Genomic DNA, 253132 nt, shown 5'->3' with positions numbered 1-253132 from the left:
CAGCCTAAGGGAGTGTAGGTATTCAATCCCCATTTTATAGTTGAGGAAAGTGAGGCACAGAGAAGTTAAGTGACTTTCCCAAGGTCAGGAAACAGGCAAGTGTCAGAGGTGGGAGTAGGACCCAGTTGCTTCTTCCAAGGTATTATCGAAGTGGGACCCCGCATCCATTCCTGGCTAGCTTTAAATTCATCTGCTGGTTATGAGGATGGAGGATGGGGGGAGGGTCCCTACAGTAACTGGGGTGAGGATACTGCTCCAGTTAAGTGCTTAGTACAGTGCTTTGCACACAGTAAATACAACTTATCAGAGAAGCAGTGTGGCTCAGTGGAAAGAGCACGGGCTTTGGAGTCAGAGGTCATGGGTTCGAATCCCGGCTCGGCCACTTGGCAGCTGTGTGACTGTGGGCAAGTTACTTAATTTCTCTGTGCCTCAGTTCCCTCATCTGTAAAACGGGGATTAAGACTGTGAGCCCCACGTGGGACAACATGATTCCCCTGTGTCTACCCCAGTGCTTAGAACAGTGCTCTGCATATAGTAAGCGCTTAACAAATACCAACATTATTATTATTATTATTAACTGAAGAAGAGTTCAAAGTGCAGGGAGAAATGAGCCTTGTACCCCCCAGCCTGTGCCCCCAGCAAAGAGAGGGAGGAAAGAAACAGGAGGAGAAAGAGAATAAACTCATCTCTATTGTATTCCAGAGAGAGACGGACAGAAGAAGACACAAATAGAGAGGAAGGAAGAGAGAGAGACACCTAGAGAGATTGAGATTTTCCCTTGGGTTCTATTGAGGCTGAGATTAGCTGGGATTACACCAGACTTTCTGAGTTGGTCAGACCTCTCAGTCCAGGAGGGGAAGAGCAGGATGAGTGTTTAGTAGCCTGCTGGGCTATCGAGGGGAAGGGCATAATCACCTCAAGCAAAACACATTTTTTAACCATGAGGAAAATGTGAGCAGTCTGGAAAATCCCAGAGCTCTCAGAGCGTCTCACTCCCGGCAGCTGCTGGGGCTCGGAGGGGGGACCAGGGGAGGGGAGGGGGAGGAACAGAAGGGAACGGGAAGGGGAGTCCAAGGTGGGGGGCTAGAGGTGAGAAATCATCAGCGGGTGATGCCAGGTGCCATCCCATAACCAAGTCAGGAGTACCACATGATGGACAAACTCATCATGGGCAGGCAATGTGTCAGTTTATTGTTATATTGTACTCTCCCCAGCGCTTATTACAGTGCTCTGCACACAGTAAGAGCTCAATAAATACAGTTGAGTGAATGAATGAATGAATAATGGAGGCAGCGGTCCCTAGAAGCAGGTGAGCAGGGCTGGCCCGTCCCTAGGAATTAGGGATGATGCCCTGCCTAAATTTAATTTGACTTTAGCAGGCAATTCCTCATGATCATAAACAGTGCTTCCCACCCAGTAAGCACTCAGTAGATACTATCAATTGATTGACACGTTTGCCGGGTTTCCATCCAGAAATCATCGGCACCGCAATACTGATTTCCTCCAGTCCACCGAATCCATCTGCTCATCTACCTCCCTCCTCGCTGAAACTCCCCCTCCTCCCTTATATCCATCTCACTAGGAGGGAAGCGAAACTCCCGTCCGTCTCTGATTGGCAGGTCTGCAGAGGGCAAGGGCCCTTGGAAAGAATTTCTTGGTGAAAATTTTCCATTTCTGACTAGGTCCTGCAAGGGGAGGGTCTGACCGTCGTGCCAAAACCAGGTCGGTAGACGGGATGTCACCCAGACAGGTCACATCCTTGGATTCCCCTCCCCTCCCACATCCACACCTCCGCCAGCCCCTCCTCAGAGTCCACAGGGCGTTCGGTCAAGGCAGCGTGTTTGTCCAGGTGGCAGAGGTGACGGTGGGCTTTGCCCCAGTCCTCTTCCTGAGAGCCTCGGGGACGATTCCCAGAATCCTGACTGGCTGGAAGCAGGAGCAGGGGAGCAGGACAAAGAGCCTCCAGCCCCCCCTCCCCCCCGGCACCCCAATAATTGAGTTTCTCATCCAGACCTCCGCCAGTCCCTCACCCAGAGTCCTATTCGGAACCCACCGGTCTTCGGTCAATCGTGGCCTAGTGGCTAGAGCACGGGCCTGGGGGTCAGAAGTACCTAGGTTTTAATCCCAGTTCTGCCATAGGCCTGCTGTGTGACCTTGGGCAATCCCTTGGCTTCTCTGGGCCTCAGTTACCTCATCTGTAAAATGGGGATTAAGAGTGTGAGCCCATTTAGGATTATGTCCAACCTGATTACTCACCACATAGAATAGTGCTTGGCACATAGTAAGCACTTAACAAGAATCATAATTATTAGCAACGTGGCTCAGTAGAAAGAGCACGGGCTTGGGAGTCGGGGTCATGGGTTCGAATTCTGACTCTGCCACTTGTCAGCTGTGTGACTGTGGGCAAGTCACTTAACTTCTCTGTGTCTCAGTTCCCTCATCTGTAAAATGGGGATTAAGACTGTGAGCCTCACGACAACCTGATTACCCTGTATCTACCCCAGCGCTTAGAACAGTAGTCTGCATATAGTAAGTGCTTAACAAATACCAACATTATTATTACTATTAGTAATAGTACCAAAATTATTACTAGTAATTATTAAATGTACCCAGTTTGGCCATCATGCTTGATCTAATGGAAAGAGCCCAGGCCTGGGAGTCACAGGACCTGGGTTCTAATCCTGAATCTGCCTATTGCCTGCTGGGTGACCTTGGGCAAGTCATTTCATTTCTCTCTGCCTCAGTTTCCTCAACTGTAAAATGGGGATTAACCTACTGTTCTCCCTCCAATATAGACTGTGAGTCCCACCCATGTGGCACTGGAACTGTGTCTAACCTAATTAACTTGTACCTACTCTAGTGCTTAGAACAATGTGTGACACATAGTTAGCGATTAACAAATATCATTTAAAAAGTAGAGTTGCCTAGTGGAAAGACCACAGGACTCGGAGTCAGGAGGCCTGAGTTCTAATCCCTGCTCCACCACTTGACTGCTGTGTGACCCTGGGAAGGTCATTCAGCAGCGTGGCTCAGTGGAAAGAGCATGGGCTGGGGAGTCAGCGGTTGTGGGTTCTAATTCTGGCTCCACCTCTTATCAGCTGTGTAACTTTGGGCAAGTCACTTCACTTCTTTGTGTCTCTGTTACCTCTTCTGGAAAATGGAGATTAAGACTGTGAGCCCCACATGGGACAACTTGATTACCTTGTATCTACCCAGTGCTTAGAACAGTGTTTGGCACATAGTAAGTGCTTAGCAAATACCAAAATTATTATTATTATTATTATTCAGCCACTCTGGGCTTCAGTTTCTTCATCTGTGAAATGGGGATTCAATACTTGTTCTTCCTCCTCCTAAGACTGAGAGTCCCATGTAGATGCGGTTCCTGCCCTCAGACAGTGTTACTATCTAGCAGGGGAGAGAGATGCTGAAATAAATTACAGGAAGAAGGGATAATAATAATAATAATAATGATGGTATTTGTTAAGCGCTTACTACATGCCAAGCACAGTTTTAAGTGCTGGGGTAGATACAAGGTAATTGGGTTATCCCTAGTGGGGCTTACAGTCTTAATCCTCATTTTACAGATGAGGGATCTGAGGCACAGAGAAGTGAAGTGATTTATCCAAAGTCACACAGCAGACATGCGGCAGAGCCTAGAATAGAACCCACGTCCTCCGAATCCCAAGTACACGCTTTTGCCTCTGAGCCACGCTGCTTCTCAGTGCAAACCACGCTGCTTCTCAAGGCAGCTGCAATAGAGGATAAAGATGTGGACATAAGTGCTGGGAGTGCGGCACAGGGACCAGTGAGTAGCCAAGTATGAAGGTCACACAGAAATGCTGAAGTGGAAATATGGGAAGAAACGGGGTGGAGATATAAGAAATCCATCAGGGAAGACATCCTGGAGGAGATATGATTTCAGAATAATAATAATGGCATTTGTTAAGGAGTTACTATGTGTAAGGCACTGTACTAAGTGCTGGGGTGCATATAAGCAAATTGGGTTGGACAGTCCCTGTCCCCCAGTTTCAATCCTCATTTTACAGATGAGGTGACTGAGGTCTAGAGAAGTGAAGCGACATGCCCAAGTTCACGCAGCAGAGAAGTGGCAGATCCGGGATTAGAACCCATGACCTTCTGACTCCCAGACTTGTGCTCTATCCACTATTCCATCCTGCTTCTCCAAGGCTAGGCCCATGAGCCCTATGTGGGACTCGTACCATGTCCAACCTGATTAACTTGTATCTATCCCAGCACTTAATACAGTTCCTGGCACATAGTAAGTGCTTAACAAATACCACAAAAAAAAAGGGACCTCGAAGATGGGGAGAGCGGTGATGTGACAGATGGGAAGTGGGAGGGAATTCCGGGCAGCACGGAGGATGTAAAAAAGGGGTTTGGTGGGGAGAGAGAGGAAAGGATGAGGCTTGAGTAGGTTGTAGGTGTTTGTCCAAGTGCTTAGTACAGTGCTCTGCACATAGTAAGCACTCAATAAATACGATTGATTGAATGAATGAGTAGGTTGGCTTGAGAAGAGAGAATTTGTCCCAGCTGGGGTGAAGTGGGAAAGGAGCCAGGATAATTAGTGGGGAGAAAGCTGATTGAGCCCCTTAAAGCCACTGGCAGGTGTTTCTCCTCGATGAGGAGAGAAAAGGCCAAGAAATTTGGAGGAATTTGAGGGGTGAGATGAGGCAAAACAGTGTTTAAGAAAATACAACAGAGCATACCTCAGTGCCTCATTTGCCTCATCTGTAAAGGAGGGAATCAATCGATTCCATTTATTGAGCACTTACTAGGTGCATAGCATTGTAGTAAGTGCTTTGGAGAGTACCTTATAACCGAGTTGGAAGACATGTTTTCTGCCCATAACGAGCATACAGCCTAGAGGGTAGAGTTTAGAGTGTGAGCCCCATGTAGAAGCAGCATGGCTCAGTGGAAAGAGCACGGGCTGGGGAGTCAGAAGTCATGGGTTCTAATCCCAGCTCTGCTACTTGTCAGCTGTGTGACTTTGGGCAAGTCCCTTCACTTCTCTGGGCCTCAATTCCCTCATCTGTAAAATGGGGATTAAGACTGTGAGCCCCTTGTGAGAGAACCTGATCAACTTGTATCCCCCCAGCACTTAGAACAGTGCTTTGCACATAGTAAGTGCTTAAAAATACCATCATCATCATATAGACGGAGGACTGCGTCCAACCTGGTTATCTTTTATCTACTCTAGCGCTTAGTACAGTGCCCAGACTGGTGCTTAACAAATACTATTTTTTTAAAAATCCCCAGAAAGAGTGAAGTGTCCACTGGAGATAGTGAGGTTTGAGGCGTGTGGGAGGAGCCTAGAGGAGGGGAGAAGTAGAAGGAAGTTTCCCTCTCAGCCAGATGTTCTCTGATTGTAAGTGGCCCATAGTTCCTTAAAACTATGATCATTTTGTTGTGAAATGCTTCCATAGTCGTTACCCGTTGTTAACCACAGAATCCACAATCTTTGCCATTCATCCCTCACGGCATGTTTCCAAGTTCTCGGTTTCCATCTGGGTATCTTGGTTCAACCTCCACTTAAAAAAATTCAAATCAGGTTCACCCGCTCTTTAAATCTAGGAGGATTTCCTAACTCTGGCTCGCTATGACTTCGCTCAGCCCCGGTTACGATGCTGGCCTCTCTGCTCTCCAGAATCAACTCCGGATGCTGAGCTCCTATGAGACACTAACAGCCCGTCATGTACAGCTACTGACATATGAGCCCCTTCCAACCTTCTCTTAAAGGCTTCAACGTGGCTATCGGAAGCAGCACAGAACTGGGAGATGGAAAACTCTTATTCGAGTCCCTGCCGGTCAGCCATTTATCTGCCATGTAAGCTTGGGCAAGTTTTCCTCCTGTGTAAAATGGGAATTAAGTATATAAGCTTGTTGTGGGCCGGGAATGCGTCTACCAACTCTGCTCTGTTGTACTCTCCCAAGCACTTAGTACAATGATCTGCACAAAATAAGTGCTCAATAAATACAAACGATTAACTGACCTGTTCTACTTCCCCCATAGACTGTGAGCCCCATGTGGAACAAGAACTGTGTCCTATCTGATTATTCTGTGTCTAGCCCAGTGCTCAACATAGTGTTCAAGGGTATGTTAATGTTATTTTTATTATTATTAGAGATGTTTGTCTCCTAGTATAGGGTTTCCTTTTAACCCCTGGCTCTTTTATCCTCCTGTGTGACTTGGTTTTAAGGCTGGTTGCAGGGTCCAGGGGCCCAGGTTGGTTTGTTTGTTTTGATGTTATCTGTTAAACACTTACAATATGCCAAGCACTGTACTAAGTACTGGGGTAGAAACAAGGTTGGACACAGTCCCTGTCCCACATGGGGCTCACATTCTCGATCCCCATTTTACAGATGAGGCAATGGAGGCCCAGAGAAGTGAAGTGACTTGCCCAAGGTCACACCGCGGATGAGAGGCAGAGTTGGGATTAGAACCTAGGTCCTTCTGACTCCCAGGCCTGTGCTCTATCCACTAGTTCATGCTGCTTCTCTATTCAGTGTGGAAAGAGAAGTTGATGGAATGGAGAAGCACAGAGACACACTGAAGTGCTGGGGTTGCCCTAAAAAACAGTTCTCTGTCTCCCCTTACCCACTTCCCTATCTCCACTATGATTCTCCACCCTGATGGGCCCCTGCTGGCTTTCCATGCCACCTCTAGGAGAGAACTGGCAGTGTATTATAATACACTGGAGAAGCAGCGTGGCTCAGTGGAAAGAGCACGGGCTTTGGAGTCAGGGCTCATGAGTTCGAATCCCAGCTCTGCCACTTGGCGGCTGTGTGACTGTGGGCAAGTCACTTAACTTCTCCGTGCCTCAGTTCCCTCATCTGTAAAATGGGGATTAAGACTGTGAGCCCCACGTGGGACAACCTGATTCCCCTATGTCTACCCCAGTGCTTAGAACAGTGCTCGGCACATAGTAAGCGCTTAACAACTACCAACATTATTATTATTATTATTATTAATAATAATAATAATTTATCATACTTGCTAAGCCCTTACTGTATGCCAAGCACTGCTCTAAATATTGGGGAAAAAACAAGTTGGTCTGGACACAGTCCCTGTCCCACATGAGGCTCATAGTCTAAATAAGAGGGAGTAGGATTTAATCCCCATTTTACAGTTGAGGTAACTGAGGTAACTCCATTTCACAGGTCTAGACGGCAGAGAGAGGTGTCGTGGGCAACCTCACGAACCTCGTGAGAAGTAGCGTGGCATAGTGGAAAGAGCATGGGCTTGGGAGTCAGAGGTCGTGGGTTCTAATTCCGACTCCGCCACTTGACTTCTCTGTGCCTCAGTTACCTCATCTGTAAAATGGGGATTAAGACTGTGAGCCCCACCTGGGACAACCCGATTACCTTGTAGCTACCCAGTGCTTAGAACAGCGCTCGGCACATAGTAAACGCTTAACAAATGCCATCATTATCAACTCTTAAATGGGCTCCTGGTCTTCAGAGAATCAGGCCTGGAGTGTGTTCTCTTGATATGTGTAGAAAGACGGGAGGATGGAAAATAGCAGAAGTGAACCAAGGGCAAATGAAGTGGCCGTAACTGGCTAACCTGTTGTTGTTTTGTCTTAAACCTTCATGGGGGGTTTGAAGGAAAATAGTTTTTCCATTTACTCGGTTAATGATTGACCTTCTCTTGTGACCCTGCTTCCCTTGGTGAGTGAGGATTTTTTGTGTGTGTTGGTTTTTTATAGTTGGATAATGTTGCATCTGAGTCCGTGGGGGGTGTTGATGTGTGTGGGTGAGCACGCACACCCCCAGGCCGAGGAATTCGGTGACGGGCATTCTGGACTGTTCTTTCTCATTCCAGGGCATGACCCGACCAAAGGAGGGTGGTAGCCCCCCTCTGCGAGGTGGGGAGGGCTCACCTCTCCCTGAAGAGGCATTCAGTACTAGGTGGGTGGGAGAGAGAGAAAACAGGGCACGAGGCTGGGAGTCAGGGGACCTGGGTCCTAATCCCTGCTCTGCCACTTGCCTGCCATGTGACCTCGGGCAAATCACTTCACCTCCCTGTGCCTTGGTTTTCTCATCTGTAAAATGGGATTAAATACTTGCTCTCCTTCCCCAGAGACTGTGAGCCCCGTACTGGAGAACGTCTGCTTATTTTGAATCTACCCAACCACTTAGCGCAGTGCTTGGCACATAGTAAGTGCTTAATAGATACCTTATTAGTAGTTGTCAGTCAGTTGATTATATTGAGTTCTTACGGTGTGCAGAACACTGTACTAAGCACTTGGGAGAGTATGATACAACAAAAAACAGACACATTCCCTGCCCACAATGACTCTCTGCCACTTGACAGCTGTGTGACTGTGGGCAAGTCACTTAACTTCTCGGTGCCTCAGTTACCTCATCTGTAAAATGGGGATTAACTGTGAGCCTCACGTGGGACAACCTGATTACCCTGGATCTACCCCAGAGCTTAGGACAGTGATCTGCACGTAGTAAGCACTTAACAAATACCAACATTATTATTATTATTATTACAATCTGGAGGGGGAGACCCCTCAGCTGCCTTTGACACTCTGGACCATCCCCTACTCCTGGAAACATTTTCCAAGCTTGGCTTCACTGATTCTGTCCTTTCCTGGTGCTCCTCATCTCTCTGGCCATTCATTCTCAGTCTCCTCCACCTTAACTGTGGGGGTCCCTCAAGGTTCAGTTCTGGATCCCCTTCTATTCTCCATCTACACCCACTCCCTTGGAGAAGTCATTTGCTCCCATGGCTTCAACCACCCACCTCTAAGAGAATGATACCCAAATCTACATCTTCAGCCCTGATCTCTCTCCCTTCTCTGCAGTGTCGCATTTCTCTATTTGGATGTCCTCCCATCACTTCAAGCTAACGTGTCCAAAGCAGAACGACTTCATTTCCCACCCAAACCCCGTCCTCCCCCTGACAGGGGAATCTGGGGTACCCTGGTTCTCTGGTGATTGCAGTAGCCTCAGTTATTGCCTAGGCAACCATATCTTCCATATCTTCGCAGCCCAAAGACTGAGAAGGAGGGATGGCCTCTAACAAGAGAGGTTAATAAGGCAGTAGGATAGACTAGAAGGAGGATTACGTCATGTTTAAAGGCCTCCTAAAAATACCTCACCTCCTCCAGGGAGCCTTCCTCGATTAGTTCACATCAACTCAGTTGCCTCAACCCTTAGCCCTTAGGTATTTTATTCCTGTTTTCAAAACCTATGTGCATATTTATCTTCATTTATTTGGATATTGATTTATATTTTAATTTTTCATTCCGATCTAGCTGTACTATTTCCTACTATCTCCTAATTTGTTTCCTATAAACAATTTTTTTCTAACTCAATTAAATTGAAAGCTCATTAAGGGCAGGCGATGTGTGTATTTTGCTTTTGTTGTAATTCTCCCAAGTGCTAAGTAGTGTGCTTAGCACTCATTAAGTGTTCAATAAATACCATTGATTGACTGGTAGAGAGAGGGAGAGAGACAAAGAGATAAGAGGGAAGAAATTGTAAGAAAGAGATAGTAGAGGAATCACTCAGTCACTCGATGATATATACTGAGCACTTAATATGTGCTGAACACTGTAGTAAGTGTTTGATAGAGGACAATACAACAGAATTAACAGACATTCCCTAGCCATAATGAGCTTACAGCCTAGAGGGACAAATAGGAGAGTGAGATCTAGACAGAGAGAAGAATCGGGGGGAGAGAGAGGAAAAATAGGAGAGTGAGATGGAGACATAGCATTCAGGAGAGAGAGAGAGAGAAGAGGGAGCGAATCAAAGTGATCATATTTTCCAGAGCTCCAAGTAGGACATTAGCTCCCCTGGTGATGATTTTCCTCTGGTCCCTGCTCAGGTGGCAGAATGCAAACCTAAAATTCATGCCACCTACTTACCATGGGACAGCTGCTCATATTCGTTTCAGCATCCTAAACTGTGGGGGATATGGCCGATCAATGAGAGAATTGGGGGTGGACTGGGAGAGGACAGAGGGAGAGAAAGGGGAAAAGAGAGAGAGGTAGAGGAAAAGGAATAGAGAGGAAGAGGAAAAGAGTGGAAGAGGAGAGGAAAAAAAAGAGGAGAAAGAGGAAGAGGGAGAGGAAAATGGAGAAATGGGAGAGAAAAAGGGGGAGAAGAAAAGAAAAAGAGAGGAGGGGGGAGGAAAAGAGAGAGTGGAAGAGGAAAGGAAAAGAAAGAGGAGAAAGAGGAAGAGGGAGAGGAAAATGGAGGAAAGGGAGAGAAAAAGGGGGAGAAGAAAAGGAAAAGAGAGGAGAGGGAGAGGAAAAGAGAGAGTGGAAGAGGAAAGGAAAAGAAAGAGGAGAAAGAGGAAGAGGGAGAGGAAAATGGAGGAATGGGAGAGAAAAAGGGGGAGAAGAAAAGGAAAAGAGAGGAGAGGGAGAGGAAAAGAGAAAGTGAGAGAGGGAAAGAGAAGAAAGGAGAGAGAGAGATATGGGGGGGGGGAAGTAGGCTGGGTTGGGTTGGGGGAGCTGCTTGTTAGAATGTAAACTCAGATTCTGCCACAGACCCAGGCCCAGGCTACCCGTGGTTCCCTCTGGAAGGGTGGTGCTGACTGGCTGCTAGCTGCACCACGGCTTGAACTACTTTCCAAAGGCTGCCGGTGTCCGAGACCTCATTCCAGCTTGGACCGAGGGGACGATTTGGCACCATGGCAGAAGGAGGCTCTGGAGTCAGAGTTTGACTTTTCCTATTTTCCACAAGGGAAAATGAAGGCTGGAGAGGTTGCCCCTCAGGTTCATGGCAAAGCCAGAGGTAGATCCCAGGTTTCCTGTGCCCAGGGCTCTCCAGCCACTCATCTGCTCCGCCTCACAGCTCCCCGTGTCCAGCCCTTCATTTCCTATGTCAGCCTCTGTGTGGGGTTGTCATGTGGCTAGGTCAAGTGATTTCTGTATTTATGCTGCGGCTTGGACATTCTCCTGGATTAAAGGCCCTGAAGAATCGTAAAACCCATCATTATCGAGCTATTAAGGCCATTAATTTAACAAGCACAATGGTATTTTCCTCCGCTCCCCCTGCCTCACTGTGAATCTGGGAGAGGGGAACAGTTGTCCCTCAGTGACCGCAAGCCCCTGGGGATGGGAGAGCTGCTATTTCCCAGGGTTTGGACGATCGCTGGCCTGAACACCCGAAGACCAATCCGCTGCAGGTTTACACTGGAACAAGGCACCACTGAGATGGGGCCGCTGAGATGGGGCCGTTCGCCTGCTATGTGACCTTGGGGCAAGTTACCTACTGTCTCTGTGCCTCAGTTTCCTCCTCCGTAAAATGGCAATTCAATACCGATTCTCCCTCTCCCTCAGGTGGTGAGCCCTCTGTGGGACAGGAGTCCTATCTGCAGATATTGTATCTATTCCAGAGGTTGATAATAATAGTAATTGAGGTATTTAAGTGCTTACAAGGAGGAGAAGGAGGAGGAGGAGAAGGAGAAGTGTGTTTAATCAATTATATTTGGTTGATTATGAGTTGACTGTTTGATTACAAGTATACATGTATTTGTAAACATAGAAACACTAAGTGCCAAGCTCCATGATAAGCGCTGGGGTAGATACGAGATCAGGTTCCACATGGAGCTCTCAGTCTAAGTAGGAGGGAGAACAGGTATTGATTCTCCATTTTGCAGATGAGGGAACTGAGGCACAGAGAAGTTAAGTGACGTGCTCAAGGTCACACAGTAGACAAGTGGAGTTGGGATGAGAACTCAGGTCCTCTGGCTCCCAGTCCCGTGATCTATCCACTGGCCACCTCCAGCTGGGCCCCTGATCTCTTCTTATGGGTTACAGCTGGCAGGAGATTCACACCAAAGTCACTTGAGACTGGTACCAGTCTGACTTGTGAAAACCAGGGAATCACGCGGGAGAATGGGGGACTTACATAGAAAAGAAAAAGAGATTCTTAAACACATATCTGTGTAGGCAGTTTTCATCTGAAATCTGATATTTTAATAAATCAGTGGCATTTTTTCAGCACTTTCTGTGGGTGGAGTGCGGTACAATTTATTAATAATAATAACAATAATAATAATTATTATGGTATTTGTTAAAACACTTACTATGTGCCAAACGTTGTTTTAAGTGCTGGGATAGATACAAGGTAATCAGGTTGTCCCACGTGACACTGTGTAACTGAGGCACAGAGAAGTTGTGATTTGCCCAAAGTCACACAACTGATTAGTGGTGGTCAGCATTAGAATCCACAACCTTTGTCTCCCAAGCCCGTGCTCTTTCCACTAATCCACACTGCTTCTCTACCACTTGGCTGTGTGACTTTGGGCAAGTCACTTCACTTCTCTATGCCTCAGTTACCTCATCTGGAAATTGGGGTTGAAGACTGTGAGCCCCACGTGGAACAACCTAATGACTTTGCATCTACCCCACTGCTTAGGACAGTGATTGGCACATAGTAAGCAATTAACAAATACCATCATTAGTATTACTATCTGCTCAGCACTGTACTAACTCCTCTTGAAGGAGCTGAGGTGAAACAAATCAGCTAAGGAAAAAGCAATTACATCATAACTAATTCATTCAATAGTATGTATTGAGCGCTTACTATGTGCAGAGCACTGTACTAAGCGCTTGGAATGTACAAATTAGCAACAGATAGAGACAGTCCCTGCCCATACCTAATGACCTCGCCGTGAGGATCAATTGCTTCTACCAAGTCTCTCAGGCACTTAGTGTAGTGCTCTAAGCTCCGGAAGCATTCAGTAAATACCCTTGATTGATTGATTGACCGAACTAATAAAGAATGTAGCCTTTAGTGACTCAGAGACACATTAGAGGTAGCTTGGAGGGTATTTCAGTAGGCAACCACCATCTGACTGATATGATTCAGGTGCAGTCCTGCCTGGAGGCAGGGGGATGAACTAAATGGCTTTCCAAGGGCCTTCCATCTTGAGAAGTCTATGAGTTTAGGTGGCAGGGTTTGGGCTGAATGCTTACCCCAGGACCGGAAGACTCTCTCTCATCCTAGATTTCACTAAAACTTCTAAGAGGGTACTGAAAAGGATAAAAGGCCTGAAGAGGAGACATTCCAGAGAGGATGACTCAAAGGAAGTCTAACATCAATGTGGAGGGAGGGGAAGGGAAAGGGTTTTAGTTCTTAACACCATGGCTTGGGGCCATTTAGACTCTTTGTAGCTTAGCTTGTTAACTGGCTCTAATATTACAAAGCTTAATTACCACGTTACAGGATCCTCTGATGAAATGAGTGACATGGCCTGATTTAAATGAGCATTAATGCATTATTATTTTTGTTGTTTTCATTGTTTTGAGCAACAGAGATTTTATGGGAGCACATGGGAGTAAATAATGAGTTGGGTGGAGGCTATTGAGTTTCCCACTTGGCATGTTTCCATCATGCTGGAATATTACAGGCACCAATCCTAATCCTCCTTGAATCTCAGTTCTGGCATTGGATTGGATTTCCAAAACTCTGCCCTTGCAGGCTTTCCTGCTTGATTATAATCAATCAATCAGTAACATATCTTGAGGGCCTTTGGTATACAGAGCCCTGGTCCAAGCACTTTGGAGAATTTGGAGACACGATCTCTGCCCTCAAGGGGTATACAGCTCAGTTTGGAAGACAGAGATTAAAATGGACTATAGTGAGAAGGGAGAAATAGTGCACAGCTATAAGAAGTTATGTATGTAAGTGCTACAAGGGTGGTGAATACTTCAGGGCTTAGGTGGAACAGAAATGTTGAAATTGAAATGACAGTTGGATATATAAAATGAGGAGATGAGAAATCAGTCAGGGAAGGCCTCCTGGAGGAGGAAAAATTTCAGAAGGGCCTAAAGCTGTCCTTTAATCAGTCTTGAAAGCTGTTGTTTAGGTCAGACTTCATTGTCCTTAGGAGAGCAGTGTGGTCTAGTGGAAAGAGAATGGTTCTAGGAGTCTTGATTCTTGTCCTGGCTCCTCCACGAACCTGCTGTATGACCTTGGACAAGTCATTTAACTTCTCTTTGCTTCGGTTCCCTCATCTGCAAAATGGAGATTCAAAACCTGTTCTCACTCTTACTTAGACTGTGAGCCCCATATAAGACCTGATGATCTCGTATCTACCCCAGAGTTTAATTCAGTGCTTGGCAAGTAGTAAGGGCTTAACAAATACCACAGTTATTATTATTATCCTTATCATGTCTGTGAATTCTGTTGTACTCTCCAAAGCGCTTAGTACAATGCTCTGCACATAGTAAGTGCTCAATAAATACCATTGACTGATTATGGTCTCCTCTCCTCCCAAAAGACTTCTTATCAACTTCTACACTGGATACTTCATGGAATTTAAGAGCACCGTTCAGTTCAGGTATTCATGTCTACTCCCTCCCACCACCCACCCTGAGGCCCCCATCCTCTCCATCCACTCCAGGAAGACTGACCCACCCAGCTGACCTTTCTGGGCCCCCAAGGACCAGTTTCCTCTTTCCATCTGCCCAGTAATAATAATTGTGGTATTTGTTAGGTGCTTACTATCTATCAAGGGCTCCTCTAGGCGATGGGGTAGATACGAGCTAATCAGGGTAGACACAGTACCACATGAGACTCCCAGTCTTAATCCCTATTTTACAGAAGAGGTCACTGAGTCACCGAGAAGTGAAGTGATTTGCCCCAGGTCACATAACAGATGAGTGGCAGAGCTGGGATTAGAAACCAGGTCCTCTGACTCCCAGGCCCACGCTCTTTCCACTAGTCCTCCTCAGTTATCTCAATTGTAAAACGGATATGAAAATGGTGAGCCCCAGGTGGGACATAGATTGTATCTCTCCCAGTGCTTAGTACAGGGCCTAGCACAAAGTAAATGCTTAACAAATACCATAAAAAACATTGTCACTTAACTTCTGTGTTTTATTGTCCTCATCTGTGAAATGGGGATAAAGTATTTTTCCTCCCTTCCCTTTTAAACTGTGACCATGTGGAGTAGAGACTGTTTAATCTGATTATAATAATAATAATAATGGTATTTGTTAAGCACTTACTATGTGCCAGGCACTGTACTAAACACTGGGGTGAATACAAGCTAATTGGGTTGGACACAGTCCCTGTCCCACATGGGGCTCACAGTCGAAATCCCCATTTTACAGATGAGGTAACTGAGGCATAGAGGAAGTGAAGTGACTTGCTCAAGGTCAGGCAGCAGACAAGTGGAGGACCTGGGATTAGAGCCCATGACCTTCTGACTTGCAGGCCACTGGGGTGTAAATGACAAGAACTTTAACTACTTTTGCTTTTAGGCATGATAAATTGATTCTTGGAGAGGATCCAGAGTTTTGAATATGGCTCGCAAAGAACCTAAGATTCCCAAGGGCAAAGATTATGACTTCCCTATAGCTATTAAAATGTCAAGTATGGTGTCTTCCACTGAAGGAGGTTTAATAAATATTATTCAATAATGATAATGGCGATGATTATCAGAGGTGAAGTAATCTATAGTATATAATTCAATGGCTTTATACTCTCAGTGGGATAATGAGACCATCAATCAATCAGTGGTATTTACCGAGTGCCTACTATGTGCAGAGCACTGAACTAAGCACTTGGGAGGGTACAGTGCAACAATTAACAGACATGTTCCCTTCCCATATCATCATCATTGTTGTCTTATGCTGTCGAGTCGTGTGCGACCCATAGCGACTCCATGGACACATCTCTCCCAGAATGCCCCGCTCTCCATCTGTAATTGTTCTGGTAGTGGATCCTGAGAGTTTTCTTGGTAAAAATACAGAAGTGGTTTACCACTGCCTCCTTCTGCACTATAGACCTGAGTCTCCGCCCTCGACTCTTTCCCGTGCCACTGCTGCCCAGCACAGGAGAGTTTTAATTTGTAGCAGGTTGCCTTCTACTCGCTAGCCCAAGCTAGGAATGGAATGGATAGGCCTCTGCTTGACTTGCTCCACTGTAGTCAACTGGTAGAGTACTGGAAACTCTTCAGGTGCAACCCTGAGAGATGCCATATCACCATAACAATAACAACAACAATTATAATATATACCTTGGACTAGTACAGTACTTTGATTTTTCCAAAGTGCTTTCCCATCAATTATGATACTTTTATGCACTATCATACTCCATTTCATCTCAAATTTAAAATCTGGAATCCTTAAGTGCCTGGATTTATAAATGACGAATCATGTTTATCTAAACAAAAGGAAGAAAAAAAGGTATTAAGTGGTTAAAAGCAAATTTTCTTCAACAGGACTGAGCCTTTACTGAAGGAGCTCCTCACTTGTATCTGAATTCATTCATTCATTCATTCAATAGTATTTACTGAGCCCTTACTATGTGCAGAGCACTGTACTAAGCACTTGGAATTCCCATGAGCCTCTCTCTTTGCCAAACTTTTCGTGTTTAAGCACCAGAAAAATAATCAGCCTTCTCCAAACTTTTAATGAAGAGAGTATGGGTGAGGGGGGTGTCTTTGTGTGTGTGCAGGAGTTCACGTAAGCATACCTGCACACATGTCAGGGCAGCCTTTCCCAAGGAAAACATTCTGAGCAAGTGGTGCCTTTCAGAGGACTTTTTGATACCCATGGACAGAGGCAGCCTGTTATACTCCCTTTCTTGCTTGGTCATTCTGGACTTGAGCCAAAACCAAACTGTCTCCTCAGTAGCCAGTATTCCACAGACAAGACTGTTTTCTGCATATGTCCTGAGTAAAACTGATCTGGCAAAAAAGGAAAAGGAAAGTAAAGATCTGGCAGAGAAAAGGAAAGAAAAAAGATTTAATTCATTTTCTTAGTTCTCCTTCTATCTGCCTCTTGGAGTCCTGTCCCTCTCTCTCTTTCTCTCCCTCTGTCTCTTTCTTTTTCCGTCTCTTCCTCTCTCCCTTCTGGTCTCTTTCTTTCCTTCCTCTCTCCCTGCCTCCCTCTCTCTTTCTCACACACACCCTCTTTCTCATATTCTCCCTTTCGGTCTCTCATTCCCTCTTTCTCACTCATATACTTTCCTCTCTCATCCTCCCACTTTCTCTCATACACTCTTTCACACACTCTCATTCTCTCTTTCTTCTAGTAAATGCGTGTGAATGTGTTTGTATGTGTGTGTATGAGAGAGAGAGAGAGATAAGAGAGAATCCCAGCTCTGCCACTTGTCTGTTGTGTGACCTTGAGCAACTCACTTCACTTCTATAGGCCTCAGTTCACTCATCTGTAAAATGGGGATTAAAAGTGTGAGCCCCATGTGGGACAGGGACTATGTCTGGCCTGATTAACTTGTATCTACCCCAGTGCTTAGAACAGTGCTTGTCAAATAATAAGTGCTTAACAATAATTATTCTTATTATATTAATATTAATATAATAATCAAAAGAGAGAGACATCCTCCCACTTTATAAACCTGCAAGCTTCAGAGTTTTTCTGCACCACCTTGGGGAAGAAGACAGAAATTTTCTAGGGGTGAATGGCCTGTTTTTTCTCCCCACAGAATGAGAACAATGATCATAAAACTAATAAAATAATAACTGTGGTATTTGTCTCAAGTGCTGACTATGTGCCAGGCACTCTGCTAAAGTCCTTGTCTCACATGGGGCTCACAGTCTGAAGGGGAAGGTATTTAATGAATGAGTAAGTCAGTGAAGTACGAGTCTGCTACGTGTGTACAGAAATGCAAGTAAGAGCCGATGAAGAAATTTTCACAGGAAACGGCATCTGTGATGAAGAGCAACCTCAGGGCCTTCCCATCAAGTAAACCCAGGAATATCCCTTCCCAGGCCCGATCCAGAGATGAAGAGGCTAAAGTGTCCAGTCCACCCAGATGGGCTGGACTGCTGCTCTCAGTTTAGCTCTTTCTCCACGTCAGTACTGCTAAGACCTGCCTGAAACTTCCCTAGTAAGTTAGCAGCAACTCTTCCCGTCACCAGAGAAGCAACGTGGCCTAATGGATGGAGCCCGGGCCTGGGAATCAGAAGGACCTGGGTTCTAATTCCAGCTCCGCCACTTTTCTGTTGTGTGACACTGAGCGGGTCACTTCACGTCTCTGTGCCTCAGTTACCTTATCTGTAAAATGGAACATGGAACCGTCTTGAGTCCCACATGGAACAGAGACTGTGTCCACCCCAATTTGCTTGTATCCACTCCAGTGCTTAGTTCAGTGCCTGGCACCGAGTAAGCGCTTAACAACTACCTTTATTATTATTATTATTGTTATTATTGTTACCAGCCGAAATGGTCTAAGGTGACTGTGATCCCAGGGGATAAACAGGACTTGCGATTTTCAGCTCAGGTGAGTAATTCAGGTGAGCGGCTCTCAGCGAGGGGAATCTTCCAGGGCACTATCCTGGAGAGCTCTTTGTGCACGGATGATGAAAACCAAGGATGGTGGGAATCATTCAGTGGTATTTGTTGAACATTTACTGTATGTACAACACTGCACTAAGGCATTGAGAAAGAACTATATGCTTAACTTCTAATGAGGGATGCCCTCTTACCACCACAATCCCCTCTCATAATCAACATCATCATATTAATTAATTAGTGGACAGAGGATTCATTCATTCATTCAATAGTATTTATTGAGCACTTACTATGTGCAGAGCACTGTACTAAGCGCTTGGAATGTACAATTTGGCAACAGATAGAGACCATCCCTGCCCAATGATGGGCTCACAGTCTAATCGGGGGAGACAGATGGACAAAAACAAGACAACATAATCACGATAAATAGAATCAAAGGGATGCACTCCTCATTAACAAAATAAATAGGATAATAAAAATATAGACAAATGAGCACAGTGCTGAGGGGAGGGGGTGGGAGAGGGGGAGGAGCAGATGGAAAGGGGGCTTAGCTGAGGGGAGGTGAAGGGGGGAAAGGGGAGGGAGGATGGCGGAGGGGGAGCAGAGAGGGAGCAGAGGAAGCAGAGGGAAAAGGGGTAGCTCAGTGTGGGAAGGCCTCTTGGAGGAGGTGAGCTTTCAGTAGGGATTTGAAGAGGGGAAGAGAGTTAGTTTGGCGGAGGTGAGGAGGGAGGGCATTCCAGGACAGCGGGAGGGCGTGGCCCAGGGGTCGACGGCGGGATAGTAGAGGACGGGAGCGGTGAGGAGGTGGGCGGCAGAGGAGCGGAGCGTGCGGGGTGGGCGGTGGAAAGAGAGAAGGGAGGAGAGGTAGGAAGGGGCAAGGGGATGAAGAGCCTCGAAGCCTAGAGTGAGAAGTTTTTGTTGCATGCGGCGGTCGATGGGCAACCCCTGGAGGTTTTTAAGGAGGGGAGTGACAGGCCCAGAGTGTTTCTGCAGGAAGATGATCCGGGCAGTGGAATGAAGAATAGACTGGAATGGGGAGAGACAGGAGGAAGGTAGATCAGAGAGAAGGCTGACACAATAATCCAGCCGAGATATTATGAGAGCTTGTACCAGCATGATAGCCATTTGGATGGAGAGGAAAGGGCATTGTTCTAGCTGCTTAAGAACCATACAGCGAAGGTAAAAGGCCTTACCCTGGTCCATGAGGAACATACAATTTAATGAGGGAAATAGGCAGGCACAGATTGTACACAACTAAAGAAAAAACACAGTCATGGTTAGTAACAATATTATTATTTTTTAAGTGCTTGCTATACACCAAGTACTGTGCTAAGCACTGGGATTTAAATACAAAATAATCAGGTCAATCGATCATATTTATTGAACATTTACTGTGTGCAGGGCACTGTGCTAAATGTTTGGGAGAGTACAATATAACAGAGTTGGTAGACATGCTCCCTGCCCACAATTGATTAATTTATTCATTCAATCATATTTATTGAGTGCTTACTGTGTGCAGAGCACTGTACTAAGAGCTTGGAAAGTACAATACAGCAATAAAGTGAGACAATCCCTACCCACAGTGGCTTACAGTCTAGAGTCATGGCTAGACTCACAATGAGTCTAGAGGGGAAGACAGACATTAAAATAAATAAATTAATTACGGATATGCACATAAGTGCTGTGGGGCTGAGGGACGGGTGAATAAAGGGTGTAAATCTGAGTGCAAAGGTGACGCAGAAGGGAGTGGGAGAAGAGGAAATGAGGACTTAGTCCGGGAAGGCCTTTTGGACACAGTCCCTGTTCCACAGCGGGTCTGCAGTCTAAGTAGGAGGGAGAACAGTTATTTAATCCCCATTTTACAGATGAAGAAACAGAAGCACCAACAAGTTCAGCGGCTTTCCCAAGGTCACACAGCAGGCAAGTAGCAGAGTCAAAACTAGAAGCCAGGTCTTCTGAGTCCCTGTCCTGTGTTCTTTCCACTAGGCGACACTGCTTCCCTAAAACAAAAGTAAAAATGAATAAATAAATGGAGAAAAAAAAATGAACTGATATACACTTGAATGCTCGGATTGGCCAATGGGAAAAAATAACCAGGGAAGTACACATGCTCCCACTTCTTTCTTCCAGAGCGTGGGTGTGTGTGTGTGTGTATATGAGAGAGAGAGAGAGAGAGAGTGAAAGAGGGAAAGAGGGAGAGGGAGGGAGAGAGACATCCCCTGCAGCCTACAAGCCTACAAGCTTCAGAGCTTTTCTACACCATTTTGGGAGAGAAGATAACATTTTAGGGGCATCTTGAAGGAGAAAAAGAGTATAGTTTGGATATTAGAAGGAGAGAATTCCATTTAAGGAGAAGTGAATCGGAGACTGGCGAGCAGAGGGAAAATGAGGGTAAAGTGTGGTGAAGAGAATATTAATAATAATAATGGTATTTATTAAGTGCTTACTATGTGCCAGGCACTGTTCTAAGAGCTGAGGTGAATACAAGTAAATCGGGCTGGGAACAGTCTCAATCCCCATTTTCCAGATGAGGTAACTGAGGCCCAGAGAAGTGAAGTGACTTGCCCAAGGTCACACAGCACACAAGTGGCAGAGTCTGGATTAGAACCCACAGCCTTCTGACTCCTAGGCCCGTGCTCTATCCACTACACCATGGAGAGGTAAGCAGGACAGAAGCATAGAGAAGGAGCATGGCCTAAGAAGAGGGCATGGGCCTGGGAGTCAGAGGCCTTGGGTTCTAATCCCAGCTCTGCCACTTATAAAATGTGACTTTGGGCAAGTCACTTAACTTCTGTGTGTCTCAGTTACCTCATCTGGAGAATGGGGCCCCACGCGGGACAGGGATCGTGTTCAAACCGATTACCTTATATCTTCCCTGGTATTTAGAAGAGTGCCTGGTAAATAGTAAATGCTTAGCAAATACCATAAAATAAAAGGAGATAACTGGTGGAGAGCCTTGTAGCCAATGGTTAGGGAATTTTCATTTGAAGCGGAAATAAATGGGTAGCGATTTGAGATTTTTTGAGAAGGGAAATGTTTTCTGAATATCCTTTTAGGAAGATAATCCAGGCAGCTGCAGCAGGAGAAGGGGCCAAGACGGAGAGGTTGGAGGCTGGGAGTCTGATGCAGTAATTTGGCTCAGAGTTGATGACAGCGTGGACCAGGATCGTAGCTGAACGGAGAGAGAAGAAGGGGTGTTTCCAAGAGATAATGTGGAGAGAAAAACTGGCAGGATTTGAAGACAGGCTGAATGTGTGTGATGAAGGACAGTGAAGAGTCAAAGATGACACCAAGGAGTAGGAGGAAAACATCATAGAGTTGTCAGTCACTTCCTGGTCCGTGTGATTCTGACTGGGTTGGGATTGTCTCTATCTGCTGCTGAATTGTATTTTTCAAGCACTTAGTACAGTGCTCTGCACACAGTAAGCACCTAATAAATACTATTGAATGAATGAATAAATGGGGAGTGGGTTGGATTACCTTCAGGCTGCTCATTTTGCCTTGGGAACATTTCAACTCTAAAAGTTTGGATTAGAGCATAAGCAGGAAAATACCAACTCCCACTTGGGTGAGGAACCTCAGAGGTTTGGGCTGTAAAATTTCATCTTAAACTCTCCCTGCTCTTTCTTCCTTTCCTCCTCCTTATTATTATTATGGCACTTGTTAAGTATTTGCTACATGCCAAGCACTGTTCTAAGCACTGGGGTAGCTACAAGCTAATCAGGTTGGACACAGACCCTGTCCCACATGGGGCTCACACTTTTAATCCCATTTTACAGAGGAGGTAAGGGAGGCCCAGAGAAGTGAAAGAGGCCTGGAGAAGTGAAATGAGTTGCCCAAGGTCACACAGCAGACATGCGGCGGAGTAAGGATTAGAACCCAGGTCCTTCTGACTCCCAGAACCATGCTGTAGCATCTAGGTCACGCTTTCCCCCCGCCGTGATACCTCCCTCTTCTCCTGTCTCCCAGTTGGCCAGACTCGATTTCAAATGGCAAGACAAGATGATAAGCGATGAATGTCTGAAAAGTCATTGGTCTTTGAGCATGGAAGCTACTCTCACCTCAGCTCAGTCACGTTGAATGGAAACGCGAGGTGAATGAGCAACATGAGACCCAAACGGCAGCCAGCTGGAGAGCTGGAAGTGGGAAACCGAAAGCAGGGAAAACGGAGGAAGCGATTTAAGGACACGGTCAGTCAACTGTATTTACAGAGCACTTACTGTGTGCAGAGCACTGCACTAAGTGCCTGGGAAAGTACACTACAACAATATAACAGACACATTCCCTGCCCACAACGAGCTTACAGTCTCGAAGGGGAGATGGGCATTAATACAAATGAATAAAGTTGCAGATATGCACATACATACTGTGGGGCTGGGAGGGGGAATGAATAAAGGAGCAAGGCAAGGTGATATAGAAGGGAGTGGGAGAAGAGGAAAGGAAGGTTTAATCAGGGAAGGCCTCTTGGAGGAGATGGGCCTTCAATAAGGCTTTGAAGCGGCGGGAAGAGTAATCGTCTGCCGGATATGAAGAGGGAGGGCTTTCCAGGTCAGAGGCAGGATAGGGGTGAGAGGTCGGCGGGGAGATAGACGAGATCGAAGTACAGTGAGAAGGTTGGCATTAGAGGGGCGAAGTGGGTGGGCTTGGTTATAGTAGGAGAGTAGGGAGGTGAGGTAGGACACCATAACGTCCTGGCTGAAAACAGGCCTACACGGCACACAGCCATCAACAAACGAGCGGCTTTTTGAGCAAAAGCTTTGTATGGACAAAGAGGCAAGGAGGCAAAAGAGAAAATGGCACCAGGCACTATGAACATTAAGCACGACAGCACAACAAGGACTTTTTGGGGACCAGGACTGGGGATCCCATATTGATCTTTTCACTCAACATGCACTCTCAGGTGAAGCTCCTAGTTATGTCTTCCCAGCTCCACCACTTCTCTGCTGCAGGACCTAAGGTAAATCATTTCTTTTTTGTTTCAGTTTCCTCATCTGTAAAATGGGGATTAAATCCTACCCTCTTCAACATACTGTGAAACCCATGTGGGACAGAGACTATGTCCAACCTGATTATCTTGTATCTACCCCAGTGACTAGTATAGTGCCTGGCACGAAGTAAAAAGCAGTACCATTAACCCCCTACCCTCCAACCCTCCCCCCCCAAAAAAAAGCAATCCAATAACTCAACCGTTGCTGTGAGGAGGTGGGGATGTGAACATACAATTCTAAACCCAATTCCTGGGGCCTTTCAGAAATTTCATTTATTTATTTATATAAATGACTGTCTACCCCTCTAGACTATAAACTCGTTGTGGGCGGGGAATGTGTCAATTCACTGTTGTGTTGTACTCTCCATAGCACTTAATACAGGGCTCTGCACACCGTAAGCGTTCAATAAATGCGATTGACTGACCGACTTACCGGCCAACCTTTAGTTGGTAGTTTCCAGGACAGCACTCTTTCTCCGATTGGAATGCAATTGCCACTTTGAGAAGCAGCTTGAACTAGTGGAAAGAACATGGGCCTGGGAATTAGAGGACCTAGGTCTAATCTTGCCTCTGCTACTTGTCTGCTGTGTGACCTTGGGCAAATCACTTAACTTCTAATGGCACAGTGGACAGAGCACAGACCTCGGAGTCCAAAGGACCTGGGTTCTACTCCGGGCTCCTCCACTTGTCAGCTGTGTGGCTTTGGGCAAGTCACTTCACTTCTCTGGGCCTCAGTTACCTCATCTGTAAAATACGGATTTAGGCTGTGAGCTCCAGGCTAAATGGTAGTGTCTACCCCTATTTGCTTATATTCACCCAGTGTTTAGTACAGTGCTTGGCACATAATAAGCACTAACTTATGTAATAATAATAATAATGGTATTTGTTAAGCGCTTACTATTTGCCAAGCACTTTTCTAAGTGCAGGGGTAGATATAAGGTAATCAGGTTGTCCTATGTGGGGCTCATAGTCTTTATCCCCATTTTATAGATGAGGTAACTGAGGCACAGAGAAGTTAAGTGACTTGCCCAAAGTCACACAGATGATAAGTGGCAGAGCTGGGATTAGAACCTATGACCTCTGACACCCAAGCCCAGGCTCTTTCCACTAAGCCATGCTGCTTCTCTACCATATTATTATTATTATTGTTATTATTATTATTATTACTCTTATTATCTGTGCCTCATTTACCTCATCTGTAAAATGGGGATTCAATCCTCCTCCCTTCTACCTAGACTGGAGGCCTCATGTGGGACAGGGACTATGTCCAACCCGATTATATTGTCTCTACCCCAATTCTTAGAACAGTGCAACTCAGACCAGATTGTAGGACGTCCCACCTAGTACCCTTTGAAACAAAACTGCTTACAAAGTGCAGTACACAGAGTCTGAAATGTGGAACCTGATATTTCTCCAGCAAAAAATACTTGCAGGAATCTATTAAATCGACGAGCATTTCTGCCATAGTAGTCTTTTAAGACTTTTATTCGATCCCATACATCCTTCTCATGTGACCAGAGGGCCTTGACCCTTGCAGGCAACACCTTCCCCTGAATCCCACAGGGTCCTGCTGGGGCAATGATTTCTAGCAGTCTTTTGTGGTGGGTCATGTGGGCATTTGCACATATTAATGAATGCCTAAATACTCAAAGTGCCCTAGTCTCAGGCAATTTCCTAGATGAGATAGTATCGCTGGTGTTATTCAAGTCTCATCTTAGGGTTGAGGTGTCAGACGGTAAAGTTGGGAATGGTAATGTTGGTATTTGTTAAGCGCTTACTACGTGCAGAGCACTGTTCTAAGCGCTGGGGGGGATACAAGGTGATCAGGCTGTCCCTCATGGGGCTCACAGTCTTCATCCCCATTTTACAGATGGGGTAACTGAGGCCCAGAGAAGTGAAGTGACTTGCCCACAGTCACACAGCTGACAAGTGGCAGAGCTGGGATTCGAACTCATGACCTCTGACTCCAAAGCCCGTGCTCTTTCCACTGAGCCATGCTGCTTCTCTAGAAGACCCAAGATGGATTTAAATGGATTAATGGATGATGAATCCATGATGAGTCACTCCAAGGAAGATAGGGATGTTAGTGCGTCTCTGAGGATGGATGCCATGTTGGGCACAATATTCCTCCTAGTTCTGTTGGAGACAGAATACCTGGATGGATGAATCAATGGCACAAAATGGGATGACTGTTTATGTCCTTATATTATGTTCTTAAAGTTAGGAATTTTTATCTTCTATCTCTATTGTTATCACTGACTCAAACTCCAGGTTATCGCGGAAAGGAGGTAAACTCCTGATCTGAGCAAAAGTGAAGAGGGCCAGTGAAGATCATTAGAATCCTTTCCTAAGAAGCAGCATGGCCAAGCGGATAGAGCATGGGCCTGGGAGGCAGAGGGATCTGGGTTCCAATTCCGTCTCAACCCTTTGTCTGTTGTGTGACCTTGGGCAAATCACCTCCTTCTCTATGCTGCAGTTCTCTCATCTGTAAAATGGGGATTGAGACTGTGAGCCCCTTGTGGAACAGGGACTGTGTCTAACCTGATTTGCTTTATTCACCCCAGAGCTTAGTATAGTGCCTGGCACGTAATAAGTCTTAACAAACACCGCAGCTAATATTATTACAAAGACACATTTTGGAGAAAACTGTAAGTGCGTAGGAAATTTGTGATCAGTCAGACTCTAAATGAATATAGTATATGCTGGTATCATCTCAAGCCTCAATCTCAAACCGTAGGGGAAGCAGTGTGGTCTAGTGGCTAGAGCAGGGGCCTAGGAGTCAAAAGGACCTTTGGTTCTACTTCTGGCTCCACCACTTCTGGGTGACCTTGGACAAGTCACTTTACTTCTCTGTGCCCAAGTTACCTCATATGTAAAATGGGGATTAAGACTATGAGCCCAGTGTGGGATAGGGACTGCATCTAACTCAATTACCTTTTATCTACCCCAGTGCTTAGTAAGTGCTTAACAAATACCATTATTATTAACAATCTGCCTTCCTACATTAGCTAATGTTTGGACAACTGAAGGAGTGGATGGGCCTTGGCCTATATATATCATCATTATTAATATTAGTAAATTCTATAAGATATTAGCAATATTATGATTGAAAGCCATCATAATGATCATATGATGAAGTTATTACACTGTGAACTCTTTAGGGACAGTCACCTTGGTGTATTTTTCTTGTAATTCTTTTCAGTTCGATGCTTTTAGCTCAGGCACTTGGTACGGTGCTCTGTGGACAGGAGGGATTCAATGTATACTATATTGATTATTTCCTTTCAGGCTTTGCATAGAGCATGTAGTTTGTGAACCCAGCAACACCACTACTGCTAGGTTGGAAATTCAGACCCCGGAGTAACTCCCTTCAGCTTCACCCTTACATTTGGATTTGTACCCTTTAAACACATAATATTCACCCCACCCTCAGCCCCATAGAACTTAAATACATATCCATAGTTTATTTTAATGTCTGTCTCCCCCTCTAGCCAGTAAGCTCCTTGTGGGCAGGGAACATGTCTAATAATAATAATAATGATAGTAATGATGATGATAACTATGGTGTTTGTTAAGCGCTTACTATGTGCAAGGCACTTACTAAGCGCTGGGGGAGATACAACTTAATCGGGTGGGACACAATCTCTGTCCCACATGGGGCTCACAGTCTTAATCCCCACTTTACAGATGAGGTAACAGAGGCCCAGAGAAGGGAAGTGACTCACCCAAGGTCACACAGTAGACAAGTGGCAGAGCTGGCATTAGAATCCATGACCTTCTACCAGGCCCATGCTCTATCCACTTCTCCAATATTGTTCTCTTCCAAGGGCTTAGAGCAGTGTGACTCAGTGGAAAGAGCACGGGCTGGGGAATCATAGGTCATGGGCTCAAATCCCGACTCCGCCACTTGTCAGCTGTGTGACTTTGGGCAAGTCACTTAACTTCTCTGTGCCTCAGTTCCCTCATCTGTCAAATGGACATTAAGACTGTGAGATGTGGGACAACCTGATCACCTTGTATCCCCCCAGCGCTTAGAACAGTATTTTGCACAAAGGAAGCGCTTAACAAATGCCATAATTATTATTACTATTACTCTGGTTAGTACAGAGTTCTGCACACAGTAAGAGTTCAATAAATATGATTGTTTGATTGCTTGCTTGATTGAACTGTCCAGGGCTTTGGGTGAAGTGTTGCTGTACAAACCTATTAACCCCCGTGAGTCTCCATTTCACCTCCTGTGAAACAGTGATGCTCCTCTCAGGGTCGCACCTGGAGAGTGTCCAGTCCTCTACCAGTCTCGACTATGGGAGGGAGAGTCAAGTAGAGGCATAGCCATGCCATTCCTAGCTTGGGCAGTGGCCAGCGAGTGGAAGGCCATCCGCTACACGTCAAAACACACCTCTGCTGGGCAGCAGCGGCACTGGAGAGAGTCAAGGCTGGAGACTCAAGTTTAACTGCACGTTAGGAGGCCATGGTAAACCACTTTCGGATATTTACCAAGAAAACCCTACGGATCCACTACCAGAACGATGGCAGATGGAGGTGGGGCTTTCTGGGAGAGGTGTGTCCATGGCACCACTATGGATTGGAGACGACTTGACGGCATAAGACAAGAAATAGTGACAAGGCAAGAAATAGGGATGAAGATCCGTACTTTCCCTGAGGCTACCTCGCTGGGGTGTGGTGAGGATTAAGCAGATAGCATGTGAAAAGGACATCGGTCACTTTGGAAGAAAGGGCTTTGCACGGGGCGATCTCTTACCTGTCCTAATGGTGTTATTATTATCGTCCAAATTCCCTACATTACAAGAAGGACTGGGGGGGACTCATGTATCAAAAGAATTTGGAGAAACTAAGGCAAGAGTATTGCATATCAATCAATGGTATTTATTGAGCGCTTACTGTGTGCAGGCTGCTGTAATAATAGTAATAATAATGATGGTATTTGTTAAGCGCTTACTATGTGCCAAGCACTGTTCTAAAAGCTGGGGGGATACAAGGTGATCATGTTGTCTCACGTAGGGCTCACAGTCTTAATGCCCATTTTACAGATGAGGTAACTGAGGCACAGAGATGTTAAGTGGCGCAGTGGAAAGAGCACGGGCTTTGGAGTCAGGGCTCATGAGTTCGAATCCCAGCTCTGCCACTTGTCAGCTGTGTGACTGTGGGCAAGTCACTTCACTTCTCTGTGCCTCAGTTCCCTCATCTGTAAAATGGGGATTAAGACTGTGAGCCCCACGTGGGACAACCTGATTCCCCTGTGTTTACCCCAGCGCTTAGAACAGTGCTCTGCACATAGTAAGCGCTTAACAAATACCAACATTTATTTATTTTAAGTGACTTGCCTAAAGTCACACAGCTGACAAGTGGCGGAGCCGGGATTAGAACCCTTGACCTCTGACTCCCAAGTCTGGGCTCTTTCCACTGAGCCACACTGCTTTGCTGTATTAAGTGCTTAGGAGAGAGTTGGTAGACATGTTCCCTGCCCAACATGAATTTACAATCTATAGGCATATTTTGCCAAGGGACATTGACGATTTCTTTCTAAAGAGGGATCTCTATGAAAACAGCAAGGAAATTCAACAGGAAAATAACACTCAGAGAATCCTCAAGGAAAAAATCCTCAGGGTAGCTGGCAAACATCTTGGCTCAGTGGAAAGAGCCCAGGCTTAGGGAGTCAGACGTCGTGGGTTCGAATCCCGGTTCTGCCACTTGTCAGCTGTGTGACTTTAGGCAGGTCACTTAACTTCTCTGTGCCTCAGTTACCTCATCTGTAAAATGGCATTAACACTGTGAGCCTCATATGGGACAACCTGATTATCCTGTATCCCCCCAGCTTTTAGAACAGTGCTGTGCACATAGTAAGCGCTTAACAAATACCAACATTATTATTATCTTCACCTCATCCCAGTGAGCATGAATGTTAGAGAAACGATACTATTCATCTCATTTTGCGTATGGAGTAATTAAAGGAATTTTTCAAGACTCACCTGTTGGACAAAGGAGACCCATATACGGGTAGCACTCGGCAGTGATCACTAGTCACTAATAATAACAATAATTTTGGTATTTGTTAAGTGCCTGCTATGTGCCAGGCTTTGTTCTAAGCTCTGGAGTGGATACAAGCAATCAGGGTGGACCCAGTCCCTGTCCCATTTGGGGTTCACAGTCTCAATCCCCATTTTACAGATGAGGGAACTGAGGCACAGAAAAGTAAAGTAATAATAATAATAATAATGTTGGTATTTGTTAAGTGCTTACTATGTGCCGAGCACTGTTCTAAGTGCTGGGGGAGATACAGGGTCATCAGGTTGTCCCACGTGAGGCTCGCAGGTAATCCCCATTTTACAGATGAGGTAACTGAGGCACAGAGAAGTTAAGTGACTTGCCCACAGTCACACAGCTGACAAGTGGCAGAGCCGGGAGTCGAACCCCTGACCCCTGACTCCGAAGCCCAGGCTCTTTCCACTGAGCCACGCAAGGTCACACAGCAGACAAGTGGCAGAATCAGGATTAGAACCCATGACCTTTTGTCTCCCAGGCCCAGGCTCTATCCACTATGCCATGCTGTACTTTTCAAGTCTACTAAAGCCACCTTTTTCCTTAGCTCCCCCTCCCCTCCACGTCACCCTCTCCCTCTGCTCTACCTCCCTCCCCTCCCCACAGCACTTGTGCATATGTGTACATATCTATAATTCTATTTATTTATATTGATGCCTGATTATTTGTTTCAACATTTATATCTATAATTCTATTTATTTATATTGATGCCTGTTTACTTGTTTTGATGTCTGTCTCCCCCCTTCTAGACAGTAAGCTCGGTGTGGGCGTGGATTGTCTCTCCTTATTGCTTAATTGTACTTTCCAAGTGCTTAGTACAGTGCTCTGCACACAGTAAGCGCTCATTAAATATGACTAAATGAATGAATGAAGTCTCCCAGATTCTTCTGCTCCAGTGCTTAGCCCAGCGCTTAGAACAGTGCTCTGCACATAGTAAGCGCTTAACAAATACCAACATTATTATTAACAGTGTTAGCACATAGTAAGCACTTAACAGATACTATTATTATTATTAATTTGGAGATAAGGCAGTGGAGTCCAGACTTCAATTTAAAGCCCAAATGTGACCTTGGGCATAGAGCCAGAAGGAGTCTGGGAGTCAGAAGGACCTGGGTTCTAATCCCAGCTCTGCCATTTGTCTCCTGCATGACCTTGGGCAAGTCACTTCACTTCTCTGTGCTTCAGATACCTCATCTTGTAAAATGGGGATTAAGATTGTGAGCCCCATGTGGGACAGGGACTGTTTGCAACCTGATTAGCTTGTATCCACCCCAGTGCTTATGGTTTAGTGCCTGGCATATGGTAAATGCTTAACAAACACCTTATTATTAAGTTCCAGCAGCAAAACCTTCAGAGGCAGGAAAGTGATTCCGGGCTCTGACCGCCGAAGTTCCCTGCTCTATCCACTGGACCACATTTCTCTTCTGGCACTCCCTGTGAATCCCCGTGAATAGGAAGTCCTGTGAAATCACCACCGAAACATGGGAGCTGAGGCCCAGTCTCTCCCCTGGATGGGCACCTCTCAGACTCGATATGGAAAGTAGACATAAATGGTATCAAACCCTTTTAGAATCACTGAATGTTGAGGGAATTAGTACGGAAGCAAAGGCACAAAAATTTCCCCAGGCTGCAAAACCTTCACACAAAGAAACTGTGAAACTGCTTTGGTCTGATGGTACTTCTTCACTTTAAGCACTCTTGAGTGCTTTCATGCTGACCATCTTTTACATCCTCTCTGTATAACTCTCTCTGCCTCTCATTCTCTCTCTCTATCCTTCAGGACTTCCCAGTCCTACCTGCTAAGTCCTCAATCAAATTCTGATATGGGGACAGTACACAATTCTCTCTCTTTCTCTTTCTGTCTGAATCCTTCAGGACTTCCCAGTCTTATCTGCCAAGTCCTCAAATTCTTATATGGGGACAGTACACAACTCTCTCTCTTTCTCTCTGTATCCTTCAGGACTTCTAGACTGTGAGCCCGTTGTGGGCAGGGACTGTCTCTATTTGTTGCTGAATTCTACTTTCCAAACACTTGGTACAGTTCTCTGCACACAGTAAACATTCAATAAATAGAAGCAGTGTGGCATAGTGGAAAGACCCCGGGCTTGGGAGTCAGAGGTCTTAAGTTCTAATCCTGATCCGCCACTTATCAGCTGTGTGACTTTGGGCAAGTCACTTAACTTCTCTGTGCCTCAGTTACCGCATCTGTAAAATGAGGATTAAGACTGCGAGCCCCATGTGGGACAACCTTGCATCTACCCCAGCGCTTAGCATAGTGCTCGGCACATAGTAAGCACTTAACAAATGCCATCTTTACTATTAAATATGATTGAATGAATGAATGTATGAATGACTTCCCAGTTCTATCTGCAAAGTCCTCAAATTCTGATATGGGAACAATACACAACTCTCTCCCCCTCTCTTCCAGAACTTCCCAGTTCTATCTCCTAAGTCCCCAACTGGTGATAGGGGGACTGTCTCCCAGAAGAGGGTGGCTTCCTTCAAATTACAGGGCAAAGAATGACAAACGCATTTCCACACAAGTCCATAAATCCCCCACATTCATTTAGTTGTATTTATTGAGCGCTTACTAGGTGCAGAGCGCTCGACTTAAGCACTTGGAAAGTACAATTCGGCAACAAATAGACAATCCCTGCCCACAACGGGCTCACACGCACACACACACACACACACACACACACACACACACACACCGACCCACGGACCCACATAAGCACATTTATTCATCAGGGCTCCGCATGGGTCCAAAAAACCCAGAAAAGCACACACACACAGACCCACACAAACACAGAGCTGTTCATCAGGGCTCCGCACGTGTCCATATATCCCAGACACACACACAGACCCACAAAAGTTTGTTGCTGAATTGTACTTTTCAAGCGCTTAGTACAGTGCTCTGCACACAGTAAGCACTCAAGAAATACGACTGAATGAATGAAACATACACACACACGGAGATCCACCGACCCACACAAACACACATTTATTCATCAGGGCTCCGCACACGTCCATAAGTCCCAGACACACAGACACACACAGACACACATACACACAGACCCAAACAAACACACACACACACGCAGACCCACAGAAACACACACCTATTCATCAGGGCTCCGCACGCGTCCATAAGTCCCAGACACACACACACACACACACACACACACAGACAGACCCAAACAAACACACACCTATTCATCAGGGCTCCTTACGCGTCCATAAGTCCCAGACACACACACACAGACCCAAACAAACACACACACACACAGACCCACAGAAACACACACCTATTCATCAGGGCTCCGCACGCCTCCATAAGTCCCAGACACACACACACAGACCCAAACAAACATACACACACACACAGACCCACAGAAACACACACCTATTCATCAGGGCTCCGCACGCCTCCATAAGTCCCAGACACACACACACACACACAGACCCAAGCACACACACACACACACAGAACCACAGAAACACACACCTATTCATCAGGACTCCGCACACGTCCATAAGTCCCAGACACACAGACACAGACCCAAACAAACACACACACACACACAAACCCACAGAAACACACACCTATTCATCAGGGCTCCGCACGCCTCCATAAGTCCCAGACACACAGACACACACAGACCCAAACAAACACACACACGCAGACCCACAGAAACACACACCTATTCATCAGGGCTCCGCACGCGTCCATAAGTCCCAGACACACACACACACACAGACCCAAACAAACACACACACACACAGACCCACAGAAACACACACCTATTCATCAGGGCTCCGCACGCCTCCATAAGTCCCAGACACACAGACACCCACAGACCCAAACAAACACACACACACAGACCCACAGAAACACACACCTATTCATCAGGGCTCCGCACGCGTCCATAAGTCACAGACACACACACACACACACAGACCCACAGAAACACACACCTATTCATCAGGGCTCCGCACGCGTCCATAAGTCCCAGACACAAAGACCCAGACAGACTCAAACAAACACACACACACAGAACCACAGAAACACACACCTATTGATCAGGGCTCCGCACGCGTCCATAAGTCCCAGACACACAGACACGCACATTTATTCATCTGAGCTCCACCCGGCCCCCCGCCCCAAGAGACCCGGGCATCCACAAAAACAATTTCCACCTCCCCTAGTTTTCCTGGGGGTTGAATGAAACAAAGCAACAATTGATCAGAGCACTCTCTCTCTGCCTCTGCGTCCATCGGTGTGTCCGTCCATCCCTCCATCCCTGCCCGTGGCCCTGGGTCCGGCCTTCTCATAGGCCGCTCCCCGGTCGACGCTCCCTCCCCATTGCTCGGCCCTGTCGTCCATTAATCGCCCGCCCCCTCCTCCTCCCTCCTTTCTTTTCTTTCTTCTTTTGGCCCCCTTCCCCGCCCCGTGTCATTTCCTCCTTTGGGCTGGAGGAGGAGGAGCAGCAGCAGCAGGAGGAGGAGGAGGAGGAGGAGGAGGAGGCGGTGGTGGTGGTGTGGTGGAGGAGTCGCAGCAGTAGCCGGGGCGATAGCCTCATCGGGCCATGGAGCCCGGCGGGGCGGGCGCAGAGGAGAGGATGGAGGGTCGCCTCCTGGCTCCCCAGCACATCCATGTGCAGCTGCAAGGAGGGGCTCCCTGGGGCTTCACACTTAAGGGGGGGCTGGAGCATGGAGAGCCCCTCATCGTCTCCAAGGTAAGACCCCCCCCCCCAACCCCCCCGGGCCTGTCCTTTGCTTAGCGAAGAGTCAGCAAACTTGGCCTGCAAGAGGGGGAGTGGGTGTGTATTTGGGTGGGGAGGGGGAAAAAGGGGGGACCCCTGAAGAGCTGGGGAGGGGGGCGGCCCACCCTGGGGCTGGAGCACGGAGTCGTTCGTCGTGTCCAAGGTAAGACCCTCCCCCCCACCCCCCCAGCCCCCCGACCTGTCCTCTGCGGCACGCTTGGCCAAGAGCGAGCAAAGTTGACCCGGAGGACTGGGGCGTGGGTGTGCATTTGGGTGAATTGTACATCCCAAGCGCTTAGTACAGTGCTCTGCACATAGTAAGCGCTCGATAAATACTATTGGAATGAATGAATGTTTGGTTGGGGGGAAAGGGGAGACCCTCTGAAGATCTGGGGGCGCCTGGATGGGTTGGGGAAGGGGTGGGGGGCTGCAGAGCAATCCAGGAGTTCGGACCCCTTTCCTTCCCCCAGGCCGGGCCGGATTTGGCTGGGAGGGGGCAGGGGGCGAGCAGGCCCCTCCTCCATCTGCCCCCCCCCCCCCCCGCCCCGGACAGGTTGGATAAAGATCCCCCCGGGTGGGGGGAGATCCACGCGGGAGAAAACCTCGTAGAGTGAGTCGTCCTCCCCTGGGGGGGGGCTCCCCGGGTCGTCGACCCCTTGGGTGAGATGTTTCGGGGCTCCCATCCGGAGGAGCTTTTCCACCAGGACCGGTTCCACAGATAAAGGCTCGGGGTCGGGAGAGAGACTCGAAGCCCCGCAGTCGCCGCCGGAGTTTTGTTTGTTTTAAAAAAGGCTGGAATCTGCATGCAGCCTGCAGCAGCAGGGGAGGAGGGCTCTCTGGAGTTGCATGGAACCGAAAAAGCCTACAGTGTGTGGTTAAAATTAAGGGAAAAAAAAAACCCGAGGGAGACTACAGGCTACTTCTTGAGAAGTTGGATCTGAAGTTAGACTCTTAAGCTCATTGAACCCCCCTCAGCCCCATTCAAGTAAGAGAAGAAAAATCCAGACACCGAGTTACAGTTGGGTCGTTGTGGGAAGTGTAGAGTTAGGGGAGGGAAGGATGATTGTACTTTTTACAGAAAGCACCCCCCCCCCCCAAGGAAAAGTTTATATCTCTTTTTCTTTTGAAAAGTCATGTAAAGTGAGCACTCTGACAACTAGGCTCGGAGGCTTAAAACCGTGCTGCTCACTGTCTTGTCTGGCAGTAGGTCCAAGCCTTTTAACTTCACCTGCTCCCCTATAGCTTCTTTCTTCTTAATTGAGCTGATTTGGAAAGGGATAGTGTTCAGGGCCACCTGAGGTTTGGCCAAGAGAGAGTGTAGAGCAGAGTGGGAGATCTGACACTTCCAAGGTGATAAAAACCTTGAGGCTGAGGTTTCAGGGGTGGGTGTGATTCTGCTCTAATCTCTTTTCTGGGTATAACTTGTCATCAGCACCAGCAGTCCTCCTGCATCTCTCAGGTGTGAGCCCTTGAGTCTCCATCCTCGGTGTAATCAATCCATCTTTGTATTTGAGTGCTCACTGGGTGCAGAGCAGTGTACTAGACAGTCTGGAGAGCACAAGAAAACAGAGTGGATAGACACATTGCCTGCCCACAGTGAGCTCAGACTTTATGCATCCCCCAGGTGTGAGCCCTTGAATCTCCCTCCTCTTTATAATGGATAGTCAACACCAGCAGTCTTCCTGCATCCACCAGAATGGCTGGCTTATCTATCCGCAAATGCTGACTCTAGTTTTCTTTTCTCTAACTGGCTTCCTCCACCACCCCTTCTCCCACTTTTACCCCCCCACCCCCCCCCAGAGTTTTTTGGTTAGGGGACTCTGTCTTTAGAGTTGTTACTTTAAAATTTTTTATTTTGAGGGGGAGGATTCATAGTAGTAGTACTGTGGTATAGCCCTGTACCATGGGAAAGACATGGTTTCTGATGCTCAGTAAATACCAATGATTGATTCCTGACCCTCGAGGAGCTCACAGTCTCAGAATAAAGGCAGTAAGGAGGCCGGTGACAGACCCAAAGGAAAAAACCAAACCACAAAAACAATCTAAGACAAGGACAGCAATGTCCATCTCTCCATTATAGACTGTAAGCTCACGTGTCTCCTAATTCTGTACTCCCATGTACTCATTACAGTGCTCTGCACACAGTAAGCACTCAGTAAATGCCATTGATCATGAAGAGTTTGAGGAAACGCTAAACAAATTTCCCTCTTCTCCTGTAGAGTAGCGGGGTTGGGATAGGCAACCCTTAGAGGACTATGTGGACCCTTCCTTTTCCTTTCTTTTTCCACATACACACCTCCACACCCTGAGCTTCAACTGGGGCCTGGGGGAAGGATCATTGCAGAAGGGCTCTGCCAATTACCGAATAGCCTGTAGCCGAGTAGGAGTTTGTGGTTTGAGGCAGGGATTAGGAGAAGGTGTTCCATGGTCAGGCCATTCGATTAAATGCTTTGTGTTCTGGGGGTGGGGTGGGGAAGGGAGCTTTAATAATAACTTTCAACATTTAAAACCTTCCAGAAGACTTCAGATAGAGCGCGGACCCGGGAGTCAGAAGGTAATGGGTTCTAATCCCAGCTTTGCCATTTGTCTGCTGTGTGACCTTGGGCAAGTCGCTTGACTTCTCTGGGCCTCAGGGACTTCCTCTGTGAAGTGGGGATGGAGACCGTGAGCCCCACATCAGACAGGGACCATGTCCAACCTGATTTGCTTGTATCCACAGTGGTGCTTAGTACAGTGTCTGTTACATAGAAAGTGCTTAATAAATACCACAAGCATTATTATTATTTGAAATTAGTATAATTCTTAATGTGAGAATTTCTCTAACTTTTTCCCTTGGCATCTGACTGAATTTCATGCAATCCTTTACAATAATTTTATTTAGGCTTCTTTACCTCTGAACATTTCATGTTCAGAGTCATGCTCCTTTGCCCTTAAATCTATTCTCCTTAGTAGTTGTTCCCCGTCTCCTTTTCCAAAAAAAAAAAACTTCAGGCCCTAGGAATGACTGAAAAACTTAGTAAGCATCGCCAGCTTCTGTTGGTTTGAGATAGAGCTTGGTTGGGCAGTCAACCAATCAGTGATATTTACGGAGCACTTCTGGTGTGCAGAGTGCTGTACTAGACACTTGGGAAAGTACAACAGGGTTGGGAGATATGATCCCTGTCCTCAAGGAGCTTATAAAGTCTATGGTAAGGAATATGGAAAAAACCCACGATAAGGTCAGATCACTCACAGTGGTATTTACTGAGCAATTACTGTGGGCAGAGCACTGTACTAAACTGCCCACTCAAGTGGGCATGTATAATCCTGAAAGAACGCAGGTGGCCATGGATTCCAACTGCCTTGTGACGTGGCTCAGTGGAAGGAGCGCGGGCTTGGGAGTCAGAGGTCATGGGTTCGAATCCCAGATCTGCCACTTGTCAGCTGTGTGACTGTGGGCAAGTCAGTTAACTTCTCTGTACCTCAGTTACCTCATCTGTAAAATGGGGATTAAGATTATGAATCTCACGTGGGTCAATCTGATTACCCTATATCTATGCCAGTGGTTAGAACAGTGCTCTGCACATAGTAAGTGATTAACAAATACCAACATTATTATTATTATTGAAGTAAAATTGGAAGCAGACATGGGTTTCCAAACGAATTGCAGAAGGATTTCTGGCTATGGGGGCTGGAGATGGTGTGGAGGGAGGAGGAAAAACCTGCAAGATCCCAGCCTCTCCTTTGCCATGAGCATGTGGAGATGAATGTGTCTTTGGGGTGCTGGCTTCCATCTTCAACCTGTCAATCCCTCCCATCACAAGGAACAGTTGGGTTGGTGCTCCTGGAAATGATATCCCCCTTTCCCCCCACCCCCAACCCTCTTTGTGTTATTGCCCCCACCATGTGTCTTCACTGAGGCTTGTAATTAACTTTAAAAAATCACACACAATCCACAAACCAACTTACCCGCCTGTGGCTTCAGGCCCTCTCTTTTCCCAACAGGAAGGTGGGGTATGAGTGTGTGTCAGAGGGGCTAGTGGGGTGACCAGTGGGAGTCCCGATAGCCAAGAGAGAAGGTTCCTGCTGCCTGGAAGACTTTTTTTTAAATGATAACTGTTTTATTGCTTACTATGTGCCAGACGCTGTGCTAACCACTGGAATAGATACAAGCAAATCAGGTTGGACACAGTCCGTGTCCCACATAGGGCTCACAGTCTTAACCCCATTTTACAGAGGAGTTAGCTGAGGCCCAGAGAAGTGATGTGATTTGTCCAAGGTCACACAGCAGACAAGTGGTGGAGCTGGGATTAGAACCCAGTTCCTTCCGATTTCCAGGCCATGCTGCTTGACCAGCTGCTTAGGGGTAGTCCCTTTTTTTCCCAACTGAGAAAGTGTGCCTGGTGATTTTGTTCTGATAACTTTCAGCTCCACCCACGTTTGTGTTGGCCACAGTGGGAATGGTCTAGCACTGCTACAGTTCCCCCCAACCCCCCCCAAAAAAGGGAAAAAAAATTCCTCAAACCTAGACAAACAAAAGAATCCAACTCCAGCTGGAAGACACTTGAGCTTTGTCCCTTTTATTTTTTTATTTTTTAAAAACTTTCTTCCCCCTCCCCAGGAATTCCTTTCAAGAGAGCCGAGAGGCTCAGTATTGGTAATGGTGTGATTATCTGGAAGGTTCATCAGTGTGGTTAGACTTAGGCTTCTTCAGAACCAGGGGAAAGAAGATACTGACCCAAGGGGGTGAGTTAATGAAAAGTAACATGGCTGATAAGAGGAATTGGGGGTACCGGCATAGGAGATATCCAAAAAACTGGAGTCTGTACGGCTTGCCCAAAGCCTCATTCGGGGAGAGAAGTCTAACTGATATCTGAAGAGTGTCAACACCATGGTGAGGGAGGGGTGGTTTAATACCCAGAGGGGTATTAAACAGGAGAGATGGAATTGCAGAAAAGAGGGAGTAACCAATGTCTAGTGGCTGGAGGAAAAGTCTGTATTCCTTGGCTCTGGGCCATTTTCTGCCACTGACAGGCTATGGGTTTTTGAGAGAACTTCATTTTCCTCATCTGTGAGGAATCTAACCTCACTGAGGTGTTTTAAACACTTGAGTGCCTCGTCCCACAGGTGCTAAACACATGTAATGTTTTTAGGTCTCTAAGTAGAGGAACGTGGTAGTTCAAGGAAGTAGCTTAGTCTGGTGAGTGCAACAGTAAGGACTGTCTTCATGAAGCCCTAGATGCTGATGGGTAGAGTGGAGTTTGGGGGGTGTTTTTTGGGAGGGGAGCTTTTTTCTGGGGGTGGGGTGAACGCTGAGCTGGAGCCAGTAAATTCTAAGTTGACCGGGCTTAGGTGATTTCCACCAAGATTGTACAGAGTCCACATTTAATCTCCATCACCCTTGGAAAACCCCCCCGTTAGGCAGTACTCGGTGAGCCTAAACCAGTCAGCTAGTAAGTGAGATACCGTTCATGGCAGAAGATTATGCTAGAATGGTTGTGGGGTGAGGGGAGGAAGGTGTGTGTGGGGATCTTTTTTAGACCCCTCTTCCCCTGCTGCATAAATATGCAAAATGGAAAGATTGTCTAATGCTTCAGCATTGTTGGGGATGACCGGTTCTCCCTCACCTCCCCCTGGCGTGTTTTCCTGGGCGAGCGGCCAGTGTCTCTGGGCACTGCCTCCAGGTGCCAGGATTGTTTGGCTTTCTCGAGTGATTCCTGTCTACACTGTCTGGAGGGTGGAGCTCTAGTTCCATATGCACTTCGATTCATCTCATGGGAAGTCGCTGCCTGCTTCGTGATGGCGAAGAGGAGGAGGGAGGGAATCTTCAGCGGTCTAGACGGCGTAGGGTAACTGAACCTTCCATTAGCCACTTCTGGCTGTTCTTTAATGTCTTCGCGCATAAAGCTTCTCCGTTTCACTCTTTCTTCCCAGCCGATTCAGTCCAAACTTGGTTCTTTGCTTTCATCCATCCAGATGTCGCCATTTGACCTTGGGCTGTTTCCTTCCCCCACTTTGGTCTCCTCTTCTTTTCACTTTGAAGCCCAGATCTCTTTTTTTTTTCTATTTTCATTCTCTGGTCCCCTTAGACTGTCTCTTCTGCAGCCAGGTTCCTTGCTGGGCCAATGTCAATCAATCAGTGGTTTTTATTAAACCCTTAGTATGTGCAGAGCACTGTACTAAGCACTTGGGAAAGTACGATACAACAGACTTAGCAGAAACGTTCCCTCCCCATAGTGAGCTTACAGTCTAGAGGGGAAGATAGACATTAATATGAATAATCAATAATAATAATTATGGTATTTAAGTATTTACTTTCTGCCAAAAACTGTACTAAGCAGTGGGTTGGCTACAAGCAAATTGGGTTGGACACAGTCCCTGTCCCACCTGGGCCTCACAGTCTCAATCTCCATTTTACAGATGTGGTAACTGAGGGACAGAGAAATGAAGTGACTTGCCCAAGGTCACACAGCAGACATCAATTGTATTTACAGAGTGCTTACTCTGTACAGAGCAGTGAACTAAGCACTTAATAAGTAATAATTATATAAATTAATACATAAGTAAATATTATTATTATCTTTAAATTATATATTGTAAATTAAGTGCTGTGGGGTGAATATGAAATGCCCAACAGACACAGAGCCAAGCACATAGATGATGCAGAAGGGAGAGGGAGCTGGGGAAAAGATAACTTAATCAGGGAAGGCCTCTTGGAGGAGATGCGACCTTGGGGAAACTGCTGCAGATTGTTCATTCCCAGCATGCTGCTTTATTGGTCTGATTTGTTGTATTCCAATTGCACAGTTAGAAGTGCGTCCTGGGTTTTAATTGAGTTTTGAGGCTTACTAATGGTATAATTAAAGCTTAAGCGGAATTGTCTGCAGGACTAGATAGAATTTGGCCACCCTGAAGCCAGTAGAACTGGAAAGACACTTACATTTCACCAATTTTAATAGTAATAGGAGTATTTGTTAAGCACTTTTCACCTATTCTAATGATAGTGGTATTTGTTAAGCACTTTATGCCAAACACTGTGGTAAGCGCTGGGGTAGATACAGTAAAAACCCATCAGACACAGGCTCTGTCCCACATGGGGTTCACACTCTAAAGTGGAAGGAATACAGATATTTAATTCCAATTTTATAGATGAGGAAACTGAGGTCCAGTGCAGTTAAGGGACTAACTCAAGGTCACACAGCAGGCAGGTAGCAGAGTCAGGATCAGACTTTGAAGAAGAAGGTAAAGCAGTGACCAATTCAGCAGCTCCCTTGGGCCTCTGGGCCTTAAGGGTCCACCTCACCTCTTCAGAGTGAAGAATCTTGGGAATCACCACTTCCAAATTGAATCCTAGGCTTTGTTCTTGACTTGCTGAGTGACCCCAGACAAGTTGGTTCACCTCTCTGTGCCCTTCTGTGACATCCCTGGAGAAGATTGAGGTCTAATTTGATGATGGCAGAGTCCTTGGAGAGCCTTGGGTAGAAGGAATGTAGAAGTGCTAATGCGACTGTTGAACCTGGCCTGTTTAATGGGAGGTATTGTTCTCCAGACCCACGACTTAGGTTGTAGAGGAGCGATTGTTCCTTGGAATGCTGTCAGTGCGCAATGTGGGAGCATGGTCTGTTAACCTTCACCCAAGTAGTTTAATGCTGGATGGGCATGGGATGGGGGAGGTGGGACTTTTACAAGGTCATGCGTTAGGCCTGGTGGCTTGAGTTCTCACAACACTGTTTCATTATCTCCAGCAAAATAGTCTGCTTTATCATATGTATCGTTTCCATCCAAGTAGCGTGGGGAAGCCGTGTGTCCTAGTGGAAAGACCACGGGCCTGGGAGTCAGAGGACCTGGGTTCTAATCCGGGATCTGCCACTGGTCTGTTGTATGAACTAAGGAAAGTCACTTCTCTTCTCTGGGCCTCAATTCCCTCATTTGCAAAATGGGAGTTCGATGCCTGTTTTCCCTCTTACTTAGATTGTGAGCCCCATGTGGGACCTGATTATCTTGAGTCTATCCCAGCACTTGGTAGAGATCTTGGCATATAATAAGCACTTAACAAAATATCACTTATTATTATCATTATCATTAGTAGAATTGATTATGACCTGAAATTAGCATTGGTCTTTCGATTCTCTGATAGCTAATGTGATTGGGAGTTGGGATGGAGAGTGGGAAATTGGACTAGCTCTGAAAATATCAGATCAGGGTTTGCACTCTCCTAACTTCTAGTCTAGGCCCTTTCCTTATACAATAATAATAATAATAATACAAGTGCTTACTATGTACTAAGCACTGGGGGAGATAACCCGTAATACCAACAACTGTAATAATATTAATTGATTGTCATATTTATTGCATGTTTACTGTGTGCAAAGCACTGTACTAAGCGCTTGGGAGAGTACAGTATAGCAACAAGCAGGCACATTCCTGTTCACAACGAGCTCACAGTCTAAAGGGGGAGAGAGACATTAATATAAATAAATAAATTACAGATCTATACCTGTGTGCTGTGGGGTTGGGAGGGAGGATGAATGAAGGAGCAAGTAATAGTGGTGCAGAAGAGGAGAGGTGGGCTTAGAGAAGGCTTCTTGGATGAGATGTGCCTTAAATAAGGTTTTGAAGAGGGGGAGAAAAATTATGTTTGATACGAGGGATAATATTAATACAACACAGAACAGGTGCAGCCACATGAAGCTGTTGAAGTAGGGAGGACAGGTATTGAGTCCCTGTTTTACAGATGAAGAAATCAAGGCACAGAGAAGTTGTGACTTGCCCATGGTCACTCAAGTGGCATTTTATACTTATGTCTACAGCTCCCTCTAAGCTGTAAACTTGTGAACAGGGAACGTGAATACCAGCTGTGTTTTAGTGTACTCTCAAGCGCTTACTACACTGCTCTGCAACATAGTAAGTGCTAAATAAATACCATTGTTCAGCGGAGCCGGCATTAGAAGCCAGGTCTCCCTACCCCCAGTTAAGTGCTCTTTCCACTAGGGCGTATTGCTTGTCTAAAGTCGTCTGTAAAATGGATATTAAGACTGTGAACCCCATGTGGGACATGGACTATGTCCAACCTAATCAGCTTGTATCTACCCCAGTGCTTAGTATGCTGCCTGGCGCATAGTAAGTGCCTAACAAGTACCATTAATAATAATAAAAAGACCCAGTCCACTTTCTGTCCCTTCTGGACTCAGCGTGCATCTCAGTTTGGGTCTCTAGATGTGAAATGCCAGTAGTACTAACTTCCCTTTACTGTCTGCCTCCTGCTGGGAGATTAGGAACTTCTTAAATTTACTGACCTTTCATTCATTCATTCAATAGTATTTATTGAGCGCTTACTATGTGCAGAGCACTGTACTAAGCGCTTGGGATGAACAAGTCAGCAACAGATAGAGACAGTCCCTGCCGTTTGACGGGCTTACGGTCTAATCGGGGGAGACGGACAGACGAGAACGATGGCGATAAATAGAGTCAAGGGGAAGAACATCTCGTAAAAACAATGGCGACTAAATACAATCAAGGCGATGTACAATTCATTAACAAAATAAATAGGGTAACGAAAATATATACAGTTGAGCGGACGAGTACAGTGCTGTGGGGATGGGAAGGGAGAGGTGGAGGAGCAGAGGGAAAAGGGGAAAAAGAGGGTTAAGCTGCGGAGAGGTAAAGGGGGGATGGCAGAGGGAGTAAAGGGAGAAGAGGAGCTCAGTCTGGGAACGCCTCTTGGAGGAGGTGAGTTTTAAGTAGGGTTTTGAAGAGGGAAAGAGAATCAGTTTGGCGGAGGTGAGGAGGGAGGGCGTTCCGGGACCGCGGGAGGACGCGACCCGGGGGTAGGGCGTTCCGGGACCGCGGGAGGACGCGACCCGGGGGTCGACGGCGGGATGGGCGAGACCGAGGGACGGCGAGGAGGTGGGCGGCAGAGGAGCGGAGCGTGCGGGGTGGGCGGTAGAAAGAGAGAAGGGAGGAGAGGTAGGAAGGGGCAAGGTGATGGAGAGCCTTGAAGCCTAGAGTGAGGAGTTTTTGTTTGGAGCGGAGGTCGATAGGCAACCACTGGAGTTGTTTAAGAAGGGGAGTGACATGCCCAGATCGTTTCTGCAGGAAGATGAGCCGGGCAGCGGAGTGAAGAATAGACCGGAGCGGGGCGAGAGAGGAGGAAGGGAGGTCAGAGAGAAGGCTGACACGGTAGTCTAGCCGGGATATAACGAGAGCCCGTAATAGTAAGGTAGCCGTTTGGGTGGAGAGGAAAGTGCGGATCTTGGCGATATTGTAGAGGTGAAACCGGCAATAACGGATAGGATGTGTGGGGTGAACGAGAGGGACGAGTCAAGGATGACACCGAGATTGCGGGCCTGCGGGACGGGAAGGATGGTCGTGCCATCCACGGTGATAGAGAAGTCTGGGAGCGGACAGGGTTTGGGAGGGAAGATGAGGAGCTCAGTCTTGCTCATGTTGAGTTTTAGATGGCGGGCCGACATCCAGGTGGAGACGTCCCGGAGGCGGGAGGAGATGCGAGCCTGAAGGGAGGGGGAGAGGACAGGGGCGGAGATGTAGATCTGCGTGTCATCTGCGTAGAGATGGTAGTCAAAGCCGTGAGAGCGGATGAGTTCACCGAGGGAGTGAGTGTAAATGGAGAACAGAAGAGGGCCGAGAACTGACCCTTGAGGAACTCCAACAGTTAAAGGATGGGAGGGGGAGGAGGCTCCAGCGTAGGAGACCGAGAATGACCGGCCAGAGAGGTAAGAGGAGAACCAGGAGAGGACAGAGTCCGTGAAGCCAAGGTGAGATAAGGTATGGAGGAGGAGGGGATGGTCGACAGTGTCAAAGGCAGCAGAGAGGTCAAGGAGGATCAGAATGGAGTAGGAGCCATTGGATTTGGCAAGAAGGAGGTCACGGGTGACCTTAGAGAGAGCAGTCTCGGTAGAGTGGAGGGGACGGAAGCCAGATTGGAGGGGGTCTAGGAGAGAATGGGAGTTAAGGAATTCTAAGCATCGATTGTAGACGAGCTTGTCTGTGCCTGGGTGCTGAAGCAGGTGGCAGTCTGAGGGAGGGAGGAGTACGCTCCTCTGACGATGTTTTTGCAAATGTCGGGCTTGTTCCTGTCCGTTTCTATAGATACAAGCTGATGCAGGACCAAAAGGTTAAATTACAATTTTAGCTTTTCCCTAACCTTCGGCTGGAAAAGGAGATCTACATCTCCTCCAAGAGGCCTTCCCTGATTAGCCCTCATTTCCTCTTCTCCCACTCCCTTCTGTCATCTTGCACTTGGATTTGCACCCTTTATTCACCCCTTTCTCAGCCCATGTCGCTTATGTCTTGATTCTGTTTAGTTGCCATTGTTTTACGAGATGTTCTTCCCCTTGACTGTATTTATTGCCATTGTTCTTGTCTGTCCGTCTCCCCCGATTAGACTGTAAGCCCATCAAACGGCAGGGACTGTCTCTATCTGTTGCCGACTTGTTCATTCCAAGCGCTTAGTACAGTGCTCTGCACATAGTAAGCGCTCAATAAATACTATTGAATGAATGAATATGTCCATAAGCTCCTCCTCTAGATTGTAAGCTCATTGTGGGCAGGGAATATGTCTGTTATATTGAATTCTCCCAAGTGCTTAGTGCAGTGCTCTGCCTACAGTAAACGCTCAAATACGATTGAATGAATTGAGAATTTTTTTTAATGTCTGTCTCCCCCTCTAAACTGTAAGCTTCTTCTGGTCAGGGAATGTGGCTATCAACTCTGTACACTCCCAAGCGCTTAGTACAGTGCTTGACACAGTAAGTGCTGATTGGCTGAATTGATAATTTATTTTACAGTCTAGAGGGGGAGACAGACATTAAACTACTTGTGGGCAGGAAATGTGTCTACCAGAGTGTTAAGTGCAGTGCTTTGTTCACAGTAAGTGCTCAGTTAATACGATTGTGGATCTGAAATCTTCCTGGCCCCTGACCTCACTGTATCTGCCTTGAGGAGACTTTGGCTCCTAGACCCTCTCAGCTTTCTGAGCTGCACAGAGGCTCAAGTTTCATTATCCACTCCTTCGAGCGACTAATAAAAGCCAAAAGAGTTAAAAGGTGTTGGGGGAGTTAATATCCTCTGTCAAGGCCTGGTGAGGGATGCTTAGATTTATCCCTATTTCTGGGGCCTGGGATTGGAGGGCTGCTTAGTGGCTAGACCACGGGTCTGGGAGTCAGAAGGGCCTGGGTTCTAATTCTGACTTCTCCACTTGTCTGCTGTGTGACCTTGGTTAAGTCGCTTTACTTCTCTGGGCCTCAGTTCCCTCATCTGTAAGATGCAGATTGAGATTGTGAGGCCTATATGGGACAGGGGACTGTGCTAAGAAGGGACGGCCAGGAAAAGGTAGAATTCTCCACAGGCTGGGAATCATCTGAAAGAGGCTTGCAATAGGCAATCTCTTTCATTGATTCATTCAGTAGTATTTATTGAGCGGTTACTATGTGCAGAGCATTCCCCGGGCTTGCCTATGGGAGATGTCTGTGGAGGTCAGATGGATATTGCCCTCTCTGCTCCCATGTCTCACGATGTAGTGGAGCATTGCCGTGAGACTGTTAAAACGGCAATCCTGCCCCACCCCAGCAATAGGTGTTTCCAGGAAGGGTGAAATTAGGGGGGCAGGGGGATGCGTGTGACTTGATAGTCATTGCCTGACTCAAGGGTTTCCGGGCTTCCCTGGAAAATCAATCAATCCTATTTATTGAGCACTTACTGGGTGCAGAGCACTGTACTAAGCGTTTGGGGAAGTACAATATAGCAGAATTGTTAGACACATTCCCTGCCCTTGGTTTTTCAAAGCAAGGAGTTTGTGTGTGTGTGTATATTTGTGTGTAGGCACGCACTTGCCTGGGTTGTGCTGAAAGACCTTATGTTTTCTGTCGAACTGGTCCTGAATGTGAGTCACTGTCTCGTGTTCATGGCCCAGACCTGAAGGGTTCTCACCACCTGAAGGAAGGGACACTTCCTTCTCCCAGCCCCTACTCAGAATTGTTGGGATGAAACTTGGAGCGATCTCACTGAATTTTTCTTTTCACCTGTGCCCACATCCATCCCTGGAAGTAGATTAGGGATTCAGGAGGAGGGACATTAATTTTTTTCAGGTATTTAATAATAATAATAATAATAATAATGTTGGTATTTGTAAGCGCTTACTATGTGCCGAGCACTGTTCTAAGCGCTGGGGTAGACATAGGGGAATCAGGTTGTCCCACGTGGGGCTCACAGTCTTAATCCCCATTTTACAGATGAGGGAACTGAGGCACAGAGAAGTTAAGTGACTTGCCCACAGTCACACAGCCGACAAGTGGCAGAGCTGGGATTCGAACTCATGAGCCCTGACTCCAAAGCCCGTGCTCTTTCCACTGAGCCACGCTGCTTCTCTGGTTAGGTATTTGGTTAGTGTGAAGGTGGGGAGGGAGAAAGTCTCCCTCTTTGACGTGTCTTAGTGGGTTCACAGAGTCTAAACTTGAAAGAGGCAAAGGGAATATCAAAGAATCCTCACGATTCCCTTTTAAGAGACTGAGTTTCAAGCAGAAACACATGGCTGTCGGCCTTAAGACACACAATCACTTCCTCCTTATTTATCCACTCTCTGCTCCCACTACATCCCAGCTTGGACTCACTCAGCCTCTCAAGCCAACATACTCAACTGTCTTGTTCTCTTCTCTCCTGCTTCTTTCCTCTTGTTCTCTCTATCCCTTCTGCCTGAAAGTCCCTCCTACTTCATAGCTCACAGACCACAGTTCTCCTCACCTTCAAGATCTAAGGAAATCACACGTCCTCCGAGAGGTCGCTCGAAGCAGCGTGGCTCGGTGGAAAGAGCACGGGCTTTGGAGTCAGGGTTCATGAGTTTGAATCCCAGCTCTGCCACTTGTCGGCTGTGTGACTGTGGGCAAGTCACTTCACTTCTCGGCACCTCAGTTCCCTCATCTGTAAAATGGGGATTAAGACTGTGAGCCCCACGTGGGACAACCTGATTCCCCTATGTCTACCCCAGTGCTTAGAACAGTGCTCGGCACATAGTAAGCGCTTAACAAATACCAACATTATTATTATTATTATTGTATCTACCCCAGTGCTTAGAACAGTGTTGGCACATAGTAAATGCTTAACAAATACCATTATTATTATTAGATGGAATGAAGATGGACATAATTCCTTTCCCACATGGGGATCAAATTGGAGGGAGTAGGATTTAATCCCAATCTTACAGATGAAGTAACTGAGACACAGAGAAGTAAAATGATTTGCCCAAGGTACATGGTGGAGCTGGGATTAGAACCCAGGTCCTCTGACTCTCAGACCCATGCCTTATTCAGTAGACAGCATGATGTAGTGGATACAGCATGAGCCTGGGAGTCAAAAGGTCATGGGTTCTAATCCTGGCTCTGCCACTTGTCTGCAGTGTGATCTTGGGCAAGTCACTTCACTTCTCTGGGCCTCAGTTACCTCATCTGGAAAATGGGGATGGAGACTGTGAGCCTGACATTCATTCATTCAATAGTATTTATTGAGCGCTTACTATGTGCAGAGCACTGTACTAAGCGCTTGGGATGAACAAGTCGGCAACAGATAGAGACGGTCCCTGCCGTTTGACGGGCTTACAGTCTAATCGGGGGAGACGGACAGACGAGAACGATGGCACTAAACAGCGTCAAGGGGAAGAACATCTCGTAAAAACAATGGCAACTAAATAGAATCGAGGCGATGTACAATTCATTAACAAAATAAATAGGGTAACGAAAATATATATACAGTTGAGCGGACGAGTACAGTGCTGTGGGGATGGGAAGGGAGAGGTGGAGGAGCAGAGGGAAAAGGGGAAAATGAGGCTTTAGCTGCGGAGAGGTAAAGGGGGGATGGCAGAGGGAGTAGAGGGGGAAGAGGAGCTCAGTCTGGGAACACCTCTTGGAGGAGGTGATTTTTAAGTAAGGTTTCGAAGAGGGAAAGAGAATCAGTTTGGCGGAGGTGAGGAGGGAGGGCGTTCCGGGACCGTGGGAGGACGTGGCCCGGGGGTCGACGGCGGGATGGGCGAGACCGAGGGACGGCGAGGAGGTGGGCGGCGGAGGAGCGGAGCGTGCGGGGTGGGCGGTAGAAAGAGAGAAGGGAGGAGAGGTAGGAAGGGGCAAGGTGACGGAGAGCCTCGAAGCCTAGAGTGAGGAGTTTTTGTTTGGAGCGGAGGTCGATAGGCAACCACTGGAGTTGTTTAAGAAGGGGAGTGACATGCCCAGATCGTTTCTGCAGGAAGATGAGCCGGGCAGCGGAGTGAAGAATAGACCGGAGCGGGGCGAGAGAGGAGGAAGGGAGGTCAGAGAGAAGGCTGACACAGTAGTCTAGCCGGGATATAACGAGAGCCCGTAATAGTAAGGTAGCCGTCTGGGTGGAGAGGAAAGGGCGGATCTTGGCGATATTGTAGAGGTGAAACCGGCAGGTCTTGGTAACGGATAGGATGCGTGGGGTGAACGAGAGGGACGAGTCAAGGATGACACCGAGATTGCGGGCCTGCGGGACGGGAAGGATGGTCGTGCCATCCACGGTGACGGAGAAGTCTGGGAGCGGACTGGGCTTGGGAGGGAAGATGAGGAGCTCAGTCTCGCTCATGTTGAGTTTTAGGTGGCGGGCCGACATCCAGGTGGAGACGTCCCGGAGGCAGGAGGAGATGCGAGCCTGAAGGGAGGGGGAGAGGACAGGGGCGGAGATGTAGATCTGCGTAGACATGGGACCATGGTACAGTGCCTGGCACATAGTAAGCACATGAGAAGCAGCATGGCTCAGTGGAAAGAGCACGGGCTTTGGAGTTAGCGGTCATGGGTTCGAATCCCAGATCTGCCACTTGTCAGCTGTGTGACTGTGGGCAAGTCACTTAACTTCTCTGTGCCTCAATTACCTCATCTGCAAAATGGGGATTAAGACTGTGAGCCCCACGTGGGACAACCTGATTCCCCTGTGTCTACCCCAGCGCTTAGAACAGTGCTCTGCACATAGTAAGCGTTTAACAAATACCAACATTATTATTATTATTATTATTATTATCACTTAACAAATACTATTATTGTTACTGTTATGCCACAGTGCTCATTGATTGATTGAACAGTGGGGTTTTCCAGGAAAGATAGTTTTGCCACTGGTAGGAGAGATGCTGAAACCTGGATGACTTCTAGGTTCAGTCCTGATGAAGAGAGACTATTCCCCTAGCTGCTCAGCCTTATTGCTGGGACATTGCCATTGGCTGTGAAGCAGGACCCTAAGTACAGAACAAAAGCCCTCAAGGAGGGAGTTTTCAAGGTGAGAATGGAGTGGTCCCAGGCACTGTTTAAAAATTCAGGGTGAAATTTACAGGTGTCGAATGTCTCCTCCAAGCCTTTTTTTTAAAAAGGTATTTAAGTGCTTACTCTGTACCAGGTACTGTTCTAAGCACTGGGGTAGATATAAAGTGATCAGATTGAACACAGTCCCTGGCCCACGGGGGTCTCACAGTCGTAATCCCCATTTTGCAGATGAGGTAACTGAGGCACAGAGAAGTGAAGTGACTTGCCCAAGGTCACACAGCAGACGAGAGGCAGAGCCTGGGACTAGAACCCAGGTCCTTCTGACTCTAAGGCTTGTGCTCTGTCCACTAGGCCACACTGCTCCTCCATATGCTTTCTGTGATTTTTCTAGGGGTTTGAGGGTAGAGATGGGATGAGAGCAGAGGGGTGCTCCTTTCCTGTTCCCCAGGGATTGGAGTTGGGAAGGCAGGAAGTAGTGAGTACAACTGATTTTTTATAATTTTTAATTTTATTTTTTCAAACTTCCCCTGTATAGTTGCTGGTTGTCTCTTCCTTCCTAGGGCCTGGATTTTGAAAGAAGAGGATTGGTATGAGCAACTGTAAAGTTCTCAGGGTTTTTAGCTAAAGAATCTACGCCATTTCCCCTCCCAGTGATTCTAAAGATGTGAGAATGAATGATGGCTAAGTTGCATTTTAGAACTGAAATGCTATTATGCAGATGCAGTTACTCCCTGAGGGGCTTAACCCCTACAGCAAAACATTGCTGGTCCAAAATGTAATCCCGGTTAGTCAATTCAGGGAAAATCCCTATCCCAGCGCTTAGTACAGTAGCTGGCAGATAACAAGAGCTTAACAAATACCACAATTATTATTATTATTTGTTATTATTATTACAGCTCTAAGCTGTAAATTCACTGTGGGCAGGGAATGTCTGTTACATTATATTTAACTTCTCTGTGCCTCAGTTACCTCATCTGTAAAATGGGGATTAAGACTGTGAGTCCCACATGGGACAACCTGATTCCCCTATGTCTACCCCAGTGCTTAGAACAGTGCTCTGCACATAGTAAGCGCTTAACAAATACCAACATATATATATTTATATATGTAATTCTGTACTCTTTCAAGTGTTCAGTTCAGTGCTCTTCACACAGTAAGCACTCAGTAAATACAAATGACTGACTGACATTATCCCTCCAGACTGTAAACTTTCTGTAGGCAGGAAACAGGCCTGCTAATTCTGTTGTATTGTGCACCCCTAAACACTTAGTACAGTGCTCTGCACATAATAAGTGCTCAATAAATATGATTATTATTATCCCCTCTGCTCAGTTGATCACTGCAGTCTGAAAGTTTTAAACTAATAGGAGGTCAAACTAACAGACTAATAGTTTAATTATTTGGACTAGTGGAAAGGGCCTGTTACTGGGAATCAGAAGCCCTGGGTTTGTAATTCCATCTCTGACACTGCCCCAGTGTATGAACAAGCCTCTTGGTTCCTTCGGGCTTCAGTTTTCTCATTCTACAAATGGGGATGCTTATACTCACCTCTTCCTACACCTTACTCCCTCGGGAAACATGATCCAACTTACTGACACTGTCATCTCCTGATTCTCCTATCTTGCTGACTGCTCCTTCTCCATCTCTTGTTAGCTTCTCCTCTTATTGTCATGTTGTTCTTTCCCAAGTGCTCAGTACAGTGCTCTGCACACAGTAAGCACTCAATAAAAACTATTGAATGAATAAACGAATATCCTGCTGACCATTCAAACTAAACATGTCCCAAACGCAACTCGTCACCTTCCCACCCCAAATCCGCCCTCCCTCTGGCTTCCCTATCACCATAGACAACACCGCCAACCTTCCCATCTCACAAGCCTGTTATCTTGGCATTTTCCTTGATTAATCTCTCTCATTCCACCCACACGGTCAGTCTGTCACCAAATCCTACCTTCACAATATCTTTAGAATCTGCCCTCTCCATCCAAACTGCCTCCTTGCTGGTTCAAGAACTTATTCTATTCTGCCTTGACTACTGCATCAGCCTTCTCACTGACCTCCTAATCCACCAGTAATCCACCATGCACCATTGCTGTGTGATTTTGGGCAAGTCACTTCACTCCTTTGCTCCTCAATTACTTCATCTGTAAAATGGCGATTGAGACTGCGAGTCCCGTGTGGGACAGGGACTGTGTCCAATCTGATTTGTTTGTATCCACTCCAGTGCTTAGTATAGTGCCTGGCACATAATAAACACTTAACAAATACCACAATTTTTTTTCAACTGAAGGTGGGTGGGAGACCCTTCTTCAGATGAGTGCCCTTCATAGGAGCCAGTCACATTTTTGTGGCATGATTCAGGCCACCTGTTCACCTGATAAACTGGTTTTCTGCGGTCCCTTTGGGTATCTTTATCAAAGTAAGGGGCTGAGCTAAGGGCCCTTGAGTCCCTGAGGAATTATTGAGAGGAAGCTGAGGGGCAGCAATAGAAATCTTGGATTTAAGCTGCGGAAACTTAGTTAGGGTCAGGTGTCGGGAGGGAGGGAATACCACTGCCCAAGATAGTCTCTGCTGACACAGTCAGAATGGGAAGGTAAATCATTCACTGTCCTTTGAGTAGCACCACCCTCTTCCTGAAGCATTGGAAAAGGAACTTGGATCTTTGATTGAAAGTTCTGGATGTTCAAGATTGTTCTATTTTTATTTTTCCCCCATCTGGTAGATTTGTTGAATTTTGCAATAGAATATATTGCCCAGGCAAGATTCTGAGTTCATTTACCCACGAGAGACAGTCCCCATTTGACATCTGCTTGATGCAATTTATTATAAATTATTTATTTATATTAATGTCTGTCTTCCCCTCTAGGCTGTAAGCTCATTGTGAGCAGGGAATGTCTGTCAATTCTGTATTCTCCCAAGTGCTTAGTACAGTGCCCTGAGCATCGTAAGTGCTCAATAAATACCAGTGATGATGATGGCACTTCATTCCAAATCCCATCAGTTAGGTCAGCAATATGTTTCCAGTGGGATGGGTTAGCTCCACGAGGGTTGGGATCATGTCTTCTAACGTTTTGCACATACAGCTTCTGGCACCCCAAGTTGTACAAATCCTCCACCACTTACGTACTTATTTACACCCAACCGGAGCACTTTTGTGTCTATACTATTCAATTACTCGCTCGGTTTCTCTATTTGAAGTGGTTTTTATGCTGGTTTTCCCTTGAGATTGTAAGCTCCTTGTGGGCAGGTAATGGGTCTCTTCTCCATTATGTGGTTTCCAAGTACCTATTATAGTGTCCTTTCTCCATTAGCGCTCACTACTATTAATGGAAAGAGCATGGGGTTGGGAGTCAGAAGCCCTGGTTTCTAATTCTGGCTCTGCATTTGCCTGCTGTCTGACCTTGGGCAAGTCACTTATGTTCTCTGTGCCTCAGTTTCCTCATCTGTAAAACGTGGCTCAGTGGAAAGAGGCCAGGCTTGGGAGTCAGAGGTCATGGGTTCGTATCCCAGCTCTGCCACTTGGCAGCTGTGTGACCGTGGGCAAGTCACTTAGCTTCTCTGTGCCTCAGTTCCCTCATCTGTAAAATGGGGATGAAGACTGTGAGCCCCACGTGGGACAACCTGATTCCCCTGTGTCTACCCCAGCGCTTAGAACAGTGCTCTGCACATAGTAAGCGCTTAACAAATACCAACATTATTATTATTATTATTATTAAAATGGGGATTCAATGCCTATCCTCCCTCGTACTTAAGCTGTGAGCTCCATGTTGGATTGGGACTGATGAACTTTTATCTATCACAGAATTTAGAATCCTGCTTGATACATATCAATCAGTTGTATTTATTGAGTGCTTACTGTGTACAGCGCACTCTACTAAGTACTTGGGAGAGTGCTTTGTAACAGACACATTCTCTGCCCACAACGAGGTTACACCCTAGAGGGGATGACAGACATTAATATATAATTACAGATATGTGCATGAGACCTGGGGTTGGGGGAGGAGGGGTTGAATAAAGGAAGCGAGTCAGGGTGACACAGAAGGGAATGGGGGTAAAAGCATGTAACAAATGCCCTGATAATAATGATTATTGATTATTAGCTTTAACAGTAAAGCTAATGATTATAGTTAGTGTTAATCTCTTCTCTAGGTTCCCCATCTTGCAGTTCCTGTTCCTCTCTGTCCCGGTGTGGGGAGACAGATTGGTTCACTGTCCATTCTGTTCCCAATCCTGAGCTTTCATGCAGTCAACTGTATTTATCGAGCACTTTCTGTGTGCAAGGCACTGTACTAATCACTGGGGAGAGTACACTATACCAATAAGCAAACACACTTCCTTAACTTGAGCCTGTATTTCCAGAGATGAAAGAAGTGTCGACCATTACACCTCACCTTTACACTCCCCCCACACCTCCCATTTCTCCTTACCCTCCACTCCCTGCTCACGAGGTTCTGCCTTTGAGACTTTGTCCATTTTGGGGCAGGAGTGTATTTTTCCAGGAAGATGTACCTTTGAGTGATATTTTTTTTTTGTTGTTCGTTTCTGCTTTTGACGCAGTGAGGGTATGTGCTGTGAAAGAGCAATGTAGGCCTCTGAGAAGGGGGAGGAAGAATTTGGGTATGTGTGTGAGAGAGAGAGAGAGAGAGAGAGAGACATGTATAAGTACAGGGCAGACAAGGAGTACAATCTTCAGTGTCTCTACGTGATACGTGTTTAAGCATGCAGCTTGGCATCATTGATGAATTATTCCCAAACAATGATGCATTTGTTAAGCACTTACTGTGTGTCAAGGACTGTTCTGAGTGATGGGGTAGAGACAAATTAATCAGGTCAAATACAGTCACTGTCCCACATGGGGTTCACAGTCTAGGAGGGTGAACAGGTATGTGTGGGACATGGACTGTGCCCAAACTAATCAGCTTGTATCTACCCCAGCACTTAGTACAATGCCTGGCACAAGGTAAGAGCTCAACAAATACCATTTAAAAAAATCCCCACTTTAAAGTTGAGGAAACTGAGGCACAAGGAGGTTAAAAGACTTGCCCAAGGCAAGTGTCAGAGCCCAGATTAAAACCCAAGTCCTTTGACTCTGAGGCCGTGCTCTTTCTTCTAGGCCACTGATGCTCCTGAAATCTTGGCAGATGCTTCAGAACTGTGACACCCCCAACGAAAACCCCCCACTTCCTCAGGAGCCAGTTTGCTAGTTTTTATTGTCAGAATAACTGGCAGGGGGAGGTGGAGTAGGGGAGAAGCAGGGTCCACCCAACCTTTACCTGATACTGGTTTTCCATATGCGCCTTTCTCCTTCTTAGTGATGGGCTGTCCTTGCACAACAAGCAGTGCCCTTGGTCACTGGAGTCTTGCCTTTGTGATCCATGTTGTCCTGTCCTTGAGCCATCTTGGGTTTCTTTGACACTTATTGGGCCTTGCCTGACAAGCAGGGTCGGACTGGATCAATACTGGGAGGAGTCCTTTAGGAAAATCATGATATCTATTAAGTGCTTACTACATGGCAAGCACTGTGGTTGCTACAAGATAATTAGATCAGACACAGTCCCTGTCTGTCATGGGGCTCACAGTCTAAGGGGAGGGAGAAGTATTTAATCCCCATCATTTTACAGGTGAGGAAACGGAGGGACAGAGAAGTTGTGACCGTCCTAAGGTCACACAGCAAGCAAGTGGCACATCAGGGATTAGAGCTCAGGACTGATTCCGAGTCCTGTGCCCTTCCTATCAGGTTACGCTGCTTCTTAAATTTGAACTTGTAGTTGTCCATCATCATTGAAGGCACGTGTGTGTATGTGTCTAAAAAAGCCAATGTGGGATCTACAGCACACACACAAAAGCAGTCCCTTGTGTTATCAGGCTTAATGATGTAATCTTTCATCCGTAATATTTATGGTACTTGTTAAGTGCTTTCTAGGTGCCAAACACTGCTCTATGCATTGGGTAACATATAACTTAATCAGTTATCCCTCCCTCATCGACACCTATGCCCGTCACCCCCGCCGATTGTTCCGGACCTTTAACTCTCTCCTTAGGCCCCCTGTTCCTCCCCCTCCCCCATCTCTCACCCCCAATGATCTGGCCACCTATTTCCTCACGAAAATCAACACGATAAGGTCTGAGCTCCCCAAAGTCACCCCTCCGCCTCTCCCCTCCCCCCCACCGACCCCCTCCCCTACTTTCCCATCCTTCCCTGCAGTATCCTCAGAGGAGATCTCCTCCCTCCTCGCAAGTGCCACCCCCTCCACCTGCGCCTCGGACCCCATTCCCTCTCACCTTCTTAAAACCATCGCCCCTGCCCTCCTCCCTTCCTTAACTTCTATTTTTAACCACTCAATCTCCAATGGCTCCTTCCCCTCTGCCTTCAAACATGCCCACGTCTCCCCCATCCTAAAAAAACCCGTTCTTGACCCCACTTCCCCCTCCAGTTATCGTCCTATCTCCCTACTACCCTTCCTTTCCAAAATCCTAGAACGAGTCGTCTACAATCGATGCCTAGAATTCCTTAACTCCCATTCTCTCCTAGACCCCCTCCAATCTGGCTTCCGTCCCCTCCACTCTACCGAGACTGCTCTCTCTAAGGTCACCCGTGACCTCCTTCTTGCCAAATCCAATGGCTCCTACTCCATTCTGATCCTCCTTGACCTCTCTGCTGCCTTTGACACTGTCGACCATCCCCTCCTCCTCCATACCTTATCTCACCTTGGCTTCACGGACTCTGTCCTCTCCTGGTTCTCCTCTTACCTCTCTGGCCGATCATTCTCGGTCTCCTACGCTGGAGCCTCCTCCCCCTCCCATCCTTTAACTGTTGGAGTTCCTCAAGGGTCAGTTCTCGGCCCTCTTCTGTTCTCCATTTACACTCACTCCCTCGGTGAACTCATCCGCTCTCACGGCTTTGACTACCATCTCTACGCAGATGACACGCAGATCTACATCTCCGCCCCTGTCCTCTCCCCCTCCCTTCAGGCTCGCATCTCCTCCCGCCTCCGGGACGTCTCCACCTGGATGTCGGCCCGCCATCTAAAACTCAACATGAGCAAGACTGAGCTCCTCATCTTCCCTCCCAAACCCTGTCCGCTCCCAGACTTCTCTATCACCGTGGATGGCACGACCATCCTTCCCGTCCCGCAGGCCCGCAATCTCGGTGTCATCCTTGACTCGTCCCTCTCGTTCACCCCACACATCCTATCCGTTATTGCCGGTTTCACCTCTACAATATCGCCAAGATCCGCACTTTCCTCTCCACCCAAACGGCTACCTTACTATTACGGGCTCTCGTTATATCCCGGCTAGACTACCGTGTCGGCCTTCTCTCTGACCTCCCTTCCTCCTCTCTCGCCCCGCTCCGGTCTATTCTTCACTCTGCTGCCCGGCTCATCTTCCTGCAGAAACGATCTGGGCATGTTACTCCCCTTCTTAAACAACTCCAGTGGTTGCCTATCGACCTCCGCTCCAAACAAAAACTCCTCACTCTAGGCTTCGAGGCTCTCCATCACCTTGCCCCTTCCTACCTCTCCTCCCTTCTCTCTTTCTACCGCCCACCCCGCACGCTCCGCTCCTCTGCCGCCCACCTCCTCACCGTCCCTCGGTCTCGCCTATCCCGCCGTCGACCCCTGGGTCACGTCCTCCCGCGCTCCTGGAACGCCCTCCCTCCTCACCTCCGCCAAACTGATTCTCTTTCCCTCTTCAAAACCTTACTTAAAAATCACCTCCTCCAAGAGGCGTTCCCAGACTGAGCTCCTCTTCCCCCTCTACTCCCTCTGCCATCCCCCCTTTACCTCTCCGCAGCTTAACCCTCTTTTTCCCCTTTTCCCTCTGCTCCTCCACCTCTCCCTTCCCATCCCCACAGCACTGTACTCGTCCGCTCAACTGTATATATTTTCGTTACCCTATTTATTTTGTTAATGAATTGTACATCGCCTTGATTCTATTTAGTTGCCATTGTTTTTACGAGATGTTCTTCCCCTTGACGCTGTTTAGTGCCATTGTTCTTGTCTGTCCGTCTCCCCCGATTAAGCCCGTCAAACGGCAGGGACTGTCTCTATCTGTTGCCGACTTGTTCATCCCAAGCGCTTAGTATAGTGCTCTGCACATAGTAAGCGCTCAATAAATACTATTGAATGAATGAATGAATGAATATAACTTAATCAGTTCAGACACAGTCCTTGTCCTAAATGGGGCTCACATTCTAAGTAGGAGGGAGTAGGATTTAATCCCCATTTTACAGATGAGATAACTGAGCTGCAGAGAAATGAAGTCAATTGCCCAGGATGTCACAGCAGACACCATGCCAGCGCTGGGATTAGAATGCTAGTCCTTTGACTCCCAGGCCCGTGCTCTTTCCACTAGGCCATGGTGCATTCGCCTCTTTGCTTCTCCTTTCTTAAGCTTTGGCTCAGAAAGAGCTACCCCTTTCTTCTTAGCAGTGTGCCAGGCTGGTCTTTTCTCAGCAATTGACTTCCCGTTTTCAGCTGGGATGTGGAATTGTTTGAGGCTCTTTTATTGACAAAATAACTTCAGCCTGTTTGGCAAAACTCTCAAGCCGTGAGGTGCATTTTTAGCATATTTGAACAGAGTGTGGTTGACTATAGAGTCATTCTGAATGTAAATGTTACCGACTGATTCAATGGGATCCAGACCGTTCGAGCGGAAGCAATTCTAATGCCCCGTGTTAATGAAGCCAAGAGTCTAATTAAGGCTGAGGAACAGGAAGAGTTAAAGAAACCAAGCTGCCATCTTCAGTTATCATAATTAATGCTGCAGTGCCCCAGGTCACCAAAAGCTAATTAGAAATCACTTGTTTGTTTGTTTTATGGTAAGCTTACCATGTGTCACACACTGTTCTAAGCTCTGGAGTAGCTATGAATCAATTAAGTCCGACATAGTACCTATCCTGCGTGGGGCTCACAGTCTGAAGTAGGAGGGAGAACAGGTTTTGAACCCCCATTTCATAATTGAGGAAACTGAGGCACAGAAAAGTGAAGTGATTTGCCCAAGAGAGCAATTGGCAGAACCTGGATTAGAACCCAGGTCTTCTGACTCTTCGGCCTGTGCTCTTTCCTCTAGGCCTTGCTGCTTCTCCATTCATTCATTCAATAGTATTTATTGAGCGCTTACTATGTGCAGAGCAGTGTACTAAGCACTTGGAATGTGTGGCATAAACACTAATCTTGCATATACAGTCACTTATACTCTCCCACCTGCCTTTTCAGGCCGCCACTGTAGAAACATTCCTGGCCTACCACAAGGGAGCCCTCAATAGACATTGATTACTTAAAGAACTTCACCTTTAACGTAGTGAATTTTTCTTCTCCCTCACACCCTTCAGACCTTCATAATTAGTATCACTATCCTGTGGACTCAAGGATTTAGGCTTCCAAAGAGGTTTCAGTATGTGTCCCCCTCACACCTAATAATAATAATGGTATTAAGCACTTACTATGTGCCAAACACTGTACTAAAATGCTGGGGTGAATTGGGTTGGACACAGGCCCTGTTCCAGGTGAGGCTTACAGTCTTAATCCCCATTTTACAGATGAGGTAACTGAGGCACAGAGAAGCTGGGACTTGTTCAAGGTTACACAGAAAACTGGTGGTGGAGCCAGGATTAGAACCCGAGTTCTCTGACTGCCCGGCCCGTGCCCATTTCACTAGACTAAGCTGCCTCTCAGTACCTCCTGGAAGTTCTGACCTAGGGCTTGGTCAAGAAAACAGAGTAATAATATTTATCAAATGATTTCTGTGTGCAGAGCATTGTTCTAAGTACTGGGAAAGAATACGGAGTTCAGAACTAGACATGGTCCTATTCCTGGAGGGGGGATTCACAATCTAAGAAAATCTCTCGGTCCTGTTCTAAGTTGTCTAAATTGTGGCCTCTGGTTTGGGGGAAAAAAAAGAGGCAGTTCCTTCTCCTTGGGGAACTTCTGTGCTCAGTAAGTGAAGCCAAATAAATGTCAGCCTAAAACCATTCAGAGTTTTCATCCCTACCCCACCCATATTTCTGTGAGGAAGGCAACGACACTGCAAGAGATGGACTTTATTGCCCATAAAGCTGAAAAAAATTACACCACTTCAATACAACCTGCTGGTGGTTAAAACAAAGCAAGGAACCAAAGCCTAGAAAATAAAACACATCATCATCCAAGAGTATGGATTAAGCCCCCACATGCACTAACATAAAGGAGGGCTTTTATGAAAAGTAGTTTAGCAACCCTGTTGAAGTAACAGTTTAAAATTCGACCCAGACACATTCTCCCCCTGCTTACCCACCCCCTTCTTAATTTGTTCTTTGTTTTCAAATTCAGTTGTGTCATCCCCAGCATCTTAACAGATTCATTTTTAAGTGCAGCTATGTGAGATCCTAGGCAGGTCTGTTTCTTCTTCCTCTCTTTTGAAATACAAAAAAAAAAACTTCTTCCTCTTTTTCCAACTGACCACCCTACCTGGCCCTCACTTTTAATAATATTTATGGTACTTGTTTAGCGCTTAATATGTGCCAAGCACTGTTCTAAGCTCTGGGTAGGTAAAGTTAATCAAGTTGGACCCAATCCCTGCCCCACGTGGGGCTCACGGTCTTAATCCTCATTTTACAGATGAGTTAACTGTGGCCAGAGAAGTTAAGTGACTTGTCCAAGGTCACACAGTAGACAAGTGGCGGAGCCAGGAGTAATAATAGTAATCGTATTTGTTAAGCGCATAGTATGTGCCAGCCACTATACTAAGCATTGGGATGGATACAAGCAAATCAGGTTGGACACAATCTTTTTTTCGCATAGGGCTCATAGCCTTTGTCCCCATTTTACAGATGAGGTAACTGAGGCCCAGAGAAGTGAAGTGACCTGCTCAAGGTCACAGAGCAGACAAGTGGCGGATTCCGGACAAATTCTAATTCCACCCAGGTGCTTCTGATTCCCAGGCCCGCACTCTATCAACCAATCTGCTTCTCTGGCTTGAAAATAATGTTATATGGAAGTCCTGGCTGCTTCATCTGTGGGAGAGGGTGAAGGCTGGAGTAGGGAAGGCCAGGTTTGCCGTGACTGTCTGCCCTCGTCCTTGGACCGGCTCAATGCCGGGTGGCCAAGTGGCTCCGGGTCTGGGCACCTTGGGCAGCCAAGACAGGGATCACGTGCTTGCTTTCCACAGCCAGACAAGTTCCCGTTCCAGATCCAGTCAGTCATCTCCTTCTCACACCTGCACTTTTGGCAGCTCGTTAGACTCCCTCTCTCTCCTCACCCATCTTCTAGACTCCCAATTATCGGGTGGAATTTTTTCTGCCCTCCTTTCCTATCCCTTTCCACCCGTGAATCAGCAGAAAAAAATGCTTTGTGTACCTCGGCCAAATGTCCCTACCCTCTTTGGAGTGTTTACCCTGGCCTGGATCCCAGGAGTCTGCCCACCCACCTGCCCAACTGTCTGAAGTTGCTCGCTCTTGCGTGTGTTCTCTCTCTCTCTCATTATCTCTCTCTGTCTCTCTGTTTATCTCTCTCTCTTTTTTCTCCCTCTCTCTTTCTCTCTCTCCCTTTCTCTTTGTCTCTCGCTTTCTCTTTCTATCTCTATCTCTCTCCCTTTCTCTTTCTCTCTTTCTCTGTTTCTTCTTTCTCTCTCTCTTTCTCTCTTTCTTTTTTCTCTCTCTTTCTCTGTCCCTCTTTCACTCTCTCGCTTTCTCTTTGTCTCTCACTTTCTCTCTGTCTCTTGCTTTCTCTTTGTCTCTTGCCTTCTCTTTGTCTCTCGCTTTCTCTTTCTCAACTCTCGCTTTCTCTTTCTTTTTTCTCTCCTTCTCATTGACTCTTGCTTTCTCTCTTTTTCTTTCTCTCTCTCTCTCTCTCTCTCCTCCTCCCTCCATCTTTCTCTGTCTCTCTCAGGTGCTTCCTCTGCTTGGCTAAAATTTTGGGTCTGTTTTTGCTGGGCCCTCAATTGTTCACCTATCAAACAGTAGTATTTTTTGAGCGCTTACTGTTTGCAAAGTACTGTACTAAACACTGGGAAGAGTATGGTACCAAAGAGTTGGTAGACAGGATCCCTGCCTTCAAGGAGTTTACAGGCTGGAGGGCATGAGCAGCGAGGGTCACCGCTAGACTTCAGCTGAAGGTGCCTCAGTGAGCCCATCCGGGAAGACTCAAGGATTGGGGCTGGTCCCAGCTGTGCCACTTGTCTGCTGTGGGACTTTGGGCAAGTCACTTCACTTCTCTGGACCTCAGTGACCTCATCTGTAAAATGGTGATAAAGACTGTGAGCCTAACGTGGGAAAGGTACCGTGTCCAATCTGATTTGGTTGTATTCCTCCCCCTGCCGCTTAGTGCAATACCTGGCACATAGTAAATGCTTAACAAATACCACTGCTATTATTATTCGGGGGAGGGAGAGGTTGGAAACACTCACTGGGATTTCTCCCAATCAATCATTTATATTTATTGAGCGTTTTACTCTGTGCAGAACACTGTACTAAGCCCTTGGAAGAGTACAGTACAACAGAGTTGGTGGACACATTCCCTAACCCCAATGAGCTTACAGTCTAGAGGGGGAGACAGACATTCATATAAAGAGAGGGGTTCAGGAGATAAGAAACCCCAAGAGTCTCCACTGGGCCGGAGAGAATTTCCTGGAAGTGGCGTGAGGCTTGTCAAGTTAATTCTCCTGCGTTTGAACCCTCAGGAAGACGAGCAGGAACCAGTCACCCTCCTGCTCCCCAAGTTCCTCCCCTGCTGCTCTAAGCTTGAGACCCCATTGAGACGGATGGGACCATTTGCTTCAGCCAAAGGGCACTAGACTGGGATGCAGGAAATCTGGCTTCCGAACCCAGTTCCGCTGCTTTCATTCAATCGTATTTATTGAGCGCTTACTGCATGCAGAACACTGTACTAAACACTGGGAATGTACAATTCGACAAGATAGAGACAATCCCTGCCCAACAACGGGCTCTGTGTGACCTTGGGCAAGTCCCTTCACTTCTCTCAGCCTCAATTTCCCCATCTGTAATATGAGGGATTAAATACCTGTTTGCCCTCACCCTTAGACTGTAAGCCCCTGTGGGATAGGAAGTGTCTGACCTGATTCTCACGTGGCTCAGTGGAAAGAGCACGGGCTTTGAAGTCAGAGGTCATGGGTTCAAATCCCTGCTCGGCCACATGTCAGCTGTGTGACTTTGGGCAAGTCACTTAACTTCTCGGTGCCTCAGTTACCTCATCTGTCAAATGGGGATTAAGATTGTGAGCCCCACGTGGGACAACCTGATTCCCCTGTGTCTACCCCAGCGCTTAGAACAGTGCTCGGCACATAGTAAGCGCTTAACAAATACCAACATTATTATTATTCTCTTATATCTATCCCAGTGCTTGTTTAACAAGTACTTATTATTATTATCCCTGAGTCTCACTCTTTGAGGTCCCTGACTCAAGCATCTTTTTTCCTATTTAACTTTTCTGCTGTGCTTTCTTCTTGAGAGAACCCAACTCTCTCTGATTTCTGATTTCGGTCATTCCTTTAAGTGAGCCAGGAAATCAATCAATGGTATTTATTGAGCACTTACTTTGTGCAGAGCACTGAACTAAATGCTTGGGAGAGTACAGTTGAACAGAGTTGTCAGAGAAGTTCCTTGCCCTAAATGAGCTTGCGGTCTAGAGGGGGAGGCATTAATATAAATAAATGAATTCCGGATATGGATACGAATGCTGTGGTACTGAGAGGTGAATTCCGCTGCCTGAAGGGCACATATCCAAGTGCAACAAAGAAGCAGTGTGGCCTAGTGGATAGAGCACTGGCCTGGGCATTAGACAGACCTGGCTTCTAATTCTGGCTCTGCCACTTGTCTGCCGGGTAACCTTGGGCAAATCACTTAACGTCTCTGGGCCTCAGTGACCTCATCTATAAAATGGGGTTTCACACTGTGAACCCCATGCGACACATGGGCTGTGTCCAACTTGATTAGCCCAAATCTCCCCCAGAGCTTAGTACAGTGCCTGGCACATAGTAAGCATTTACGAATGCCATAAAAAAGAAAAAAAAACTGAGGAAACTGAGGTTGTGGGAGACTCTGTCCCTGCCGAATTTGCTGTCCCTTGGGAAGCACAAGCATGTGACTTGTGGGATTCCACTGCGAGGTTGGGCCCGGAAGAAGGGGGAGAGCGGCTCGACAGAGGGCACAAAAGCGCTAGTGTGTTTCCTCTGATGGGGGGCTCCTGCTCTGGGTTTCTGCAACAGCAAACCCCACCCTCATTCGCTACTGGACTTCCCCAGGGAGATTTGGCTTGCAAATCCGACCGAAGAGAGCTGCAAGGATCTATCTGCCTCTCTCCTTTCCTCCACCGCCCTCCTTCCTTCCTTTCTCTTGGAAATTAATCTACAGATCTTCCACTCGCTGCTGTGTTTCCTAAGGTCTGTGAACTGGGTTTTTTGCTCTCTCTGTCTCTCTCCGTGTCTCTAAGCACTGTCTCTCTCTCTTGCTGTCTTCCCTGGCAAAAGCCGGCGGAGCCTCTTGTGTTCCATTGCTCCGACTTGCACAGCTTTGCTGTGATCCTGGCAGAGTGGGAACCGTTGCCAACCCAGCGCACGTGGCCGGTGGGAGGGATGAGCTCCGTTTTTTCACGTCTAGGGTCGTGTTTTTTGCTGAAGGGTCGGGTGGCTTTCGGGTACCGAGAGGTGGCTGCTTCTCTGAGCTCTTTTGTACCGGCTTATCTCGATCCCGGCAGAGGCTAACTCTTTTCTCCTTGGGCTTTGTGGAGCCCAAGCAGACCATTTCTCAAGTAAGCTGGGCTTTCTCGAGTAAGCTTGTTGTGGGCAGGGGATGTGTCTGTTTATTGTTATATCGGACTCTATCAAACGCTTAGTACAGTACTCTGCACACAGTAAAACATTCAATAAATGCAATTGAATGAATGAATGAAAGTGAGTGCTTGTAGGCCTGACTGTCCGGAGCAAAAGAGACCTGTCCATTTGTTTTGCCCATAGTCCATTTGTCTGTCTCCCCCATTTCCCCTACTCCTTCCCTCTGCTCCACCCCTCTCCCCGCCCCACAGGACTTGTGTATAAATGAACATATTTATTATTCTATTTTATTAATGTGTATATATCTATGATTCTATTTATCTATTTTGGTGGTATTAATGCCTGTCTACTTGTTTTGTTGTCTGTCTCCCCCTTCTAGACTGCGAGCCCATTGTTGGAAAGGGATTGTCTCTGTTGCAGAATTGTACTTTCCAAGCGCTTAGTACAGTGCTCTGCACACAGTAAGAGCTCAATAAATATGATTGAATGAATGAATGACAAGACAGAAGTTATAAATTCAATTACAGGAAGTAAAAGAGAATGTAAGACGTTGTATTCTCCTAAGTGTTTAGTACAGTGTTCTGCACACAGTAAGCACTCAATAAATATGATTAAATGAATTACAGTTCTCTTCTCTTCAAAACCCTTCTTCTGACCACATCTCCTCCAGGAAGCCTTCCCCAGATCCCAATTTATTTTTGGAAAGTAGCTGGGTCTGGTGGATAGAGCACAGGCCTGGGAATCAGAGGACCTGGGTTATAATCCCTGCTCTGCCAATTGCTTGCTGTGTGACCTTGGGCAAGTCACTTAACTTCTTTGGGACACAGTTTCTTCAACTGTACAATGGAGATTTAATAGTTATTCCCCTCCTACTTAGACTCTGAGCCCCAGGTGGGATAGGGACTGTGTCCAACCTGATCAACTTGTATCTACCCCAATGCTTAGAACAGAGTTTGACAATAGTAAGCACTGAGCGAATACCATAATAATGTACATTAGTGGTTGTGTTGTGATCAAAGTGCTTAGTTTTGGGGACCTGCTGTGTGACCTTGGGCAAGCCACTTCTCTGTGCTTCACTTCCCTCATCTGTAAAATGGGGATTAAGACTGTGAGTCCTATGTGGGTCATGGAGTATGTCCAACCTGAGCTTCCTGTACATACCCTAGCATTTAGAGCAGTGCCTGACACATAGTAAATGCTTGAATACCATTGTTTTTTTAAAAAGGTTGGTATTTGGGGAAGGCTTCCTGAAGGAGGTATGATTACAAGAAGGGCTTTGAAGAAAGGAGAGCTGGACGTTCATTCATTTAATCATATTTATTGAGCACTTACTGTGTGCAAAGCACTATACTAATCGCTTGGGAGAGTACATACAACAATAAGCAGACACATTACCTGCCCACAAGGAGCTGAAGTAAAGGAGGAGGAAGTTCCAGGGAGTGGGGAGGGCTTGAGTGACAGGCTGGTGGCAGGAGAAATGAGAACGGGGCCCACAAAACTGCTTGAAGGAGGAATTTGGGGGTTAGGGAAAAGACACCTGGTGGCTTTGGGCGAAACATGATGTCAGTGGTTCAGTCTCGGCTGTTGCCATAGTGGGGTCGGGGGGGACATTGCTGGAGGATGAGTGCATACAGACACAAAACACACTTTCACACACATATAACATGATGCTGTTTCTGCGGGATGCAGCATTCTCAGAGCTGGTTCCAAGAACTTGAGTCAGGATGGGGAAATGTCCCTTCCCTGGACACTCGTATGGTTTGGGAACTGGCTTCGCTTCATTGTTGCTTGAGTGGGACTTGAAAGCAGAAGTGGTCCTGAGGAAGGGAAGGAAGGAATGTCTAGCTGGGCGATGCACAACTGCTCTATTAATTAGTGCCTCTAAGAGGGTCCCAGTGGACCTTGGCTTTAAAGTTTGTGGCTCAAGGAGAATGATTCAGGACAGGCAAAAGACTGCCTGGAACAATGGGTAGGTCAATGGTGAGATGGGGCTGGAGAATGTGTGTATGCATGTGGTATTTATTGAGCTCTTACTGTGTGCAAAGCACTGTACTATGGGCTTGGAGAGTACAGTACAAGAATAAGCAGACACTTTTCCCTGCCCACAAGTAGTTTACATGTAGAGTGTGTGTCAATCATATTTATTCAGCGCTTACTTTGTGCAGAGCACAGTACGTACTTAAGAGAGTGCATTATAACAGTCGCTGCCCACAGCAAGCTTATAGTCTAGAGTAAGTGTGTGTGTGCGCGTGCGAGAGAGAGAGTGTACTTGAAGTTACTTCTGCCTCAACTTCCCCTGCTCGCAGGGTGGACTCTAGGTTGTTAGCCGCACGGACGTGAGGGAGCCCAGGCCTGAAGGAAGGGGCTCACCTCAGAGGGTGGGGTGGGTGTGATGTTGTGAAGAAGCACCTTCCGTTGCCAACGGGAAGAAAGTCTGTTGCAATCCTGAAATGCTCCAATCGCTTGGGAAGGTGGCTGCTTCCAGCCACCTGTTCAGACCTGTACTTTGCCAACTCCAGATTCTGGGCAAGCATGTGGAGCAGAGCGGCGATCTCCGGCTCGGAGCAGCCGGCCAGGAGGAGCAGCGGCGGGTTGGATGCAGGGCGGACTCGGGGCCGAGGAGGCAGCTCGGGGATGCTTTAGGGCCTGGAGGCTCGGGCGGAGATGGGTCGATGAGCCTTGGCTCAGCCAGGCCCCAGATCGGGGTGTTTGGGACCCCCACAGCCTCTGAGCCCACAGCCATTGCCCCTTGGATGAGCTGTCTGCTGTCTCGTCCCCTCATGGCGGGCAGTTTTGGCCGCTGGGACCCAGGACCCTCTAGACTGTAAGCTCCTTGTGGGCAGGGAATGTGTTATATTTTTATGATATTTAAGTGGTACTATGTTCCAGGCACTGTACTAAGCGCTAGGGTAAATATAAACTAATCAGGTTGGACAAAGTCCCTGTCCTAAATGGAGCTCACAGTCTTAATCAATTTGTACATTCCAAGCGCTTAGTACAGTGCTCTGCACATAGTAAGCGCTCAATAAATGCTATTGAATGAATGAATATATTATTGAATGAATTTAACAGATGAGAAAAACTGAGGCCTAGAGAAGTGAAGCAACTTTCCCACAGTATCACGGAAGGCAGAGGGTGAATCTGGGATTAGAATCCGATCCCCGTCCCCCTTGGGAGGGAGAAAAGAAATCTCTGTTTTACAGATGAGGAGAACTGAGGCATAGAGAAGTGAAGCGACTTTCCCCAAGTCTCATGGAAGGCAGAAGGTGGAGCTGGGATTAGAACTCAGGCCTCGTCCCCCTTGTCAGAACCCCTGCCCCCAGGCCCAGGCAGGTTTTGGGGACCAGATGGGAGTCCACAGGCTAAGAACCCAGCTTGGGTGTGGGGGCTGGAGGACTTGCTGAAGCCAAAAAAATCTTTGGATTTTCTCAGGCTTGTGTCTGCCAGCTCGGCGGAAGGGGCCAGACCTCGTGTTGAGGCATCTCACCTTCCCAGAGAGTGAAATTCCAGACGGTCTGAGCCAATATCAGGCTTACACTCATTCACCCACCCACTCCTTCTGGCCTCCTTCCCCCAACCCCCCGTTAAATTTCTCCCCAGGTCCAGATTACAGCTGCAATTTGGCGCAGAAGCTCTGCAACCAATGCGACTCTCTAGTGAGATTTTTACCGTATACGTTGTTGGGGGGTGGGAGCCAGGGGATTGGGAGGGAGGAAAGTAAGTAAAGAATCTTAAATCTGGCTCTCACCCTATAACAGAGCAAAATCCCCACCGCTTCAAAGGCTGGGAGCTCATCCAGTCGAGATGCTTTTGGCCCCAGTTGGGAGGTGGGGCAGGTTCTGAGAATGAAAACAGATTTTTTTTTTTATTCCTTTAAATCCCCCTCCCTCCAAGGAGCAGCGGGAGGCAAACTTTTTCTCCCTGCCTTCCCAGCACAGCCTGAGGAGACTGCTTTTGAGGAAGGGTCTGTTTCTATCCTGGTTGCCTCGCCTACCCCGTTCCCCTGTTTTCTCCCGTTTGCCTTTTGGGACTTGCTTGTCTTCTGGGAAGGCAGAGGTGGATGTTGAACGTGATGGCGGGGGGTTATAAATGTCCAGTTGTCCGAAAGGGATTGTTTGCCGAGAAGGTGAGCCCCTTCCAGAACCTTCCAAGAGGCTCCTTAGGGTCCTCACCCTGGCTGGGGATCGGTTGTTCCGGATGGCTGAAAGCAGGGGCTGGGGCGGGTAAGGTTCGGCTTGAGCCGTGATAGAAATGGAAATTATTTGCTCCGGGAATCCTAGCTGCCTGACTGTGAAATGATTTTATTAGGTAGGGGGTTTGCGGGGGAGGAGGTACTGATTCTACGGGGAGAAGAGGAGGTTATGAGTGGAGCCAGTTCAATTTACTGTTACAGATTGAGCGTCCACTGAGGGCAGAACACTGTATTAAGCGCTTGGGAGAGCGCCTGAAAAGCAAATGACGTGTTCCCTGCCTTTTGAGGAGCCTACCATCTAATGGGGTGTCTGAACGTGTAGAAAGTTGAAAATGCTGGAGCCCAGGTCTTCCTTCCTCCTTGCACCATCTGCAAATGTGTGAGTTGAGCAGGCAATCAATAAGAGGTATTGAGCACTTACTGTGTGCAGAGCACTGTATTGAGCGCTTGGGAGAGTACAGTAGAACAGAGTTAATAGACATGTTCCCTATCTAGAGGACATTTGCAGTCTAGAGGAAAATTTCTACCCTTGGGTATGGATGATAATAATAATAATAGTAATAATTGTGGTATTTAAGTACTTACTATGTGCCAGGTGCTGTACTAAGCAGTGGGGTGGTAGATACATATAATTAGGTTGGACCCAGTCCCTGTCCACATGGGGCTCACAGCCTTAATCCCCGTTTTCCAGATGAGGTAACCGAGGCACAGAGAAGTGAAGTGACTTGTCCGAGGTCACACAACAAGCGGCGGAGCTAGGAGTAGAACCCAGGTCCTCTGTCTCCCGAGCCCGTGCTCTTTCCACTAGACCATGCAGTTGAAGATTACTTAAGCTACTTGCAGTCTCAGTGATCTACTCAGGCGGTTTGCAGTCTCTCAAAATTCTGGAGAGAGCTCACTTGATGATAATAATGATAATAATTGTATTTAAGTGCTTACTATGGTAGAGTACTGTACTAAGTGCTGGGGTGGAGTCAAGGTAATCGGGTCCCACATAGGGCTCACGGTTTAAATAGGAGGGGGGACAGGTTTTTCACCCCCATTTTGCAGTTGAGGAAGCTGAAGCACAGAGAAGTGAAGCAACTTGTCTGCTGTGTGATCTCGGGCAAGTGGCGGAGCCGGGATTAGAACCCAGGTCTCCTGATTGCCCAGGCCCCGGCTCTTTCCTGTAGGCCATGCCGTTTCTCACTTCCCGGTTGGGCCTTTTGTGGATACTCTGAGCTGGACTGGTGAAAATTTGATGGCATAGGTCCCTTCCCCGTTGTGGGTTGGGATTGTCTCTCTGTTGCCGAGTTGTACTTTCCAAGCGTTTATTACAGTGCTCTGCACACAGTAGGCGCTCGATAAATACAATCGAATGAATGAATGAGTTCCCTTCGGCCCACCCTCCTCTGAGGTCACTGGGAGAGGAGAAAGAATAAGGCATCGACTGTGCAGTAATTAGCTGGAGTCCGGAGCGGATGCCAGCGCTGGAAGGCCGCTGACTTCCCCAGCAGAGATTTGCCCCGTAAAAGCCCACCAGACAAAGGACATCCAATCTCCCCTCCATCCTCCGAACCGTCGGGAGATGAACCGAACACGACCGGGTGAGGACGTTAGCATTTCCTCTGCTGACCTTTTCCTTGAGATTTTATGCAAAAGCGACCTTTAGATTTCTTGGCGGCCGTTAGCGCTTGGCTTCGGGTTTTTTGCAGCAGTGGAGATTTTTTTTGGCTTTGTGTTTTTTCCTGTTTATGTGGGTGCGAGTCGGGCGGGGAGAGAGAAAGGACACCTCTATCCGTCATGTGAAAATAATTGGAAATCTTTGCTCTCCCCCTCTCAGGAAATGGTTCAGTCATCACGTCCTCCCTAAAAGGTCTCACCCACTCTGCCCGCTGCTGCTGTTTTGTGCCGCTGAATTGCCGTCTGCCAGATCTAGGAGTATCAACTGTCTGAGCTGTGGTGCAGGGGGACCTTTCAAACTGCTGCATTGCTCAGCAAATCTAATAGTAAATGTGGTATTTGTTAAGCGCCTTCTAGGCATGTGGCTCTGTGGCACAATGGGTAGCGCTCTGGACTTCCAGAGTAGTGGGAGCTTTTCAAAGGCTGTGGGTTTCAGCCCCACCTGAGTCGTCTTTAGAGAAGCAGCGTGGCCTAGTGGAAAGAGCATAGGCCGGGGAGTCAGAGGACCTGGGTTCTAATCCCGACTCTATCAGTTAAATCCTGGGTAAACTTGGGCAAGTCACTTCTATGTGCCTCAGTTTCCTCATCGGTACAATGGAGAGTCAGTACCTGTTTTCCCTCCTGTGAGTTCCATGGGGGACGGGGACTGTGTCCGTCCTGATTAACTTGTGTCTATCCCAGCGATTAGAACAGTGCTTGACCCATAGAAGCGCTTAAATGGTATAATTATAACAAGCCAAGGATTGGGGCAGCTACAAGATAACCAGGTGGGGTAGTCCGTACCTCACAAGTCTAAGTAGGGGGAAGAGAAGATAATGAATCCCCATTTACCGGATGAGGAAACTGAGGTACAGAGACAATAAGTGACTTGCCCAAAGTTGCCCAGTGGGTAAGTTGCAGGATGAGTACAGTGCTCTGCACATAGTAAGCGCTCAATAAAAACTATTGAATGAATGAGAAAACCAGTTCCCTGATTCCTAATTCTGTGCTCTTTCCACTAAGCTAGCCTGGTGATGCCAGACCCAGGCCTCTGAGCCCCAGATGGAAGCAGCATAGCCTAGTGGGTAGAGCACCGCCCTGGGAGTCAGAAGGTCATGGATTCTAATTCTAGCTCTACCACTTGCCTGCTGTATGACCTTGGGCAGGTCACTTCACTTCTCTGTCCCTCTCATCTGTAAATTGGGGGCTAAGACTGTGAGCCCCATGTGGGACAGGGACTGTGTCCAACCCGATTTGCTTGTATCTACCCCAGCGCTTAGTACAGCGCCTTGCACAAAGGGCTTAATAAATGTCACAATTATCATTATTATTGTTTGCCCTTGCCCATGGGCTCAGGGTGGGCCTGCATCTCCCCCTTCCCACCTCTATCCATTAAGCAACGTGGCTTAGTGGATAGAGCATGGGACTAGGAGACAGAACGTCATGGATTCTAATCCCGACTCCATCACTTGTCTGCTCTGTGGCCTTGGGAAGTCACTTGACCTCTCTGTGCCTCAGTTACCTCATCTGTGAAATGGGGATTAAGACCGTGAGCCCATGAAGAACAGGGACTGTATCCAACCCGATTTGCTCGTATTCCCCCTCTTCCCCCTGCCCCAGTGCTTAGTGCAATGCCTGGCACATAGTAAGCACTTAACAAATACCATAATAATTATTATTATTATTATTTTGGGCCTCTGAGGACTGAGGGCATTTTGTGGCAGCGGTGACATTGCCATAAATGCACAATGCTTATTGATTTACACACCTGGCTTTCCCCATGCCATAAGTGTAGTTCAGTCATTCATTGTCGTATTTATTGAGTGCTTACCGTGTGCAGACCACAGTACTACGCTCTTGTAAAGTACAATTCAGCAATGAATAGAGACAATTCATTAATTCAGTTGTATTTATTGAGCGCTTACTGCGTGCAGAGCACTGTACTAAGTGCTTGGAAAGTACAATTCAGCAACAATTACAGTCCCTGCCCACAACGGGCTCACAGTCTAGAAGCGGGGAGACCGGCATCAAAACAAGAAAATGGGCATCAATAGCATCAATATAAATAAATAGAATTATAGATATATACACGTTAGTAGTTGCAGTAACCATCTAAAGTGTGCACAGCACTATGCTAAGCACTGGGGGAATATACCCGGGTGAGAACCAGCCACATTCTCTGGACCTCAAGGGTCTCACAAGACCAACTAATTTAACAGAGTTAGTAGACCCATTCCCTGTCCACTGGACTAGAAACTTATTATGAACTAATTTTGACACACAGAGTACAAGCCTTCTACCTTCCTTTCAGCAGAACAGTTAAAGTCATTGGAGATAGAAGAGACTAATTCCATCACATCCTGATCTTGGGCTTATTTCTTGAAACTCTTATATCTGTATTCATCTCTAATGGATTTAGATTTGCTGTCTTTATTCACCCCTCCCTCAGCCCCCATGGCACTCACATACATATCTGTAATTTGTATTAATGTCTGTCTCCCTGTCTAGACTGTAAACTCCTTGTGGGCAAGGAACGTGGCTGTCAACTCTGCTGTGTTGTATTCTCCCAAGTGCTTAGATGCCTCCGAGGAGAAAAGTTTGCAGTAATTCCTACACAGACAAGCAAGGACTCCAGTTTCTTCTTATAAAATACAGAGGTATCATGGCCTAGAGGACAGAGCAGGCCTGGGAGTCAGATCTGGGTTCTAATCCTGACTCCTCCACTTGTCTGCCACATGACCTTGGGCAAATCACTTCGCTTCTCTGTGCCGCGGTGACCTCATCTGTACAGTGGGGTAGACCGTGGCCCGTGTGGGACAGGGACTGTGTCCAAACTGATTAGCTTGTGTCTACCACTGCGCTTAGTACGGTGCCTGGCACATAGTAAGCGCTTACAAATAGCACTTGAAAAAAAATTACACTACCTCTGAGACATTCATGTGGCTCAGTGGAAAGAGTCTGGGCTTGGGAGTCAGAAGTCATGGGTTCGAATTCCGGCTCTGCCACTTGTCAGCTGTGTGACTGTGGGCAAGTCACTTCAGTTCTCTGGGCCTCAGTTCCCTCATCTGTAAAAGACAACCTTGAAGAAAATGTCCTTTATGACAAAGTGAATACGGAAATTACCCTATTTATTTTGTTAATGAAATGTACATCGCCTTGATTCTATTTAGTTGCCATTGTTTTTACGAGATGTTCTTCCCCTTGACTCTATTTATTGCCATTGTTCTTGTCTATCTGTCTCCCCCGATTAGACTGTAAGCCCGTCAAAGGGCAGGGACTGTTTCTATCTGTTGCCGACTTGTTCATTCCAAGCGCTTAGTACAGTGCTCTGCACATAGTAAGCGCTCAATAAATACTATTGAATGAATCAATAAAATGGGGATGAAAGACTGTGAGCCTCATGTGGGACAACCTGATTACCATGTGTCTACCCCAGCGCTTAGAACAGTGCTCTGCACATAGTAAGCGCTTAACAAATACCAACATTATTATTATTTATTATTATTATTATTATTCCTCGTGCGCCCCTGGTGGTAGTTGACTGCATTGCACCCCTTCAGTGAGCACCTAATCAGTGAATGGTATTTATTGAGCGCTTACCATGTTCATGGCCCTGAACTATTAATAATAATAATTTTTATGGTATTTGTTAAGTGCTTACTATGTGCCAAGCACTGTTCTAATGCAACAGAATTGGAAGGAATATTCCCTGCCCACAACAAACTCAATATTCAGACTCCATTTAGAGTCCATATAAAGTGCTATATAGCAAGCCCCGAAAAGTAGGTAGAAGGTAATCAAGTCAGGCTCCTGCCCCATATGGAGCTTGTAGTCCAAGTGGGGAGGGGGCACAGGTATTGAATCCCCATTTTACAGATGAGGAAACTGAGGCATGGTGAAGCAAAGTGACCCAGGTCCTCTGAGTCCCAGGCCCGTGCTTTTTTCCACTAGGCTACGCTGCTTCTCTCAAGACAGTGCTGCTCATTGGAGATACCAGTGAGCAAGCAATTTGTCTAATCCTCAGACAAGTGAGATGCAACACCTCTTAATAATAAATAATACTGATGATGATGATGATGGCATTTCTTAAGTGCTTAACTATGTGCCAGGAGCTGTATTAAGCACTGGAGTGGATACAAGCGGATCGGGTTGGACACGGTCCCTGTCCTATGTGGGGCTTACAGTCTGAAACCCCATTTTACAGATGAGGAACTGAGGCCCAGAGAAGTGAAGTGACTTGCACAAGATCACAGCAGACAAGTGGCAGAGCTGGGATTAGAACGCGGGTCTTCTGACTTCTGACCGTGCTGTTTCTCTTGTTTTTGCTTTTTGGGTTTTTTTAAATTTTGTTTTTAATGGTATTTAAGTGCTTACTACGCACCAGGCACTGTACTAAGTGCTGGGGTAGATTACCCTCTAGGCTGTGAGGTAGTTGTGGGCAGGGATATGTCTGATGTTATATTGTACTATCCCAGTTGCTTGGTACAGTACTTTGCACACAGTAAGCTCTCAATACATACGATTAATAATAAGCTAGACTCGACAACGTAAGACAAGAGAAATGAGGTTAGACATATTCCCTGTCATACATGTTGCTCATAATCTTCAGCGCTTAGTACAGTGCTCTGCACACATTAAGCGCTCAATAAATACTATTGAATGAATGAATCTTAATTGTTTCTAAGGTGATAAACTGCAGGTTGCCTTGCAGTTGGCCATTAGCCACTCCATTCATTCATTCGTTCATTCAATTTGATTTATTGAGCGCTTACCGAGTGCAGAGCACTGTACTAAGTGCTTGGGAGAGTACAGTGTAACAATAAGCAGACACATTCCCTGCACACAACGAGCTTACAGTCTAGAGGGGAGAAAGACAGTAATATGAATTACAAAGACATTAATAAATGAATTACAGATATGTACATAGATGCCTGGACCTCTAGTCTTGGGGAAAGATAGATTCGATGGTTTTTGATCTCCAAAAGAGCTATCTTGAGAGCCAGTGAGACTTTAAGGAGTATGTTTAGAGGAAATAATTTTTGAGCGATTGTTCATGTGTGTGGATCGTGGAGTTGGTGAGAGAACTAATGTTGATCTGTCATGAACTGCCTTTTTTATTTCCGTTTTTAAGCATTGAGCCCATTCATCCTGGTGGTTGACGGCAGGAAGGCACATGTCTCCATCGTTCAGCTGTCTGGTGGTCAAACTGTTGGCAGGGTCAAAGTTTCTCCCACTCTCCACTCTAAAGGGCTGTTGTGCATTGAACATTTCAGCCCATCCTGCTCACAGTGATGAAAATGACCCTGTCAGTGGTGGGTAGATGGCAGGGTGGCCTAATGGAGAGATGTAGGACTGGTAGTCAAAGGATTCTAATCCTCTATCTTCCACTTCATTCAATTGAATCTTATTTATTGAGTGCTTACTGTGTGCAGAGCACTGTACTAAGAGCTTGGGAGAATACAATATAACAATGAATAGAAAGATTCCCTGCCCACAATGAGCTTACAGTCTAGAGGGGGAGACAGACATTAATAGAAATAAATGACAGATATGAACTTAAGTGCTAGAGGGCTGGGAGGGGAGATGAACAAAAGGGAGTGGGAGAAGAGGAAGTGGGCGTAGGAAAAACCTCTTGCCTGCTTTGACCCTGGACAAGTCACATAACTCATCTGCGCCTCAGTCTCCTCTTCTGTAATATCGGAGTTGAATAGCAGTTTTCCCCCATTAGACTTTGAGTCCCATGTGGGGCAGGGACTGCGTCCTACCAGATTTACCTTGTGTCTGACCCATCTTAATACAGCACTCAGCACATAGCCCTTAAATATCGCTATTATTCTTGAGAGTTGGGGAAATCTGCTGGGCTATTGCAGTGTTAAGTATTCAAGAAAAACTTCTGCTTTAAATCTCCAAGTTCTCCTGCCTATTCCTGGAGGAGGGAAATGGAATCCTAAAATTAGGCTTAAACTGGTAGGAGGGTGGCAAGGAGTGACAGGGTATTCTCTTGAATTCAGGTTTTTTTTAGGGTACTTGTTAAATACTATCAAGCAGTCAGTTATTTATCGAGCGCTAACTATGTGCGGAACACTTTATTAAGTACTTGGAAGAGTATAATACAACAGAATTGATAGACACATTCCCTGCAAAACACTGTTCTAAGTTCTGGGATAGATACAAGTTAATCAAATTGGACTTAATCTCTGTCCCACACAAGGCTCACAATATAAGTAGTCACACAGCAGTCACGTGCAGAGCTGGGATTAGAACTCAGATTCTCTGGATTCCAGGACCGTGGTCTTTCCACTGGGCCACACTGCCCAATCAGACAGATTACATAACCAGCAAACTGCAAGCTCGTTGTGAGCAGGGAATGCATCTGTTTATTGTTGTATTGTACTCTCCCAAGTGCTTAGTACAGTGCTCTGCACACTGTAAGTTCTCAATAAATACGATTGAATGAAAGAAAAGAGCTCCCAGCAACTGGGACTCAGCTGGGCAAACAGTCAGTGGTGCTTACTACATGCAGAGCACTGTACTGAATAAGCACTTTGGAGAGTACAGTACAACAGAGTTAGCAGATATGTCCCTACCCACAACGAACTTTCATTCAGTTGTATCTATTGAGCGCTTACTGTGTGCGGAGCACTGTACTAAGCACTTGGAAAGTACAGTTCGGCAACAGAGACAATCCCTGCCCACAGCGGGGTCACAGCCTAGAAAGGGGGAGACAGACAACAAAACAAAGCAAAACAAGTAGACAGGCACCAAGAGCATCACTATAAACAGAATGATAGATATGTACACATTAATAAAATAGAAGTATAAATATGTTCATATATGCACAAGCGCTGTGGGAGGGGAAGGGGATAGAGGAGAGAGAGGGAATAGGGGTGATGGGGATGGGAGGAGGAGCAGAAGAAAAAAAGGGGGGCTCAGTCTGGGAAGGCCTCCTGGAGGAGGTGAGCTCTCAAATGGGCTTTGAAGGGGGGGAAGTGAGCTAGTTTGGCGGATGTGAGGAGGGAGGGCATTCCAGGACGGAGGTAGGACGTGGGCCGGGGGTCGACGGCGGGATGGGCGGGAACGAGGCCCAGGAGGAGGTGAGCGGCGGCAGAGGAGCGTGTGGGCTGGGCTGGAGAAAGAGAGAAGACAGGTGAGGTAAGAGAGGGCCAGGTGATGGAGAGCTTTGAAGCCAATAGTGAGTTTTTGCTTGATGCGAAGGTGGATAGGCAACCCCTGGAGATTTTTGAAGAGGCATGTCACCCACCTCCTTAGTCTAGAGAGGGAGATAGTAATAAAAATGAGCAATTTACAATGTATGATTTTAATGGTATGTATTTAACGCTCTAGGGTTGCGTTGAATATCGAATGTGCAAAGCTCACAGATCCAAGTACCTAGACGATGCAGATGGGAGAGGGAGCTGGGGAAGAGAGGGCTTAAATTGGGGAAGGCTTCTTGGAGGAAAGGTGACCATAATAATTCATTCATTGAATCGTATTTAATGCTTTGGACATGGGGAAGGTGGTGGTCTGGTATGTCTGGAAGGGGAGAGAGTTCTAGGCTGGGGGAAAGGATAGAGTTAGGTTCTGAGCACCGACCGCCTACATAAAGAGAGCCATCACTGCAGCTGGTAGCTCCTGAGTCAAGGCAGAACATTTTCTTAGTGGGAGTGGACCTGTGTTCCTGTTGGCGTATCCACCTCCCACTGGTTTGTTCTGTCTTCCCATTGATCTGTCTGCCTCCACTGATTTGCCCTGTCTTCCTAATAGCCTCTCTGTCCCCACTGGTTTGTCCTGCCTCCCCATTGGCTTGTCTGCCCCCAGACTGGTTTGTCCTGCCTCCCCATTGGCCTCTCTACCCTCCCACTGGTTTGTCCTGTCTCCCCATTGGCCTCTCTGCCCTCCCACTGGTTTGTCCTGTCTCCCCATTGGCCTCTCTGCCCTCCCACTGGTTTGTCCTGTCTCCCCATTGGCCTGTCTGCCCTCCCACTGGTTTGTCCTGTTTCCCCGTTGGCCTGTCTGCCCCCACACCAGTTTTCCTGTCTCCCCATTGGCCTGTCTGCCCCCACACCAGTTTTCCTGCCTCTGCACTGGCTTGTCTGTCCCATACCAGTTTGTCCTGCCTCCCCATTGGCCTGTCTGCCCTCCCACAGGTTTGTCCTGAATTCCCATTAGCCTATCTGCCCTCTCACTGGTTTGTCCTGTCTCCCATTGGCCTGTCCACCCTCCCACTGGTTTGTCCTGCCTCCCGATTGGCCTGTCTGCCCTCCCAAGGGTTTGTGTTGGCTCGGGCTGGAGCTTGAAGACTTCTTCTGCACCAGAGGCTCTCTTCACAAGCCACCAGCTCCATCAGGCGCTAGGACCGAGCGTCCTGAACGTCACCTAGCTGAGCCCTGCTCTAGCAGCTTAGGAGGAGGCAGGAGGGGCCGAGAGGCGGGAGCTGGGAATTTAAGGAGGTAGAGCTCCTCTCTCCAAGTGTTTAACTCTAAAGCCACTCCTCGGGGCTGCCGGAGCCAGGTCTGAGCAGAGGACGGAGGCCGGCCCCCCAGCCTGGGTTTTGCCGCTGACTTGTTGCGTGACCTTCGGTAAGTCACACCGCTTTGTCGGATCTCTGTTGTTCTGTCTCTGAAACTAGAGGGGAGAAGCAGTCTTCCTCCAAGGGATCGTCTTCCAGAGCTTATTGGAAAGAAGAATGTAAAACTTTTAGGAATTGGTCAATCAGTGGTGTTTATTGAGCTCTTACTGTGTGCAGAGCACTGCACTAAGCGCTTGGGAGAGTACAATGCAACAGAGTTGGTAGACATTCCCTGCTCACAGGGAACTTACAGTCTATAGGGGGAGGGAGACATTAATATAAATTATTCATTCAGTCATAGTTATTGAGTGCTTACTGTATGCAGAGCACTGTACTAAGCACTTGGGAGAGTACAATAATAAAAAGGCATTAAATTATGGATCTATATTAGGACTAATTTCTGGAGAAGAGTCTAATGCTAGGGAAAGTCCAGGGAAAACGTGGAATAGGCAGACTGGCAGCTAGATGGATAGAGACCATAACAATGATAACGGAAGAATCATTAGAAATTATGCGGATTTTGGCAGAGGGTGGGACGTTCTGGAGAAAGCATGTCCATGGAGTCACTATGAATTGGAAATGACTCGGCACTTGATAATAATTAATGCGTGGGTCTGAGGGTGGGGTAGATACTGAGGGACTAAAGGGTACAGATCCAAGTGATGAAGAAGGGAGAGTACTCAGAAGAAGGGGGGGAAAGAGGGGGAATGAGGGCTTGATTGGGGAAGACCTCTTGGATATGGGATTTCAATTACAGATTCAGAGGCGGTGACCACTGGGGTTAAATTTAGGCTTGGATCTTGGAGATTGTAAACTCCCTGAGACTGGAAATTGTTGGTGTCTGTGAGCTTTGCAAATATTGGATCCTGCTGATTCCTTCCTCAGTTGTGCATCACTTTATGTCTTGATTTTGGGAGAGGGACAGGGTGGAAAAGAGGTCAGCTGACCTGGGTTTCCCCACTTGTCTTCCATGCACCTTGCACTTTTTAAAAGAGTCAAATGAATGAATCTTCTAGGCCAGGCATTGGGGGTCTTCAGTCCAGGTGCCCTACGGTGGCATATCAACCTTTAAGCTCACTGTGGGCAGGGAATGTGTCTATTTATTGTATTGTACTCTCAACTGCTTAGTACAGTACTCTGCACACAGTCAGAGTTCAGTAAATACTATTGAATGAATAATAATAATAATAATGTTGGTATTTGTTAAGCACTTATTATGTGCTGAGCACTGTTCTAAGCGCCGGGGTAGGTACAGGGTGATCAGGTTGTCCCAGGTGAGGCTCCCAGTCTGAATCCCCATTTTACAGATGAGGTACCTGAGGCCCCGAGAAGTGAAGTGACTTGCCCCAAATCACACAGCTGACAGGTGGCGGAGCTGGGATTAGAACCCATGGCCTCTCACTCCTAAGCCTGGGCTCTTCCCACTGAGCCACACTGCTTTTTGAATGAATGAATGAATGGCACTCATGCCACCTCTTTGATGAGTTTTTTAATGGTATTTAAGCTCTTACTATGTCCCAGGCACTGTACCAAGCTCTGTGGCAGGGGTTGGATGTAGTCCATGTCCCACATGGGGCTCACAGTTTTAATCCTCGTTTTACAGATGAGGTCGCTGAAGTACAGAGAAAGGTTTTGCCCAAGGTCACACACGGCAGATGGGTGGCGGAGCCGGGATCAGAACCCAGATCCTTCCAACTCCCAGGCCTGTTCTCTGTCCACTAGGCCATGCTGCTGCTCAGCTGGAGAAGCTGGAACACTGATTTCCCCCCAGCCTGAAGTCACTACTATATTTTGAGTCCTCACCCCGCAATCAAGCCCTTAGGCATTCACTCTCAACCCTCCCCTCACCCCCACAGCACTTACTTACCTATCTCTTGTCTCAGCTGCTCCCCTTACCTGTGATTTATCTTGATGTGCTAGCCTGCGAGCTCCTTGAAGGATGGGATAGCATGTATTAACTTTGTTGTCCTCTTTCAAGGCCTTACCACAGTGCTCTACACAGAGTACGGGCCCAATGAATATGCCGGGATCGGTCGATCTGAGTCAGCGGCTAGTTAGTCTTCTGCTTTGGCCATGGTCTCGTTCAGGTCACCCCCCTTCACTGCTCTCCCCACCTTGACTTTGTCATGCAATGAGTCCCACCGTGGCCCATATATGACCTGAGGATAAAATGTTGCTGGCAAAAGAACGTGGAGCTGGGAATCGGGACGCTTGGATTCTCATCCCGGCGCTGCCGCTTGGCTACTGTTAGATCTTGGGCAAGAAGCAGCATGGTATAGTGGATAGAACACGGGACTGGGAGTTGGAAGGTCACGGGTTTTAATCCCGGCTCCGCCACGTGTCTGCTGTGGGACCTTGGGTAAGTCACTTCACTTCTCTGGGCCTCAGTTACCTCATCTGTAGAACGGGGATTGAGACTGTGAGCCCCACGTGGGACAGGAACTGAGTCCAACCCGATTTGCTTGAATTCATTCATTCTATAGTATTTATCGAGTGCTTACTTTGTGCAGAGCACTGTACTAAGCATTTGGAATGTACAATTCGGCAACAGATAAAGACAGTCCCTGACCAATGATGGGCTCACCCCAGCGCTTACTACAGTGCCTGGCCATAATGCTTCACAAATGCCATGATTGATAATGATGATAGGGACAGTGTCCAACCTGTTTGTATTCCATCCAACCCTTAGTGCAGTGCTTGGAACATAGTGACCGCTTAACAAATACAATTTTATTAATATTCTCTAGGCTTTTATTCCTCATCTGTAAAATAGGAGTAAAATACCTGTCCTCCCTCCTTACTCTCCCAAGCATTTAGGACACAATAAGCGCTCAATAGATATCTGACTGATCCTAGACTCTGAGTCTTCCATGGGGCCGGGGCTGTGAACCCTGGGTGAGGGGCAGGGATTGTGGCTGATCAGATTGTATTGTGTCTTCCGTAGTGCTTAGCACAGTGTTGGGTCAACAAATACCATTGTTGTTTTTGGCAAATACCTCTGGTATTCTCAATACATCGGAAAAGCATATTGTATTTGAGGCATTTGGAGCAAACAACCCTATCGGCCCCTGGTCTGCCCAGGTACTCTTAGGTTCGGAGTTTCCCTGCTCTGAAGTCTCTCCTCAGTGTTTGGAATTTCCCCACTTCTGGAGCAGGTTGAAATCACCCAAAAAGATGATTTTCCCCACCTGGTATTTCCCCTTGAAATTCCACAAACAATTTAGATTCCATTGTAATCTCTGGATTGCTTTCGGTCACTCTGCCTCCTGGAGCCAATGAGATGTTTAGGTTTCTGTCTCAGCAATCCATTCACAACTGGTGCCCATAAAAATAGTGTTGCTGACACTTGTAGGATTCATCCCTATCTTTAACTCTATTTAATTCATTCATTTATTCAATCGTGTTTATTGAGCGATTACTCTGTGCAAAGCACTGTACTAAACACTTGGGAGAGTACAATACAAAAACAGACACATTCCCTGCCCACAACGAGCTCACAGTCTAGAAGGTCTAACCTTTGGTATCTGGATTTTCCTCCAGTCTAAGCCCAGGTAGAGTTACCGGTCTCCTGGCCAATGATAATGCATTAATTAGGGTACTTACTCTGTGCCCAACACAGTAATAATACTAATAATGGTATTTAAGTGCTTACTACGTGCCAGACACTGTACTAAGTGCTGGGGTGGATAAAAGCAAATCGAGTTGGACACAGTTCCTGCCCCATGTGGGGCTCACAGCCTCAATCCCCATTTTGCAGATGAGGTTACTGAGGCCCAGTGAAGTGACTTGCCCAAGGTCACACAGCAGACAAGTGGCGGAGCCAGGATTAGAACCTATGACCTTCTGACTCACAGGCCTCTGCTCTATCCACTATGCCATGCTGCTCTCTCATCCTGGGTCTGTGCCTCGGTTTCCTCATCTGTTCTCTCTCCCGTTGAGTTGTGAATGCCACAGGCACTGTGTCTGATCTGAGTACACTGTATCTATCCCAGCGCTTAGTGCAGGGTTTGGCACCTAGTAAGTGCTTAATGCACAGAATTATCATCATCACTCTCACAGTGACGTGCAGAACGTGGCTGCATTGGAATCTAGTTCATGGCTCGGAAATACTTGGGACCATGAAGACCGAATGAAGGTGGCCCTTAGGCCGCTGGCATATTTTGTGGGCTCGGATTGTCCCTTGCACAGTAATGTGGGTTTTAACCTCATGATTATTTTTTGGCCATTTTCCGCTGGCTTTGGTTCCCCTCTTTGGGTTTTTTTGGCTGCCTCTGGTAGAGAGTTTACAAGGTCTCTGATCCCCATCTGGCAGCTGAAAGACCGCACTTCAGGCGGTCTGTCTTCCAGGAATGGGTTGGCTGGGAACCAAGACAGCTGGATGACTGTTTGGGGCAGGAAGACTGTTGTCCCAAAGAGCAAGGAAATGGAGAACCTTAAGGCCACGGCTTTCAGTCTTTTCTGGTCAGGAACAGCTTAAATCAATCCATCAGTTGTATTTATTGAGCGTTTGCTGTGTGCGGAGCCCTGTACTAAGCACTTGGGAGAGTTCAGTGTAACAGTCGGTAGATATGTTCCCTGCCCACAGTGAGTTTGAGAGTTTGAGAAGAGGAAATGAGGGTTTAGTCAGGGAGGGCCTCTTGAAGGAGACGTGCCTTCAATAAGGCTTTGAAGATGGGGAGAGAGATTGTACAATCAGAGGTCATGGTTCGACTCCCGACTCTGCCACTTCATTCATTCAATAGTATTTATTGAGCGCTTGCTATGTGCGGAGCACTGTACTAAGTGCTTGGAATATACAAATCGGTAACAGATAAAGACAGTCCCTGCCCTTTGACGGGCGCACAGTCTAATCGACGGGCCACTTGTCAGCTGTGTGACTGTGGGCAAGTCACTTAACTTCTCTGTGCCTCAGTTACCTCATCTGTAAAATGGGGATTAACTGTGAGCCTCACGTGGGCCAACCTAATTACCCTCTATCTACCCCAGCACTTAGAACAGCGCTCTGCACATAGTAAGTGCTTAACAAATACCAACATTATTATCATTATTATTACAATACTAATTGTTCCTCTTAATCATCTCTCCCTGCCCAGACAATCCTCAGAGAGGCAGTGTGGCCTCATGGGTAGAGCCCAGGAGTTGGGAGACGTGGGTTCTAATCCTCAGTGTGCTGTTTACCCGCTGTGTGACCGTGGGCAAGTCATTAACTCTCAGTGCTTCGGTTTCCTCATCTGTAGAATGGGGATTCAGTTCCGCCCTCCCAGCCCCAAAGCACTTATGTACATATCTGCAATTTTTATTTATTTGTATTGATGTCTGTCTCCCCAACTCTAGACTGTGAGCTCGTTGTGGGCAGGGAATGTCACTGTTTACTGTTGTATAGTACTTTCCCAAGCGCTTAATACAGTGCTCTGCACACAGTAAGTGCTCAATAAATTCGATTGAATGAACTAATGAATTCCAGTTCTCTCTCCTGCTAAAGAATCTGGGATAGTAATAATAATGTTGGTATTTGTTAAGTGCTTACTATGTGCAGAGCACTGTTCTAAGCGCTGGGGGAGATACAGGGTCATCAGGTTGCCCCACGTGAGGCTCACAGTTAATCCCCGTTTTATAGATGAGGTAACTGAGGCACAGAGAAGTTAAGTGAGTTGCCCACAGTCACATTGGGGGCTACCGGACTTCTGTTTGCCTCGACGTGCCAATACTAACAGCAAAGCTTAGAACAATGCTCGGCACCAATAAGTGCTTAACAGATACCCTATGTGCAAAGCACTGTTCTAAGCGCTGGAGTAGATACAGGGTCATCAGGTTGTCCCACATGAGGCTCACAGTTAATCCCCATTTTACAGATGAGGTAACTGAGGCACAGAGAAGCGAAATGACTTGCCTACGGTCACACAGCTGACAAGCGGCAGAGCCGGGATTCGAACCCATGACCTCTGACACCCAAACCCGGGCTCTTGCCACTGAGCCACGCTGATGGGCGGAGCTGTGTCTGATCTGACTGTATTGTATCTACTCCAGTGCTTCACAAGCACAGTGCTCAGCATAAAGTAAGTGCTTAATAAATACCAATATTATTATTCTCAGGGCCCCTGGAAGCAGTCACTACCAATTCATGGACCAGTCTATGTCCCGGTCCTCTAATCGTAACTATGGTATTTAAGTGCTTACTATGTGCCAGGCACTGTGCTAAGCATTGGAGACACTGACCTAAGACTCTAGACTGCAAGCTCCTGGTGGAAGCTCCTGTCTACCAACTCTATTAGACTGTTCTCTCCAAAGTGCTTTGTACAGTGTTCTGTACACAGTAAGCACTCAATTTGATTGACTGGATCTCCAATAACGGATAATGTAATATCAATAGAATTTATTGAGCACTTACTGTGGGCAGAGCACTGTACTGAGCACTTGGGAAAGTTCAGTACAACAGAATTAGTGGACGTGTTCCCTGCCCATAACAAGTTTATAGTTTAAAGGGGGAAATGGACATTAATATAAATAATTTATCTAAACTGAATATTTTTATGACATGACTTAATAGGAAGCCTTTTCTTCACTGTTCCCAACACAAAATCAGCCTGGGTTCGTAGTGACTTAAAGATGGGGATACAAATGGCTTAGTGGATAGAGCACAGGCCTGGGAATCAGAAGGACACGGGTTCTAATCATGGCTCCGCCACTTGTCTGCTGTGTGACCTTGGGCAATTCACTTGATTCTCTGGGCCTCAGTTACCTCATCTGTCAAATGGGGAATAAGACTGTGAGTCCCACGTGGGACAGGGATTGTGTCCAACCCGATTTGCTTATTGTCCGTCCCCCAGCGCTTGGTACAGTGCCTGGCACATAGGAAGCACTTAACAAATAACATTATTATTATTATATCGGACCGCAGGCAGGAAAGGAAAAGGCCATTTCTCCGTCTCCCCCACCCTACCCATCAGGTGGGGGTCACTAGAGGCTTTGAAGGCTGATTGGTCCAACCTTGGGCCAGAGACTCCCCTTTGATCTTTCACCTGGAGCAGGGTGGGCGTGGGGAGGGATTACTAGCTGGAGAGAGGCTGTCCTCTCCCACCTTCATTCAGTCAGATTTATGAGCACTTACTGTGTGCAGAGCATTGTACTGAGCACTTGGGAGAGTTCAGTACAGCAATAACCAGTCATATTCCCTGCCCACAACAAGCTTACAGTCTAGAGGGGGAGGCGGACATAAATAGAAATAAATAAATGACAGATATGTACATAAATGGTGTGGGGCCAGCAAGAGGGATGAACAAAGGGAACAAGTCAGAGCGATGCAGAAGGGGGAAGGAAAAGAAGAGTCAGGGACGACTCCTCCAAGTCATTTTGGAGGAGATGTAAGGCTTTGAATCTCTCTAGGACTTAAGCCCCCGGAGGCTGCCGCTCCTCCAGCCCCATTAAACGGACCCAACGTTTATAGACGGAATATTCGCGAAGGAGCTCCCGGCCATGATTGAGCCCCATTCGTGTGGCCCTGACTCATCTGATTAAAGGCAAGTGTTCTCTTGGGAGCCTTTCAAGAGCGGAAACCGCCAAGCCAAGCCCGGGGTTTGGGCAAGGGAGCAGGCCTTCTGGACGAGGGAGTCCGCCAACGGATCCACTTGTTAGTTCATCTGTCCCCTCAGGGATGAAATCATTCTCCCCGCCACCCTGAAGGGTCCAGCCTGAGGTTCCCGCTGTAGCGGGGGAGAGGGGCCGTTGAAAATAATTAGGCAGAGCACAGTCAGCTTGGGTGCAAGCCTCAGCCAGGAGATTTTAGCCTGCGGGACAGACACCGAGATGGCAAAGCAGATTGGTTTTGATTTATGGTGCTTGTTAAGTGTTTACCATGTGTCAGACGCTAGTCTAAGGGCTGAGGTAGGTACAAGTTAATTAGGTTGGACACAGTCCCTGTCCCACGTGGGGCTCACTGTCTAAAGTGGGAGGGAGAGCAGGTATTGCATCCTCTTTTTAGGGTAGAGGAAACTGAGGCACAGAGGAAATAAAGTGACTTGCCCAAGGTCACACAGCAAGGAGTTGGCAGAGCAGGAATTAGAACCCAGGTCCAATGACTCCCTGCTCCGTGCTTTTTCCCCTAGGCCACACTTCTTCTCAAGAGGCATCTTTCTGCTGTTGCTGTCTGACTTAACCAGTGTTTATTTAAATGCTATCTGTTAAGCGCTTACTGTGTGCCAGGCACTGTACTAAGTGCTGGGGTAGATACAAGCTAATCAGGTTAGACATAGTCCCTGTCCCACATGAAGCTCACAGTCTTAATCCCCATTTTACAGATGAGGGAACTGAGGTCCAGAGAAGCCAAGTGACTTGCCCAAGGTCACACAGGAGACAAATGATGGAGTGGGGATTAGAACCTAGGTCCTTCTGACTCTCAAGCTCGTTTTCTATACACCAGGCCAGGCTGCTTTTCAATCCATTGTTAGTTCTAGGCCAGTTAGAGAAATACTTCTCTCATTACTTCTGTCAGCTGACGGAGCTGTTCAAGGGAGTTTGTCTTGTCTTATGCCATCGAGTCATTTCCGACCCATAGCGACGCCACGGACACCCCAAAACGCCCCGCTCTCATCTGCACTTGTTCCGTAGCGGATCCAGAGAGTTTCCTTGGTAAAAATCTGAAAGCAGTTTACCATTGCTGCCTTGCGCACGTAAACTCGAGTCTCTACCGTCGTCTCTCTTTCCGTGCCGCTGCTGCCCGCATGGGTGAGTTTTGACTTGTAGCGGATTGCCTTCCATTCACTAGCCACTGGCCAAGCTAGGAATGGAATGGTAGGCCTCTGCTTGACTCTCCCTCCCAGAGCCATGACTGGTAGAGACTGGAAACTCCTGAGAGGGTTAAGGAGTTTAGAGAGCCTAAATGCATGAAAACGGGTCGTTGTCTTAATGTACTGAAAACTGGGCAGTGAACTCTAGACTGTAAGCTCACTCTGGCAGGAATATGCCCGTTATTGTTATACTGTATTCTCCCAAGCGCTTAGTACAGTGCTCTGCACACAGTGAGCGCTCAAAAAATACCATTGAATGAATGAATGAACTTCAGCCTGCCGCTTGGCCCCCCAAAGCAGGCACCTGTATGCAAAGAGCAGAGGGTGAGGCCAAGGGCTCTTATGGGAGTTAGAAGGTCCTAGGTTCTAATCCCTGCTCTGCCACTTGTCTGCTGTGTGAGCTTGGGCATGTCACTTCACTTCTCTGGCCCTCAGTTTCCTCATCCATAAAATGGGGGTGGAGACTGTGTCCAACCTGATTAGCTTGTGTCTGCCCCAGTGCTTCATACAGTGCCTGGCACATAGTAAGCACTTAACAATATGGCAACAGATGACAGTGCCCATAGTTCTGATCAACCGAGAGGTTGGGGGGCGGGCAGCGGGAAGTTGCAGGTTTTTGATTCCGGCTTTCAGTTCGGGGCCAGGCAGTGTTGCTTTCCACCAATCTGGCAGGTGGCCACCCCGTTCACAATCTTCTCGGTGGCCCTCACCTCACTTTCCATCGGCCTGGAAGGTTGCCCTTGGTCTGGGCCAGAAGCCTCGGCTACGTTTTTAGTCATGATCATTTTAAAAATTCTGCAGCCTTCTTTCCCCTGAAGTTCCCTGGCTGAAGGCCTGGGACATGACGTCAATCCAGGGGATCCTTAAAGAGACAGAACTCTTTCTCCGTCCACCCCCCACCTCCATAGCCCCACAAGCCTTCCCATTTTCCAGCACCTTGATCTTACGATTAATGCCTCTAGGTTACTGAGCAAAACAATATGTAATGTTTCCAAGCTCCCCTTGGAGGGGAAAAAATGGAGAGCCAATGTTGCCGGTGGATCGGCCTTTTCCCTTCTATTTTCAAACCATGTGGAATGTGGAAATGAATTTTTCCTGCCTTGCCAGGATTTATAGTGATTAAAAACAGTAGCCCAATTTCTAAGACAGTCTTATTTATTGAGCGTCTACTGTGGCACTGTTCTAAGCACTTGGGAGAGTACCATCAACAGCATTAGCATTTATTGAGCCCTTATGTGCAGAGCACTGTACTAAGCGCTTGGGAGAGTGCAACAGAGTTCGTAGACAGGTTCCCTGCCCACAATGAGCTTACAATGGAATGGATATTATTATTACCATTATTATGGTATTTCATTCAGTCGTGTTTATGATCACTTACTGTATGCAGAACACTGTACTAAGTGCTTACTTTATGTCAAGCACTATTCTAAGCGCTGGGGCAGATACAAGTTAATCAGGTTGGACACCATCCCTGTCCCACTATGGGCTCACGGTTTTAATACGAAGGAGGACAGGTATCGGACACCCCTCCCCGACCAATTGAATGATCGATTGGGCATTCATTCATTTTTGAGTGCCCAATCAATCAGTGGTATTTGAGCACTTACTGTGTGCAGAGCACTGTACTAAGCCATGTTCCCTGTCCACAAGGAGTTTACAGACCAGAGGGGGAAACAGAAATTAATATCAATAAACTATAGACATATACATAAGTGCTGGGCTGTGAATACTGTGTGCCAAAGGGAACAGGTCCAAGTGCTTAAACAATGTAAAGCCTGAGGGTAATTTCTTCCTCTTTTAAACTCCATTTATCAAAGGGCTCTGGGTCTCTTTATCTGGGCACAGGAGGAAAGTGATGGCTTGGAAAATTTCTTTGGTTTTAGGGGAGGGCTGAAAGGCCATTTTTAAACGTATCCATTGCATGATGAACAACAGTGGCCAGTGAAACCTGCCTCTCTCCCCCCACAGCACTGCTTTGTGTATTCATTCACTCATTCAATCGTATTTTCTGAGCGCTTACTGTGCGCAGAGCTCTGTAGCACATAATTCTTCCTGAGTGTCCCACCGCAATTGGATTCATTTTTTTTAAAATGGTATTTAAGTGCCCGTGCTAAGTGCTGGGGTCCGTTCAAGCTAATCAGGTTGGACACAGTCCATGTCCCAGGTGGGGCTCACCGCTTTCATCCCCGTTGCACAGTTGAGGCAACTTGACGGCCAGAGAAGTTAGGTGACTTGGCCAAAGACACATGGTGGACACGTGGCAGAGCTGGGGTTAGAATCCAGGTCTTCTAAATTCAAGGCCTAGGCTCTTTCATTCATTCATTCACTAGTATTTATTGAGTGCTTACAATGTGCAGAGCACTGTACTAAGCACTTGGAACGTACAATTCGGCAACAGATAGAGACAATCCCTGCCCAGTGACGGGCTCACAGTCTAATCGGGGGAGACAGACAGCAGAGCATAACTGAACAAAACAAAAACAGGACAACACTATCACGATAAATAGAATTAAGACCTCATTTCCAGTAGGCCGTGCTGCTTCCTCAGCTGCAGGAGGGGGGTTTGGCCTGAATTGACTTCCATTGCTCATGTTCCACAAAACCTGAGGTAATAATAATAATAATAACTGTGGCATATGTTAAGCTCTTACTCTAGACTGTAAGCTCATTGTGGGCAGGGAGTGTGTCTGTTGTTATACTGTACTCTCCCAAGCGCTTAGCACAGTAATACTCAATACAATTGATTGAATATGTGTTAGGCACTATAATGATAATAATGATGATGGAATTCATTAAGCGCTTACTAAGTGCCAAGCACTGTTCTAAGCACTGGGTTGGATACAAGGTAATCATGTTGTTCCACATGGAGCTCACAGTCTTAATCCCCATTTTACAGACGAGGTAACTGAGGCACAGAGTAAGTGACTTGCCCAAGGTCACACAGCGGACAAGTGGCGGAGCCGAGATTAGAACCCATGTCTTTTGACTCCCAAGCCCAGCCTCTTTCCACTAAGCCATGCTAAGAGCTGGGATTGATGCCAGTGTAACTGGTGGGACACAGTCCCTGTCCCACATGGGCTCACAGCCTTAATCCCCAATTTATAGATGAGGGAACTGAGGCAAAGAGAAGTGAAGTGCCTTGCTCAGGGTCACATAGCACACAAAGGGTGGAGTCAGGATTAGAATCCAGGGCCTACTGACTTCCAGGCCGGGGATCTCTCCACTAGGCCATGCTGCGGTCTCAGGAAGTATTGAGAAGGAGCGTGTGCTAAGGCTTCCAACTTTCTGGGCATCATCCAGCTGCTGCGCTGTGTCCCCAGAATGAACTGACAGTTTGGGTTCCTGGGAGAATTCCAAGGCCGAGGAATTCCTGCCTCCAGCCTGCAGTCTGGGATCTTGTTTGTCCCAACCTCTTGAGAAGCAGCAGAGCCTTGTGGAAAGAACATGGGCCTGGGAGTCGGAGCACCTGGGTTCTAATCTCTCCTCCACTTTATTCATTCAGTCATATTCATTCAGTCATATTCATTGAATGCTTATTGCATGCAAAGCAGTGTACTAAGCACTCAGAATATACAGTATAGCAAGTAAAGAGAGACAATCCCTGCCCACCATGGGCTGCATATATTGAGCACTTACCACATGCAGAGCACTGTACTAAACGCTTCTTAATAATAATGTTGGCATTTGTTAAGCGCTTACTATGTGCCAAGCACTGTTCTAAGCTCTGGGGTAGATACAAGATAATCAGGTTGTCCCACGTAGGGCTCACAGTCTTCATCCCCATTTTACAGATGAGGGAACTGAGGCCCAGAGAAGTGAAGTGACTTGCCCAAGGTCACAAAGCTGACAAGTGGCAGAGCCAGAATTAGAACCCATGACCTCTGACTCCCAAACCCGTGCTCTTTCCACTGAGCCACGCTGCTTCTTCTTGTCTGCTTTGTGACCTTGGGCAAGCCATTTAACTTCTCTGGGCCTCAGTGACCTCATCTGTAAAATGGGGATTGAGACTGTGAGCTCCACATAGGACATGGGCTGTGTCCAACCTGATTCACTTGTATTTACTCCAGCAGATACAATTTATTGTAATTTATTTATCTGTCTCCCCCCTAGACTGTGAGCTTGTTTTGGACAGGACTGAATGTGTTGTTATGTTATACTCCTCCAACTGCTTAGTACAGTGCTCTGCACACAGTAAGTGCTCAATAAATACAGTGCTCTGCACACTGTAAGTGCTCAATAAATGCAGTGCTCTGCACACAGTAAGTCCTTAATAAATACAATTGAATAAAAATGAATGCATGAAAGTACTTACTAAAGTGCCTGGTACAAAGTAAGCACCTAACATATCATTTAAAAACACAAATCAAACAAAAAAAGACACTTGAGACATCTCAATTAGCTACCGCAGGAAGAGTTGCTGGTAGTGTTTTGAATGCAGCTGTGACTTTCTCCTCAGCACCCCATTTACTGCCCTCACAATAGCCGGGCACCCCTTGCCTTCCTCCCTCCCCCACAAATTGGGGTGGTCATTTTGGGAAGACAGCCTCTGTTCTCCCGCTAGTGGAAGGTTGACGGCTGGAAGGCTGGCAGCCTGAGGAAGAAAAGAAAAATGTTTCTCAAGATGTTAGCATCCTGGTGCCTTAAATCATCCCTCTCCTCCCCTCGCAGCAAGGGCTGAATCAGGAGCCAAATGAGGGTGTCTGGAGACCCCAAATGAGATTCAGCTGATCCCCTGGGCTTTCTCTGGCCACTTTGGAGGCTGCTCCAGTGAACTTGGCTTAGATAGTCCGAGTCCTGGCTGAAAACTGATTTGGAAGCTTCCTTTGCGAAGTGGGTGGGAAGGGAGCTGAGGTTATCTCTCTAGGATATTGTCAAATTTAGAAAAACAAACATCATGCCCATTGTTTACTGTAAGGTCCTTTTTTTGAGTACTTCTGCATGGCTTATTGTAAAAGGCCTCCCCATCTCTCTCTGACGTGGATTTGCTCTCTTCTCCCACTGCCTGATGACAGAGCTATATTTGGGTGTGGATTGAGTGGAGGGAGTGCAAGATTTTCCTGCCTTCCCAGAATATAGATGATGATAATTCTGCTATTTCTCAAGTGCTTTGGGTCAAACACAGTGCTCAGCAGTGGGATAGAGAGAATGCAGTCAGATCGGACACAGGTGCCCCACACTGACAGAGATTCATAGGCATAAAGCAGAGATTCATAGATTCATTCGTAAGGGGGAGGGAGTGCAGCTATTTAATCCCCATTTTACAGATGAGGAAGCTGAGGCCCAGAGAGGGGAAGTTTTTAGTTTTTATTTTTTTTAAATGGTATTTAAGTGCTTACTCTAGGCCAGGCCTGGGGTAGAAATGAGCTAATCAGGTTGGACACAACCCATGTCGCAGGAGGGGCTCATAGTCTTTGTCCCCATTTTACAGAAGAGGTCAGTGAGGCGCAGAGAAGTCAAGTGACTTGGCCAAGGTCACACAGCAGACATGAGGCAGAGCTGGGATTAGAGTGCAGGTCCTCTGACTCCCAGTCCCATTCTCTTTCCACTAGGCCACGCTGCTTTTCAGTGAGCACAATAGCTCACAGTCTTAATCCCCATTTTAAGTCTGTAAAATGTAATTGAGGTCCAGAGCTGTGAAGTGACTTGCCCAAGGTCACACAGCAGGCAAGGGGTAGAGCTGGGATTCAGATTCAGGTCTCCCAACTCTCAGCCCTGTACCCTTTCCTCTGAGCCACACTTTTCCTCAGTGAGCACAGTAGCTGCCTTCTCTGCAGCTAGGAAAACACTCTCCTTCGGCCAACACAATGGACTCCATTTTTCATTGCTCTTCTCTGAACTATTCCAGTCTCTCTGCCTCTCTCCCCTCTGCTATTACTTAACTCAAGGTCAGGGGAAGCGGTTGAAAGAGCTGCAGTCCAGAAACGCCTGGATGAAAAACAACTCTTCAAGAAGCGAAGAAAAAAAAGAAAAAAAAAATCCCTCTAGGATTTGGTTGAGAACCGCCTTGAAATGTGGGGAATGTAAAATATGCACTAATCAAGACCTTCCCCACTCAAATGTTACCTGCCTTCCTTCCTCTGCCCACGATTCCAGGAAGCAGAGAGAAGCCACTAAAACTTCACTCCTCAGGGGGCCTTTCCTGTTGCTGGGAGAGGGGGAGGGGAGGAAGGAAAGTGTAATATCCAAGGCACCATAGGAGGGAAAGAGGGAGAAATAGCAGGGCCTAGTGTGGGACAGGGACTATGTCCAACCTGATCAGTTTGTACCTACCCCAGCGCTTAAAATAGTGCTTGGCATGTAACCATAATAGTGCTTAAATACCATAATTATTACTATTATTATTATTAAGAGCTCAAGCCTGGGAGTCAGAGGACCCGAGTTCTAATCCTAGCTCTGCCAGTTGCCAACTGGGTGACTTTAGGTAAGTCACTTAATTTCTCAGTGCCTCATCTGTACATTGGGGCATCTGTACAGTGCTCTGCACACAGTAGGTGCTCAGTAATTAGGATTGCATGAATACCTGTTCTTCCTCCTACTTGGACTGTGAACATCATGTGGGACAGGGACTGTGTCATATCTGATTGAGTCATTTCTATCCCAGCGCTTAGAAGAGCGCTTGATACATAGTTAAGTGCTTAACAATGCCGATGGCGGGATCCTTGAATGACCCGAATAAAGGTTCCTGCACTCAGTAAGCGCTCAATAAATACTACTGAATGAAAGGTTTTAGCTTTAGAGGTTTGAGCTGCGGAGTTTGAGTCTCTCAACAATCCCCAGAGCACGGAAATGGGTTTGGTGTGATCAGAGTGGAAATCACCAAGTGGTGGAAGGATGGTAGGTGTTGGTCTGATTGAGGAAGTTCTCCCAACTTTAGTTCCTTGGTGATGGCTTTGACACAGCAAAAAAAAAAATGTATTTAAGTACTTAGTTTGTTAGATGCCTTACTAAGCACTGGAGTAGCTACAGAATAATCAGATTGGACACAGTCACTCTCCTATATGGGGCTCACAGTCTTAATCCCCATTTTACAGATGAGGGAAACACAGAGAAGCGAAGTGATTTGCCCAAAGTCACATAGTGGACAAATGCAGAGCTGGATTAGAACCAAGGTCTTCCGATTCCAGTCCAGGCTTTATCCACTAGGCCATGGTGTTTTCCGCAGAACCGAGTAGAGTGTTCAGCGGATGGTGGAGCAGGAGCGTGTCACTGATTTTCAGCCCTATTATTATTATTATTATTATTATAGGCACTTGCAGCGTGTCAAAGACTGGATTAAGGGGTAGATAGATTAACCAGTTCTGACACAGTCCCTGTCCCACATGGGATTTATAATCTAAACAAGAGGGAGCCGAACACTCTACAAAGTGCTCCACCCCGACTCTTCCCATCTTCAAAGCCCTGCAAAAATCATATTTCCTCTAAAAAGCCTTTTTGCCTGATTTCTCTCTTCTCCAGCCTATTCATCCTCCCTTCTGTGTCCCCTATGTTCTTATGTCTCCCCAGCCAAGCTGCACCCCGACTCTTCCCATCTTCAAAGCCCTGCAAAAATCATATTTCCTCTTTTGGCCTGACTTTGCTCTTCTCCACCTTATTCATCCTCCCTTCTGTGTCCCTTGTGTTCTTATGTCTCTCCCATCCAAGCATTTTGATACTCACCCCACCCCCAGCCTGTAAGCTTCCCTAGACTGTAAACTCGTTGTGGGCAAGGATATTGTATCTCGTACTCTCCCAAACACCTAATATACTGGTCTGCACACAGTAAGTGCTCAGTAAATAGCAATTGAGTGAGTGAAGGTAAGCTAGTTGTGAGCAGAGAATGCGTCTGTTGTTGTACTCTCCCAACTGCTTAGTACAGTGCTCTGTATACAGTAAGCGCTCAATAAATACAACTAAATGAATGAGTGAACCCCTAGCCCCACAGCACTGAGGTACTGTCCTTGTACTCTGCCGCTTTCCCGTCTGCAATTTATTCTAATGCTTATCTCTCCCAAGCTCCTTGAGGGCAGGGATCGTTTCTATTGTACTGTAATAATAATTATGGTATTTGCTAAGTACTTACTATGTGCCAGGCACTGTACTAAGTGCTGGAGTGGATACAAGCAAATAGGGTTGGAGACAGTCCCTGTCGCACGTGGGGCTCACAGTCTCAATCCCCATTTTACAGATGAAGAAACTGAGGCCCAGAGATATTAAGTGACTTGCCCAGGGTCACACAGCAGACAAGTGGCGGAACCGGGATTAGAACCCACGACCTTCTGACTCCCAGGCCCCAGCTCTATCCACTACTCTCCCAAGTATCAATATGTTGCCTCACTCACAGTAAATGCTCAGTGAATGTCATGGACGTGTTGGATTGGCAGAGTGCAGTAGAGTAGGTAGACACGATCCTGACCTCAGGAGTTTATAATCTAGAGGACTGTAATCACTCCAATTAGACCCTAGTAATGTAACAATAATAATAATAATTGGTATTTAAATGATTATATTATGCGCCAGCCACTCTATTGAAGTTCTGGGATAGATACAAGGTGATTGGGTTGCATTCAGTCCCTGTCCTAGATAGGGCTCACAGTCTTAATCCCCATTTTACAGATGAGGTAATTGAGGCTACAGAGAAGTTCATTTATTCATTCACTTGTATTTATTGAGCATTTACATTGTGCAGAGCACTGTACTAAGCACTTGGAAAGTACAATTCAGCAATAAAGAGAGACAGTCCCTGCCCACAACGGGCTTACAGTCTAGAAGAGGGGGAGCATAGGTGCATTTATATATGCACTTGCATGCACAGATGCCAACTCTTCATTTTGCGTCTGAGGGCAAGCTCTGAAAAGCTCACGAGTCAGAAAGTCACCATTCTGGGTCCTCTCACTCTGACTGGAAACTCTCAAACCTTGTCAGGCACCTGGGATGATCAAGACTAGAAGTTAAGTGACTTGTCCAAGATCACACAGCAGACAAGCGGTGATTTGGTCGTGCATGGGCAGAGTACTCTACAAGGACTGGGGAGTTGCAAAGGAAGTAGGGGAGAAGCAGCATGGCGTAGTGAATGCAGCACGGTCCTGGGAGTCAGAAGGTCATGGGTTCTAATCCCGGCTCTGTCTCGTATCTTCTGTGTGACCATGGACAAGTCACTTTGCTTCTCTGTGCCTCAGTTACCTCATCTGTAAAATGGGGATAAGGATGATGAGCCCTGCGTGGGGCAGAAACTCTGTCCACCCCAATTTGCTTGTATGAACCCCAGCACTTAGAACAGTGCCTGGCACATAGTAAATGCTTAACAAATACCATAATTATTAGTTATTATTATCATTTTTATAATCACTTGTTTCGAAGGTACCTCTATGTGTCCTATTGTGTTTGACATCTCAGTTCCGTGGATTCTGGTCCTACCCATTAGAAAGCTGCCTGGGAAATTGTGACCTGGACTTTTGTTAAGTCAAGGCAAGACAGAGGGAGGGGAAAAATCTTTTCTTTCTTTCTCCCGGTGATTCTTACACTCTGCCCCCGGCCTGAAGCCTCAGAGGGTCTGTGCAGCTCCTAGGTCTGTCTCTTCTCCACCTACCCACACTCCTTCCCGCAACTGGGATTTCAAGAATGAAAATCTCCATGACTGGAATCTGAACATTCTCTGGCTGGGATGTAATTGCACACGGCCCTTTTCTCATCTGGACTCGATTTCAGAAATGCACACAAGATGTCAGGAGTACAACATATGTAATTGGAGCAATATTTATTAAAAAAGTGGAAGGGGGGTGGTGGTGTGTGGAAGACCCTCACGGTTCCAATTCCTGTTGGAATGTGCAAGGAACTATGTGCTGAGATGGCAAATAGCTGCATTAGTTCAATTAATGTCAGGGTCACTTAAGGAGCAGTGTGAATGTGAATGTACGTGTTACATTGTTGAAGTGGGGACCAAGGCAAATTCATTCAACCCTATTTACTGAGCACTTACTGTATGCAAAGCACTGTACTGAGCGCCTGGGAGAGTACGATATAACAAACAGACATGTTCCCTATCCACATGGTGTAGTGGATAGAGCCCCGGCCTGGGAGTCGAAAGGTCTAATTCCCGCTCTGCCGCTTGTCTGCTGTGTGACCTTGGGTAAGTCGCTTCACTTCTCTGGCCTTCAGTGACCTCGTCTGTAAAATAATTATAATAATAATGGTACTTGTTAAGCACGTACTATGTGCCGAGCACTGTTCTAAGCGCTGGGTTAGATACAAGGTTGTCCCACGTGGGGCTCACAGTCTTTTACAAGAGGATCGAGACTGTGAGCACAACGTGGGACAGGGACTGTGTTCAACCTGATTTACTTGTATCACCCCAGTACTTAGTACAGTGCCTGGCACATAGTAAGTGCTTAAAAAATACCACAATTATTTTTATTGTTACGTGGCTTTGTGTCAGGCTGGTCTTCCCTGACTCCTCCCGGAATCCATCCTGCAGCCTCTCAGCTAAACCAGGTTCACCCCCTCCACTTTCTTTTTAACGATATTTGTTAAGCACTTACTATGTGCCAGGCACTGTACTAAGGACCGCGGTTCAGACAAGATATGTTGGGCACGGTTCTTGTCCCTCATCGGGCTCACAGCTTTAACCCCCATTTTACAACTAAGGCAATTGAGACCCAAAGAAGTAACTTGCCAAAAGTCACACAGAACCCAGGTCCTCTGACTCCCAAGAGGAAAGGTCCTTTGGGTGGAGGCACTGCTGGAGGTTAGGCTAATAATAATAATAGTAATAATAATAATTGTGATAATTAAGTGCTTACTACATGCCAGGCACTGTACTAAGTCCTGAGGTGGATACAAGCAAATTAGATTGACACAGTCCCTGTCCCACATGGGGTTTATAGTCTCAATCCCCATTGTATAGATGGGCAACTGAGGCCCAGAGAAGTGAAGTGACTTGCCTAAGGTCACACAGCAGACAAGTGGCAGAGCCAAGATTAGAACCCACAACCTTCTGACTCCCAGGCCAGTGCTTTATCCACTATGCCATAGGAAGGACCTTTGGATAAATCACTGGAGGCTAGGCCAGTAATAATTGTAACACTAATAATAATGTGGTATTTAAGTGCTTACTATGTGCCAAGCAAGCTCTGGATTAATCAGGTCCCTCATGGGGCTCACAGCTAAGTAGGAGGGAGAACATGTTCTGATTCTTCATTTTACAGATGAGGTACCTGAGGTACAGAGAAGTGAAGTGCCTTGCCCAAGTTCACACAGCAGGCAAGAGGAAGAGTCAGAATTCGAACTCAGGTCCTCTGACTCCCAGGCCTGTGCTCTTTCCACTAGGCCACGCCTCTAGACTGTAAAGGTCACGGGCAGGGAATGTGTTTACCAACTCTATGATGTTGCACTCTCCCAAGCACTTAGTATAGTGCTCAGTACGCAGTAAGTGCTCAATAAATATGATCGATTGATTGATTGCTTCGGGATAAGGAAGGATCTTTGGTGCATCACTGGAGGCTAGACCAATAGGGATGGGCCTTTGATTTAAGTTGCTGTGAAGGAATTGGTTCTCCAAGCTAAGCTAAGCAGGCCTCCCAGTTGTTAAGTTGTGAGCAGAAGCCCATTTTTGTATGACGGTTGGTGAAAGCGACAGAAAACGTTGGAATAGGGCAAAGAAGACGTCTTTCCAAGTTGCAGATGACAAGAGGGTACCAGATGGCTGGCCCAAAAGACGATTCACCCACAGGTGCGATTGTGCAAGCCTTCCCCTTATCACGTCACCTCTCCTGCCCGACACAAAATGCCTCACTCCCGATGAACCCTCAGGCCCACATTGGTCTTGGGTTGCAAGGTGAGAACTTCCGAGACCCGGCCTACTGAGGGGGCCTTGCGTATTCTTCCGTGATGAAAGTCTCTCAGGTTGCGCCTTATCTTCCGTGACGTAAGCCCGGGCCGAAACCGCTGTGAACTCGCCGCAGATGTGGGTTGCGTTTTGCCCCAGGAATCTGGCAGTGCCACATTCCAGGGCTCTGAGCTGCTCTGGGTCCCCATTCAGCTCTCAGATCTGCAGAAATCCCCGGACGAGGCTCCGGGGTGAGATTGGAAGCTGACACGCCTCAGATTTAGACCGCACACCTCTACCCGCAGTCCGGTCATCCCGAACGTGAGCGGCCGGTGACGTTTCCTCCGTCAGCCTGAGTTTTAGGGGATGCTGGGAGTTCGGAGTGAGCAGGAAGACTTGGGAATTGGGGTGCCAGGCCTGGATTTCTGTAGACATCATTCGTTTGGCCTTTGGTTGGGTGTTGGGGCTTCGCAGCAGAGAAGCCTGGGGGAGTTGAGGCCGAGCCAAAGAAGGGGTTTATATTGTGGCCATTCTGCCACAGCTGGGGATAGGGTGACCTCGGGTTTTTTTGGAGTTTTTTCCCTTGCCTTTTTTCTTTTTTTTTTTTAAGTTTTTCTTGGCAGGAATCTTGCCTGCTGTAATTATAGCCCACTACTCGCCAATTGAGCCTATATTCTGAAATGGGATATGTTGAGGGGGTGGTGTGTGTGTGTATACACATGCACACAGAACTGAGAGAAAGGAGAATGAGGGATCCAGAATGGAATTAAAAAAAAGTCAGCAATGCTTGTAGCCATCTTAGCAGAGACCACCCCCACCCCTCCACAAACCCTCTGAATACCTCCTGACTACCCTTAGAGGCAGTTGTGCTCAGTTCACTGAGGAATATTAGACCAAATCCCTTCCCATGAGATGGGTGCCTTAAGAGCTGGGAGTGACCACGGAATGATCACTCTGATTTTGATACAGAAAGCAGTTGGGAGCCACTGAAGGCTTTCCAGAAGGTAAGTGTGATGAGTGAATTGGCATTTGCAAATAATAATAATGTTGGTATTTGTTAAGCGCTTACTATGTGCCACGCACTGTTCTAAGCGCTGGGGTAGATACAGGGTAATCAGGTTGTCCCATGTGAGGCTCACAGTCAATCCCCATTTTACAGATGAGGTAACTGAGGCACAGAGAAGTGAAGTGACTTGCCCACAGTCACACAGCTGACAAGTGACAGAGCTGGGATTCGAACCCACGACCTCTGACTCCAAAGCCCAGGCTCTTTCCACTGAGCCACGCTGCTTCCCCATCCACTCTGCAGCCAGGTGTTGGGGTGGGCGGGGGACTATGCAAGACGTGGTGCGTGCAGTCAGAGGTGAGGTGGCCTGAAATCATTCAGTGCATTTATTGAGTGCAAAGCACTGTACTAAAGCGCTTTGGAGAGTACAGTACAACCACGAACATCCCTGCCCACGGGAGTCACATGTAGGGACAAGCTCAAGGGTAATGATTGAGTTGAGAGGAAGGGGTGGATCTGTGAAATCTTATACACTAAGGTATTTGTCCAACTTAACAATCACTGATTCTATAAAAGTGACTATGTGCCAAGCACTGTTCTAAGCACTGGGGTGTAAATAACTAAGGTTCATGTGGGGCTCACAGTCTTAATCCCCTTTACAGATGAGGTAACTTGAGGTAGAGAAGTTAGTGACTTGCCCAAGATGACAAGTGGCGGAGCCGGGATTAGAACCCATGACCTCTGACTCCCAACCCTGTGCTCCTTCCGCTAAGCCATGCTGCTTCTCCACATTTATTGATGCTTCCTGTGTGCAGAGCACTGTAAGCACTTGGGAGCGAACAATATAAAGTGAAATTAGTAGATGAACTTTTTCCCTGAGTGTGTGTTTGAAGGAGTGGGGAAGTTAGGGAAGGTGAAAGATGAGAATTGGGAGAGAGAGAGTAGGATGGTGTTGTGGAAGAATGAATCAATAGTATGTACTGAGCGGTTACTCTGCAGAGCCCTGTATTGAGGACTTGGGATCAATTAGTGTTATGTACTGAGGACTTCCTATATGCAGAGCACTGTACTAAACACACAGACAAAATAGAGTAGGCAGTCCCTATCTTCAAGGAAGTGCAAGCTCGTTGTGGGCAAGGGATGCATCTGATTATTGTTATATTGGACTTTCCCAAGTGCTTAGTACAGTGCCGTGCACACAGTAAGCACTCAATAAATGGGATTGAATGAATGAATGAATGAATGAATGAATGGAGTTTACAGTCTAGCAAGAGACCCATCAGCGCTCAAGACAGTTCCTGGCACATAGTAAGCGCTTAACAAACACCATAGTTATTATCATTATTACAGTGAGAGAGTTGGTAGACGTGATCCCTTGCCCCCAAGACACCAACAACTTAGCAGAGGCAAGGATTCAGGATTAGAAGTCAGAAAATTTAAATTCGCCACAAACCCCGTGGACCTGGAGGTGGAATAAGTGAACACACCGAACTCTGTCTTCAGAAATCTTTGCCCTCTTCCCCACTGCCCACCCGCTGATTCAAGATCCGGAGCTCTCATGGAAAGCCGATCTGTGTCCCTCTCCCTTTAGCTTCCTACGGCTAAATCCTCTGTTTTGGTGGCTGCTGGGTGTGGCATTGCTAAGAACCCACGGACTTTCATCTGTCGAACCAGATTCTCTGGTCTGGAGATGTTTATTGCCCTGACTCCCCACCCCTGCCACTCTCCAGAAGGCTAGGAGAAGAAAACACAAACTAATGCCCGCAACTGGACACACTAAGAGTTCATTCACAAGCCTCAATCTGAAAACCTAACTTGGAATCTTAGTGGAAAATATAGCTTTGTGGCTTGTCTCATTTTTTTTCCCCTTAGATTTAATTTGACTTCCCCCTCTCCATCCTCCACCCGAGAGAGAGAGAGAGGGTGTGTGTTTTTATGCGTGTGTGTCCTCATGTCGTTCTGAACATGATAGACAAGTGACACTCATATTGATAGAGAAAAGTCATATTCTTGCTGGCCAGTGTGTGAATTTTTATTGATCCAACTTTAAGCTCTAGACTGTAAGCTCATTGTGGACAGGGATATTGTGGTCTGTTATATTGTTATATTGTACTCTTCTAAGGGCTTAGTACAGTACTCTGCACACAGTAAGCGCTCATTAAGAATGATTGACTAATTCAGTGTCTATTCTGTCCAGTGTTTGGGGTGAGATAACAGGCAAGTTCCAGCACAGATGTCATGATTTCATTACTGTGATGCTGAAGTCAGTAGGAGATTTCTTCCCCTTTCTCTTCCTCCCCCGGGGCTGCTCCTGCCCCCAGCCCAAAGCCTCTGTGTGTTCTGGCTGTGGTTTGGACACCAAGGGCCAGGTGCTATCGAGCCCATAAAGAGTCTGGAAGTGATACAGGTGGCTGTGTCCCTTTTTCCTTCTCCTGCATTCGTCCAGAGGCTCCTTTGCCCCAGCTCATCAATCCATCCGTGGAATTTATCTTGAGCACTTCTTGGTTGCAGAGCACTGTACTAAGAGCTTGGGAGAGTGTACTAGAACAGAATTGGTAGGCACGTTCCTTGCCCACAACAAGATGACAGTGTAGAGGACACCATCAGCACCCCTAATCGGTCAATCATGATATTTATTGAGCACCTTCTGGGTGCAGAAATATGTATTGAGTACTTGGGAGAGAACCATAAAAGCAGAAGAGTCATCTTCCATCCTCGGAGACTTTATAATCTATTCAGAAGTGGGTCCTAGCGGCCAACCTTTCTGACAGCTGCCTTTCCAGTTTCAGTCCAGTGTGTCGGGATGGACTTAGGCCATCCTGAGAACTTCGAGCTCCTCACTCCTGTGAGGACGCTCAGAACCCTCCTACATCGAAAGGAAGAGGCTGGTAATGTTGGGCCCAGGGAGGCTGTGTGACTAGCTCAGGTCCTCAGAGCGAGTCGATGGCTGACTTGAATCCAGGTGTTCTAACGTTGATGTGTTCTTTCATTGTCTGCCAGTTGGAAAATATCCTGAGGTCGTGAGGTGAAACGGCAGTTAATGAGAAATGGGATTCCCCTCCCAGAAGGAAATGGAGGCATTGTGGTATTTATTGAGCATCCCCTGGGCACAACGTACTATGCTAACCGCTGGGGGAAAGTTCAACAGAAACTAGACCCATCCCCTGCTCACTTTGGGGCTTGATGGAGTTTTTTCTTTTCTGAGTACAGAGTTTCACTTTTTATCTTATACATTTTAAATATTTTTGTCTTGGAGAACTTCTTTCAGGGAACTTTTAAGTTCCTGAAAGGATTATTTTGGGTTTTTTTTTTTCGTTTTTTTGGGTTTTTTTGTTCCCCTCCCTTCCCCAGTCACTTTTTTCCCCATTTAGCCTTGCAGTTTGACTTTTGCTTTCTGTGAGTCATAAGCAAAAGAGTTGGCTGGTCCCAGGAATCTCCCAGAAGGGCCTTTTCTGTGCTGGGGGAGCTGGAGTGAGACATGAGGCAGGTTCTGCCTTGCAAGCAGTGAAGGGAAAAGGTAGTGTGGCCTCTTGGAAAGTGCATGAGGCTGGGTGTCAGGAGTCCCGGTTCCTTTTTTAAATGGTATTTGGTAAGCATTTACTACTTGCCAGGCACTGTATTAAGCACTGGAGTAGGTATAAGACAGGTTGGACACCGTCCCTGCCCCTCGTAGGGTGCATAGAGAAGCAGCGTGGCTCAGTGGAAAGAGCCCGGGCTTGGGAGTCAGAGTTCATGGGTTCGAATCCCGGCTCTGCCACTCGTCAGCCGTGTGACTGTGGGCAAATCACTTAACTTCCCTGTGCCTCAGTTCCCTCATCTGTAAAATGGGGAGTAAGTGTGAGCCTCACGTGAGACAACCTGATTACCCTGTATCTACGCCAGCGCTTTGAACAGTGCTCTGCACATAGTAAGCGCTTACCAAATACCAACATTATAGTCTTAATCCCCGTTTTACAGATGAAGTAACTGAGGCCCAGAGAAGTGAAGTGGTTTGCCCAAAGTTACCCTGCAGGCAAGTGGCGGAGTGAGAATTCAAACCCAGCTCCTTCTAACTCCCTGGCTTGGGGGCTGTATCCACTGGCCAGCAGGGGGCAGAGTTGGTCCTCAAACCTAGGCTGTTGGCCAACCATCTCTCATTTATTCATTCAATCGTATTTATTGAGCGCTTACTGTGTGCAGAGCACTATACTAAGCGTTTGGGAGAGTACAATACGATAAAAAGACTCTGGGCTCCCTTCTCCCCCCTTTATCAAGGAGTACAGGGACCGACGGAGGGGGACAGCCAGGGCAGAGCTCGGGCCGTGCGGACAGTTTATCACCTCTGGCCCTCTCAACTCAGACCCAGCCGGCCTTAGTGGTCGGCCTTTCCTTTGCCTTCCTTTTCCCAGCAGTCCTGGTCTCCCAGAGGGCTCGTTAGGAGCTCAGAGGTCCGATCTGCCCGTGGCCTGCTGTGTGACTTTGGGCAAGTCACATAACCTCTCTGAGCCTTGCATCTTTTTCTTTTTTTTATTCTGTAAACCGCAGATAATATCTAATTCAAGGGATGACGGTGAGAAGAGAAGAAGCGTAGCCTAATGGAAAGGTCACAGGCCTGGGAATCAGGGGCCTTGGGTTCTAATGCTTCCTTTTTCTCTTGCCTGCTGTGTGACCATGGACAAGTCACTTAACTTCTCTGTACCTCGGGTTTCTCATCTGCAAAATGGGGATAATACCTGTTCTTCCTCCTACTTAGAATGTGAGCCTCGGGGGGGACCTGGTGCATCCTGGTGGAGTGGATAGAGTTCTAATGGGTTCTGATCCTGACTCGGTCACTTGTCTGCTGTGTGACCTTGAGCAAGTCACTTCTCTGGGACTGTTACCTCATCTGTAAATTGGGGATTGAGACTATGAGCCCCCTGTGGGACAGGGACTGTGTCTAACCTGATTTGCTCATATCCACTCCAACACTTAGTACAGTACCTGGCACACAGTAAGTGCTTTAACAAATACCACAATTATTATGATTATTATCGCCTTGTGTCTACCCCACCACTTAGTATAGACACTGAAGAAATACCACAGTTATGAAAGAGATAAACAAGGTGGAAGTGCTTTGGTAAAAGAAGCATTCTCTAATCCGTAAACTGAGGGATTGTGTCTGTTCTATTGTTATATTGTAATAATAATGTTGGTATTTGTTCATTCATTCAATAGTATTTATTGAGCGCTTACTATGTGCAGAGCACTGTACTAAGCGCTTGGAATGAACAAGTCAGCAACAGATACAGTCCCTGCCATTTGATGGGCTTACAGTCTAAGCGCTTACTATGTGCAGAGCACTGTCCTAAACGCTGGGGTAGATATAGGGTAGTCAGGTTGTCCCGTGTGAGGCTTACAGTCTTAATCCCCATTTTACAGATGAGGGAACCGAGTCACAGAGAAGTGAAGTGACTTGCCCACAGTCACCCAGCTGACAAGTGGCAGAGCCGGGATTCGAACCCATGACCTCTGATTCCCAAGCCTGTGCTCTCTCCACTGAGCCACGCTGCTTCTGTACTCTCCCAAGCACTTAGTACAGTGATCTGCATTTACTAAGCACTCAATAAATACTATTGATTGATTTGATTCTATAAAGAACAAGACAAGCCACTCACTTGGAGCTGGTTCTCAATAGTTGCTTTGGGGAGGTTGGGGGAAGACAAAGAAGCAGTGTGTCTTGGTGGAAAGAGCACGGGCTTGGGAGTCAGAGGACCTGGGTTCTAATCCTGGCTCTGCCACTTGTCTTTTGTGTGACTTTGAACCAGTCACTTAGCTTCTACCTCAGTGCTTAGTACATTGCCTAGCCACATAGTAAGCGCTTAACAAATACCATTATTATTAGGGGAAAGAACATGGGCTTGGGAAGCAGAAGCCCCAGGTTTTAATCCCCACTCCACCACTGACCTGTGTGATCTTGGACAAGTCACTTAATTTCTCGGGACCTCCGTTCTCTCCTCTGCAAAGTGGAGACTCAGTATCTTTTCTCCCCCAGCTCCGACTAGGAGTCCCACCTGGGATCCGATGATCTCATATCTATCCCAGTGCTAAGTAGAACACTTGGCATAGGAAGCACTTAGCAAATACTACAATTGTTGTTATTTTTTTATTAATCTTGGTGTTGATAGTGAGGTGCAGGTTTCTCCTCCTGCAGAGAGGTGGAGGGCTTCTCTCGAGTCATGGTGGCGAAAGAAAGGGCTGCTTCAATCCCCAACCGGCTGCCCCCCACCCCCCTCATCTTCCTCCCTTTGGATTTTGGTGCTCCAATAACCAACAATCTAGGGTCCACGGGAACATGAAGGAGGAGACGTCGACAGGGCCTGACGTGACACTATCTCCTGTTGTTGCAGCTGCTCTGCTTTGATCCTTCACCCCGAGAGCCTTGTACTGGGGAGGAAATCCTAGACCCTGCTGTCAGTCCACCTAGCAAGGGTAGTCCCTCCCACCCAGGGTGGGAAACCGAGTCTGGAATACTGGGAACCCAGGATCCGGTTCTAATGGTGACCGACTGGGACAAGTGGGGTCAGGTGGCCGCAGAAGACTGTGGGAAGTGGGGCTCCTGATGCTCTCCCAAGGTGGCTACCCTCCCCCAAATCCATTCCTCTATCCAAGGCATTAGAAAACTGATCTCATTTCTACAGGCCTGCATTGATTGGTTTCATAAATATATATTTTTAAAACAACCTTCACTATCTTGTCGTGCCTAAATCCATCCTGCTGCCCTTCAAACTCTTTTCCGCGTACCCCATTGGAGGTGGAGGGAGGCAGGTCACCTATCTTCTGTTATATTGTAGTCTCCCAAGCGCTTCGTACAGTGCTCTGCACACAGTAAGCACTCAATAAATGCGATTGAATGAATGAATTCCATGTAACATCCTTTCATAAGCTTCAAAAGTATTAATTAATCAATGCTATTTATTGAGTACTTAGCGTGTCCAGAGCATTGTACTTAAGTTTTTGGGAGAGCACAATATAAATTGGTAGTTATGTTCCCTCCTCACAAGGAGTTTACTGTCTAGAGGAGGAGACGGACATTAAAATAAATCATGGATATGTGCGTAAGTGCTGTGGGGCTGGGAGTGGGGAGAATAAAGTGTCCAAATCCAAGTGCAAGGGAGAGGGAGTAGAGGGGGTGAGGGCTTTGTTGGGGAAGCCCCCTTGGAGGAAATGTGATTTTAATGATTAATAACAATAATTATCGTATTTGTTAAGCACTTACTATGTACCGAGCACTGTTCTAAGCGCTGGGGTAGATACAAGGTAATCAGGTTCCCACATGGGGCTCATGGTTTTAATCCCCATTTTACAGATGAGGTAACTGAGGCACAGAGAAGTTAAGTGGCTTGCCCAAGGTCACACAGCAGTCAAGTGGCAGAGCGGGGACTAGAACTCACGATCTCTGACTCCCAAGCCCGTGCTCTTTCCACTAAGCCGACACTGCTTCTATGTTAGCTTCTTAATTAGGCTTTAAAGGTGGGAGGAGTGATAATTTAAGCTTTCCTCAGTCTTCTAATCAGGCCGATTAAGCTTAGATTCTTTAACTTGTCAATCAGTCAGTGGCATTTATTGAGCACTTAATGTGTATCCCTGTACTAAGTGCTCGGGGCTTTCTTCACTGGTCTTATTTTCCAAACTCATAATCCTTTCTGTTCCTTGAGACCGCCAGGTGTGTAGTGTCCTGTAAACACCAGGAAACAAGATTTGTAATGATGCAGCATACCCTAGTGGAAAGAGTCTGGGCCTGGGAGTCAGAGGCAAATCACTTCTCTGTGTCCATCTCTTCATCTGTAAAATGGGGAGAAGATGCCTCCACTAACCCCGTCCTGTGGGATTCTAGGATTTCCTTCCCAATAGGAGACTTTCGGAGTGAAGGATCAGAGCAGAGCAGCAGCAGAGTGTGTGAGCCCTTTAAAGGACAGAGAATGGGTCCAGCCTGATTAACTTGTCTCTACCCCGGTGCTTAGTACAGTGCTTGGCACATAGTAAGCACTTAACAAATACTATTTTAGTGGTATTAGTCGTCCTCCAGACGACTCATTGTTGGCAGGGAATGTTTGCTAATTCTATTGAATTGCACCCTGAATCTACCCCAGCGCTTAGAACAGTGCTCTGCACATAGTAAGCGCTTAACAAATACCAACATTATTATTATTACTCTCCCAAGCTGTGCCTAAAATGCTCTGCACATAGTATGCTCAATAAATGCCCTTCATCAGTTGTTCAGCTGATCTCCCAATTATTCAATCATATTTATTGAGTGCTTACTGTGTGTGGAGCACTGTACTAAGTGCTCGGGAGAGTGCAATGCAACAATAAACAGACACAGTCCCTGCCCACAACGAGCTTGCAGTTGAGAGGGGGAGACAAGCAGTAATAAAAATAAATATATCTCCTGGAGTAGATGACAGTGCCGTCTTCCAGGCATGGAGGCAGGAAAGACACTCAGCTCTTCTGGGAACCGTTTTGGGAGTGAAAGGAATGAGTTTCCAAGCTGTGGGGAAAAATTGTGAGTCAGAAGCATTAGACCTCCTTGAAGCGAGAACCTCAATGGGGTGTGAGTCTTCCAGGACTAAGAAATCAGATTATTCTGATGCACTGCTCATGGGGAACACTTTCCTCCAGATGAGGGAGGGCCTGGCCGTGGTCCTTCAGTTGCCAAAGTGACCATCCCACAAGGCGGGACCCCATCTCTTCCTCCTCGGGGACCCGATTCGTGGGACCAGGCTTTCACTTCACCAAATAAGAGTGTGGCAGAGTCTCTCTCTCGTGATTCCGCAAACGATGCGCACATCTCCTTCCTTGGCGAGACCAAGAGTCTCTCCGGTCAATCGATCATTGGGATTTATTGAGCACGTACTGTGTGTAGAGCACTGTATTAAGCGCTGAGGAGAGTACTGAATGACAGGGTTGGTAGATATGTTCCCTACCCATAAATTTGATGGGAAAAATCCCAAACAGATCCTCCAGGGCCCAGTTGCATGGCCCCAGCTTCATCGGGACACGTGTTTTCAACATGCACGAATGCTGCTAGGGAATGAGCGAATGTTTTGTCCACGGCACAAGCCCTTTTAGGTACAGGATGCTGCAGCATTGGCACTGGGCAGGACACCTCCGAGAACCCTAGAGCATGGTGGATGATGAGCTAGAGGAACAACCTGGCCTAGTGGAAAGAGCTTGGGCCTGGGAGTCAGAGGATCTGGGTTCTAATCCTGATTTGCCATTTGCCTGCAGTGGGACCTTGGACAAGTTACTCCACTTTTCTGGACTCCAGTGTTCTCATCTGTAAAATGGGGATTCTTCCTCCTTAGACTGTGGGGCCCTTGCCACTTTCCATTAATGTACAATGCGCGAGGCCGCAGGTTTGGACTATGAAGAGTTGAAAATCTGACTTGTTTGGGAAAGCAGCATGACCTAAGGGAAAGAGTATGGGCCTAGGAGTCAGAAGACTGAAATTTTAATCCCAGCTCTATCCCTTGTCTGCTGAGTGATCCTGGGCAAGTCAATAATAATAATCATAATGGTAGTTAAGTGCTTACTGTGTCGCAAGCACTGTTCTAAACCCTGAGGTGGATGCAAGTTAATCAGGTTGTTCCATGCGGGGTTCACAGTCTTAATCCCCATTTTACAGATGAGATAACTGAGGCACAGAGAAGTGAAGTGACTTTCCCAAGGTCACAGAGTTGATAAGTGGCAGAGCCGGGATTAGAACCCACAGCTTCTGACTTCCAAGCCCGGGCTCTTTCCACTAAGCCATGCACTTCTCTGTGCTTTGGTTACCTCATCTGCAAAATGGGGATTAAGACTGTGAGCCCCATGTGGGACACGGATTGTGTTCAGTCTGACTACCTTGTGTCTACCCCACTGCTTAGTGCCGTGCCCAGCTTTTATTGGCCTCTAGCCTGTAAGCTCGTGTTGTTGTATAGTACGCTCCCAAGCACTTAGTACAGTGCTCTGCACACAGTAAGCGCTCAATAAATGCAATTGAATAGTAGGCACTTAACACATACCCTAAAAAAGCTAGAAGCAACAGTTTGAATAAGAATAAATGTGGCATTTAAGTGCTTCCTATATGCCCAGCACTGTACTAAGCTCTTGGGGGGGGGATACAAGCAAGTCGGTTTTCCCCTTTTCTTTCTCTAAGAGAATTGAATTTCTTTATGGACAGGAGCTGGTTAACCGAGGCCCAAATTGAGCTTCAGTTTGGTCCTTGCCGTCATCTGGACTATGGCCTTTAAATGTTTTGTGGTTGAGGAATGAAAGACTCTGTTGTAGCGAAGGCACACAGGAAAGCAGGGTTGATGCTGCTGTGATTTCTGAGACTTGGTGCAGTTAAACATCTCTGTGTTAATGTTGTATTTGTATGAGGTGCGGGGTTTTTTTGGTTGTTGTTAATTAACTTCCCCAGGGAGGGAGCGTTCACACTAAAGAGAAAAATATTTTGGTCTTTTAAATACTTTTTTTGCCATGCCCCTCTACCTTTCCTTGAAGGCCTGATTCTCTCTCAGAATTGCAGCCAAGCAATTTTTTTTTAAACGTTCCAAAAATATTAACCTCTCAGCTGAGGACAAACAGGAGACTTTTCAGCTCAAAAGGCAATTGTTCTGGAAGTTCTGGAGGGGGCGGGGAAGAGAGAGAGGCTAGAAGACTTAGTCATTGCTGCCTCAACTAGAAGCGGCCAAGAATATGCATCTATCTGGTGAGAACGAGTAAGTAATCCTGAAAAAGGAGAGCAGTAATCAGTTAATCTATTATTGAGGGCTTACTGTGTGCAGAGCACTGTAGTAAGCACTTGGCAGAGAACAACAGAGTAGGTAGACATGGACCCCCGCCCTCAAAGAGTTGCCAATCTAGGAAGAGAGACCGATGATAAATTAAAGGATATGCCCGGAAGTGCAATAGGAGTGGGAATGGGGGTGATATCAAAATGATTAAGGGATAAGCATTTAAGTGATGCAGAAGGGAGGGAGAATGGGGTGAGAGAATAGTCAGGGAAGACTTTCTGGAGGAGTTGGGAATTTTTTATTAGGATTTAAAGATGGAGAGAGTGGCCATTGAGAAAAGCAGCATGGTAAAGCGGATAGAGAGCAGGCCTGGGAATCAGAAGGTCTTGGGTTCTAATCCCATCTCTGTCTCTTGTTTGTTGTGTGACCATGGGCAAGCCACTCTCTGGGCCTCAGTTACCTCATCTGTAAAACGGGGATGGAGACTGTGAGCCTGACCATGGGGCAAGCCACTCTCTGGGCCTCAGTTACCTCATCTGTAAAACGGGGATGGAGACTGTGAGCCCTAGTTGGGACAGGGACTGTGTCCAGCCTGATTTGCTTGTATCCACCCCAGCGCTTAGTACAGTGCCTGGAACATAGTAAGAGCTCAACAAATACCACAGTTATTATTAATAGTGGTAATATTATCTGTCAGATACGAAGGAGGAGGGAGTTCCAGAAAGGAGGGAGAACATAAGCAAGCGGTGCAATGCTAGAGAAATGAGAGCGAGGCACAGTTAGTATGTTGGTGTTGAAGGAGCAAAGTGCGTGGGCTGGGTTGTAGTAGAAGATAGGTAGGTGGGAGAGAGCTGATTGCCTTAAAGCTGTTGGTGAAGAGTTTCTCTTTGACACGGAGGTTTTTGGGGAGTAGTGGAATAGCAGCAGAACAACTCTTTGGAGAAGCGATCTAAGGTTGCAGAGTGAAATACGGATTGAGAGGGGAAAGACTAGAAGCAGGGAGGTCAGCAAGGAGGCTGATAATAATAATGACAGTATTTGTAAAGTGCTTATTATGTGCCAAGCACCGTTCTAAACGCTGGGGAGATACAAGGTCATCAGGTTGTCCCACATGGGGCTCACAGTCTTAATCCCCATTTGACAGATGAGGTAACTGAGGCCCAGAGAAGTTAAGTGACTTGCCCAAAGTCTGAAAAGCTGATAAGTGGTAGAACCAGGATTAGAACCTACAACTTCTGACTCCCAAGCCCATGCTCTTTCCACTGAGCCACACTGCTTCTCTAACACACTTTTACTGAACACTGAATACACTTTTACCCTTTTCTTTTTCCACTAACAATCCCATCTCCCTTCTCCTCCAAACTGCCGTCCATAAACCAGTGAGTAGACAGAGTGGAAAACGATCTGATTGGATGCTTTTTTGGTTGAATGGGATTTACTCTTTCAGAATCAATTGTATTTATTGAACTCTTACTGTGTACTAAGAACATCTAGCTGACATGCTGTTTTGGCTTAAAGTAGGGATGCAAAGACAACACGTTCTCTCAAGATGAGATGGTAATTTCTCATTTCTCCCGAGAACAGTAGCTGTATAGATGTGACATCTGTTTTGGTTAGGAGTCTCAAATTAGTCATAAACTCCGTAGAGGTTTTAGAAAAACAGGACAAGCTCGTCCATAGCAGGAAGAGTTAGGTCTGTGGAAGGGTAAATTAGTGACTTAGGTGCTGGTTACTGCATTGTGTTTCTCCTGGCATATTGGTCTAGGGTTATTCAGGCATTTCTCAAAATGTTCATGAGAACTTTGAAAAAGGAGATTAACACAGGGCTGGGACTCGGATGTTAACGTTAACTTAGAACAGTGCTTGACACATAGTAAGCGCTTAACAAATACTATAATTATTAATCTTGATCTGTCACTTATCTGCTGTGTGATCTTGGGCAAGTCACTTGACTTCTCTGTTCCTCAGGGACCTCACCTGTAAAATGGGGATTGATAATAATAATAATAATAATGTTGGTATTTAAGTGCTTAAATAATAATGTTGGTATTTGTTAAGCGCTTACTATGTGCAGAACACTGTTCTAAGCGCTGAGGTAGATACAGGGTAATCAGGTTATTCCACGTGAGGCTCACAGTTAATCCCCACTTTACAGATGAGGGAAATGAGGCACAGAGAAGTGAAGTGACTTGCCCACAGTCACACAGCTGACAAGTGGCAGAGTTGGCATTCGAACCCATGACCTCTGAGTCCCAAGCCCGGGCTCTTTCTACTGAGCCACACTGCATCTCATTAAGACTGTGAGCCCCAAGTGAGACAGGGTCTGTGTCCAACTTGGTCATCTTGTATATACCCCAATGCTTAGAACAGTGCCTGGCACATAGTAAGTGTGTAACAAATGCCATAATAATAAAAAAAGCTGTGTTTTCTACTGCTTCTGGCCATTCCCCAAGCACCTCGTGTAGTAGGTGCTGCACTTAGTGGATCCTCAATAAATACTATGGACGGCTATGGATGGTCCAGTATAGCCCTCCCTTGAAACTGAGTTAGGACCCCTACTTTCTTCTTGCCAAGCATAATGAATAATAGTGAGTTTCCTTTTGACTAATACTGTAACTGCACAACAGAGCTTCACAAAGGGCTTTGGGACTCCTGAAACGTGTTATGTAATAATAATTGTGGTATTTGTTGAGCTCCAGGCACTGTACTAAGCGCTGGGATGGTTATAAGCAAATGGAGTTGGACACAGTCCCTGTCCTATGTGGGGCTCCCAGTTTCACTCCCCATTTTACAGATGAGATAACTGAGGCACGGAGAAGGAAAATGACTTGCTCAAGGTCACACAGCAGACAAGGGTCGGAGCCAGGATTAGAACCCATGAACTTCTGACTCCCAGGTCTGTGCTCTATCCACTACACCATGCTGATTCTCTATGTGAAGTGACCCGGAGCATTGCAGCTGTTCATATCAGGATAACGGTGTTGATTTCAGCCAGCTTATCTGATCCGCTGGGCTGGTGGGTCCTTTCTGGTCTTGGATCACTGCAGGAAAACAGTAGTAACAAAGTCTGGCCTAGGAAAATCGAACTAATAATAATGATAATAATGATGGTATTTATTAAGCACTTACTATGTGCCTAGCACTGTTCTAAGTACTGGGGTAGATACAATGTAATCAGGTTGTACCATATGGGGCTCACAGTCTTAATCCCCATTTGACAGATGAGGTAAGTGAGGCACAGAGAAGTGAAGTGACTTGCCCAAAGTCACACAGTTGACAAGTGGAGGAGCTGGGATTAGAATCCGTGGCCTCTGACTCCCAAACCTGTGCTCTTTCCACTAAGCCACAAGCTAATGCAACTTCTTCCCCTCCCCATTCCTTCCCCCAGTAGTCTAGTTTAGGGTTATTTATTTAGTGCAAATGTTGATTAACTGGTAGTGTAAACTCACTGGGACCAGAAGTGACTTTTTGACCTTGTGTAGACCTACTTGGACAAAGCCATTGAGAACCCAGACCTCAGAAGAAGTGTGGCCTGGTGGATAGAGCCCGGGCCTGGGAATCAGAGGACCTGGGTTCTAATCTGTGGCTCAGTGGAAAGAGCATGGATTTAGGAGTCAGAGGTCAAAGAGCAGGGACTGTATCTGTTACCGATTTGTACATTCCAAGCGCTTAGTACAGTGCTCTGCACATAGTAAGCGCTCAATAAATACTATTGAATGAATGAATGAATGGGTTCGAATCCCAGTTCCACCACCTGTCAGCTGTGTGACTTTGGGCAAGTCACTTCACTTCTCGGTCCCTCAGTTACCTCATCTGTAAAATGGGGATTAAGTCTGTGAACCTAATGTGGGACAACCTGATTACTCTGTATCTACCCCAGTGCTTAGAACAGTGCTCAGCACATAGTAAGTGCTAAACAAATACCAAAATTATTATTATTATTATTCCTTTAGTGGGTATATATATATACACCATTTGATGATGGATTTCATCTTCAAAGCATCACCTTTCACCTTCTGACTCCATGAGGCATCTGTCTCTGAATGAAAGGGAGAGGGTCCCAGTTGGGAGATTTGTGTTTTTGCCTGGATTTGCAGCTGTTGTCTTGGAGTTGTGCAGTTGGCCCGGGGGCAAAGCGCGACGATGAAGGCCTCTAGGAGCAGGAGTGGCTTACAAATGCTAATAAATTGGTGCAGTCCCAGACTTAAATTGAATAGAGATCTGCCCTCATTGCCTGGCATGAGATAATTGTGCACCGGGTCGGCTTCATCACTGGCTAACGTCGACCAGTTTCCGATGTCCCTTCCCCTCCATCTAGAATCCCACCCGCAGGGAAAGACCACTGATCCCATTGGCAGTCTCATCCTGGAAGCAGATTAATCCATCCCATTTGATCATATTTACTGAACGCTTACTGTGCGCAGAGCACTGTACTAAGCACTTGGGAGAGTACGGTATAGCAGAGTAGTAGGACAGAGTACAGTATGCAGTATATCAGAAGCTGTGTGGCTTAGTGGATAGAGCACAGGCCTGGAGACAGAAGGACATTGATTCTAATCCCGGCTCCTCCACGGGTCTGCTGAGTGACCTTGAGCGAGTCATTTCACTTCTCTGAGCCTCAGTTCCCTCATCTGTAAAATGGGGGTTGAGACTGGGAGCCCCATGTGGGACGGGGACTGTGTCCAACCTGATTTTCCTGTATCTACCCCGGTGTTTAGTACAGTGCCTGGCACACAGTAAGCGCTAAACAAATACCATTATTATTATTATGCTTGTTTTATTTACCCCAGAAAATTTCTAACATGGGGAGAATTTCTAATGCAGGGATTCCGAGAGACTTTGGTTCAGAAATAGACAAGGAACTGTGTTTCAGGAATGAAGTCAAGTCTCGCTGTAGACAAAAGTGGCTTGTGATCTTTAGAGGACGGAGTCTGTTTTCAGAGAGTGTTTTATTTTGCAATGGAGAGTCATGTGATGGGTGGGTTGAAGTGGGTGGGGTGCCAGAAGGAGTAGGGTTGGACATCAAGTCATCGACACCCTGTTTTCAGCATTTTTCCATCCTCCCGTGGCTACCCGGGCGGCAGACACACCCAGGTGGAGCCTCAACCTCGCCCTTTCTCTTAACCACTGCCCAGTGAGAGCCGTGGCAACTGGGAACAGACATAACATTTGACCCGCCGTGGGCCCCTCCAGGATTGACATCTGTGTCTCCATATTCCTCAACCTCCCCCGGCCTTTCTCTTAACCACTGCCCAGTGGGAGCCGTGGTAACTGGGCACAGACATAACATCGTGAGCCGTGGTGGACCCTTCCGGGATTGACAGAATAATAATAATAATAATGATGGTATTAAGTGCTTACTATGTGCCAAGCACTGTTCTAAGCACTGGGGTAGATACAAGGTAATCAGGTTGTCCCACATGGGGCTCCCAGTCTTAATCTCCATTTGACAGATGAGGTAAATGAGGCACAGAGAAGTGAAGTGACTTGACCAAAGTTACACAGCAGGGATTAGACCTCTGACTCCCAAGCCCGTGCTCTTTCCACTAAGCCATGTCTGTGTCTCCATATTCCTCAAGCTCCCCCGGCCTTTCTCTTAACCACTGTCCAGTGGGAGCCGTGGCAACTGGGAACAGACACAGCATCTTGACCCGTGATGGGCCTCTCTGGGATTGACATCTGTATCTCCATATTTTTTCCCTCCTTCCACCTCTGCGACTCCAGACACGCCGTCCTGTGGGAAGGAGAGAAGAGGCGTCCCAAAAAGTGCAAAGCAGGTCCTTCACTGAGTGTTGAGTTTTCAGCTTCCAGGGCTTGTTGAGTTTTCTCTAATCATCCGTTTCTTGCCGCACGGCCTAGTGGATAGAGCCCCGGCTTGGGAGCCAGAAGGACCTGGGTTTTAATCCTCACCTCGCCGCTTGTCTGCTGTGTGACCTTGGGCAGTGTCACTTCACTGCTCTGGGCTTCAGTTACCTCATCTGCAAAATGGGGATTAAGACGGTGAGCCCCACGTGGGACAGGGACTGCGTCCAACCCGATTTGCTTGTATCCACCCCAGCACTTAGTACAGTGCCTGGCACAGAGTAAGCACTTAACAAATACCGTTATTATTATTGCCAGAGGAGCAGCAGGTTTTAGAACATCCGGGCAATGGAAGGAGAGCAAATCAATCAACCCTATTCATTGAGCGCTTTTTGTGTGCAGAACTGTGTACTAAACTCTTGGGAGAGTACAATATAACTGAGTTGGTAGACATGCTCCCTGTCCATAATGAGTTTACAGCCTAGGGACTGAAATGGAAAAAAAAAAAATTTGCCCGGTCTCTATTGGTTGATTGGAAGAATAATTGTCGTTACTTGTTAAGCGTTTACTATGGGCTGAGCGCTGTTCTCAGAGCTGGGGTAAAGTTCATCAGGCTGGACACAGTCCCTGTCCCACTTGGGGCTCACAGTCTAATAATAATGATGATGATAATTGTATTATTTGTTAAGCGCTTAGTATGTGCCAGGCACTGTACTAAGCTTTGGGGTGAATACAAGCAAATTAGATTGGACACAGTCCCTGTTCCACATGGGGTTCACAGTCTCAATTCCAATTTTACAGATGAGGAAACTGTCGCCCAGAGAAGTGAAGTGACACAGCAGACAAACAGCAGCTCTGGGATTAGAACCCTTGACAGTGCTCTATCCACTATGCCACACTGCTTCTCCTGGTAGGAGTAGGATTTAAACTCCATTTTACCGATGAGGTAACTGAGACACAGGAAAGTGAAGTGACTGGCTCGAGGTCACACAGCAGACACAGGTCCTAAATCTGGGTTCTTATCATGACTTTTCCCCTTGTCTGCAGTGTGATCTTGAGCTAGTCACTTCACTTCTCTGGGCCTTAGTTACTTCATCTGTAAAATGGGGATTAAGACTGGGAGCCTTATGTGGGACAGGGACTGTGTCCAACCTGATTAAATTGTATCTACCCCAGCTCTTAGTACAGTGTTAGGCACGGAGTGAACGCTTAGCAAATACCTGATTAAATTGAACGTACCCAAGCACTTAGTAGTGCTTGGAACATATTAAATGCTTAAAAAAATGCCTTTTTTTTTTAAAAAAAAAGTTCCGGTGGGCTCTTATTGTGAACCTGCCTTGTTGAAAGGTGCAGCTCTGTTTGTTGAACCTGTGGGCTGCTGACATGCAAGATTTGGAAGTTTTAGATAGGTCCGCCTCCGTTTCCCCTCCCCCATTTACCCCTGCACGCAACCCCCGACACTAGACTCTTGGAACTGAGCATGTAGTCATTTAATCGTATTTCTTGAGTGCTTACCCTGTGCAGAGCACTGTACTGAGCACTTGGGAGAGTACAGCACAACAATAAACAGACACGTTCCCTGCCCACAACGAATTTACACTGTGGGGGAGTGGAGACAGATATCAATACAAATAAATAAATTAGAGATATGTACATAAGTGCTGAGGGGCTGGGAGGAGGGGTAGCTCAATGCCGGCAGAGTTTTTGACCAAGACACTTAAAGTAAACCCTCTGAGGAATGTGATGATTTGGAGCTTAGAGGGGCTTTGTTGTGGGGCTTAGTAAAACAGACGCGGATGATGACCAGTTGAGCAGCAGGGTCTGGACGGAGGGCTTGAGCTGAAGATCTCTGCTGCTGGGGCCCCTTCAGTCTGGTCATCCAGAACCTCACCTGCAGCCTTCTGATTCCCCCCCTTCACCGGCAGCGAGGAAGGAGATGCCGTGGGTAACATTCATTCCACCATATTTATTGAGCGCTTGCTGTGTGGAGAGACTCTACTAAGCCCTTGGCAGAGAGGAGCCGTGCTGTGGTAACGGGCACGAGCAGAAGCAGCGTGGCCTAGTGGATAGAGGCAGGGCCTGAGAGTCAGGAGACTGGGTTCTAATCTTGGTTCTGCATTTATCTGCTGTGTGACCTTTGGCAGGTCACTTGCTTCTCTGTGCTTCCAGTTCCCTCACCTGCAAAAATGGGGATTAAAGACTGGGTTGTGGACAATGAATGTGTCTGTTATACTGTTATGTTGTGCTCTCCCAAGTGCGTAGCCCAGTGCTCTGCACACAGTAAGTGCTTAAATGTGATTGATAAATACCGTTAAAATAAGCTAGTGCCAGGAGGTGGGGCTTTGGGTAGCCAGTTAGGTTGGTTCATGGTATTTTTCTTCTCTCTTCTTCGTTTTGTGCTTTGAAATAAGATCCTCTCTTCAGTTGATTCCCCACCCCCCCCGCCCCCATATCTATGAGATTTTTAAATAGATTTTATATTCTTCTCCTTATGAGCTTATAGAACAGGATTTTTCCAAGCCCTCAAGGCAAGTATTAGCCCAGCCAACTCTGGTGGACCATAGCAGGTGGGGAAAAAGAGGACTGTGGGAGGCAGGGGGGTGCCATTCAGCTGGCAAAATAGCTGAAGGTATGACCAGAGATGACCTGAGGAAAATAGGGGTGATTGAATTTGTATCTACCCCTCCATTTAGTATAGTGCTTGGCCTATATTAGCACAGCCTTATTATTATTAGAATCCAGGTGACCCGACTTCCAGACTACATTGTCTGTTTTCATATTGTCATTCACTAGTCAATTTGGCTAGAATGCAGGAGAGAATTCCCGCGTGCTTCTGACACCAATCAATCAATCGTATTTATTGAGACCACAAGCCCGCTTGGCTAATAGCCGGCCCCGCGGCGGAAGAAGCTGTTGAGTGAGTGCTCGCGGTGGAAAGAGCACAGGCCTGGGAGTCAGAAGGTTCTAATACAGACTGTGTCTGCTGTGTGACCTTGAGCAAGTCATTTCACTTCTCTGGGCATGTTACCTCATCTGTAGAATGGGGATCAAAACTGGGAGCCCCACGTGGGACAGGGACTCCACTTAGTACATTGCCTGGCACATAGTGCTTAACAAATGCCATGATCGTTGTTATTACTCTGTCAGCTCGTTGTGGGCATGGTGCGGGTCGGCCAACTGTGTTGTATTGTACTCTACCAATTGCTTAGTACAATGCTCTGCATATAGCAGTCAATCAATCGGTGTTGTTTACTTAGCATTTACTATGTGCCGAGAACTGTACTAAGTGCTTAGGAGGGTTCAATGCAACAGAATTAGCAGTCATGTTCCCTGCCCGTGAAGAAGTTACAGTCTAGCATTAAATAAAAGCCATTGATGTTGATGATACAATCCAACAGAGTTGGTAGAACTGTTGCCTGCCCCCAAGGAGCTAATTAATAATTAATAATCACTGTGGTATTTGTTAAGCCCTTACTATCTGCCAGGCTCTGTACTAAGCTCTGGGGTGGATACAAGCAAATCAGGTTGAACACAATCCCTGTCCCACATGGGGCTCACAATTTCAATCCCCGTTTTCCAGATGAGGTAACTGAGGCCCCAGAGAAGTGAAGTGATTTGCCCAAAGTCACCAGCAGACAAGTGGCAGAGCTAGGATTTAGAACCCATGTCCTTCTGACTCCCAGGCCCGTGCTCTATCCACTAGGCCAAGCTGCTTCTTAAGCTAGACGAGGAGCGTGTGCGGTCACCCAAGTCGGGGGCGGGAGGGGTGGGTGAGTGAAAGCAGGGAGTGGTTCTCGGTCACTTCAGTTGCTTGACCTCCCCCATCTCCATTTTGTTCCTCGTGGCCCAGATTGAAGATGGCGGCAAGGCGGCCTTATCGGGGAAGATGCGGACCGGGGACGAGTTGGTGAACATCAATGGAACCCCACTCTACGGCTCTCGCCAGGAGGCCCTCATCCTCATCAAGGGCTCCTTCCGGATCCTGAAGATGATCGTCAGGAGGTAATGGGTCTGGGGGCTGGCGGGAAACCAAAGCGGAAACCCGCAGCGCTGTCTGGATCACGCCTCTCCGTGTCTCTCCCTGCTGCTGGACTCTCTCACTCTTTGTTTTTACTGTATTTGTTAAACCCTTAAAATGTGTCAAACACTGTCCTAAGCGCTGAGGTGATTAGGGTTGGATACCCTGCCTGTCCTGCATGGGGCTCACAGTCTAAGTAGGAGGGAGAACTGCGGCCTGGAGAAGTGAAGCGACTTGCCTGAGTCACACAGGAAATAAGTGGTGGAGCTGGGATTAGGATTCAGGGGCTCTTGACTCCCAGGCCCGGGCTCTTTCCACTGGGCCACGCTGCCTCTCTCCACGGAGAGAAGTGCGTTGAGGGATGGTGAAGGCTGGAGGAATGTCATGGAAGAAGTGTTTTCCCATCAAGCCCGCTGAGCTGTGATTGTGTAGCAGCAGAGCAGTGTGCAACCTTGTGTCATTCATTCAGTCATATTTATTGAGCGTTCACTGTGTGCAGAGCAACTGCACTAAGCGCTTGGGAAAGTACAGTACAACAATGAGCAGTGATGTACCCTGCCCACGACGAGCTGGTCATTCACTCAATAGTATTTATTGAGCGCTTACTATGTGCAGAGCACTGTATTAAGCGCTTGGAATGTACAATTAGGCAACAGGTCCTTACACCTGGGTGCCTGGTGAATATAACTGGGGTGGAAAATCTCCCCCCCCCCACTCACTCTGCAGATTGCTGCAGTACTTCCTGAGGAGACCTAAACTTCCTTACATCCATTAATCAATCTATGGTATGTAGTGATGACTTACTATGTGCAGAGCACTGTACGAAACACTTGGGAAAGCTGCATATAATGATGGTATTTGTTAGTGCTTACTATGTGCCCCAGCACTCTTCTAAGCACTGGAATAGATAGTAGACCTGATCCCCTGTCCTCAGGTATTTACATTCATTCGTTCATTCATTCACTCGTATTTATTGAGCGCTTACTATGTGCCAGAGCACTTTACTCAGCGCTGCAAGAGTAGAAATATATCAATAAACGGACACATTCCGTGCCCACCAGCGAGCTTCTCTCCACTTAGGGGTTCTCTGAATGTGTTAATTCTGGGGCATCTTAGTGACCCAGTGGTATTTATGGGTTCCTGTATTTGTTTAATGGTATTTGTTAAGTGCTTACTATGTGTCAAACACTGTTCTAAATGCTGGGGTAGGTTGGATACAGTCCCTATCCCACATGGGTCTTCCAGTCTAATTAGGAGGGAGAACAGGAGAACCGAGTCACAGAGAAGTGAAACGACTTGTCCAGGGTCACATGGCAGAGCATTTTGGCAGAGTCAGGATTAGAACCCAGGCCCCTCTGACTCCCAGGCCCTTGCCTCTCGCAACTAGGCCGTGCTGCTTCTCTATGCTTCTCCCAAAGGGTGAGACCGTTGCAGGGCTCCCGGATGCCACTGGAGTGGCGATGTTGGGGATGGTGCCGGAGCTCAGCAGCTTTGTGCGGGTGACCTCTCAGCTCAGATGGGACCAAGAGTTTAGCGTCTTCGAGGCGGTAGTCAGCAGCTCTTTTTGAACTCCATCTGTTTAAACAGTCAGTCCTATTTACTGAGTGCTTACGGCTGTGCAGAGCACTGTATTAAGCGCTTGGGAAAGTACAGTTCCACAGCGCTGATTGAGACGTTCTCTGTCCATAAGGAGCTTACAGCCTAGAGACTGTAATCAGTCCATAGTGTTCCCTGAGCACCCATTCTGTCAGTCAGTATTTATTGAACACCTTACTGTGTACAGAGCACTGTACTAAGCACTTGGGATTCATTCGTTCATGTCAGTAGTATTTATTGAGTGCCTTACTATGTGCAGAGCGCTGTACTAATGCGTTGAAATGAACAAATCGGTAACAGATAGAGACAGTCCCTGCCCTTTGACGGGCGCACGGTCTAATCGGGGGAGACGGACAGACAAGAACAATAGCAATAAATATAACAGACACATTCCTTGCCCACAATGAGCTTACAGTCTAGAGAGACAGACATTCATATAAGTAAACAAAATTACAGATAATAATTATGGTATTTGTTAAGCGCTTACTATGTGCCGAGCACTGTTCTAAGCGCTGGGGTAGATACAGGGTAATCAGATTGTCGCACGTGGGGGTTCACATTTTTTAATCCCCATTTTTATAGATGAGGTAACTGAGGCACAGAGAAGTTAAGTGACTTGCCCAAGGTCACACTGCAGACAAATGGCATAGCCGGGATTAGAACCCACGACCTCTGACTCCCAAGCCCGGGCTCTTTCCACTAAGTGGCGGTATGTAAGTGCTGTGGGGCTGGGAGAGGGGATGAATAAAGGGACAAGTCAAGGTGATGCAGAAGGGAGTGGGAAAAGAGGAAAGATGGGCTTAGTCAGGGAAGGTTTTTTAGAGGAGATGGGCCTTCAGTAAGGCTTCGCAGGTGGGGGAGTCATTGTCTGTGGGATATGAAAAGGGAGGGCATTCCAGGCCAGAGGCAGAACGTGGGCGAGAGGTTGGAGGCAAGACAGATGAGTTTGAGGTGAGGAGAAGCTTTGTGGCAGCCCTCCCTCGGGTGCCGGGCAAGTCAAAGAGAAGGCTACAGGGCTACAGGAAGTGGAGCGGAGGCACGTCCTTGGCATCACCCTGTTTGGGAAACGCTGCCGTAACCCGTGCAGCCAGCCGGGTGGCCCGTAGGGTCGGCTCTACTCTTCTTCCATCAGGGGAGTTTGTGAAAGGTTTAGGATGGAATCTCATCCCATCCCCGGCTCTAACTCCATCCCGTATGACCCCTTGGTTCTCGTTCCTCAGCGGCAGTGTCTGGATTCCATTTAATCAGGGTTCAGGGCGTGGGGAAATCAGATGCCTTCAGATTTTGGGGTGGAGCAAAATCTCCGCCCTGCATCCCTCCCTCTTCTCCACCTTCCTTGGGCTGCGGGTGAATAGAAATTCCTTACCATTAGTTTTAAGGCACTCAGTCACCTTGCCATCTGCTGTCTTCCCTCACTGCTCTCCTATTACAATCCAGCACTCACATTTCTCTCTCCTAATGCCAACCTACTCACTGTACCTCAATCTCGTCTACTTTGCCATCTACATCCTGCCTCTGGCCTGGAATGTCCTCCTTCTTCCTATTTGCCTGACTCTCAGCTCTCCCTCAGCCCCCCAGCACTTATCCCTTATATAATAATAATAATAATGTTGGTATTTGTTAAGCGCTTACTCTGTGCAGAGCACTGTGCTAAGCGCTGAGGTAGACACAGGGGAATCAGGTTGTCCCACGTGGGGCCCACAGTCTTAATCCCCATTTTACAGATGAGGTAACTGAGGCGCAGAGAAGTGAAGTGACTTGCCCACAGTCACACAGCTGACAAGTGGCAGAGCTGGGATTCGAACTCATGACCTCTGACTCCAAAGCCCGTGCTCTTTCCGCTGAGTCACGCTGCACCTGTAATTTATATTAACATCGGTCTCCCCGCTCTAGACTGTAAGCTTGTTATGGACAGGGAGCGTGTCTACCAACCGTGTTGTATGTACTCTCCCAAGCGCTTAGTACAGTGCTCAGCACACAGTAAAAGCTCAATCAATCCGATCGATTAATTGATGCTTCTGGTTCTTTCCCTCCCAGAGCTTCTCTCCTCAAGGTGATGCTGCCCTCTTTTGGCAGGAATTAGCACCTGCCTGATGGATGCATGAACTAATAATAATAATAGTAATAATAATATTGGTATTTAAGTGCTTATTCTGTGCCAAGCCCTGTTCTAAGCACTGGGGGAGATACAAGGTAATCAGGTTACCCCACGTGGGGCTCACAGTCTTCATCCCTCTTTTGCAGACGAGGTAACTAAGGCACAGAGAAGTTAAGTGACTTGCCCAAGATCACACAGCTGACACATGGCAGAGTCGGGATTAGAACCCATGACCTCTGACTCCCAGCCCCGTGGGAGTGCCTGCTTGCCATTCATATTAATGTCTGTCTCCCCCCATCTAGACTCTAAGCTCGTTGTGGGCAGGGAGTGTACCTGCTAATTCTGTTATACTGGACTCTCCGAAGTGCTTAATGCAGTACACTGTACATAGTAAGCGCTCGATAAATATGACTGAGAGTCATTATTATTTAGGGGCTTTCTGGGCTGGTATCAATTTGGTTTCTTCATTCTGTTGGGCTGGGTCTACTTGATTCTATTAGGTATTTTTGAGGTTCCTACTTCCATTTGGAAACAGAAGAATCCTCTGAAATAAAAGATTCATTCATTCAATAGTATTTATTGAGCGCTTACTATGTGCAGAGCACTGTACTAAGCGCTTGGGATGAACAAGTCGGCAACAGATAGAGACGGTCCCTGCCGTTTGACGGGCTTACAGTCTAATCGGGGGAGACGGACAGACAAGAACAATGGCACTGAACAGCGTCGAGGGGAAGAACATCTCGTAAAAACAATGGCAACTAAATAGAATCAAGGCGATGTACAATTCATTAACAAAATAAATAGGGTAACGAAAATATATACAGTTGAGCGGACGAGTACAGTGCTGTGGGGATGGGAAGGGAGAGGTGGAGGAGCAGAGGGAAAAGGGGAAAATGAGGCTTTAGCTGCGGAGAGGTAAAGGGGGGATGGCAGAGGGAGTAGAGGGGGAAGAGGAGCTCAGTCTGGGAAGGCCTCTTGGAGGAGGTGATTTTTAAGTAAGGTTTTGAAGAGGGAAAGAGAATCAGTTTGGCGGAGGTGAGGAGGGAGGGCGTTCCAGGACCGCGGAGGACGTGACCCAGGGGTCGACGGCGGGATAGGCGAGACCGAGGGACGGCGAGGAGGTGGCGGCAGAGGAGCGGAGCGTGCGGGGTGGGCGGTAGAAAGAGAGAAGGGAGGAGAGGTAGGAAGGGGCAAGGTGATGGAGAGCCTCGAAGCCTAGAGTGAGGAGTTTTTGTTTGGAGCGGAGGTCGATAGGCAACCACTGGAGTTGTTTAAGAAGGGGAGTGACATGCCCAGATCGTTTCTGCAGGAAGATGAGCCGGGCAGCGGAGTGAAGAATAGACCGGAGCGGGGCGAGAGAGGAGGAAGGGAGGTCAGAGAGAAGGCTGACACGGTAGTCTAGCCGGGATATAACGAGAGCCCGCAATAGTAAGGTAGCCGTTTGGGTGGAGAGGAAAGGGCGGATCTTGGCGATATGAAAGATTGAGATCATTGCCCGGGGCCGTAGGATCCTCGACAGAGAAGATTCTAGTGCCTTGGAGAACTGAAGAACCAGCATGGTTTAAAGCCTGCAAAGGCAGGGATTGTGCTGTATTGTGCCCCCCTGAGCATTTAGTACAGTGCTCTGCACACCGTAAACACTCAATAAATACCTTTTTTGAAAAGGGAGGTTGTGGGTTAGTGGAAAGAGCATTGGACTTCGGGAAGTCAGGGGTTTATGGGTTCTAATTCAGGCTCCACTACTTGTCAGCTGTGAGACTTTGGGCAAGTCACTTAATTTCTCTGTGCCTCAGTTAACCACATCGGTAAAATTGGGGATTAAGACTATGAGCCCCACGTGGGACAACTTGATTACCTGTATTCCCCCCACAGTGTTTAGAACAGTGCTTGGCACATAGTAAGCACTTAACAGATACCATCATCATCATCATATTAGCTTAGCAGAATTCTCCCCCTTCTCAGTCTCTATTTGGAGCTACTCGGTGCAAAGCACTGTCCTTTGGAAAGTACCGCGGCTTACTGTAAGGTGTTCGGATGTCCCGGGAAGCTGCTCAGCGTACCTACTGGGAGAGATCCTGGGCCTGGGAGTCAGTGGACCTGGGTTCTAATCCCGGCCCCTCCACTTGTCTGCATTGTGACCTTGGGCAAGTCCCTTCCCTCCTCTGGACCTCATATAACCTCATCTTTAAAATGAGGGTGAAGACTGTGAGCCCCGTGGGGGACTTAGACTGCATCCAACCTGACTAGCTTGTATCTGCCCCGGCGCTTGGCACTTAACAAATGCCATTTTGGAAAAAAAGATGACTAAGTGCTTGGAAGGGGTGGAGAGTTTGAAGAGTTGCGTCCCGTCGAGTCTGAATTAAAGGCGGCGGCAGCAACAGCGATGGGGAGGAGAAGGGGCCCCGATAACCATCTCCCTGCTCAAGGGGAGTCACTGCCTGAGAGGAAGAGGCCTCATTCGGCTCGGCCCATGGGATGGACGGAGTCAAATCAAGACAAGGGCCATTTAAGCTCCCCTTATCACCGACAACCTTTTTGACGGGGAGAATTATTAGGTTGTGGACTTAGCCTCTTGGGGGGAAAGGGTGGAAACCCAAACACTTGAGTCATTTATAATGAAACTAGACAATGCGTCGGAGATTATAATGCGACATGATGTAAGGGGCGGACCGACGTGGTCCCCTGGGGGTTGAACGGATCTGGCCTAATGGGCTTTTTCTATCCTGCCTTTTGGAAGACAAAGCGGGGTGCTGGTTGTCCATTTCACTTGGGTTTGCACCCTTTATTCACCCCACCCTCAGCCCCACGGTACTTGTGTAGTTCGCCGTAACTTCACGTCTTTCTCCCCCTCTAGACCGTAAGCTCATGGTGGTCAGGGACCGAGTCTACCGACTCTGTTATATTGTGCTCTCCCAAGTGCTTAGTATAGTGCTCTGCACACACTAAGGTCTCAATAAATACCACTGATTGATTATATTGTCCTCTCCTGTGCTCTGCAAATGGTAAGTGCTCAATCAATAATAATAATGTTGGTATTTGTTAAGCACTTACTATGTGCAGAGCACTGTTCTAAGCACTGGGGTAGATACAGGGTAATCAGGTTGTCCCACGTGAGGCTCACAGTTAATCCCCATTTTACAGATGAGGGAACTGAGGCACAGAGAAGTTAAGTGACTTGCCCACAGTCACATAGCTGACAAGTGGCGGAGCTGGGAGTCGAACCCATGACCGCTGACTCCGAAGCCCAGGCTCTTTCCACTGAGCCACGCTGCTTCCAATGCGATTGACCGATTGGAGGACAATCCCGTGAGTGAAATCCAAGATGGAGAAGATCTGATTAGGTGCAGCCCAGAGGTTAGGGGGTGTAGATGACAAGGGAGACGTGAGCCAGTCATGGAACAAATGTGAGCGAGCCGTGGGTATCCTGTTTATGTTCTCTAAAGCAGAGTAAGGACCTGGAAGCTGTGAGATCACCTCCGATTTTGCTCCACCCGTCCGATGTCTGCTGCCCTTGCTTCGTTAAGAGCTCCTCATCTTCGGCGATGTGGGGGTTGTGGCAGAAGGTCCGGAGGGGAGCTTCAGAAAAAATGTGAATCGGAGATTTGGCTTGGAAAGAAAGCTCAGAGCCTCGGACCGAGATGTTTGGCTGTTTACCTTGAGCCAGTCTGGCGATTTGCTTCATTTTCTGCCCTAGGGAAAGAAAGGGCTAGTGAAAGAACGGATGGGCTGGTGACATTTTGCTCTTTAGGGGGTGAAAGTCAAGATCTTGGAGCCAGGCTGCCTGGGGCACTTGACAGAAGGGTGGTGGCTCTAGCCTGTAAGGGTTTTGTGGGCAGGGAACGGGTCTACTGACTCTGTTGGAGTCTACTCTTCCAAGCGCTTAGTACAGTGTTCGGCACGTAGTAAGGAGTTACATACCACTGAGTGGCAGCGGTGGTAGAGGATCAGTCGGAAGCGTCACCTTGATTCTATTATTTTGTTAATGAGATGTACATCACCTTGATTCTATTTATTTGCTATTGTTTTAATGAGATGTTCATCCCCTTGATTCTAATTATTGCTATTATTTTTGTCTGTCCGTCTCCCCCGATTAGACTGTAAGCCCGTCACAGGGCAGGGTCTGTCTCTATCTGTTAGCGATTTGTTCATTCTAAGTGCTTAGTACAGTGCTCTGCACATAGTAAGTGCTCAATAAATACTATTGAATAAATGAATGATGTCAGTAGATTTCTTTGTATGTGCACGGTGTGATGTCGTGTCTTGCAGAATGTTGAAGGCAGGGTGCTCAACATGAAGTGTTCATTCAATCGTATTTGAGCGCTTACTGTGTGCAGAGCACTGTACTAAGTGCTTGCGAGAGTACGATACAACAGTAAACAGACACATTCCCTCGTTGTGTCATGCAGACCATTGAGGGCAGGGCTTTCATATGTGCGCAGTATGATGTGTTCATTCATCCATTCGTATTTATTGAGCCCTTACCGTGTGCAGAGCACTGTACTAAGCGCTTGGGAAGTACAATTCAGCAACAGATAGAGACAATCCCTGCCCACAATGGGCTCACGTGTTGTATCACGCAGAACGTTGTGGGCAGGGGTTTTGGCCCCACCTCGGGGAGGTGTTGAATGTTGAAAGCCAGGTCTGGTCCTGCCTGCCGGCTTCAGTCTCTGAAACCAGTATTATCCAGAAGATCGTTATTCCCTCTAGACTATAAGCTCCTTGAAGGCAGGACATACGTGTACCAACTCTGTCGTAGGCTCTCAAGCACTTAGTATAGTGCTTTGCACATAGTAAGTGCTCAATAAATGCCTCTGATTGATTGAGAAACCTCTCAGTGAGGCTTGGGTTTAGAAGTTGACAAGACCATTGTTCTTTTGGGTAAGAAAATCTCTGCAGTCTCTCTTTTCCCTCCTTCCCACTCCTCTCCCCTGAATATAATAATAATACTGATGTAAGAATAGTGGTATTTGTTAAGCACCTACTTTGTGCCAAACACTGTTCTAAGCACAGAGGGAGATATGAGATAATCAGGTCCCACATGGGGGTCATATTCACAGCAGGACGGAAAACAGGATTCAAATCCCCATTTGGCGGCTGAGGGAACTAAGGCACAGAGAAGTTATGTCCCCAAGGTCACACAGCAGGTATGCGGTGGACCTGGGGTTAGAACCTAGATCCTCTAAATCCCAGGGCCATGCTCTTTCCACTAGACCTCGCTGCTTGCCAGAGGGGCATCAGGGGGTCTCTTCCCAGTCTTCGGTCTGCTCTGCAGTCCTCTAAGGTTGGGGCGGGGTGAGAGGAGTGGGAGGCGGTCAGAGGGATGTTTGGCATGAGTTTGGGGAGAGGGATTCTGCTACTGCTCATCTGTACAAGCAAGGCACTTCTGAATTCTACCTCCACAGACCTGGTGGTGACCTTTGAGGTACTTGTTAAGCACTGTACTAAGCGTTAGGGTAGACAAAGTATAAGCAGATTGGACAGAGTCCCTGTCCCATGTGGGGCTCGAAGCCAAACAGGGAAGGAGATCCAACAGATAATTGCTCTCCCCAGCTTCAAAGTCTTATTGAAGGCCCACCTCCTCCAAGAGGTCTTCCCTAACTAAGCCTTCCTTTCTTCTTCTCGTACTCCCTTCTGCATGGCCCAGACTTGCTCCCTTTATTTACCCCCACTCCCAGCCCCACAGCCCTTTTATACATATCTGTAATTTAATCTGTAATGTAAGTGCTTAGTACAGTGCTCTGCACACAGTAAGCGCCCAATAAATACGATTGAATGAATGAATAATTTATTTATTTAAATGTCTGTCTCCCCATCTAGACTGTAAGCTTGGTCTGGGCAGGAGATGTGTCTGATTATTGTTATATTGCACTCTCCCAAGCGCATAGTAAAGTGCTCAGCCCGTAGTAAATGCTCAATAAATATGATTGACTGACTGACAGGTATATTTTCCCTATTTTACAGTTGAGGTCTTTGGAGGTCAGAGCAGTTACGAGACTTGCCCAGGGTCATGCCGCAGACACACAGGAAAGCCTCGATTAGAATCTGTCTCCTGAATTCCAGGTCCGTGCTTTTTCCTGGAGCACCAAGCAGATTTTGCAGACTGGGGGAAGATTTGGTGGATCCAGCTCAGTTGGAATGAGTGATGGGTATAGGAGGCAAAGTGAAACTGTAACCAATCAATGGTATGTACTCAGCACTTACTATGTGCAGAGCACTGTACTAATAATGATAATAAGGATAATGATGGTATTTGATAAGTGCTTACTAGGTGCCAGACACTGTACTAAGCACTGGGGTGAATAAAAGCAAATTGAGTTGGACACAGTCCCTGTCCTATTTGGGACTCACAGTCTCAATCCCCATTTTATGGGTGAAGTAACTGAGGCCCAGAGAAGTGAAATGACTTGCTCAAGATCTCACAGCAGACAAGTGTCAGAGCCACAACGTGGCTTAGTGGAAAGAGCATGGGCTGGGGAATTAGAGGTCGTGTGTTCTAATCCCGGTTCTGCCACTTGTCAGCTGTGTGACTTTGGGCAAGTCACTTAATTTCTCTGGGCCTCAGCTACCTCATCTGGAAAATGGGGATTAAGACTGTGAGCCCCACCTGGGACAATCTGGTAAACCTGTATCTCCCCCAGTGCTTAGAACAGTGCTAGGCAGATAGTAAGTGCTTAACAAATACCATCAATATTATTATTAACCCATGACTAACTCCCAGGACTGTGCTTTATCCACTACACCATGTTGCTTCTCATGCTAAACTCCTGACCACAAGGAATTTACAATCTAGAGGGATTTACAATCTAGAGGAGGAGACAGAAGTCATTATAAATAAGTAAATAAATTACAGATATCCACCTAAGGGCCGTGTGGGGTTGAATTAAGTGCTGTGACTCTAGACTGTAAACTCATCCCTCTAAGCTTGTGCTTTGTCCAGCGTAAGTGCTCAATAAATATGATTGACTGACTGCTTAAAGGGTAGACCGTGTGGGCAGGGATCTATTGTATTTTCCCAAGTGTCTAGTACAGTGTTTAGTATGGGAAGCAGCATGGCGTAGTGGATGGAGCACGGGTCTGGAAGTCAGAAAGCACCTGGATCCTCCACTTGTCTGCTATGTGGCTTTGGGCAAGTCACTTCACTTCTCTGTGCCTCAGTTACCTCATCTGTCAAATGGGGGACAGGGACTGCATCCAACCTGATTTTGCTTGTATCCTTCCCGGTGCTTAGTACAGTACTTGGCATATAATAAGCGCTTAACCAGTACCACAATTATTATTTCAGTGCTCTGCACACAGTAAGCGCACAAATACCCTTAGTGGAGATATTTGCTTATTCAGCAGTCTACTCTTCCTATTCAATAATAATAGTAATGATGGTATTTGTTAAGCACTTACTATGTGCCAAGCACAGTTCGATCCAATAGCTCTTCCCTTTGACACCCTGAAAATCTTCTCCAGAGCTTCAGCTCTCCAGTTCTGTTTTTGTTCCAGCAGTGTATCGATATGGCACTCTCTTGGTTTTGATCTCACAGGGGAGCTCATGTTTTCTTGGTCAATCATTTGTTCCCCTTGGTTGAATTCTGCAGTTTGTCTCTTTGAACCTAGGAGAGAGCTAGGGGCTACAGTGTGAGCCAGGACCTCTCTTGCCAGAAGGGAATTTGTTGAGAGCTCTTTGAAGCGGCTACTGCTTTAAGTATTTAACTAGGGAATCCTTAGGAGAAGTGCATACAACTCACAGAAGGGCAGGAACACTACTCTGTGCTTGGGTATTTATCTCACCCACTTGGCTTGTGTATACACACATACTTTCCCTCCCCCTCCCTTCTTCTTCCTCCTCTTCCCTCCCTCCCTCATTCTCTCTCTCACACACACACACACACACTTTCTCCCCCCCTTCTCTCCTCACTCCCTTTCTTCCTCCCTCCTTCTCCCTCCTTCTCTCCCCCTCTCTCCCCGCCCCTTCTTTTCTCCCTCCCTCTCTCCCTCCCTCCCCTTATAGGCTTGGGAGTCAGAGGTCATGGGTTCGAATTCCGGCTCTGCCACTTGTCAGCTGTGTGACTGTGGGCAAGTCACTTAACTTCTCTTTGCCTCAGTGACCTCATCTATAAAATGGGGATTAAGACTGTGAGCCTCACGAGGGACAACCTGATTACCTGTATCTACCTCAGTACTTAGAACAATGCTCTGCACATAAGTGCTTAACAGATACCAACATTCTTATTATCATTATTTTCTCTCTCCCTCCTTCTCTCTCCCTCACTTTCTCTCTCTCCCTTCCCTTTCTCCTTCCCTCTCTCCTTCCTTCTCTCCTTTCCTCTCTCCTACCATCTCTCCTTCTCTCTCTCCCTCCCTCCCCTTTTCTCTCTCCCTCCTTCTCTCTCCCTGTCTTTCTCTCTCCCTCCCCCTTTCCTCTCTCCTTTCCCCTTTCCCTCCCTTTCTCCCTCCCTCCTTCCCTTGCCTCATTTCCAATCACAATCAATCATATTTGAGTGCTTGCCATATACAGAGCACTATTTTAAGCACTTTTTGAGAGAACAATATAACAGATTCCCTGCCCATAAGGAGCTTACAGTTTAGAGAGGGGAGACAGACATGAATGTAAATGAGTATATTCCACCTGCTGTTCATTGACTGGCACTGTTGCACCCGGGGAAGTGAACGGGAGCAGATGGGGCTGAAAGTGGCTTCCACGTCAGGTTCGTTGCGGGAAGGGAATGTGTCTGTTGTTATATTGTCCTCTCCCAAGCATTCAGTGTACAGTGCTCTGCACACAGTAAGCGCTCAATAAATACGATCAAATGAATGAATCAGGTTGCAGCCTCGCTTACTCATCGGGCCCCTCCTAGGATCACCATCAGAGGTAGTTATTGAGTGCTTATTATGTGCAGAACATTGTACAGAGCACTTGGGAGAGTACAGTACAACAATATAACAGACATATCAGCATTTAGAAGAGTGCCTGGCACATAGCAAGCGCTTAACAAGTACCATCATTATTATTCCTTGCCCTCAACGAGCTTACAGTCTAGAGAAGTGATTGTAGTGGTTATACAGTTCCATCTTGGTCAGCCGGATGCCGTGATGAGACCAGTCTCACCTCCTTCATATGTACTGCAACTCACACCTTGGTTTGGAGCCTTTCCCATGTCTCTCCCCGCACATCCGTTAATAATGTTGTTGGTATTTGTTAAGTGCTTACTATGTGCAGAGCACTGTTCTAAGTGCTGGGGTAGACATAGGGGGAATCAGGTTGTCCCACATGGGGCTCACAGTCTTAATCCCCATTTTACAGATGAGGTAACTGAGGCCCAGAGAAGTTAAGTGACTCGCCCACAGTCACACAGCTGACAAGTGGCAGAGCTGGGATTCGAACTCATGACCTCTGACTCCAAAGCCCGTGCTCTTTCCACTGAGCCACGCTGCTTCTCTGAAAGTGGCTTCCACATCAGGTTCGTTGCGGGAAGGGAATGTGTCTGTTGTTATATTGTCCTCTCCCAAGCATTCAGTACAGTGTTCTGCACACAGTAAGCGCTCAATGAATACGATCAAATGAATGAATCAGGTTGCAGCCTCGCTTACTCATCGGGCCCCTCCTAGGATCACCATCAGAGGTAGTTATTGAGTGCAGAGTAGTGGTGATAGTATTTATTAAGTGCTCACTTTGTGCAGAACTCTGAAGCAGAGGGAGAGTGTGCAAATGGGAATTAGATAAGGATCCTGTCCCTCAAGGGGCTCATGGTTGAAGAACTGCAGGTGGCCTCTTAAATTTAGTGATTTGTCTCAGCACCTTTTGCGGTTCTCCACCAAGAAGGCTAGCCAAGGGTGAAGCATCTGGAAGGCCCAGCTCTGAATTCTTGAATGCTGAGAGTCACCCCAGGGGATCATTTGTGTTGGTTTCTTTTAAAGGTATTTTTAAGCGCTTACTATGTGTCAGGCATTGTTCTAAGTGCTGGGCTAGATACTGGCTAATCAGATTGGACGCAGTCCCTGTCTCACATGGGGCTCACAGTCTAAACAGGAGGGAGAACAGGCCAGACTAAGCTCGTTGTGGGCGCGGAATGTGTCTACCAACTTGGTTATATTGAGCTCTCCTAGACGCTTAGAACAGTCCTCTAGACGGTGAGTTTGTTGTGAGCAGGGAACGTGTCTACCAATTCTGTTGTATTGTACTGTTGCAAGCATTTAGTACAGTCTTCTAGACTAATCTCACTGTGGGTAGGGAATGTGTCTTCCAACTTTCTTATATTGTACTCTCCAAAACGCTTAGTACAGTCCTCTAGACTGTAAGCATGTTGTTGGCAAGGAATTTTTCTACCAAATGTGTTATATTGTTATAGTGTACTCTCCCAAGTGCTTAGCACAGTGCTCTGCACACAGTAAGTGCTCAGTAAAGGGGAAGCAGCGTGGCTCAGTGGAAAGAGCCTGGGCTTTGGAGGCAGAGGTCATGAGTTCGACTCCCGGCTCTGCCACTTGTCAGCTGTGTGACTGTGGGCAAGTCACTTCACTTCTCTGTGCCTCAGTTACCTCATCTGTAAAATGGGGATTAACTGTGAGCCTCACGTGGGACAACCTGATGACCCTGTATCTCCCCCAGCGCTTAGAACAGTGCTGTGCACGTACCAACAAATACTTAACAAATTTGTTAAGTTTAACAAATACCAACATTATTATTATTATTGTTATTATTATTAAATCTCATTGATTGCTGTTCACACAGTAAGCGCTCAAAATAAATATGATCGATTGAACCCCCATTTTACAGGTGAGGGAGCTGAGGCACAGAGATGTGACTCGCCCTAGGTCACACAGAATGGAAGTGGCAGATTCGGGATTAGAACCCAGGTCCTCTAACTCCCAGGCTCTTTCTACTAGGCCATACTGCTTCTCTTGTTCCTGGCCACTGAGATTTCCCCGCTCCCCCTGCATCCTCCTTCCGCTCGTTCTAGCAGGGTGAGCCCCCGTTCTGCTCTCTGTCTTTTCCCACACTGGGCCGGCTGGTGAAAGAATTCCTCCCCTCTGATCTCACTCTTCCTGTTTCCCTTGCAATCCTTCCCTTTGAGTTTCCTGTGGAAAGGCTAAGTCCGAGCTGGATGGAGTGATGGGGGAGACTGTTTTTCATTCATTCAGTTGTATTTATTGAGCGCTTAATGTGTACAAAGCACTGTACTAAGTGCTTGGAAGACTACAATAGAACAGTAGACACATTTCCTACCCATGCCGAGGTCCTAGACTGTTAGGGTGAGCTGGTGTCTACAGGGGCGGGAGGCTCAGATGGCACAAGGCAGCACAGAGTAAGTGCTCAATAAATACTATCGAATGAACTGGGATCTAAATAATAATAATAATAATGTTGGTATTTGTTAAGCGCTTACTATGTGCCGAGCACTGTTCTAAGTGCTGGGGTAGATACAGGGTAATCAGATTGTCCCGCGTGAGGCTCACAGTTAATCCCCATTTTACAGATGAGGTAACTGAGGCACAGAGAAGTGAAGTGACTTGTCCACAGTCACACAGCTGACAAGTGGCAGAGCCGGGATTCGAACTCATGACCTCTGACTCCCAAGCCCGGGCTCTTTCCACTGAGCCACCCTGCTTCTAGTGGAGAGAAGACCCAGGAAGCCCTCCAAGAAGGACATTAAAAATAACCCCAAGTTTCTTTCTCAAGTCAGCACTTAGTATTCATTCAATAGTATTTATTGAGCGCTTACTATGTGCAGAGCACTGGACTAAGCGCTTGGAATGAACAAGTCGGCAACAGATAGAGACGGTCCCTGCCGTTTGACGGGCTTACGGTCTAATCGGGGGAGACGGACAGACGAGAACGATGGCGATAAATAGAGTCGAGGGGAAGAACATCTCGTAAAAACGATGGCAACTAAATAGAATCGAGGCGATGTACATTTCATTAACAAAATAAATAGGGTGATGAAAATATATACAGTTGAGCGGACGAGTACAGTGCTGAGGGGATGGGAAGGGAGAGGGGGAGGAGCAGAGGGAAATGGGGGGAAAAGAGGGTTAGCTGCGGAGAGGTGAAGGGGGGGCGGTAGAGGGAGTATAGTACTGAACACCCAGTGAGCACTCAAATACCACTGATTGAGAAAAGCAACGTGGCCTAGTGGAGAGAACATGGGCCTGGGAGTCCGAAGGACCCGGATTCTATTCCCAGCTCTGTTAGTTCCTTGCTGTAACTTCTCAGTACCTCAATCTTCTCAACCGTAAAATGGGGATGCCAGTTTTTCCTCCTACCTATACTGCAAGCCCCACGGGGGACGGAGATTATGTCTGATCTAATGAACTTGTTCCTACCCCAGCGCTTAGATCGGAGTTCGACGCATAGTGAGTGCTTAACATAGAAGAGAAGCAGCCTGGTCTAGTGGATAGAGCAAGGGCCTGGGAGTCAGAAGGACCTGGGTTCTAATCCCAGCTCCGCCACTTGTCTGCTATGTGACCTTGGGCAAGTTACTTAACTTCTCTTTGCGTGTTAACTCATCTGTAAAATGGGGATTAAGACTCGGAGCCCTATGTGGGACAGGAACTGTGGCTAACCTGATTGTTTTGTATCTACCCCAGCGCTCACTGTAGTGCTTGGCATATAGTAAGTGCTTAAATGCCATTTAAAAAAAGTTCTTTGGAGGGACAGTGGTCTTTCCTTGGTCCCTTTTTTGACTTTATAATGGGGACAAGGAAAGCCCCTTTGTGTATTCTTGGAGAGCTGGGGAGCCCCAAATCAAGCCTCCAGCTGCCTCCCGAAGGGGGAGACTTCATGTGGAGCTGACAGATATCGAATGTTAGGAATTTTTTATGGGGATCTTGGGTCCTGTTCCAAGGAATTTCTTTTTCTTTTTCTTTTTTTTGAGGCTCAATGAACCACTAGGCCCCACTGTATAAATACGTTGGAGCTGGGCGTTCCCAAGGGCTTCTGGGAAACATGTGGAACCAACTATGACCCCTGTGAATTTAGATAGCTGAGTCGGAAGGAGGGGGAGAGAGGGAATGGGGGAAGGAAGGGCCTCTACAGTCTCACCTCCACTAATCCAATCCTGGCCAGCTCAGCTGAGATTAGAGAAGCAGCGTGTCTTAGTGGAAAGCGCACGGGTTTGGGAGCCAGAGGACGTGGGTTCTAATCCCGGCTTTGCCACTTGTCTGCTATGTGACTTTGGGCAAGCCACTTAACTTCTCTGTGCCTCAGTTACCCCATCTGTCAATTGGGGATTAAGACTATGAGCCGCACGTGGGACAAGATGATTACCTTGTATCTCCCCCAGTGCTTAGAACGGTGCTTGGCACATAGTAAGCGCTTAACAAATACCATAATAATAATAATTATTGTTATTATTGGGGGGGTGCCCTCCTGAGTCTCAAACCTTCCTTGCCCTGTGGAAGTGTTTCCCAGCTCCTTGAGAGCCGTGGGCTCTATTTCTTCTCTCAAACTCTGCGGCCTTCTTTCCCCCTCCAACTTTCCAATTAGACTGGAGTAAGGGGTCCTCAATGTGACCAGCCCCTAGTGGAGCAGGCCCATGTTCGGACAATCAATCAGTCATGTTTATTGAGCGCTTACCGTGTACAGAGCCCTCTACTAAGTGTTTGGGAAAGAACAATATATCAGTATGACAGAGTTGGTAGATACGTTTCCTGCCTACGACGAGCTTACAGTCCAGTGGGGGGAGACAGACATTAATATAAATAAATTACAGATATGGATATAAGGGCTGTGGGGCCAAGGGAGGGGTGAATAAAGGGCGCAAATTAGGGTGATGTAGTGGGGCGTGGGAGAAGAGGAAATGAGGGGTTAGTTAAGGAAGGCCTCATGGAGGAGATGTGCCTTTAGTAAGACTTTGAAAGGGGGGAGAGTAATTGTCTGTCAGATAGGAAGAGGGAGGGGGACATTCCAGGCCTCCTGGAACTCGTCCATATCCCCACTGGAGCCTCAGGAACGGGTCTATAACCCCGACCATTCACTTCTCCCTGAGCCAAGCAAGTAGGGGCCATTCATTCCTGCAACTGTGGGAAAAAATCATTTTAATCCTTTTTCTAAATGGTATTTTTTTAAGCACTTATTATATGCCAGGTGCTGTACTAACCACTGGGATAGGTTCAAGGTAATCAGGTTGGACACAGTCCATGTTCCATGTGGAGCTCATAGTTTCATTCCCGTTTTACAGATGAAGGCACCGAGGCAAAGAGAAGTATGTGACCTGTCCAAGACCATACGGCAGACAAATGGCAAAGCCAGGACTAAAACACATGTCCTACCCGATTATCTTGTATCCACCCCAGCGCTTAACAGTAAGAATGAAAAAGAAAAGCGGTGTTTTTTGGGCAAAGTTGAGGACATCATTTCCCTCACTCTCGGCTTCCCCACCCCAAAATTCAACTTGCCTCCTGGGACGTCAGGCACTTAGTTTATCGCTCCTGGGAATTGGAGCATTAACTGGATGTGGTTTTCCTCTTCCTCAGAGGAGGTTGGGCTGCCTTTGCATATACAAACTGTGCCATTTCTCTCCGATGAGTAAGTAGAGAGTAAGCAGAGAAGCAGTGTGGCCTAAAGGATAGAGCCCGAGCCTGGGAATCAGAAAGACCTGGGTTGTAACGTGGCTCCGCCACTTGCCTTCTGTGTGACCTTAGGCAAGTCACTTCACTTCTCTTTAGGTTAGGGAGCCATTCCCGCATCTGTAAAATGGGGATTAAGACTGTGAGCCCCATGTGGAATGTGGACTGTGTCCCACCTGATTAGCTCATATCTACCTCAGAGCTTAGAACAGTGCCTGGCACTTAATAAAGGTTTAACAAATGCCATATTAAAAACAAAATAAATAGAGGCTCAACCCAAAGAACCTGAAATCCAATTCCTTGGGGTTGGCAGTGCTGGCACCCTCCTCTCCCCGCTCCCACCGTGCACTTGGCCATTCTGATTTGGGATCAGAGTTTGGAAGCTAGTTGTTTTCCAAAAACCCTGTTCGTTTGAGCCATTTAGTCTCTGAGTGATTATCCTGAGAGGGGTGTCTGCAGCCTAGGGGAGAGTGCACAGGCCTGAGAGTCAAAGGATTCTAATTCCAGCACTGCCTGCTGTGGGAATTTGGGCAAGTCACTTAACAGTTCTTTGCTTCAGTTTCCTCATCTGTAAAATGGGGATTAAATGCCTGTTCTCTCTTGTCCTTAGACTGAGCCCCATGTGAGGCAGGGACTGTGTCTGATCTGATTGTATTGTACCTACCTCAGTGTTCAGCTACTCCAGTAAGAATTTAACAAATGCCATTATTATTAGTGCTGTCATTAATCTGTTATTAACTTGTTAGTGTTGTTAGATTTGTTTTTAGTGTTGGTAGTTTCATTCTTAGTGACGTTGCAGCGTGGCTTAATGGAAAGAGCACGGTCTTGGGAGTCAGAGGATATGGGTTCTAATCCCCACTCTGCAAGTTGTCAGCTGTGTGACCTTGGGCAAGCCACTTAACTTCTCTGGGCCTCAGCTACCTCATCTGTAAAATGCAGCGTGGCTCAGTGGCAAGAGCCAGGGCTTGGGAGTCAGAGGTCATGGGTTCGAATTCCGGCTCTGCCACTTGTCAGCTGTGTGACTGTGGGCAAATCACTTAACTTCTCTGTGCCTCAGTTACCTCATCTGTAAAATGGGGGTTAAGACTGTGAGCCTCATGTGGGACAACTTTATTACCCTGTATCTACCCCAGCACTTAGAACAGTGCTCTGCACATAGTAAGCACTTAACAAATACCAACATTATTATTAAAATGGGGATTAAGAGTGTGAGCCCCATGTAGGACAACCCAATTACCTTGTATCTACCCCAGCGCTTAGAATAGTACTTGGCACATAGTAAGTGCTTAAAAAATACCATAATCATTATTATTCATTCAATTCGTGTTTATTGAGCACTTACTGTATGCAGAGCACTGTACTAAGCGCTTGGGAAAGTACAATGCAACAATAAACAGTGACAATCCCTGCCCCTGAAAGACAGCACCGATCCCAACAATGGCCCCTTGAAGATCCAGACTGGGGGCGGGATAGGGGGGAGAGCTAGCAGGTTTGAGGAGGGGGCGGAGAGGAAATGTTTAGAAACTGAGCTGTTGTAGCAACCTCCTTCCCTAGTGATGCTAAAAATAATTCAGATAGAAGGAGACTAGAGAGGCAGGGCAACATACATCCTCCTCCACTCTATTTTTTCTCTCTCTGGGAATTGTGATACCCGGGAGAAGAGAGGACTGGAAGCAGCATCTGTAGGCAGTAGAGAGGAGCCTTGCTGACCCATGGACATATATGGTGGAATGGGATTTCTTAAACGTTTCTGCCTGGAGGCCCCTAAATTCACTTTTTATGGTTTGAAGACACCCTCCTCCCACAGAATAACTAGAAATCTCTATTCAGCCCCAAGTGTTCCTCCCGGGACAGATTTTCACGAGGATCCAGTTACCCATTGCTGACTGTTTTGAGCGCACATGTTCAGAAATCCATTTTAAAATAAAGAAATGTTTCCAAACTTTGGGTCACAAAGGAAGTCAGTACACGGTACAGAAATCAGTGGAAACTGCACGACCCTTTTTCTGCCTTGCATATGAGTTAGAGGTGATTTACGAATGTCTTCATAACCAAATCCAGCACCCACGTTTCTCCTTTCCCCATCTGAAGACTTTTCTGTACTTCTAGTATTGAAGGAAATTCCTTTAAGTCTTAAAATACCAAAAAAGCAAGCCCTGTCTGCCGGTTGCACCTCTGTGAATATTGTTGTCAAGCAGTGGGAGTGTGGACAGGGAATGCGTCCGCTAATTCTGTTATACTCTCCCAAGTGCTTAATACAGTGCTCTGCACTTAGCACTCAATAAATACTATTGATTGATTGATTAGGAGTTCCTGACCACTTCTTGTGTGCAGAGCACTGTATTAAACTCTTGCGAAAGTACAAGAGTTGGTAGATGGGACCCCTGCCCTCAAGGAGCTTAAAATGAAATGAGGGAGACAGACAATGAAAATACAGGTTGGGGAAGGAGAATAGGATGGGAAGATGAGAGATTAGTCAGGGAAGTCTTCCTGGAGGAGATATGATTTCAGCAGGGCATATTGGTCTGTCAGATAAGGAGGGGGAGGGAGTTCCAGGCAGGAAAGCGAACATGAGCAAGGAGGTCGCCTGGAGTGAGGCACAGTGAGTAGGTTAGTTTTGGGGGAGCCAAGTATGTGGACTGGGTTGAGGTGGGAAAGAGCCAGGAAGGAGAGAACTGATTGAGTGCCTCAATTACCCAATCAGTTGAATTTATTGAGCACTTACTGTACTAAGAGCCTGAGAGAGTACAGTGTTACGGAGTTGTTAGACACTGTCCCTGCCCACAACAAATTTACAGGCTAGAGGGGTTTATTAGAGCTGATTAACAAAAGAAAGATCTGTCAGGTTCCAGTGAAGATATTGATTTGATATTCTTCCCCATTCCCCTTCTCATCCCCACAGCACTAATGTCCATATATGTAATTTAGTTATATTAATGTCTGCCACCTCCTCCAGATTGTGAGCTCACTGTAGGCAAGGAACATGTCTACCAACTGTGTTATAGTGTCCCAAGAACTTAGTACAGTGTTCTGCACAAAGAAAATGTTCAATAAAAAGCAGTGATCGATATGACAAGAAGTTCCTCTAATTTCTGCTGAAAAGTCCATCTCATTTGCCTGACCAATTACCATCTCCTTCCACCCTAACCTGCAGCATCCTACTCTTTCTGAGCCCTCCTCATGTCTTACTTTATTTTTTCCTGCAAGACAGGACTGCAGGCTTGTAGAGAAACAATCAATCAATCATATTTAGCCCTTACTGTACTGAAAGCTTGGGAGAGTAGAGTGTAACAGACATTCAGTGGTATTTATTGAGTGCTTACCATGTGCAGAGCACTGTACTAAGCGCTTAGGAGAGTACAATACAATAGAATTAGCAGACACATTCCCTGTCCATTAAGGAGCTCGCATTTAAGAGAAAAACCAGCCTAGATCATTTCTGTAATGGCTCGTTGGAGGTGACAAAGCCAGGGATAATACTGCATGAATTGGCACTTAAAAAAAAATCCATTTGGGTGGGAAGTAGAGGCAGACCAGAAACAGGGAAATGAAGGGCTGTCCTTACCAACCCTCTGGAGGAATTCATTCATTCAGTCATATTTATTCAGTGCTTACTGTGTGCAGAGCACTGTACTAAACGCTTGGGAGAGTACAATCCAACAATAAAAAGACACATTCCCTGCCCATAACGAACTTACAGTCTAGAGGGGGGAAGACAGACATTAATATAAAAATAAAATAACAGAATTCCATCTAATGTTTCTGAGTTAGCACTGGTACATTTCTATACTCCTCTCACACTTGTGGTAGGAGGCCAGAGAGTGATGTTGTCACCATTTTAGAGATGAAGGAATGGAGATAGAGATGGAAATGGTCTGGGTGAGGATCGAAGGCCTAGCTAAATTTGATTGGTTGTTCCTCCTTTGTTCCATTGTACTTCCAAACACTCAGTACAGTGCTCTGCACCCAGTAAGCGCTCAATAAATATGAATGAATTATTGAACCTTATTTGAAACATGCAAATCTTTTGCTTTTTCAGTTCTGACATCTTCTTTTGCACAAAGAAGCCTTCACCCCCTTTTCCCTCCCACAGAGACTGTGGTTTGCTGAGGAGTCTCAAGAGTTTTGTGTCAAATGATAGTTATAATGATGATGACATTTGTTAGCACTTAGAATGAGCCAAACACTGTGCTAAGTACAGGGGTAGATACAAGATAATCAGGTCAGACACAGTCCCTGTTCCACAAGGGGCTCACAGTCTAGATTGGAGGGAGGAGGATTTAATCCCTCTTTTACAGATGAGGAAACTGAGACCCACAGAAATGAAGCGCTTGCCCAAGATCGTATAACAGACAAGTGGCAGCTCTGGGATTTGAACCCAGATCTCCTGACTCTGACTCCTGTGCTCTTTCACCTAGGCCAGGTGGCGAATCTAAGTCCTGCCTCTTGAAATCCTCAAAGATTGGTGAAGAGAAGGCAGGCCAATGATAGGGCCCTGAGACCCCAGCGTGGCTCAGTGGAAAGAGCCCGGACTTGGGAGTCAGAGGTCGTGGGTTCAAATCCCGGCTCCACCACTTGTCAGCTGTGTGACTTTGGGCAAGTCACTTCACTTCTCTGTGCCTCAGTTACCTCATCTGGAAAATGGGGATGAAGACTGGGAGCCCCACGTGGGACAACCTGATCACCTTGTATCCTCCCCAGTGCTTAGAACAGTGCCTGGCACATAGTAAGCGCTTAACAAATGCCATCATTATTATTCTGCCCTGTAAGCCACAGATGAAAGTTTGTTAGCCCCGTGAGTACCATGGGCAAAATTCTCTCTCCTCTTACCAGGTAGCATCTGGGTTTAGTGGAAAACCTCTATTTTTAATCTCCAAACTTGGGCTGCCAAACCAGTGGCTCCCCATCTCCAACCCCTAAGGCGGATACCAAGAACGGGTTATTCATTCATTCTCGTATTTATTGAGCGCTTACTGTGTGCAGAGCACTGTACTTAGTGCTTGGGAAAGTACAATACAATAATAGAGAGACAATCCCTGCCCACAACGAGCTCACCAGTGTCGGGAACACAGAACTCTCAAGTTTCCGGGTAGCCCGTTGTTCCCCTCGTGGGACAGGCCCCCAGTCCAAAATATTCCCTTCATGGGACAGACCCCCAGCCCAAAGCTCCCCAAGCTGGGGGGTTTTCTCCCTCAGCTCTGAGATAAACAAGCAGGGCATTGTTATGTCCAGCGGGCCTCTCTCAGGAGTTCTCTTCCTGTGGAGCCGGCCATAGTTCCGCCTGCCTTCCTTCATGTGGGCCAGATGGAATGTACTGTTCCGTTGGGAGGGGCGGAGGGAAGGTGGGGGTGTCAGGGCAGGAAGAGCCGCAAAAAGTAAACAGAGCTAATCAAGGACATTCTTTTGTGTTTCTCTTGCTCCAAATACTTTCAGAGAAGGAAAGAACCCCCATTAGATCCTAGACCAGCCTCAGTCTGCAGTAAATAGAGGGCAAGACTTGGCGGGGGGGTGGATGTTTTTGGGCTCCTGAGCTAGGGAGAAATTGCTACTAGTAAGGGCCGCTGCCCCACCTCCTGCCTAGCAGTCAATAAATCAGTGGTATTTGTTGAGCGCTTACTGTGTTAAGAGAGTCAAATACAACAGTTTTTTAAAAATGGGCATTCAAGTGTTTACTGTGCGTCTGACGTTGTACTAAGCATTGGGGTCGATACAAGCTAATCAGGATGGTCACGGTCCCTGTCCCACATTCAGCTCACAATCTTTATCACCATTTTAAAGATGAGGTAACTGAGGCACAGAGAAGTGAAATGACTTTTCCGAGGTCCCACAGAAGACAAGTGGCAGAGCTAAGATTAGAACCCAGGTCCTCCTGACTCCCAGGCCCGTGCTCTATCCTCCAGGCCTTGCTGGTTCTCATAAGAGTAGAGAGCACTGTATAAATGCTTGGAGAGTACAGTATAATGTAGTTGGTAGACACAATCTCTGCATTCATTCATTCAATAGTATTTATTGAGCGCTTACTATGTGCAGAGCACTGTACTAAGTGCTTGGGATGTACAAATCAGTAACAGATTTGTTACTCACTCCTCTGCACACAAGGAGTGATCTCTGCACGCAAGGAGCTTACAAGCATGAGTGGGTGATGGACATTAAAAGAAATTACAGATATGTACATAAGTGTTTGTAAGGGTGGGTTGAAAATCCAAGTACTTAAGGGTTTTGAACCCATATAGGAGAAGTGAGGGCTTAGTCAACCCCTGACCATTGGTTTTCACAAATGTTTCACATTTTTAACTACCTCCTCAAACCCCTTGTCCCCTCGCCGCATCTGTTGCCCCAGGGACTTTATTATTTAAGCACTATGTGCCAAGCACTAAGACAGATACAATTTAATCAGATTGAACACAATCCCTGTCCCCCACATAAGGGGAGGAAGAATAGGTACTTTAGCCCCATTTTACATATGAGAAGACCGAGACCCAAAGCACACATGAGAAGCAGCATGACCTAGTGGCAAGAGCATGGGCCTGGAAGAGAGCTAGAGTTCAGATTCCGACTCCGCCACTTGCCTGCTGTGTGACCTTGAACAAGTCACTTAACTTCTGAACCTCAGGTGCCTCATCGGTCAAATGGGGGTTCAATAACTGTTTTCCCTTCCACTTAAATTGTGAGCCCCATGCGGGACAGGGACTTTTGTCCAACCTGATAAACTTATATCTACCCCAGTGCTTGAACAGCATTTGATATGTAGTAAGTGCTTAACAAATACCACAGTTATTATTTTTTGTCATTATTATTATGCTTGATTAACTTCATCTGTGATTCTGCATCTGAACTAGAATTAGTGATTCAGTCTTGGTCTCCTCCTCTCCACATCCCATTCTGTGGCCATACTGGGAATTCAGTCATTCAATCAATGGTATTTATTGAGTGCTTACTGTGTGCAAAGCCCTGTAGGCATTTGTTAAGTGCTTACTATGTGCCAAGCACTGTTCTAATCACTGTACTAAGCGCTTGGGGAGTACTGTACTAAGCGCTTGGGGAGTACTGTATAACAGTGTTGGTAGACATGTTTGCTGCCTGCAAAAATCTAAAGGCTTCCTCAGCAAACATCCAGTTCTGCTATAGTTCTGGAGTTACATTCTTGCAGAAAAATTCTCAATGCATCAGCCACCCTGCGCTCAGTACCATGTGCACCCCACCATGGCAATAAAATAAAAATAATGATAATAACTGTGGTATTTTATAAGTGCTTAAGATGGACTAAGCATTGTACTAAATGCTGGGGTAGAAATAAAATCATCGGGTTTTCTTATGGCATTTGTTAAGCACTTACTAAGTGCTGGGGTAGATACAAGCTAATTATTCATTCATTCAATAGTATTTATTGAGCACTTACTATATGCAGAGCACTGTACTAAGCACTTGGAATGTACAATTCAGCAACAGATAGAGACAGTCCCTGCACAATGACAGGCTCAATTAGGTTGGACATCATCCCTGTCCCACATGAGATTTACAGTCTTAATCCCTATTTTACAGATGAGCTAACTGAGGCACAGAGAAGTTATGTGACTTACCCAATGTCACACAGCAGACAAATGGCAGAGCTAGGATTAGAACCTTGGTCCTCTGACTCCCAGGCCTGTGCATTTTCCACTAGGCCACACAGCTTCTGAAATGGGTCTCACTGTTTAAGTAGGAGGGGGAACAGGCATTTAATCTCCATTTTGCAGATGAGGAAACTGAGGAATAATGCTGGGTCCCGGCAGATGTGCTCTGGGGGAAGGAAGACATTATGCCACCACTTAGTCAATTTATTGAGCGTCTACCTTGGGTGGAGCACAGTACTAAGCACTTGGGAGAGTTCAATAGAATTAGCTGATGCAATATTTGACCTTAAAGAGCTTCAATCTAGTGATCCAAAATGCCAAATGAAAACCCGTGTTTTGTCAGCACCATGTCCTTCTCTTGGCCCCGCCACTGGCTGTCCAAAGTCAGAGCCTCCTCTTACAATTGTTGACTTAAAATCAGTGCTCCCGGAGACCAGAACAGCTGGCCGAGGGAAGATCCAGGAGGTAGGAACCAAGACACAGAGAAGCAGTGTGGTCTAGTGGATAGGGCTCAGGCCTGTGTTCTAATCCCTGCTCTGCCACCTCGTCTGCTGTGTGAACTTGGACAAGTCACTTCACCATTCTGTGCCTCAGTTACCTCATCTGTAAAAATGGGGATTAAGACTGTGAGCCCCATGTGGGACAGGGACTGTGTCCAAGCTGATTAGCTTGCATCTACCCAGCACTGAGAACAGTGCCTATAACATAGTAAGCGCTTAACAAATGCCATTATTTTTTTTTTTAAAGATACCGGTAAAGAGTGGAGGTGTATTCCGAGTTGTGCTAGGAGAAGGCTGCAACAGACCGGAAACCCTTGATTCTCATGCCCTTAGACTCAGTTAATAATATTCATTCAATCATATTTATTGAACACTTACTGTATGCAAAGCACTATACTAAATGCATATAATTAATATAATTGTGGTGTCTGTAAAGTCCTTAGTATAATAACTGTGGAAACAAGACTGTGAGCCCATCATTGGGCAGGGATTGTCTCTGTTGCCAAATTGTACATTCCAAGCACTTAGGACAGTGCTCTGCAGATAGTAAGCGCTGAATAAATACTACTGAATGAATGGCCTAGTGGAAAGAGCCCGGCCCTGAGAGTTGGAAAACCTGGGTTCTAATGCCGACTCCTCCACTTGCCTGCTGTGTGACCTGGGGTAGTTCACTTCATTTCTCTGTGCCTCAGTTACCTCATCTACAAAATGGGGATTCAGTACCGTTCTCCCTCTGACTTAGACTGTGAGCCCCATCTGGGACCTGATTATCTTGTTTCTACCACAGCAGTTAGTACAGTGCTTGACACATAGTGCTTAACAAATTAGTAGTAGTAGTAGTGGTATGTACCCAGCACAGTACTAAGTGCTGATAAACTTGGGGAAGCAGCGTGGCTCAGTGGAAAGAGCCTGGGCTTCGGAGTCAGGGGTCATGAGTTCGACTCCCAGCTCTGCCACTTGTCAGCTGTGTGACTGTGGGCAAGTCACTGAAGTTTTCTATGCCTCAGTTACCTCATCTGTAAAATGGGGATTAACTGTGGGCCTCACGTGGGACAACCTGATTACCCTGTATCTACCCCAGCGCTTAGAACAGTGCTCTGCACATAGTGAGCACTTAACAGATACCAACATTATTATAAAAGATAATTGGGTCCCAAATAAAGCTCATAGTCTAGGAGGGAGAACAGGTATCGAATCCCCATTTGCAGATGAGGCACAGAGAAGTTAAATGAGTTATCCAAGGTCACACAGCGGTAAATGTTGAAACGGGGATTAGAATTTAAGTCCTCTACTTCCCAGGCCCCATGTGTTTTCCAGTAGGGCAGCTGCTTCCCTGTGTCCCTACTTTATGCCATGGACTGTGCTAAATGCCAGGATCGTTACAATACAGTCAGATAACACACTGTCCCTGGCCCACATTTTTTAAATGGAATTTGTAAAGTGCTAACTGTGTGCCAGGCACTGTACTAAACGCTGTGGTAGATACAACCTAATCCAGTTGGACACAGTCATTGTCCCACATGAGGCTCTCAGGTTTAATCTCCATTTTATTCATTCAGTTGTATTTATTGAGTGCTTACTGTGTGCAGATATTTTACAGAAGTAATTGAAGTAGCTTCAAGCAAGAGCTCCCAAACCTCCCACACCTCCTCAACAGGGTGTAAAACCGGATTGGATTGTGAGTCCCTGCCATTTAGACTGTAAACTCCTTGTGGTCAGGGAATGTTGCATTGGCCTCTCCCAGCTGCTTAGCCCAGTGCTCTGCAGACAGTAAGTACTCAGTAAATACCATTAATTGATTAACTGAAAGAAGGCTAACCAGTTAACAACATGTGGGGGTGTAGAGTGTGATTGTGGACTGCCGCTTCCCCTCACTGGCCCCCCGATCTTGAAGTCACCCTGAAGATAAAGACAAGGCTAAACTGTGACTTGTGGGAGGGCATAGCTTCCTCCCGCTGCATCCCCTGCCTTCTTTCCCTTTCCCTTCCTGGCAACTCCTCAAATCTGGGAAACCGGACTGAAAGTCTGGGAAAGGAAACTCAGGGAGGAGTCACTGCGGAGATGGTCGTGCTGACGGGTGGCTACTGTTTTTGTGCTGCCTGGGCTGGGGCAGATCCTGAGGGAGCTTCTCGGACCCGAGGAGGTGAGTGTTCTCATCTGCCAGGGGGCTTGGGGCAGATACTGAGGGAGCTTAGCCGTTCTGAGGAGATGTGATCTCATCGGCCTGGGGGCCTTGGGGCAGAACTGCGTGAGGGAGCTTCTCGGCTCTGAAAAATTATGAGTTTTTTTCATCTGCTGGGGGACTCGGGGCAGACACTGAGGGAACTTCTTGTCTGCCCAGGGAGTTTGGGGCAGATAACCCCCTCCTTCCTCAAATCCAACAATTACTCTCCCCCTCCATTCAAAGTACTGAAGGCACATCTCCTCCAAGAAGCCTTCCCTGACTAAGCCGTCCTTTTCTCTTTTCCCCCTCCCTTCTGCGTTGCCCTGACTTGCTCCCTTTATTCATCCCCGCTCCCAGCCCCACAGCATTTATGTACATATATGTAATTTATTTATATTAATATGTATCTCCCCCTCTAGATTGTAAGGGGAATGTGTCTGTTTATTGTTATATTGTATGCGCCCAAGCACTTAGTACAGTGCTCTGCACATAGTAAGCACTCAATAAATATGATTGAATGAATGAATGAAAGATACTGAGGAAGCCTCTTGGCTCTGAGAGGTGAATGTTCTCGTCTGCCTGGGGAGCTCGGGGCAGATACTGAAGGGACTTCTTGGCTCTGAGGAGATGAGTGTTCTCGTCTCCCGGAGGGGCTTGGGGGAGATACTGAGGGGGCTTCCTGGCTCTGAGGAGGTGAATGTTTTCATCTGCCTGGGGAGTCAGTTAAAGGGCCTCTTCGCTTTCTAATAATAATAATTATGGTATTTGTTAAGCACTGACTATATGCCAGGCACTGTACAAAGTGCTGGAGTGGATACAAGCAAATTGGGTTGAACACAGTCCCTGTCCCACCTGGGGCCCACAGTCTCAATCCCCATTTTACAGATGAGGTAACTGAGGTCCAGAGAAGTGAAGTGACTTGCCTAGGGTCACACAGCAGACAGCTGGCATCCCGGGTCTGTGCTTTATCCATTTGGTCATGCTGCTTTATTTCTTTTTACTTTAGTCCGAGGAACGAGCTCCCCTCCAGCTCTGCCACATAGTATCTAGTTCCAGTGCTTTAGCTTCTCCAATTTTAAGTTTTCCCTTCTCCTTTTGTTAAGACAGGCACTTTCAGTCTTGTTTTCAGACTGTAAGCTCACTGTGGGTAGGGAATGTTTCTGTTTATTGTTAAACAGAACAACTGTACTCTCCCAAGCCCTTAGTACAGTTCTCTGCACAAAGTAAGCACTCAATAAATATGATTGAATGAATGAATGAATGAATGAATGGTGTACTCCAAAGTAATAGTGAGGTGGCTTTTTGGTAAGCAGTGTGGCCTAGTGGAAAGAGCATGGGCCTGAGAGACACAAGACCTGAGTTCCAATACTGACTCCGCCACTTGTCTGCTGGGTGACCTTGGGCAAGGCACTTATTTTCTCCATGCCTCAGTTACCGCCTCTGTAAAATGGGCATTAAGACTGTGAGCCCCATGTGGGACAGGGACTGTGACCAACCCGATTTGCTTGTATCTGCCCCAGTGCTTGGTACAGTGCCTGGCACATAGTAAGCACTTAACAAATACCACAATTATTATTTTATCAGGGGGAAGAACACAGGCCTGGGGGACAGAAAACCTAGATTTTAATCCCAGATCTGCCACTAATCTGCTGTGTGACCTTGAGCAAGTCATTGCGAGAAGCAGCATGGCGTAGTGGATAGAGCACAGGCCTCAGAATCAGAAGGTCATGGGTTCTAATCCCGGATCCTCCACTTGTCTGCTTTGTGACCTTGGCCAAATCACTTCACTTCTCTGGGCCTCAGTTACCTCATCTGGAAAATGGGGATTAAGAATGTGAGCCCCCTGTGGGACTCCTTGTATCCCCTGACTACCTGACTACCCAGGCTTAGAACAGTGCTTGGGCACATAGTAAGTGCTTAACAAATACTGTAATTATTATTATTATTTCTCTGTGTCTCAGTTCTCTCACCTGCAGAATAGGGATTCAATGCCTGTTCTCCCTCCTACTCAGACTGTGAGCCCCATGTGGGTCCTGATTTTGTTTTATTTACCTTAACATCTTAGTACAGTGCTTGGCATATAGTAAGTGCTGAACAAATACAACAATGGTTATTATTATAACTTACCCAACATGGGGGCTGTTGATGGTTTGTTGTGATCTGAGTTGGGTCATCAGAGCTTGTTTGATCCCAGGGTAGGGAGGGGAAGAGAGGCAGTGGTTGTGGACAGGGAACATGCCTACCAACTTTGTTATATTGTACCTTCCCAAGTGCTTGGTGCAGTCCTCTGCACACAGTAAGCACCCAATAATAATGGTGGTATTTGTTAAGCGCTTACTATGTGCAAAGCACTGTTCTAAGTACTGGGGAGATACAAGCTGATCAAAATGTCCCACGGGGGGCTCACAGTTTTAATCCCCATTTTACAGATGAGGTAACTGAGGACCAGAGAAGCTAAGTGACTTGCCCAAAGTCACACAGCTGGCAAGCAGCGGAGCCGGGATTAGAACCCATGACCTCTGTCTCCCAAACCTGGGCTCTTTTCACTGAGCCACGCTGCTTCTCTAAAAACCACTGATTGATTGAGGAGCTGGGGGATGATTGGGCAGCCAGATGGTGTCTTCTCAGGCCCACAGCATCCATAACTACTAAACAATTATAGTATTCGTTAAACACTTACTGTGTGTCAGGCACTGTTCTAAGCACTGGGGTAGATAATAATAATAATAATAATGGTGGTATTTGTTAAGTGCTTACTATGTGCAAAGCACTGTTCTAAGCGCTGGGGGGATACAAGGTGATCAGGTTATCCCATGTGGGGCTCACAGTTTTAATCCCCATTTTATAGATGAGGGAACTGAGGCCCAGTGAAGTGACTTGCCCAAAGTCACACAGCTGGTGAGCGGCGGAGCCGGGATTAGAACCCATGACCTCTGACTCCCAGGCACGGCTTCTTTCCACTGAGCCACGCTGCTTCTCCGAAGCTACAAGATACAAGCTAATCAGGTTGGACCCGGTCCCTGACCCACATGGGGTTCAGAAGAGGGAGAGGGGGATTTAATCCCCCTTTTACAGATGAGGTAACTGAGGCCCAGAGAAGTTAAGTGACGCCCTGGTCACGCAGCAGACAAATGGCAGAGCCAGGATTAGAACTCAGGTCCGTAGCAAACCTCGATTTTCTGGGTCCCTCTGCGACCTTGCCTAATGTTCCAGGTCAAGTAGTAATAGTCATCATCATAATAAATTTGATATTTTGATATTTCTTAAGCGCATATTAAATGCCAAGCACCGTGCTCAGTATTGCAATCGATATAATGCAGTGAGGCCAAACACAGTCCCTCTCCCATGCAGGTCTAAATGGGGGATGGATGGAAAACAGGCATTGACTCCCTGTTTTGCAGATGAAGAAACTTGAAGCCCGGAGAAGTTAAGTGACTTGTCCAGGGCCTCCGAGCCGGGATTAGAAGCAGGTTTCTTGCCTCTCTGTCCTCTGCTCTGTCTGTGAGCCAGAGCATTGCTGCTCCAAGAGGCTCACAGTTTCCAGCCTGAGGTTCCAGCCTCGGGTTTCTGTGAGGATACACACAACCCTTCTCCCTAGACCAGGGCTTTTTAAAATCTGTGGCTCCCTGGTCCATGGCGATACTCCGCAATCTTTTGGATGGTAGGTGGCCCCAAACCTTTCAAGAAACTATAGAAGTGTTTGTGATGGGAAGCAGGAGGAAAGTGCTTGAGTGGCAGTGGGTGGGGGAAATAAGGGTGGGAGGATGAGGGCGTCATCAGGGAAGGTCTCTTGGAGGATCCTCTGGGCTGTAAACTCATTTTGGGCAGGGAACGTTCCAGCTAATTTTGTTGTATTGTACTCTCCCAAGCGCTTAGTTCAGTGCTCTGCACAGAGTGCTCAATAAATCCTTCGGCTGATTGATTGGAGGAGAGGGGATTTTAGCAGGATGGGGAAAGCAGTGGTCTGCAGGGAGGGAGTTGGAGGCAGGAGGGAGGGCGTGAGCAAGGGGTCAGTGGCGAGAAGGAGCCCGGTGTAATAGGGCACTGGAGATGTAGTTCTTCTGGCCCTGGGTCTGGATCAGGAGGTCCTCACGCACTCAGGAAGTTGAAAAGATCCAAGTTGTACCCTTTGGACAGTTGATATTCGCCCCATTCTCATCCCCAGAGCACTATGTACCCTATTTATTTTGTTAATGAGATGTACATCACCTTGATTCTATTTATTTGCTGTTGTTTTAATGAGGTGTTCATCCCCTTGATTCTATTTATTGCTATTGTTTTTGTCTGTCTGTCTCCCCCGATTAGACTGTAAGCCTGTCGAAAGACAGGGACTCTCTCTATCTGTTACCGATTTGTACATTCCAAGTGCTTAGTACAGTGCTCTGCACATAGTAAGCACTCAATAAATACTATTGAATGAATGAATGAATTATATAAAGAGCTACACTGTAAGCTCATTGCGGGCAGGGAATGAGTCTGTTTATTATTGTATTGTACCCTCCCCAAGCGCTCAGTACAGTGATCTGTACACAGTAAGTGCTCGTTAAATGCGATTGAATGAATCTATAAATTATTTATATCAATGTCTCTCTCCCCCTCTGGACCGTAAGCTTGTTGTGGGCAGGGAAGGTGTCTACCAACACTGTTGTACTGTCCTCTCCCAAGCGCTCAGCCCAGGGCTCTGCACAGAGTCAGTGCTCAATAAATACCACTGATCGATTGGTTCGCCCCAGCCAAGAAAGAACTGCTGTAGTAATAATAATGATTAATAATTATGGTACTTATTAAGCACTTACTATGTGCCAAGCCCTGTTCTAAGCACTGGGGTAGTTACAAGTTAATCAGGTTCGGCACAATCCCTGTCCCACAAAGGGCTCACACTCGTAATCCCCGTTTTACAGACGGGGTAACTAAGGCCCAGAGAAGTGAACTGACTTGCCCAAGCTTACGCAGCAGATATGTGGCAGAGGCAGGATTAGAACCCAGGTCCTTCTGACTCCCAGACTGGTGCTGTATCCACTCAGGCACGCTGCTTCTCTGTAGCAGGGCAGGCTCTGGATGCTGCAAAGCCCGCTGGTTCCGCAGCCTGAGCCAGAGCTGGTTCCTCGCCCTCTGACCTCTGAGTTGTGCTTTCCTCCCCCCTGACCTAGAAACCCCCCAGAGACGGCCGAGTGAGGTCTGTGTGGAGGAGGAAGCCAAGAATTCTTTTAAGTGCGTGTGTCGGAGGTGTTTTTCCCTCCCGTCTAACTTTTATGTATTTTTAAAAGTTCTTTTTGGACGCGAGCTTTATCTTTCCCTAACATCACTTCCTTGCTCTTTTCCTGAGCCCTGCACAGCGCGGAAGGCTTGCCTGGCTTCAGCATTGGCCGGTGATTTGTGGGAGGGGGCCAGGCCGGGGCCAGGGGCCAGTGGTGGTGGAGGGAGCCTGTTTTCGGTAGCCGGCCTGACTTGTCACCCCCTCCGTGCTCGCCACCGGGCAGCTCCGGGCGGCTGGCCGGGCTGAAGGCGGATGCTCGGCTCTGCCTCGGCTTTGAGGTCTTCGGTCCCTGTGGGCTGTGGGAGGCACAGGGAGGCTTTGGGGGAACCACCGAAACCCTAACCCTCCTGCCTAGGGATGTTGTAAGGTGAAAAGGAGATAGTGGACGTGTGGATTTTTCCTTAGAACAATTGTAGCTCTATTAAAGTTATTATTATTTATTATTCAGCATAGCATAGTGGACATATCACTAGGAATCAAAAGGACCTGGGTGCTAATCCCGGCTCCGCCACTTGCCTGCTGTGTGACCATGGGTAAATCACTTCACCTCCCTGGGCCTCACTTCCCTCATCTGTAAAATAGGGATTAAGACTGGGAGCCCCATGTGGGACATGGACTGTGGCCAACCTGATTAGCTTGTATCCACCACAGTGTTTAGTGCAGTGCCTGACACGTAGTAAGCGCTTAACTGCCCTAAAAAAATTATTAGAACTAGTCAGTTGGACCTGAGGAGGAAGTATTTGTGCAAGACAAATAATAAAGAAACCTGATGGGATTTTTTTGCTCACGTGGTTCTTTGGAGGTGTGTGAGAGGGGATTGAGGGCTAGTAAATCTTTTGAACTTGAGTGAATGTTACAGTCACTCTAGGCTGGTATTCATTATGTGCTTACTATGTGCCAAGCACTGTTCCAATTGCTGGGTTAGATACTAGTTAATCAGGATGGACACAGTCCCTGTCTCAAATGGGGGTCACAGTCTAAACAGGAGGGAGAACAGGTACTGAATCCCCATTTTGCATTTGAGGAAACTGAGGCACGGAGGAGTGCAGTGAATTTCCCAAGGTCACAAACAGGTGAGTCTCAAAGATGGGATTAGACCCCAAGTGTTCTGACTCCCAGGCCTGTGAATTTCCATTAGGCCACCCTGCTTCACATGTTTGTGATCAGAGAACATATCCTCCAACTCTGTTATATTTCTCAAGAACCTAGTACAGTGCTCTCCACACAGTAAGCACAGTAATAGTAATAGAAATTTGTTCATTTATTCATTGTCATATTGATTGCGTGCTTACTGTGTGCAGAGCACTATATTAAGTGCTTGGAAAGTACAATTCACCAATAGAAACATTCCCTGTCCCTACTGTGTCCCAAGCACTTTACTAAGCACTAGGGTAGATAGAAGATAATCTGGTTGGACACTGTCTCTTTCCCACCTGGGGCTCACTGTCTTCAACCCCATTTTACCGATGAGGTAACTGAGGCACAAAGAAGTTAATAATAATGATAAGAATAATTGTGGTACTTATTATGTGCTTACTATGTGCCAGGCACTGTACTAAGTGCTGGGGTAGATATAAGGTAATTGGGTTGGACACAGTCCCTTTCCAACATGGGGCTCACAGTCTTCATCCCCATTTTAGAGGTGAGGTAACCGAGACAGAAAGAAGTTATGTGATTTGCCCAAAGGCACACAGCTGGTGAGTGGCAGAACCTGGATTAGAACCCAGGTCATCTGACTCCCAGATTCGTGCTCTTTCCACTAGACAGCAGTACTTCCCAAGAGTTTCCTTCTCCATGCAGTAAAATCCACAGCTATGCAATAATAATAATAATCGTGGTGTGTGTTAAGCCCTTGCTGTGTGCCAAGCACAGTCCCGTATCTTGGGGTAGATACAAGATTATGAGGCAAGACCGAGTACCCACCCACTCTGAGGCTCCCAGTAATAATAATAATAATGATTATGGTATTTGTTAAGCTCTTACAATGTGCCAGGCACTGTACTAAAATGCTGAATCCAAGCCAATTAGGTTGGATTAAGTCCCTGTCCCTCATGGGGCTCACAGTCTTAATCCCCATTTTCCAGATGAGGTAACTGAGGTATAGAGAAGGGAAGTGATTTGCCCAAGGCCACAAAGCAGACAAGTGAAGGAGTCGGACTTAGAACCCATGACCTTCTGACTCCCAGGCCCTTGCTCTGTCCACTTGGCTACGAGGAACTGTGTGTGTCTGGAGATTGCAGGAACCGCGTCTCCTGCCCAGTTTTCTCCCCATAAATCCCGGCCACGATTGCAGCGCTATCCTTCTATAGCCCCCGACCCGCATCGAATAGCTTCCTCTTTCCCTCCTTATCTCGGCCGCACTGCCCTTCGTGGAATGCCGGCATCCGAAGCTGGCATCCAGAAGCCTCCTGTACCCTCTACCCCCCGGACTCCTCCCCATCCACCCTCTGCTTCCCCGACCCACCAACCGCAAAACGCTCCTCACAGTTGCCGTGCTCAACATGGTGTTCCCCGGTGCTCTCAATCAATCAGTCCATCGATTGTATTTAGTGAGCGGTTACTGAGGGCAGAGCACTGTATTAAGCACTTTGGAGACCACAACACAGCCGAGGTGGTAGACGCATTCCCTGCCCTCAGCGAGCTTACGCTCTAGAGGGGGAGACAGAGCTCCTAGTCTGGAACATCGTCCCTCTCCACGCCTCCAAATCCTTATTGTAGGCCTATCTCTTCCAAGAGGCCTTCCCAGGCTAAATCCTCATTTTCTCTTCTCCCACTCCCTTCTGTGTTCCCGTTCCACTTGGATTTGGACCCTCTATTCCCCCCTCCCTCAGCCCCACAACATCTATGTCCATAGCCATAAATTATCTATGTAACTTAATGTCTGTCTCCCCCTCTTAAACTAAAAGCTCATTGTGTGCAGGGAACGTGTTTACCAGCTCTGTTATTGTTATATTGTTCTCTCCCAAGCGCTTAGTCCAGTGCTGTGCACACAGTAAACGCTCAGTAAATACGATTGAGTGCTTGGCACAGTGCTCTGAACAGATGAAGCGCACAATGGGAAGTTTAGTGTCTTGACATTCTCTACCTAAAGTTTACTACACATGGTTTTAAGTTGGAACCACTAGAAAAAAGAGCAAACTCGTTCTGGGCAAGTAATATGTCTGCTAACTCTGTTGTATTGTACTCTCTCAAGTGCTTAGTACAGTGCTTTGCACATACTATGTGCTCAGTAAATACTATTGACTGATGGGAAGTGTTGGGGTTGAAGACTGGTTAATAAAAAGGTATCATGGACGACTGTGTGTGGTTCAATATTACACATGGAGACAGTCTTCTTAGATGGTAAACTCGTTATGGGCAAGGGTCGTGTCTACTAATTCTGTTGTGTTGTACTCCCCCAAGCGCTTAGTACAGTGCTCTGCACATAGTAAGCACTCAATCAATACCACTGATAGATTGAAATGAGTGATGGGTATCCAGGGATTGCACCTGATCTTTGTTGAAGATCTGAGGCTCTCCTTTTCGTATTTGGGGCAGGGAAGATTAATCGTTTCCTTAGTGCTCACTGAACACCTGTGGCTGTGCAGAGCCCTGTTCTATTAAAATAATAATGGTAATAATAATATTCCGGGTATTTGTTATGCACCTGCTATATCCCGGCAACGGTACGGAGCACTGGGGCAGATACAAGATAAATCAGGTTCTCCATGGGGTTCAAGAATGTGTTCAATCCTATTTGCTTGTATCCATCCCAGTGCTTAGTACAGTGCTTGGCACATAGTAAGCGTTTAACAAATACCATTATTATTATTAAGTGGGAGGGAGAACAGGTAGTGAATCCCCATTTTGCAGATGAGGGAGCTGAGGCACAGAGAAGTAAAATGACCTGCCCAAGGTCACACAGCAGCAAAGTGTCAGAGCTGAGATTAGAACCCAGGCAGGTCCTTTGACTCTGGCCGAGTCTTCTTCCACTTGCCCACGCTGCTTCTCCCTTCTAGGAGCTTGGGCACGCACAAGAGAAGAAGACCCCAGGCCCTGTTTTGACCAGCTTGCAAGCTGAGGCAGAAAGCAGAAGGAGCAGCTTCAGAATGATTGTGGCTTTTTTAAAAAAAAAAATTCAAAGGTTTTTCCCACATCCCGGAGAGTCTTGACTCAAATGAAATGGGCAGAGTTTATTTCCTCCCAGGAAGAGGGTAGGGAGGTTCCTGTGTTCGCAGGGCAACTTCTGCTCCAAACTAACCCAAAAGATCAGGGGGGTCTGAAAGATTGTGTGGGGACCTAACCCTTGATCTCCATGAAGTTTTTCCCAGCTGCCCAGGGCACTGGATGTCTGCAGTGGGGAGGAGCGTTAGAAGGGTTGTGACTTGGTGGCCCTCGAAGGGGTAGGGGTGGGGGGCTCAGAAGCGCCATATGGGGTGCCCAGACCTCATGGTATCTCCTGATAAAGCATCTCCCTTTATCTGGGGAGGGGGCGGTGGCAGAGGAGGGAGGCCAAAAGCCGTCCAGGAAGTGATTTCAGCCCTGGTTCCTTTAAGCTGACTTCCTCCCCATTCTTGTTGTCTGCTCTTGGCAGGAGGAACGTTCCTGTCATCAGGCCTCACTCATGGCACCTGGCCAAGCTGTCCGAGGTCCGGGCTGAAGCGGCCACCACCATGCACTTTCCCTCCGACGCCTTCAGCTTGTCTTGGCATTCGGGATGTGACACGAGGTGAGTCCTGTAGTATCTCCTGCTCCTTTGTGTCCTTGTCCTCATCCTCTTACATGTTTTTGTGCTCATCCTCTTTGTCCTCATCCTTTTCCTCCTCCTCCTCCTTGTACTCCCCCTCGTCCTCATCCTCCTCCGCCTCCTCATCGACCTCCTCGTCATCCTCCTCGTGACCGTCCTCCTTGCCCTCAGCCTCCTTGTCTTCCTCCTCCTCCTCCTCTTCTTCATCCTTGTCCTTCTCATTGAGAAGCAGCGTGGCTTAAATGGAAAGACCACGGGCTTGGGAATCATAGGTCATGGGTTCTAATCCCAGATCCCTTTCTTGTCAGCTGCGTGACTTTGAGCAAGTCACTTAACTTCTCTGCACCTCAGTTACCTCATCTGTAAAATGTGGATTAAGACTATGAGCCCCACGTGGGACAACCTGATTACCCTGTATCTATCCCAGCGCTTAGAACAGTGCTTGGCACCTAGTAAGCGCTTAACAAATACCATCATTATTGTTATTATTATCATTGTCCTCCTAATCATCATCGTCCTCTTAATCATCATCTTCCTAATCATCGTCCTCTTAATCATCGTCCTCCTCCTCACTGTCATCCTCCTCCTCGTCCTTGTCCTCCTCGTCCTTGTCCTCCTCGTCCTTGTCCTCCTCGTCCTTGTCCTCCTCGTCCTTGTCCTCGTCCTTCTTGTCCTCATCCTCCTTGTCCTCGACCTCCTGCTCTTCGTTGTTGTCTTCCTCCTCCTAGTCCTCGCCCTCCTCTTCCTCACCTCCTTCTCATCCTCCTCCTCCTCCTCCTCCTCCTTGTCCTCGTCACCACGATGCTCTTTCCCTGACCCTGCTCCGGTCGGGCTTTGCATGTGCCGTTCCCTGGTTTCCCTGGGAGGCAGGGGGTTTCCCTCCAGCTGCAATCTCCTTTCGACTTCCCCGGCTCTTAGCGCTGTGGAGTCAGACTGTCTCCACAAGGAACGAGCGTCGTCATTCAACGGAGGGAGGAGGCTCTACTCTCCCAGAACAGCAGGGACAAGTAGTTCGCTGGGTCCTACTGTGTGATCTTGGGATGGTCACTTCACTTTTCTGTGACTGAGTTCCCTCATCTGTAAAATGGGGATCCTATACTCATTCGCCCTCCCTTACACTGTGGGCACCATTGGGGCAGGGATAAGGCCTGATCTGATTGTGTTATACCAACTCCTGGGTTAAACCCTGTCCCTTTTCTTTTTTTTTTCTTTTATAGTATTTGTTAAGCACTTACTACATGCCAGGCACTATACTAAGTGCTTGGGTAGGTACAAGCTGATCAGGTTGGACGCAGCCCCTGCCCCACAAGGGGCTCACAGTCTTAATAACCATTTTACAGACGAGGGAACTGAGTCACAGAGAAGTGAAGTGACGTGGCTAAGGTCATATAGAGGAGTGGCGGAGCTGGGATTGGAACCCAAGTCCTTCTGACTCTCAGGCCCATGCTCTATCCACTAGGCCCCACTGCTTCTCACTGCTTGGCACATAGTCAGCACTTAACAAATACCACTCTTGCTGTTATTGGTATTGGGCAATCCTGGATCTTTCGGTCTCTTGAGCATTTTGGGAGACTGAGTCCCAGGGGAGAAGCAGAGGGAACGAGGTCAGACGTCAGGGCTGTCGTCAGCCCCCAGAGGCCTCTCTGAGCTCATCGGCCTCCAGCTCTCCGTCTTCCTACCCAGGCTCATCCGACTCGTCCCTTCCCGCTCCTCGCATGAGCTGTTCTTTCCTCCGGGGCCCCGCTCTGTGGGATGGAGGCGGAGGACCGGGAAGGAACAGGAAACAGCCTCGCCTAGTGGCAAGAGCACGGGCCTGGGAGTCAGAAGACCTGGATTCTAATCCCCCTTCTGTCACTCGTCTGCTGTCTGATCTTGTTCCCTCTGCATCTCCCCCGGGACTCAGTTCCCCCAAAATGCTCGAGAGAGAGAGACCCCCAGGATTGCCCAATACCCAGCAGATGAGGTCACTTCACTTCTCTGGGCCTCAGTTCCCTCATCTGTAAAATGGGGATTAAGACTGTGAGCCCCACGTGGGACAGGGACTGTGTCCAACCTGATTATCTTGTATCTACCCCAGCACTTAGTACAGTGCCTGGCTTATAGTAAGCACTTAACAAATACCATTTTTTCTGAAAAAAAAAAAAATAGAAGTCATAGATTTTAAGCAACATAATCTAGTTTAAAGATCACAGGCCTGGGTGTCACAGGATGAGGATTCTAATCCTGGTTCTGCCACACATCTGCTGTGTGACCTTGGGCAGGTTACTTCACTTCTCTGTAGAATGGGGATTAAGACTTTGAGTCCCTTGTGGTACAGGGAATGTGTCCAACCAGATTATCTTGTATCCACCCCAGCGCTTAGACCAGTGCTTGGCACATAATAAGCATTTAAATACCATTAAAAGAAAAAAAGAAATTGTAGATTGGAAATTGGACTGTATGGCAAAGCAGCTAGACCTCAGACTTGGGAGTCAGAAGTTCATGAGTTCTGATCCTGGCTCTGCCACTTGTCTGCTGTGTGACCTTGGGCAGTCACTTCACATCACTGTGCCTCAGGTTCCTCATCTGTAAAATGGGGATTGAGACTGTGAGCCCCACGTGGGATAGGCACTGAGTCCAACGCAATTTGCTCGTATCCGCTCCAGTGCTTAGTACAGTTCCTGGCATATGGTAAGCGCTTAACAAATGCCATGATTATTATTATTATTAATGTGGGGTCGGGGTCCAGCTCAGCTCCCTCCTGAAACTACCTCCCTTACAGGAAGCAGAGAGAATAGGCCCCATCGTCAAATTGGACTTCTATACCCTTTGGTCAGAGCCAGCTGTAGGGTGACCTCTCTCCTCAGCCATATCGTCCCCCCGGGAACCCTCCTGCCCTCTCCCCCTCCATCCCATTGGTACAGGGAAGCAGAGGGGTCACCTCATCTGTAAATTGGGAATTAAGACTGTGAGCCCCACATTGGTCAGGGACTGTGTCCGACTTGAACTGCTTGTATCCACCCCAGAGCTTAGTTCAGTGCCCAACACATAGAAAGCACTTAACAAATACTGTGATTCATTCAATAGTATTTATTGAGCGCTTACTATGTGCAGAGCACTGTACTAAGCGCTTGGAATGGACAATTCGGTAACAGAGACAGTCCCTGCCCAACAACGGGCTCACAGTCTAATCGGGGGAGACAGACAATAAAACAAGTAGACAGGCATCAAGAGCATCAAGATAAATATAATCATAGATATATACACATCATTAACAAAATAAATCCCAAGCACCTAGTACAGTGCTCAGCACACACAGTAAGCGCACAATAAATGTGATTGAATGAATGAATCAACTAGAGAAGCAGCGTGGCTCGGTGGAAAGAGCCCGGGCTTGGGAGTCGGAGGTCATGGCTCTGCCGCTTGTCAGCTGTGTGACTGTGGGCAAGGCACTTAACTTCTCTGTGCCTCAGTTACCTCATCCACAAAACGGGGATGAAGACAGTGCGCCTCACGAGGAGCAACCTGATTACCCTGTATCTCCCCCAGCGCCTAGAACAGTGCTCTGCACATAGTAAGAACTTAACATATAATAATGTTGGTATTTATATACCAACATTATCATTATTCTTATTAACTGTTATTATTATTATTATTATTATTACAACCCAAATGAGTCCATCCTGCAGCCCCCCGGCCTGCACCCTCCATCCTGATGTGGTATTTTTTTTTTTGAATATGGAGTTTCTGCTCCCAAGGAGGAGGAAGAGGGGACCTCCACCCCAACTTCTATTAACTTGGAAGAGGCAGTGCTTGTTTTTCCTCCAACAGAGCTTTTCCTTATTTTTAGCTGGAGTCTTGTTTTTGTTGCACCAAGTCCATCTTTGTCTTCAGAGCAGGAAGGGTGGTAAAGCTGGTAGCAGGGATCGTTGTCAACAAGCAGCTGATGAATTAAGGGCCCACTGGATGTCAAGATGATCCCGGGGTCGGGGGCCTGGGCAGAGGGCGGTGAACTTGAGGTTCTAGTTTCGTCAGCTGGAAAATGAGGATGAAATACCAGTTCTTTCTCGCCCTTAGACTATGAGCCCCGTGTCGGCGAGGGACTGTGTCTGGTCTGATTATTTTCTCTCTACCCCTGCACTTAGTACAATGATTGGAAAATTGACTTAACAAATACAACAACAAGAAGAATCATCATTATTATTATTATAATGATCTTTTCTACTGAAGTCTGGGAATCAACTGATGACGTTCATTGAGGACTTACTGCATGCACAGCACTGTTCTAAGCGCTGGGATAGAGTAGCCTCATGGCATGGCCTAGTCGATAAAAGCAAAAGTCTGGGAGTCAGAGGACCTGCCCCCGCCAGTTGCCTGGGTTCTAATCCCGGTTCCGCCACTTGTTTGCTGTGTGGCCTTGAGCAAGTCACTTCACTTCTCTGGGCCTCAGTTCCCTCATCTTTAAAATGGGGATTAAGATTGTGAGCCCCATGTGGGACAGGGACTGAGTCCAACCTGATCTGCTTATATCTACCCCAGCCCTTAGTACAGTGCCTGACACATAGTAAGCACTTAACTTAATACCGCAATTATTATTATTATTTTGCTTTATTGGTATTAGTGTCCGTCTCTCCCTCCAGACTGTGAGCTCACTGCGGACGGGGATCGTGTCTGCCAACTCTGTGGTATCGTATTCTCCCAAGTGCTTAGTCCAGTGCTCCACACACGCTAAGCGTACAGTAAATACGATCTATCGATAAAGCGCTCGAGACATACCACCGTGGGAGTTATCGATGAATTGATCGATAAATAGGGTCCCTCCCAACGCTACCCCTTCCTTGTTGTTCTTGACTGTAAGTCGGTTGTGGGCGGGCAATGTGTCCGTTTACTGCGGTATTGTACTTTCCCAAGCACTTAGTACAGTGCTCTGCACACAGTTAGTGCTCAGTAAATACGATTGAATGAATGAATGCTCACCTGCACCGCACCTGACACCTGCGTCCTTTGTGTGCAGCGACCTGAGTCTGCAGTGGAACCAGCTGTCCCGGCACTGCAGCACGGACAAAAGCAGCTCGATCGGCAGCATGGAGAGCCTGGACCACCAGCCCGGCCAAGCGTACGACGAGGGTGACCTCTCGCCCGTGGACCAGAGCCTCTACCAGAATAAGCGGGACTCCGCCTACAGCTCGTTTTCCGCCAGCTCCAACGCCTCTGACTACGCGCCGTCCCTGCGGCCCGAGGAGGCCGCCTCCACGGACTGCATCTTCCAGGGCCTGGGCCCCGGCAAGCCCCAGGAGGGGCGCTACCCGCAGACGGGGCCCGGGCCCCGACCTTCCTCCTGCCCCCACGAGAGCAATCTCTCGGGCCCGGGTAGAGCGGGCGGCTCGGCCTGCGGCCCCCCGCAGCCCCCGGTGCGGAGGGACAGCCTGCGCGCATCCAGGGCCCAGCCCGGCCCTGGGGAGAGGCGCCGGGCCTCGGCCCCCTCCGACGCCTCGCACCTCAAGGGTCGCCAGGCCTCCGACGCCCCCCTGTCGGCGAGGGAGCCCCCCGGCGGGCCCCGCTGCCCCTGCGGCCAGCCCCCGGGGGCCTGCGAGGGCCACTGGAAGGAGCGTCCGGTGGCTGACCGGTACTATGGCCTGAGCGCCCAGCCCGACCCCGGCCACGAGCCACCGGTGAGGGAGGGTCCCAGGGTTGGGGACGGAGGGGCCCAGTGGGCCCGGAGGCCCGGAGAGGCCGCGGAGGATCCGGCCGGGCCCCTCGCTGACCGTCCCTCCCTCGGGCCGTCGGGGCACCGGCATAGCGCTCCTGAGCAGCTGCTGGCATCCCAGCTGCGGGCCCTGCGCCTCGGGGCGGAGAGGGGCACGGAGAGTGACGTGGCCGAGCTTCCAACCGTCCAGGAGGGGCACCGGTGGACCTTATCGCCCCTGCACGGTGCCCCTGGGGGCCGGGGGAGCCCCTGCCGCCCACCCCCTGGTGGAGTCTGCGACCCGCTCGGGGCCGAGGTCCCGGCGGGCCAGGCCAGGGACCCCACACGAGGGAGCGCCCCTGCCGCCGCTGGAGAGGCCCGCGGGCACCCTTCGGGGCATCAGGATGGCACCCAGTCCCCCGACGGGGGCTGCCCCGACCCGGACGTCGCCCCCCAGCAGCCCAGCCCCGGGCACTCCTCCCCTCCCAACTCCCCACCTGGTCGGCCGGCCCGAGAGAGCCCCCCGAGCCCCAAGCCGGCCGGGGGCCCCCGGGCCTCGGACGAGGGCGGGCGAGCGGGTGCCAGGAGGAGCGGGGGCACCCGGTGCCGCTCCACCCAGATGCGGCGGAAGAGCGAGCGATTCGCCACCAACCTGCGCAACGAGATCCAGCGGAGGAAGGCCCAGCTCCAGAAGAGCAAGGGCCCGGCCGGCCTGCTGGGCGGGGAGGAGCCGGTGGAAGAGGCAGAGGAGCCGGAGGATCCCCCGGGGCATCCTCCCGACCCATCCCCGCCACCCACCTCTGGACCCTCTCCTCCTCCGTCCCCGCCTCTGCCGCCCCCCTCCCCTCCTCACGGCGGGTGGCCCGGGCCCATCTCCCAGAACCTCAGCAGGGCCCGCATGTCCCGGGCTAGGTCTTCCGAGTGCCTCAGTCAGGAAGCCAAGAGCCACGGCCCCAGAGCGGCGCCGGAGACCCCCGGGAGTCCCGGCCGGAGGCCCATCTGGCCCGCGGCCGGGCCGGACCTCCGGTGGAAGGCCCCCGACCCCGAGAAGCAGCGGGCCCCCGCCGCCGCGGCGCGTGGGGGACGCTGGCGGTGGTCTCCGGAGCACAAGCTGCAGCCTCACCTGGAGTCCGCCCCGGACGGAGGCCCCGACTCATACGAGAAGGAGTCGGCCGGCCGGGCCCCGGAGGACGCCATCCTCCTGCCCTTCGCCGACAGGAGGAGGTTCTTCGAGGAGACCAGCCGGTCCGTGTCCACGCCTCACCTGCCCGGCCTGGCGGCCCTGTCCGCCCGACACAGCAAGCCGGTGGCCCTGAGACCCAAGCCCCCGGACCAGGGCTCCTTCCGCCCGGTCAACTCGGACTGCAGGGACCTGAGGCGGCACTCGGTGGACCAGGCCTATCGCTCCTCGTCCCCCCTGCCTCCGGAGCCCTCCGCTTACACAGAGTGCTTTGCCGCCAAAGGCCTGGAGCAGCCCATGTGCTACCAGCCCGTGACCCACCGCGGGGAGTTCGAGTACCTCAGGACTTACCCGTTCCCCTGCAACGTCCAAGGCGCCGTGGTCCACGACCCGTGCCCCTACTGTTCCGGGGAGCTCTGCCCGGCTCTGCTCAAGAGGAGTCTGCCGCCCAGCCACCGCGGCTGCCGCTGTCATCACCTCCAGTGGGCCCGTTGCTCGGACTGCTGCTGCCCGTCCCAGCGCCAGGTGCTGGAAGAGAATGGCATGATGCGGGGCGGCGCTTGGCCGGGCCGGAAGCCATTCGTGCAGGTAAGGGCCGGGCTGCCCCCGTGCTCACCCCCCTCCTTGTTCCCGACCCTGAGGGGGCATCTGAGAACGGGCCCCCAGACTTCCAGCTCCTTGGCTCTGACCGGGTCCTGCCCTGCTCCCATGGGGCACCGTTAATTTTCAATGACATTTGTTAAGCACTTACTGTATAATAATAATAATAATAATGTTGGTATTTGTTAAGCGCTTACTATGTGCAGAGCACTGTTCTAAGCTCTGGGAGATACAGGGCAATCAGGTTGTCCCACGTGAGGCTCACAGTCTTAATCCCCATTTTACAGATGAGGGAACTGAGGCACAGAGAAGTGGAGTGACTTACCCACAGTCATACAGCTGACAAGTGGCAGAGCTGGGATATGGACCCATGACCTCTGACTCCCAAGCCCGCGCTCTTTCCACTGAGCCACGCTGCTTCCCATATGCCCGGCACTGTACTGAGCACTGGGATAGATACAAGATAATCAGGTTGGACGCAATCCCTGTCCCTCATGGGGCTCATGCTGTTAATCCCCATTTTACAGATGAGGTAACTGACTCTTTTTCTCCTGTTTTCCATCTCATTAATTAGGGTACTTATTAAGCACTTCCTAAGAGCCAAGCACTGTACTAAGTGCTGAGGTAAATACAAGATAATCAGGTCGGACGCAGTCCCTGTCCCACGAGGGACTCAGGGTCTTAATCCCCGTTTTGCAGATGAGGTAGCTGAGTCACAGAGAAGAAAAGGGACTTGCCTGAAGTCAGACGGCAGACAAGTGGCGGAACCTGGATTAGAATCCAGGGCCTTCTGACTCCCGGGCCCGTGCTCTATCCACTAGGCCACGCTGCTCCATCCCCCAAGGGGCCTGCTGGCTAAATTTAGCTCCAAGAGCTTCATCTTTCAATCCACTAATGGTGTTTTTTGAGGGCTTCCTCCGCGCAGATCACAGAGTGCTTGGGAGCAGGGTTCTTGTCTACCGACTCCATTATACTGGACTTTCCCAAGCTTTTTGTAAAGTGTTCTGCACATAGCAGGCATTCAATAAATACAGATTGATTGAATGGTACTATAGAGTTGCTAGACAAAATCCCTGCCCTCAAGGAGCGTACAGTGTAGCTGGGGAGATGGACACTAAAGCTGCATTACAGACAGGGAGAAGTCACCAAGTTTATTATTAATGATAATAACGATAATTATTATGATGATGTTTGTTAGGCCCTTACTATGTGCCAGGGACTGTACTAAGTGCTGGGGTGGACACAAGCAGATGGAGTTGGACGCAGTCCCCGTCTCACGTGGGGCTCGCAGTTTCTATCCCCATTTTACAGATGAGGTAACTGCGGCACAGAGAAGTGAAGTAACTTGGCCAAGGTCACACAGTAGACAAGCGGCGAAGCCAAGATTAGAACCCCTCGACCTTCTGGCTCCCAGGCCCGTGCTCTACGCCTTGCTGCTTCTCTTTAAGACACGATGGCTTCTCGAACGCAGCTTTTGACCCCTTTTTTTTCTCTCTTTTGGCTGGGGACAGGAGGATTTGTGGGGGAGTGGGCTCTCGGCAGGCTGTCACGTGTCCTGGTCATTTCATTTACTGTGCCTTGTTTATCTGCTGCTTTTAGTTTGGGCAGTCCACCGGATACACGCACTCAGAACGTGCCAGCTGAGGTGGACATCTCAAAACTTTTCCAAGAGGTCAGGAATCATGCCATTTAATTACTGGATTCTCCCAAGGCTTAGTATAACAATAATAATAAATGTGGTATTGGTTAAGCGCTTACGAGGTGCCAGGCACTGTACTCCGCGCTGGGATGGATACAAGCAAATGAGGTTGGACACAGTCCCTGTCCCATGGGGGGCTCACAGTCTCAATCCACATTTTGCAGATGAGGGAACGGAGTCCCAGAGAAGTGAAGCGACTTGGCCAAGGTCACACAATCATCAAGTGTGACCGGGATTACAGCGTGGAGCCGGGATTAGAACCCAGGTCCTTCTGACTCCCAGGTCTGGGCTCTATCCTTTAGGCCACGCTGGAGTAGGCGTTCATTAAATACAATTGATTGATGGATGGGAGGAAGGTCTGCTAGGGAACAAGATCTGGTAACTCCCACCGGGTGCTGGCCTTCTCCCAAATGAGTCATCCCTCTGTCGCTTGCTCAGACCACACCCTCCAGGCGTTCCGATTCTGCCGCTCCGCTCCTGCTGCCGTTCTGCCCCTTCCCGCCCAAGCTGGAGCGCAGGGTTGCCTTGAGGTGCCAACGGGAGGGAACGACTCATCTCCTCCGGTTTTCAGTCCCTTTACCTTCGCTGAGCCCCGGTCTGGGTGGCGAGCGCTCCCTCCACCTCCTCGTTCGGGCTCCTTCCCTCCAGATATGGAGGGTGGGGTCACCAAACTCCACCCTTTTTTAATGGTATTTGTTAAGTGCTTACTGTAGTCCAGACACTAAGCGCTGGGGTAGATACAAGATAATAACTGGGTTGGACACAATCCCATTCCCCCACAGGGCTCACTCTTAATCCCCATTTTACAGATGCAAGAACTGAGGCCCAGGGAATAATAATAATAATAATGTTGGTATTTGTTAAGCGCTTACTGTGTGCAGAGCACTGTTCTAAGTGCTGGGGTAGATACAGGGTAATAATAATAATGTTGGTATTTGTTAAGCGCTTACTATGTGCCGAGCACTGTTCTAAGCGCTGGGGTAGACACAGGGGAATCAGGATGTCCCACGTGGGGCTCACAGTCTTAATCCCCATTTTACAGATGAGGGAACTGAGGCACAGAGAAGTTAAGTGACTTGCCCACAGTCACACAGCTGACAAGTGGCAGAGCAGAGATTCGAACTCATGACCTCTGACTCCAAAGCCCGTGCTCTTTCCACTGAGCCCCGCTGCTTCTCTAGAGAAGTAAAGTGACTTGCCCAAGGTCACATAGACAAATGGCAGAGCCGGGATTAGAACCCATGACCTTCTGACTCCCAGGCCCGTGTTTTATCCACTAGGTCATGCTGCTTTCCTTCTTTCATTCCCCTGAACGGTTGTGGAGTAAACTGGGCTCAAACAGGGCCGTTTGGGGCCTCCAGAATTCCGAGCCAAACAGGGTTGGACATCCCCATGCACCTCAAAGATCATCTTCATTTGACACACCAGCCCCCCAGTAATTATGTAAATACTCTCCTACTCTATTATTTCCCCTCTCCCTAATCTGTTTTAATGTCCTTCTCCCCCATAGACCGTAAGCTCCTTGTGGGGAGAGATTGCTTCTGCCATCTCTGTTGCATTGTGCTCTCCTGGGGGCTTAGTACAGTGCTCCGCACCCGGGAAGCGCTCCGTAGATACCACGGATTGGTCGACTGATCCTACACCTCCGGCCTTGACAGAAGCGAACCTCGCAGTCCCCATCCAGGGAGAAAGCGATTATTGATTCTGGTTCCAGGAAGTCAGACTAGGAATTGCGGCCTGATAGGAAAAGCAAATTTACAAGAGCACTGATAGTCAGGGCGTTATGGGGGGTGTGGGGATATGTAAGATCGGGGAACCGGATCAGAAGGCCGAGCTTCAGGTCTGGAATGGAAAGCCAGGGATTTCTCCTGTGCCCGTAGGGAGGGGAGTAACCTCGGATGGTGTCAGGGGAGCGGACAAGCTTCCTGACAAGAGGACATTTATTAACTCACTTGTTTGGCTCTCTGACTGTATGCGATAACTGTTCTTAGCACTTGCTCCAAGCGTGACGTTTCCCGACAAAGTCTAGCTTGGTTCAGCAGTTTAGAGGGACTGTGTGGAATGTCTCTAAACTCGTTGTGGGAAGGAAAAGTTTATTGTTATATTGCTTATTACAGTGCTCAGCACACAGTAAGCACTCAATAAATATGATTGAATGAATGAGGAGGGCTATGACAGCTTCCAAGCGAGGCCTTATCTCCTTTTCCCTTGCTGTAATTTATTTTCAAGTCCGCCTCCCCCTGTAGGCTGTAAACCTACTTGTGGGCAGGGATCGTGTCACCCAGCTCTTGGGTAGTGTACTCTCCCAAGCACTTAGTACAGCGTGGCTTAATGGGAAGAGCATGGGCTTGGGAGGCAGAGGACGTGGGTTCTAATCCCCACTCTGCCACTGGACTGCTGTGTGACCTTAGGCAAGTCACTTAACTTCTCTGGGCCTCAGTTCACTCATCTGTAAAATGGGGATTAAGACTGTGGGCCCCACATGGGGCAACCTGATTACCTTGTATCTCCCCCAGTGCTTAGAACAGTGCTCAGCACATACTAAGTGCTTCACAAATACCATAAGTAATTAATTACAGTGCTCTGCATACGGGAAGTGCCCAATAAACATCCAGGTTGGTTGATTAATTTGTGTCAAGTTCTGAGCAAGCTCGGGATAAGACGGTGACTCCACAGAGAGCTGGGGAGTTTGGGAATAATAATAATAATTATTATTTTGATAATTATTGTGGTTCTTGTTCAGCATTTCTTATGTGGTAAGCGCTGTGCTAAGCCGTGGGGTAGATATAATTCAGTCAGATCAGACACATTTCCTGTTTCACATGCGATTTACGATCTAGAGGGGAGAAAAAATGAGAAGCAGTGTGGCCTAGGGGATAGAGCACGAGCCTGGGAGTCAGAAGGGCCTGGGTTCTAATCCTGGCTCTGCCACTTATCTGCTCTATGACTTTGGGCAAGTCCCTTCACTTCTCTGGACCCCAGTTACCTTATCTGTAAAATGGGGATTAAGACTGAGAGCCCCATGTGAGACAGGGACTGTGTCCAACCTGATTATCTTGTATCTACCCAGCTCTTAGAAGAATGCCTGGCATATAGTAAGTGCTTCACAGATACCATAAAAAAGAACATATTGAATTCCCATTTTTCATATGAAGAAACTGAGGCACAGAGAGATTAAATGACTTTGCCCAAGGTCACCCAGCAGGTTTATGGCATAGCCGGAATTAGAACGCAGGTCCTCTTGATTGCTAAACCCCTCCTCTTTCCCCTGGGTTATACTGCCTCTCACGCACTCTCAACCCCTAAAATATGTCGGTGGCTGATGCCAAGCTCTCCCACCTTGAACTCCAAAGCCTGCCTTCCCTGGCCACCGTGTCCCCCTCAGAAGGGTTTTCAGCGGAGGAGCGGGAAGAGAAACAATCAAATTTGCCCAATGAGGCAAACAAAAAGACTTCCTCGGCCAAAGAGAGTGCGGGAGCCAGAGCAAACAGCAAACACGCTAAACTGGTTTGCAACGTGGCTTGGGCGGGGGGGGGGGGGGGTGAGGGTGGCAGGGAGAGGGGAAAAAATGAAGAGTTTAGAGAACGTTTTGCCCCGGTTGCTGAGTCCTTTCTCCGTCGCTGCATGCCCAAGGCGGGAGAGAAGTCCTGCCGGATTGGGAGCTGGAGAGCGTCCAAGTTTCCTCCTGGGAGGAGAACCCTCTGGGGCTGTGTTTCTTTAGCGGCTCCCGGGGAGGAAGCCAGCACGGCCCCTGGGATCCGGGCACGGGACCGCCCTCGGCCTCCTGTGACTCCTCCGGGCTGCGGCGGCCGAGGTCTCCTTCTCACCCCCCTGACTTGTCGGGATCTTCCTTGCAGGAATTTCCTCTGGATGAATGGGAACCGGTGAAGATCAACAGGAAGACCAGCCAGTCGGTGAGGTAAGCGGCCCGCTGGGGGATTTCGGCTTGAGCGGGTGGCTTCGGGAGAGGGGCGGGAGCTGGGAAAGAACGGTGGACTGGGGATTTGTTGGCAGGGCCATTCGACTGCCCAGTTTATTCCCTCAGAAAGCACACCGTGAGCACCTGACGGGCCTGAGACGAAAATAGTCTTCTATCCCCTCGTCCCTCCTGTGGCATCCCCCAGTTTTCGGCCCACTTGGCCTGAGCGGTAGGGGCAGAGCGGGCAGGTGACTCGGTTGACCCTGAGGGTGGGCAGCACCCGTGGAAGTCAAGTTCCACCCCCAAGCCTGAAGCTGAAGACGTGCCAAGCGCCAGCCCGACTTGGGTACAGGAAGAGAGAACAGGTCGTGGTTTGAGTTGGGCCTGGTCGGTTCCAGCAGGGCTGGCAAGGAGGGTAGTTGGGAGCATTCGGGAGAGTCCAGCAGAATTGTTGGTCATGACCCCTTCCTTCAAGGAATCAATCAATCAATCAATGTTTTTTTATTGAGCGCTTACTGTGTGCAGCTTTTGAGTTGATGGGCAAGATCCCTGTCTTCAAGGAACTTAAAATCAGGTGGGGGAGAAGGATTATAAAATAAATTACAGCTAGGAGAAGTAGCAGAGAATGAGGAGTTGGACATTGATGTTTTGGGGCTAGGGTTAGAGTTTGCAAAAAAAGGGCTTAAAGGTTACAGCCCCAAACACATAGAAGACTCAGAAGAGAGGGTGAATAGGGTGGGCAAATAACGGTTAGTCAGGGAAGGCTTCTCGGAGGAGATGTAGTTTTAGGAGGGTTTGGAAGGTGGGAAGAGTGGTTGTCTGTGGAAGGACAGGCCTGGGAGTTGGAGGACCTGGGTTCTAATCCCGGCTCTGCCGTGTGCCGGCTGTGTGACTTTGGGCAAGGCTCTGAACTTCTCTGTGCCTCAGTTGCTTCATCTACAAAATAAGAGTTCAATACCTGTTCTCCCTCCTACTTAAACTGTGAGCCCCAAGTGGGACATGATGAGATCGTCTCTATCCCAACGCTTAGTACAGTGGTTGGTATATTGTAAAAGCTTAACAAATATTGCAATTATTATTATCATATGAAAGAGGGGGAGTTCCAAACCTGAGTTAGGACCACATTTTCTGATGCGGGAGTTGGGGCTGGGGGAAGTGTCAGAAGGACGCCTCCAAACTGGGGGAGCAGAAGGGAAAAACAGACCCAACTGGGAATAGCAAGAGCGAAATAATGAATCAATAAGGGATGGATCTAAGTCAATATTCACTTAGGGGGCTGGGGCTACTTGCATATTCCAGAAGTGCTAAGGGACTTTATTGGTTAGGATGGAGGTGGGTGACCCCCCAATCCCAGATTCCAGGGTTTTCTTAAGGTTTTAAAGGAACCAAAGGAAAAAAAAGGGTGAGGGGAAAGTGCTCCTTTATACCCTCGGTGGCATTTATGGAATGTGCTGTGCTAAGTGCTTAGGAAAGTGCAGTGCGGCAGAACTGGTAGATACATTCCCTGCGCTCAAGGTGATTACGTTAGAGAAGCAGCGTGGCTCAGTGGAAAGAGCCCGGGCTTGGGAGCCAGAGGTCATGGGTTCGAATCCCGGATCTGCCACTTGTCAGCTGTGTGACTGTGGGCAAGTCACTTTACTTCTCTGTGCCTCAGTTTCCTAATCTGTAAAAATGGGGATTAACTGTGAGCCTCATGTGGGACAACCTGATTACCCTATATCTCCCCCAGTGCTTAGAACAGTGCTCTGCACATAGTAAGTGCTTAACAAATACCAACATTATTACATTCTCAGCACATAGAACAGTGCTTGGCAATAGTAAGCACTTAACAAATGCCATAATTATTAAGGAAGAGAAGTGAAAAGGAAGGGCCTTTCCGAAAAACAGCCTTGGTAGTGAGTAACAAGGCATCTTTCTCTCAAGACCCTGAAGTGAACAGGCCTGTATCACTGTGTGTACTATGTCACTGAGAAGCAGCATGGCATAGTGGACAGATAAGTGCCTGGAAGTCAGAAGGTCATGGGTTCTAATCCCAGTCCCGCCACTTGTCTGCTGTGTTGTAACCTGGGGCCAGTCACTTTACTTCTCTGGGCCTCAGTTACCTCATCTGTAAAATGGGGATTGAGCCTGGGAGCCTCATTAGACTGTAAGCCCGTCAAAGGGCAGGGACTGTCTCTATCTGTTGCCGATTTGTACATTCCAAGCGCTTAGTCCAGTGCTCTGCACATAGTAAGCGCTCAATAAATACTATTGAATGAATGTGGGACAGGGACTGTGTCCAATTCAATTACCTTGTATCTACCCCAGTAGTAGCACAGTGCCTGGCCCATAGTAAGTGCTTAACAAGTGCTGTTATTATTATTAAATTAGCAGAAAATCAGAAGGGCCTGGACAGGCCTGACCTTGAAGAGGCTCTTCAAGGGCACACAGAGCCTGGAAAAGAAAGGGCCACATCCTACTTTTCAGCCCCCCCCCCCCCCAAAGCATCACTTCTCTGAGCCTAAGTTACCTCATCTGTGAAACGGGGATCGAGATTGGGAGCCCCACATGGGACATAGACTAAGTCCAACCTGATTTGCTAGTGTCTACCCCAGTGCTTAATGCAGTGTCTGGCACATAAGCACTTAACAAATACCACTATTATTATTATTATTAGTATTATTATATTCTCTCTCTTTTCCCTGCTGTTTAGTGCTGCTCCTTGTCTTTTAATAATAATAATAATGTTGGTATTTGTTAAGCGCTTACTATGTGCCGAGCACCGTTCTAAGCGCTGGGGTAGACACAGGGGAATCAGGTGGTCCCACGTGGGGCTCACAGTCTTAATCCTCATTTTACAGATGAGGTAACTGAGGCACCGAGAAGTGAAGTGACTTGCCCGAAGTCACACAGCTGACAAGTGGCCGAGCCGGGATTTGAACTCATGACCTCTGACTCCAAAGCCTGTACTCTTTCCACTGAGCCACGCTGCTTCTCGTGCTTTTCAACCCTGAGAAAATTCTTTTTCTTCATTATCTCATTTGTGTGAATTCCGTGTACACACAAGCTCTCCGGCAGCGATTCTAATGTTGAGAACAGAATTACTTCCACTGCAAATAATTCCTCGCCTAACAAACTTACCCTTCATTAAGAGATTCTGAAAATCCTTGTGAACCTATTTTGTTAACGCTGTATGTTCTAGCCTCTAATCCAAGCGAGGTGGAATCATGAAGATCTGATACCCTGTGGCGTTTAGAGACTACTTTTAATCAGCCACTTTTTGAGACTGGACGGTGGGTTCAAGGATAGCACGGCTTAGTGGAAAGAGCCTGGGCTCTGGAGTCAGAGGACCTGCATTCTAATCCCGGCTCTGCCACTTGCCTGCTGTGTGACCTTGGGCAAGTTACTTCATTTCTCCGTACCTCCGTTCCCTCATCTGTAAAATGGGGAATCAGTCCCTGTTCTCTTTCCTGCTTGTCTGTTAGCCCCATGTGGGGCAGTGACTGTGCCTGACATGATTAGCTTGTATCTACCCTAGCGCTTAGAAGAGTGCTTGACACATAGTAAGCGCTTAACAAATACCACTATCATTAGTAGTATTATTATTATAGGGGGCTCCAGGCAGCCATCCAGAGAGTTTGGGATTTGTCGACTGCTTGCCACGAGCAGAGCAATGTACTTGGGAGAGTGCAGTATAGTCGAGATGGCAGATACATACCCTGCCCCAACAAGCTTAGAGGCTAGAGGGGGAGACAGATATTAATACAAATTATTTCAGAAAGTTCGCCTTCTATCATTCATTCAGTAGTATTTGTTGAGCGCTTACTACGTACAGAGCACTGTACTAAGCGCTGGGAATGTACAAATCAGCAACAGATACAGTCCCTGCCCATTGTCGGGCTTACAGTCTAATGGGGGGAGACAGACAGACAAAAACAATAGCAATAAATAGAATCAAGGGGATGGACATCCTACCCTCCTCAGGGGAAATTCAGAGCATCTGGCAGAAGGGGGTGCAGAAGTGAGTGTAAGGGTGTGGAAAGGCTTATTGGAAAAATCACCTCATGCTGAAAGGGCAGGAAGCTTGGAGGAACCTAAGAAATCTTCCTCCGAGAGGCAGTTCACGTTTAAGGAAGTTGGTTCTGTGGAGATTGGAAAGTCATGTAGGTGAATACATTGGGGGATTGATGGATTTAGCCCATTTCCCCAGCATTTGAGAAGCGGTGTGGCCTAGTGGATAAAGCACGGGCCTGGGAATCAGAAGGACCTGGGTTCTAATCCCAGCTCCTCCTCCTGTCTGCAGCGTGACCTTGGGCAAGTCACTTTGCTTCTCTGTCTCGTCTCAGTTCCCTTGTTTGCAAAATGGGGATTCAATCCCTGTACTCCCTCCAACTTGGGCAGTGAGCTCTCTGAGGGACATGATAATCTGCTCTCTATCCTAGCTCTTAGTACTTGGGCAGTGAGCTCTATGAGGGACATGATAATCTTGTCTCTATCCTAGCTCTTAGTACAGTGCTTGGCACAAACTAAGGGTTTAACAAATACCACAATTATCATTATTATTATTAGCTTCAGGAGAGGTAGGTCTTGGGGATCACCTGACTTAATAAAGTTGGTATTTGTTAAGTGCTTACTATGTGCAGAGCACTCCTCTAAGCACTGGGGTGGATACAGGGTAATCAGGTTGTCCCATGTGAGGCTCACAGTCTTAATCCCCATTTTACAGATGAGGTAACTGAGGCACAGAGAAGTTAAGTGACTTGCCCACAGTCACACAGCTGCCAAGTGGCAGAGCCGGGTTTCAAACCCACAACCTCTGACTCCCAAGCCCGTGCTCTTTCCAGTGAGCCACGCTGCTTCTCTGACTTGAGTCAATCATATCTTTTGAGCACTTACTGTGCAGAGCACTGTACTAGGCACTTGGGGGAGTACAGTATAATAATAATTGTAGTATTTGTAGTATTTGTAGTATTTGTAGTATTTGTAGTATAAGTGCTAGAGTGAATACAAGCAAATTGAGTTAGACACAGTCCTGTCCTACGTGGGGCTCACAGTCTCAATCCCCATTTTATAGATGAGGTAACTGAGGCACAGAGAAGTGAAGTGACTTGCCCAGGGTCACACAGCAGATAAGTGACAGAGTCAGAATTAGAACCCATGACCTTCTGACTCCCAGGCCTGTGCTCTGTCCACTCTGCCATGCTGCTTCTAACAACATATGTGTAACAACATAACAGGCATATTCCCTGCCAAGCTGTAAGTCTAGAGGACTTCTTTCCCCTGACCATGCTTGGGAGGAGGAGCCCAAAACCCCCCGAGGAAGAAGACCTCTCTGGTACAATTCCTGTCAACCGGTCTTTCTTAGCCCGTGCTCCTTTTACTTTTAGATGAATAAAACTTTCCCCTGGGTTGAAAATCATTTTCTTTGCTTTGGTCACTAGCACCAAATCGGTAAATTTCAAAAGTGGTTGAAAAATGGAAGTCAATAACTCTAAATTATGTAAAATCAATCTTCCTCCGAGCTTGCTTGATGGGAGTTTATTTTGAGAAGCAGCACGGCCTAGCGGAAGGCGCATGGGGGCTGGGAGTCGGGAGACCTGGGTTCTAGTCCCAGCTGCTTGCCTATTGTGTGACCTCGGGCAGGTCACTTCACCTCCCCGTGCCCCAGTTTCCCCAATTGTAAAATGGAGATTAAGAACCCATTCTCCCTAACCCTTAATTGCAAGCCCCATGTTGGACAGGGCCTGGGTCCAATCTGATGATCCTGTATCTCACCCTAGTGCTTGGCACGTACCAAGCGCTTAACAAATACCACAATTATTGTTATTATAAAGTTTTCCACAATGGCTCTACAATCCAGGGGTACAGCAACAGAAGAGCACAGGTCACGCCTTACCACCCAGCAGCCGGACTATGATAGCACCCTTCCAGGAGGAGGAGGGAGCCAGCCAGAGATGGGGGCCTCTCCGTGTTTAACGCCGAAAGAAACGTTTGCAAAATCCAGGAAGTGAGACATAAGGGCACTGAGAGGGAAGGCGAGGAAAGGAGGATCCTAAGAGATTATTCTGAGTCTGTTACCGCCGTATCTCTCCCCTGCCTCTCCCTTCCCAAGGACAGAGAACCTCAGACAGGCTGGGGTGGGTCGAGCCTCTGTAGAGTGATTAATGTCCCGTTCTTTGCTCCTGTAAGGGGGGGGGGGGCGGGGAAGGAGGGAAGAATCTCAGCGAGCATCCCATGTGGAGCTCATTACTCCACAGCCTTTAGCCAGAGGCAAAGGGCTCGGTTTAGTCAGTTTCATAACTTGGTAGCTTTTCAGGCTCCTTGCAGGCCCTCTCGCTCTGCAGGCCTGTCGACTGCTTTGCTCTAAGTCGGCCCGCAAATACAGCTTGAGGCGATACATTTTTGTTTCCAGTTTTTCAAAAAGCAGAAGCGTTCTGGGCAGGCTGGCCCCTGGTGGACAGCCAGAATCAGAGCATGGCAGTTGACCTTCGTTGAGCAATTTGGGAATAACCAACCTGGCCCCTGGCCCCCAGTGATGAATTGTGTGGGAGGAGGATGGCGCTTTGTTTACCAAGTTATTTTCCCACCACTTGGCAAAGAGCGGCGTTGTTGATTGACTCATTAGAGCCTTTTGTGGTCCCCGGGTCAAAAGTAGGTGCAACCATCTCCCTTGGAACAGCTCCTACTCTTCTGTTGTTCCGGGGGGACGTGCTGGCTGATTTTATTGTATTGTACTCTCCCAAGCGCTCAGTATAGTGCTCTGCACATAGTAAATGCTCAAAAAGTACCATTGATTGGTTGATTCCAACAGAGTCTGTATATCTGCCCATTCTTCCACCCTCTTGAGGCTAAAAGTGATGCCTTAACTGGGTCAGACCAGTGGTCCACCCAGTCCAGAGTTCTAATGCCAGTAGAATCTGCCACTTATCTGCTGGGTGGCCTCGGGCAAGTCACTTCACTTCTCTGAGCCTCAGTTCCCTCATTTGTAAAATGGGGATTAAGACTCTGAGCCCTATATGGGACAGGGACCGTTGTCCAACCCAATTTGCTTGTATCTACCCCAGTGCTTAGTTCAGTGCCTGGCATCTCCTAAATGCTTAACAAATACCACAATTATTATTATGAGTATTACTCAAATCATCTTCTTAAGATTTATTATCATCATAATAAGAAATGCTCCTTAAATAGGGGCAAGCAGACCTACTTCTGTACCAATGAAGTTATTTTCTTGAGACACATCAGAGAGCATATAAGTCGTAAGAATTCTGTTTTTGACTCAAGTGCATGTGGGCAGAGGTAAGAATCATTAATGGTATTTACGTGCTTACTATGTGTCAATCACTGTTCAAAGCACTGGGATAGATTCAAGTTAGATCAGACACAGTCCTTTCCCACAGGGGGCTCACAGTTTAAGTAGGAGGGAGAACAGGAATTGAATCTCTGTTTTACAGCTGAGGGAACCGAGGCCCAGAGAAGTGAAGTGACTTGCTCAAGGTCACGCAGCAGACAAACGGAGGAGCCAGGATTAGAACCCAGATGACTTCCAGACCTGAGCTTTATCCGCTAGGCCACACTGCCAACACCGGGATGCTTTTTGAGCTAGATTTCCAGCCTTGATCATCCCCGGTGCCTGATGAGGTTTGAGAATTTCCAATCACAGCCCAGAGGACCCAGAATGGTGCCTTTCTGACTTGTGAACTTTTCAGAACTTGCCTTCACATGCAAAATGAAAAATTGGCACCTATGCGTGTAGATTACCCAAGCTAACTTTTCTGCAAAGCGTGTATACTTTATGTGACTTAGTGTGTTCCTCATGGAGCTAAACTGACCTTCGGGATAAGACACTCCTCCCATCTCGTGCCCAGAACTATTGGAAAAAGGCGCTGTATCGGGGAGAACCGGGAAAGGAGGCTTGAGGCTTCCAAGTACCAGGAAGAACCCGAGAAAATGCAAATGTAGAGGTGAGAGGTGAAAATAAGGTGGAGGGAGAGAAAAGACAATAAGAAATTTCTGCTTTAAAGAGAGCTGATTTTCTTAGAGGTGGGGGTGGTCGAGATCGACCTCTCTTACAGATCAGTGGAAGTTACAGGAAGGATGGGAAGGAGTGTGGCCTGCTGTTAAGAGTCTGGAAGTCAGGACCTGGGTGCTAATCCTGGCTCTGCCACTTAAAAAAATATATATTATTAAATGGTATTTGTTAAGTGCTTATTGTGTGTCAAACAGTGTTCTAAGTGCTGGGGTAGATACCAGTTAATTGTGTTGGATGCTGTCCTTTGTCCCTCAGAGGGTTCACAGTGTCAGTAGGAGGGAGAACAGGAGAACTGAGGTATACAGAAGTTAAGTGACTTGCCCAAGGTCACGGAGCAAGAAATTGGCAGAGTCAGCAGTAGAACCTCAGAATCCCAGGCCTGTCTCTATCTACTTGGCCATGCTGCTTCCTATCCTCGCTATAATTTCCACTGATTTATATGAGGTGTCAATCTGGATACATGCCGTGGGAACCTGGGCAAGACACATAACTTCTCTGTGCCTCAGTTCTCTCATCTGCAAAATAGGGATTCAACACTTAATCTCCCTCTGCCTTGGAATATGAGCTCCAGATGGGCTAGGGAGTGTCCGACCTGATTATCTACCCCAGCACTTAGTACAGTACTCGGCACATCGTAAGCACTGAACAGATAGCACAATTATTAGTATTCTTCTTAATGCCTGCTTGGCAGGATGGTAGCTATCTTCTAAAACTGCAGCCGTGGCAGGCTGTGCCAGTTTAGGGAATTCAGTTGGCAAATGGGATTTTCCTCAAAAAGTAACAAGGGAAGCAATGTTGTCAGAGAAATGGAGGAGAAAGAGAAAGGCATTTTGACATTAAGGGCACCAAGTGTGCTGACCTTTGAGCGGGAAGGGAGTCCTCATATCTTAGGTTCTTGGCTAGTCCTTCCTTGTTTTAACTCTTTGGGCCAAAGAACACAATGTGAAAAGAATATTCATTCAGTGCTTAGAACAGTGCTTGGCACATTAACAAATGCCGTCATCATCATCATCATCATCATTATTATTATTAATGACAATAATCAGCAGGTTTCTTTGAGGGTATGAGGTGAATACTTGATAGAAAGGGAAGCACTCTGAGAGGAGCATTACCTCTCAGTTATTATTAATAATAATAATAACTGTGAGCCCGTTGTTGGGTAGGAATTGTCTGTTGCCGAATTGTACTTTCCAAGTGCTTAGAACAGTGCTCTGCACACAGTAAGCGCTCAATAAATACGATTGAACGATTGAAAGAATAATATTGGTATTTGTTGAATGCTTACTATGTGTCAGGCAACGCTCTAAACACTGGGGTAGAAACAAGGTAATCAGGTTGGACACAGTCCCTGTCCCACATAGGGCTCCCATTCATAATCTCCATTTTAGGGATGAGGGAACTGAGGCCCAGAGAAGTTAAGTGATTTGCCCAAGGTCACACAGCAGACAAGTGACGGTTCTGTGACCTAAATTGTGTCTGCACTGTTGGTAGGTACTGATCCACATGGCTTAGTGAGAAGGCCACTGGACTGGGACCCAGAAGACCTGGGTTTTAATCCCAAATCTGCCTCTTGCCTGCTGTGTGACTTCGGGCAAATCACTTCACTTCACTGGACCTGGGTTTCTCATCTTGAAAATGAGGATAAAATACCTGTTTTCTGTCTCCTTAAGGTGTGAGCCCCATGTGGGACAGGGACTGTGTTGATCTGATCGCATCATATCTATCCCAGGGTAATACAGTGCAAGGCATGTAGGGCATAATGAATACCACCGTTATTATTATTACCATTATTATAATCAGTCCCCTGGTGGACTGAAAAAAAGGCAGCTCATCTCCAAACACCTGCCTTCTGGGGAGGATCAGACTTATTAACAATAGATGCCTCTTTTTGGCCCAGACATGTTTGTCGAAAAGAATTTTCAATTATAAAATCCCATTTGGGGCTCAAGTTTTCACTGGAAAAACCCAACAGCATCAAATGGGATCGGCCCAAGCAGAGAGATCCAGTAATTTTGGACACGAGCCACTAGCCTCATAGATGGTGAGCCCCTCAAGGGACAGGGACCATGTCTAGTTCTTTTTTTTAATGGTAATTTATTAAGCGCTTACTGTGTCCCGGGCACTGTTACAAGCACTGGGATAGGTACTTACTGTGTGCCAAACACTGTGCTGAGTGCCTGGAAGAGTACGATACAAGAGCAAACAGACACAATCCTGCCCACATGAGCAGAGAAGTTAAGTGACTTGCCTAAGGTCACACTAGCCGGTGATACTACTTGGTTGTACTAAGCACGCAGTCCAGTGCTCTGCACACAGCGCTTGATTAAATACCACTGACTCATCGATTTATCCGGGTGACCTTGGAGAAGTCACTCAACTTTTCTGGGCTTCAGTTTCCTCATCTGTATAATGGGGATGAATGGGAGGGGGAGGTTGTCTGGGTACAGATACCCAGTCACCTCTGGTTGCGGTAACCTCTGGATAAACGGGGAAGTGCTGAATGCTTGGAGTCACGGGCTCCTGCCTCTCCTAGTGGGGGACAGAATTAAAGTGTCCACACTCCGGACCCCCCCTCTTCTTCCCACCCCCCAGAGTCTCCTCCCCATCAGCTGCGGGCCAGCTCCGTGGGAAACTCCCGTCTCGTGGGGCCAATTTGCCCAGTTCTGGTCAAAAGCATCGTTGACCCCAGCAAGAGCAGAATGGGCAGGAGGGGGGCGATGGGGGAGCCATCTGTAGCAGAGGACAGGGACAGGAGTGGGTTTGTGCAAGGATCGAATGGGAATGGGAGTCAGAAGGTCAGGGGTTCTAATCCAGGCTCCACCACGTGTCTGCTGTGGGGCCTTGGGCAAGTCACTTTACTTCTCTGTGCCTCCGTTACCTCTTCTGTTAAGTGGAGATTGGGACTGTGAACCCCAGGTGGGACAGGGACTATGACCGACCCAGTTTGGCTTTTATCCACCCTAAATAAATAAAATAAAATGGTGGTATTAAACGCTTACTATGTGCGAAGCACTGGGGGGGTGGTTACCAGGCGATCAGGTTGTCCCACGTGGGCTCAAAGTTTTTAATCCCCAGTTTACAGATGAGATAACTGAGGCACAGAGAAGTTAAGCGACTTGCCCAAAGTCACACAGCTGGCAAGTGGCGAAGCCGGGATTCGAACCCATCAACTCTAACTCCCAAGCCCCGGGCTCTTTCCATTGAGCCACGCTGTTTCTCTAGCAGCTTAGTACAGTGCCTGGCACATAGTAAGTGCTTAACAAATACCATAATTATCATTATTATTATTAAGTGGAGAGGTGTCGGCGAGGGAAAGGAAAGGGAGGAATGTGTTCACCAACCTGATTCGGTGAGACCAGACTAGCACCCACTTGGGTGGCATCCACAAGGGAAAGCGCCATCTTGCCTGCTACTTTTTGCCCACCCTCCTTGCCTCTTGGCAGCTTAAACTGAGTCCCACCTGGCTCAGGCCTTTCTCCCTGAGAGAGATTTACACGCTGCACACAACACTTCCAGCTCCCCCAGACTCTGGAATGTGGGTTCCAGCGCTTAGAACAGTGATTGGCACATAGTAAGTGCTTAACAAATGCCATCATTATTATTATTACTATTCTGTGGGCTTTGACTAAACCATGGGACTTGCCCCACAGGGCTCCTTCCACTTCGTGACCCGCCCGAAGCGATTCAACCTAATGGAAAGAGCACAGGCCTAGGAGTCAGTAGACTTGGGTTCCAATCTTGCCTCTGCCACTTACCTTCTTTGCAACCTTGGACGAGTAACTTGGATGAGTCTGGGCCTCAGTTTCTCAGTCTGTAATGTGGGGACGAATCAACCTCTGGGCGGGGGAGGCTCTCTGGGGTACAGATGAGTAGTGACCTCTCGATGCCGTGACCTCTGGCTAAGTGGGGAAGTGCTGAATGCCTGGGGTCACAGGCTGCTCTCTCTCCCAGTGGCTGACAGAGTTGAAGTGTCTGCCCGCCAGTGCCCCTTCTCTCCGCCCCCCAGGGTCCCCTCCCCATCGGCCTCGGGCTGGCTCCATGGGAAACTCCCATCTTATGGGGCCAATATGCCCAGGACTGGCCCTTGTGCAGCCCTTGGAGGGCCGAGACCTGGGCGAGATGACGAAGGGAGACAGAGTCAGACGGCTTTGGGTTCGGGGTCTAACCCTGGGGACTTCCTCGACAGCAGGCTTAGCGTGATCTGATCCGAGTGCTGGTGGGGTGGGGGAGAGCTTGGGGGAGGGAGGGCCAGAGACCGTCCAGCTGGACTGAGTCCCACTAACAATATGTCTATTATTATTTTGAAAAAAATATCCCCAGTCTCCATGGAGACTATTGAATGCTTATTCTGTCTGATGACTTAATTGAGCCCCTGGAATTTCCGGCTACCGGGCAGGGGCAGGGGCAGGCGGGTGGTTCTGAGTGGGCCTCCTGATCGCCCCTGGCAGGAAACCCCCTCTCCCCCGGCTCCCCAGCTCTCCCCGCCCCCGGCCTGGTCAGGTGGCCGGTTTAACACTTCAGAAACCGACGGCTCGGAGGCGGCCTTTTCAAATTGCACCTCGCCCGTCCCGGGCATCCGTGGCCGCGGGCACGTGGGCACCCGCCCCGCCAGCGGCCCTTGGATGGGGAGCACGCAGGGAGGGGGTCACGGGACTCCCGGGATGTGTGTCTCCTCAACCCGCCCCCTCTGCTCTCTTCCAGCGAGTTGGCGCGCTGGAACGTCGGCTGTTCGAGGGGAGGCCCTTTCCGCTCCTACTCTGAGAACGCCGAGCAGGAATGGGCCACGTGCTACCGGGCGGCCTCCTCCCTGGACCTGTCACGTGACTACGACCGGCCCGGCGGCTGGACCCCGGAAAGCGGCGGGCCGTGCGAAGAAGGCGGCCGTGGGGCCCCGCCATCCCTCCCGCTCCGGGGCCGGGCCTTCTCCGAGAGCCAGCTCAGCTTGGAGGCCCCCGGCGCTCGAGGCAGGGAGCGGAGGGACCTCCTGGCCAAGGTGGACGAGAGCCGGCCGGATCCCCACCCCGGGGCGAGGAAGAAGGGGCCCCCGCCACCCCGTCCGCCGCCCCCAAACTGGGAGAAGTTCCGCGGCCGTCGCCTCGTCAGCGGTCACATCGGCGGTGGCCCGGAGCCGTCGAGGGCGCGGACGCCGGAGGTGGCCCTGGGGCGACCCCACCCAGAGTCTCAGGGCCCGATGGCCGCCGCCAGGCAGCGGTCTCACAGCCTCCCACTGGAGCAGCTCCCTACTGCCCAACCCCCGGAACATCCCCCCACCGGGAACGGGCTCCTGCCGGACCAGCCCGCCCCACGGTACTACTATCACGGGGGCTTCCGCAGAGCCCCGGAGCGGCCTGGCCCAGAACCACCCACCGTGGAGACCGTCAGGCAAGTGTCCCCGCTGGCTCCTGGCCCCCAGGGATGGTAATAATAATAATAATAATAATGATACTTGTTATTCACCCACCGTTTGCCAGGCACTGTTCTAAGTGCTGGGGTCGATGATGATAGTAATAATAAAACGGTATCTGTAAAGAGCTTCCTGTGTGGCAGGCACTGTACTAAGTGTTGAGGTGGATACAAGCAAATCGAGTTGGACACAGTCCCTGTTCCACCTGGGGCTCACAGTCTCAATCCCCATTTGTAAAATGAGGACAGTAAGATGAGGGAACTGAGGCCCAGAAGAGTGAAGCTCCCACAGCAGACAAGTGGCTGAGGCGGGATTAGAACTCATGGCTTTCTGACTCCCAGGCCTATGCTCTGTCCGCTGTGCCATAATAGTATTTGTTAAATACTACGTGCCGGTCACTGAACGAAGCACTGGGGTGGATATAAGCAGATCAGGCTGGACGCAGTAACTGTCCCACTTGGGGCTCACAGTCTCAATCCCCATTTTAAAGATCAGGTACCTGAGATGAAGTGAAGTGACTTGCCCAGGGTCACACAGCAGACTAGTGGCGGAGCCAGAGTTAGAATTCATGACCTTCTGACTCCCGGGCCCGTGCTCTGTCCACTATGCCATGCTGTTTCTGCAGTATCCCTATGACTCCTGGCCCCCAGAGGCGGTAATAATAATAATGATAATAATGGTACTTGTTAAGCACTCACTGTGTGCCAAGCCCTGTTCTAAATACTGGGGTAGATACAAGTTAATCAGGTTGGACACAGTCCCTGTTCCACCTGGGGCTCACACTCTTAATCCCCATTTTACAGATGAGGGAACTGAGGCCCAGAGAAGTGATGTGACTCATGATCACACAGCAGACTTGTGGCAGAGGCAGGATTAGAATGCAGGTCCTTCTGACTCAGGGTATACAACACTCAACAAAGACCCGTGGGGTCAGGGGTAGGGGCCGGGGCTCCTTCAGTCCCACCTTCTGCCTTTTCATCAGTGAGGAACCGTGTGTCGTTAGCGGAAAGAGCTCAGGCTTGGGAGTCAGAAGACTCCCACGGGGTCTTGGGGGATTCTCATCATGGCTCGGCCGCTTGTCTGCCATGTGACTTTGGGCAAGTCGCTTCACTTCTCTGTGCCTCAATTTCCTCATCTCTAAAGTGGGGATTCAATTCCGGCTCCCCCCTCTTCATTTAGACGTGGGGGGTCCCATGTGGGACAGAGACTGTCCAACCTCATTAACTTGTCTCTACCCCAGTGCTTAGAACAGTGCTTGACACAAAGTGAGCACTTAATAAAGACCGTAATTATTCTTCCATCAACCACTGGTATTTATTGAGCACTTACTCTGTGCGGAGCACTAAGCACTAAGTGCTTGGGAAAGTACCACGCGAGAATTAGCAGACACCTTCCTTGCTCATAATGAGCTTACAATCTAGAGGGGGAGATAGATGTTAATATAAATAATAATGTTGATATTTGTTAAGCGCTTATTATGTGCAGAGCGCTGTTCTAAGTTCTGGGGCAGATACAGGGTAATCAGATTGTCCCACGTGAGGCTCACAGTCTTAATCCCCATTTTACAGATGAGGTAACTGAGGCACAGAGAAGTGAAGTGACTTGCCCACAGTCACACAGCTGACAAGTGGCGGAGCCGGGATTCGAACCCATGACCCCTGACTCCCAAGCCCGTGATTTTTCCACTGAGCCACGCTGCTTCCCATAAGTAATTTACAATATAGAATTGAAAGATACGTTCATAAGCACTGTGGGGTTGAGGGTGGGGCGAATATCAAATGCCATCCAAGTGCACAAATCCACAAGTCTCAGAGGGGACATCTGGATAAGAACCAGGGACCTCTCGATAATTATTCATGTAATTATTAACTTCCCTGTTGGCTTCAGCATCCCAAAACCCCAGGCGCCTGAGGTAAGTTTGCCTTCCTTCCTTCAGGAGAGGGGGCCCACCCATCCTGGCTTGAAGACAAGTACAGCTTGTAGCACTCTAAGGCTCGGGGCATGTATTCAGATAAATATTTTCTTTCCAACATTTTACATTAGGGGAGTCTGAGCCTTGTTGCTATTTGATTTCCATCTATTTTATTGTTTCTCTTTATTGACTTAAGCTAGTCTCCGGTGAATTGATCTTCAGTTCAGCCTGACGTGGGCGGACAGGATTTGCTAGCAGAGGTCGGTCCCGTTAGGAATGAGTTCAAAAGACTTTTGTCTCCCGCGACTGAAGTGTTTTCACCCAAACCTCCCGATTCCTGTTCTTCCCCTTCAGTCGGCGGAGGGCCGACTCTCCCCTCTCCTGATTGGGTTCTGCTTTTATCACTTTTCCCTCTCTCCCCGAGCATGAGGTGCTTTATTTAAAAAATAAAATAAAAAACCCTGGGATGCGTCAGCCTCTTCTCTGTTTTCCAGAGAAGGGGCTTGGGCCCAAAGAATTTGAGGGTACCGCCTGTGGGTTGCACCCCGAGTCACTGGGCAGGGTCGGTTGCAGACGGTCTCTGTTAACCGGGGTTGAAGAGGGAATGTCAGGTTGTGATCTTCCCTCCACAACTCTGGGCAACCATGAATGACCGTTGACCCTTTGGCTGTGACATTTGCCAAAACAATCCATCATCAATCAGTGTGGTGTTTATCGTGCACGTGCTGTGTGCAGGATACTGTAGTAAGTGCTTGGGAGAGAACAATGAGACAGAATTGGTGACACATTCCCTACTCACAGGGAGCTTACAGTCTACAGGAGAGTGAAAAGTGAAAAGCCCAGTATGCTAAGATGCCTCCCTAAACCAGTCATGATGCTGATTGTTTAAGGGTATGCCAACCTGTTGCCCATCCACCTCTGCATCAAACAAAAACTCCTCACCACTGACTTTAAAGCAGTCCACCACCTTGTACCCTCCTACCTCACTTCACTTCTCTCCTTCTACAACCCAGCCCCCACACTTTACTTGTCTGGTGCTAACCTTCTCATTGTGCCTCCATCTCACCTATCTCACCACTGACCCATAGCCCGCTTCCTGCCTCTAGCCTGGGATGCCCTCCCTTCTCAAATCCAACAGACAACGATTCTCCCCACCCTTCAAAACCTCACTGAAGGCCCATCTCCTCCAAGAGGCCTTCCCAGACTAAGCCCCACCTCTCCTCATCTCCCACTCCCTTCTGCGTCACCCTGACTTGTTCTCTTTGCTCTTCCCCCCATCCCAGCCCCACAGCACTTATGTACGTATCTGTCATTTTATTTATATGTATTCATGTCTGTCTCCCCTCCTCTAGACTGTAGGCTCGTTGTGGGCAGGGAATGTGTCTGTTGATTGTTGTATTGTACTTTACCAAGCACTTAGTACAGTGCTCTGCACAGGGTGCAGCCCTCAATAAATGTGATTGAATGAATGAATTCGTACCCCATGCCTGGATCAGCCCATAGCAAGCCTTTGGTAGCAGGAAGGAGGGGTTCTATTCTAGGTCTGGTGTAGCTTCCATTCATTCAGTCGTATTTATTGAGCACTTACTGTGTGCAGAACACTGTACTAAGCGCTTAGCACTCCCAGATTGGAGACCTCATCCTGGGAGGTCTCCCGACATCCAAGATTTTCTTTTATATGGTATTTGTTAAGCGCTTAATATGTGTCAAACACTGTTCTAAGTGCTGGGGTTGGTACAAGTTAATTAGGTGGGACCCAGTCCCTATCCTGCCCAGGGCTAACAGTCATCCATCTGGTGCCAAAAAAAAGCTTCTAGAGATGTCACTCAATCAGTGGTATCTACTTTGGGCAGAGCACTGTACTAAGAGTTTGAGAGAGTACAGTGAAGTTGGTAGTCACTATCACTGCCCTCAAGGAGTTTGCAGCCTAACTGGGGAAATGGCCATTAAAATAATTTACAAGTAAGGGAAGGTCCTATCCTCCCTCCGCTTACACTTTGAGCCCCACTCAGGACAGAGACTGAGTCCAATCTAATTTACTCATGTGCTTACCCCAGCGCTTACAACAGTGTTTGACACACAGTAAGCACTGAATGCCATTTTTTAAAAAAAGTCCTCTGACTCCCAGGCCCGTGTTCTTTCCACACGGCTACGTTTCTTCCCGGGAATGATCCTAGAGGGGAGATGATATGGAGATGATATCTCACTCCTCCAAATGGACCCTTATGATTCCCCAGTTCAGTGTCCCTGATCACTGGGGAGTGTGGGATGACAGTGTTCCTTCTCTCTGCCTCTGATCCACCTCCGACTCCTTCTCATCCACTTCTGTGTCCTTGTCTAGGCTTCTGAAGAAAGCCAGTGTCCCTGGGTACCTCTTAACTAGCTCTGCAGATAAGACAGAATGAGGAGGACATGGAAAGGAAAATATCGTTCTTAACACAGCCCAGTTTAGGGCTGCAGGAGCCAACAGCAATATTTTTGAACAACGTATGGGCTGGATGGTTAAGCAATTGCTGAAATTTGAAGTGATTTAGTCACTCAAGTTGACTCCCGAGAAAGCCGTGCGTCCTTTAGGAATTAGGAGTTGAGACTTTACTTCTCACTGGCTTGCTGGGTGGATCCTGACATAATTACTGGACTACTGCATATCTCTGCTTTCTCTCACATATCCTGGAGTTCATCTCCTCCCTGAGAGGGACAGGTAACATGGCCTAGTGAAGAGAGCATGGCCTGGGAGTCAGAAGGATCTGAGTTCTAATGCTGGCTCTGCCAATTGCTTGCTGTGTGACCTTGGGCAAGTCACTTCACTTCTCTGTGCCTCAGCTTCCTCAACTGTAAAATGGGTCCTCCTACTTAGGCTGAAAATCCCATGTGGGACAGGGACTGCGTCTGACCTAATTCATCTGTACCTACCCCAGCACTTGACAGTAAGCACTTAGCAGATATTATAAAAAGGTCGACTCAGAGTTTTGAAAAGGTCAAAATACTTGCCGTGACTAAAGCATAGAGAAGTGAAGTGACTTGCTCAAGATCCCACAGCAGACAAGTGGTAGAGCCACTATTAGAACCCAGGTCCTCTGACTCCCAGGCCCGTGCTCTTTCCTCTAGACACCGCTGTTCAGGGAAGCAAGGTGCGTTTCGATTAAAGGGAAACTGAACTGCAGCCTTTTTCTAAGTGAGACGTGTATTTCAGTTTTGAAACAAATTACAGAAGCTATAAGTGCTTTGAAGCAGAACTCATAAACCTTTCCCAAACTAGTATTTGCACATGCCAGAGTGCTTGAGACAAGTGCTCTCTGGTCTCCTCCTTTAAGGTGGAAATTCTTTCCTAGCCGGGACCAGAAAGATGTACCGTGCATGGTGGCACGGGGACTGGGTGACTGCAGTTTGTTTGGTGCCTGGGGAATTGTAGCCTTTGTAACATCTGGATTAGGCCCAGGTGGAGAGAGGGCATTAGTGGAACAGGATACTGTTGGTTTCTGGGGTTGTAACTTCAGTCAGAATGTAACCAGGTATCAGTTGGCCGTGCTAACAGCGAGGAAGCTGAAATGGAAACCAGACACCTCAGAACTTCACATCGATCCTTGATTTCGAAGTCTTCTGCCCAGGAGTTGCCAGTGAGGAGTGAACCTGACATAGGAATTTGACCTTAGGTCTCTTCCCCCTGGGCCCTGCTAGATGGATATCCGAAAATAATCAGAGGCTGGGCAGCAAGATAGAGGGGGGACCTAAAGGGATGTTTAATAACTGGGGCATTTGTTAAGCTCTTATTTTGTGCCAGGCTCTGCAGTAGTTACAAGATAATCAGATGGGACACAGTCCCTGTCCCACAGGGGGCTCCCACTCTAGGCGGGAGAAAGGTTATTGAATCCCCATTGTACAGCTGAGGAAACAGAGGCACTGAGAAGCTAAATGACTTTGCCAGGGTCACACCATGGGCAAGTGGCGGAGCCTGGAACGGAGTGGTTAATCCCCAGGCTGAATCGCCGAAAGCTAATATTTCCTTTTTCTCCCTTCTCTTCCGAAAGACCCGAAGCATTAGTCAAGGAAGAGCCGAGAAACGAAACCAGCTGGGCCCAGACCTTGCTCCCTCAGGAGGTTCAGTATCGCCCACTGCAGTGGAGCCCTGAGCCGCAGCGACTCAGCCCCTCCAGCCTCCGTGAGTTCAGTCTCCACCCATGGTTTGCTGCCGGGGCCCGGGAGGATGTCGGATCCTAGGAGGGGAAGGAGGAGGGAGCAGGAGGTGGTGGACAAGATGTGGAAGAGGAGGAGGTGGTGGGGATGGACGAAGTGGAGGGGGTAGAGAAGGAGGGGGAAGAGGAGGTAGGTGGAAGAGGAGATGGGGAGGAGAGGGAAGAAGAGGAGGTGGTGGATAAAGGTGGAGGAGGAGGAAGAAGAGGTGGTGGAGAAAGGTGGAGGAGGAGGAAGAGGAGGTGGTGGAGAAAGGTGGAGGCGGTGGTGGAGAAAGATGGAGGAGGTGGGGGAGAAAGGTGGAGGAGGTGGAGAAAGGAGGAGGAGGAAGAGGTAGTGGAGGTGGAAAAGGAAGAGGAGATGGAGGAGATGGGGGAGAAGGAAGAAGAGGTGGTGGAAAAGGTGGAGGAGGTGGAAGAAGAGGAGGTCGTGGAGAGAGGTGGAGGAGGAGGAGGAAGAGGTAGTGGCGGTGGAAAACAAAGAGGAGGTGGAGGAGAAGATGGTGGAGGAGGGGGAAGAAGAGGTGGTGGAGAAAGGTGGAAGAGGAGGAGGTGGTGGAGAAGAAGAGGTGGTGGAAGGGGGGGAGTGTGTGTGTGTGTATGTGTGTGTGTGTGTGAGAGAGAGAGAGAGAGAGAGAGAGAGAGAGAGAGAGAGAAAGCACGCCCTTGCTTCCTCCCTCCTTGTGCAGCTCCCGAGGAGAACGGGTCCAGCCAGGACAGCGCAGAGGTGGAGAGCTGCCTCCTGGCCCTGGGCTGCCGATCCTCCCCAGCCCGCATGACCTCAGAGGAGCTGATGAGAGATGTGGTGGGCAGAGACAGGACTCTAGCGGGCGTCCTGAGCCCGGCTTCCGGCATGGTGACGGCCGCGGAGGTCATGGGTGACCTCTTCTCCCCGGGCGGCCAGCACAAGTGGAAAGGCCACTTTCAGCAGGACTGCCAGTTGGAGAGGAGGAGCGAAGAGGTGGCTCAGGAAAGGTAAGGAGCTGGGGCTGCGGGGAAGGGGGTCTGCTGGGGGCTCCCGTCCTCCCCCAACCCGGCCCTCTGGATCCTCGAAGTAAGCTCCTTGATGGCAAGGAATGTGTCTGCTAATCCTGTTGGATTGTGCTCTCCCAAGCACTTAGTACAGTGCTCCGCACATAGCGAGGACTCAGGCAGCGTGGCCCAGTGGATAGAGCCCGGGCCTGGGGGTCCGAAGGACCCGGGTTCCGATGCCGGTTCCGCCGTCTGTCTGCTGTGTGATCTTGGGCGAGTCACGTAACATCTCTGTGCCTCAGTTACCTCGTCTGTAAAATGGGGATTAAGAATGTGAGCCCCACGTGGGGCAGGGACAGTGTCCAACCCGATTAACTTGTATCTACCTCAGTGCTCAGAACGGTTCTTGGCGGCAGTGTAGCTTAGTGGAAAGAGAACGGGCTTGGGAGTCAGAGGTCGTGGGTTCTAATCTCTGCTCTGCCACTAGTCTGCTGTGTGACCTTGGGCAAGCCACTAAACTTCTCTGTGCTTCAGTTACCTCATCTGTAAAATGAGGAGGAAGATTGTGAGCCCCGCATGGGACAATCTGATTACTGTGTATCTATCCCAGCATTTAGAACAGTGCTTGGCACATCGTAAGCGCTTAACAAATACCATAATCATTATAAATATAATAACATCATTATTATAAATATAATTGATTGCTTGATTGAAGGCTTGATTGAACTCTCTGGAGAATCTAGATGGGCAGGCATAGGGAACCTAAGGGGATATTTCATCATGCTGTGTGGCCTTGGGCAAGTCACTTGACTTCTTACCTCATCTGTAAAATGGGGATTAAGACTGAGTCCTCTGTGAGACAGGGACTATATCAAGTACAGTGCCTAGCACATAGTAAGTGCTTAGTACAGTGCCTAGAACATAGTACGTGCTTAAATACCTTTACTATTATTATTATTACTGTGTGTAAGACATCGTTCTAAGCACTTGGGAGAGTACAGCATAACAGAGCTGGTAGACACGTTCCCTGCCTACAAAGAGCGTATTATCTACAGGATCCCTGAACTCCAGTCCTTTTAGGGCTTGAGGGAAACCTGAATTACAGGGGGTCATGCACCAGTGCTATAAGCCTCATCTGAGCCCCTCTGAGGCTCACCCCAACTGGCCTGGCGAAAGGGTTTTTCTATCTGGAGGCATTAGAGAAGCAGCGCAGCTTAGTGGAAAGTGCACAGGCCTGGGAGACAGAGGACCTGGGTTCTCATCCCGGCTCTGCCATTCACCTGCGATGTATCCTTGGGCAAGTCACTTTACCTCTCTGTGCCTCAGTCTCCTCATTTGTAACATGGGGAATAAGCATCTGGTTCTCCCTCCCCCTTAGACTCTGAGCTCCATGTGGAAGAGGGTCAATGTAAGATCTGATGATCTTGTGTCTACCCCAGTGCTTGGCACAGGGAAAGCACTTCACAGGTGGCCCAGTTATTATTGTGGAATTGCAGATGTATGCCATGTTTTTTCAAATTCACTTCTAAATGCAATCCCTGTCCAACAGACAAAGAAAAGGCAGTAATGAAGATGAGATGATTCAACACAAGTTAAAAACTCTCATCTCTTTATGGGCTTCTCGCTCTTTCCCTTTATGTGGCTTCTTCTTGGCAGTGATCTAGCGTGTTTGTCAAAAAGTGCTTTCCAGTCCCATTCATTAATGACTAATAATATTAATAATAGTGATAATAATTTTGGTATTATTACTATTATTATGGGCCAAGCTCGGTACTAAGCATTGAGGTAGATGAAAGATAATCAGGTCCCACGATCTAAGTAGAAGGGAGAACAGGTATTGAATCCCCTTTTTACAGATGAGGAACCTGAGGTCCAGAGAAGTGAAGTGACTTGCCCAAGGTCACGCAGCAGGTAAGTGGTGGAGCTGGGATTAGAACTCAGGTGCCATGAGTCCCAAGCCCATGCTCCTTTCACTAGACCATTCTGCTTCTCCTCCTTCCCTGACTTCCCACTGGAGGGAAGGATGGGAGGCAAGAGGGGAGACATCCGAGGACCAGGACGGGGCCTCGGTTGGAATCCCTCGTCCCTGGATCCCGGGGGTGTTTTCGGCAAAGGGGTGAGGAGTGGAAACATTCTAGGAATGTCTGCTTGTGCTTCCCAGACAGGAGTTTCAGCCCATCTCACCTCCCCCAGGCGGTTCTGGGAGCCCCACCTCGTATTCTGCTTATTACAACACCTCGGCTGGGAAAGCAGAGTTGCTGATCAAGATGAAGGAGTTGCCCGAAGTGGCTGAAGCTTGTGCGGAAGAGGAAGAAGTTGACCATGAGCTGGCTCAAAAGAAGGTAGGGTACTGAGCATAGAGCACAGTATGGAGCACTCGGAGGAGTGTGCCAGGAGCAGCACTCATGTTTCCCACTCTCGAGGAGCTTACGATCTAGTGAAGGAGGTAAAGTAACAATAATAATGATATTTGTTAAGAGCTTACTATGTGCCAGGCACTGTATTAAGTGCTGGGGTGGATGCAAGCACATCAGGTTGGATATAATCCCCTGGAGGATTTAATCCCCATTTTACAGATGAGGTAACTGAGGCACAAAGAATTAAGTGACTTGCCCAAGGTCACAGGGCAGGCAGGTGGCAGAGCCGAGGTTAGAACCTAGCTCTCTTGACTCCCAGGCCCATGCTCTTTCCGCTAGACCACACTGCTCCTCAAATTCATACTTATGGAAAAGCTAGACACTGTTTATCTCTCTCGGGAAGTCAATAGCATGAAGGGAATTGTTAATAGATCGGAGTAAAGAGCAGGCGTCTCCCCCACTAAACTGTAAACTCTGCGCAGGAAACGTGAATGCTAATTCTGTTGTACTGTACTATCCCAAGCACTTAGTACAGTGCTCTGCAGATAGTAAGTTCTCAGTAAATAGCATCGATGATGATAATGATGATGATATGTGATGACATGACATTTTAAGCACATTCTATTCATTTTTCCTGATGCAAAATATAAAGCAACACCTGGATAGATACCAGGTTTCTCAAAATCAGAAAAAATGTAAAGACTGCTCCTCTTATTATCGCTAAACACTGTATTGAAAAGCCTTAATCCCAAAACAGAATAACTGCATTTCTAGTGCTTAGAGTTAACAACTACAGTTTTCAAAGTTGGGTAGATGAAGAAAAGTGAAATTTATCACCTGTGGCAATTGCCCTGCTAAATATCCAGCTGAGAACATCGTCATCAATGGCATTTATTGAGCGCTTACTATGTGCAGAGCACTGTATAAATTTGCTTGGGAGAGTACAGTACAACAGAACAGGAAGACACATTTCCTGCCCATAATCAGCTTACTGTCTAGCAGGGAAGAGAGACATTAATATGAATACATAATTTGTAATTTAAGATATGCACATAAATGCTGTGGGGCTGAGAATGGACCAAATAGCAAATGGCCAAAGGTCACAGATCCAAGTGCATAGGTGACAGAGAGGGAGAGGGAGCCGAAGAAGAGAGACCTTAATAAAGGAAGGGCTCTTGGAGGAGATGTTACCATAATAAGCTTTTGAACACCCTCATCTTTTCCAGGTTAATGCATGACTCTGCCCACCTTCAAAAACCCTCCTAAAATCACATCTCTAAGAGACTTTTCCTGACTAAGCCCTCAACTCACTCTCCCCTCCGCACTTGGTTGTGTACCCCTTAAGCACTTTGACATTTATTTATTTTTATTTTTATGGAACTGATTAAATGCTTTCTGGGTGTGGAGCACTGTACTAAGTGTTGGGAAAGAATACACACCCTTGCCCCATAGCTTTTATGTGCATATCCTTATAGTCTACTATTTCTCCTGTCTGTAATTTATTTTAATATATGTCTTCCCCTGTAGACTGAAAGTTCTCTGTGGGCAGGGATCCTGTCTACCAACACTATGGTATTGTATTTTCCCAAACACTTAGTTTAGTTATCTGAATCATCATCATCAGCGACATTTATTGAATGCTTACTATGTGTCGAGCGCTGTACTAAGCTCTTGGGAGAGTACAGTACAAGAGTTGGCCTAACTTTTCCCTACCCACAGTGAACTTACAGTCTAGAGGTGCACAATAAGCACTCTGTAAATACCATTGATCGATTGGTTGATTGTTTCACAGTCCAAGCGGCTGTGTTTTGAACCAATACCAGGTAACACAGCTGTGCAAGAAGCCATTTATTCAGGGAGAAAGAATAACAGTTTAGTAAGAATAGAAGGGAACTGATTTCACTTAACCACACGGCGCGTGAACCACCATAGGGGAAGAAGAATTGGGAAAACATCAAGCGTTTAGTACAGTGCTCTGCATTTCATTCATTCATTCAATCGTATTTATTGAGCGCTTACTGTGTGAATTGGAAAGTACAATTCAGTAACAAAGAGAGACAGTCCCTACCCACAGCAGGCTTAAAGTGTAGAAGGGGGGAGACAGACATCAAAACAAGTAAACAGGCATCAATAGCATCAATGTAAATAAATAGAATTAGAGATATATGCACATCAGAACAAGTAAAACAGGCATTAATATAAATAAATAGAATTATAGATATGTACATATATATACAAGTGCTGTGGGGTGGGGGGATAGAGCAAAGGGAGAGAGTCGGTGAGGTGCGGAGGGAGGGGGAGCTAAGGAAAAAGGGGGGCCTAGTCTGAGAAGGCCTCTTGGAGGAGGTGAGCCTTCAGTAGGGCTTTGAAGGGGAGAAGTGTGATTGTTTGGCAGATCTGAGGAGGGAGGGCATACCAGGCCAGAGGTAGGACTTGGGCCAAGGGTCGAGTTCTGTGTACTCTGCACACAGTAAGCGCTCAATAAATACTATTGAATGAATAAAACCATGAGGGCTGATAAGCCTTTGGTATTTATTTGCAAGAGTTGGGTGTGGAAGAATGTCTTCTATAGGCTTCTCATCTCTCCCATCTAATTATTGTTGTCGCTCTGCCTTTTCTCCCTACCGATCTTTCCTCCTCCCTGTATCAGCCTTTATGATTGCCTAAGTGGCAGAGGCGGGTGGGTGGGAGGTGGTCTGGGCAGCATTATCGTCTTGATTTGTAGGCTATTGGCATCTGATGTGGATTATATCTGACTATTTCTCTGTGGCCTAGATAGTTTCCTTCCAGGGACTAAAGATGGTTTACAAAAAGAGTCCCCCAAATGTCAGGCTAGAAAAACCATGAGAGAAGCAGCATGGTTTGGTAGAAAGAGCACAGGCCTGGGAATCAGAGGACCTGGGTTCTAATCCCAGCTCTGCCACTGTCTGCTTTGGGCGAGTCACTTCACTTCTCTGTGCCTCAGTTCCCTCATCTGCAAAATGGAGATTCAATGCGTTCTCTCTCCTATTTAGATTGGGAGCCTCATGTGAGCCCTGTTGATTTTGTTTGTACCCCAGCGCTTAGTACAGTACTTGGCACATTGTAAGCACTTGACGCAAAACAGTTATTATTATGAATAAGATGATTGTTGAGGAGAAAAGCTTTACCCTGGATTAATTAATTCACAGACTTAGTCCATTAATCAATCATATTTATTGAGTGCCTTCCCTGTGCAGGGCACTGTATTAGTCTTTGGGAGAGTACAGTGAAGTTAGGGCTATAACCTACATCAAGAAAGTTGCAAACTAACAGGGGAGATAAACAGAAGCTTGTATGTTTGAAGAGGGGATACTTATATTTGGGGAGACCCAGACAAGCAGTTTCTCACTAACATTTAATGATATTTTTTAGCCTCCTAGCTCTGCGCTGCCTAGCGCAGAGCCTGCAAGTCAGAAGCATGTGTATTTCCTTTCATTCATTCAGTCATATTTATTGAGCGCTTACTGTGTGCAGAGCACTATACTAAGTGCTTGGGAAAGTACAGTACTACAATAAACAGTGACATTCCCTGCCCACAATGAGATTTCAGTGTAGAGGAGAGGAGACAGACATCAGTACGAAGAAAGAAAATGACAGATATGTACATCAGTGCTCTGAGGCTGGTAGGAGGGGGGAGAGCAAAGGGAGCAAATCAGGTCGACACAGAAGGGAGTGGGGGATGAGGAAAAGTGGGTTTTGGTCTGGGAAGGGGAGGCCTCTTGAAGGAAACATTCATTCAATCGCATTTATTAGGAACTGTGTGCAGAGCACTGTACTAAGTGCTGGGGGAGCAGTTAATTAATTCCTAGGGGAGTGCTCCATAGCTGGGTTTCTGGGATGCCCATGGGAATGGATACCAGGGACACGATCTTTTTTCATGCACTGCCTCTAGACGGTAGGCTCGTTGTGAGCGGAGAATGCGTTATATTGTTATATTGTACTCTCCCAAGTGCTTAATACAGTGCTCTAAACAGATCGTGAGCCCGTTTTTGGGTAGGGATTGTCTCTGTTGCCAAATTGTACTTTCCAAATGCTTAATACAGTGCTCTGCACACAGTAAGCACTCAATAAATAAGATTGAATGAATGAATGAATAAGCGCTCAATAAATAGGATTGACTGCCTATCGGCTGGCAGCTTGGTGGAAGAAACATCTCACAGGGGCAGGGAAGCCTGGAGCACCCCTGACTCTGTGTCTCCGAGCTAAGCTCTTGACTCTAAACTTCTAGACTCTTGACTTCTAGACTGTGAGCCCGTTGTTGGGTAGGGATTGTCTCTCTCTGTTGCCAAATTGTACTTTCCAAGCACTTAGTACAGTGCTTAGCAAACAGTTAGTGCTCAATAAATAGGATTGAATTAATGAATGATTCTGGCATCTGACGACTTTTCCAAACCGTTGGCTTGTCCCCTGCCTCTCAGTAGCCCCTTTCGTACATGCCCGGCGGCAGGGCAAGGCAGGGATCTGAGAGCATCCCCATAAGAACGTTCTTCGTTTCTGCTTCTCCTGGCCATTTCCTTTCCAGAATCTATTCCCGTGGAGGCTTCCACGCCAAACCCCAAACTCAGCAAACAAAAGTGCAAAATGCTAAAATTAGCCCAGAGGTTCTTTGTTTAACTGCCTGTCCTTTATACTTTTTTTTTTTTTATGAACCCCCTGTGGCTCTGTAGGAAGCCCAGACAGAAAAGACTCTCTCTTTAGAGTTTGTGATGGCTTTGGCACATCACTACTGAAAACTCCCAGAGGGAACTACTGCTCTTCTCATGCCAAGGCCTCCGGCCTACCTTGGCATCCTCGAGGATGTTGGTGTGGGTAGCTCCAGGCAGGCCCATGTAGGTTAACTTAGCTCCTTTGGCACTCACATTTAGCAGGGCACAAAATAATAATAATAATAATGGTATTTGTTAAGCGCTTACTCTGTGTCAAGCACTGTTCTAAGCCTTGGGGTAAATAAAAGCTAATCAGGTTGGACACGGTCCCACATGGGCTCACAGTCTTAATCCCCATTTTACAGATGAGGTAACTGAGGCTCAGAGAAGTGAAGTGACTTGCCCAAGGTCACACACCAGACAAGTGGCGGAGCTGGGGTTGGAACCCAGGTCCTTCGGACTCCCAGGCTCGTGCTGTATTCCCTTGGCTTTGCTTGCTTCATCTTCAGAAATGAAGATTTCCCCTCAGTCCTGCCTCAAGGCTGTGGGAAGAGGAGAACCCGGTCAGGGCTGAGGAGTTGGTACTGATTTGCTGTTTCCACTTTACTTGTCTGCATCACACTTGGACTTGCTCAACCTTTAGACCCCTTTCCCTTAAATCCTCATCATCGCCCTAGAGGAGAGCTTTTCCACCAAAGGTTCCCCAAGCAGGGAGCTCCCAGGGTTGCTCCAGATTCCCCCGGCACTGGCGTGAAAAACCCAGATGGTGGCCGCCAGGAAATCCTGCCACTCTCTGATCCTGTCTCCTCGTTCGCGACCACCCCCGTAGGTGCAGCTCATCGAGAGCATCAGCCGGAAGCTGTCCGTGCTCCAGGAGGCCCAGAGGGGCCTTCAGGAGGACATCAGCGCCAACGCCGCCCTGGGCGAGGAAGTGGAGGCGGCCCTCAAGACCGTGTGCAAATCCAACGAGTTCGACAAGTTCCGCCTGTTCATCGGGGACCTGGACAAGGTGGTCAACCTGCTGCTTTCCCTGTCCGGGCGGCTGGCCAGGGTGGAGAACGCCCTCAACAGCCTTGATCCCGAATCCACGCAGGAGAAGGTACGGGCTGGGCTGGGGTGGGGAGGGGAGGTACGGGATAACCAGGGTTGCCAATCTAGTGGGACCAGAATGGGCAGGCTTAAAGAGGAGTTACTATTATTACTATTATAATCTATAATAATTAGTATAGTATTAATTATATGAACACCGGTCATCATCATAATAAACAATAGTGTTTAAGTGTTTACTGTGTGTCAAGCACCATAGCAAGTGCTGGAGATAATCAGGTCTGATTCCATAGCGTGGCCTAGTGGAAAGAACCCAGCCCTGGGAGTCAGAGGACCTGGGTTCTAATCCCAGATCTGCCCCCAACCTGCCGTGTGACTCTGGGGAAGCCACTTCACTTCTCTGTGCCTAAATTCCCTCATCTGCAAAATGGGGCTTTGTTACCTATTCTCCCTCGTACTAGACACTGAGCCCCATGTGGGACCTGATGATCTTAATAATGTTGGTATTTTATTAAGCGCTTACTATGTGCAGAGCACTGTTCTAAGTGCTGGGGTAGATACAGGGTAATCAGGATGTCCCATTTAAGGCTCACATTTAATCCCCATTTTACAGATGAGGTAACTGAGGCACAGAGAAGTAAAGTGACTTGCCCACAGTCACACAGCTGACAAGTGGCAGAGCTGGGAGTCGAACCCATGACCTCTGACTCCGAAGCCCAGGCTCTTTCCACTGAGCCACGCTGCTTCTTGTATCTACTCCAGCACTTAGTACAGTGCTGGGCACATAGTAAATGCCTAAATACCATCACTATTATTGTTATTTAGTAGGAGTAATAATGTTAGTCTATGTTCCTCATCAGGCTCACAGTCAAAGTAGGAGATCAAGTGTATTTAATTCCCATTTTACAGAGGAGGAAACTGAGGAGTTAAGTGACTTTCCTAAAATCACCCAGTAGGCAAGTGGCAGAGCCAGGATTAGAACCCAGGTCCTCTGACTTCCAGGCCCATGCTTGTTCCACTAGGCCACACTACTTCTCCAGCTCCTGGAGCCATCCCGGGCGAGCCAATATAGCAGGGTGTATTCAATCCCCGCGGAGAGTCCACTTGGTACAAAAACCAGTTGAATGTGGAAGTGTGCCTTAAGGGGAAGACGGTCTTTGCCCCAGAACCAGGATCGGGAATTTGGGTAGTGCCAGGTTGGACTGGCCCAAGTAATAGTGTTATTTATAAAGGACTTACTGTGTGCAGGACACTGTATTAAACTCCGGAGAGTACACACGGTGGGAATTAGATATGGACTCTCTCTCCTGGCAGGCGCTCACAGTATAAGGATTTTAAGTGGGGAGAAAGGATTGGAAACACACATCAGGAGTGATGAAACCTTAAAAGACAGTATTCGTTCATTTGATCGTATTTATTGAGCGCTTACCATGTGCAGAGCACTGTACTAAGCCCTTGGGAGAGTACATTATAACAGTAAACAGACACATTCCCTGTCCACAACGAGCAAAGTCACGGAGTTATCCGAGAGAACGTGAGAGCAACTTCTATCCCTGACTCTTTGAGCATGGAGCATGACAGGAGCGGGAACACTTGGGGTCGGGAAGGGAGGTGGCAGTGGGGGAGTGACGGGGGAGGGGTGTTCCGCCTCAGAAAGGGCATTGGAGACAGAGTTGAACTGGGGAGGGGTGAGTTTCCACCACTTCTGTCTGTCTTCCCCCAGTGTTTGCTTTTAAACTCAGCTTCTCTTAAACCTAAAACATCAGCGGATCAAAATGTAGAGGAAACAGAAGCAGTGTGTCCCAGTGGAACGATGACAGTACTTCTGTCTCGTCAGTCTTGCATGTCATCCCTCTGGCAGAACTCCCTCCCTCTTCATATCCAACAGCCCACCTCTCTCCCCACCTTCAAAGCCATCCTAAAATCGCATCTCCTCCAAGAGGCCTTCCCCGACTGCACCCTCATTTCCTCTGCTCTATCTCCCTTCTGACTCACCTCTGCCCTTGGATCTCTACACTTTAGGTACTTAATATTCACCCCACCCTCAGCCCCACAACACTTAGGTAAATATAGATGATTTATTTTAATGTCTGTCTCCCCCTCTAGACTAAGCTCCTTGGGGGCAGGGACTCTATTATGTCATATTCTCCCTGGTGCTTCGTACAGTGTTCTGCACATAATAAGCACTCAATAAATACCACTGATTAATTGAATGATTATGGTCCTGGGAGTCAGGGAATCTGTGTTCTTATCCCAGCTCCTCCTCTTGCCTGCTGTGTGACCTTGGGCAAGTCACTTAACTTCTCTAGGGCTCGGTTTCTCGTCTGTAAAATGGGGATTCATTATTCATATTCATTATCAAGACCAGATGGTCTTCCTCTCCCTTGGTCTGTGAACCCCAGGTGGGACAGGGACTGTGTCTTTTTTGATTGCATCTTTCACAGTGGTTAGCACAGTGCTGGGCACATAGTGCACAGTTAACAAAAACCACTGTCATTAACAACCATAAAATGAGTCCGGTGTGAATCATATTTATTAGGCACCTGATGTGGCTGAGCCCCAAACTAATCAATCAATGGTATTTATTGAGCGCTTACTGTGTGCAGAGCACTGTAGTAAGTGCTTGGAGAGGACAATACAACAATAAACAGGCACATTCTCTGCCCACAACAAGCTTACAGGCTCGCCTCTAATGGCACTTAACTATTTATTTATTTAATATATATACAAATATATATATTTGTAATTTATTTATTTATATTAATGTTCATCTCCCCCTGTAATTCCTTGTGGGCTCTATTGTCATCTCCCAAGTGCTTAGTGCAGTGATCTGCACACAGTAAGCACTCAGTGAATACAGTCACCGGACGGACCTAACACCCTACACTGAAGCGCGGGAGACCAGGGACCAGGCCCTGACCTCTGCCCTTGTCCCACAGCTCACACTGATGGAGAAGAAGCGTCAGCTGACGGAGCAGTTGGAGGACGCCAAGGAGCTGAAAGAGCACGTGGACCGGCGGGAGAAGGCCGTGTTCGGAACGGTGTCCCGCTACCTGCTGCAGGGGCAGCTCCAGGACTATCAGCACTTTGTCAAGATGAAGTCGGCGCTCATCATCGAGCAGCGGGAGCTCGAGGAGAAGATCAAACTCGGGGAGGAGCAGCTCAAGTGTCTCAGGGAGAGCCTCCTGTTGAACCCCAGAGAATACTGAAGGGTGCCCGGCTCCCCGCGGAGACCCCCGCGGCCACGCAAGACCCGCAGGGGCCGCCCGACCCCGGGGGGGAGGGGGGTTGGGGCACGATCCATCGCCTCGAAAACAGGCGCCGGAGAGCCAAGCGAAGCCGGGCCCGGGCCTCCTTCCCTCCCTTAAAACCCCTGCTAATTCTGCACAATCTACCAAGTGCCTCCTTCCCTTCGCTAGGAACCCAAAGGAACCACGAGCACTGTGCCGACGGGTCTGTGGAGACATCCGGCGGGAGGGCCCCGGGCCGGGCCTGGCCCGACACCTCCCTGCTGTAGGGAGACCCCGCCAGGGGCCCGGAGCCTCCGGAAATCATCTTCGGGCCCGAAAGGACCTGTCTCCTGCTTCCGGGAAAGGAGCCCGGATCTGGGATGGACCCGCTGCCACAGTCCAAGCTGCTCGGGGCCCCACGGGGAGGACGTCCAGGTTAATCAGAGACGGCGTCCCCCTGCTTTCCCTGTCCTACACCTCTCCAGCGGCCATCTTCCAGGTGCCGGGTCTGGGCATCTTCTTTCCCTTCCCTCACTGTCTTACCCGCATGGCTGGTTCAGAGGAGCGGCGGCAGCGAGCTTTCCTCTCTCCGCCTGCCGCTCTGTGGCGGCCACGGGTGACTTCCCATTTCAGAACTGGTTGGAGACCTTCTCCATTCTCCCCCCTACACCTTGGGGCACACACTACAGGCCTCTACCAAAGCGGAGGCCGTTTCAGAAACACATCTCATCGGTTTGGGGAGTGGAGGGTTGGGTGGGGGGTGGGCTCGGGCTCTCATTTGTTTGTGTTGTATTTTAAATGTTCTCTCCATTTTTATTTATTTTAATGATTTGATTTTTTTTTTTGTCATTGAAAGAGGAGAGGGGAAGAGGTTGAAAAGATCAACCTAGAGCGAAAGCATTGGCAGCTCTCTGGCTGTGCCAACCTTGGTCTAGACAGCTGGTGCTTAGGCCGATGCCTTCTGCCTGATGTCACTCTCTTATTGGGCTGCTAAGAAAGGAGGGATTTCCTCTAAACTAGAACCTCCCAAACTGTAGACAGATCCTCGGGGCACGTGTGAAGTTGGGCTCTGAGGTTGGGCATTCATACTATAGGCTCGCTTTCCCCCCCACACTTTATTTGTGGCCAAAGAAACCCCCGCCCCCAAAACTGACAAACGTGTAACGAGTTGCCTTTGGAAACCGTTTCATCTCAAAGCTGTACCTCGGCTCGCAGTGGCTGGAGTCGGAAGGAAAGGGTGAGCTTTCTCCTCTGTCCCGGCAGACTTTTTTGCAAACTGATCCGTGTCCTCTAGTAAAGCTGCCATCTTTCCTGTCGCTTCCTTGTGTCTGCAAGGCAGGGAGCTGAAAGTGGATAAGGCTCCACCCCACTTGGGACCAGCTCTTTGGTTCAAATGAGAGAGAGAGAGAGAGAAAGAGAGAGAGAGAGAGAGAGAGAGATCTGCTCTCTGCTGCATTATCTTCCGAGTGACAGTCTGTCATCAGCTCCCGCTGGCAACTGCAACCCCATTTAAAGCCGACGAGTTTCTCTCCCGTAGCTGTCAGTGAAATCTCATCCCAAGTCGGGCAGCTGAGCCTTCCAAGGCAGAAACTGCTCTTCATAAATCTTTTTTTGAGGCTAGAAGACACATTATTTCCAATAGTCCCCCAAACATTACAGACTACTTTATGGGAGAGTGTGGGTGTGGATTTGCACCCTGGTTTCCACCCGAATCCTGGAAGCAAATTAATTTCCTCCTTTCAGTTTGAAAGTAGACACACCCCATGAAATGTCCCGATTGCAGAGGGCCGACGCCTTGCGGGGCTCCAGGGTTTGGGCTATTGTCCCAAGAGCCCCTGGTTTGGGCTGGTTTCTGGTGCATATCCAGGCCGGGTGCCTTGCAAACAGCCTACTCTGCTGCCTGGACCAATTTCGTACCATTCTTCCTCCAGCCCAGTTGCCCTCCTTTTCCCACTGAGCTCGATAGCCTGCACGGGCCCATCTAGGCCCAGAAAAATGCATTCTGAGAGTTCACCTTCTCTTTTCTACCTGTGTTCTTGTAGGAGAAGCGGACGGTTTGTCCCTTAGACTTCTCTAACATGCTTGGACCCAGGGCCCCAAGGGAACAGCCCAAAGAGCGTGCCTTAAATTCACCCAATGGGTGGGAAGCCCCCCGGGGAAAATAACCAACCAAAGAAGACACTAACCTAAGAATCAAACACTATCCAACTTTCAGAGCAACTGTCCTCGATGGGTAAGAGAACCCATCTCCTAATATGGAAAAGCGTTTTATCAGGTGCTTAGCCGGACACTGGATTGGAAGAGAATAGAGACGATTTGGGCTGGACTAGACACTCTGAAACGGTCCCCCTCCCGCATAGAGTCCCCGCCGGCCTCAGCTTTGATCCCGGGAGCGTTCGTTCTCTTCCTTCAGATTGCTGCTGCTGGCGCTGCCGCCAACATCACCCCTTCGGGCGACGATCACGATCCCACCCGGACCTCGAGGCTGGAATTTCCTGCAGCGAATCGCTCGCTCGGATGATGTTGGCGAGGCCTCCCGGCCTTCGGTCCCGGGGGGTTCATCTGGGCGGCCCGGTTCCCGACTCAGTCAAGGAATGTGCCTTCGAGCTGCCGTGTACACTCCACCAGTAACTTCCTTTTCCTCTTCATTGTACTGAAAAACAATAGAAGAAACCCAGTGAGCGGAACCTTCTGCCAGGTTAACCCTCGCTGTGACCCCCAGAGCTGGAGCCCAGGGGCCGGGGGGGAAATCTCTGTCTGGTCCCATCTGGGGTGGCGGTATCCACTTCGGTGGTTGGCCGCTGGTTGAAGTGGGCGAGAGTTGGAAGAATGAGATTAGGATGAGGGAGGGGGAGGATCATGGAGTCACTAATCCACAGCACCACCAGTCCCTGGGATCTTGCTCCTTGAGGCCAACTTCCTCTTCGTCGTAACCTCCGTCTTGGACAAATTCAAGAGGAAAGGGGTGGTTAGTGTGGCCAGGAACGGGAGCCGGCCCTGCTTGCCCCACCCACCCACTCACTTTTCTGTCCTAAACAGCACTTAAGGCGATGTGGAGGACCAGAGAAGCAAGTCCGCTAGTCTGACTCCCAGGTGGAGTCGAGGCCGCCCTGGCCCATTCGCGTTGACCTCTGTTGGCCGTTTGTTATTAAGCTGCCCACTGTCGAAGCCTTCCTTTCCCCATACACCACCTTGCCCCTGACAGCACTGCCTACCTTTCTCTGTCTGAGAGAATCATGGCTGCCCATGCTGCCCGCTGGGGGCATGGCAAAAGGGAGTCAGTGAACAGCTCTCACCCCCAGGGGAGGGCTTTGCTCTCTCAGGAAGCCAGGGTCAGACCCAGAGGAAGGTCTTGTCCAATAAGAAGTTGATGGGGTAGGTGGGGGATGTATTGAAAAGAAGCACTTAAACTCTAACTGGGCAGGCGTCGACCTTCACCCTGCCATCTTGGTTCTCTAAGCAGGCCAGAATGGTGGGATTTGGAGGAAAAAGAAAAGACGTACTGACGCTTAGTGGAAAACCACCAGTGCACCCTCCATTTCCCTTGATGGTGTCCAAAGGTTTCACGACAACTGTCTCTGTCCTGCTGTCCTCTCCTCTCTGCCCCATATTGCCAATGCCTTCCAACAATTCTACTTCCAGGGGCTCCACCGAACTCCATCAACAGGTCACAAGTGGTCGATCCATGATGTACTTATTTTGGCTCCCAACCAAGTGAGCAAAACTTTCCTTCATTCATAGAACAAGGGGAAGTTGAGGTCCAGGCAGGTGGTCTAGGGCCTTTGATCTCGGGGAGGCAGGGACCCAGAGGTGATAGTTCCCTGTGATTGGAACCGAGAATATCGGTGAACCAAGAATATTGGTCCCGCTAACCACCATCATCCAATGAACACTGGAAGAGCTGCTTTTGATAACACTGAAGAGGGAGGAGGAGCTGGAATGATCAAGAGGTGAAGGGCAGAAGGGAGGGTGACTGACCCCTGAAAGGCTAAAGACAAGTCTGGAAGAGGGTGGAGGGACGTGAGGTCCATTTTCTCGCTGCTGGAGCAGGATTGCTGATGAGCTGGGATCCGACTGCCCCCTTCTTGTCTCCTTTCCGATGTATAAAAGGATGAACTCAAACTAGGTGTTGCTTAACAAGGCAGTGTTCTCCCTTCACACTCAGGAATGTGGATGGCAAATCTGAGATCCCCAAGTGTGTGGGGGAATCACCCCCCCACCCCAGGCTCCAAAACTCGGGCCCTCCTTGGTTCGTTCAGCCTGCCAGTCGACTGTTCACAGGGGACTGCGTTTAGACTTTCCGTTGACCCTCCGGGGAGGAGGACAAAGCTGGTATTTTAGCCGGGTTTGTTGTGGTTATGTGAGCCTGGTCAGTGGGCTTGAGCACAGCTGGACAGAAACTCTGAGGTCGGCAGGAGGCTTGAGGCCAGCTCTTGGGGAAAAATCAGACCCGCTCTTCAGGAATCCTACTCCCCGGCACCTCAAATGTGCCCTTTATTATTTCTCGTTAGCCTTTCCCGTTCTGTGCCATTCTCTCTACCTTCCTAGGGTGTTGGGGACTTCGGGATGGAGCCCGTAGAGTTGGAAAGAGACATTGGCTTTAGGAAGGTAGATCGGGGATCAGAAGGGGGAAGGGGTCGACGTGGGTCTGCGAGAGTGAGAGGGATGTTTTTATAACAGCGCTGCCTCATATGCCTGATCTGTGGGAGCTGGAACCTGGTCCCAGGAACCCCATGCGGTTCTTGGAAAGTGGGTGTTTCCTGCCCTCTGTCTTTCTCTGGTTGGTTCAGCGAGGATCTGGAACGTTGTAGTCGGAAATCTGTAAAAGGATAGAGTAGTCTGGTCACCTGGCAGTACCCACCGGACTAGCCCCAGGAAATGCCAAATGCCCAGCGGAATGGCGGGGGAGAACAAAGTTGGGGAGCCTCGGAGGGAGGGACAGAGGAAGGGAGGTCTGGTCAGGGGAGAGGAAGATTCACTTTCCTCTGTGGCATCTGATGACGGGAAAGATCCCGGAGAGGCCCACCTGGAATGCCAATGAGGCTTGGGTCCCCTTTTCATAGTCTTCCCTTCCAGCAGCTGCTGTCTCTCCATTCTGGTGGGTCCAGGTAGCACCAACTTCTCAGATCCTGCAACGCTCACTGGCGTGTTTGCCACCCAGGAATATTCTATGTGCCAATGATATTATTTTTCTAATGGTGTATTATTTGATGCTTTTATATAACATCATTTGGGGCTTCGTAAGTACTAAAGAATTAATGTTCACTGTACAGCATTTTTGGAGCGATTTATTTGATAATGTCAAATTTTTATTTTTCTGAATCTGGAGAGCTGCGCTTGTGTATTTCCTCCTCCCGGTGTGTCTCCGTCGCTCTGCCGCCCCTGGGGTGGCCGGCCTGGGCGAGACAGGGGAAGGAGGCTGAGAACTGCATTAAAAGGTGCTAAAGACCACACGGACTGTATTGTCTTCTGTTTTTTCTGTCTGAGTCGATAGTAACAATGGGAACGTGAGTTAAAACCTGTACTAAGTGCTGGGGTAGACATAAGATGATCTGGATCCACAGTCTGGATCGCACAGTGTCTGAAAACCGGCAGGGGGAGAGAGAAATCAGGTTAGGAAGACTTTCTCTTCCTCCTCTTCTCTTGGTTTCACCCCTTCCTCGCTCTGCTCCTTCCCCATATGGGAAAAAAGGGTCTATCGTATGGTTGGCTAGGAAAAGGGAGGGATCTCAACGCTTGTATCTAAATTCCCCGGGCCCACTGAAGCCTGGGGTTTGGCGATGTCCCCGGCTAAGAGTCCGGAGCATTTAACAGAGTCCGGAGGTCATGAGTTCTAATCCCAGCTCCACCCCTTGTCTGCTGTGTGATCTTGGGCAGGTCACTTCACTTCTCTGGGCCTCAGTTACCTCATCTGGACAGCGGGGATCGGGACTGCGAGCCCCATGTAGAAGAGGGACTGTGTCCAACCCAAGCTGCTTGTATTCACCCCAGCACTTAGTATAGTGCCTGGCACATAGTAAGCACTTAAATGCCTTTATTATTATTATTGTTGAAGGGGGAGGGAGTTGCAGGCAGGTCGGGGAGGGTGTGAGCAAGGGGTGGATGGTGGAGGAGATGAGAATGAGGCCCAGTGAGTAGAGAAAGCAATGAAGCAATTCTGGACTCCTCCTCAAGCGAATGGAATTCTAATTTGCTTGAGTACCAATTTGGAGAAGCTTTTAGGCACATCTCAATTAGCTCACACCACCCTACCTCACCTCACTGATCTACTCCAGTCCAGCCCAGCCCATATGCTCCACTCCTCTGGGTGCCACCGTGCCCCGATCTCGCCACTGACCCCTTTCCCACACCCTCCCCCTAGCCTGGAACTCCCTTCCCTTCCACATATGCCAGACCACCACTCTTTCTCCACCTTCAAAGCATTATTGAGATCACATCTCCTCTAAGAGGCCTTCCCCGATTAAGCCCTCTTTTCCTCGACTCACTTCCCGTCTGTGTCATCTCTCCACTTGGATCTGTGACATTTGATCATTTGATATTCACCTCACCCCCAACCCCACAGCACTTATGTATCTTTAAATCATAGATTACAAATTAAGCATCATGGTGTAGTAGCTAGACCATGGACCTGGGAGTCAGAAGGTCATGAGTTCTAATCTTGACTCTGTGACGTCTGCTGTATGGCCTTGGGTAAGTCACCTCTCTTCTCTGTGCCTCAGTTACCTCATCTGTCAAATGGTCATTAAGTCTGAGCCCCAAGCGGGGCAGGGACTATGTCCAACCCGATTTGCTTGTATCCACCCCAGTGCTTAGTACAGTACTTGGCACATAGTAAGGACTTAACAAATACCACAATTATTAAATTATGTTTTTATATTAATCTCTGTCTCCCCCTCTAGACTATAAGCTCATTATGATAATAATGTTGGTATTTATTAAGCACTTACTATGTGCAGAGCTCTGTTCTAAGCACTGGGGTAGATACAGGGTAATCAGGTTGTCCCATGTGAGGCTCACAATCAATCCCCATTTTACAGATGAGGTAACTGAGGCCCAGAGAAGTGAAGTGACTTGCCCACAGTCACACAGCTGACAAGTGGCAGGGTAGGATTCAAACCCATGACCTCTGACTCCCAAGCCCGGGCTCTTTCCACTGAGACAGGCTGCTGCTCATTATGAGCAGGGAATGTGACTGCTAATTGTATTGTACTCTCCCGGGCTCTTATTACAGTGCTCTGCACATAGTAAAACGTTCAATAAATACCGCTGATTGACATCTGAGCTGCTGCTCGAGTCTGGGGATGGAACACGGGAAGACAGGACTGCCACCTGGTGGTCAATAGTCAGACCTGCAGGCTGGCGAAAGCATAATAATAATAATAATGTTGGTATTTGTTAAGCGCTTACTATGTGCGGAGCACTGTGCTAAGCGCTGGGGGAGATACAGGTCATCAGGTTGTCCCTCGTGAGGCTCACAGTCTTCATCCCCATTTGACAGATGAGGGAACTGAGGCACAGAGAAGTTAAGTGACTTGCCCACAGTCACACAGCTAAGTGGCAGAGTCGGAATTCGAACCCATGACCTCTGACTCCCAAGCCCGTGCACTTTCCACCGAGCCACGCTGCATCTCTCATGACATCCAAACCGAGTGCCTCAGTCTCCCCGGTCGTCCAGCAGTTGGGACAGTGGAGACAAAAAGAATCTTTTGCAAGTCTCTGGCCGATGTTCAATGGGCTGGCAGCTTTGGAAGCACTGTACACATTCTATAAAAGCCTCTGGTTAATCCCTGAAGGAAGAAATGCAACCATTGCTCTCTGCTTCATTCACCAGGGTGAAATGCCAGGGACATACCAGGTTCTCCAGGGAGAAGCACCTGGCCTAGTGAAAAGAACACGGGCCTGGGAGTCAGAGGACCTGGGTTCCAATCCCGGCTCTGCCACGTGTCTGCTGTGTGACCTCAGGCAAGTCATTTAACTTCTCTGTGCCTCTGTCACCTCATCAGTAAAATGAGGATTAAGACTGTGAGTCCCATGTGAGTCCAACCTGATAAGCTTGTACCCATCCCCATGCCTAGAACAGTGCCTGGCACCATAGTAAGCCCTTAACAAATACCATAAAACAAAATATCATAAAACAATACAGTAGAGTGTCTACCGACTGCCCATGAGGAGCTTACTGTAGAGATCTGACTATATTATAGTCCACTGATATTTTTTAAATATAAAAGATAAAAATACTGATATTTTTGCGGTGCTTAGTATGTGCCATGCCAAGCCCTATGCAGAGCGCTGAGGTAGATACAAGATTATCAGGTCGAACCCAGTCCCCCTATCCCACATGGGGCTCACAGTCTGAAGGGGAGGTAATTAATATCCACTTTACAGATGAAGGAACCGCGGTACAGAGAAGCAAAGGGACTTACACTTGCCCGTTTTTTGACTTTAAGCAAGTCACTCCACTTCTCTGGGCTTTGTTCTTCCACCGTAAAACGGGGTTTCGATACCTATTCTTCCTCCTACTTAGACTGTGAGCCCCATGTGGGAAAGGGACTATGTCTAACCTGATAAACTAGTACCAACTCTTGTGCTTAGAAAAATGCTTGACACATAATAAGCGCTTAACAAATATTAGAAACACAAGTAACTTACCGAAGGTCAGACAGCAGGTAGAGAAGCAGCGTGGCCTCGCGGTGAGAGCACGGGCCTGGGAGTCCGAAGGACCCGGATTCTAATCCCAGCTCCACCTCTTGTCTGCTGTGTGACCTTGGGCAAGTCGCTTCACTTCTCTGGGCCTCAGTTGCCAAGGGGGATTAAGACTGTGAGCCCCCGGTAGAACAGGGACTGTGTCCAATCTGATTAGCTTGTATCTACCCCACTGCTTAGAACAGTGCTTGACACACAGCGAGCGCTCAACCAGTAGCCTTGTTAAGCCTTATTATTATTCTTAGGCGACTTGTTAAGCGTTTGCTATGTGCCAAACACTGTTCTAAGCGTTTATTATTACTAGGTGGCAGAAGTAGAATTCGTTCAATCGAATTTACTGGGCGCTTACTGTGTGCAGAGCACTGTACTAAGCACTTGGATTCAAACTCAGGCCCCTGATTTCCAGGCCCTTGCTCTATTTGGCCACCCTCTGGTTTCCTCCCTGAGCCCGATGGCCTCTGAGAAGGTTGCCCATGTCACTGATATTCTAACCCAAGGTCATCTCCTCAGGCAATGGACCTGCTGCTGGATCTGGTGGGCTGGAGCGCTGGAGGCTTTAATAATAATAATAATAATAATGATGGCATTTTTTAAGCGCTTACTATGTGCTGAGCACTGTTCTAAGTGCTGGGGGAGATACAAGGTAATGGGGTTGTCCCCTGTGCGGCTCACAGTCTTAATCCTCATTTTATAGTTGAGGTAAATGAGGCACAGGCTTTAGTCATTCATTCATTCAATCATATTTATGGAGCACTTACTGTATGCAGAACACTGTACTAAGCATTTGGGAGAGTATAATACAAGAATAAACTGTCACATTCCCTGCCCGCAATGGGCTTACAGTCTAGAATGGGGGAGGCAGACATCGGCTCGGTGGAAAGAGCCTGGGCTTGGGAGTCAGAGGTCATGGGTTTGAATCCCGGCTCTGCCACTTGGCGGCTGTGTGACCGTGGGCAAGTCACTTCACTTCTCTGTGCCTCAGTTACCTCATCTGTAAAATGGGGATTAACTGTGAGCCTCCCGTGGGACAACCTGATTACCGTGCATCTACCCCAGCGCTTAAAACAGTGCTCTGCACATAGTAAGCGCTTAACAAATACCAACATTATTATCAACACAAATAAATAAAATGACAGATACGAACATAAACGCTGCAGAGGTGGAAAGGGGGAAGAGCAAAGGGAGGGCGACGCAGAAGGGAGTGGGAGATGAGGAAAAGTAGGGCTTAGTCTGAGAAGGTCTCTTGGAGGAGGTGGGGCTTCAATAAGGCTTTGAACGGGAGGAGAGTAATTGTCTGCTGGATTTGAGGAGGGAGGGCGTTCCAGACCAGAGGCAGGACGTGGGCTAGGGGTTGGCGGCGAGACAGACGAGATGGAGGCACAGTGAGAAGGTTAGCGATTAGAGGAGCCAAATGTGTGGGCTGGGTTGCAGAAGGAGACAAGTGAGGTGAGGTAGGAAGGGGTATGGTGGTGGACTGCTTTAAAGCCAATGGTGAGGACTTTTTGTTTTGATGCAGCGGTGGATGGGCAACCACTAAAGTTGAAATATGAATTCCTGCCCAAGCGCAGACAGGTCACAAGTGGTAACATCTGAGGCCGAATGGAATGTCATCCTTCAGAATGCATCGCTGGCAAGCCGGGGATTGCATCTCTACAAGCTCGTCTCGCTTCTCCTTAACTGGGCAGGGCAGGCAGGAAAGCTGATCAGTTGGAGGCTTGTGACAAGTTTATCTCTTTTTTTTAATGACATTTGCTAAGTGCTCATTATGTGCCATACCAAGGGCTGGGGTAGATACAGAGTTGAAAAACAATCCCTGTCCCTCATGAGTCTCATAGTCTTAGTCCTCATTTTACAGATGAGGTAACTGAGGCACAGAGAAGTGACGTGATTGTCCAAGGTCACCCAGCAGGCAAGTGGAAGAGCTGGGATTAAAATCCAGGTCCTTCTGACTCCCAGGCCCGGGGTCTATCCACCAGGCCACGCTGGTGGAGCTTTCTGCCCCGGGAAGCCTCTTTCCCAAGGCAGTGATGCTGGTTCCAGTTCTGAGGGGGCCAGCAGCTCCTTCTGGGCTGCCTTTTTTTTTTTTTAGGGTATTTGTTAGCTTCTTGTCTTATCTCGTGTCGTCGAGTCGTCTCCGATCCATAGCCACGCCATGGACACATCTCTCCCAGAAAGCCCCACCTCCATCTGCAATCATTCTTGTAGTGGATCCGTAGAGTTTTCCTGGTAAAAATCCGGAAGGGAGTTACCACGGCCTCCTTCTGCACAGTAAATTTTATTGTCCACCCTCGACTCTCTCCTATGCCACTGCTGCCCAGCACAGGTGAGTTTTGACCTGTAGCAGATTGCCTCCCACTCACTAGCCACTGCCCAAACTAGGAATGGAATGGGTATGTCCCTGCTTGACTCTCCCTCCCATAGTCGAGTGTTGAGAGTACTGGAAACTCTGCAGGCCTGACCCTGAGAGGGGCGTTAAAAGTTTACTATGTGTCGTACCACTGTTCTGATTGCTGGGGCAGGTACAAGTTAATTAGGTCGCACACAGTCATGAGCCTTTATGGGTCTCACAGTTTAAGTAGTTACCGTTCATGTTGACCTCGTTTCCTCCTTCCCAGAGGTTTGGTACTTCTCTGTTATCCCCCTGAGGTCAGCTGCCGGTTACCCCTCTGGACTCACCTTGGACTGATCTCTCTGACCCCAAATCTCCCCACTTCAGGACCCGGGCCAGGGAGTCATAATAATAATAATAATGACGATATTTGTCAAGTGATTACTATGTGCAAGGTATCGTACTAAGGGCCGGGGTGAATACAAGCAAATTGGGTTGACACAGTCATGCGTCTCTGCACTTGAATCTGTGCCCTTTGGGCATTTGGAATTTGCCCAGTCCCACAACATTTATGTATGTATCTATAAATTATATATTTTAAATTAATTATGTATATTAATGCCTGTCTCCCTCTCTAGACTGTAAGCTCCTTGTGGACAGGGAACCTGTCAGGTGTTTCTGGTGTCTACCAAGGCTGGAACGTGTCTACCAACTCTGTTTCATTGTGCTCTCCCAAGCCCTTAGTACAGTGTTGTGCACACAGTAAGCACTCAATAAATACCTCTGTTTGCAGGCACTGATGCAGTCTGATTCTTAGTCTTGGACATTGTTTTGTACGCGGGCTGAGAGCTTGCACTTGGAGTCGTGGCCACAAAGAGGCAGCCTTTGTCTACAATCGTGACTACCTGAGTGTCCGGCCACCGCTTGGGAGGAGGGATGGGAGAGGAGGAGGAGGGAAGGGGGTATAATAATTATGGCATTTATTAAGTGCTTACTAGGTGTCGGGACTGTACTAAGCGCTGGGAAGAGGAGAAAGGAGGAGGAAGAACGGGGGGGGGGAATTAGGGGAAGGGAGGGGGAATTAGAGGAAGGGAGGGGGAGAAGGAGGAAGAAGAAGGTAGAGGGAGGAGGGGGGAGGAAAAAGGAGGGAAAGGGGAGGAAAGGGAGGGGGGAAAGGAAGAAGGTGGGGAAAGGGGAAGAAAGAGGAGGGCAGAGGGAGGAGGAGGAGAAGAAAGGGGAAGGAGAGGAATTGGGAGAGAACAAGGAGAGCAGAAAGAGAGCATGCTATGGAGGAGGAGAAAGGAGAAATTTCAAATATCCGAGATGGGAAGAAGGAGTCCATTCAGGTGCTCGGCCTCCAGGGCTTTCAGTCCTTAGCAGATAAGAGTTCTCTGTGATTTGTGCTCTCTCTCTCTTTCTCCCCCTCTCTCTCTCCCTCTCCCCCATTTCTTCCACCGCTTCTTCCCCACCCCCTCCAATCTCCATTCCTGCTCTTGCCCTGTTGTTGCAGCTAAGCTGTGTGATGGAATTTCTGGGATGCCCAGTTCTCACTGGGGCTCCTGGTGGAGTCCCAGGGATCAAAGGTCATCAAAGGTCCTGGAGGCAACAGCGCTTAAGCAGGCAGACTGAAATCCCTGGGCTGGGACTGGGGATGGGGGTGGGCTGTAGCTGGTCTGTGGCTGTGTCAGGGCTGGGCTGGGCTGGGGCTGGGCTGACCTCAGAGCAGAAACCCTTTCAGACCAGTGGCCAGCCAGACTGGAACACGGCAGAGGGTGGGAAGGAGTGGGCAAAGCCATCTGCTAAATCTAAGAGTTCCTGTGGGCCCAAGGGAACAAAAAAGCTAAATATACCATCAGGCTGTACATTGCTTCTATCTATAGAAGTTTCGCTTCTCCTTTTAGCTCATTTCCGAGGGAAGAGAAGAAGCTTTATGTTTCAGCAACCTATCGACAGCTACCAACAGGCAGCGGAAAATAATGGGTTTTGCCGGCATTGAAGTCCTGAGTCAGTGAAAGAAGGAACAGGACAATATTAAAACAGGGGTGCTGAACTCCTCTGCTCTGCCACTGCTCTCTACTGCCCATTTAGGTGTGTGTAGCTGCGCAATCAGAGGGGATCCAAAATGAGTGTTCTAATCGATCGATCCATCGGTGTTATTTAGTGAGCACTTACTGTGTGTGAGCATTGTACTGAACGCTTGGGAGAGTATAGTGAAGACACGTTCCCTGCCTTCAAGGAGCTCACGGTTAAGAAACTATCTCTCTTGACTCATTTGTGGAGTAGCATGGTCTAGTGGATAGAACACGGATCTGGAAGCCAAAAGGAACTGGGTTCTAATCCCTGCTCTGCTGCTTGTCTGCTGTATGACCTTGGACAAATCACTTCATTTCTCTGTGCCTCAGTTACTTCATCTGTAAAATAGGGATGAGGACTGTGAGTCCCAAGTGGGACAGGGACTGTGTCCAACCTGATGAGCTCACACTTACCCCAGAGTTTAGAGTAGTACTTGGCACATAGTGAGCGCTTGCCAAACACCATCATCATTATAATTATCCAAACTGGACAAGCATCAGTCCCTGCGGAGAGCAAATTAGCTCTAAAGTACTAGATTGAGGCTATTCTTCTTCCAGTTTGCAGCCCACACATATCCCAGGGAGGATCAAGCTGTGGGCTAGGCTATATAATACCCCACTAGTCCATTTTTTTATGGTATTTAAGTGCTTACTTTGTGCCAGAACATGTCTGCCAACTCTGTTTTTTCTGTACTGTTCCCAAGCATGCTTAGTACAGTGTTCTGCCCACAATAATTGCTCAATAAATACCACTGATTGACCGCCAGACACTGTACTAAGCTCTGGGGTAGATACGAGATCATCAGGTTGGAACCAGACCGTGTCCCACATGGGGCTCATAACTTTGATCCCTATTTTACAGAGGAGGTAACTGAGGCACAGAGAGGTGAAGTGAACTGCCCAAGGTCACACAGCAAGTAAGTGGCAGAGCCGGACTAAGACCGCCCTTTTCCTCAGCTCCCCATCCCCTCCCCATCGCCCCGACTTGCTCCCTTTGCTCTATCCCCCTTCCCGCCCCACAGCACCTGTGTATATATATGAACATATGTACGATTCTATTTATTTATATTGATGCCTGTTTACTTGTTTTGATGTTTGTCTCCCCCCTTCTAGACTGTAAACCCACTGTGGCCAGGGAATGCCTCTATTGCTGAATTGCACTTTTCAAGAGTTTAGTACAATATTCTGCACCAGTAAGCGCTCAATAAATACGACTGACTGAATGAATAAATGACCCCAGGTCCTCTGACTCCCAGGCCTGCACTCTATCCACTAGATCACGTTGTTTCTCAGTCCCTTACCCACAAATGGCCATGGGCTGGGCCTCGATAAAATTGATTCAATCAAGCGCTTGGGAGAGTACAGTATAACAGAGTAGGTAGACACGTTCCCTGGCCACAAGCAACTTACAGTCTAGAGGGTAAATTGATAAATACCATTATTACAAATACTACTAATATTACTATCACTACCCTCTGGGAGTTTACAATTAATCAATAATAATAATGATATTTGTTAAGCGCTTACTACGTGCTGGAGTAGATACAAGGTAATGAGGTTGTCCCAAATGGGGCTTATAGTCTTCACCCCCATTTTACAGATGAGGTAACTAAAGTACAGAGTAGTTAAGTGACTTGTCCAAAGTCACACAGCTGATAAGTGGCAAAGATGGGATTAGAACCCAGGACCTCTGACCCCCAAGCCCGTGCTCTTTCCACTAAGCCACACTGCTTCTCTATCAATGAGCAGGATTTACTGAGTACCTTCCATTAGGAAGTTTCTTCTGCTTAGGAGAGGACAACAGAATTAACAGAGATGATCCCTGCCCGCAAGATGTTGGCAATCCAGCTGGAAGACCGATGCTGAAAGAAATTACAGATAGGAGGAAGTAATAGAGTATAAAATGGATACTCAAGTGCTATGAGAAATTATTAGTAGTTAAGTGCATAGGTGGTGTGGAAAGGCTGAAATAACAGTCGGGGCTAGTAGGTGCTATGAGGAGATATGATTTCAGAAGGGCTTTGATGCAGAGGAAAGCTCTGGTCTGGCAGAGTTTGCGGGAGAGGGATTTCTAGGCTTGGGGAACAGTAGGAGAAAAGCGACCAGAAACATTAGAGAGCGAGAAACTTGGGAGGAACAAAGAGAGTGATCTGGAGAAAAATCTGGCCCGAGGCATTCTCCAGAGAAGTTGTTGCTCAAATAATAACAATAATGATAATGGTACTTATTAAGCACTTACTGTGTGCCAATCCACCCTCTCAGGGTTACATCTGGAGAGTTTCCAGTCTCGACTACGGGAGGGAGAGTCAAGCAGAGGCCTACCCAGTCCATTCCTAGTTTGGCCAGTGGCTAGCCAGTGGAAGGCAATCTGCTATAAGTCTAAACTCACCTATGCTGGGCAGCAGCGGCATGGGAGAGAGTCGAGGGTGGAGACTCAAGTTCATTGAATGGAAGGAGGCCATGGTAAACAACCTCCGTATTTTTTACCAAGAAAACTCGATGGATACACTACCAGAATGATGGCAGATGGAGGTGGGTCGTTCTGGAATAGATGTGTCCGTGGTGTTACTATGGGTCAGAGATGACAGCATAGGACATGACAATGTGCCAAACACTCTTTTAAGCGCGGGGAAGATACAAGTTAATCAGGTTGGACACAGTCGTTGTCCCATTTGGGGCTCATGCTCTTATTCCCATTTTTTGCAGTTGAGGTAACTGAGGCATAGAGAAGTGAAGTGACTTGCTCAAGGTCCCACGGCAGACATGTGGTGGAGCTGTGATTAGAACCCGGGTCCTTCTGACTCCTAGGCCTGTGTTCTAGCCACTAAGCCACTCTGCTTCTAAATCCTAGTGGGAACATTTCAGTCTCACTCTGTGTCTGCTCCATATGAGATGGAAGACTAAGAATTTCCCACAATGTTTTTGGGACTTGATGGTCCTGAAAGAGAGAGAGGGAGAGAGAAAGAGAGAGAAGATGAGTATATCAGAACCCCACTAGACAGCATCCCGACTCCGCGGCTTGTCAGCTGTGTGTCTGTGGGCAAGTCACTTCATGTCTCTGTGCCTCAGTTACCTCATCTGTAAAATGGGGATTAAGACTGTGAGCCTCAGGTGGGACAACCTGATTACCCTGTATCTACCCCAGCGCTTAGAACAGTGCTCTGCACATAGTAAGCGCTTAACAAATACTGACATTATTATCATTATTACAGCAAGACAAAGGTAGCTATGGAGTTCTAGCCTGGGATTGGACCCCACCTGAAGACAGAGGTTCCACTCCACAGGAATTTAGGGTTTCCACTCATCTGGTGAGGTAAGGACAAGGAGAATGAAAGAGGATGCCAGGCAGCCTCCAGTGTGACTCTTTATCGGAGAAGAATCTGGGCCTCACTTCTAGCCCTGCTCCCCAGTCCCTCCTGACTAGTGCAGAGAGAATCAGGAGGATGGATGAGTTGGGGGAGGTGGGAGGGGACATAGAGACAGAGGGACCCAGTTTATTCAGGCTGCAGGTCACATTGAAGAAGTGGCACAGATCTGAGACAGACATTTGGACCCCAGAGGAAAAGAGTCCTCGGTTTTCTATTTTGGGCCACAGCTGCAGAGTGAAACGTTTACAGACACGTGAAATGCGAAAGTAAAAGTGGCTTTTTAGGGGGGTTCCGGTTCTGCCAGCGCTCACAGCACAACGATCCTGAGAATAGCAGCTAATCCTAGCCGTGCTTCCAATGACACGCTTCTTCCGACAATTGCTTTAACACAAGGATGGTGATTGGGTTTAAGGGCTCCTTGGCTTCCACAAGAACAGAGATGGTTAATTAGGCTGATTTAGGCATAAAACTAGAGGGCCACAATTCCCATGAGTAAATGGGAAAGTTCACCCTTTCACTTTCCCAGATGCTACACCTTCACTGTCTAGCCCACTGGATTGTAACTCACTGTTGCCTGGATGAGGTAGAAGCAGGTGGCCTAGTGAAAAGAGCACAGGCCTGGGAGTCAGATGACCTGAGTTCTAATCCCAGCTCCGCCACCGGTTTGCTGTGCGACTTCTCTGGGCCGCAGTTCCCTCATCTGCAACATGGAGCTTCAATCCCTGTTTTCCCTCCTACTCAGACTGGGAGTGCCACGTGGGACCTGACGATCTTGTATCTACCCCAGCGCTGAGTACAGAGTAAGTGCTTAACAAATACCACAGTTGCTATTGTGAGTAAGGTTGGGACCAGGATAGAGCTCCCATTGGGAATGATGGCCTATGGGAGCAGTGATCTTGGAGAGGGGGCATTTTTTCATCCAGGCAATTAACATGCATCCATTTCCCATTCTCCCCTACAACCCATACTAACAGCTAAACACACAGCCTCATCTTGAACCCAGTCAACCGGAGATGACCCCTGATCCAGCCTAGCTCAGTTCACTAGAAGGTGATTCCAGAAGCAATATGATCTAGTGGAGACAGCAGAGACCTGGGAGTCAGACCTGGGTTCTAAACCCAGCTCCGCCACTTACCTGCTGGGTGACCTGGGTCAAGTCACTTCACTTCTCTGGACCTCAGTTACCTCATCTGAAAAATGGAATTCAATACCTGATTACCTGTTTTCCCTCTTATTTAGACTTTGAGCCCCACGTGGGACCTGATTATTTTGTATCTGCCCCCATGCTTAGCACAGTACTTTGCACATAATAAGCACTTAACCAGTACCACAATTATTATCAACAGGGAACCCCTGCCGGCACAGAACTCTTGTCATCCCTGATCCATTCGGGGGGAAGAGGGTTGCTACCAGAATCTTGGGAATCCTATCTCCCTTTTTTAAATGGTATTTGTTAAGTGCTTACTATGTACCAGGCACTGTTCCCAGCACTGCTAAGTGCTGGAGTAGATACAAGTTAATCAGGTTGGACACAGTCCCTGTCCCACACGGGGCTCACAGTCTTAATCCCCATTTTACAGATGAGGTAACTGAGGCATAGAAATGTTAAGTGACTTGCCCAAGGTCACACAGCACATAAGTGGTGGACCCGGGATTAGAGCGCATGTCCTTCTGACTCCCAGGCCCGTGCTTTATCTATTAGGCCATGCTTCTTCTCTTCTTCTTCTTTCTGGCAGGAAAAGAAGAGGTGGAGACAGTTCTTGACTGAATCAACCCTAAGATGCCTTATTAGCAAATCCAATAGAAGGCAGGGGTGGGTGGATGGGGAAGGAATATAAATAGGAAAGGAAAAAGAATATGTTCTTTGGCCAAGACATAATGGTGAACATCCAACCAGCACTGCTGAATAAAGATCTGTGACCTTGACTCTCCGATAATAAAAGACCCGTTGTGGTTTCCTCCTGGGGAAGCAAGAGCTCCAGGAGTTGGGATTGAGTCACAGAACTTGAGCAAGAACAGGAGGGAATCTGACAAAGGAGACTTCTTGGAAGTCCGACAAAGAAGCTGACTTGATTTGGGATTAGGGCAGAATTCCCTGATAGTGAGATCAGCCCCACATTAGGATGGATCTTAGTGGGGTCAATGGCTCTTCTTTGGAGAACTTCAAAACAAATTTTAAGCTCCCCGAGGGCCTTGATCACATCTACTAATTCTAACTCCTAAGCACTATCTACTAATTCTGCCCAACGCCCAAGCGCTCAATACAGTGCTCTAACCATGGTAGTCCCTCGATAAACACTATTGATTGTTGATTGATTGAAACAGGCTGACTTCTCATTTGCTTGGAAAGTGTTAGGTGTGGTCCAGCCAGATTCTCTGTTACCAGGGGAGCTGGATACCTGAAAAAAGAGAAAAGAAAAATTTCCAAGCTGGCTCATGTTATTGCTTTCCATTCATTGGGCTGATAAACCCCCAGAATATTTTGTAGCACTTATGGGGGGATTTGGAGAGGTGAGAGTACCACAGAGAATAGCACTGGCAGCCCTTGTTACTTAGAGCACTGTTAGCTGAACGTCAAACTGGGAGCAATCAATTGTATATTCTGAACACTCACTGTGTGCAGGACACTGTACTGAGTGCTTGGTAGAGTAAAATATAACAAAGTTGGTAGACACGTTCCCTGCCCACAGTGAGTTTACAGTCTAGAGAGAGGATTGGTTGGAAGAGATAGATGCCAGGATAATGGATTCTAATAATAATTATTATTATAGTATTTGTTAAGTGCTTACTATGTGCCAGGCACTGTGCTAAGCACTGGGGTGGATACAGGGAAATTAGGTTGGACACAGTCCCTGTCCCGTGTGGGGCTCGCAGTCTCATTCCCCATTTTACAAATGAGGTAACTGAGACACAGAGAAGTGAAGTGACTTCCCCAAGGTCACAGAGCAGACAAGTGAGCCCGATGTGGGCAGGGATTGTCTCTATTTGTTGCTGAATTGTACTTCTCGAGTGTTTAGTACAGTGCTCTGCACACAGTAAGTGTTCAATAAATACGATTGAATGAATGATTGAAGAGGCAGAGTCAGGATTAGAACCTGATTTGGACTGGGATTTGGGGCTCCCATTCCAAGATGGAAAGCAAGTTTCCTTTTCCCTGAAAGCAATCTGTCTGGAGCACAGTGGAATGCTTTCTCTTTTCATACCCGGCAGACTATGACTCTCCAAACCTTCAAAGCCTTATTGAAGGCCCATCTCCTCCAAGAGGCCTTCCCTGCCTAAGCTCTCCTTTCCTCTTCTCCCACTCCCTTCTGCATCGCCCTTGCCCTTGGATTCGCTCCCTTTATTCACCCCTCCCTCAGCCCCACAGCACTTACATCCCGATCTGTAACATTTATATTAATGCCGGTCTCCCCCTCTAGTCTGTAAGCTCATGGGCAGGGAAATGTGTCTGTCATATTGTACTCTCCTGAGTGCTTAGTACATTGCTCTACACTCTGTACGTGCTCAATAAATTTGATCGATTGAGCTTGGAGGTGACAGGCCCTTCGGCGCCTCATCTTGCATTTCCTGATGTCAATGCTCTGATCGAGAAAATGGTTTGGTTTTCCCTTGCTCAATAAATACGATTGACTGAAATGGGTCATCCAGCGGGCCAGTGGGCTTCCTCCTCCACTTTCCGGTTGCCCCGTTCTTCTGGGCAACTCCGAGCTCTCCACCAGGCCTCTGACTGTCCTGGAAGCTACAGGGCCTTTGCTGTGACTTTTCTATTTTGGTTCATGAGCAGCTTTATGAGAAGGGAAGTGAGCTACTTTGCTTAGCCCTACGGAGCGGTGGGTGCTACAGAAATTAGCCATTTTAATGATCTTACCCATGGAGCGATGGATTTTAAATCTCAATGGGAAATGCTAAGGGCTCTAATTTTTTTCTGCTTCCCTCTAGGAACCTGCAACATGAGCCTTTAATAGTGTCGCTTACAGTAAAGAAATCAGGAAAATCACCGTTCCTCCTTCTCTTTAGTGTGTGCTCAATTATTGCTGGGGAAAAAAAAAAGATGCTTTGCTGCCTTCAGAGGCCATGAAGGAAGCATTATTTTGGCACAGCAGCTTGGCACGAGCTACAAAGGACGGAGCCAGCCCTCTTTAGTGCAAATGCAAGTCAACTTCAGCTTTCCAAAGAAACAAATCAAAATGAGAGCTTTAGTCAATCGTGATTTTCAGACCGAACTCTCCCACCTCTCTACCGCCTGGGTGTTCTGAGGTACAGGGACTGACACCTGCAAGTCTTCTAGCAGGAAGGGATGAAGAAGAGGCCTTAGATTGGAAATGTATTTTTAATGCAATTTAAGCACAAAACAATAAGAGCCAGCAATTCCCATTAGGGGCAAGAAAACTTCCTCTCTGGAGCTCCCTCTCTGGATGAAGGCAGGAAAGGGTCTTTTTTTCTTAAGCGTATCTCTTAAGTGCTTACTATGTACCAGGCACTGTACTAAACATTGGTGTAGATACAAGCTAAACAGGTGGGACCCAGTCCATGACCCACGTGGGGCTCATAGTCTTTATCCCCATTTTACAGATAAGGTAACTGAGGCACAGAAAAGTGGAGTGACTTGCCCAAGGTCACACAGAAGACAAGTGGCAGAGCTGGGATTCGAACCCAGGTTCTCTAATTCCCAGGTCTGGGCTCTATCCACTAGACCACGCAGATGATGGATGAAGGCATAAGAATTTGTAGTGGCTACCAAATAGCAGGTAAGAATCTACTATTTTCCCTCCTCTCTCCAGCTCATCAGTTGATTAATTGATCAACTGACTGGGGAAGCAGCTTGGACTACTGAAAAGAGCACTGGCCCAAGAATCTGAAGAGCCGGATCCTGGCTCCGCCACTTGTCTCTTGTGTGACCTCGGGCAAGTCACTTTACTTCTCTGTGCCTCAGTTTCCTCTTCGGAAAAATGGAGATTCAATTCCTGTTTTCCCTCCCACTTAGACTGTGAGCCCCATATGGGACCTTGTTATCTTGTATCTGCCCCGGTGCTTAGCACAGTGCTTGGCACGTAGTAAGTGCTAAACAAAAACCACAATTATTATCGCCCCCTTCTGATCCCAACCAACCATCTCCTCCGGTGACCTCATGCTTCTCAGTACACATCAGTAATCCAGTTCAAACTCAAATACATAAATGAATCTTGGGCAGCTGTCCCTACCTAGGTGAGAAATAGTCCACCTCTGAAAAGCCATATAACTCGCTCAGAAATTAGACAAGTTAATCCAGGCCAAACTCCACTCCCAGGGTAAAATGGAGGCATCATGGCTGATATGAAATAGATGAGAGAAGTGCTTTAGAAGCACTTGGGCAGACTGGATGTCCCATCCCCAAATCTGAATTTTTAATAAGCTGACTGGTAATCGTTCCACCACCAAAAATCACATACTAGGAATAGATAGTGGGTCAAATTCAAATCTCCTAACTTCAGGCCTGGAGGTGCCCATAGAAGATACAAGAATAAGGAGGGGAAGCTGGCTGAGTTTCCTCGTCTCCTTTGAGGCCAATTCAGAAATTAGAGGCCAGATAAAAGAGAGAAGTAAGCACTCAATAAATACAATTGATTTGATGCACCATCTGTTCTTTGCTTTCATGGCAGCAGAGGGGTGGAGAGCATAGAATGAAGGGCTTGGGCTGATGGAGGGCTGATGGAGTGGGAAAATGCTGATAGTCACAAGACCTGGTTTTTATTCCCAGCTGTGCCACTTGTCTGCTATGTGACCTTGGGTAAGTCACTTTACTTCTCTGTGCCTCAGTTACCCCATCTGTAAAATGGAAATTCAATTCTCCTCCATCCAATTTAGACTTGAAGTCCCATGTGGGACAGGGACTGTGTCCCCTATGCTTATAGGGTATCCACTCAAGCGCTCAGTACAGTGCTTGGCACATAGTAAGCAGGCAGCACAAACCATGATGATGATTAATGACTTCCAAAAGAAGATCCTGATATCTTGCTTCTGTCCTGGTGACCTGGGAGGGCGAGCGGTCTCTAAGTGGGCACGAGGATGGTGGGCTGGAAGTAACCTGATTGTCTTGTAATAATAATTGTTATTATGGCATTTGTTAAGGGCTTACTCTGTGCCAGGCATTGTACTAAGCACTGGAATGGATACAGGCCAATCGGGTTGGACACAGTCCCTGCTCCACCTAGGGCTCACAGTCTCAATCCCCATTTTACGGATGAAGTAACTGAGGCACAGAGAAGTGAAATGACTTGACGCCCAAGGTCAAACAGCAGACAAATGGCAGAGCTGGGATGAGAACCTTCTGACTCATAGGCTGGTGCTCTTTCCACTACATCATGCTGCTTCTCAGCATCTAGTAGAGAGTTTAGCACATAAGTGCTTAACAAGTACATTAAAACAAAAAGAGAGGACCTAGGAGGGCAGCATGAGGAGATTGAGAGAGCAAGGGGAAGAAATAGAAAGGTAATGGGAGAGGGACAACTCACCTCTCTTCCTCAGTGTACTTTACTCTCATTGTCAGATGAGATTTCTAGGGGTTGTCCCTCTTGTCCCCCTCCCCCCACTGCCTGGTTAATTTGCTCCCTCAGCTATGAAGGTTCCCCTTTGTTAGTCATCCACTTATCCTGCCATTGCTAATGTGCTTCCCTGTAGCTCAGCTGCCATCCACCCACTGGGCAGAACAGAACAAAGAGAGCAGATTGCCCCCTCCTCGGTCGAGAGGATGCCAAGAGGGCGGATGAGGAGCCCAGCCGCTTGCCAGGGTGAGTCCTAGTTAGGGGATGTGGCCAACTGGAAGTGCCACTCAGTCTCAAAGTGCACCCAACCCAGCGAGTGCCCCAAGTTCTCAAAACATCTCTGAAAAATAATAATAATGATAATTTTTGCTAAGTACTTACTAGACACCGAGAGATGGGGTAGATATAATACAATCAGGTCAGACACAGTCCTTATCCCACACGAGACTCGCTTTTTAAAGGGGAGGGCAAACAGATATTGAATCCCTGTTTTACAGATGAGAAAATAGAGGCTCAGAGGGTGATGGTAATAATAATAATAATAATAATAATGATGGTATTTGGTAAGTGCTTACTATGTGCCAAGAACTGTACTAAACTCTGGAGTAGATACAAAATAATCAGGTACCACATGAGGCTCACACTCCAAATAGGAGGGAGAATAGATATTGAATCCCCATTTTACAAAAGAGGGAATTGGGACTCAGAGAATGATAATAATATAATAATAATAATACTTATGGTATTTGGTAAGTGGTTACTGTGTGCCAAGCACAGTACTAAACACTGAAATAAGCTTTGAGAAGCAGTGTGGCTTAGTGGAAAGAGCATGAGCTTGGGAGTCAGAGGTCGTGGGTTCTAATCTCAGCTCCACCACTTGTCAGCTGTGTGACTTTGGGCAAGTCACTTGATTTCCCTGTGCTTCAGTTACCTCACCTGTAAAATGGGGATTAAGACTGTGAACCCCACGTGGGATAACCTGATTATCTTGTATCTACCCCAGCGCTTAGAACAGTGTTTGGTACATAGTAAACACTTAACAAATACCACTGTTATTATTATTAGATAGATACAAGATAGTCAGGCCCCACATGGGGCTCACAGTCTAAGTAGGAAGGAGAACAAGTATCAATTCCCCATTTTGCAGATGAGGGAACTGAGGTACAGAGAAGATGAGTGACTCGCTCACTGTCATAAATCAGGCAAGTGGAAAAGCCAGGATTAGGAACGAGGTCTCCCTGGCTTCCTGTCCTGCACTCTTTCCGCTAAGCCACACTGCTTCTATGAAGACATCTTTCCCACCCACTCCTCGACCTTTCTCCTTCCCTCACCCATGAGTTCTGAACCTAACTGCACTCCAAGAGGAAGAAAGAGTTCCAGTGCTGTGTGCTGTGATGGAGTCAGAGGATGGGGAGAGGAGGAGGAGAGCTACAGCCCCACAGAGGCCTTGTGGTCTCTGTGAGAGTCTTGAGGGAGTGACCTCTCCGGAATCTACATGTCCCAGCAGCCCCAGTGAGAGAGACTTTTTAGCTCATGGAGTCCTCCCTCACCCTGCTCTGAAGCCACTTAGACCTTCCAGAACTCTCTGTTTGAACAAACACTTGTCTGGAGGTTTTAAGGGTCTCAGGCAATTCCCTCCCCACAACTAATCCAGCACGTCTAGTGCATTTTTTGCACTTTTCTAAGCGCTTAGTACAGTCCATCGCACCCAGTGGAAGCTCAATAAATACTGTGACTTTTTTAATGGTATTTGTTAAGCACTTGCTAGGTTCCAGGCACTGTACTAAGCACTGGGGTAGATGCAAAATAATCAGTTGGATGCGATTAGAATCCAGGTGTTCTAACTCCCAGGCCCGTGCTCTTTCTGCTAGATCCGGCTGCTTCTAGACTACAAGCTCCTCCCTCTAGAATGCAAGCTCCTTGTGGGCAGGCAACATGTCTTCTAACTCTATTAGATTGTGTCATCATCATCAATGCTAATTTATTGAGCACTTACTATGTACAGAGCACTAAACTAAGTGCTTGGGAGAGTACAATATACCAGAGTTGACAGACACATTCAATGCCCTCCAAGTGATGAATACAGTGCTCTATACACAGTAAACTTTCAATAAATACAATTGATTGAAAAAAATATGATTGATTAACAGGAAGAAGTATGATTTAGAGGATAAAACACAGGCCTGGTAGCCAGATGATCTGGTTCTAATTATGGCTCTATCACTTATGTGCTGTATGACCTTGGGTAAATAACGTCACTTCTCTTTGCCTCAGTTTCCTCAATTGCAAAATGGCGATTCAATACCTGTTTTCCCTCCTATTTGGTCTGTGAGCCCCATGTGGGACAACGGACTAAGTCTGACCTGATTAAATTGTATCTAGCACAGTTCTTCGAACAGTGCTTGACGAATAATAAATGCTTAACAAATACCATGAAAAATAATTTAACTGATTTTTTATGGTATCTGTTAAATGCTTATTGTATGTCAAACACTGTTCTAAGCACTGATCTAAACAGAAAGCAAAGCTCCTATGGTGACTCCTCCTTAGCTCAGCCAGTCAAACAAATGTGTGTTTTTGTCTGCCAACTCTTTTCTATTGTTTTCTCCCAAGAGCTTAGTACAATGCTCTGCACACCAGTAAGCACACAATAAATACCATTAATTGACTGATTGGTTGATAGGGAACATGTCTCATTCTTCTGTGGTGTTTTTCCAAGTCCTTCAAGCACTCACTGGCCCCCAGCAGGTGCTCAGTAAATGTTAAGTTCCCAATACGAGGAGGAAATGGAGGCCCAGAGAGATTTTGTCTTGTCTAATGCTGTCGAGTCTTCTCCGACCCATTGCAACTCTATGGACACATCTCTCTCAGAGTGCCCCACCTCCATCTGCAATCGTTCTGGTAGTGTATCTATAGAGTTTTCTTAGTTAAAATATGGAAGTGGTTTACTATTGTCTTCTTCCACGCAGTAAACTCGAGTCTCCACCCTTGACTCTCTTCCGTGTCGCTGCTGCCCAGCACAGGTGAGTTTTGACTTGTAGTAGATTGCCTGACACTCACTAACCACTGTCCAAGCTAGGAATGGAATGGGTAGGTCTCTGCTTGACTCTCTTCCACCGTAGCCGAAACTGGTAGAGGACTGGAAACTCTCCAGGTGCCATCTTGAGAGGGAACAGAAAGGTTAATGTCAGATAACAAGGCAATGGCGAATCTGGGACTAAGCCCCAGGTCTCCTGACTTCCAATCACATTATCTTGCCACTGAGCCACCTTTCAGGCCTTAGATCTTTCTGCTGCAGGATCTAGAGTGACTTTTTAAGTCACTGGTTTCAATAATTTAAAAAATGCTCACTTTCTGGCTCATAAAGGGATTTTGGGCAATAAAAAGACAAGGATGGTCCTTGGCATCATTCTAATATCTAAGCCTTCATTTCCTTTTCCCCCCATTCCCTTCTGCATCACCCTGATCTGCTCCCTTTAGTCACCCACCCCCGCAAGCCCCACAGCACTTATGTCTGTATACGTTGTTTATTTATTTATGTATGTATATTAATGTCTGTCTCCTCCTCTAAGCTGTTAGTTTGTTGCGGTCAGGGAATTTGGCTGTTATATTGTAGTTTCCCAAGTGCTTAGTGCAGGTGCTCTTCACACAGTAAGCGCTCATCAGATACAATTGAATGATTGAAGGCCCCTCTGCTTTGCCCTTTGGGCACTAAGTGACTTCCGAAGCAGCATGGCATAGTGGAAAGAGCACGGGTTTGGGAGTCAGAGATCTTGAGTTCTAATCCCAGCTCCGTCACTGATCATCTGTGTGACTTTGACCAAGTCATTTGACTTCTCTGTCTGTGCCTCAGTTACGTCATCTGTAAAATGAGGATTAAGACTTTGAGCCCACGTGGGACAACCCGATTACCTCGTATGTACCCCAGCGTTTAGAACAGTGCTCGGCACAGAGTAAGCGCTTAACAAATGCCATCATCATTATTATTATTATAATCATCTTCTGTAATCCTTGCTCCCCATTCCCTTGCCTGTCAGACCTTCCCAGAGCCCTCTTGCTGCCCCCGTTGGTGAAGTTTGCCTAGAAATAGAAACTCCTCTGAGGAGCAGTGTGGCCTGGTGAAAAGAACAAGGTCCCGGGGGTCAGGAGACCTGAGTTCTAAACCCGGCTCTGTCACTTGATTGCTGTTTGACCTTGGGCAAATCACTTAACCTCTCTGGGCCTCAGTTACCTCATCTGTAAAGTGGGTACTAAGACCATGAGTCCCTTGTGGGACAGGGACCGTGTCCAACCTGACTAGTTTGTATCTACCTCAGGGCTTAAAATAGTGCTTGACATATAGTAAGCGCTTAACAAATACCATTATTATTATTGTTTATTATTATTATCCTCTCTATGCTTCAGTAACCTCATCTGCTATATTGTACTTATTCTCCTTGCCTCTTTGTGAGCCCCGTGTGGGACAGATTGCGATTCTCTTAACAAATGCCACAGTTACAATTAGGGAAAGGAAATTGGAGTGGGCAGACAGGACGAAAGTCAGGAGTGGATTCCCCTGGCAGTCACTGTAATAATAATAATAACTGTGGTGTTTGTTAAGCATTTACTATGTGTCAAGTACTGTCCTAAGCCCTGAGGTAGATACAAGCTAATCAGGTTGGACACAGTCCCTGTCCCATTTGGGGCTCACAATCTCAATCCCCATTTTACAGATGAGGTAACTGAGGTCCAGAGAATGATGTGACTTGCCCAAGGTCATACAACAGACATGTGGTGGAACCAGGATTAGAACTCATGACTTTCTGAATCCTAGCCCTATGCTCTATCCACTCTGCCATGCTGTCTGGGGAGATTAAAGTCCCGATGTGTCTCTCCAGCACAATCCCAAGTTCCTAGGCTCGGCCACTGGAGGAAAGCCAAAGAGGAAGGTGACTTTTTGACTTCTCTCAGGGCCGGGTCCCTTTAAGGCTTGTGGCTGGGTTTTCCCCTTTAACAATTAACAATCCCGGGATATAATTGTGTTTTTAAAAAACCTCACACTGAACCTGCAGCAGCACAGGAGAATAAGAACAGAAAAGAGGCCTCTCTTACCATCAGGATTGACAGGCTGGTCACCCACACAAGTGATTAGGGGAAAGGAAAAGAATCGGCAGAATGGAAGCCTTTATCGGCTCTCCGGGGTGTGTGGGGAGAGTGCTCAGCCCACAGCCTACACGACTCCACACACTAGAGCTCAGAGGAGGGGTGTGCATGTGCGTTTGTGTGCATGTACATACGTGTATGTTGGGGTTGTGCGCGCACAGGTACATGTGTTTGGGTCTGTGCATGTGTGTATGTAGCTACCTAGGTACATTTGGGGAGCAAGGCTTAGTGGATAAAGCACGGGCTTGGGAGTTAAAGTGGATCTAACCACATGTCTGTTGTGTGACTGCGCAAGTCAGTTAACTGAGCCTCAGTTCCCTCATCTGTAAAACGGGGATTAAGAGTGTGAGCCACTTGTGGGACAGGGACTATGTCCAACCTGATTAACTCGTATCTGCTCCAATGCTTAGAACAGTGCTTAGCACATAGTAAGCACTTAATAAGTATCATATTACTGGTGATGAGTGCAATGGGCTGGGAATCCCAGGAATCCAGATCTTCTGGACCCAAAGATTTCTCCCTCAAACTCCCTCACAATTCTGTCATCTGTCTCCCTAGAGACTGCTCAGGTGGAGAATAAACTAAGCATCTCATGGTCCCCCGAACCTTAGGGAAGGGACAGTGGGTTACCTCCATCACGAGATTTGGGTGGAGAGTCAAAGAATCAATACTTTCCTGAGTGGGAGACTCCAGTCAAGCTCCAAGACAAAAGGGAATGCTTCGGGAACAGATGGAGCCATTGCTGAAATGGAATAGAAATTTGCTGGCTTGGTCCGGTACGCCTTTGGCAAGGATTTTCAATGCCATTTTGGCAAAAGGGGAAATAGCAGCTCTGGCCCAAAGTCTATCGACTCGTATGAAAGTGGAGGAGACAGTGAGGATTAGGAAGCCCATTGCTCCAGTGAATCTGGACTGTAAAATATTTGCAGGGATTTTTACCACAAAAGACCAGCAGTAGTAATGGGCAGAATAAAGCAGCTGGTCTCCAATCTGTGAGGAGAAAGAAAGAGAGGTGGCCAATTGCTCCTTCATCTACAGAGAAAGCCCACAGAAGGTTAACTGGAGATGATGGATCAAGAGAAGGTATTTTTTAGGATAAGGTATAGGGGTTGGTGTCAAAAAATGAAAGCTTATGTGTAACCATTCAAGGTTGTGTATAATGTTTAAATTTATCTAAAAAACAGAACTAGTAGTCATAGTAGTATTTATTAAGTACTTTCTGTAGGGAGAGTACTGTATTAAGCGCTGCAGAAGAATACACAGGTGGGAACTCTATTGTATTGTACAGTGTTCTGCAAATAATAAGCACTCAATGAATATGCTTCATTGAATTAGAGGCAGACCCTGTCTCTCAGGGAGCTCACAGTCTTTTCCAGAAATGAATCAGTCAGTGGTGTTTATTGAGCACTTACTGTATGCACAACACTGAACTAAGCACTTGGGAGAGTACAATACAGCAACGTAATAGATACATTTCCTGCCCACAACAAGCTTACAGACTAGAGGGGGTGACAGACATTAATATAAACAAATAAATGAAGATATATACATAAGTGCTGTGATCCTGGGAAGGGGGATGAATAAAGGGAGCAAGTCAGGGTGATGCAGAAGGGAGTGGGAGAAGAGGAACGGAGGGCTTAGTCAGGGAGGAGATGGGTCTTCAATAAGGTTTTGAAGAGGGGGAGAGTATTTGTCTGACGCATATGATGAGGGAGGGCGTTCCAGGCCAGAGGTAGGACGTGGGTGAGAAGTTGGTGGTCAGATAGATGAGATCAAGGTACACTGAGGAGATTAGCATTAGAGGAGCAAAGTGTGCAGGCTGGCTTGTAGTAGGAGAGTAGCAAGGTGAGGTTAGTCGGGGACAAGGTGACTGCTTTAAAGCCAGTGGTTAGGAGTTTCTGTTTGATACAGTGGTGGATGGGCAACCATTGGCGTTTCCTGAGAAGTGGGGAAACATGTTCTGAACAGACTGTGAATGAATTGGGAAGCTTTCTAAAGTCCTCAGTATTCCCACTTACCCCCTCTCTTGCCCCTGATGATTTCACCGACTACTATGCCGATGAAATGGATAAATCAGTCGTGAGCTCCTGAAAGCCTCGTCTTCATCTCCCCAACTCCCTTCCACCTCTCTGTCGATCTCTCATTCTTCCCATCTGGCATTCAAGAGATCACCCAACCTGCTTTCAAATTCTAACCCCTCTATCTGCACCTCTGACCTCATCCCCTTTCACCTTCTAAAAAAATTTGCTCCTGTCCATCTTCCTTCCCTAATCACCAACCTTAACTACTTCCTCTGATGGCTTCCTCCCCCTCTGCCTTCAATCATGTTCAAGATACTACCATATTTAAAAAAGACTTCCCTGATCCCACTGCAGTCAATCAACAGTACTTACTGAGTGATTATTGGGTGTAGAGCACTGTATTAAACGCTTGGGAGAGTACAAGAGAGTTGGTAGACATATTCCTTGTCCACAAGGAGCTTACAGTCTAGAGGACTTCACCTTACTACTAGTGCCCCTTCCCTCTGTTCTCATTCCTTTCCAGACACCTTGAAGGGACATCTTCTTCCACTCTAGACTGTGAGCCCCTTGTGGGCAGGGAACATGTTATCGGGGTCAGAAGCATCAAGACAACACAGGTTTTCATCCCTTCAGAAACCCTGAGGTGATTACCTCGAGTCAAGACCTGGTGGCCACCGGGTTGATGGTCCTATAACTCTCGGTGACTCCTCATTGCAGTAGGACTCCCTCCTTTTACACATCAGCTGGCAGACTTAGAAGCTACAGCCCAGAGGCAGCGTGTGGTTGGCAGGGAGACGGATAAGAAAATCAGTCATTAAGAGAGAGGGGAGAGAGGGTTAGAGGTGGGGAGTTCAGAGAGAGGGGAGAAGGATCACTCTATTTTTTTTCTCTAGAAATATCCAACACTTGTATGAGGCTAAGACTCTAAGAATGTTTTCTACAAACACCACTCACCAGCTCTACAGAGTTCATAAAGAAAGGTTTGGAGAGATAAAACCCTGAAAATACTTCTGGGAATTTTTTGAATCCTCTGAATGTGTGTGTCTCTCTCTCACTTCCTTTTTCTAATTCTTCTCCCTCTCTCTTCCTCTCTCACTCACTCCCTCTATTTGTCTCTCACTACCTCTCCCTCTCTCTTTCTCCCTTTCACTCTCTCACTCACTATTTCTCTCTCACTCCCTTTCTGTCCCCTCTATTTCTCTCATTCACTCACCTTTCTCACTCACCTCTTTTTCTCTCACTCACCTCCTCTCTCTCACTCATTCTCTTTCTCTTTCTCTTCTCAGTCACTCTCTATCTCTCTTTCTCTCCTCCCCCCACTCCCCAACCCCCCCACACATACTCTCTGGCTGCTCTCTCTGGATTGCCACTGACCACCCAGAATTGTGGCCATGGTCATGGGGTCCTGAATTATTTCTGGCTCAGGCCTCCCAGGACTGTAACATGAGGTGAGATCATGCCATTCAGAATCTCACCTTTCATTCGTTCATTCAATTGTGTTTATTTAGGACTTACCGTGTGCAGAGCACTGTACTAAGCACCTGGAAAGTACGATTTAGCAAATAAGAGAGACAATCCCTGCCCACACTGGGCTTACAGTCTAGAAGGGGGGAGAGAGACATCAAAACATGTAAAAAGGTATCAGTATAAATAAATAGAATTACAGATATATACACACTTAGTCTTGTCCCCAGGAGGCTGATCAAAATTCCTCTCATTTCCTAAATATGTCAAATCCTCTTGGTCCCAGGAAAACACACTTGCTCCAATGGATTTTCTTTCTAATTTACAGGAAAAACCAGGTTCTATGTCCAGGTTGTGGATAATCCCAGACAGCAGGAGGAAGTTTCAGGAGGCATCTGAAATCTACTCATCGGGGAAGCCCAGGTGACCACTCAACCCTGAAAAGAGGAGAAGCAGCATGGCCTCGTGGGAAGAACATGGGCCTGGGAGTCAGAGGACCTGGATTCTATTCCTGGCTTCACTGTGCATCTGCTTTGTGACCCTGGGCAAGTCACTTCACTTCTTTGTCCCTCAGTTACCTCATCTATAAAACAGGGATTCAATACCTGTTATCCCTCCTACTTAGATTGTGAGTCCTATGTGGGACGGGGACTGTTTTAACCTAATTCTCTTGTATAGTTTCCAGTGCTTTGAACAGTGTTTGGTGTTTAACGAATGCCATTATTATTATTATTTTAGTGAGGGGATGCCATGAAGGGAGGATTTAGAAAGGGGCTGAGAGCCTTGCAGTCCCAGAAATGTTCTGTAAAGTGTAAGACATTCTCTCCACATACAGATGGTCTCACCTACGGTGATGTCAGGGACCTGGAAGGAGATGGGGCGGGATGGGATGGGGGAGGCAGGGGGAGAGGATGACTCGAGCTAGGTTGCGAGGGCAAGTTTAGTGGGACAACTGAAAGCCAGCCGGCAATATTAAGTTGGATGCCAAGAGATTCTTGCAAAATTGACCTAGTGGAAAGAGCTTGGGACTGGGAAACAGAGAGCCCGGATTAAACAGAGAGCCTGGATTCTAATCCGGGCTCCACCACTTACCTGCTGTGGGACCATGGACAAGTCATTTCAATTCTCCGTGCTTCAGTATCCTCATCTGTTAAGAAAAAAAGGATCCAATACCTGTTCTCCCTCCTACTTGGATTGTGAGGCCCATGTGGGATAGGGACTGTGTCTGATCTGACAATCTTGCATCTCCCCTAGAGCTTAGTACAATGCTTGGCACACAGTAGGGGGTTAACAAATGCCATAGTACTAATTATTATTAGGTGTCTGGAGTTTCAGCAAGGGAGTGATGGGAAGCAAGGAAAAGTGAGAATAACAGCAATTTCCTTCCTTTGCTTTGATGAGTTTCAGAATTTGGCCCTAGTGAGCTGCCCCTAGAGGCTTCTCATTCAACGGTTTCCTCTACATGGCTGCGGCATGTGGATGCACTGCACGCACGCTTGTGTGTGTGTGTGCGTGTGTGTATGTATGTGCGACTATGTGTGAGGTTGGCCAGAGGCTCTGACAATTACGCAGGCCTGAGGCGAAGGGGGCGGAAGGGAGACTGGGGTCTGAGGCCTCCTGACCTCTTCCCCATCTGTGTTCATATGTTCCTAGCTGATTGCGTTTTGAGTCCAAGTTCTTGGGGACACCATTTCAAAAAACCCACAGTGACTTCAGGAGGCCGCCTGGGGAGGGCGTCTTTGCGTTTTGTTTCTCGCAGGGCACTTGGTCTTTCTTTCCAGCCCCTGGGGCAGGGATCCTTCCCTTCCGCATGAAGTGAAAAGGAAGCAGCATGATTTAGTGGCTAGAGCCCCGGGGGTCAGGAGGACCTGAGTTTTAATCCCAGTTCTGCCACTTGTCTGCTGTGTGACCTTGGGCAAGTCACTTCACTTCTCTGGACTTTAGTTACCTCAGCTGTAAAATGGGAATTAAGACTGAGAACCCTATTTTAGGACAGGGACTGTCCCCAAACTGATTTCTTTTTATTTACCTCAGCTCTTAGAACAGTGCCTGGCATATAGTAAGTGCTTAACAAATTCCCTTATTACTATTAACACCAGTGCTTAGTACTGTGAGACCTTGGGCAAGTCACTTAACTTCTCTATGCCTCAGTTACCTCATCTGTAAAATGGGGATTAAGACTGGGAGCCCAATGTGGAACAGGGACTGTGTCCAATCCAATTACCTTGTATCTACTCCAGTGGTAAGTACAGTGCCTGGCACATAGTAAGCGCTTAAGAAATACCACAGTTATTATTATTACTATTATTACTACAGTGCCTAGCACATAAAAAGAGCTTAATAGATACTATAAAAAAAGTGTGAGGGGTAGCGACCAGCCTCCTCGATCCTGAGAGACAGTAAACTTGGTCCACTGGGAACCCTGACACAGCTTGAGGCTTTTCTTCTCTCTCTTCCCCTCTCTGCATGGGCTCTCGGCTTCTCTCATATGTCCTGCATCATGGGAAACACAGAAAAACACCCACACCTGATCCATTTCTGCATGTCTGGGATCAGGCAGTGGCTCTCTGCCGCCAATAGGCTATGTCAACGAAGAGTAAGGGAGGCTTAGAGGCAGAATAATAATAATAATAATGATAGTAATAATAATATTTAAGTGCTTACTATGTTCCACTTAATCAATCAAAGAATCCATGGTACTTATTGAGCATTTACTGCATGCAAAGCACTGCACTAAGCACTTGGGGGAGTACAATACAACAGAGATGGTCAACTCGTTCCCTGCCCGTAATCAGTTTATAGGCTAAAGAAAAGCATGGGCTTCGGAGTCAGAGGCCATGGGTTCTAATCCAGCTCGCCACTTGTCTGCTGTGACCTTGGGCAAGCCACTTAACTTCTCTGTGCCTCAGTGACTTCATCTGTAAAGTGGGGATTAAAAGCGTGAGCCCTACGTGGGGCAACCTGATTACTTTGTATCTACCCCAGTGCTTAGAACAGTGCTTGGCACATAGTAAGCGCTTAACAAATACCATTATTATGAGAAGCAGTGTGACTTAGTGGAAAGACGCTGGGCTTGGGAGGCAGAGATCGTGGGTTCTGATCCCGGCTTCTCCGTTTATCAGCTGTGTGACTTTGGGCAAGTCACTTAACTCCTCTGGGCCTCAGTTACCTCATCTGTAAAATGGGAATTAAGTCTACAGGCCCCAAATGGGACAACCTGATTACCTTGTATCTACCCAGTGCTTAGAACAGTGCTTGGCACATAGTAAGCACTTAACAAATACCATCATTGTTGTCGTTACTGTTGTTAATAGGGCTTATTGGGTGCTTACTCTGTGCTTACAATGATCTAAGCACTTGGGAGAATACAATACCACAGGAGTTAACAGACATATTCCCTTCCCACAAGGAGTTTACAGTCTACTGACTGTGATTAATCAATTGATAGTATTTATTGAGCACATACTTTGTGCAGATCACTGTTCTGAGAGCTCAGGAGTGCACAGTAGAATGAGTAGACACGGTTCCTGCCCTTCAGAAGCTTACAATCTAGTAGGGGAGACAAACACTAAAAAGAAGGACACTGAATTAGTAGTTGTGGACATAAATGCCCTGGCGGCAGGGAGGGGTCAGGAAGACTCAAAGGTTCAGGTGATGCCTTGGTGGAGGGGGGACATAGGGTGGCGAGATGAGATATTGGATTTCTATCTAAGCAAGAATCAATCAAAATCCCTCACATTTATTGCTTGCTTTCTGTGTACAGTGCACTTGGGAGAATACTATATCACAGAGTTGGTAGACCCATTCCCTGTCCACGAGGAGCTTACAGTGTTGCACACCTAGGTCTGATGGAGCCAGAGGGCTCTTTGTCACGGGCGATTCTGAGGGAAGTGGGAAAGGGGGTAGTGCTGGAGTAATAATATTGATGGTATTTGTTAAGCATTTACTACGTGCAAGGCACGGGGGGGAAACAAGCGAATCGGGTTGGACACAGATCCAGTCCCATGTTGGGCTTGCAGTCTCAATCCCCCTTTTACAGATGAGGATACTGAGGCACAGAGAAGTGAAGTGACTTGCCCAAGGTCACACAGCAAAGTGGCAGAGTCGGAATTAGAACCCATGACCTTCTGACTCCCATGCTGCTTCATATACTGGGGTAGGTACAAGCTGATCAGGTTGGACATGGTTCCCATCCCACCTGGGGTTCACAGTCTAAGCGGGAGAAACAACAGAGATTGAATCTCCTCCATGGCCTTTTTAAGTCCTTTTTGGCCTTCAATCAATCAATCGTATTTATTGAGCCCTTACTGTGTGCAAAACACTGTACTAAGAGCTTGGTAGAATCCAATGTAACAGAGTTGGTATAACATTCCCTGCCCAGAACAAACTTAACAGCCTTGTGGTTCCATGATTCCTAAATCCTAAACGTAAAGATTCTCTTGCTTCCCTTCCCCTTTCTTTCCCTCTGCTTTTCCAGCCTTGCTAAAGTCCTAGAAGAATCCTCTCTCGGAAAGAAAATCACCGATATTCCGGTCGGTATCCCGATCTGTCCTCATAATAGCGTCTGTCCTCATTATAGCGTCACTTCAATGGTGTCTCTCGATGAAGCCTAATATAGCCCCGAGGAAGATGATTTGCAGAATGAGAATCAAAATTCAGTCGGAACTCAGCAAAATGAGAGAGATCGGTGGCACAGAGCGAGTCAGCACTGCGGGGGTTGCCACGGCTAATGGTGCCAAGGAGAACGCTGGATCCGGGCAAATCTGCACCCAGTTTGGCTGCCTCACCAGACTTGCCCACGCCCCGGGATCTCATCAGCCGATTAGGATCCCGGAGTGTCTGAGCTTCACGGTAGGCGGGGAGCAGTCAGTGCAGTCGTCAGAGATGAGACTGTTGTAAACCCCCCCGACCCCCCCAAAAAGCCGAGATAAAACTCCTGGAGAAACCCAGGGAAAATCTGAGATTGCACTGAAATAGCTACTAATTCCTCCTTGCACCTGTGCCAATTCTCCTCTTGGATGTGGGAAGCATAGGAAGAGCTGAAGTCATTTAAACGGAACTTTCCATCTTGCCGAGATCCACAGGGATTCGCTGCTGCTATAGCCGTCCAAGCAGTGAGGCCTAATGGATAGAGCATGGGCCTGGGAGTCAGAGGACTGGGTTCTAATTCCGGCTCGGCCTCTTGTCTGCTGTGTGAATTTGGGCAGGTCACTTCACTTCCCTGTGCCTCAGTTACCTCATCTGTAAAAGGGGGATTAAGACTGTGAGCTCCATGTGGAACCTGGACTGTGTCGAACCTGATTAGCTTGTCTCTACCCCAGCACTTAGTACAGTGCCTGGCACGTAGTAAGCGCTTAACAAATAGCATTAAAAAAAAGCAAAGAGAGCTCTCCGCCAAAAAGACATAATCACCACATCATTGGGGATCGGAGGAGAGCTAATAATAACAATCATAGTGGCGTTTGAAGTCTTTGCCATGTGTCTAGCACTGTAGTAAGTGAGGGGGTAGATACAGTGCAATCAGAATTGGCACAGAAAGGTCTCAGAGTCTAAAAGATGGGGAAAATAGATATTTTACCCCCACTTTACAGATGAGGCAACTGAGACACAGAGAAGTAGAGTGACTTGCCCAGGATCACACAGTAGGCAAGTGGCAGAGCTGGGATTAGAACCTTGGTCATCTGACTCCCAGGCCCAGGCTATTTCCACTAAGATAAGCTGCTTCTCAATGTCCCAGGGCCAATGTTACCTGTAAATTACTTTAGTGACTGTCTCTCCTGTATTTTTTAAACTCCTTGAGTAATAGTAAAGGGATTTATTGAGCAACTGTTGATCCAATGCACTGTGCTAAGCACTTGGGAAAGTACAACAGAAGCAGTAGACACGTTCCCTGCCCACAATAGGCTTATATTCTAATATGTTACTCACTGTACATTGATCTCTCCACTGATCCCTTGCCCACATCCTGCCTCTGGCCTGGAAATCCCGCCCTTTCCATGTCGGACAGACCACCACTCTCCCCATCTTCAAAGACTTGGTAAAGTCACATCTCCTCCAGGAGGTCTTCCCCGATTAAGTCAATGAGGGAACTGAAGCACTGAGAAGTTAAGTGACTCGCCCAAGGTCACAGAGCAGGAAAGTGACAGCTGAGATTAGAACTTCCAGATCTGGGCTCTTTCCACTTGGCCATGCTGCTTCCCTGCCTTCATCACCATCATCGTATCATTGCTTTGAAGCAGGACGAAAGAGAGATTCCCAGATCTCAGATCTCTCCCAGCTGCATTTTCGAGTCTAAGTATTAGTGGCTGGGAATCTCTCTTAGCTGGGGAGGGGTCCATCTTCAACTCTTTCTCCTTGCAGAAACACCAGCTCTGAAGATGCCATAATAACCAGAGGGTGAAATTCATCATAAAATCCTGCTGTAAACAATAGTATTTATTGAGTTTCTACTCTGTGCCTAGCACTGGACTCCAGAGTACATGTGGAGTTAACAGACATGAACCCTGGCCCCAAGAAGCTTACAATCTAGTGGGGGAGAGAGACACCACAATAAATTACAGACAAGGGGCTGCAATAGAGTGTACAAATACCATTATTAAAGATAAAATCCCACCAATGAACTGTCCAAACAATTCAAATGGCAAATGCCAGCTCTGAGGGGAGGGGAAAATGGAGGGGGGTTGCAGTCTGCCGTCCTGGGGTAGGTGGGAGGGAGTAGGTGGGCTTTATCACCAATCTGTTCCTAGTGGATCCCGACCACCACCCTGGAGGAGCTGGTTATCGCCCCTTGGCCCTTCCTCCAGGGTTACACAGCAGACAAGTGATGGTGCCGGAATTAGAACCCAGGTCCTTCTTGACTCCCAGGCCCAGGCTCTAACCACTAGGCCATGCTGCTTCCCTATAATGTTATCGCTGTGTGTGTGCGCACATTTGTTTTTATCAATGTGTCCATTTCTGCTCGCAAATTCAAGGAGGGCAAAGACCGTATCTTCTTTTTAATTAATCTCTCTGTCCAGCTCCTACTACAAGGTGGTCTAAGGGAAAGAGTAGGGGTCTGGGAGTCAGAGGACCTGGGTTCTAACCCCAGCTCTGCCATTTGTCTGCTGCTTGACCTTGGGCAAGTCACTTCACTTCTCTGTACTTCAGTTCCCTCTTCTGCAAAATGGGGGTTCAATACCTGTTCTCCCTCCTACTTAGACTGTCCCATATGAGACCTGATGATCTTGCTACTATCACAGAGCTTAGAACAGTGTCTGGCACAGTACTACAATTATTATTATCATTGTTATAGTCCCTTGCATCATCGTGAGTATTCATTCATTCAGTTGAATTTATTGAGCTCTTACTGTGTGCAGAACATTGTAATTAGCACTTGGGAAAGTACAGTACAACAATAAACAGTGACATTCCCTGCCCACAACGAGCTCACACTCTAGATTGGGGGAGACAGACATCAATACAAATAAAGTTAAGGATATGTACATGAGTGCTGTGGGGCTGGGAGAGGGGAAGAGCAAAGGAAACAATTTAGGCTGAGGTATAAGGGAGTGGGAGTTGAGGAAAAGTGGGGATTAATCTGGGAAGGCCTCTTGGAGGAGATATGCTTTCAAAAAGATTTTGGAGGGAAGAGAAATTCAGATTTGAGGAAGGAGGGCATTCCAGGCCAGAGGCAGAACGTGGGCCAGGGGTCGGCGACGAGACAGGCGAGCTGGAGGCACAGTGAGAAGGTTAGCACTAGAGGAGCGAAGTGAGTGGGCTGGGTTATAGGAGAGAAGTGACATGAAATAGGAGGGGGCAAGCTGATGGAGTGCTTTAAAGCCAACGGTGAGGAGTTTTTGTTTGATATGGAGGTGGATGGGCAACCACTGGAGTTTTTTGAGGCGGGGGGGGGGTGACATGTTCTGAATGTTTTTGCAGAAAAATGATCCAGGCAGCAGAGTGAAGTATGGACTGAAGTGGGGAGAGGCAGGAGACTGAGAGGTCAGCAAGGAGGCTGATGCACTAATCTAGGCGGGATAGGATGAGTGATTGTATTAACACAGTAGTAGATTGGATGCAGAGGATAGAGTGGATTTTAGCGATGTTGCCAAGGTGGGACTGACAGGATCTGGTGACAGACTGAATATGTGGGTTGAATGACAGAGAGGAGTCAAAGATATTGCCAAGGCTACGGGCCTGTGAGACAGGAAGGGTGGTGGTGCCATCTACAGTGATGGGAAAGTCAGGGGGTGGACAGGGTTTGGGTGGGAAGATAAGGATCTCTGTTTTGTATTCATTTGCCGTAGCCACCTTCTGCTCTATTAATGCCATGAGGAGGAAAGTGATTTATCTATTGGAAGCTCCTGGGCCTATCAGTGTGTGTCCTGCTGTTGCTAGTGGACAGCAGCAGAAGGACTGGGGAAAGAGCCAGGCTGGAAGGGTTTTGGCAAGGATTAGCCCTCCCACCTACCCTTCCCCAGCTCATTATCATTATCATCATCATCATCATCATCATTATGCAATTTGTTAAGCACTTACTATGTGCCAAGCACTATTCTGAGCATTGTGTGGTCAATCAATCAGTCACTCGTATTTACTGAGCGCTTATTGTGGGCAGAGCACTGTACTAAGAGCTGGGGAGAGGACAATATTACTCTATAACAGACAAATTCCCCGCCCACAAGGAGCTTACAATCTAGAGGGGGGGACAGACTTTAATACAAATACATTACAGCTATGCAAATGAGTGATGTGGGGCTGGGAGGTGAGGGATGAATGAAGGGAGCAAGTCAGGGTGATGCAGAAGGGATTGGAAGAAAAGGAAAAGAAGGTTTATTCAGGGAAGGCCTCTTGGAGGAAATGTACCTTCAATAAGGCTTTGAAGCGGGGCAGAGTCATTTTCTATCGCATAAGAGGAGGGAAGGCGTTCCAGACCGGAGGCAGGATGTGGACGAGAGGTCAGTGGCGAGATAGGTGAGATCGAGGTACAGTGAGAAGGTTGGCATTAGAGGAGAGAAGTATGCGGGCTGTGTTGTAGTAGGAGAGTTAGCGAGGTGAGGTAGGAGGGGGCAAGGTGATTGAGAAGCACCTACCATACACCAGAAGCTGGAATCTCCTAAAGCAAAACCTTTTTTCTCTTCAAAATGCTCTGCTCCTTCTTCCCTGCAGATAGTCACTCTTGGGAAATTTGGTTTTGGAGGCTGTGAAGCTAAGACCTAATGAGATGGAGAGAAGCCAGCCTCTCTGCCCAAGTGCTTAATACAGTTAATCATTCACTGATATTTACTGAGTGCTTTATGTGGTCAGGGGATTGTACTAAGCGCTTGGGAGAGCACAATACAACAGAGTTGGTAGACATGATTCCCTGGCCACAGAGAGTTTACAGGACCCTAAAGACCTCTATTTTCTAAAGGGTTGCAGCTGAGGGTTAAGAGATATTGAACAAGCAAATTGGGTTGGACACAATCCTTGCCCCACGTGGAGCTCATGGCCTACATCCCCATTTTACAGATGAGGTAACTGAGATGCAGAGAAGTTAACTGACTTGTCCGGGGGTCACGTAGCAAGCGAGGCTGGGATTAGAACCCAGGAGTGGCCAATTTGGAGACTAGTTTACATCTAAGATAAATGTTTGCTTGTCTCCATAGCAGTAATAGTAATAGTATTTAAGTCCTTGCCGGGTGCAAGGTACCGTACTAAATGCTGGGAAGGACTCCCCGGGTGAGCCTTAACTAGCCTGGCCCCGAAGGGGCTCACAATCCAAGACTATAAGGTGTGGAGGGGCTTGATGGCAGATAGATAGGGAGAAAATAAAACACTAACAACAGACAATCAATGCAAACACAATAACGTAAAAGCTGCGGGGTTGCTGTGGCGAGAAGGGCAGCCTCTCAGGCATCTGCCGACTCAGAGTCCTGCAGGCTGAGCCTCTCTGACCGGCCTTTCCCTTCCACGGTCCGAGGAGGCCATGAAGCCGCTGTCGCCACCGAGATGGAGAGAAGTGGATGGGGAAGGAAGCCCCGGATGACACGGTGGGGTGGGCGTTGGGGGGCGGGGAGGAGAGGGAGGGCAGGTTATCCGTTAAGGGTCTCAGCCATCCGCTGCTTCTATCCCTCCTGCAGAGACAGATTCCTTCCTCATTGCGTGTCCTTTGTTTGTGCGGGAGTCTGAATCACTGGGTTTCTTTTGGCTCTGCAGCCTTCCCAGGGTATAGAATAGAGAAGTGTTGGGTGTGGGGGAGGAGGAGCAATTTCCCAGGTTGGGAAGGAGGGGGCTTGTTTGTTCTCTGGAGAATAATGGACCCAATACAGATTTCTGCAGTGTGATTCCGTGTATGTGTGTGTGCGTGTGTGGCTGGGTATGGTGATTTAGTCTCTCTGTTTTGGACAGTGAAAAAAGCTGTCATATTCATCAATCAACCATAATCCCAAACCTTATATAATCCTCCAGGATCCCAACTGTAATATACCCCCAAATGATGTCAACTCTATCATATTGAACAATACATCACAATAGCAGAATTCTAGTGGCGCTTCCCATGTACCAAGCAGCTTACTTGAGTGTTGGGGTTGATGCAGTGCATTCAGATCAAACCCTGTCCCTGTTCCACAGGGGGCTCACGGTCTAAGGCGGGGGGAGAACGGGCATTTAACCACCATTTTACCTATGAAGATGGAAACAAGGCCCCGAGGAATTAAGTGACTTGCCCTAGGTCTCACATGCCCAAGGCAAGCGACGAAGCAGGGAGATCACCCGTCTCCCAGCCCTGGGCTCTGCCGGCCTCCAAATGTAATACAAAAGCAACACACTAAAAGGTGAACTTTCCCAAACGAATAGGGTTGGTACCCTGGGGGTATTTTTAAGTTGCATTGTTCATCTTTAGAAATGTGGTGCAGCAATAAATGGGGTTGGGAGTGTGTCCGCTCAACTGTATATATCTTCATCACCCTATTTATTTTGTTTAATGAGATGTACAACATCCTGATTCTATTTATTTGCTATTATTTTAATGAGATGTTCTTCCCCTTGACTCTATTTATTGCCATTGCTTTTGTCTGTCCGTCTCCCCCGATTAGACTGTAAGCCCGTCAAAGGGCAGGGCCTGTCTCTATCTGTTATCGATTTGTCCATTCCAAGCGCTTAGTACAGTGCTCTGCCCATAGTAAGCGCTCAAAAATACTATTGAATGAATGAATGAATGCGGTTCCCAGTGACTCCGCGCTGCCCCCTGGCGGTGTCCCGCTCCATCGCACCCGCCCTGCACCAGTCCCACCCCAGTCCTCCCCTGAGCACAGTTAATGGTCCAGTTCATCGCCGTGTTGCCTGTAAGGGGAACTCATGACCCGCTTTAGACAGGACCTTTCTAAAGTCTGGGGGCGTAAAAAAGTGCCGCTTTTACAATAAGGCATTTTAAATCACAATCGGCGGTGAATTCCAAGTCATCTGTTGCCAGAAAAGAATTCCACTGAGAACATTGTATAGCCTCATTTATGATGGGAGAAATATTCATTCATTCAATAGTAATAATAATGTTGGTATTTGTTAAGCACTTACTATGTGCAGAGCACTGTTCTAAGCGCTGGGGTAGATACAGGGTAATCAGGTTGTCCCACGTGAGGCTCACAGTTAATCCCCATTTTAATAATAATAATGTTGGTATTTGTTAAGCGCTTACTATGTGCAGAGCACTGTTCTAAGCGCTGGGGTAGATACAAAGTAATCAGGTTGTCCCACGTGAGGCTCACAGTTAATCCCCATTTTACAGATGAGGTAACTGAGGCACAGAGAAGTTAAGTGACTTGCCCAAAGTCACACAGCTGACAAGTGGCAGAGCCGGGAGTCGAACTCATGACCTCTGACTCCGAAGCCCGGGCTCTTTCCACTGAGCCACGCTGCTTCCCAAGCAGATGAGGTAATTTCATTTTTACAGATTTTCAGATTTTACAGATGAGGTAACTGAGGCACCGAGAAGTTAAGTGACTTGCCCACGGTCACACAACTGACAAGTGGCAGAGGTGGAATTCGAACCCATGACCTCTGACTATTGAGCGCTTACTATGTGCAGAGCACTGTACTAAGCGCTTGGAATGGACAAGTCGGTAACAGATAAGAGACAGTCCCTCCCCTTTGACGGGCTTACAGTCTATGCGGGGGAGACAGACAGACAAGAACAATAGCAATAAATAGAATCGAGGGGATGAATATCTCATTAAAACAATAGCAAATAAATAGAAATAGGAAAAACACCTCTTATCTAGAGCTGTAATATATATATATCCTAATGATAAATGCAGTAATTAGAGGGTGAACATTTTAGGCATATTCTCTTCTATTAAATCGGTGTTTTATTTATCACACTTGTTTTTCCTCCTGGTAGTTTTGAGCAAATATGTCCACAGATCTAGTTTATTAATTATAGTAATAATAATGATGGTATTTACTAAGCACTTACTATGTGCCATGCACTGTTCTAAGCGCAAGGGTAGATACAAGGTAATCAGGTTGTCCCAACGTGGGGCTTACAGTCTTCATCTCCATTTTACAGAAGAGGGAACTGAGGCCCAGAGAAGTTAGGTGACTTGCCCAAAGTCACAGAGCTGACAAGTGGCAGAGACGGGATTAGAACGCATGACCTCTGACTCCCAAGCCTGTGCTCTTTCCACTAAACCACGCTGTATTTCATTTACTTATCGTATTTGTTAAGCACTTACTCTGTGCCAAGCACTGGTCTAAACGCTGGGGGAGATGATACAAGCTAATCAAGTCGGACATAGTCCCTGCCCCACAAAGGGGTCCCGATCTAAGTAGGAGGGAGAACAGGTTTTGAACTGCCATTTTACGGTTGAGGAAACTGAGGCACAGAGACATTAAGTGACTTGCCCTAGGTCACACAGCAGGCCACTGACAGAGCCGGAATTAGAACCCAAGTCCCCTGACTCCCAAGGTCCATGCTCCTTCCACTAGCTCACGGATGTTTAGAGTTTAGGTTGCAATCATTATTCAACCAAATGAATCTCTAATTTGTTTAATTTTTCAATTAAAAAAATAATTAATTCATTGATTTTTTTCAACTGAAAAATTACATACCTAAAAGGAGATTGGGAATCAATATGAAAACACAGACGAAAGGGATCTAATTTACTCAGTCCCCAATAGAAGATAGAAATTATTTTGCTAGAATGAGGCTGAAGGCAGAAGACCATGGAAGCGGGGGACATCCCTCTTTGAGTTACAAAAAACCCCAAAGCCACTCTGAGTATCTGTAAGACTTGAATGCCAGTTTAATGATTAGCAATTATGATATCTCTTGCGATTACTCTGTCTCAAGCACAGGAGTAGGTACGGTAGAATCAGATCAGATACAGTTCCTGTCCCACGTAAGGCTCTCGGTCTAAGGGGAGAACGGATATTCTACATTTTACAGATGAGGAAACTAAAGTGCAGAAGGGTAAAGCGACTTGTCCGTGGTCACACAATTGGCAAGTGGCAGAGCTGGGATTGGAACATGAGTCTCCTGACTCCCAGCCCTGCGCTCTTTCCACCAGGCCGGTTTGGCCTGCAAATCCATCAACCTGACGTTAAGCTTGTTGTGGGCAGGGAATGTGTCTGTTTATTGTTATATTGACTCTCCCAAGCGCTTAATAAAGTGCTTTGCATATATTAAATCCTCAGTAAATACAACTGAATGAATCTCCCAACCCCAGGCTCAGCTGCCACTCAGTCGATCAATCGATCGTATTATTTGAGCGTTTACTGTGGGAGGAGCGCTGTACTAAACCCTTGGGAGAGCACAACAGAGTTGGTAAACATGATCCCTTTCATTCCTTCATTTGTCCACTCGATTGTATTTATTGAGCGCTTTCTGTGTGCAAAGCACTGTACTAAGTGCTTGGGAGAGTGCAATATAACAAAAAACAGACACATTCCCTGCCCACAACGAGCTTACAGTTTGGAGGCGCTTACATTCTACAGTGGGTGATAGACATTAAGATAAATTACAGATCTGGGAAATAGAGAATAATAGTAGAGCCTATCCCTGTCCCCGACCCTGAGCCCTCCTGAATTAAAAATAGCCCAAATGGTGGGGGAGGCCTGGGTACTGCCAATGCAGGGGAGAGGCAAACAGGGAAGGAAAATGGGCTGTTAATGTGGGTGCCTCCTTCACCTGGGATAATGATAATCATCACGGTATTGGTTAAGCACTTACTAGGTGCCGAGCCCTGTGTACTAAAGCTGCGGCGTAGGTACAACATAATCAGATCAGGCACGGTCCCTGTCCCACACAGGACTCACAGTCTAGAGGGAGAGAGAACAGGTATTTAATCCCCATTTTTACAGATGAGAAAACCGAGACCAGAGAAGTGAAGTGAATTGCACAAGGTCACACAGCAGGCAAGTGGCAGAGCCAGAATTAGAAGCCAAGGGGTCCTGACTCTCCATCCAGGGTGTTATTTACTAGGATTGTACTGCTCGCTGCTGCTTTTTTAACACTGTCCAGCTACAAGCTGAGCACTACATGGCCTTTTCAAAAAACTCCAGGAAGGGTGTGCCATGTATTTCACACTAAGCTAGGGACAACAGACCCTGATCAGGTAGGGCCATTGATAGTTTTTGCTATTGTTTTAGGGGCCTGCAAGCTCCTTAGACTTACCGAAAGCCTCATTTCAACAAGCCCTGAATTTATTGAGCGCTTCCTGTGTGCAGAGCACTGTACGAAGCACTTGTGGGAGTGCAATAGAATAATAAACAGACACATTCCCTGCCCACAGCTTTCAGTCTAGAGGGCAGAGGCTGGAGGAGATGAGTGACAGAGAGGAAATGACATCACAAGAGATGTCTGGTGCTTGAGAAGGGTTTTAGAGAAGACAGAGAGACAGGGGTGATGGAAGGAAGGGACAGCGAAGGGTTTTCATTGATTAGAAGAAGGCTGCCGTGGCGTCGAGGCCTGTAGAAGATGCACTTCCTTGTCATTTGTCAAATGGGGTTTGTATCCTAAGCCGCGTCTTTGGTGTCTCAAGTGTAACCTCTTCTCGAACTTGGATAGCGGTTTTGCAATCAACTGGCTTCTAAATTGCAAATCGGCGGGGTCGTGTGTCACTGTTGACAAACTGCACTTTTTGGAATGTCCCTTTCAAGTCTGTTTGATTAGTAAATCTTGCAGCAATACTGGGTCCTGTAGGGGATAGGGCATGGCAGCCGGGTCTTGTAGGTGAGGGTGCATGGCAGTTTCTAATAATAATGAAAAAATAATAATTAGTATGAGTTTTGTTAAGCGCTTACTCTGTGCCAAGCACTGTATTAAGCGCTTGGGTGGATACAAGAAAATGGGGTTGGTCACAGTCCCTGTTCCACGTGGGGCTCATAGTCTCAATCTCCATTTCCAGATGAGGTCACTGAGGCATAGGGAAACGAAGCAACTCGCCAAAGTCACAAAGTAGAAAATGTGACGGAGCCGGCGTTAGAATCCGTGACCTTCACTTACTCTGTGCCACGCACTGTACTAGGCGGCGGGGTGGAGATAAGCAAATCAGTTTGGACACAGTCCCTGTCCCATGTGGGGCTCACAATCTCAATCACCATTTTCCAGACGAGGTCACTGAGGCATAGGGAAGTGAAGCGACTCGCCCAAGGTCACCCAGTATATATATCTATATTTCTTTTTATTTATGATAATGCTACTGATGCCTGTTTACTTGTTTTGATGTCTGTCTCCCCCCTTCTAGACTGTGAGCCCGCTGTGGGCAGGGATTGTCTCTGTTGCTGAATCGTACTTCCCAAGTATTTAGTACAGTGCTCTGCACACAGTAAGTGTTCAGTAAATACTACTGAATGAATGGATGGGTGAAGATATGGCGGAGCTGGGATTAGAACCCATGACCTTCTAGGCCTAGGGCAGCTCAGGGGATGACCTCCCGAGGCTGCTCTATGTGGCTCCAGGGATGGGGGGACAAAAAAGGAAAGTGGCCTTCTGCTCTGCAAGCTGTCACCACCAACGACTCCAGCTTTGGGGGTGGAGACGGGTGGGAGGGGGGAAAGTAGGGACAGACTGACAAAACTGGTGGGGAGCATCTATTTCAAAGAAAATCAGTGACACACCACACTGCCTTTTCCCTCCTGCTTAAGGTTTGGTTTTGAACTTGATGACAGTGAAAAGTTGATCTGTGGGTTCTTTCATTCAATCGTATTTATTGAGCGCTTACTGTGCGCAGAGCACTGTACTAAGCGTTTGGAAAGTACAATTCGGCAGCAGATAGTGACAATCCGTACCCAACAAGGAGCTCACAGACTAGAAGAGGGGAGACAGACAACGAAACAAATAGATAGGCATCAATAGCCTCAAAATAGATAAATAGAATTTGCCTGAGGCATCTGGGTGCTGCTGCCCCACGGGACAGACCAAGGTTTGCTGGGTGGGTGGGTGGGCTCAGTCGGGGGGATGATGATGATGATGATGATGGCATTTGTAAGCGCTTACTATGTGCCAAGCACTTTTCTAAGCGCTGGGGTAGATACAGGGAAATCAGGTTGTCCCACATGGTGTTCA

General features: G+C 47.8%; 1 protein-coding gene across 4 annotated transcripts; it reads left to right on the top strand.

The window, feature by feature from the left end:
* The first annotated feature begins 33867 nt into the window (after positions 1 to 33867).
* On the top strand, positions 33868 to 210443 carry SHROOM4 (shroom family member 4). 4 transcript variants are annotated; one of them, XM_029067243.2, is made up of 11 exons: positions 33868 to 34040; positions 121466 to 121617; positions 159988 to 160122; positions 165134 to 167573; positions 173142 to 173203; positions 185913 to 186593; positions 192556 to 192686; positions 193407 to 193692; positions 195851 to 196031; positions 201543 to 201812; positions 204700 to 210443. In XM_029067243.2, exons 1-11 carry the CDS (start codon positions 33891 to 33893, stop codon positions 204967 to 204969), a joined length of 4758 nt encoding a protein of 1585 aa, XP_028923076.1. In that variant the 5' UTR covers positions 33868 to 33890; the 3' UTR covers positions 204970 to 210443. The 4 variants fall into 4 exon arrangements, with proteins under 4 accessions (XP_028923076.1, XP_028923078.1, XP_028923077.1 ...); XM_029067245.2 differs by lacking the exon at positions 33868 to 34040 and adding an exon at positions 64505 to 64696; XM_029067244.2 differs by lacking the exon at positions 33868 to 34040 and adding an exon at positions 78576 to 79498.
* Positions 210444 to 253132: the final 42689 nt, after the last annotated feature.

This window comes from Ornithorhynchus anatinus, chromosome 6 (genome assembly GCF_004115215.2).
Source record: "Ornithorhynchus anatinus isolate Pmale09 chromosome 6, mOrnAna1.pri.v4, whole genome shotgun sequence".
Classification (NCBI taxonomy): Eukaryota; Metazoa; Chordata; class Mammalia; order Monotremata; family Ornithorhynchidae; genus Ornithorhynchus; species Ornithorhynchus anatinus.
This window is presented reverse-complemented; position numbering and strand designations above follow the sequence as displayed.

Coding starts and splice junctions, on each gene's coding strand:
- SHROOM4 (XM_029067243.2), top strand. CDS start 33,891: ATGGAGCCCGGCGGGGCGGGCGCAGAGGAGAGGATGGAGGGTCGCCTC. Junction 34,041..121,465: donor AGCCCCTCATCGTCTCCAAG/GTAAGACCCCCC, acceptor CTCGTGGCCCAG/ATTGAAGATGGCGGCAAGGC. Junction 186,594..192,555: donor CCCACCGTGGAGACCGTCAG/GCAAGTGTCCCC, acceptor CTCTTCCGAAAG/ACCCGAAGCATTAGTCAAGG.